We start from the raw sequence: 288,358 nt of genomic DNA, 5'->3' as shown, positions 1-288,358 counted from the left end.
GTATACTGAATCGCTTTTTTGTTGGTTACTGGACAGTAGGGGTCAAAGCTGGGGATTGAAAGGGTTAAAAACTGTCTTGTGGACAAGTCTAAATATTGCACCATTTGAAAATGGTATGAAAAACAACTTGCAGTTGTTTAAAAGGTTTGAAGAACTTTCGAGTCTTATATACTTCCCCAGATACCTGCTGTATGTATGTATGGGTATTCTGAGACAGGACAGTAAAAAGACTTTTGGTCTGATCCAGTTCAGCTCCTTGCTTCCAGACCATAAATTGCAGGGGTGTGTATAAAGGAATCAATGTAACTACATTTATGAGCTCTACAAGCAACAAAGAGAACATGAGAAACCACACTGAAGAGGAAAATAGCATAAGACTGACCAGAGGAAGGAAATGGCAAGGTATGACCAACTAGACAGCGGCTCTTTACCGTGAGAAAGTAAAGACTTAGGGGGATAATATGACAGAAGGGTAAAAAATAGCCATGTCAGGGAGAAGGTGAATGAGGAATGATTCTTTTTCTATATAAGAACTAGGTTGTCAAATATAGTTCTCAAATAAAATTATGTGGCAGGTTGAAAACAAAAAGGGGAATGAAGCCCTTTAACATGATCTTGCTGAAGTCTTAGAATTCCCTGCTGCAAGATGCTGAAGATTGCATAAGATCACAGGTGTTTGAAAAGCAACCACATAAAGTCATGGACTAGAAATCCACCAAGTATTCTAAGATACAAGGACAAAGCTACTGGTTTAGAATCTGAAAATGGGAGTAGGAAATACCATTACAAGTCTGCTTTATATTTGTGTGCCTCTGCAGTTTTCCCTTAATTTCTCCCCTTCTTGCCTAAAGTTCTTTCTTGCTCTCTTGGAGAAGGACAATACTGGGCTAAATGAATCTGTGACCTGACCTGGCACACTTATTTCTAGAAGCCCCTTGTTCCACTCACATTTCTCTCCATTTGTTTTTCCCCTGAACTACACAAGCTGTTCAACAGCTGAGTACTTAAAATTTCAAAAGGTAAAAAGAGTAACATCCCCTTCCCTGTCACAACACATTTGGAACTTTCTCCTCAGCCATTGGGTTTCAGCTCTAAGAATCCAAAAATTGTAAAAGATGTGGAGAGATGAAAAATTGAAATATGTGTGTGGTTGCTTTAATATTTAAATAAAACAAATCCAAGCAAAAACCTCAATGTCCTCAACCTAAGGCTAGGGATGTTAATGAAAACTCTGTGGTACCTCTCAGTCCTACAGCTCCTAATCAGGTCACTGCCAGCCCAGACTGTCCTACCCCAGTCTAGGCTCAGTCTCTGCTGGGATCAGAGTTCACTGTGCCCAGCCCTGCAGTGTGGTTGGTGAATGCTGCTCTAGGGTACAGGGCTCTGGAATGCAGAGAATGCAGAATCACACTTAGCAGCTGCAAGGCCCCAGGGACTCTGCTGGAAATGTTGGCTCCACTAAAGCTGTCAGGACTGAAGGGGAAGGCAATTAGGTTAACCCTAAGCCCCCACAAAGATCACTGGGCAGTGATGTTACTGACAATTAAAGAAGAGAAAACAGGACTCTCAGAGTGAAACTATCTCAGAAAGTCAAGCTCTTTGCCTACCTATACAACAGAATGGTTCTGCTGTTAAAAAGCCAGAATAAATTCTGATTTGTAATGCTCCAGTAGATGTTTATGTACTGTAAAAGTTTACAAAGAAATAATTGTGTTTCTGTTCTTCCTGGTTACACACCTGCATCTTATAATGAAAAAAATAGATTATCATGTCTCTGTTGTACTACATTGTTCTATAACTGAGAATTAGGTTGTGTTTCATTTTAAGTATTTCCAAAAGATACAGATAATTACAGCTTTTACTAACAGCAATGAACCAAATGTGAATTCTCAGGTGAGCTTTTAAGCCTCATCTCAGCATGTTTGATGTAGAAACAAATATTAAAAGTACTCTAGTATTTTTTGTCAGTGCTTTCCTGAATAAAGTCTATTAAAAATACAGATTATTTTGGTCTTTCATGCAGAAAGTATAATGAAAACAATTTTAATCTTAAAATGACTCATCGAGATGCCAAAGATTAAATTAGAGATATCAACTACCAATCCTTTTCCCATTTACTTGCAGTTGGTCATACCAATCTTCAGACAATACATGTGGAGTAAGTCATCTCTACTATTTCCATTACTGTGTTATGACACCACTTGGCAGATTTTTAGTTCAATTGCAAAAACTAATGGTGGGCCAGACACATTCAGAATGATATGTGATCCCCAGCAACTGTAGGGCAGCAATATATTAAAAAAAAAAAAGGTATTTTCTTCAATAAATGAAGGAAAACTGCATGCATTATGGAAAAGAGAATTTAGTGCAGTATTTGACTGACAAGACAGGTCCAGTTCCTTTTCAGCTACTTCAGAAAGATATACTACTATATGAAACAATATCTAAAAAAGACATTTTTGAGCTGAAGAAAGGGCAAATGAAACAGAGAAGAGAGAACTAAAGACTGTAGCAAAGTATTCTTTACAGGAAGATTTTTTTTTCCATCCATATAAACACTTGAATAATTACTCATTAGTTCTTCAAACTGGAAATTTGCAAAAAGCTGTTGAGTGTGGCTTCCAGTAGTATAAAGAGCTAAAGCTCTTCAGGGTCTCAATTACATCCTTGGAGAAGCTATAAAAAATGAAAACATGCAGATTGTTGCAATCTGTGAGAACACCTTAATTTACTACTTGTCAAATGGAATAAACTACCAGTAATGACCATTTAGAGAAATAAAATATGCTCAAAAGTGAGGAACAAAATTTACTATCAGGTAGCTGCAGCTTTGCTAGGTGAGCTAATTATTCATGTAGAGACATTTTCTAAATCTGTCACTTCAGACAGTAATGGCTTCTAATTCTAGAAAGCCATTTGCCTAGAGCAGTAGTTGCTATTGCTCTAACTTAGCAACAAACCCAGTGCAACCTCCACTTCTTCAGCTGAACAAAGACACAGCTCTCACTGAGTATCTTTGTGTCACCAGCACTTTTTTACATGCCTCACATGTAGAGCACTTAACTATGGAACAGTTGGCTCAGAACACTGTTAGGTTAATATCAATTTACTTTCCCTGTCCTGGTAGCAACATTTTCAACAGAAACAGGCCAGAAGTAACAACCTGCTATACAAACATGCCTGGTTTACAGGTATGTTCAATCCATGCCTGGTTTTGCAGCTCCAGCATAACTCGGTGTTATTCATTCTTATACCCTTCATGCTTTAACACTTCAGCAGCATAGACTATTCAAGGAAGTCTTTGCAATCTACTTTCACAAAAGCACCTTTCTTTAAGCTGAGGCCTAACCTCCACTGTATCCAGAGTGGGTTTTAAACCTAGGCTTCAGAATAAACATGTCCGGACACACTTCCTACATGGAGATGAATGCAAGATGAATATGGAGTTCAGCAAAAAGGATAAAGATGACATTCTGTGGAAACCATTTCTTTGCACTCCGTCACCAAAGTTCATCCTCTTTGTTGCTGTCCCATACCCAAAGAGAGCCTTGTGAAGACTGGAGTGATATTTACTTTCTTCCAGTCCTCAGGCACTTCTCCTGATTACCATGACCTGCCAAAGATGATCGTGAGTGACTTTGCTATGTTACCTGCCAGCTCTCTCAGCTTTCATGGATGTGTCCTGTCAGGACTTACGGACTTGTGGATGTCTGTTTTGCCTGGGTGTTCTCCAAACCAAACCTCCTTGACCATGGGAAAGTCTTTCAACATTGCTTGACCCTGGTCTCCAGGGTCAGAGATTCCTGAGGGCTGGTCTAGCCAGTGAAGATGGATGCCAAGGCTGAGTTCAGTTGCTCTGCTTTCCCTGCAACCTCTATTACCAGGGCCCCCCTCTCCATTTCGTAACCACATTATCCTTAGTTGTCAGTGGTGTATTTGAAAAAGCCCTTCTTGTTGTCCTTGACATCCTTGGCTGGATTTAATTCCAGATGGACTTGGCCTTCCTTGTCTCATTTCTACTTAACCTGACAACCTCTCTATATTCATTCCAAAGATGTTTCCATCTCCTGTGTGTTTCCTGCTTACACTTGAGTGATGACAGGAGCTCCCTGTTCATCCATGCAGGTCTCTTGCCCCATTGCCCAACTTCTTGCTCATCAGGATGCATTTTTCTTGAGCCTGGAGGAGGTGATCTCTAGACATCAACATTCCCTGCAAGGCCTATTTCTATGGGATTCTTCCAAGAAGATCCCTGAAGAGGCTATAGTCAGCTCTCCTGCAATCCACAGTGGCAATCTTACTTGCTGCCCTGCTTCCTCCTCACTCAAGACTGAATTCCACCCATGGTCACAACAGCTAAGGCTGGTCCCAACCTTAACATCTCCAAGGCCTTCCCTGTTGGTTAGTATGAACTTAAGCAGCACAGCATTCCTTGTAGGATCTTCCACTGCCTGGGACAAGAAGTTGTCATCAGAGCTTTCCAGGAAGCTTCTGGACTTTTTTTTTCTTCTCTGGACTGTGTGGCTTCTCCAGCAGATGCCAGGGTAGAAAAATCCCCTGCCAAGAACCAGTGCCTGGGACTTTGAGGCTGTTTCCAGGCCTCATGCACTTCCTCCTCCTGCTCTGGTAGCAAACACCCACAACAGTGCCACCCTTTCTAGTCCACCCTTTTATCCTAAACCACAAGTTCTTCTTACATAAAAAAAACATTACTACTTTGTAGGTTTTTCTTCATACAAAAACCAGAAGAACATTCAAAATGTACTTTTTCTCATGACCTTTTCTTAGAGAAGGCAAATCAGCAAAGCTTATTGCCTTTTCACAGTTACAGCATACAATTCCTTATTAAACTCACACTGTGTTGTCATTATATTGCAAAGGTTCCATATTGTTGTCTCCTTAGTGCAAGAGTTTCATACCTCCATGATGCTTCTCACAGCCAGCTCCTCCAAACACTGACTCTTCCTTATCCTCACACTAGCAAACCAACCAATCCACTTTTATAACACCCTTCTTATTGGCTACAGCTGCGGCCTGTTAAAGTCAGGCCTGCCCCCTAATATTTAATAATTAGCTGAGCTACAACTGTCTAGGGCATAAGATTACTTTCTCTACTACTTTTACTTACTTATATTCTATCCCCCTATAACAGCATGCTTTACCACAAACTTAAAAATGGGTTTACTCTGAGATGCTCTATAGGCTTTACTGGGATTCTTATTATTTTCTTATTCTGAAATTATTGTCCCGTTCTTGAGAAATGTCTGTGGGATGTATGCTTTATCTTGAGGAAAATATTCAGTACTAAGTGACTGCTGTTCCAGAAGAGAGATGCTCTGATCAGAGGAAAAGTTTCTTGCTTGATTGAAATCAGTTTATTCAGAACTACCTCTTCTGGTATTCAATATAGGGAGAGCTACTTGCTGATTTCAGACAGTGACTTTTTTATTTCCCTTTGCTGCTATCAAAATCAAGATTAAAATTTCTTTTTGTCTAAGGGTGATAATTTGAAGAAACATTTCTTGCTCTAATTCCCTGTAATTTAATGCTGCAAATGAAAAATTGGAAATTATTTAAGACAATATCAAAGGACAAAAGGAGATCCCAACTGTATAGTTACAGTGAGGGAATTATAGCCAAGATCAGGTTGAAAATTACAATGGGGCCTTCTTTTGAAGAGTAACCTGATGAAAACAATGTAAGAGAACAGCTACTACAACCTCTTGCTTTTAATGTTAAGTGTTTGTTGTTTATTCACACAGAATGAGCCTGCACACACCATGAATTTGTGGGGTGGGTAGGCAAAGTGTGTAGCCTCCAGGAGCTGAGAGGTTGTCAGTGATGGCACTCTTTCTTGGCCACAAGCCTTCACCACAGCTGAATTTCATGCTGCCCATCTGATTCTGTACCAGTTCATACATACTGGAAGCAGGGCCTCAGAAAAAAGAAAATATTGACTCCAGTGAGTGCAAGTCCAAGACAGAACAAAGGAATGACCTGTGTGCCATGTGTGTAATACTCCAAAATGTGTATCAGTAATGTTCTTAGGTAACTCTGTAAATGGAGTTTAGGAATAACAGTATTTAAAGAAGAAGCAACTTCTAAATGTATTGAAAGAGTGCTAAAATCTTAGACACTACTCCTCTGCCATCCATCTAGGTATTCTTTGTACATATACCAGAACAGATAGTAAGAGATTAAACAGTCAAAACACAAAGTAACATGATGGTATAAATTCACACTAGCTGCATATTAAGACACCTTTAAAAATACTGAATTTCTAAATCCTAGGTTACAAGTTCAGCAAATAACTGCACAGGCAAAGTCCTGTAAGTAAAAAAGAGAATACTCTTTTTGTCTAAGTTCTCATTAGCATCCTGTAGGGACAGCACATTTTGTTGAGATCAACAGGAGGTAAGAGTCATCCAGTACATCCTGGGACAGGATCCAGAGAGCTGCTATTAAAAAGTCATAGATATAAAGTCTAAAATGGAAAGAGAAGGCTATACCAATGTGTATAAATCAAAGCTATAAATTGCAAATACTGTACTAACTGCATTGTATAAATTTAATAAGGTAAGAAAAAAGAACACAAAGAAAGTAGTAGTCAGCATGATTACAAATGAAATTATTTAATTTTATTTGGAACAATGTGAAAAATTGTACATATTCATTATTAGACGGAATTTTTAGGCTCGTTAACTCAGGAGAAGTATAAACATTTTGCTGTTCAGGTCTGTTAGGAATAATGATCAATTTCCCTTCCAAACCTAATCAAAAAAATATGAGCAACAAGTATTTTTTTCAATCAGGTCTGGCCAATTTATATCTGGTATGTTTACAAGCCTCTGTATTTACTAATGCAGCTTTCTCAAAAGTCTCAGATCCCTGCAGAAGCTCCAAAGGACTGGAAAAAAACCCATGGACTGTTTGGACTATGGTTAAAAGAAAATTGGGTAATTTAGAAACTTCAGGCCTGCCAACCTGTCAGTCAATGCTTAGCCATCCATTCATGTGGCTGGAAAACTACCTATCCAATGTAATAAGCAGGGAAAATGATACCGAGCATTCATGTCACAGTGATGTCCATCAATGCTGATGTGGAGGAAATAGATCCACTTTTACTGGGCTTTGTGCCTTGGTTGTTTCAAGTTAAACGGTGGCATAATGTTTAATAAGCAAACATCTTAGGCACTCCCATGCATTTTGACTGATAATTGGGATAGAATTTTGGAGACATAATACAGGTGCTTGCAGTCATTGTTTACTGGACATAAACTCCAGAGACACTTAAACCCCTAAGTCTGCTAATTCAAACCCTGAAGAAATGAATGGGAAAAAAAAAGAGGCTAGGACAATGTTACATTTTTTTTGTGAATTCCCTTATTAGAATGAGAAGCATCTGAAATGAGAAGTTCAAAAGACATTGATAAATTGAAAGGGATTTAGAGAAGAGACAGGAGATGACTAAAGGAGTGAAAAACATGCCTTACTGACAGACCACAGGAGCTCATTCTGTTTAGATATCAGGCTCCTTCGCCCAACACTAATAACTCCATTTTGCTGTGAGCCATTCTGGGAGCTGATCCAGCTGAAAATAAGCCTGCTTTCTCCTGTTCCCTTGTTCTAAGTTTTCCATCTGCACCAGCTCCCTGAACTGGTCCACTCCACGACCACGTCAGCAGTGCCAACGAAAAACTGGTTACAAGGACAAGTGGCAGGGAATCAAAGGACACCACAGGACAGTTCATCCCCAGGTCTTGATCAGGGGAGCTACTTCTGTACATACCCTCCTGCAGAACACTCGCTACAGCCTCAGGATGTTGATGAAGAAGACATTGCAGACCCTTCTGGGTGAAAGCCAAAGCTGGTGGCATTCACAGCCTAACAATTAACCAGGCACTGTGATGTCTTCTTGTGCACAAGCAGTATCATCCATGAAGTTAGATGACAGCCCAAGAAATTTCACTGCCTGACTGAAAGACTCTGTTAGGGGCAGCCCTACAGTGTATGCTATGTAGAATGGCAGACCATATAATCTGGACATTTCTTTCTGTCCTCAAACCCTAGGAGGTGCTGTGTTGGAAAACATCCAATCTGATATTTGTCAAGCTGAAACTTCTCTTCTAGAAAAAGAAACACTGGTGCATTTGTATACATATACTCTTAATCTAACATTTTCTAAAGAAATTGGACTGTTTGGCCCAGTTACCTGCAGGTGAGTGCTCTTCAGCCTCTGGAATGATACAAACAAGTCCAAGAGGATAAATATGCTAGTGCTCCAGCAAAACAGATTAAATTATCATTCTCACCTTAAACAGAAAAGGTGCCTTTACCCAGTGTTATTATAGTTTATGCAGCACTTTCCATGGTTTATTTAGGCCATAAAATTTTAAACAACTGTAAAACTCTTTTTTAAGTGAGTTGTCCTCATTGTCCCTTTAGTGCCATGGCAGATAAGCTATTAGACAGACTACTGTAAACAGCTGAACCTTTCCCATATTCCAACCATACCTTGAGACAGCAGATAAAGTGCAGACTGTGAAAGCAAACCCTGAAAATAAGTGGGTCAGAAATCTCCTGGAGAAGAGGTGCCAATTCGTGGCTGTTGGGCTGCATGGAGTGCACCAGAATACAAATGCTGCCCCTTTATTCTCACAAGGCACCAGCAGCAGGACTGTGCTGGCTCAGGGACTGCTGTGCTACCTTGGTCGTGGCCAGGAAGGAAGTGAGGCACAGGGAGAAGCTGTGGTCAGGGCCGCTGGGTAATCCTGGGGCTCAGCTGCCCACCCAGCTTGTTCTGACTGCACAAGGGACCACAGCAGGAAGGGATTGCTATGGAACAACTGTGAATCACTGCAAGACCTCCTGGTGCTTGCAGCTTTCAGAAATATTCATGCCTTGAGCTGTCAGCCATAGAAAGATGTGGAAATGAATTTTACAAGGTGGGGAAAATTAGAAGGGTTTGTACAAGACTACAGATTTGGAGGGGAAAGTGCACCATTTGTACCCTTTCCAAAAAAAAAAAAAAAAAAAAAAGAGTCATTCTTTGTACAGTCTCTGCCCTTTTAAAGGGAAAAACTAACTTCAGGCTTCTAATAATCACAGGCTTTGCTGTAATATGAGGACAAAGATTGTCACTAAGCTATTTGGAAAATATGAGTCAAAACCAAACTCTATCCAAATTTATGGAAGTGGAAGTTTACATAGTCATGAATATATGCTTTTCTAAAGGACCACTTATTAAGGGTGGGTGTGACCTTAAAGTTCAGCCAAGACCAGAAAAACAGACAGAATTGAGATGGCAACATTGTGGATTATTTCAGTTATCTCTGAAATCAAGAAGGTTGTTCTCATCACACCAGCACTGCATTCCCTCCTCAAGAATGTGGGAGAGGATTGGAGGATTGTTCCCTCATTTTATTTTGTTTTTAATAACAGCCTGCTCCTTAATAAATTAACCAAGGCTCTGTCTTTACCTCAAAATTACAAATTAAAAACATAGATCACATGATCTTTATCAATGGACCTGTTTTCATCATCACAATCTAGATATTCTGGTCTCAATTTCTTTGGCTGAACTTCAATGAATCCACACTTACTTAAGTTCCAGGTTGAGAAAATTGTTAAGTTGCAAATGGTAAGTCAGAGGCTACATGGAGCTAAGCATTCTAATCCTAGTGACTCCATGATTCTGATTCCTACATGCTTCCATGTGAACTTCTCTACCTTTTGCATTATGTTGAAACAAAAAGGATGATGAAATGTTAACTGGAAGCAAGGTGTACAGCTAACATTGTCACTTCCCAGCTGCTAAACACTGAGCTTTTTTGAAGGAGAAAAACAAAATAATTTCCTTCACCCAGATGATACCAAATAAAACTTAGAACAAGTAAATGTCATGAAGGACTTTAGCTTTCCAGGGCAGGTTGGGTTTGCATGATGGGTGTAATGTGTGAGTGTGTATTACTTGGATTATAAAGAAAAATATCTTTGATTTCCTGTGATACCAAGAATTTTTCCCAAATTACTTGAAGCTGCTCCCACTTTGTGCAAGAATATTTCCCAGCCTTTATTTCCTCACAGGGAAACAGACCTACTTCAAATCCCTGACTCACAGTTGCCCACAACTTTGACAGAAGTATCAAAAGCTCCATAGTGTGTGTTAAAAAACTTGCAAAGCAAGAAACGTGTAACAGAGCTTAATTTTATTCCAGTTTGAGCACAGTGGAGAGTAAAATGTGAAGAAATGTGATAATTTGACCAGCTATGGTTTTGACTGTCACAGCAGTTGTGCTGCATATTTCCAACAGACTATTTGCAATGGTGGCATTACTACTTCAGCAGTCATACACAGGAGTTTTGTTTAGCAGCAGGGGAAAAACACATGCCGCTCATTTTAATGAAAAACAAAATTAGCATTCGGTTTCATAAAACTAAGTACTTTCTAAATAAATAACACATTAGCACGAATATTTCATTGAAAACTATACTGAAGGGTTCTTACAAAAAAAAAAAGAACAAAAAACAACCCTGCCCTGAGGCAAATCATATCTTCAGAAAATGTTTTCCTGCTCACATTTGATTCAGCCTTGGAAATGCTGCAGAAATTAGGAGTCTGTAAGTATTTTTAACACATTCTAGCATACCCATTAGTTTGACTGACTGTCCAGAGCTGCAAAAGTAAGAGTGACCGCCCGCCTTCACACTCTATAGGGATTTAGGCATTTAGTACACTCAGACTATATAGAGAGTGGCAGGTATAAATCACACTATTCTGTCAGCCTTGTTTCCGACTGAAATAAGGCTCATGGCACTTGCATTGTCCATTTGGGTGGATATCTGTCCCGCTTAACTTCTGAGTTGATGGGTAATTTAAACACAATCAAAAGAACTGAAAAACCTCACAGCTGTTACATTCTTACAAATTCTATGAATACTGATGCTGGGGTAAGGGAAAGGAAAGAGAAAATCTGTAGTTCACGGGGGGGGGCCAAAGCCAAAATTCAGCCGTAACCTTCAGCCTAGCAGAAGGTGGCTCTGTCAAGGAATGTGCCTCCTTTTTCAAGTAGAAATCGAACAAAATTGGCAGGGATGAGCAGAAGGAGTAGGACAAAGAAAATGAGGCCTTCAGATGCAGTTTTGTTGCTCATAGAATGACCTCCTTTCTTACATTATCGCATGATAACAAAGCACTCAAATACTATCAAGATGTCAAATTAAACAGTTGATTAAACTTCCTTCAGCTGGTTCCTTTGTAGTGTAACCATGATACCCAAGAAAGAACTATTAAATGTACAGGCACTTCACATGTGGATTATACTAACAAGTCACTACTAATTTTCTATGAAGCTGACCACAAGTTTAGAAGAGTTTGCTAGATACCACAGGGTAGCTAATTAAAAATTCTAGATGCAATTCTCTCAGATCATGTATTACCTTAGGTATAAATGTTTCTTTCATTAAATGAGCACTGTATCTCATGTTTTTATTCTCTAGCTTCATAAAAAACATCAACATTTGACTTCAACAATTCCTCAGTGCTATTCAAATTAAGCTGTTCAATCACTATTTCTTCCTGAGGATTGGCTGACCAGTACTACAAAAATTCTCTGTGATGCTTAAAAGGAAATTATGCAGCCTGAGTACTATGCATTTCTGTTTATCTTGCCATGGGTGTTACTAGAGGTCTCTGTATACATAATTTTCTTTGTTTTTCTGCTTTTTTAGTTTGGAGTCTTTGCTGAAGTTATGAATATGATACTGTGGAGAACAAAGCTAACAATATCTGCACAGAGAATAAAAAGAACATCATAAACCACACAACTGAGTTAATATTTAAAGAACAAAAATTTAATTTGGTATGCAACTTTGTCCTAGGAGGATCTTTATTTTCAATGCTATACATGTGAAAATAAGAATGAATAAGTGGCTCATTATCTACATGTATAAAAATATAAACATCCTATCAAACATATGCAAAATCACCCTTCATGATATGCATCACTGAAAAGACCTATGCCTTAACTTCTAATTAAAAGAAAGACTGCCCTTGTGGATTTTTTAATAGCACTTGTAAATGCTACTGCATTCATCCATAAGTACATGAACTGTGAACAGCAACAGCTACAAAACGTAGACAGGACTCCAGTATTGTGCCTTTATATTTTTGTATGTTTTCATGTCAACAAGTCAGCAGAGTCGTTGTGTTTATCCATTCTTCAAGCTCTCAACAGAACAGACAAGTAAAACTCATTGACTTTGCCTTGAGCATTTTTCCTTTTAAAAAGTTTACTGCCATTACTAAGTAATGGTTCAGAAAAGTGTCATCTTCTGTGGCAAAGCATCAAATGACTGTTATATTTATGGCACCATCATTTTAAGCCTGCTGACGATACTGATAATGAGTTATCAGTAAATTAAAGGCCCATTTCTTAACACTAATAACACTTAAAATTTTTTAGCACAAAGACTAGAAAAAAATCCTGTTCATATTACATCCATTTTTACGTAAAAAGTAAGAATTACTGGGTCATCTGCCAGGAAAGGGATAGGCAACAATTAATCAAAAGACAGGCAATCTTTGTTTTAGAGATGCATTCAGCCACCTAGAAGATTCACATTCAAGCAAATATGTCATCAATTTCAGTTCTACAAGCTGATGATACTCATATTCAGTTTTTTCCATTGAAACAGGTATAAGAAACCAGTAAAACATTACCATGTTATGTACATAACATAATGTGAAAATGCTCAGCTAGATACATTATGAAATCCTGTAGCACTAAAATTGTTAAAAAAACTAAATGATTAGTGTAAAATGTTTATATACTGTATATATATGTACACTAAATCACAAGGTCAATTTAAAACTGCCCCTATACATAGCTCCTATGATGGATTTAGTAAGCTAGCAGATTCTTAAAAAAAGAAAGCTATCTAGAGCAAATTTGAACACTTTACTGAAAACTGATTTTATACAAAATCTTAAAAAACATACTTCAGAGTTACTTAACAGAAACTAGAAAAAGACGGTCATTACTCTTGAGAAGGGCACTGTAAAGACCTAGTAGCTGTGGTGACCAATGTCTTTTCACTTGTGGTGAAAGTTAAGCACAAAGAAGTCATCTCAGAGTAAGGCATAGGACAAACAGACTTCATTCCATCCTCAGGTGTATTGGCCTCTCACTGTATCTTATTGCTCATCTAATTTGGCAGGTTTACATTTCCATCCTTTTAAAAATATTCCATAATACAACTATCTACAAATGGACAATATCCAGTGCTTTCATACGCACATCTTCAATCATGTTGATATACAACCTTGCTAATATTAGAAAAAAGAAGCCATGGTGATGCAAATTGTTTTCAGTTTTATGTAGCTGTGCATGCACTTAATGAAAGACCAAGTGAACAGAGACTGAGCACTGAAACTCGATAGAAATGTGGCTATAGCTGTTTCCAAAGGAATTTGGGTTTTTTAAAAAAGCCCTACTGTGAAATTCTTTGGTTAGAATACAGGTGCCAGCAGTATTTCTAAATTTGGAGTTAGACCTAGAACTAGCATTATTGTTCAAGAGTTTTAAAAACATAACTTCAAGCCTTCAATATGTACTGCTAAATTCTTCGACACTTCAGGTATATTTAGGATATTTTTCTGTCTGAACAGGCTATACACATTCTTAAATCAAGTTTAGGTTTTTAAAGGGGAGTGCTTTTATACTCCAGACTTCAAGAAATTTATTAGAAAGAGCCGTTGAATCTCTGTAAAACCTGCGGTTCAGATCATCTGTTCCAATGCAGACTCTGACTGCCTCCTCTGGGAAAGACTGTTACTCAGCAGTAACAAAATACAGCTCAGAAGTAATTTCCCCTGAAGAAAGTTGGCATCATCCTTGTTTTTCTGAGGAGAGGGCTCAAGCCTTTCTAAGAAGCACTAAGTTTGTCGAGGAAGAGGTACAGTGTCAGTGCCCAGAAAATACTGCTATGGAAACTAAGGAAATGGCTCTTTAAAACGTGATTTTTGTCATCTGCTGGCTTCAGAGTTTTACAGCAGGAAAACGACAAAAAGTAACAAGGGTGCTCTTGATGACAGTTATAATGTACATCTTGCACTAATTCAATGTACATGATTTCAGCTTCCCAAGACCCAGGCCCTTCCTTTACTCAGGCAAGCCTGGCTTCACCTCACTCCCATAATTTTGAGGGTGTTTAAGGAAATACACATGGAGATTTCTGTCCATATTAGAGACAGTAACTTCAAGAGAATTATAAGGACTTCAGACCACCCATGGAAGTTACAATTCACAAGCACTTTAATTTTTCAAAGTGTCTTTGTTTTACCTCTCAAGGGAATAAACACATGTCTCTGAGGACACTTCATTGTTCAAATGGTTGGTTATCCAGCAAATCTGTCCTTCCACATCAGCCTTACATGCTCGCTGTGCAGGACCTGGTCCAGCTTAATAGAGAGGAGTTCAGAGACATGGGGAGCAAAGACAGGAGATGGGAGCAACCACTTGTGAAGGGCCACATGCATGCCTCCTGCAAAATTGCTCATCTCAACAGATAAAGCATGAGCCAGTGCAAACCCCTCACAGTCAGGCTTCCTTTCTATGTGACTGACAGTCCCTCACAGACAGGCATCGCTTTGATGGGTGGGGAAGGGAGGAGTTAAAAATGGACAATTTGGGGTCTGCCCACCAAGGCAACTCTCTCACAAGGGTATTGGGATGGGAAAAGACAGGCATTTGTCATGCCATCTTCAACAGAAGTTGCTCAAAGCAACTTCAAATCTTCTCAGCCCCTGCCCGGATGATTTTTAAAACGCCCCACCCTGCCAGAGCTATACCTCAGCTCTGTGTGGGGAGAGGGACAAAGACTGGGTGCACATGCATGCTTTTGTGGGACTGGCATTTGGCTACTCCCAATATTTCTCTCCTCCCTTGCTACCAACACAGCTACTGGGAGATGCAGGAGGGAGGGTGAAGGTGGGAGCCAGGACATGGCCAAGCAGGGACACGACAGCCGAGGCACAACACGGTGACCTCCTGCCCCGGGGCCGTCAGGAGGTGCTCCAAGAGGGCTGGGGGCTGCGCCGGGGCTTGTGCGTGGAGGCAGAAACCGGGGTGAGAAAAGCACAGGGAGACACAGCCCCGCTTCACATCCTCCTTCCTTCGGGACGCGAGGGGACCGTAGGTGCGAGGGCGTGCAGGGCCGGCTGTCTCGTCCCCACGCCACGGGCCGGGCGGACGCTCAGTCCCGGCAGAAAACGTACTCGGTGTAGCTGGTCCAGATCTTGTCATCGGCGGGGCCGCCCTGCTCGGGAGCGAAGGCGCAGGTGCCGGTGGAGGAGCAGGCGGCCATGCGGAAGCCGGCCTCGGAGAGCCGGTCGAAGGCTTGCTCGAGGAAGTTGAACTTGAGGTAGTAGCGGGCGGTGTAGCGCTCGGGAGGGCGGTCGGGGTCGCGGCTCTCGTTCAAGGTCTCCCCGAAGACCTCTTTGGCCAGAGCCGTCTTGCCGCAGACGGTGATGCGGGCCACCCGCCGGAATTTGGCATCGGCCTGCGCCTCCCGCCCGATGGTGTAGGAGCCCCGGTAGCCGATGGTGATGTAGCCCGAGCGCCGCCCGCCCGCCCCGTCCAGCGACTGCGAGGGCGTGAGCAGCGGCCCGCCCGAGGGGCTGCGGCTGGCCGTGGGCGACGGGGCGGACGCCACGGCCCCGCCGCCGCCTTCCAGCGGCTCGGCCTCCAGGTACCCGAGCAGCGGCGGCGGCGGCTCCTCGGCGCAGATGGAGCCGTCGCGGTGCAGGACGGCGGGGCGGGCGGCGACCGCCCGAGTCTGCGCCAGGCGCCGAGCCAGGTCGGGCAGCTGGAAGTACTCAGCCTCCCGCTGGAGGCGGCTGCGCTCGGGGAAGTGCTCGGGCAGCACCAGCTGCAGGTCCCGCAGGTAGTCCAGGATGTAGCGGAAGAGGAAGCCGTCGCGGTCGAGGAAGAAGCGACCCTTGCTGTCCCGGGGCAGCTCGCTGGGCTGCTGCTGCGAGAACATGCGCCAGAGCAGCGAGTCGCGCACCGAGACCACGGTGCAGCGCCGCGTCACGTACACCTGCCCACCCACGTTCAGCTCCACGATCTCCGGGAAGGAAGCCCAGCCGCCCGTCGCCGCCGCGGCCGCCCCGCTGCCCGGCGCCCCGCTCCCCGCCGCGGGCGACACGCCGCCGCCGTTGGGCAGCCCGCGGGCGCTGTCCGCCAGGGCCATACCGGAGCGAGCCCGCCGGAGCCCACGCCCTTCCTCCTCCTCCTCCTCTTCCTCCGGCCGCCTGGGCTACGGCAGGGCCGCCGCCCTCGGGGGAGCGCGCAGCCCTCCGCTGCTGCCCGCCGCAGCCTCCCGCCCCGTCTGGCGCCGGAGCCGCGCTGCCGCTGCGCTCTCCGCGGCCGCGCCTCTGCCCGCTGCCGGACAAACTCCTCCGTCGGGCTGCGAACGGAGAGCCCCGGCACCGGCGGCACGGCCGTGTTTATGTAGCGCGACCGCACCTCGCGGGAGGCGTGGGAGGCTGGCGGGAGGCAGAGCCGAGCGCACGGGGAGGAGAAGGGGACGGCCCTGCACTGACGCAGGGTCCCCCGTCGTCGTCCGTCCCCCGTTCCCCCCCTTCTTTCCCGGTCCTCCTTCCCCGGTTGCTCGGGGAGCCTCTCCCCGCCCGGTGCGCGCCCGCCGGCTCCCATCGCCGTGGGCGAGCACAGCGGTGCGTGTCCAGTGGGGGTAAAACCTTGGGGGTCCCGCCTCTCTCCTGCCTCCCCTGCCCCCTGAGCGAGGCTCCGGCTCCGGCTCCCTCCTCGGCCTCTCCCAGACGTCTCGTTCTCCGCAGGCAGGACGAGCCCCCTGTTTGCCCCGAAGTGCAGGAGCGGGCAAGCGGCGGGACGCTGCTGCTTTCCCGAAGGCGCTGTGCTGCGCCCCTGCTAATCCTCCTAAGGCTTGTCACAACCCTCTCCAAATGAGAGCCCCGGCGAGATAACCGTGTCCCCTCCCTCCTGTCGCCTTCGCAGGAGAAAACGCGAGCCTGCGGTGCTGCCCGCTCTCTCCTCCCGCGGCTCCCCGGCCTGTTCCGGGCTTGCGACACCCCCATGAAGGTCTCCGTAAATCGCCCCCCGATCCTCATTCCCGGAGGGAGACGCACGGATCGCACCGTCGGGAGGCGCCGGGAGCGCCGTGCAAGGGATGCCCCGCCGTCCAAGGGGATGCCCCGGCGGCCGGGGGAAGACCCAGGTGGCGAGGGACACCTCGGCGCCGATGGGGTCCCCTCCAGCTGCCTGACAAGCGGCACTTCACCGTGAGAGCCGAGCTCCTCGTGTCTGCGTGCATATTTGTGTATTTAGGTGCCCTTACAGCTCAGATTTAATTAGGATTAATTAGGTACATCAGGATCTGCGTGAAACATAAGCACCTATTTAACATGCGTTGGTAGAAAGCATTTGTTTCAGGCTTTTGCTTGAATCTAATCTGCGCCTCGTTGTCTCTCTGCAAGCAGCGGTAAAGAGCTGCTGCCTCGGTGCATTCAGCTGCTCTCCAGTGGGAGTTCACGTGTGCTTCCTTCCTCGAGAGAGCAGCTCGGAGGACAGGAATGCCCGACGAGGGTGAAGGCAATGGTCAGTGCTCTCTTTCGTAGGGGGGAACGAAGCCCTCTCCGGACTGCCCTGCTGCAAGTGCCTCTCTGCAGTGGTCGGTGAAGTAGAAATCAAAAGAGGCAGGGGCTAGAAGCTCTTCAGAAATTGAGAAGTGGGAAAGGAAGGAAAGGCAAGTTAGTTCTCGAGAAGCAAGATAAGTTTGCTCAAGAGAAGAAGAGGAAGAAGAGGGGGAGTTGAGAAACAGAAGTTTTGAAAAGGGAATGGGTGGTAAAAAGGAATAGTGTGTCAGGGGAGAACTGACAGGGAGATACTGTGGTCTGGGGGGAGTGGACACTCAGAATTTACAGGAGTTTCATCTGAACAAGACTAAGAATATGGTAGAAAGATGTGGACCACTACTTTCTCCATGTTGGAAATCCAGTTACCAGGGTTTTGACCAAGTATTTTCATTTGTGGGAGTAGAATGGCAAAGTAGGTTAATCTGATGCTTTGCTGACATTTTGTTACAAGAGCTTGTTTCTCCTTTTTTTTTTTTTTTTTTTTTTTTGTTTGTTTGGTTTCATTTCGGTTTTTGTTTTGGTTGTTCGTTTTTTTGTTTGGGGTTTTTTTTTTTTTGAGAGAAGTAGAAGAGAGGTTAAAACAGTTCTGAAAGATGAGGGAGGAAATTAAATAATCTTGAATTACGTTGTTTTGCTACCCATTTAAACACCTGAGTTTGTTGCTGGAGAAAAAAAAGGGGGGGGAAATAACATGACATGTACTGCCACACACAGAATTTTTGTTTTCTTCCTGTATACTATTTCAGGGTCAATTCACCAGAGTAAAAGCACATGAAATTTTCACGTGGTGGTTTGCTGGTGACAGTTTTATGGAGTTGCTTTTACCTCTTGGTCTCTTAATGTGGCATCTCCCCCCACATCACCCTGCTCCCGGCCGTACTTAGCAAGAAGCCACCTCAAGAGCCTCCCACAGATTCGTATTTTAAACTCCACTTCCCTAGTGTGGGCTCTCTATTGAGAGCACTGTGATTAAACTGTGCACCCAGAGGATGAGATCATATAGTGCTTGAGCAGGCGCTTATTCATAGCAGAACTTGCAGTGGAAGATTTTGTACCTACCAGCAGGTGAGTCTTAGCCCATATTAAAAAAATGGGATCTTTAATTCATCTGTTAATTAAAATTATTTCATTTTTCTGGCATTAGGTGAGTATCAATGCAGGTTAAGGAAAAAAAATAAAACAACACTAACATATTCATTAGACCTGACTTTGTTTGTCTTGAGCTTTGTTAGATTTGAGACCAGACTTCATAAGACCTGAGCTTAATGGATTCTTCCAGTGCATATTTTCAGAAGCTTCAGAGATGAGTAAATTATGCTGCTCCTGCAGCCACTGGCTCCTCTGAGCTGCTCTGCCTGCCTCTGTCCCATGGGAGATCAGCTGACAAGGACCCACCTGCTCCTGTGCAGCCCTGGGCTGTCCAAAGCCATGCACATCAAAGGGATGGCGAGGAGCGCAGCTGACACAATAAGGTGTTTGGCCCACTGTCCCAGGTTTCTTTTTAAGGGCACAAACCAGTCCATCCCACTGCCTGTTCTCTCTGTCAGTGTGAAGCTGACTCCAGAGTCCCCTTCTAAAAGGGAGCAAGGAGCCTTCTCAAGACACTGTTCATACAGCCTGTTCAACAGTCCTGGGCAAAGACCCAGCTTGCAGTGTTTGTCTCTGAGATAGATGTCATTTTCTGGGCTTAAAAACATGCCCAGCACTGAAATAACTGTTTTGAAGCTCTGTCTCTTCAGAGAAATTATATTCTGTGGGCATCTCACTGCTGCTTTATGCCTTGCCTGCCTGCGAGGCTTTGGTTATTGTGACTTCTTTCGTCAACAAATTTTTCCTCTTTTCACAATATGTTCATCTAATTTCTTCTCCATTTCCCCATCTCTTTTCATTTGGCAATGTTTCTCTCAGTGAGGAGGATTGGCCTTCGTCTGTGGGTATTACAGTGGGTAAATATATCAACAATTTTTTACTTATGTGTCAGTCACTGGGTTGCGTAACACAGTCGTAGTGGTTTATTCTTATTTTGTGTGGGAGACAGCGAAATATTGGTACATGAAACATTAAAGGCTGCCACAGAATGCCTCCTGTAAGGCATACAGCCCCCATAAAGGCTGGTAAATATGAAATATGGTCTAGTGAACAGGCAAGGCTTTATGACAATAAACATGGAGTTGAATATCTCTGACTGTGCAGTGTTGGGACAATTCTGGGCAGTAGCTCTTACAGGTAAGACAGTCTCATTTCAGTGTTTGCTATTAGCTGCTGACCAGAACTGGCTACAGGGACACTGTCTTAACCTGTCAGGATACAAGTTTTTCTTCTTTTAATATTTTGAGAAGTTTACGTTGGTTTAGGGGGATTAGTTTAGTGGGTTGGGGGGGCTTTTGTGACTTTTGTTTGTTTGTGGGGGGTTTTGCGGGGGAGGCTTTTGTTGTTTCCATGTTTATAAAGATACTTCCATCGCGATGGGCCCCTGTTTTGCATTTTGGGCGGTGCACCCACGGATGAGCCAGGTTTATTCAGGGAGCACAGTTTTCTTCACAAGTGGAGGAAGGGTAACACCTAGTGGCAGTAAATCCACATTGCTGTTAAGAAATACAAAGGGCTCCAAAGTATTGCCAGCATGACCCAAGGCAGATAAAGAGAAAACAATACTTTTTCGGTAGATGCAAACTATTATGTATTCAGCTTCTTCGTGAGAAACTTAGTAGGGCAAAAGCATATTTTATCCCTTTTCTGAACTGAAATTGCTTTATTATTTCTTGTAGTAGTCTTTGCTGTGTGAAGTGGTATAAAATTGCTTAGAAAATACCTAATTACATATGACTGCATTGTTTGACTGTTAATACTGAGTTCAGTGAAATATTTAGCCTTCTGCATAAAATCATCAAAAGGAGTTAACGATCTAAACTGAATTGGAGGTTCCAATATGCTCATTCAAGCCTCACAGTCTTGTTAAGACAGTGCAAGAAAAAGAGTCTAGTAATCCCACAGCAGAGCATATTGCCTAAGAGTCAGAAATCCTTTGCTTTTTTGGGACTTACATGCTCTCTAAAATGTGTGCAGTTCCATAGGTTTGACTTTGACAGTCAATGGATGGCTATTAGGCTAAAACCTTTCCCATTTCTGAGTCATTGTTCAGAGTGAACTTATCAGTCTCAGCATTATGCTCAAGTGATACCAAGTAATATCTCCAAAAACTTGAATTATGCATTATTCCACCCAATGACAGAAGAAGAATTCAACTCCTTCTAAAGAGAGGCTGTCTCTCTTTGCAAACTCAGTTTCACAGGCTGTGTATAGTTGAACACAAATGTATACATTCACAGATTTCAATATTTCATGTGAATTGTAATGAATGTTACCTGTCAAGTTACATCTGATAATATTTGTTCATATAAATTGTTTTGTCTGTGTTTGCATTTCCAGCTAGATGCATTTAGCTGGAACTGCATGTTCTAGGAAATCCAGCTGCTGTGGAAATCTGCACATTCAGGCATGAAAGATGTTGAAGAGCCAGAATAACACAGGCTGTAAGGGACCTCAGAAAGTCACCAAGGGCTCATGCGCTTTCCTCCTGCCAGGGTGCTGCAACATTTCTTTGGATAATTTTGGGAGGGCAATGCTGTGCAGAGTCTGGAGAAGAGGGAGGGAGAGAAGGAGGACAGACATTAGCAGTGTGTTCTGTGTCCTTGGCCAATAGAGAGCTACGGAGTGTGACTGAGAAGCATAATCAAGTGAGCAATTAGTGAAGGTCAGAGCTGTGTTAATTTCCTTCAAGCCCCTTTGTGACAATTAGAAGACAAAAAGCACCCTCTCAATGTTGTGGGGACATGCAGGTAGTTTCTGCCTCGGTGAGCAGGAGCACTGAAGGGGACACCTTCCACACACGTCTTGAGCATCACTGAATTTGGAGAACACAGGAAAAGAGGCTGTGCACCCTATGTCAAATGGGGAGATACTCCCAGCTGCTTCTTTTCCAGTGATATCTGGGAAAATGTGATAACTGATCTCCTGTTTTGGTTAATTATAAGGAAGTTACAGCCCTGTCTGATACCAAAGGAGCAGAGGACAGCTGTGTCATTTTATACCATGCAGTGGTGTGGTATTTTACATGCACAACATCTGAGGCTTTTCTCCTATCTAAATTACTCACAACCCCTATGGAGCAGCTTTAAATCAGAGTTCTTTTTGTGAGCCCTGGCTCTCTGAAAGTAATCTTCTGTATCTCTGTGAAACATTTCAGTCATGTCTTCAAATCTTCTCTCAGCAATTCTCCTATCTGTGAATAAATAGCATTCTGACCTGGCTTCTACCACAACAACAACAGAAACACAATCACGCCTCTGCAAAACATGAGTGGAAACTACATCCACCTTCTGCATTACCATCAGTGTGAGTCAAGAGCCTTAGGCTGTCTCTTAGAACTTAACAGTATGAGGATTCAGCAAAAAGCTCTCCTAATAGGGAAAATACAACTCATTATCTAGCTAATTAGGATAAAAATGCAACCTCTACTCCCCCTTCTTACCAGCCTACCTTCCTATCGGGTTGGACAGGCTTCAGAAAGGTTTTTAAAGGGGTAAAACCACATTTTTTGGTGCTTTTGGACACAATCTAAAGATAAGAGCATTGATTTGCAGAAGAGCAAGTAAAGGGCTGTCCCTAAGTCTGATCCCTAAGTTAATCACAAGGATGGTATCATTCCTGGGTAGGAATTCTATCCAAGAAAAAATGCCTTTTAATGGAATTTCTTAAATATACACGTCTTACTTACACCTTTTTCTCACAAAAATGTGTTTTAAAAAGGAATTCAAAATGTATTGGTAAAATTATTCTTTTTGACAGAGTGATCCCTCAAAGGTAGAATAGTTAATAATAATGACATTGGTGATTGTGCTTCAGATTTTTGTATTAATTTTAGCTGTGATTTGGAGGTATACTGTTCACTAATTGGGCATGTTTCAAAATCATAACTGTGGTCAGTGAACAGTAATTAATGCATTTGTTTTTGCTTTCTTCCACTATGTACCAATGCAAGCTGTGCTTAACTAACATTAACTCTTTAAGTTAGATTAAAATAAGCAAATGAAATGCAGACACTCATTTCAGCAGACTCAGACATTGAATGTGCTGCTTTGTTCTCTTTGCATCTTTTTCTGTTGAAAACAATTTTAAATTCCCGTTATGTTTAATAGAAGAATTATCAAAATCCTTAGCAGGGGTGCTTACAGCATCTGCAAAGGTAAGAAGGGAGTGAAAGCTCACAGCATTCTACTATAGATAAGTTGCTAAATTATTTTTTTACTACTTTAGGTACCTTGCTTGACTACCTGAGGAAAACATGTTTGCACTGGTTTAGTTTGCTCCTCTGCTGAGAGCCAAGTTTGTATTCCTGCTGGCAGAACTGACCTCAGTGCTGTCAAACCCTGCCATGCTTGTGCAGTGTTTCACAGTGCCCTGCTTGCTGCTGTCCCCCCAGGGTACCAGTCCTGAAGGATGCTCTGAGCAGAGGTGGTTCCAGCTCTCCACTGTGCTTCTCAGTGAAGTGTCTCTCCACCTAATTTCATCATCTCTCAACAACAGCTGAAATGAAATTAATGAAATCTCATTAGAGAATTGCTATTCACTTCCACAGAAGTGAAGATTAAAAACTATTTCTGTACACATAGAGAGAAAGAGAGAACCTTCAATGTTAGCATACTCACACTTGTTTCTCCTCCTTTGGCTTCAGAGCCTCCTACATGGTGAGTGCAGCTCCACAAGCTCTTAGCTGCTCCAGACATCCTGGAAAATACCCATTCTGTCAAGGCCTTGCCAAAGTACATGTCAGCAATGGCTACAACTAGAGTTCATGCCAGTGAGGACATCTGTGAGTGAAGGCTGTAATTACACACTCTTAGCTCCTGCAGGCAGTGTATCTCAGCTGTTCAGCCCGTGCCAGAAAGGGATGCTGGAGCTCCTATTCACTGATACCCTTCCTGACCTGCTATGTAAAATAATGTGTCACAGAGAACATATTTCAGTTACTTGGCAGGGGAAATTATTCACTCCAAAACTGCCAAAAATCTCTGCTTAGAGGGTGAGATAGCAGACAGCCTTCTGTTAGGGCCAAAATTGAGTTTGCCAGAACATTTCCTTCAGCCCTTATCCTTAGCAGTGTTTCCAGGACTTCTCCTACCTGTTATCCACTGCATAAACCAACCTGATTTTTTCTTTGGACTGAGCCAAGCTTGAAGAAACTTGGAATCAACTTAATCAGGCATAGCTGATGTTACCCAGCTTGCTGATGTGCTGTGCTAATGAGATGTTATTGCCCAAAGTAATGAAAAGCTTCTGTTTCTCACCTGTAAAGAAAGACTAAGGGTTGCTTCTATCTACTTGAAGGTGAATTTGACAAGCTTGTCTTCCCTCTTAGAAAAGTTCACTGCATGTATTTTGCTCTTGGCCTCTTGGAGAGGTCCAAATAGAATTCAATTCATGTGTCTAGAAAATTCTGAATGTGCTTTCCTGTTGCAAGTGTTTACACAGAGGGATTGCTACTCTGCTTTGTAGGGATTTCCTGTAAGATATCATCTATGTATGATCCATGTTTGTAAATGCAAATAATATATTATCACTAAAAGTAAATATACCATCAGAATAAATGTTTGAGAGACATGTAAGAGATATATGGAATGAAGAGTGTGTTTAGATTTCATGAAGTTTTAATGAAGTAAACATCTGGATTTACAGAAAATCACAGCCAGTTAATTCCAGCAGCCTACAGAGTCTTCAAGCCCTTGAGAATATAGGAATTAGATTTTTAAGAGGCTCTTTTCTTTTTGTATACTGCAAGCTGTTGAAAAAAAAAAAAAAAAAGATTATTTGTTAATTGCTTATGAACTAAGCAGAGGAATTATCTTTTCTGTGTCAGCAATATGACAACAGCAGAAGTATATGCCCCAAAGTTTTGCTAGCCTGGAAAGTGCTGTGCCCATGCAAAGCAAATTGTTTATTTGTTTTCACCTTTTAATTTTTCATGAGTGTCGTGTTTGTATAGTTCTTGCCAAAATGCCTTTCTCAGAAAATGGAAAGCTTTCTTCATTAATGCTTGTATTTTTTAACAGAATGCCAAGAGTCTAGATTGTATCAGAACTGAGTCTCCTAAATAAAATCCCTTCAAATAAAACAAGCAGAAAAAAATCTATTCATCTCAAGGAGGTTAAATCACATATAAATAGGTTGAGCTTATAGGATGGATCTTAGTGAAGGGGAAGCTTATCTGAGAAGCAGAAGATAAGCATAAAGCCTCCAGTCATAGTGACAGTAAAAGGCTTCTGAAATAAGAAAAGATCTCTTTTTAAGTCAAGATGCTGGTTGTGACTGACAGTCTGAAAGAGGGGAAAAATTAAAACTACCAAGTATAACAATTGTTAAGAGGGAAGAAGAGAAAGGAAGAAACTAAATATATAGCTAAGGAAAAGCAAAAGAAGTATGGAATTATTATTTCTGTATTTTATAAGCCCTCAGGCACATCTTTTCTGTTCTTATGGGGAGTACAATAACCATGTATTTAATACTGTGTATAATACTGATATATATAATACTGACAATAAATGTGGTTATTCAAACCTGTTTGATAGGGGAGTGACTTGAAAATACTCATCAGTAACCTGCCCAAGTGATGTCTCTTCTTAACCTCTCAGCCCCTGTCCCCAGGTCAAGGCTGATGTGGCTCTCTTTGATTTCTAGTGGACAAAGATGATGTTTGGATCACTACCAGCTGTGCACAGGAAGGTTCATACTCATAGGGGAAGTTCTCATTACTTTTTCCAAGAAACCTCTACCTTCATCCTTTTAGTGTGCTGATGCTTTTTTCCATCACCCCCAGTGAGTGCTCAACACACCTGCTTGGAGCTTCTTTGCTTTGCAGTAGAAAGAAAATGTTTGTGAAGGCAAAGGAGGTGCTTACCTATAACCCTAGGAGTTGGCATCTTTGCAGGTACAAGAGGGCACATCTCAACAGTGCCAAGTTAGCTGCATGTCCTGCATCCAGAACAGGGCTCAAGAGTAGGATGGAGTGGAGGAGCAGATTCATGGAATGGAGAGGGTCTTCTGGTAGCTATAGGGAGGAAAAATATTTTAAACTATATTTAGTATGAGTGATCACACTACCCACAGGAGCTCTTCAGAAGTGAGCTGGGCACATTCCAGCAGTATGTATTTGATATACAGGTTGGGAAACATCAAGGTAACCTCATCTATACATACTATAGTGACTGATATGCTGTAAAACTGACTGTAACATCTGCCCAAGTAGTTTCTCCCTGCTTCATGTAATTTATTCTTCTACGCAAACCTTTTCTTTTCCCCATACATTGAGCAAAAATGGTTTTTCTGATATTGCTCTTCCTCTGTGAAGAATAAAATTTTGTTTGCTAATCTCAGCTAGGTATTTTCAGTAAGCTTATTGGGCATTTAAACCTTACAGACCACACCAGATTAAGCTAATACCTGGTTTGTTCCATTCACCATACCTTATTTTGAGTGTTCTTGTAGAATTTAAGCATTTCCTCTTCTATATAGAATTCACCTTACTCAGAGCAGAAAATACAAGGTTGTATAAGAAAATTTTATGACATTCTAAAGATTTTTAGTTGAAGACACAAAGCTTATTAGTGGTCTTAGCCACACAACTTACAATAATTGGAGCTCTTTGCCTTAGTCTTGGACTAGGTGATCATTGTAGGCCCCATCCGACTGAAATATTCTTTTCTGTTTTCCTCAGCTGTGAGTATTTCAAACCTTGTTATGCAAATCACAAATCCATCCACACTTCTTCTGGCAAATTGCTGCCCAGGAAAGCATAACTAATTTAATGCATTAATCCCTACCCCTGAAGCACAAACATCTATCACCTGAGCTAGGAAGACTGTAGTTACGCTTATGGATTTCAAGTTCCTGTGTCAGAGTGAGAAACAAATATACTGTAAAATGCACATGAAGCCTGCACATGTTTTGTTTGCTAACACAGTGTGACTAAGAAAATATGTACAAATTTACCCCCCCTTTTTTTTCTTAATTTCTGCTTTCCTTCTTTACTTAGGTTGAACTTCGTAGTAGCTATATATATATATATATATATATAAATAAACCCTTGTTATATTCAATGATTTCTTGATTATTTGAAGTAGTAGTAGTATTTTATGTGTTGTGCATTCCAACTAGTCTGGGAATATCAGGTCCAATGTTTGTGTTAAGATTCATAGTGGTTTTCCTTAGAAAGGACTCTGAGTAAGTTCACAGTGCTTTCACTCAGAAGCCTCCTAGCCTGACGCATCCAGATGAGGACCCAGTTAAATACACCTCGGTTGGGAAATGCCAGGCACCTGGCTGCCCAGGAGGTAAGGCTGTATTAGTCCTTTTCTCACCCTTGAGAATCATGTCTGGCTGGGGAAACATTCCTTTGCTCCACTCTTGTTCAAGCCGCCAGTGCTAGAAGCTAACGCGCCTGAATTTGCGCTGCAGGAGGAAAGAGATACATTGGAATGCATTTGTTTCAGCTGGCTCTTTTCTGACATCCCAAAGAGTTTCCAGGCACAAATAAAAATTACTGAAGGCAGCAGCAAAGCAGGGTTCAGGCTGAGGGATTTGAATGATTCATGAGCAAGGACTCCAACAGGGAAGAAGAATGGGCTTACAGAGTGGTGCTCATGCACCTCGGCCGTGAAGCAGCTGACAGCTTGACTTGATAAGCAAGGATGATCCTGATTCAAAGCATTGCAAGACAAAGCATGAGCAGGTGTTAATGCCACACCGTGTTCCAAGCACTGTTTTTAATATGAAAAGCAGTTTTCTTTAGAATCTAGCACAAAAAAAGAAAAGTGGTGTTCCAAAAACCAGGAAGCAACTCTCTCTCAGTGAAATCAACATTGCAAATGTAAATATAGAAGTTGAAATGTTGGCCTCTCTCAAGCTGGTGGCTGCAGTTCCCTGCAGCTTTTGCCAGGATGCGTGACTGGCTGCACAGCATGCACTGTCTTTCCAGATGCATTTCTGTATTTCATCTAAATGCTTTCTGGGGGAAGATCTGAAATTCAATTTCTGAAATAGTACAGTTACTTTAAAATTTGCATAGGCATTGTTGTAAGAAAAAAATCATCACCCTTTGTCAGTTTCTGGCAGCTTTTGCAACTCAGTAGTTAAATCACAGATGCTAATCTAATCTTTATTAAAGTGTCATCAAAAACTTCAGGGTCACAGGCCTAGCTGTTAAAATTCCAGTATAGTTTCATTAGCACCAACTTTATAGTAACCTTAGATATCCTTCACTATTCAGGTCTGTTGTGACTAAATTTATTTGCAGAAACCACAGCTCTTGTGAGCCACAAACATCAGTGCCCCATTTCCACAAAACTTTATAGAAATTTTAGTAGCTACTATTTTTTACCATTTTAGCATGACAAATGTTGTGATGGTTTCTAATATGACCTTAAAATAGCGTTGCTTTAAGTGCAGTTCTGATAGTGTTTATCAAAGACAAGGTGTGTAAGACTCAGGCTAATAATTTCAGCTGTGTAGGACAGGTGAAGCAGAAGAGGAGTAAATACACACATTAACACTTGTAGGTCATTTCAATAGGATTTTGCCATATTTTTCTTGCATATGGTTCTTACCTCTGTCACGCTTGTCTGTTGCCCATCATGCCTTTCTTTAAGGACAGCATTGTTAATATAAAGCCTTAGTCTGGTGAGAGGTTAATTGTCTGCAGTTTCGGTAAATTCCTAACCAAACTCTCTACACTGAACCAGCCAAAGACAGCAGCATCAAAGCTTGTGACTAAACTGCAAAGCAGGGTGGCAAGGCAGCTTGCTTTCTTTTTAGAACTGTGACAGGCCCATAGTGGTAGCTTATGTTATTACCTGATGCTTTGCAAAGATCAAAATTGGTATTTAATTTTATGGTAAACAATTTTTTTCTGTAAGCTTTATTTTTTTTTTTTTAACATTTACTTTTACAGTAAATACCAACTTTTCACATCCAAGCTTTAAGAATTGGACTCAATTGTATTTGTAGGTCCCTTCCAGCTCAGAATGTTTTGGGATTTTACAGGAAGGCTTTAATGCCCCTGGTGAGCACGACAGCCATGTCCCTAGGAGCAGCAGGTGGCAGCGCTGTCTCTGCTCTCCGTTTTTAAGCACTGCAGCAGCACAGCTGGAAGGAGCCATTTCATCAAGAGTGTTTAATAGTTCAGGTTCCTGCAAACAAAGGCACTTCTGCCTATGGGCAGTGCCAACTGGCCTCATCAGGGTGGAGTGAACTCACCCTCCAGACTGTAGCCGTCTTTCTCCACATGGAATTTCTCCAAGTCATGCATACAGCATTTGCTGCAGTTTATGTAGCAAGGAGTAAAGGTCTGTAGCAAGGAGTCCAAGTGATTTTTCTGTGCTTTTAATTTTAACCCAAGATTTATTTGTCTAAAAATGATTGAACTGTATATCTTTACTGATTTTGTTGGCAGCATCCTCTGGCAGGCCCAGTTCCATCCATCCCTAGAGGTTCTCAGTAGTAGATTCAGTAGCAGTGTCAGTGTCAGGGGCAAACACTGCTCCTGCAATGTGGCTTCACCACATTCTGGTCTGGTCAGGAAGGCAATAGATGGGATGTCTGGCCATGCCTTTATTTTCTGTGGCTGCATTTCCCTTCACAGAGAAAAGCAAGACACAACTTCCCAAGGATATTTCTGGGATTCACATTCTCTGAATCTCAGAGAAAATAAAAAACAATTCTTATCTCATTTACTGCTCCTGTGTTTTGGAACAAGTGGAATGCATTGAGGAAGATTATTTACCTGAATGAATTTGCTTGATTGGATTCTGGTGTGAGTGTTTTGATTCATTGACCAATTCAATCTGTGTGTGTGTCAGGACTGTCAGCTGACAGTCATGAGATTCTGTGCAGTTGAGTTGAGTTGGGTGCTTGTGCAGATTCACAATATAGTATAATAAAGTAATTAATTAGCCTTCTGATATCAATGGAGTCCTCCTTGTCATTCCTCCTGGATGTCAGGGGTTGTGCTGATTTACAACAGTCTTCTCCTGTCTGCAGACTCTGCCTGTGGGCCATGGCTCCGAGGTCACACAAGTGTGCTGATAGCTCAGAAGCAGGTTGGCTTGCAGACAGAGAACTGAAGTGGTCCATGACTCAAAACACAGAATTAAATTTAGGCAATGTAAATAACCAGGGGTCCAAAACCAGTGCTCACCCCCTCATGCTCTGCTGTTTATCAGCACAGACATGCCAAATAGGACATCTCCTACCTGCAGGGAGTGGGGGCTGGACTGAAGGAGGAGCAGGGACAGACTGACAGCCACTGCCTTAGCTTGTTGGAGAGTGATGGGGAAAGGAATGACTTGTTGCAAATGCCTGATGAGAGTAAGCCACAAGACCAGGCCGTCTTGATGAGTGTGATCAAGCGGCATTATCCTTCCTTTTTTAAGTTCTCCTTTTTTTCCCCACTATATTTTTAACAACCAAGACAAAAACAGAACAAATGAAAACAAGAAATGTCTTCTGTGGCCTCTGTTATCTCAAGAGGATTCAGATAAAATATGAGTTAGGTCACAGGAAGCAAGATAAAAAGCATAACTATAAACTGAGAAAATAAGTGAAGTAAAGAATTTTTCTTTGAAAGGATGAGATGTGAATCACTGAGGTCAATAGTTTCAAGACATGTTAAACTAGATGTCTGCCAAATCACCAAAGCATTTCTGTCAGCTTCTTTATTACATAAATATGGATCTGGTTTTGTTTTTTATCTGAATTCCTCAAATGGGACATCTGAGTTATTTGATGCAGTGTCAGCAAAATAAAGAAAACCCTTGGCCTCTCTGAAAATAGATATCAGTCAAAGTGGAGACATTTGAAAGTTCCCCTCTGAGATAATCTCTAAAATTTATTCCCGTTAGTACGGGTGTCTTGTGAAATGCTTTTTTCAGTAAGGGCTTGGATAATTTGGTGAATCAGTTGAGAAAGTCTGGGGCAGACAGAAGTGGGAAAAGGAAATAAGCAGAATATGCTGACCCAATGTTCACTGCCAGGACTGAGAAAGGTGAGATAATTTGTCCATTGTCCTGCTTTGGACTGAAATGGGCTGCATTTGGCAATGGGTAAACTGACAGTATTAGCACAGAGCAGCATTACATGAATGAAATTAAATTAAGTGAACACACACATACAAAAGTCTGGAGGAATTACAGACCCATCTTCAGAATTTTATTAGCATTTTCAGAGAATCACAGAATAGTTACTAAGATTTATTATTTATTATTGAGCCCAGCTGTTAACCATATTTTGTCCTTTCCTATTCCACGTGTCAGTTATTACTGCCCTCTCCACTGAATTATTCCTCTCGTACTCACAGCCATGTATCACACTGCTGAATCAGGATCACAACAAAACTTCCAAACAAAAAATACACGAAGCCCAGCGGGGAAAAATATGGGAGAGTCCCATCTGAAGTAGAGGAACTTTTCATTTCATGATGTTTCTGCAAGCTTCAGTGTTCTCACATACAAATGGAAAGAAGATGCTAATGTTAAAGGGCAGAATTAGGAACAAGTTTAAAAAAAAAACCTATGGTACATGTCATAGGAGGTTGTCAGTGCAGCTTCTGACTAGTTAGCTCACAGAGGCAGTGAGGTCTTTTGAAGCTTCCTCTCCCTCTTTAATCAGTCCCTTTAGAGCAAGCAGATCCCAGCTTCAAAGGCTGCAGGGCTTGTCAGAGAAGAAAGCTGCCTGCTCCTCAATGGAGCCGTGGATGGCAGCTCAGTGTCCCACAGTGGTGGCTCCCCTGTGAGGCTGCCCAGCTTGGCAGGGTGGGAGTGGTTACACAGCAACTCCTGTGCTCAGGTGGCTTTGAAGGGTTTATGTGCTCTCCCTCCATTAGTATTGATCCTCTCCCTTTGACAGGACTTCCAAAGACTTGAAAAGACACTTGGTAAAGCATTTTTCTTACTTGATCCCTCCCCCAGAAAGACCGGGGAAATCCACAGGCTTCCTGCATTCGAGCTAGTTTTGTCTACTTCTTTAAATAATAAGGTTTTTCTTAATTAAAGTGATTGTTACATTTTCTTTAAAAATGCCTCTACTTTTTCTTTTTTGTCCTACCTACAAGACTTTTCCCAGAACTTACTTGCAGTAAAGTGAGTAGAGAATTTTGTACAAGAAAGCTGCATTGTTTATTTTGTCCATAAAAAACCTCATTAGAGAACATCATTAATAATGACATTTACTGACTGAGGAGACAGAAGGTTAAATGCATTTCAGTATTTTCCAAGTCTGTGTATATTGATCTTGCAGCCTGTCATTTCTGGAAAAGATTTCCAAAGGAAAAAAAAAATAGTCCCTAATACAGCACCTCTCTTCCTCATTTGATCTCCAATTTCCCATTTCTGCACTATATTTTAAATGTGAACACCAGTTATATTTCAACAAAGCTTTACTGTTTGCTATACTTTTCTTCTGATATATTAATGAATTTGTATATCTCAGCATACACATTTCCCTGCTGGTGACCCTGCTTCCCCTATTTGCAATTGGATTTCCATTGTGCTTCAGCAGCTACTTGCAAGTGCTGCAACCCCATTTGCAGTACAAACCTTTAACCTGGAAATCACCTCTGGTGTGTGACTTGTTCTTATGGGTTTATTTTCATGGTGTATTTAGAGACCAGCTGTGCCAGCCCAGGAAGTTTTCCAGAGTGCAAAGCAGGTCATGAGCAGAGTGTCTCGTAATGTGTCCATGAACAGCATATTCACAGATGACTTCTCTGGTCTTCAACAAAATATAAGTCAAACAGCAATATTAGAATCTGGCACTGTTCTTGTTAAAGATATTTTTTCCAAGTACTATTGAATTCAGTTAGAGCTAACTCAGGCAGGATGGGTGAACTTGGCAGATTGTGAAGTCTGAAAAAAGAGGGATAGAATGAATCTCAAGAGATCATTCTCAAAATCCACATCTGCACTAAGGCAGAAAAAGTAACCTCAAACTAATCTTGGCAGATTTGGGTAATACATTGGCAATGATTCCAGTAAAGGAAATTCCACAAAATTCTTATGTACAATATTTTAATACCCTTCCTGTTATAAAGGGGTTTTATCGCATCAGTCAAGAATCTGATAAATATTTAACAGATTCCTTTTTTTTTCTTTCTCAGCAGATAGAGCAAAGTTGTTCAATGCTCTGTACTTCTAAAATATACAGACTGTATTTTTTGTATTGTGTACAGAAGTACACTTCCACATTAAAGCTATGCCAATCTGAAGGTCAGATGCTGCAAAATGAACCACCCTACATTTTTCCCCATTCAGCCAGCCCTCATGTGATTGTGATGAGCCAGTTCAGAGGATAAAGTGGAGAAGCATTCAAATAAATAATAAAATCTTTTTCCTAGCAATTTAGTTTACTGGATTAAGCCCAAGGGAGGGCATCAGGCAAGTGCCAGTGGTCGGACCTGCTTAGCTGTGATTGATGTGAAATGGAATATTTTCCCTTTTCTGGGATAAATAAACCTCCTCATACCTCTTTCACAGACCATTATTTCCAAGGCTGTTATTTTTCTTATGCTGCTCTGAATAATTACAATTTTTCTGAATCTTTTTCATAAATTGTATATTTAATGTATTTCTTTATCCAAAGAATATTTAAAATGTATGATCCAGTTGTGAATGAGCCAGCCATCAGAAGCATAAAAGAGATCAGTTTTTCCTCATATGCTCTTCTGCCCTAATTTGTGTGTGCTGTTACCATGACTTTGCCTGCCTGTGTAATAATTGTTCTCACAAGATGGATGGATAAACATAAGTGTGTCACCCTGTTCCGAGCTTTTTCAATTTAAGAAATTCCAATTTCTTAAATTCAGTGCAGTCATTCCAATCTGCACCTTTCCCTATGTGGTCACTGCTCATGTGGCCATCTTATCATGTTCTATTTTAACTTAAGACATCATCTAAATTCCAGAAGAACCTTAAGCAAGAGTTTCTCTAGATGGAGTAGATAATTTTCCTCAAGTTTCCTTCTGTTTTGCTCTGTTTGTACACTGACCTACATTGAGAGTAGGCGTATGACAGATTCTCAGTCTTTCCTCTAATCAGAACTCTTTTGGGGTTAATGGCTTCATGCAAGTATAATTTTGTGGCACTCTAAAGGAATAAGATGTTAAGATTTGCTGTATTCTTTTAGATATTTATAAATTTAGATTTTTATAAATAATGTATATTTCCCAGTATAGATTAACTCTTGATTTACATTCATATATTTCTCTGAACACATGATCTAGACTCTTGAAGAATTTTTTTTCTTTTAAAGCCATCACCATCTGAAGCCATGTAGTCAACTGAGAATTTAAGTTTTTACTCTAACAGTTTCTCACTGTTATCACTGGAAAAATGGGAAGCCTGAGGATACAGCAACAGCAAAGTTAAAGCAGAAAAAGCCCCAAATATATGCAGCCTTATAAATCTCACCAATTGTTAACAACTGTGAGGCTGGAGTTTGTGCTAGAGAGTGCCGTGGGTGAAACCCACACTGTAAAGCAGGTGCAGCAATGGTGGTTCCATCACTGACTTTTATCCCACCACAGGCTCTGGTAACCTGTGTGCTGCTCCCTCATTTGTTATCAGGTCTGGTCTGAGATGAGCCAGATTGTTCAGAAACATCCAAATGCCTGATCTGAAGCTGAGGATTGCCAGGCTTTCCTGTCCTTCCTGTCAAGGCTCTCGTGTGGTTCTCAGAGTGCAGGAGTGACCAAAGCGCATGGGCAGGGTGGAGACACTGCCCTGCAGGCCCAGAGGTGATGTGGGGCCTTTGGGCAAGCTCTTCCCCTCCAGGCTTCTTTGTGGTGTAGTGACATGGAGGAAGGAATCCCGCTCACCTTCATGTGCTGCCCACCCTCTGGTGAGACGTCAGTGAGCTTTTGAAGCCATCTTTCCATAGCCTTACAGGAATTTCTCAGGATGTGAGGGACAGAGGGAGGGAGGGAGTGAGGGAGGGAGCAAGGAAGGAAGGAAGGATGGAAGGACATGCTGAGGGTGGACAAAGACGTACCAGTTTTGTTCACCTGGACTCAGGAGCAAGCTCACCACATATTTTACTCTGTCAGAACACAGGAATGTTGCTGGGGCCTGGGAAGAGAAGACCTATGAGGAATCAGGGGACTTTACTGGATGGGAATATTTAAGGGTTTGGGGTATCTTTCTTTTTCTTGCTTTCCTTTCCTTTACTCCTCTTCCCTGCCCCACAAAATTGTGCTTTTCCAGTGTCCTTGTGAGACATGTCATGTTTTATTCCCACACAGTCATATATCTTCTCTTTTCTCTCCTCCTACACTGTCTCCATCCATCTTCACTAATTGACTTTGACTGGAGAGGCTTCCCAAACCCAAACCACAGAGCAGACAAGCATGGGGAAACATGCCTGGCCCTTGCTAACACAGGAAGAAAAGAGGCAGTGCAGAGCTCAGCTGGGCTAGGCAGGTGGGGAAAGTCCTTTTGCCAAGGGTAGTAGGGTGAGACAGCTGGAAGCTGTGGGGAAAATCTACTTCTCTGCATCAGTCATTGCCTTCCTCCCTAGGAACCCTTCCTTTGGCAGCAGCAGCTGAACACAACAGAAGCACAAAGCAGCAATGGGTAGGTCGGGCTAAAAGCCACTCTGATTTATCTTTTCTTTCACAGGCAACATGGGCACCAAACTATCTCCTACAAGCTTCTGCCAAAGGCAGCTTCCTGCTTTTGTTTTGTGGTGAAACAGAATTGGATTGGCTCTGCCTGGTGGCTAGCTGGTGGCAGGGTGATTTACAGCCCACTGCAATTGCGCTGGCAGCCCACGATGGGCCATAAAATTTCACTGCTCCTTCATTTGAGACTCATTTAATTCAATGGGGGAAAAAATGTACCTCCTGTCTTTTTGGACTCCCTCAGCCACCCCTCCTTGAGTTCAATAAAATATCATACCAAATCAAGGAAAGAAAAAGAAAAATAAATGCCCAAAGAAAGCATAGCCTGCAAAACAGACTTCAAATCTGCCCAATTTGATAAAGAATGGCAATAGCGAGATTGCAGAAATAGAAAAATCTTCTGATTGTGGAAAGGAGAAGTAAGAATGGTTTGTTTCCATATTATATAAACCCCCAAGTCATAGTGATGGCATTGTGGCATGCAAATAAGTTACCAGAGTCAGGAGGATCAGCTGTGTGAGCTGGTGGCACCACTACCACCATCTATTCTCACTGAATATGACCTTTTTCAATAAATAAATGCAAGACTCGAACATCACATTATTTCCCTTACAGCTAACCCTAGGGCTCCTGCAATAATTCAAGGCCATACAAGGAGGGACATCTTCCAGCTATTGCAGGGAGGGAAAAGGTAAATAAAATACTGTCCTCTGCATCTGACAGTAGGTTTCATTTTTAGGTGAATAGTTTTAAACACTGCCAAGACTGAAGCATCAACATGGTTGATCATTCCTATCATTTTGTGAAAGTAGTTATTTTTCTTGATTTTTAATTCTTTCTGCATCTGGTTGAATCTACTATGCTGAAGATGAGTAATCATAGGGAAAAAATAGTGTCATTATAAATTCTAAAACCCAAAATTCTTCAAATGCTACTTATGTAAAAAGGACCAATTTAAATCAAATCATTAGCTTCTGCTTAGATGCTCAATTACAAGTGCAATAATATAAATGTTTTATGTATTCACAGCTCTTGTGTTCAAATTTAACCTTTCTTCCATTTTTGCTGTTATTTCTCCCTTTTATAAATGTTGGTGTAATTAAGCCCATTTCCTCTTTAGAGGTGAATACACAATCACAGCTAGAAATTCCTCAGTATGTTTTACAGTCTGAAATATGTGATACTCAATCTCAGAGCTAATAACTACCATGACATGTTTTATAATTGCACCATAAATCAGAGACTGTTGCATTTTAAAGTGTAATTTCAGGCTGTTTTGCAATATTTCTTGGCACTTTTAGAAGTATATCAGGGTGGAAAATGCATAATCTAGCTGGGTACAGCTACAGATGAGGAAAAAGCTGTTTTTTGCAGTTGTTGGAGTGCTCCAAAAGAGCAGGGACATACTTGTCACTCATGGGCTATCCAGGCTGCCTTGGGGATCTCAGTGAAAGCATGATGTCTGAACAGGTGGTTCTGTCCAGCAGCTAGGAGGGAAGGGTGGAAATTAACTCATGGCAAGAGCTTGAACTGTGGGCACTCCATTAGCAACAAGTACTCTGTGTGTGGATTTTGTAACATGACTCATTGTCTAAATCTTTCCAGGAGGGGCTGTGTTTGGGAGGGACAAAGCTGGGAGGAAGAGAGAAAGCATCTGCTCTGAAAGCTGGAGGAACAATTCTGTTAACTCACACAGCATCTTCCAGCACCTGTCTCAAGCCTTCTGCAGCTGCTGCCAGGTAAATTATGGACTCCCACAAAATTAGGTGAATTTTTTTTTTTGGCCCAAAACTTGTTTCTGTTAGAAGAATGCTGCTTTATTTTTCCTTCTGATTTTGCTGTATATTCTATAGGTGTTATTTTAGCCCTTTCAGTGCATACAAAAGTTTGTAATCAATCTTGGATAATTTCTTAGGGATTCCAAATCCCTGAGAACTACTATAGATGCAGAGAGGGTCTTTTATCCCTTAATCAATGATTAAACTTGTTGTATACTAGGTCTTGATACTGTATCTCCCCACTGGACCACTACCACAGCCTTGCTGGGGCCCATTATGTCCTCACATCTCTGAAGTGACCAGAAGCATCAATTTTCTTGGTGCCTTTCTGTGTATGATGCACAGCCTAGCACAGTGGGTAATGCCTCATTTGCACCACTGGAATTCTGCTGGTAATTTAATTAAAATTGCCACATCCCTCACATGTGCTCTCACCAGTTTGCTCTCTGCTCATAAAACTCTGAATTTATGCTAGTCAAGTTTTATCTTCTCCCCAAATAGCACAAGTCATGCAATGACATCTGGCTGAATCTTGGTCACATACTGTAGACATCATGAGCTGCTCTTTGATTAAGAGAGCAGAGTGTGCTACAGGCTGCCACAGGCTGCCAAAAACAAAAAGTAGTTATGGGAACTGCAGGTACACAACACCTATGTGATGTCCCACCCCACTGCTATTATTCATACTGGAGATCATTGGAGATCATCAAACATCTGGCTATTTGCAGAGGCAGCAGGGTGCTGTGCTGGGGCAGGGATTGCACCCACCAAGGGGAGGAGATGAGTTTGGGGGTATGTTGGTGGCAAAACCTCTGATCCAAATTAGACAGAGGGGGAGAACATCCACCACCAGAGATTCTGGGGTTTGAGCCAGATAAGATAGAAAGTCGATAAGAAGCAGGCGCTGTGGAGGGGAGATGGTGGTTTTTGTCACATCAATTGTCCTCCCTTACACTTCTGACTTAGATGTAAATCCCCACACCTTGGGGTAGGTCACATTCACGTGCAGGCCTGAAAGTATTTATCCCTTCTGATGGGGGATAACTGGCTCAGCTACATGAGATGCAGCTGTGCTATCTTAGAAGGTACCATAAACTATCAAAGACCCCCCAAAGCACCCCCAGACATTTCCTAGTCCCTCCACTGAAGGACTCCATGTGATCCACAGTGTTGCAGCAGGGCCTGAGGGTGCTGCAGAAAATAGGGTAAAACTGAGTGCTGGCACCAGTAAAACAGGTAAAGCTTGTAGCACTGGTGAGAGCTGAATTGGTTCAACAGGAATGTCATGGAGCTGCAGTGTCTTCTCACATTGTTACAGACCAGGTCTCTTCCCACTGCTCCAGAAATGATGTGTCTTGAATGTGATCCTGAGGGAATATCCCAGGTTTGTCTGGTGCCTCTATCTCACAGCTCATTTAAGCAAACCAGCATCTACATTACAAGTTAAAATGAGCCTTGAGGTCTTGCCTTTAGAATAGCACTGCTAATTTAGGAAGGCAAGAAGGGCAGTGTAATGTAGTGCACTGACCAGCACATTGACTCCTAGCAACCTTTACCAGAACATGGCCTGGAACTTCCAAGATTTGTTGTGGGAACTTTGAAAAAAACAAACAAGGGTGATAACTTCTCAGATATTTCACTGCCACTGCCACTAGTTGCGCAAGTAAGTGAATAAGAGAACTACTGTAGGCTGGAAATTTCCAGAATGATACATTTCATGGTGCAATCATTGCCTATTGCATTTGCTGTGTGTTAGCGCTAAGATTCTCACCTTTTCACTGTAATTAAATATCCCAGTAGAGGGAAAAGGAGAAAGTTCTGAACTTGTAACTTGTTTTCAGACAGTCAGCAACAGCAGAGTCTCTGTAAACACAACACACTGGCTGGCACCTGTCTCCTGTTTTCTCATCTAAGCACAGGCCATGAACAAAGTTACTTCTTAAAAGCTGGCTTGGAAAATAGGAAGCCTGGGCTCTGTATTTTGTCATAATTTTTAATATTTCCCTAGAACAAAAGGAGCATAAGGCTAGGGCCAAAATTGCTTTCAGTTGCAAACATACAGTTTGCAGGTGTGGGCAGAGTTTAGCCTAAAATAACTGGAGGCAAAAGAAGGAAAAAAACAGCTTAAAAATGTGATGTCAGCAGGAGAAAATAGACTCTGTGGGGCACTGGTTTTCTAAAGCCTCGTTCTGTAATCAACACACTCATTACTGTAGCTGCGTGCAATGTTGCAAATGACATTTGGATGAACACATTTTGTCTTTCCACCACACTTGCTAGTTAACAAATTGTCTGCCCAAATTGCTGAACCATGAGTTTTGTGTCAAAGAAGAGGAAAGCAGCAGACTCCCTTTGTCAGGGTGCAGAGGCTGTACCAAACTCTCAGTCACTGATTTCCAGCCTTCTTCTGTTCAGACCCCTAGGAATTCTGCTGTGCAGGTACAGGACTTTGTATAGATGCCTGTTCCCCCTGCAGTGATAATCATATTGCTTTCTTTTCCCTCACAGTCCACAGTGTACACCTGAGCCTGAGGTCTGCAGACCACAGTTGGGAAATTGGTTTCCCAAGCAAAAGTACTGTTTCACTTCATTCTTTTTTTAAAAAAACATCACTTTCTTGTAGTATCTCAGTTCAGTCCATAAATATTACTAATGTAATTATTGCAATGCATGGGACAGTCCATCCTGCAATCAGGATGGCAGAAGGAAGTGACCACATATCTGAGATCAGCCAGCAGCATGTGACTGCACAGCACACTGCAAGGCACATCACAAGGTCTGGGTCCCACCCAAATTCACTTTGGAGTCTCATCATGGGATTAAGGCAGTGGAACTTCTGTCTCACTTGAGGAGGAGAAAGAAATGAGAAACAGAATGGGTCTATAAATTATATCCCAAAGGTTTTGGGAAAGATGGTGAACTTTAGGGTTTTGAATATCTTTAATTTTTTTTGTGGTTGCCCAGGGTGGCTGTGTAGTCTCTGTCCTCTGAGGTATTCAGAACCTAACTGAACATAGCCTGCTTCGGGTAGCCTTGTTAGAGGCTGGACAAGATGGTGTCTGGAGCTCCCTTCCAACTGCAGCCAGTCTGTGATTGTATGGTTCTGAAATTTAAATATTTTTGTCCAGTTTTCTGAGAGAAGAATGAGCTGAAAGAACAGAAGTGAAAGTAAACAAAATCTTTCCTTTTATCAGCCCAATAGCATTAACTTCTATGAACCTTTCTAACCACTGCCAACCTTGTCAACCTGAGCAATCCCAATATGTCAGTTGGATTTTGTCAGCACCAAAGATAGTTCTTCAGGCTACCTCTGAGGTTTTCCTCAATGGGGAAATATGGGGGGCAAGGAATAAGCATAGATGCACATTCTATCCCTATGGAGTCAGGATTTGGCAAAACAAACCCAGGACCTAGGACATGTGCTGGCATGTTTTATGTAGATGCAAGTTATACCTGCATGGGTGAGGAAACTCTGTCATACTCCTAGAGAAAAGTGTGGGAATAGGTTTAGTAGCCATGCTGAACAGCTGCTCATATTTAAAAGAAAGACAGGACAAGGGTTTAAATGCAACATTCACATGATGCAGGTTAACCTGTACAAAATTATGTTTGTGTTTGTAGGGCTGGGTTTTAGGAGTCCCAGGCCTTTGGCTGTATCCATGCACTGACTCATCCCTGTTTCTGTCATTGAAAGCCCTTTGTTACCCAGTGCAATTTTCAGCATCAAGTTAGGCACCAGCAGATAATACCCAAAAGCAAAACTGGCTAAAAGCATGGGCAAAATAGGCAAATGTCTTGCTTAGAGCTTGCTGGGGAACAGCTGATTCCCTCTTTCTCTCATGTTCCCTGTCCATGCTCTCCCAAAATTTCACAGAATACTGCTAGCCCTACTCCTCCCTCCCTCTGCTTATGCTATTGTATTTGCAGGGTGCCCGATAGAGGAAGGACTGATGAATCTGACTCCATGTTCTCAGAAGGCTAATTTATTATTTTATGATACTATATTATATTAAAGAATGCTATACTAAACTATACTAAAGAATACTGAAAGGATACTTACAGAATGCTAAAAAGATAATAATGAAAACTCGTGACTCTCTCCAGAGTCCTGACACAGCTTGGCACTGATTGGCCAATGAGTCAAAACAATTCACATGAAACCAATGAAACAACCACCTGTTGGTAAACAATCTCCAAACACATTCCAAAGGAGCAAAACACAGGAGAAGCAAATGAGATAAGAATTGTTTCCCTTTTCTCTGAGGCTTCTCAGCTTCCCAGGAGAAAAATCCTGGGCAAATGGATTTTTCAGAGAATGTGAATGCCACACTTGTGTTGCAAGATTTAATTTTGCATTTCCGAGGGAATGAAACTCAGTTATGCCTGACTGCTGAGGATCACAGAGACAGGCTGGAGCAGCTCAGAAATGGGTCTGTTCTGCATCAGGGCTGGCCCAGGGAGGAGAGGACCATGTACTCAGGGACAGGAGAGGGGGAAGGACACAGCCTGAAATAGGTGTTTAGCTTCACCTCTAGACTCATGTTGTTATCTACCTGGAAGCACTCAGGAGTTAGATAAGGCTTTACAAAATTATTTGGAGCTACTCTCAGTAAAGGGCTGAGGTTCATAGACTGTTTTAGGCAGCACTTATCATGTAAGTGCAAGGCTGCAATTCTGAGATTTGATGCTTTGTTCCCTAACCCAGGCGATTTCCATACTTCAGACATGGTTACTTATTTACTTCAGAATTATTCAGTGGCCCCTAGTGATGCTCCTGTGGGGTCTGCTCCCTTACTGATGGGCTAGGCAGGGATTTCTCACTCACTATCTATTGCTAACACACAGTGATTCATGCTGTTAAAACACTGCTAAGTGCCAAGAACTGTCTTAATCCAATTTATGGTCTGAAATTCTTATGGCACACATTTCCCAAGTCTGAATTGTATGTGTTAGAGAGGAGACATATAGAAAAAGAAGAAAAAAAATACAAACTAAAACAAATAAACAACAGGTTGTTTAAGCTAAAACAGCCTTTGCCATCCTCTAGTCTAGTACTGGACTTTTCCAGCCGTGTATTACTGTGATTCCACACAGCTCTCCATGCTGCCAGATGAATCAGCTCCTATCTGGTAATGAAGTATTGTATGTATTAACTTACATAACATGTAAACATGACTGGCTAAGTCCTATCACATGTGTCCCAGAGGTTTATAGTGTAATTAGTCAGAGGAAAATTGAAAGTGAAACAAAACAGAACATTTATAGGCAGAAGAGGAAATAGGACAAGATGCAGAAGTGGAAAGGCCTAATATTCCTTCCCCCACCTAAGGCAGACACACATAAATAGTGAGAGAGTGAGTTCCCCTGCTCACTGGCTCCACTCATTTGCTGCATCTCTCTGGGACGTGCATCACCCCTGCAGGATGTGGGCAAAGGTACTGTCTTGTTTCCTTGCACTGTAATTCTCTCTTTAAGCTTTCGTATCCTCACTCCAAATGCTGCAGTTGGTGACCACCACACCATGGGAAATGGGGTCCACCTACTTTAAACTGCTTGTAATTCTTCCTTGGGACAATCTTAATGCTTCACTGCAAGTGTGAGTGAGAACTTGTTTGTAATGGTGGGTACAATTCTGATCACTGTGGTGGTGTTTGCAGCAGTCCCAGGACAAAGGAAGAGATGAGAATCTTGACTCTATGTTTCAGAAGGCTGATTTATTATTTTATGATATATATTATGTTAAAAGAAAATTGTGTACTAAAATTATACTAGGAGAAAAGAGAAAAAAGACATCAGAAAGCTGGCAAAAGAAAGGCATAGAATGATAATAAAATCTTGTGACTGACCAGAGAGTCTGAGACAGCCGGACTGTGGCTGACCATTAATTAAAAACAACCACATAAGACCAATCAAAGATGAACCTGTTGCATTCTACAGCAGCAGATAATTATTGTTTACATTTCATTTCTGATGCTTCTCAGCTTCTCAGGAGAAAAGATCCTATCAAAAAGATTTTTCATAAAATATATCCATGGCAGGTCACTATTGCTAGAGAAAGAGGAATGCAGTGTGAACAGTGCAATGAAAATATATGAGCATAGTAGGGCTGAGTCCATATTGCAGAGGAGACAACAGCAGAGTTTGGTTTGTTTACCTCAGCTAAATGAAGGCCAAAAGGCAACACCAACACTCTGTGTGGATATGTACAGGGGAGTAAAGGAAGGGCAATGAAGAGGGGAAATGAAAGGAGATAATTTCCAAAGAGAGAGACGATAAATATTCACTACTGCCAGTATAAAAAAGAAACTGTTTCTTTTTTAGGTTGTAAATAATGTGTACCTCTACACATTATTTCTAATGATCCAGGAAGTGGGACATTTCTAATGGTCCAAGAAGGGAAGTTTGAGATCATTTTCTGAAACAGATAATAACAGCAGCTCACAGCCAAGAAGCAGGTTGAATTTGCATAATGGGTCATTGCTCAATAGGAGAGCAAAATAAATATATATAATTCCCAGATCAGCAGGATCCAGGAACAAGGAGCCACTGCTTTTCAAAGAGGCAAGATCTTGTCTTGGAGAAAAGCTGGGACTCCAGCTGAGAGTGAATTCAATGGGAGCTGGGAGCTATGAGCAGTATGTGCAAGGTAGGGCTGCCAACTCCTGCCTTCTACTGAGCTCCAAGCTCAGCAAGATTTGGGATAGTAAGGCTGCCAGTCAGGGAGATTAAATCTTGCCTTCTTGTGTGGTAGTGGGTGCACTGGCTTGAAATGCTACTCTCCCACTGATTTCAATACCAACAAGAAGGTGCCATGGGAAAGACAGATGTTTTTACTTCTGTTTGGGGAATGTGTGTGTGTGAATAGTCATTAGAGATGGAGATGAGATGGGGATGACATAGAGATGATAATCTTGCATAGTTATAGCACCTGCAGTGCATACTCTCAAGGGCTCGGGGAGAAGCAGAAGAAATAGAGACCAGAAAAGGATAATGATGAAAGCATAAGTAAATTATAAATAAGTGTCATTTCTCGGAATAAAAAGAGGAAGAATTCAAACCTTGGCTTTGCTGATGCAATTCATGTAAGCAGGGGCAGAAATGGCCAGTGTGCTAGACAATAGCCCAAAAACTGAAAGGATAAAAAAACAGGAAAGAAAAAAAAAAAAGAGGAAAGAAAATAGAGTGTTTACTTTAAATATAGAGAAATATCACTTTAAATATAGAGAAATATCTACTTCTTCTTTTTCTTTATTTCTTCCCTTCCCAGACAGTTACAGGAAATTTTGCCAAGGTGATTCATGGTTTGAATGCAAATCAGTTGACAGATGAAGTAATTCAGAGAAGTAAGCGAATGATTCTGGATACTCTTGGAGTGGGGCTTCTGGGTACCAGCACTGAGGTCTTCCACAAAGTGGCACAGTACAGCAAGGTAAGCTGTCTGGCATTCATGGCACACCCTAAGGTTTAGCTTTAAGAAAGCAAGGGAAAACTTGGGCAATGAAAAGGAAATTTTGCCATGGTGAAATTCTTTCATGGATGGAAAGAGAGAAATTGTGTTCTTCCCACTGGAGACAGTGAAACTTCAGTGCTCAAATTACTTTCCACTCTGGATGGGCAAAAGTCTGTGTATCACTCTGTATGCTAAGATCCCCCTTACAAACACAGTCAGCTGAGAACCCCTTCCTTTCTTTCACCTATGATATCTTATTAAAAACATCAACAAAGTAAGCATCACTTATCACCAGCCCTTCAAATCAAGGAACTGTTAATGAGATGGGGAGCTAGGAGTGGGTTACTTGCAGTCCATAAAACATAATTGTCTGAGGTGCATTAGCCGTGCTTCTCCTCCAGTCTTGCTCTCCTCAAACTAGCAGAGTAATTGACCCTGAAAATAAGCCTTTCCCAGCACAGGAGTGCATCAATGAGGAGTTCTTCCCACTGTTTTATCATTCAGACCTGCCTGGGTGGACTTGTGCTCCAGAGCTCTGTGTGCCAGTTAGTCTCTTCCCACAGAGAATTCCCCCTCCCAAACCAGGGTAATTTATGCCCTTTTATTCAGTTTGCAGCACCAGGAGGCCATCTATCGTTTACTCAGGCTCTTACTGACACACAGAAAACAAAACCCTTTAATGAGACATCTTCTCCAACAAGATTATGACAGTCCCATATAATTTAGGTTGGACTTGATGATCTCAGGGGTTTTTTCCAACCCAGCTGATTCTGTGATGCTGTCAATGGGTGGTGAGAAGGGGCATTCAGTGGCCAGAGGTAGTGTGAAGGTACTGAGTGCCAGGTGGGTGGTGTTGGTCTGCCCCCGAGCTCTGTTGGGTGGAATAGGACATAAGCCAACACGAAACTGACTTCCTTTTCAGACTTTCTGAAAAAACAATATTTTTCTCATAAAAGGGAGCAGTTAGGTCCCCAGAGGACATGGTCTAGTCTCAGTTACATCAGAGATACAATGCACATTTATCCTTAGGTTCAGGACTTTGAATTAATTTATGTCAATTTGTTTCAGATCTACAGCTCAGATTTATCCAGTACCATCTGGGGCCACTTGGATTTCCGACTGCCTCCTCTGTATGCAGCTTTTGTGAATGGAGTGGCTGTAAGGGATGCTCTTTTATTTGCTCTGAAATCATACAAATTGATGCCATTTTTGCTCTATAGAGAACAGAATGTCCCAAAAATGATAGCTTATTCTGAAGCCTGCTACAAAACTTTTCTAGATTATTCTCCTAATGTGATTCAACTTGCTTCCAATGAACTTAAGGTATAATATATGTATGATCCAGCTCAACAGCATCCCTTACATTTAATGTGGGACCTGGGGCTGTTGTCAAGTGTCAGAACTCTACATCTTACAACCTGGCAATCTTGTAGCAAGGCTACAACCTTGCTGTAGCTGCTTAAAAAACGCACCCTCTAGCTCATTTCACTGGGATCTGAATTTCTTGCCAACTGGCAAAGTACAGTTACAGAAAAACACAGATGCACATATAGATACATACAGACATAATATCACAAGGCAACTTAATCTTCAGTTACACAGTTTCCAAAAGCCAGTGATATATTTTGGACATGCACTTTGTCATTAAAGCAATAACTGACTCCCCAGACATTTGTCTAAATTCAGATTGAGGCTGAAACCATTTGAAATTGAAAGATGCACAAAAGGTGGGGTAGACAAATTTGGCAATTATGCAAAACTAGGAAAGGTGACCAACCAAGGAAATGGTAATATTAAGCCTATTTAAATTAGTGTGACAACAATATCAGAGGTCCAATTTAACAGCTCATTTCCAATGTAGAGAAAATTACCTTGGAAATGAGATCTGGTACTGCTCAGCTCCTAGCAGCCCTTAGATATTCAGATCTGGCTGTTAGCATATATATGATCAGTTTATATCTTGGTCACAGGTCAATTTAAGCACTTACTGAAGACACCAGAACCACAGCTTACAGGGTATTGGCCACAACTTCCCTTATCCTGCACTGCAGGGCATCTTCCCAGATGGCATCAAAGGTTTTCAAGGCAAACATTGTGTTTTCTTCTATCTGTTTAGAAACAGTCCTCAAAAATGCAGAATCACAGTATAACAGGGCAAAACCTGACTGTTGGGGAGCCTGACCACCTTCCCAGTTTGCTCTGAGGGTGAACAGATGTGAAAGTTCAGGTTTTTGAGGTGTTTTAGTATGCTAAATAAAAAATGCTGTCCCTGATGCTCTCAGGTCTTTGGGGGTTCTCAAAACTTCACAGGAGGAAGGAATGTGTGTGACAAGCTGTGCATTACTGCACTTTTGGGGACGATCTGCTGCCAGATCAGCAGCCATATGCCGTGCTGGGAACACCTAAAACCTTCCTGAGCAGCTGGCCTCTGGGCATGAGAAAGAGAAGGCACCTCTTGGGATACTCTCTTGAGCCAAGCAGCTCATTCCACATTCACACTGTAGCTTTCTCCTACTCCCAGCAACTCCAGGAAATCTGGTTTCTTGTGTGACAGGTCTTGTTTCAGTGTGCTTAAAATTCACAATATAAAGCCTCCTGTACATTTTCGGGCTTGTGCCTCTTTACAGTAGATGGTTCCAGCAGAAAAATAGTTCTGATTATATAAATTCCATTTAGCAGTATTTAGCTGCTACAGTTTTATGGTGCAAGTCCTAATGGCAGCATCAGTTCCAGCACTGGGGAAGGAATTTCATTGTGTTTATATTTCATTATGTTTTGGGGAAAGAGAAAATTCATTGTTCACATGGTGGACCTAGAACAGCTGCTTTAATTATACCAGTCTAATGAAAGCAGAAACTGCAGCAAAAAGGAATCACTGTCACACCAGTTTCAGGCTGGTACAAGCTGAATTACAATTATTCTTCTCTGAGGAAAGTTCTCTGCTGCATTGCCACTTCTCAGACAGCCATGTTGGGAGTAAAGCTCTTTAAAAGACTTTTGAAATTTTTGCTTTCTAAGAAAGATCTAGTTCTCTGGCACTTTTTAATACCAGTTGCAGTAGTTTCATTTGACTGAGGCAACCTTGCAAAGTCAGAGTTTATTTCTAACATACCAATGCTTCTCTTTCCATTAGGTGCACTCAATGGACTTTGATGACACCTGGCATCCAGCCACACACCCATCTGGGGCTGTGCTCCCTGCATTGATTGCACTCTCAGAGGCCTTCCCTCAGAAGAAAAAAATCTCAGGTCTTGATCTGCTCTTAGCTTTCAATGTGGGAATCGAAGTGCAAGGCAGGTTGCTGCACTTCTCCAGAGAAGCCAGGAATATCCCAAGAAGGTATATAGAAATGTTTAAAGTAGAAAATGGAGGTGTTTTTTTAATCAGTGCTAATATACATAATTAAATGTCAGTTAATATACAGGTGACACAGTTATTCATATTTCCTAAGCTGTTTGTTGGAAATTTTGGGAAGGCTCATCTTACACATAAATACATTTGATTCCTAACTCTGTACCTAATAGATTTTTTTTTTAAGCATTGACTAATTCAGAATGAGGCAATGACCTCCCTACTTTGAATTTTTATAGATTTAGAATAATATATAAATTTAAATAATAATAAATATAACTTTATATTTGACTATAAATTTGCTTTAAACTATGAGCAGCACTAATGTTTCCATCAGTTTCTGGGAAGGACTTATTGGGGAAATGTGATAACTCTCAGTTAGGCCCACATGTGAATGCTGAATGTATGTTTCTTTATGGTCCAATCCATTTCCCATGGCAATGAATGAAAAGCTTTTCTAGATAGTGAATTTGGGTGAGTTTTTGAGATCTGGTAATGAAGACGCTTCTGTTTTTCAGGTTTCACCCACCGGCTGTGGTTGGTACGATGGGGAGCGCAGCAGCTTGTGCTAAACTGCTAGCTCTTGACCAGCTGGAATGTAAAAATGCCTTGGCTATTGCTGCCTCCTATGCAGGTGCCCCACTGGCTAACGCAGCAACCCAAATAAAACCCCTCCATATTGGGAATGCTGCCAAGAATGGACTGGAAGCAGCTTGCTTAGCTTTACAGGGCCTTCAAGGAAACAAACAGATCTTGGACATGGAGTCAGGGATGGGTGCCTTCTATACAGATTACAACCCACAGACTCTGCCAACCTTGCAGTCCTACCCATGGCTCTTGGACCAGCAAGATGTGGCCATCAAACGCTTTCCTGCTCATCTCGCAACACACTGGGTGGCTGATGCAGCATCTTCTGTTAGGAGGAAGCTCGTGGAGAGCAGTGAGAGTTCACTCCCCATTGATAAAATCGAGAAAGTCATTCTCAAAGTCCCTGAGGTCAAATACGTGAACAGACCCAGCCCAGCCTCAGAGCACGAAGCACGACACTCCTTCCAGTTTGTTGCGTGCTCAGCTTTGCTGGATGGCAGCATGTCAGTCCAGTCCTTCAGCAGTGAGAACATTCACCGGCCGAACTTGAGGGAGCTCCTCTGCAAAACGCAGCTGGAGCACCCCCCTGACAACACACCCAGCTTTGACAGCCTGTACTGCCAAGTGAGCGTCACGCTTCGGGGCGGCAGCACCATCAGCGACCGCTGCACTACCTTCTACGGGCACTGGAGGAAACCTCTGGAAAAGGAAGACTTGGAGAAAAAGTTTCAATCCAATGTGCTCAACATCCTGCCCACAGAAGCCATGGAAGGCATTATAGAGACTGTGTACAACCTGGAAAAAGTAGAGGACTGTTCTGTATTAAGTACATTTCTATCAGGACAGTCTGCTAGAGCACTTCCAGAGAAGCTGCGCTTCCTCTGAGCGTTCTGGCCAACAGCTACGTGCTCTTCACAAAGCCAATGCAAAATTCAGGACAAACTCTTACTTAGTGACTCAAGCACTTTTAAATAAGACTCCTGTAACACAAGAACCATATTCAGTTCAATGCTGTGGGTTTTGATTAGGTAAATAATTTGGTGTTTATGTGCCCAGCTTAGCCAGGCCAAACAGAAGATCCTGTGTTGCCACAGCTGACCCCAGCTATCTTTGTACCTCTAGAGGCAGAGCACTCACTGCTTGCTCACAGCACAAAAATCTCCCTGCTCCTCTGCCAAAAATCTGTTTTCTCCTTCTCCTAAATAACTCCAACAGGAAATCCAAACTCTGGAAGACTAGGGAAGTCCTCTGTCTGTGAAAATCATCATGGTTAGAAGTACAGAGAATGAAAACCTTTTCATAATTATTTCTGTAGATCTATCTCTACAAGCTCCTTGAAGAGGGAATCTGTTATGGCTGAGTGTTGACATTTGCGCTAAAATAACCCAGCAGATGTAGGGAGGGGTAGCACTCCCTACTCTGCAGCATGTCATGTGTCACTGTAGCCATTGCTCTGGCACTGAGGCAGCAAAGGCCTGGGCCCAGCCTGATCACACGAGTGCTGAGCACGAGGGACAGCTCCACGCTCCTCACCATAAAGGCATTCTGGCCCTGTTCCACCTGCTGGCTGCTCCGTGGTGCAGGTCTATTCCTGCTTCATTCCTGCCCGTTACACGAGACACTGAGCAGGTGATGTCAGTGTAGGTTATTTCAGGCCCAGTAGAGTGTGGGCTGCACCACAATGGGCAGGAGTGACAGACCTGTGAGCACCAGAGCACTTCTTACCAACTCAGAGACAAGTCAGTGTCCACAGTGAATCCAGACCATGAATTCCGGGAATTTTTTGTTCCTCCAGGACTAGAAAGCCTTGCCAGACTGATCGTCTAAGAGAAGCTGTCAAGCCTTTCTTCACATTTAGAAGATCAAAGCATGGTTTCTAATACGTATAAAATTGTCTTCCTCAGGGCAATAAACAATGTATGCAAGAAAAAAAATTTCAAAATAAATCTCATTAATTTTACTAAATAAATCGGAAATGCCTTCATTTATTGGCGCAAAATTTGTGTATTTTGCACATGCAATGCATTCATTTGTGCTGCATCTTGGTTTATAAAGTTGGTTTACCTAGGGGCTCTGCAAAAATTTTGGAAGTCCATCAGTAATACTTGCTTAAAGACTTGCAAGGGGAAAAAAGAACCCAAATAACCACATTCTTTTATTATTCTCCTCTGATTAGAAATCAGAATTGAATTATTCACCTATACTGATGGTAAACAGACTCATTTACAGCTACTTCACTTGTAATTGCAGCTGGGTACATTGCAATTGCTATTGCAGCTGAATACATTTGGATTCATTAAAAAAAAAAAAAAAAAAAACAAAAAAAAAAACCAAAGGAACTCCCCCTATCACCTTCAATATATGGTTTCTATTTTAAAAGAGAAATAAATAGGTTAAATTCAGCAGTAACTATCTGATGTATTAAATATTAAAAAACACCCCACCAAACAAACCAGAAACTGTGAAGTTTAGCAGTTGCATTATTTTATTAATTCAATCTAAGGAAGCTAAATGTTCATGCTTAGCTACACTGATTTCCTTGGAGAAGTCTGTACACTCCTAGTCAGGCAAGCTTCAGGACTTCTTGTACCATTGTTCCAATTCCGTCAAAGATTTCATGCAGAGGAGCTTTGCACATGAAAGCACAGGTAGTAACTATTTTATTGGCTTTATCCACATGGGATTCATTTACATTTTTGCAAATGTGCTTACATCCAAGCTCTGCTATAGCAGATGCCGTTTCAGCATCAGGAAATCTGTAAATAAAAAGACTTTAATTAACATAAAGGAATGATACAGCCATAAAATTCTGCACACGTAACTTGACTGAGAGAACTACAATATCTGCATGAGTCTTTAACTGATGATGACAAGGGAGTTAGAGGCTGCTATGATCAGATTTTCCTATCCCCTATGGACCTATCAAGTGATCTAATACCTTTGAAAACAAGGTCTGAAATATGGAGACACAATATGTCAGAAGGTACAATACTTTTTAATAATCTTTCCATAAGTTTGGAAGATGATACCAAGTGCAGCCATAACTGATCTTTAAAAGGTTGAGAGAAGCCAGCTGAACTTGCAACCTTTTCCAACCCCTCCATGCAAGGTGTTCCTCTGGGATCTCCAGAGATTTTGATTTTTTCCCCCCTTCTGATAAGGAAGAAACAGATGCAATCTGTTCTGAACAGAATCTCCCACTATGGCTGCTGATAAATTTAATTCAGAAGTTTTATTGGGAGTTGACAGTTCTTAAGCAGTACTGCTTTCTGCCAGGCCTTGTTCTCATCTCCCTCCCCTAAAGTGGCCCCAAACCACTACCACCAGAAAAACGTTATTAAAAATCCCTGATTTAGCAGATGGACTCACCCATCCTAGAGGACTTTTCCAACCTAAACAATTCTATGGTATCTCAGATCAGTGTATACCTGGTTGTAGCATCACAAGTCACCTGACCTCATGGATTCACTCTGTCTGCCCTGAGAGTTCTGTGCCTACCACTATTATTCTACTGAAAACTGTCACTAATTTTTCTAAAAAGTAACTAAAGAAACTTTTGCTCAGAAGCCTATCCATTTGCTAATCTTAATTCCAATGAAAATCATCTCCATCCATTTCCTTCTTACCTTCCATCTACGTTTTTATCCTGACCAACTGTAACCTCACAGCCAGGAAAGACTTTGGCTGCCAGAACTGGTGATATGCAGCACAAACCAATGGGCTTTTTAGCACTGTGGAAGGCCTGGAGTGTGGAGTTCACGTGCTCGTTGACAGTACAGTTCTTGCCATCTACAGCCCAGGAACACAGATTCTTTGCTACACCAAAACCACCTAAGGAAAAAAACAAACCAAAACCAAAAAGCTCAAATATAAGGCACTGCTAAAAGCTATTAAATTTGATATAGCACACACCAAACAGAAGCTTTTTTTTACAACATAATCTTGGTATCAGTGGGACTGTTAAGTCACTGTACTGAAAGCCTTACAATGTCACTGTAACCTGTAAACAATGGATTTACAATGTTAAAAGTTTAGCTGTGCACTCTTTTATACCATGAAAGTTATATGCAGGCCAGAAAGCTTAACCTTGTTTCAAAAAGTAACAACTAGACAGAGGAAACGTCACATTCTCCTGCACTCAATAAAGAAGAGGGACCAGAACAGCACTACTAGTTAAAAGCACAAGTATGGAAGTAATGCAAACAGTGATTTGACCCTCTATAGTAATGAACTCTCAAGTTTTATTTTTATGCTTAAGCAATTATAGAAGAGCTTTTCTTCTTCCCTAGAACTACTTTTCAACTTAAAAAAGCCATTAACACAATAAAAAACCATTAGGGATTTTACATAAAATAGACATCATAACATATGGTATTCTAAGACAAAAAAACTTGTAAATGATAACATAATTTTCTATTAAAAATAGTGCTGATTTGTCTTTCTATAATTAGTTTTAACAATCCTTTAGATACATTTAATCATCATTTAATTGCATAAGCAGATTGTATTTTACAGCTCCTTTGTCTGCTGGATTTATAACCATCAGAATACTCAAAGTAAGGTTATTCCACATGGAATGTGCACAGCATCAACTTTTCTCCAATAAGCATAAGGAAATTTCCACAAGTACTTGGGCAGACATCAAGAAGCTTTGCATTTTTAATATTTTTCCTTTCCCGGTTTGCTCACTTTCAAGTGTTATCTGAAATCTCTGAGGTAAGATTTTAATTTTCAAACTAAATAGGGTTTATTTCCCTCTAACAGTTATTACAGCAATCCCCCCGGGCCTGGGTTATAACAGCATGAAATTAATGTGGAAAACATCTGTGAGCCTCTACTCGCTCCTGATCAGCCCTGACATCAACTGCTCACAGTGCAGGCAGAATTGTTTCTCTGTGTTATACACACGCTCCCTCTGCTGGCCTTACAGCAGTGTGAAAACTCCAAAATTAACAGGCCCAATCATGAAGGCAGTATTTAACAGTACTATGAATATTCTGGAAACAGATCTTCAGCAAATCATGATTTTCTCGTGATGCTCCAGCTTCTTCATTTCTAAAAATGATTACAATTACCTCTGTCTGGAATGAAATTTTGTGGTCTCTAAATGAAAAATTATCCATAAACATGTTTAGTACAACTCGATCAGCAGCTGAGTGGATACATAATTAAAACAGAATGTACTCCCATCTGACATGGAACGTCATCTATTTGGAAACCTGCTATTCTGCCAACATTTTCAGAGGCCCTGAAATTAAGGCATTGCCATGTAACTGAGTTCTGACCCTATTTTTGTACTCTGGTCAGAATTCTTGTCCATACATAAGTAGTGAAGTTTTCACAATATTCAGTAAGAAGGAATGGTGGAATGCATAACTTAATACCAAGAGAACACTCTGACATTTTAACTTAAGTGAACTATGCATCAATAAATATACTGAGTTAAAAAAATCACAATTTTCTTTTGAAAGATGAGCTCAGCTGGTCAGAGCATGGTGCTAATAACACCAAGGTTGTGGGCTCAACCCCTGTGTGGGCCATTCACTAAAGAGTTGGACTCAATGATCCTTGTGGGCCTTCCAACACAGAGTATTTTGTGATTTTGTGATACCTACCAGGGAAAATGACAGCATCAAATTCACTAGCTTTCAGTTCAGCCAAATCCTGAATGTTTCCCCTTGCCAACCTGGCACTTTCAACTAACACATTTCTCTTCTCTTCTGCTGGACTTCCTTTTAGGTGATTGACTACATCCCTTTGCTCAATATTGGGGGCAAATATCTTCACCTAGGAAGAGAGATGAAGCAATTTTGTGAATGTAAATAAAACTCATACATATTTGTCACAATAAAGATCATTTAATGAAAATAGGTTTTGTCCCTGAAGCCTCTTATCTAAGTCAAGCAAATTCCACAGGATGAATCTAGCACATTAAATATCTAAGGCAACATATGATATATTAGGATGGGTAAACACAGGCATTATTCCCATCCTATTACTGCAGCATTCTGACAGGAGAGTACTCTTATGCCAATATCAAGCTTACTGATTTTGCCAAGGCAGATAAACCCAAGGACAAACAGGACACCACAATTTATACCAGCAGCCCAACTGGACATGCAGCTGACTTTGAAGAAAGGTTGCTCTTAACTGTTATGGGATGGAAGTGCTACAAACGTTTGACATAAAAAAGTTAAAGATGCAAATTTTACAAGCATTTCTAGAGCAAACATTAAGACTTACCAGCTGTCCTAAAACACTAGCAGCAGAAAGCAAGACCCAAACACAGGAGAACCGATTTTGGTTAGACACAAAAGGTGGACAGTGCATCAGAACACAAAGCCCTGTGACAGGGGTACCACAGGGGCTGCACCACTGTGTTTGTTTTGAAGCTTCCTTTGCAGACTTCTCAGAGACGACAATTTTGTGCTAAATATGAGGGTGCTGTTGTTATCATCAGACACCTGAGCACAGCTACACACAGACAGGGACCAGCTTCTGCCACCTGAAGCCACAGATGGGACCAAAGCACACCACTACGTCCTGGCCCAGGCTTCTCTGACAAGTCCCAGCTTACCAAAGAGAGCCCAGAAACTGTGAGCAGAAAGCAAGCAGGTAATCCCCAGTGAGGGCTGCAAAAGCAATCAGAAGGAAGACTTTTAATCCATCCTCAGCTCCCTGTGGCCAGAAGAGAAGGACAGATCTCCAGCTTCTCCTTGCTCCTGGCTTCACAGGATCAAAGAATTCTAAGGGCTGGAAGGGACTTCTGGAGATCATCCAGTCCAACCCCCCTGACCATGCAGGGTTACCTAAAACAGGCTACACAAGAACACATCCAGGTGGGTTTTGGATATTTTCACAGACAGAGATTCCACAGCTTCCCTGGGCAGCCTGTTCCCATGCTCTGCCACCCTCAATGTAAAGAAGTTCCTTCTCATGTTGACATGAAACTACTTGTGGTTTAGTTTGTGGCCACTGCTCCTCATCCTGTCACTGGGCACCACTAAAAAGAGTCTGGCACTGTTGCCCACAAAATTGGATTCATTACCTGGTATGTGACAAGCAAATAATTACACATCAAGAAAGACATTGATAATTTATTTCAGAGTCGTGCAAGCCTGGGTGTTCGGTGGTATTCCACAAATCAAGCACACCCACTGGAACTTTTGTGCCATTGTCTCTACAGGGAAATTCAGAGAACTCTCCAGGTGAAGCCCCTCTTTTACAATTGGTTGGTCACGGCCAAACAAGTTTTGTATCTCCAGTTAACTTGTACACAGGCTCAGGGGAACAGCCCTCACCTGGGCAGGGCTGTCTTTGACTCTTAGTATAATAACTTATTTGTATCAATGAGACTCCTTTTCAGTCTTGTGTCCAGCTGCCTGTGCAACCTGAACTCCTGTCAGGGAGCCAGGCAGGCCTTTGGAGGGTTTGAAAATTTGAAAAATGTGTATTTTATGACTGGCCTTTTGCAAATATTAAAATGAGTATTATATGTGTTATGTTAGAAAGTTATGCTGTACTAATTTTCTTAAGTAGTGTGCTAAATATAGTTTTAGGTAATAACATGATGTTAAAATAGAAACTAAGATACTTTTTTTAAAGAAAGGACTCACACCAAGATAGCAGCCACAAGACACCTAAATCTTTCAGAGAAAAATAATTTATTGCTCCCTTATCAGAAAAAACAAACTTTTTCCCATCTCGCTCAGGCCCGAAGACGCCGTTAGGATTAAGAAGAAGAAGCTGACACTGACCAGACAGAATCCTTTGTTTGAATGGAATTCATACATCATGTATGAAGTGTATGACTATGCAACAGGCTGTTGTTTTTAAGGGTTAATCCTCTGTTAACGGGTAGGTGTCCTTTTTCGGGCTTATTTTGCCCAGAAATAGGTACCCGGACGTCCGTAACTGTTTGTTTTTATTGTCTCATATTGTCCTAATCCAAATCGTCCAAATTATTATTATTTTAATTATGTCACTATTTTTATGACCATTATATTATTATCAAACTTTTAAAATTTTAAAAACAAGTGACTGGCGTTTTTCACAGAGGGGGATGAATAAAACAGGAGGGGGGGGCAACATAAAGAGAGAGGCAATGGCTGAATGGGCTGTGTAGGTTGCAGGGGCGGCGCAGGGAGCACCGCAAACCGGGAGGGGCTCCTGTCCCACGGAGAGGGGACTCTCGGCTGCTGTATCGCACGCACACAGACAGACAGACAGACACACAGACAGACACATACATACATCCCCACACCCCGCCGCCCCCGCTACCTCCGCGCCGCCGCGGCTCAGGTGCACCAGCGCCGCCGAGGCCTCGTGAATCTCGCTGCCATCGAAGACGCCGCAGCCGGCGAGCACCAGCGCCACCCGCTTGCCCATCGCAGCCGCCCCTCAGGGCCGGCAAGGAGCTGCGCCAGGCGGCGGGCCCGGGCCTGGCACCACGACCACGGGCCCGGTCCCGGGCCCTGTCCCTGCTCTTTCTCCTCCTCCTCCTGCCGCGCCTGCGCCGCCGCCTCCCTCTTCCGCCAGCGTACGGGCGGGCGTGGCGGGAAATAAATAAGGAAATGTGGAAAGCAAAGGGCACGCGTCTCTAGTTTTAAACAGAACATATTTTAGAGCTCAGACATATTTTCGGCCCTACGGCTGGCCTGGCCTGCGCCCCACAGCAGGGCAGTGACGGGCGGGTGCCTCACGGTGACCTCGGTGCGCTGCAGAACGCGCGGCCCTGTCGCTGCGTTCAGTGTCGGGCCTCGCTGAGCCTCAGGGGGTGCCTGTGAGGTGGGCTTTGTCTTGCACGTAGGGCTATAATTGTGTAATGCAAATCGGCTTCCAAATTGCTTTGAAAGCCAAAGACAAAAAGTAGAGTTCGGTAAGGGGCCTGCGGTACTGCTGGGTCCTGATGCTGTTTGTTTCAGTGACCCCACCTAGGCCTTTTTTTCTCCCTCAACCTCATGCCTGGTTTTAAGGAGCTGCTCCACTTTATCAGGGAAAACTGAGCTATTTTAGCAAACGAAACTTTCTTCCCACTTATTCCCTTAGGGCATTGCTTTAGTGAACCAAAAGGGAAAGAATACACCCCATGTCTCCTCTTTAGGACTGTGCACATGAATGCCACACCAGGCATCACCTGCATTGAATTTCACAAAGATCTCTCAGCTCTTGGTCCTTTGTTTTTCATGAGCTGCCTCTCTTATAAAAAGAAGAAGCTTGTGTTTAATAATGAAAACTTACTCTTCTACTGAACCAGAGGACTGAAAAGCTAGATCTTGTAGAAAAATTAGAGTGTCTTCCAAAAATTTGGAGTATGGGTTTTCTGCAGAGGACATGAGAGTGAGCAGTCTGGGCAGAACAAAAACAACATTTGAAAGCAGAGCCTTTTCCTGCAGCAAAGTGCATTTGGTTGAATACTGATTGGTTGGGAGTCTGTGTGGCATGGTGGACAGGCAGATTCTGGAATAGGGCAGGGCCAGGATAGAGAAATTCCCTGCTGAAGGGCAGACTCCTGTCTGCTGGGCAGTGTTTACTCCATATGGGTGTAGGGCTTCAGGTCAGCCTACACCACAGCCCACACTCTGCCTCTTAGGATTGAGCATTACAGCATAGCTCCACTGAGAGTCTGCAGAGCTGGAATCCCACTGGAGTCATCTTTATGCTTGAGAAGGAGTTCTTCTCTGCAGCTTCTGCCTGGAAGGAGTTGAAGCTCTGTAGGGGGATACAGTATGAAGGTGGTATAGAATGTAATCTTATCCCCCAAACAGTTGCAGCTGAACCAATTACTAAAGATTAGGAGCAGGCCTGATCTTAACAGGCAACACCTGTAGCCAATAAGAACAGTGGTATAGAAGAGTGGATTGGTAGGCTCTGGAGTTAGATGACTGCTGTAAGGAGCAGGAAGAGTCTGTGCTTACAGGAGCTGCCTATGAGACACATCAAGGAGGTATGAAACTCTGGCAATATGGAATCCTTGCACTATAATGATACTAGAACTCTTGCTATATAAGATAACAAAGCTCAATGCATTTTTGGAGAAATGAGTGTAGTCCTAAGCTCTGCTGTTAGGGCTGGGGTTAATGTTAGAGCTAGGGAAGTGGGCACCCTCAGGACTACAGTTCCCTGCTCCTTTCTGACCTGACTTACTGGCTAGTCTTTCTGGATGGATCCTGGACCTGAATTGTCCATAACCACATCTCCAGTCTTGTTTCTGGCCCTGTCTTTTAGATGGATCTCAGATTTATGTTATAGGTGGTCCTTTTTCCTGGATTGTCCCTAGACTTGGCTGGGATATGACAGTCCTATCCCACTTCAGGTTCTTCATGTCGCACCTCTGTGCCAGCTCTGTTCCTGGATCTAGCTCCAGCTTGCTCGTGCTGTGTGCCTGCCCTGACTGTGTGACCTTGTCATGGCCCTCTGTGTCTTAGGTCCATGTTTTCATCCATGGCCTTGCCCTAGCTCTCTGTCACCATAAAGTAGCCCTAAGAGGACTCTTCCCCATGCTCTGTGGGTCACTCTTCCTGCACATCCTGTGAATTTGCCTTAACACAAGTAGTGTAATCCCAGCCTCTAAACTGCTGTACCTGGGGCTGCTGCTGGATCCAGCCACTACTATGGGCCTGTTCCCTTCCAGAAACAGCAGTGAGGTTCCACCTCGAGTCTGATCACTAGAAAAATCCATGGTGGTGAGGCAAATGCAAGGCTGGAATGACCAATGTACTGGGTCTGCATCAGTGGGGTACACAGCTGGGTCCAGGTGTGGCTGCACTGTAGCTCAGGTGGGAGGCAGGAGCTTTGGCTTGAAAGCAGCTTGCCAGGAAAGGAGCAGGGAACCCCTTCTCAGGTGTCTCAGCACAGCAGAAGCAGTTTCTGACTTTCCTCACAAGTTTTTATCAGACCTTGAGCAACCAGCTGCACACCCTGAAGGGAAGAGAGCAGGTACTGACCCCTCCAGGCTTCAAGGGATTGAATTACAGCTCTGCCCTAGACTGCAGACTTTTTCCTGCTGCCCAGGATTTGAGATATATGTTTTCTCTGGTGGAAATCCTGCTTTGAGGTGCCTTAGTTGCCTGACAATGGCTGTTAGCTTAAATTTGACTTGGACAGCTCTTTGTATTTCACAGGCACCCAGCTGACTCATCAATTCACTTATCCCTACCCTGCAGCAAATCCCAGAGGGTTCATCTCAGTTTAAAACTCATGATGAACTTCCTATGCATCCTTATCCCAACACTCATCCTATCTCTCAGGCTTCAGCAGAGCCCTGCCCCCCCCAGAATTTCATCTTAGAAATAAATAATTTCCATCACCTGCCCCCTAAGCTGGTGGACAAAGGAGGAGCTGCCCTGCAATCCCAAATGCTTGCTGAACTGCACATCTGCCCCAAGCACAGCTCTCACCCTAGCTGCCAGGGTCGAGGAGATCCTGAGGGGAACTCTTAGCAGTATCTTACAAAGCCCAGTCATTCCCATCTCCTGTAAAACAAGACATGGCTTTCTCCCAGCCCAGCTCACAGCTCAGGTGGCATCTCAGGCTATGTAGCAAAGTGTAGGGGCACAGGAGCCCTGTTTCTGGCTCCTTTTCTCAAAATTCCTTCCTTACCCCTCAAAAGCAGAGATTGTGCCTCTGACTGATGAACTCTTGTCTTTCAGAGCAGCTTCAGCATGATTTCAGGTGATGTTTGTATTTCTCAGTATGTGTCCAGCTGACTCAATAGCTGACATATGCCAGTGTGAGTGGGGGAAAAAAACCCTGTGATCAGTAAAGCTGCCAGATGTGTAGCTTTATCTGCTGTGTTTTCAGCAGATAGCTTTAGCTTTATCTGCTGTGTGTGGTTTTCACTAATCAAAGAAGAAAATATTCTGGGAAATGAGAAAAATTTAGTAATCCTGTCAGGTCTAAAATTTGATCTTTGTAGCCAGTTTCAGTATTTACTCAAAGCCTGTTACTGTACAAAGATGCAGATCAGCTCTGTGGGTTTATAATGGGGAATTTGACAGGTTTCTGCATAATAAACTAGACAATGTCTTTTTAGCTCAAGTATATTTATTCATAAATATATTAGTGGTTTATTTTCTATGTTCACGGCATAATTTAGGTTGCATGAGAAAAAAACAAACCAGTACCTCGCTGCAAAAGTTTCCTGTGGGATGTGATGAAGTGAGATATAAAAATGCTATTTAAAAAAATCAACCCCTTCACCATCTACATAGTGGAGATTTAATAGTCCACACTGCAAACATATGCTGAGTGAGGTCTAAGAACCTGTTCATACTGCATTTCTAGTTTGGCTAGTGAGCAGTTATGGCACCTTTATTATTCCTTTCACTTCCTTGCATCCTGATTTCAAAGAAGAGATAAATTAGCCTTCCTTCATTTCATAAAGCACTTCCAGAGTTACACATCCAAATCTCTAGCACTAGGAATTACAGCAATATTCCAAACAAACACATATCTTTTTGAACAGATATAAGAGCTGGTATATTGTACTACACTCAAGCTATGAAACACACATGATTACTGGCACTTATTTTCTAACAAATAAACCCAGAGATTTTATAAATCAGACACAATTAACATACATGAGATTAAAATAAGTATGTATTGATTATGTAAGCATGCATTAAATTAATGTATAGTGCTGAATAGCATGGCATTTTAAAAATAAACACTATGGAATCAGACAGCAGGGAAGTGAGACAAGAAAATGTTCCTGAAATTAAAAGTTTTAAGTTAAAAAAAGTTAAGTTTTTCTGAACATCTTTAGTACCCCCAGCATTACTGAAACTGATATTCAGCAGCCTATCCTGCATTTTTATGAAGGAGGCAGGGTTTTCCACCTGCAGTTTTGTTTGACTATATAGCCTAGCACAGTGCTGACTAGAGAACTGATTGTGCTTCAGGGGCTCACAAGAAATGAGCAGGGATGTTTTTCTGGTTCCTGATAGTCAAAAGTCCACAGCACAGTTATTATTTACCCAGTGAGTAGCATACACCAGTGTTTTCACTCTGCATGCCAACTACTAAACTTAGCCCTCTGGACTCAGATGCCAGCATAGCCAGTTTTGAACTCTACTGAGCTGGAAAAAGCTGTGTTTTCTGCAGGGATGCTGCTGAAAAACCTGTCTTTACAGTTTCTCTCAGTTCATCTGCAAGATAGAAGTTCTTATCTGCAAGATAGCTCTCACCATTACCACAAAGATGAGAGAATAAACTGCTATATGATTCCTGTAATGTAAAGTGTTACAATTTGAAAAAGCATTCTGAAATGGATGATGGATATACAGACTTAGCTTGAAGCCCTGAAAAGTTTCAGACAAGACTTCTGGGCAGTCTGAGGAGGCTCAGGGTTACAGGGTTTATCACAGCAAAAGCCTCTCTGCCATTTGGTGAGGCCTCACATCATCATCCTGGGGCCAAGCCCAGAGGTCTCCCCCTCAGTAGGTTCTGAGTGTGAGGATGGGCACTTGATGTGCCTTTTACAGAATCACTGAATTTATGAGGTTGGAAAAAACCTCTGAGATTATCGAGTCCAACCTATGATTGAACACCCCATGTCACCTACAGCACGGCACTCAGTGCCTCCTCAGTGCTGCATTCAGTCTGTCCTTAAATACCTTCAGGGACAGTAACTCCACCACCTCTCTGGGCAGTCCATTCCAATATCCAATTACCATTTCTGTCAAGAAAATTCTTCTTGATGTCCAACCTAAATCTCCCCTGGTGCTGCTTAAAACTATGTCCTCTCATCTTCTCACTGATTACCTGGGGCAAGAGACAGACCCGGGCCTACAACTTCTTTTCAGGGAGCCGTAGAAAGTGATAAAGTTCCCCATAAGCCTCTTTTTCTTTTCTTTTCTTTAGATGGATCTCAGATTTATGTTATAGGTGGTCCTTTTTCCTGGATTGTCCCTAGACTTGGCTGGGATATGATAGTCCTATCCCACTTCAGGTTCTTTATGTCGCACCTCTGTGCCAGCTCTGTTCCCGGATCTAGCTCCAGCTTGCTCGTGCTGTGTGCCTGCCCTGACTGTGTGACCTTGTCATGGCCCTCTGTGTCTTAGGTCCATGTTTTCATCCATGGCCTTGCCCTAGCTCTCTGTCACCATAAAGTAGCCCTAAGAGGACTCTTCCCCATGCTCTGTGGGTCACTCTTCCTGCATGTCCTGTGAATTTGCCTTAACACAAGTAGTGTAACTGCCCCCAATTCCCTCAGCTGCTCCTCGTAGGACTTGCGCTCCAGACCCTCCACCAGCCTTGGCGCGTCTCCAAAGCAATGCGTGAAACGACAACGTTCAGGGGATCCCTGCTCCATCTGAACGACAGCGACGTGGAGTTCCTTGGACCTCCAGAAAACTCAGTCGCAGTTCGGCCGGGTGACGTTTCTCAGGGATGATTCTGAACCCGGCTGGCTTCCCTCGGGAGGAGGAGGAGGAAAAGCAGCCCCGCTCGGCCAGGCCCTGCCCGCAGCCCGGGCTCGGCGGGCACCGCCGGCCTCCCCGGCCCCGTGGGCGGGCACGGGGGCGGCCCCTTCCCGCCCGGCCTCCTCCGGCCCCGCCGCTTCCCCGGCAGCTCCGGGCCCGGCTCCGCCATGGGCGCCGCTCGCTGCTCCCGGTTGCTGCTGCCGCCGCTGCTGCTGCTGCTCCTCCTGGCGCCGTGGGGCCTGCATGTGTCGGGGGAGCCCCGCTCGGCGCGGCGGCGCTGGCCGGTGCCCTACAGGTGAGTGCCGCCCCAGGGCCTGTGCCGCGCCGCGCCGCTCCTGCCTCTCTGTGCCTTAGACTGAGAGGCTGTGGGAAGCTTCCCCTTTCTGATCTCGGGGTGATGGTCACTGACACGGTGTTTGGCGTGGGAACCGTGGTGCCATGCCAGGCCGAGAGCTGCCCCTGGTCTCTGCAGCGGGAGGGGTTGGTTCCCCGGGAATGACTGCCCGCTTTAAACACGCTCCTTAATGCCCGCAGGAAAGGTCGTGGTGAGGAAATCAGGGTACGGGGTTTTTTTGCTTTTAAAATTAAACTTAGCGTCATGCTTCGTGACAAATGAAACGGTACAAAATCCCCTTCGCTGCTCCAGAGCTGCCTGACCTCCAGAATTCCTGCTGGTGTCGGGGACAGCAGGAGACTGCACGTTGTGCTGTGAAAATAGCGATAGATTTGACCGTGCCGAGGAAATGAGCCCCTCCAGAAGAAGAAGCACTATGCTTGATTGTGTATTTTGTGCGGGTTTGCTGTTTGTAAAGGGAGTAGTTATCAATATTTAACTGCAGCTTAATAATGCACACCTGAAATTTTGAGAGCTTCTTGTGCAATTCCCAGCAGTTAAATTTGTGTCAGGTGATGCCTGAAGGAGCTGGTCTTGCAGTCAGGAGTTGTTGGGATTTTCCAGCAAGTTCAGGAATTGCAGGACTGGGTCTTGGGATGGTCAGATTTGGAGAACAATCCTATTGGTGTTAGATACTCAGAAATGTGGGGTTTCAGTGCTTCTTAACATGCTTGTTACCTTCTTGTCACATGCAGTGCAAGGGGTACTAGAAAATGTAAGGTATGTAAGCTAGAAATAGGACTTCAATGTGTGATTGGCCTAAGTTTTTGTTTTCTGTGTGTTTTTTTCAGACATACTCGTTAGGGTTTGGGGATTGTTTTCCCTTCTTTTTCTTTTCTCCCCCCCCAGCTAACCAGACAAGATCTGGGCAAGCCGTGCATGACAATTTGTCATGGTATCAGGAATATAGGAGTGTTGTTTTAAGGGAAATACAGGAATGACTCTAAAGGAACTTGGAACAGGAAGACTTGTTGCAGTGGGTTGATCCTGGCTGGATGCCAGGTGCTCACCAAAGTCACTCCATCATTCCCCTCCACAAGTGGACGAGTGGAAGGAAAATACAGCAAGGTATTTTGAGGGTTCTTGAGTTAAGGACAGGGAGAGATCACTAACCAAATACCATCACAAGGCAAAACAGACTCACCTTTGGGATATTAATTGAATGTATTGATAACAAAATCAGACCAGAATAATAATAATAAGTAGAATGAATCTTAAAAACACGTTTACCCCACCCCTCTCTCCTTCCCAGGTTCTGCCTCCTCCCCCTAGTGCTGCAGGGAGATGGGAAATGGGGGTCTGGCTCATTTCATCAGATGCTGCTCCTGCAGGGACAGGAGTCCTTCCCCTACTCCAGTGTGGGGTCCCCTCCACAGGAGACAGTTTTCCATGAACTTCTCCAGCCTGAGTCCCTCCCACAGGCAGCACTTCTTCATTACCTGCTCCAGCAGGGGTCACTCTTCCATGCAATCCTTCAGGCACCGTCTGCTCCAACGCGGGTCCCCCAGAAGGTCACCAGTCCTTCCAGGAAGCTTGCTCCTGCACGGGCTCCTCTCTCCAAAGGTCTGCAGCCTGCTCTGTGGCATCAAAGCATTCTTTAAGGGATCCACCTGCCCCAATGAGGGTTTGTTCCACAGGCTGCAGGTGAATCTCAGCTCCAGCTCTTGGAGGGAACAGCTCCTGCTCCTCCTTCTTCACTGACTGTGGCATCTGCAGGGCTGTGCCACGTACATATTCTAAGCCTGCTCTTTTCTGGCTGCAATTACATCAGTGCAGTAACTTTTTTTTTTACTTCTTAAATTTATTATCACAAAGGTCTTGCTTTCATTCCTGATTGTCTCAGCCCTGCCCAGTGTAGGGTCGATCCTGGAGCTGGCTTTGCCTGACATGGAGCAACCTTCTGGTGGCTTCTCACAGAAACCACCCCTGTAGCCATCCTGCTTCCAAAACCTGGCTGCACACTCCCCCCTACACTTGTCAAAAAGGTTCTTTGCTGTTTGAATATAGTGTGATAAGGAAGTGGATTGGGTCTTCAGTTTTTGAGGTTTGATAGGAATCAAATAGAAGCAACGATGCCAATGATGTTCTTAGATGTCTTTATCGAAATTATCATAGAGGGATTAATTATTTTTCTGGACTTCGCAATATTGTAGAGTCAAAATAGCTGCTCTGGGGACCTCTTACTATAGAATAGCAAGAACAAATTGGTCAGTCCCTGTCGGGAGTTTAGTTCAAGTGTGGCTTAAAGAAAAAGGCCATGAAGCCATGCAATTGAGAGAAAAGTAAAAGGTAGTTGTGAAGCAGTTCCAAAAGCAGTTCCCAGCCTGATTTCTATAAACAATTAGGCTCTCTCATGCATCACTTTATAAACAATAAGGTTCTCAGACAGTCTTCCCATAGCAAGCGAAACACCTTCTCTGGGAAAAGATGGCACCCTGGGAACAGATATGGAAGTTTTGGGAACCTTTCATATCACAGTGGGAACACTGGTTTTATTTTGTGTAAACAATCAATGGTATTGTAAAACAAAAGGAGTGGTTAGAGTTTTCTCTGTTAGCCTATCATAAACCTGGATTTTGGAATATGCATGAAGTTCGTTAACACTGTTATTTAAACTGGCTGATCAATCAATAAACTTGAGTTCGATGCATCAAAAAATGGTCGTTCTCCCCTCACTTCAACAAGTCCCCATGTAAATAAATTGCCAGGAGAATGTTTTTGAGGCAGATCTCAAACTATCCTTTTGAGGCAGATATCCAAACTATCTCTGATCTGGTGAGTATGTCACCCTTTGTAATCCACATTATTTCCACTCCTTCACGATCAGTACAATATGACTTCCATTTGTGAGCCTGAAGTCTTGATTCTGTAGATGTGCACCCCAGCAGCCTTATGAACTGGAGTAGTCCAAGTGTTGCAGTGTCTGGGTCACAGAATCTGTCTTGTGGGGTGCTGGACACATGAGCTGTCCCCCTCAGGCCGCCATGACGGGTACTCCAGCTGTGCTTGTCATTCCATGTCCTTCTCTTTCTCAATGCAGGCGCTTTGATTTCCGTCCCAAAACCGATCCTTACTGCCAGGCTCGCTACACCTTCTGTCCCACTGGCTCTGCCATCCCGCTTATGAAGGAAGAGGATGTCATCGAGGTGTATCGACTACAGGCTCCAGTGTGGGAGTTCAAGTATGGGGACCTGCTAGGACATTTGGTAAGGTGACATTTTTAACAAAGTTAGAGTGACAAATTCAGCTGAATTTAACAGCAGGTGTTAAGAGTGGGAGCTGTAAGGCTGGGATAGGCTTGTATGGAAGAATATTAGAGCACACAGAGCTGGGCTATCTGTAGGGTAGATATTCAAAGAACACAAAGTTTCAAACAGTGTACGGGATTCAGCTCAGCTAAAGACAAGAGCAGGACCAGCATTGTTGGTGGGTTTGAACACATTCCCCTCTATAGCTGCATAAGTGCTTTGTATACACACACCATTAAGTCTTGTATGTCTTTTCTTCTGTGCTATCATCACATCAAGAAAATACTTTTATTTGTCCTCTTATATCAGGTAAAATAGTTGCTTAGTGTATTAATTTTTCTCTTGTTAAAAACTCACATATTTGCTTGGACATTGGTATCTGTCAGGAGCAGACAGCCAGCTGGTCAGAACGGTGGATCATGAGAAGTTGGTTGCTTTTACAGTTCTTTCTTGAGTGTTATGATGAGTATGGAATTGAAGTCTCCATTCATGGAATCATGCAAACATGACGTCTTAGCTTTAGTAATATTTATAGTTGTAGCAGTAGCAAAATTAATCTTCAAAGCATGATTCCTAATTAGTAAAGAAATGTTAGTGAATCAAAACCAAGCACAAAGAGTTAAAAATGGGAATAGATTCAAATATTGTTATCTCAATTGTTAACTAAGTTTGGATTTATGTTTTTACTGTACAGCTTTTAAATGAAGTATTTATCTCATTAGTTTTATAGCATTTATTAGAAAGATCTGGTTTTGGTAACTTGGTTCTGCTCTTTATTTCCCTGATACCCCCATGAAGTTAAGGATTCAAAAGACAGCTTGAGTCTTGATGATGAGCTCCCACTGAGTATCTTCTTCCAAATGACAGAGTTTACAATGGATGGATAGACAACCACTGAGACAGCATGATGCTGTGAATAGTGGTGTGTGTGTCATGCAATCTGGTGTGTTGTGCTTCAGTGTTACAGAATTCAAGATGTTATAGGAACTCCCTCCCCTCTTCTCACCCTGTTACAGAACCGCTTCTGAGCACCTTACCTTCTGTACAGGTCAAGCTGAAGTTGTTATGAAATCAATGTTTTGATGGTTTGGTTCTTTGGTTTTTTTTATTTTCCAGAAAATTATGCATGATGCTGTGGGTTTCAGGAGCTCTCTAACAGGCAAAAACTACACAATGGAGTGGTATGAGCTCTTCCAGCTTGGGAACTGCACATTTCCACACCTGCGGCCTGGCATGGACGCACCATTCTGGTGTAACCAGGGAGCTGCCTGCTTTTATGAAGGAATAGATGATGCACACTGGAAGGCAAATGGAACTTTAGTTCTTGTGACCACAATATCAGGTACATTTGAGATGCTTTGGATAATGTTAATACAAAATGTAGAGTCAGCCTTGTCTTCTGTAAAGCTGTATCTTTTAATTTATGTTCTGTAGGTTATTTGCAGCATTAGTCAATGATGCTAATTTCAGACATTCTGTTGAATACAGAAAGTGGCATGAGGCTGCTGCCTTCTGAACAATTCACACTGGACAGTTGTTAAGTGAGAGTCATTTGGTGTTGCTGTACAAAAACACTTGAGTCTCTTGAGTGTAAAAATAGCAAAACAGTTTAAACAGAGTCATTATGATTATGGGCTCTTTTCACATGGCTTCACCAAAACAAAATCTTCTATTGTGAAGTGGCAGATGACTGCTGAGATAGAAAAACTCTTGAAAACATGTTCATTATTGAGCAAACAAATAAGGCATATTTAGAAACAATCTCAAAGATATAAAAATATTAATCTCTGTTTCTGTCCCCCTCATTATGTGTCCTAAAAGCTGTGAAAATGTCCCCAGTAATAGGTCTCTGTCATATGTTGTAGAACAAACCTAGGCCTTACACTTCAAAATACACAGGTGATCACCAGAGGAGTTTCCTGCTGTATACTCATCACTGCAATCCTAAAATAAAAAGGTCATTCCCATAAATCTGATTGATTGCTCTAGCAGTAGAGTGAATGACTTACAAAAAAAAGTTCACTGAGGACTTGGAGAGTTACATTTTGTGTGATGAAAACTGCTTAGTTTCTGAACTCGGTGCAGTGTGAAAGACACAGTGGACAGTCAGCTTACAGCTCTTGTGATGTGGTGCTTTGTGTGTGCCCACTTCCACCCTTAGCAGCTTTGCTGGCCTCAGTCTCTGCATCATCTATCCAGCGCTGCTAAGAGATTCTAGGCAGTTCTTTAAACAAGGAAGTAAAGTGGAGCTGCTTTCCTGTGAGTTTGTAGTTCGTGACTGAAGTATTTGATGCCTGATACAGTTGGATTCTCTTGTATGAATACCAAGTTAAAATTTTTCATACATTTGGGGAACTTGTCATGCTTCCTCTCCCTGTGGATTATTTGATGCTCAAGAAAGGTGAGGCTACACTGGTGCCTCATGGAGGCATAGCTACAGTCTTCCTCACCTTTCTTGCTTTCTATTTCCATGAAACTTTCAAGGAAGAAGCATCTCTGAGAGTTTTCAGTTGTCTGAATTTCACAATAACTGGCAGATTTCTAGCCAAAGAGGGTGAGTGGATGCAAGCACAGATGAACAGCATCATGAGCTGATCTTGCTCCCTTCAGAGAGCTGGCAAAAAGCATCCCATTGTAGTGGTCTTAGATCCCACCCATAATTTGGCTCAATTCAGCTTTGCCAGCTGCGCTAAATCAGCAGGGTGTCTCAGTCTGTGTCTCTTTTGTGAAGAAACATGAAAATATCTGCTCTAAATTTTTGAATTTAATTAAAACTTTAAGTGCAGAAATGTCTATTGGTCTGGTGAGCATTTTGCCAGCATCTCTTGTAGACTGTACTACCTCTGCCCTGTTTGTCTGCATGGATAATGCAAAATGAGAAGTGTCACAGTTCTCTGGTGTTAGAATGTTCTGGCATAGTTACAGGAAGAGGAATTACAGTTTAAATAACCTGCATGTAAATGTAGTTTATTCAGTGGGTTATCCCTTTCCCCTCTGACCTAAGCCTTGTGTCTCTGTATGGTGAGGTAGTGTAGGTAAACTTTTGCAGTGGAGGCAGGTGAACCTATGGAAAACATTTTGAATCCTGCATTTGTTACCTGATGTCTGCAATACTTTCATCTCTTACAGGAACCATGTTTAATGAAATGGCACAATGGGTAAAATACGACAATGAGACTGGCATTTACTACGAGACCTGGACAGTTCAAGCAAGTCCTGACAAAAAGTCAACAGTGTGGTTTGACTCTTATGAGTGCTCCAAGTTTATACTGAGAACCTACCAGAAGCTAGCTGACTTAGGAGCTGTATTTAAGAAGATACAAACAAACTACACCAGCATAATTTTATTCAGTGGAGAACCTATTTATTTGGGGAATGAAACATCTATTTTTGGACCACAAGGAAACAAGACACTGGCAGCAGCTATAAGAGACTTCTACAATCCATTCAAACCTCATCAGAGTGTCAGAGAGTTTTTTGTGGATCTTTTCAGAATAATTGATCGTGTTATCTTGAATCATCAGTTTTACCTCTTCTACAACTTGGAATACTGGTTTTTACCTATGAAGTCCCCTTATCTCAAAATAATTTATGAAGAGGTCCCTTTGCCTGTTGGCAGCAAAGCATCCTCTGGTATATGACTGTTTACTGAAGAACAAAACTTGCCTTTATGGCAAAATATTCTTAAGGATTTTGGAGCGCTACCATGATGATGGCAAAGGGTTGTATGTTTTACTGCTGACTGTAAAAATTGTGTTGGGAAGGCTTTGCTGTACCAAGTTAAAGACTCTGTATTTTTTTCTTACATCCTGTATAACACATTCATGAACACTTCAGCATCGCTGACCTGGCCAGCTTCTGTGTAAGCATGGCCCCCTGCTGCCTGAGGGGAGACTGCAGTGGCTCCTCTGGCTGAGCTCTGCAGTGCCAGAGGGGGAATGGGGGGACAGCTTGCCTGCTCTTGGCTCAGGGACTCTTCACATGCATGGCCACGGGGCAGCAGATGGCACCTGGCCACCAGCAGAGGGGGGACACAAGTTACAAGGACTAACTCGCTCAGCATGAGTGTCTGGATTGGTCCAGTTCCTTCACCATGTGCCTTACACTGCTGTTCCTGTAGTTCTCTGGTTTGTTCAGCTGGGGCCTGGGGCAGTGAATGTACTGGAGGATGGTATGGGTGATGCTTTTTCCCCACTCTGCTTCCTTCAGCTGCACTGTAAACACCATACAGATGGCTCTTCTTCGGTTTCATGTGTGTTCTGTGCCACAGATAAAAGCCAAACTGCCTGCCTTGATGTTGACTCATGCATAATTGCGGTGTTCTACCAGTCTACGATCTTGAAGTCTACTTGAGGCTTCAGTTGGGTCAGTTTTGTAGAATTTGTGTATATTCTTTTCAAATTTTTTTTAAAAGCATAGAAATCTCTTAATATGAAAGAGGTAATGACAGCTTGTGGGGCATCAACATTGGAGTTAAAATCCATGCTTGTCACAGAGCTGCCTCTAAAATGTGACTGCAGCCTCTTGCTGGCAGTGATGTTTGTTTGCAGTAGGGCTGTGGCAGCTGTGCTGTCCTTGAGTCCTGTTCCAGGCTCAGCTTAGAGCACTTTGGCAACTACTTAGTTCCCTTTAAACCCAAGGGACCAAAGCCAGGGGAACACTGGCTTTCTGCAAACTACTGAGGTGTCTGCACACTGAAAAACCACAGCTGCAGCAATATAGTCATCTCCAAGTGTTCACTGCTCACTTGGATGTTTTTTTTAAACTAGCTGTGGGATGAATTGTGCTCCTGCAGAGGTTATTGCTGCCTTGTGGCCAAGCAGGAACGCAGGAACAAAACTCTGCAGTTTCATTTGGCTTGAGCCAAGCTAATACCCTGCTTCAGCCAGAGAGGAGACTACACAGTGCTTGGATTCAAATAATAAGAATGGCAGAAAATTACCCTTGTATTCAGAAAGTCACTACAATTAATTAGTTGAATTGCATTATCATGTAATGGGATGAGCATGAGAGGTAATGGGAGAAGAATGAGAGGATGAACACACCTCTCTTCAAGCTGCTACTTCCATTGGTAGGTGAAACTTCATCTTTTACCACAGACTGAAAGACTTGAGTCTTTTTAGCCAAAGTCACAGGCCCTTCTGCCTGAGCTCAGCTTTGGATTAAGACACTGTCCTGGTTTCACCCCAGCCAGCAACAGAGCACCACCCAGCACCACCAGGAAGGTAATCCAGGAGGCTCTAGGGAAGTCAGAGGGGCTGCAGCAAGCCCATCTACAGCAGTTACATGTTTTTACGTGTCCGAAACCCTCAATGTGGTTAAACCCAGTTTTGTCTTCCCAGGAAAAAGCCTCAACATCACAAACCACTGTTCAAAGCTCTGAAGGGGAAACAGGATCACAGAACCAGGCTTGTAGATCACACTGCCAATGATGTGGGGATTCCTCCATGCAGTCACATGTATCAGATTCACACTTTGAACACTATCCTCACTTTAAAGGTACTAATTGCCAATGCAGGAGCTGTCCTTTATATAACACACGAGTTCCTTCTGAGGCCAGTGTTTATGAGAGACCTCTCACTTCCTTGGCTTCTCTCAGCTGGGGGGGGTTTGTGTGTTAATTAATTGGTCAGACTGAATGCACAGCTGGGTGGGAATAAACTCCACATCAGTACAAACTGCAGTCCTGAAGGAGGTGCTGCTGTTGCAGTTAAACTGGAATGACTGCACTGGAATGAGCTGAAATTGTTGAGTGTAGCGTTCTCTTGTAGGTAGAATCCACAATCCTTGAGTTAGGCCCACAGATTTAGATCCAATAAAGCCAGAGATGATAAATAGGCTAATTCTGCAAAGTTTAGACAAGCCCAGAATATATCCATAAAAATGACACTTTTAAAACTTAAAAAGGAAGCATTAGGTATCACAGCTTCTGTGCTCCTGATCATCTGCTTGTGACTGAAAACCATCTATGACCTGAAACACTTAAGGATGGCCTCCTGAAAGTCACACAGGAAGCAGGAGGTAGGATCTCACCTCATTTCACTCACAGCCAGGTGCTATTAGCACCTGCCCAACAGTAGGAACCAGGGCACTGTCCCGACTGCCAGGCTCAAGGATAAGCCTGTCATTGTGTCACTGTCACTCAGTCTTTAACCACACTTTGAATACATGCACTTGTTCATCACTTCAGACTCTGCTTGGTTCTGCTCCCTGCTCTGATGCACACTGCACTTGAGGGCAAAAATATACAATCATTCTGTGCTACATGATTTCCAAGTCTGCACTCTGGTCTTGTGCAAAACTGCTGCAGTGCCACACCTGTGGGCTGCTCAGGGTTGTCAGCCACACTTCATTCCATGAGGGTTCTCCAGCAAAGCAGATCCTGGCTCATCATCCATCGAGGTCAAATGGAGTGTGCTGCTCCTGTTTCTCAAAGCACTGTGCAATGAAGGTCACTGGTAGCAATGCTCTCTGCCTTCTCCCTCACAAACCCACCCCTACACGTCCTGGATTAGGAGACTGCTGCCTTCAGTATCTTAACTTGTAACCACTTGGATTCAGAGGTAAGATTTGTCACTGCACACATTAACTCCTACCCAAAACTGGACAACCAAGCCAACACCTGAGTTTTGTTATTCTGATAAGAAATAACGGTGAGCTCGGGAGAAATGATACATCTATGACACTGATGTTCCTGTTTCTAGTGAACTTTGTGAGTCTGTGGTACTCTTCACTACTTGTGCCATGATTTTTATGTATGTGAATTGTTTCAACATCTAAAAAGAAGACATACAGAATTTGCTCAAAAAGCTCTGTAGGCTTGCCTAGCAAGTTTATGTCATAGCTGGATTTTGTGAATGAAGGATGCAGTAATTGATTCAATGTATAAAACCTGCTGACCTCCCATGGAAGAGGGAGACAACTGCTTTTAAGCAGTTTTCCTGTGCTGAACATCTTAATAACCGGTATTCAGGAAGGACTTTTTGAAGTCAGTGCAACAACACAGGCTTCTCAAAGCCAGCCAGTTACCTTGCTGGGGAAGCAGTTCTGCTACAGCCAACCCTGCCACCTTCAGCTCCTAATACATTCCTCACATTGGGGTCTGACAGAGGCCTCTCTGTGAGCAGCAGCACGCTGGGTTTCCAAGGTGTGACTGCCAGGAGTGGGATCTGGTACTGAGGCTGTGCCTCACCTTTCAGTTATTCCCACTGCCAACATGTTGGTGACTTACCTTGCAGCATAGGGACATTGCAGTCGAGGTCCAAAGAGCTTTTGACTCCATTACTAATGGTATTAGTTCACATTAATTTAGTGAAAACTAAATCCTGTTCCCCAGACTACAAGTGTTACTTGACCTTTCTCATACAGACAGTTCTGAGAGTCGGGTTATAAAAGACACAGAGCTTTTTTACTTTTACGGACTAAATATATTGACAACTTTTGTACAAATAAAAGCAAATTATAGTATTACATTAATTTAACAAATTCTAATACAAAAACCGCGTATTTCATAAAATGCAATTTTAAAATCAAAGCTCTACAGAAACATACAACTCCCCTATAAAGATGTCCAGTCTGCTGAGCACTGTTTGCTCAAAATGTAGTTATGAACTTAAATACACTCATAAGTGTATTACACTAAATTATACATTCGGATAAACATGACTGAAATCAGAGATGAAGGAAATCTACTTACTACAGAAGGAGCTGTACAGCTCAAGTGAGAAGCAGCTCAACCCAGCCCGCGGGGGCAGCTCTGCCTTGCTGAGCATCTCTCAAACATGCAGCTGTCTGGGCAACACTTCAGTGTTACCATCAGCAACCTCAAAGAGAAAATAACTGTTGGCAGTAAGAAATGAAGTCACAAGCCACGTCCAGATCACAGGCAGTGTCTTGCCTACACCACTTACAAACTAAAAACTTTCTTTATTAAAACTGATTTATCAAATGTTCAAAACAGATTTTTGCCTATTGCTCTACTTCACCAAGTCTACTCCTTTTGAATTGTTAAATATTATGAAATGACAGAACTAGCTCAATTAAAGGAATACAAAAATTATCATCTATTAAACATCCACTTTATACATAAACATTTCTGAAACAGATTTACAGTATACAGTTAGTTTATACAGCTTAAGCAACTGTTCCAATGTCATTTCTGTCAAACTGAAAGCAGCCAAAAGGTCTAAGGTTTTGTGAAAAGGTTCTTGGTCAACATTCAAATTTTACCTTTGTCACCTCGCACTGCTCACACCCACGTCATCAGAATAACATTGCTGGGTTCATTTCACAAACCATACATTATTCCATCTCACCGTATGCTGCCAAACCGGGTAATGTGCAAGAAAAGCTCATTAACTCCAGTGTGGTTTTAAATACAATGTATCTACATTTTTCCCCAGAATGCTTTCGCTTCCTGAGCTAGACATAAAATACCTTAAAACAGGTTTAGACGCAGATCTGAGACCCCATAAGCAAACTACATTAAAATGCATAGAGCGTGGAAAAAACCCCACACCGCTTTTGGTAGCTCACACTACTGGCTGTTAGCGCTCTAAACACATTTTAGATGGATCTAATAATCTGTTGAATAAGGTGGTAAACTTACTACTTCAGTTGTCTAAATTTATTATGGTATATTGCTCTTGCCTTTATGACTTAACAGAATGTGTGTAGTTCACAGGCTACTAAACACTCCTCATAATTGTCATCTTGTCATTGAGGTGACTGGATTTAGAAATGCTACAGTCTGCAACAAAACATGCAATTTTGGTGGGGTTTCACTTGGCTTTTTAAGATCAAATATGATTATGTCCAATACTACTAATCTAAATCAAAGAAAAACACCATATTAAAACTGGCATTTTTCAAGTGCATTTCAATATTTTAAATAATTTTTATTTCCAAAAATATTTAAAGTCACCTTTAATGGCAAAGACTAAATATAAAACAGAAACCTGAATTTTGTTTGGATGAAAACAGGTTTTGGAGCTGTGAACTCTTTTGGTTCTCAAGTTCCAAAAAAAATTTTTGAAAGAAAAATTAATTTTCTAATCAAACGTTAATTAACTTGCAGCAAAATCTATATTATTAAATAAGCTTATACAGGAAATTGCAATATGGTAAGCTTGGGTTTAAGGTGCTACTCCATTCGCCCTGGAGTCTTTAAAGGACTTTACCAAGTGGGCATCATGTCTGGGAACCAGACTCTACCAAGATGCTTTGAAACCTCCCAATGGATCTGCTCTAAGCTGTATTTCTGATCAGGAATCAGAACTTCCTCCATAATAGAGAGCTGTGAGAGGCGACCGCCACACATCTTCACGAACTCCACAAAGGCACTGCAGGAGACTTCACACTCCCCGAGGCCCACGGCCGACAGGTACTTGCACCGCTCGGCGATGCAGATCAGCTCCTCGTCCAGCGGCCGCAATCCATTGGCACACACCACCAGCTCCACCAGGCGCGGGCACGTCATCCCCACGCGGCCCAGCACGTCCTTGCTGACCGACCTGCCGAAGTACAGGTGAGTGACGGGGATCTCGTACCGAAAGAACGGGTCAAACTCCTCCTCGTACAAGAAAAAGTACATGACTAAATTCACTTTAGGAGAGTGCTTGATGAAAGCGTCCCAGCTGCTCTTCTGAATGGTGTGGAACTGAGTCTGTCCGGGATTCTCGCTGACCACGTCGATGCGCAAGTGTTCCAACCTGACGTGCTTCTCCGAGGACAGAGCCAGCAGCAGCTCGTCGCTCAGCAGGTGGTAGTTCAGCGCCAGCTCTCGCAAGCCGTGGCACTGGTCAGCCACACAAAGGATTCCTGGGAGAGACAGCACCACACAAGGGTTACACAGATAAAGGCACCGATGACTGAATATAACGTGGCAGGGAATTGTTTATGTGTGGCAGGAGGGTGCTATGGGCACCTGTTTCAAACGTGCAACCAAGACCTTAAATCAAAACCAAACTGGACAACCAGAACACTAATCTTTTTCACAGGCAGGATCTTGTGACTTCTTTGTACCAACATGTGAGACAGACATACACGATGTGACTACATCTCTGTTTTGCTGGGAATCAGAAAGAAGTGAACAAACACATGAACAGAAGTGACAAATACATAAATAGCATATTCTGACTGTTCTGTTGTAAGACTACATATACTCAATCTCACTTTTGTAAAAGGTGCTTACTCATGATAAAACTATTTCCTTAGCCAGCTTGGAAGAACTGCTGAGTGCTCTGTGGCTGACAAAGCAACCGTGAGTGAAATTTGTCATCTGAAGAAAGCAAATGTAAAGCAAAAGTAAAATGAATGTTAGATTTTAATTCAATAGAGAGGCTCCTGCTGTCATATTTATTTTTTCTAGGAAAGTATAAATGCTTAAATTTGGAAAAGCTACAGCAAAAAAGAGGCAAAACAGTAGAAATTTGGAGCAGTAATTTCCAAAACAGCAATTTTCAGATTCTCTTTAATGATTCAATATTCAATGCAGCTCACAGAAGACAAAATATTAAAAAGAGAATCCGGGTCAGTCTAAGGTTTCCACTCACACTATTTGTAGATACAAGCAATGGTATTATACTGGTAACAATACTGAAAAAAAAGCACTAAGAACAGCATTCAGTCCTCTGCATTTCATGTGACCCAGAAAACTGCCTGAAATGTAGGATACGGCCTTTCCATTAAGAGAAGGGATGAGAACATAGCATTTAACATGAAACTGAAAAACCTGAGCTCAATGCACTGAAGCAACAGGAAGAAATTCAGAAAACAGCAGTTATTTTAAAGTGCAGCTATTAAATTTAGGGAAGCCTATTCTGAGCATTGAAACACTTTAAAAAATCACTGCAAAAACATTGCATGAATCAGAAGGGTCACTATGATCACTCTCTAAGGAAACAGACATGCTGCTTCAGAATACCTAGGTCTGTTGAGATATATAGTATTTTAGGCAGTTTCAAGATACATTTGCTCATCTAAAAAAAGCTTGTTGTCCTGGCTGCCATCCTTCCATAAATCTTTGTTAACTTTAGGGGTACACTATGGACCAGTGCAATGCAAAACGGGAAGAGCTGGGGTACAACTTACTGTGATTTTTATGGGTCTAGAACTGGATATATATGGTCTGTCAATGCAACTATGCATCCTATATAAAGAGCTGACAATGCATACAGTGTAGACAGCTACTGGAGCGCCTGCCTGGAGCCCGTGTATTTCACAGAACACCCCTAGGCACTGCCCACACCTCTGTGTCACTGAGAGGTAAACAGCTCTGCTCTCTGATCTCACTGCAGAGTAGCATCAAAAATATCCCTGACTCATGATGTCCCTGATGAAGGCACACCTGACACCTGCTCTGCTTCCCAACTCCCACCCCAAGAGAAGCAGCCCTCCTACCCCATGCCACAGCACAAATACCACCTTTACAGGAACACATTCCATTCCCTCTGTTCCAACAGCTGGTGTTTCAGAGTGGGAACAACAAACAGAAGTAACTTCAGAGAAGCTCACAAAGATTAGAAATACATCACTGCCTTTGTTTCTCCAGCCCAAATTCAAACGTGCCTCTTATCTTTACACAGTAACTTAGATCAATTCACTATTTGATATTTCCTTTATCCCTGCAGTAGTGGAGTCTCTCTTGCTCTACTTTTATTACCCTTCTCTGTCCTTCACTAAAAAATTTCTTGAGAACTGACCTAGTAATGAACATTCCCCCCTCCTCCAATCTGAAGACATTTTAATTGCATCTATAAGTAATTAGTTTTGCAACTCACAGCCCTTTTGTTTCCATAAAGTTTTTCTATATTTATAGCAGCCTGCTAATTACAATATCCCCATTACAAAAAAAATCCAGGTCACTTTTTCCTTCAACAGTCTCATTTTTGCAGCCTGCCTGCTCTTGAAGCCAACTATCCACATACCAGCTTCTTTCTTTCTTTGTTCCACTTGGTGGGTTGTCCCTCCCTGGACACCAGGTGCCCACCAAAGCTGCGCAATCACTCCCTTCCCCAGCTGGGCAGGGGAGAGAGAATTCAGTTTAAAACTCGAGAGCGAAGATAAGGGTGACAGGGAGAGATCACCAATTACCATCATGGGTAAGACAGACTCAGCTTGGGGAAATCAATATATTATCACTTGAATCAGAGTAGGGTAATGAGAAATAAAAATGAATCTTAACACACCTTTCTCTCACTCCTTTGTTATTCCCAGGCTTAACTTCCTCATGATTTTCTCTACCTCCTTCCCTCCCAGCAGCACAGGGGTACAGGGAATGGGGGCTGTTGTCAGTTCTTCAGACATTGTCTCTGCCACTCCTTCCTCCTCGGGGGGAGACCACCCCTCACTCTCTTTCCTGGCTCTAGCATGGAGTCCCTCACAGGGCAGCAGTCCCCCATGAACTTCTCCAGCAGGAGTCCTTCTCAGACTGCAGTTCTTCACAAACTGCTCCAGCATGGGTCTGTTCCATGGCATGCAGTCCTTCAGGAACAGACTCCAGTGTTCCACACAGGGTCAATTCCTGCCATCAAACCTGCTCCAGCATGGGCTCCCCACAGGGTCACAGCCTCCTTCCAGCATCCACCTGTTCCAACATGAGGTCCTCCATGGGCTGCAGATGGACCTCTGCTGCACCCTGGCCCTCCATGGGCTGCAGGGGCACAGCTGCCTCCCCATGGTTGGCACCATGGACTGAGGGGAATCTCAGTTCTGGCACCTGGATCAGCTCCTGCCCCTCCTTCTTCATGGACCTTGGTGTCTGCAGAGTTGTTTCTCTCATGTAGTCTTACTCTTGTCTCCAGCTGCAATTGCTCTCCTGCAGTACCTTTTCCCCCTTCTTAAACAGGTTATTCCAGAGGCACTACCATCATCACTGATGGGCTTGGCCTTGGCTCTGCTGGACATGGGGAAGCTTCTGGCAGTTTTCACAGAAACCACTCCTGTAGCCCCCTCACTGCTCCACAAAACAAGTGCCATGCAAACCCAGTGCATCCACCTTTTTTTCCATCTCAAGGCACACCCTTACCTGAATTAAGCAATTAAATTCCCCTACTGTTTGCTCAGCACTCCCTGGTTTTGTTACTAATGCATCTTACCCCAGAGTCTATTCATCCTCCATGAAGAACATGGAGAATGGAACATGTCCTTTAACAGGCACGACCATTTCCTACCCATTGTTCCTTCAATTTACAACCCTGCAAGATACATCAATCAGAACACACCCATGTCTCCTCCCAAATTATCAAGTGTATGATGTTCCAATGAAGCCTTCTAGCAAGGATTATCCACAAACCAGCCAACTCTGCTAGAGCTGACACGTAACTCTTCGATCCAAGTCCAAGGAAATTACTCTCCCTGCCTGGCTACAAATTACTGCTGAAGCCTTTCCCTCTTAACAGATACAGCTGCTACAGCTCTTGCACTTCTCAGACACAAGGATTCTCAAAAAACAATTTTAGGTTGGAAAAGCCAGTCCCTCAAGCCAATTTAAACAAACCCCATCTACAACTAGAAAGCTAGGAGGAGGCAATTATGCAGTTAATTCCACAAACACCTTTCTGGACCAGGCTGCTGCAAAACACCACTCCTGCATTTTCAGGACTTCTTTATACAAAGCCAAACACCAGGCTCTGTCTGAGAGCTACACTTACAAAAAGTATTAAGTTTGTTTTGTTTGTTATCACTACAATAACACGCCCTCTGCAACAGTACTGCTTTTCCCTTGTAGGAATCCTGCTGGTGAATTTGACAGATAATAAATCTAGCATTTACAGCTGCCATTTATTTGCATGGAGAAAGTTACGGTGTTATGGTTTCTGGAGTTTCTACTCATCCTCAGAAGAGGAATCACACTAAGTTGCCAGCACTTAATTTACAATTCCTCTTCTCTTTCTCAGAAAACTCTAAGTGTTAAGCTGATGGTCTGTGAATAAATCTTAAATTTGCTGTGTGTTGTGTAAGTCTACCACAAATCTTGAATGATTTTGTTCTGGTATGAGCTGGCTTCATTTTGTAACAGACACACTTAAGAGTGTTAGAGAAGTACATTTGGTGACTGTAGAAGTTTTGCACAGTTCAGTCTCATCTCCCCTTTTTGATGATGTCTGCAGTTTCTCTCCAGCAATGACTTTGTATCAGAATTACTAAACCAACATCTTCCTAAGCCATGGCATGGCAACAGTCAAAACCCACACATAACAAAGTATGGAAAAGAAACTTGTATTCCAAAAAAACTTCCTTATATTGGAATACTCTGTCATTGCACAAATAGAGCACAATCAATTTGATATGTTCTCATTAAGTTCCACATGAGGTTAACTATTTGCCCACAAGAGACACGCACTATTTTATCATTACCCCAGTAGTCACTGTGAAGTGGTAGGATAGATGGACTGACCACCAGCTGAAAGTACTTTATTCAGGGACAGTTGCTGGTAATACCATACTCATCTTCCCTCTTACTCCACCCCTATGTATTCAGAGGTGCACTGGTTTCAGATAGAATTTAATGCATGCATTAAAAAATCCCAATCAACCCACTAAAAAATCCCAAAGAGGCTAACCCCAAAACCACAGCAGCTTACCAGCTGGAGAAACATGAGGACAGCTGCTCATTTTCAGCAGTTTGAGGGTGTCACTGTTGTTAGCCACCAGAACCTTGAGAGATGGATCATCCACGGGTGTGTCATCAATCTTAAGTGAAGAGAGGGATTTGGAGTTCACAAACACCACTGTCAGTGCAGAAATAAAGTGAGACTGCAAAAAAAAAGGAAGTTTAAATGAAAGAGTAGTATGTGAAGTAAAAATCTCAATGGTTTCACAATGTGCACAGCAGTCCTGGTTTTTGGTTCTTGACAGTATTTGTTGAAAAAGCATTCTTTTGATATTGCATAATTTAAAAATTATACTAAAACTGACATTTTTAGTAAAGGAAGTGTAATATTTTTTTGCTATCTGTTTATGTATTTGGCAAATCAGAATGTGTAACATTAGACGGTAATCAAGAACCTGACCTTGGGCAATCCACTGCACAAATTTAAATCTGCAGAAAGACCACAAGCAAAGGGAAAGCCTAGAAGCCCTCATTTTAGGGGGATTTTTTTAATGTCCTTTGAACAGATGAGACAGGTCACACTCTAAAAGAAGCATCCTGTAGAAGAGGAATTCCCTCATGGCAAGTTGTGCTGCACTGGTGAGATGCAAACACAGCCAGGAGTGTTTGTATCCAAAGCCAAAAGACTGCACTGCCTGCCTAAACAACCACATAGGAGTACTTAGGTTTTGGATGGATTTCTTGGAAAGCTAACTGGGGTGGTCCAAACAGAGCCAAGGAGCAGGAAATCTATTAATTACTGAATAAGCAGCATAGATAAGGTAGGACAAGTGCTAAGCATTTTTGCATAACCACTGAAACTTATTTTTAAAGAGCCCTGGGAACCTGAACTTGAGAAACAGACTAGGAGCAGATACAGCACTGATTGTAAAAACCACTGGTGGTATGAAGTGAACAGTTAGTTCATCTTCTGATTTCTTATCAGACTGACCAAATAGAAGACTTTAAAAAAGTATTTTCTACGTGTGATACATTAAGGATCTTTTAAAAACTGAGCTGCTACATGGATTTCAAGCCTGTTTCACTCTGAGCCACGGGCACAGATCCTGAATACAATTGTATGAGAGAAGGCCTGGCAACAGTATTTGTTCTTAGGTGATATATTTGTGATTTTTGATAAAACTGACACACAATTAGACTTAGAGTAGGACTTACTGCTTTCATGTTTACACAAACTTTCAAAGTCAGCTCATGCACATGGAAACAGGAAGTTCAACTCAGAATCTTTACACACTTTGGCTTTAGGGACCACTGCAACTATCCTGACAGTATGCTTATATGTGTTATGTACAGAAAAGATGCTTTAGTGTTATTTCAATTCTCTCTTATGAGAATGTTAGTACTGTGCTTTTTTTCTCTGTATTTAGAAAAAGAAGGCTGTTAAATAGAAAGGCAAAGCAAGTTAACCACACTTATTTAAAAAGGCAACTTGAACCTTCTATTTTGAAGAGCTAACAGGAAACAGGCAATATCCCAACATGTAAAAGCTGGTCTTTTCAGTATTGCCACATCTGTAGTCTGCAGTATGATTCCTTGTTTTTTAAAGATTCTACTCACCTACAATGTACTTAGTGAAAAGACAGGCAACACAACTCTAAATATGAGTCAGAGATATTTGCCACATGTCAGGTCACTTGACAACAAGAAAGCACTGATGAAGATAATGCCAAGTAGTTCAGTCTTGGTAACAATAAAAATCCCCACCACACCAAAAAAAATCTCAAACCACAGCAAAGTATTAACCACTTTCCAAATTAATTCATCTTTTTCTGCTTTTCATCAAATGGACCTGTCACTAACAGCTTCCCACAAGAATTCAGTCATGGCCAAATTAAATTCTTTAGTTTCACTAGATGTCCCTTTTGCAAGTGACCAAACTATTGAAGTTGTAAGCACCAAAAGGCAATTTATCCTTAGAGCTAATTTTGGCTTATTTTGAATCTATTTTTTTTTAAGGGCAAATGTGAACTTACTGAGAACAAAAGAAGGAAGCCCGTGCTTTATAAGCCTTGAAGCTGAATAAGAACATAGCATGAACAATTACAAGTAATTACTCAGCAAGCTAGACATGACCCTAATATATCCCTCCAGTGAAAACTAAGAGATCTAAAGCAGCACTCAGATTAATAAAGAAAGCAGTAAGAAATAGCTGAAAGGACAAAGTATTTTCAACACACTGGATTGTTTTCACTATATTCAGGTTTTCTTATCATCACACCTCAAAGAACATCAGGAAAGGAAAAAGATCAGAGAAAAACTAGTTAAATATCTGAAAAGCCTCTTTGAAAATTATCAGTTAAAAACACATATTCAAGAGAGCTACATGACATGGCAGTGACCACTGCAAGGATAATAACTGATAACCCTTCTGCAGCTAGCCTCACCTCAGCCTCGTTCCCTTTCCAAGGCTGTCTCTAGTTCTTCCTTGTCCTTACTGCCATCAGCAGCCATGACATCACTGAGATCTAGCTAACAGTCTATTTGTATCTGGCCCTTCACAACCACTCCCCTGCTCCTCAGCAATACTACAGGTCCACCTCACTAGCAGGAATGCTTCTCTAGAAGCACATGTAAGAGATCTGTCATCCAGATTAAATGCTTTCTAACAAGATCTGATTTTTGGTAAACATGCAAGGCAAAAATCTTGACTGGAAATTTCAGAAACACAGGGCACTTCACCAAGGATGTTAACGCTTGACTGCCTCATGTGAAGCCCTGCAAATCATGATCCTATTTCTTTCTGAAGAGATTCGTAAGCCCTATGGCAAGTCCACATGGATAAATCTCTACCAATCATTTGATTGTAACTGTCTCCTAAACAAACCCCCCAACACAATTACACAGACCTGAACTGTCTAACCTGCACCACACTGCTCACCACTACATTGAGGTCAACAGACAGGAGGACTTGAAAGAACAAGGTCAGGCCTACGCTCTCATATGATTCACAGACTGAATGGAATTTCATACATCCATCACTGTTCAAATCAGTTCCTCCATTTATTACAGGCCAGACCACTAATAAACTTTTCTTTATCCAAGATTCATATTCCTACAATAGAGCATTTCATAAAGTTACAGAAGTACTGTATGAAACACTGCAATACTTTGCAATAGAAAATATGCATAATAAAATACCTTCGGTAAATCCATGAAGCTTGGCCGGGCAGTTGAAATTAGCCCAAGTGTTTTCAGAGAGCAATTCACAAGCTGTGATAAAATATCACAAGCTGCTTCTGCAGATTCCTTGCTACTGTCCACCTTAAAACAAAACGAATTTTGTGTTCAGAATGCACTGCAAATACACTCTTTTAACTTTTTTTTTACTTTACCTTCTGAAATGTGATGTAAAAAAAAAACCTCTCATTGTGAATCCATCAATGTTATTCTTTATTCCCAAAAAAAGTATGAATCAAAAATTCAGGACTATTTGCTATAAATTTACTACTTTTCTAAACACTTTAGTAAAATATAGCATGGTGAGGGGTTAGCTAAACAGTGTGTTCCAAGGTACTCATTCCATATCAAACAACAAGCAAGTGGAGGGTCCAGAGCCTATTCCACTTCCTTTTTACATTCCTCCTTACCAAAATGCAAGAATTCTATAAATCTTTTACTATGTCTAAAAGCCACTTCTTTTTACAGTGGCTCAGTTCATAAAACTGAGCTGCTGGAGAGTTAAGTGCATTACCATATGTACACAAATGACTGGCCTTTCACTGTTAAAACCACAAGAGATGCAATGGATACTCTAAAAAACCCAAACCAAACCGAGCAAACCAACACAAATCCCAAAACCTTCATTAGTCAGCTTGCTGCCCACCAAAATCACTTAGAGTGTCTCCAGGGGACCTCCCCTGACACTCACATGTGCTTCCTGAATGCACAGCAGCCATGACAGCTTTGCAGACCTACAGAATGGTATCAAGCTTGATCACATGGAATCAAATTTAACTCCACTGTAAGCCATGCTACCTTGGCAGCAACAGGTTAAGTTAAATGCACATTCATTTTCTGCTCAAACACAAGCTGAAAAACCTTGATTTTCAACAATCTCATCATTTTTTGCCTACAGCAAACACCTCTCTTGTTTTCAGCCCTTACAGAGGACAGGTGAGTGTTACACCCACTGCCTTGTGCATTCTGCAGCACTGGAACAACTGAAGTGACACATGAAAGAAATGATGGATCACCCTACCAGCAAAGGGCACCCAAAATTCCTTGGGTGTAAAGCAACACAGACAGGAGATAAGACACTGGGAGGTCACTCCACTACAGCCCCAGGTTTTCTTTATTTGGATGCTGATAAAGGCCCTGCAAACCACGTGGTAACAGTTTGTATCTGGTACTGCAAGCAAGCAGTAGCAATACATGTGATCAGCTAGAGGTGACTCAGCTCCTCACATGCTGATGATTCCAGCATTAGAACTGCCTGGTCTCAGACACAAGTATGCTGAACTTGCTGCAGAACACACTTCCTTTCCAAATTTCTCACCCAGCTGATGCATATACAGCCAGGAGATTCACAACACCCTTCCAAAACACACTGCTATGTAAGCCCACATTAGAAGTTTTCATGTACTGAAAATAATTCCACAATGTGAATACATGCACCATCCTATGCAAACCACAAATACTTTCTCAGTCCCCTGAAACACAGCTGCACTGAGTACACACAATCCCAAACAATTTAAGACTAAAGCTGCTAGCTGATGCCTGGCAGTACAGAAGTCACTCTGTGTGCATTAGATGTTTTCTAACCATGAATGCTAGAGCCAAGTACCTACAGGACATGAAATAGGGAAACGTTCAACTTAGGCATCCTGGCTGAACTTCATTCTGAGGCAGTAACCCACACATGCAGTCACATCAGAACTATTTCTGTCCACTCTATGAAGCAGAATTTTAAGCAGCTGAACTGCTACAAAAAAACCCTCAAAAAACCAAAAAAGCCGAAACCAAACAAAAAGCTCACAAAAAACCCCAAAGACATACCAACAAAGGACTCACAAAAACAAACAAGAAACCCCAAACAAACCACAGCACCAGCCAAAAAAATTCCCATCTAACGGAAGTAAGACAATGAAAAGTTATGTTCAATACTGTTATTCCAAATTTTGGTCCTCAAAAGATACCCAAACAAATTAATTGGGAGGTAACCTCCATGTCTACATGTCCATTTAGAGAATCCACTTCCTCCATCTATTAAGCCTGCAAACAAGGCCACCTACCACACTGACAGCTGCCCTCTTTCTTTTAGAATAAAAGTCCCTTTTAACAAGCCTATAAAACACACTACCTTGAAGCTAACATACTGCAGGTGATTGGAATGCCTCTTTATTATTTGCTTGATTAGTTCAGGGTGTGTAGTCCTCAGGTTTGACGTGGCTGGTTGATTCAGCTCAAACTCAAAGCACCTCCAGAGATCAGGCATATGAAACACTTGGTTCCAGCTCCTGCAGACCTGGGATGCATGAGCACGATCCAGAAGTGGCAAGTACTGGAACACCTGCAGGATAATGTCTTGGAGCAGGTTTGCCCAGTCAGGACTCTGCACAACTGTGCTCTTCTTCTCTACAATCTTGTGTCTCTTGGATTCCTTCTCAGTTGTGTCTTCAGATGAACTGCTGTTGGCCTCATTAGTTGTCCTTCCTCGTTTCATTCTACAGAAGTAATAAAAAAAATTATTTATTTTGTAAATGTAAAAGAGCTGAGAACAATATTACTAGAAACTGTGGAGTTGGAAAAGGGTATTTTATGCAACAACACCTTGGCAGAGTTTTTTTTCCTGCCATATATAAAGGGAAAAAACCCCAAGTAACAAACCAAAATGGCAGTCCAGAAATAACATTATCATCTAAACTGATATCTTTACTATTACTTCTTTAATCATTAACAGTGCCAACCCATTTATAACAGTCACTCTCTTTTCAGTGTTTCATTTGTGTGTTTGAGAACACTTTGAACCTAATTTGTTTTACTGTGTTGTTGATTATTACTCTACTGTTCTACTAATGGAAGGATAATCCTCTAAACAATTTTTTGAACACTGACATAAATATTCCTGGCCCAGTCCTATTTATTAGGAACTACACCTGAAACTGTGGAGATAAAAATCAGGCAAGGAAGTAAATAATTACTAAATGTATGCTTGCAAGCACTGCATATTGCAATGTTGCATCAGACAAAACATTTTTTTTTTCTCATAAAGGAAGAATATTTTCTTTTAAAATTTATTTATTTAAAATACATTGCTTTAATAGGCATCTGATTTAAATCAGTATCCTTGAAAATATATTTCATCAAGTCCATTAGTGTGCTTTCATTTTTCCAGCTAACTAGTAAATAGGCATCACAGAAGATTTCCAGTAACAACCTGGAAGTTTCAACCCGCAATAAAAATTTAGAGAAGGGCCAGAAAAAATTCTTCAAAACTGTATTAAATTCAGCAAGCCTGCAGCAAAAGGTTGTAGCACATGCTTTTGCCATAATTACATCACTTAAACAACTTCTACCTTACATTACATTATTGGAGAGAAAAGGACCCTTATCACTACATATATCTGAAACACATCCAGGGCTCACTGGGTTTTAATCCAAACATGTTCTTTTGTACATGCCACCTTACAAGTGAACTCAGCATCTGATCATTTATTTTTAAAAGCTTCAGTGTGATGCACATCATGCCCTAAAGGGCTCTGCTGCCTCATACTGAACTACAATGTGCTCAATTCCAGTCTCCAAAGAGCTGAGAATCCAGGGGCAGGGTGAGCCTGACACATAAAGCATCCCCAGCCTCCTCGATTTCTAGAAGATAAAAAGGACTTCATACACAGCAAAATCATCCTGGCTTAACATTCAAGCACAATTACATGTCTAGGGTTATCACATGCCCAGATCCCTACTGGGATCTGCAAAGTTACATTTCCCTGCTATGTACTGCCACTAAGTCTGGAAGTACTTCCTAAAAGAAATGCCAGCTAAAAATTATACTGTTCATAATCCAGTGCATCACAGATGACTTTCTCAAAGGCAGCACCTCCCTACCTACCTTTCAAAGGCTTTAATCCTAGCTGCTCACATGACAGAAGCAAGCTATCACTCAAGGTCTAATGCCACTCATAAGATGATGCAGACAAACCTGAACACACGGTCACGAAAGACTGATGAAGAAAATTTGTCTTCCCTTTTTTCAGCTCCTACTTTTACTCCCAGCACACTTGGAGGCAAGCACAGGATGAAAACAGCGCTGGGCAAAAATCTCTACTTGCTTCCTGAGAACTGTTTTCCGTGATCCAGTTCCTGGCTATGGGACTGTGCAGAACACAATTCCTGTGCTGGAACAAGCTCTCTGCCAGAGCCACAGCTCTGCTGCTGAGCCACTTCATCAGTGAAGAAAAGCAAGAAAACTGCACAGTGACTCAGAACCATCTGCAACTAACAAAAATATAAAGGAATTGGATTTTGCAACCGTGAAAATGGAATTCAACTTAAAATTAATCAAGAATTAATTGGCAAATCCACTGCAAGCCTGTTGTGCTGCCGTTAGAGATAATAACTCAGCATAGTGCAAGAACAATATTTATAATAAGCTAGTCTGAAATGCAACATTAGTTTAAGCTTTAGGCTAAACAGATATTCCAAACAACTAGGTTACAAGGAGCATTCACCACAGGCAAGCTATTAACTTGCCAAATTCAGGCTTGCCTGTCTGATGTGCAAGTCTTTCCAAAGCCATCTGGAAAAAGCTACAGAAGGTACTGTTAGACTGGGCTCTCCAAGTCCTCCTTGCAGAGATCCTGTCTCATCTTTTGCTAGCAAGGCAAAGATCTGCACAAATGTTCCAGTTAGGTAGGCTACTTCTACCACTGCAATAAAGTAGGGTTTGGGGGCTTTTTCCCCTCTTTTTTGTCTCCCTTTCAGAGAAGGCCAGGAGGGAGCTGCCACTGACAAAACTGTTTTCATTTTTCTTCTGGGAAAAAGCCCGTGGGATGTGTTGATAGGAGTGGATCAGGTCAATGACAGCTCTCACTGTGCACCTCTGAGCTACCTGGGATGAGCTCTAAGTAGTTTATATGCGCTGGTTACAGACCAAATCCCACTCATGGAAGTTGTGGGATACTGTCCCACATTTCTGTAAACAGCCAACTTAAAAAACAAAATGACAACCAGCCATTCCTTAGAGGTATATTGATATTTTCTTCTTCCAAGAAAATAAGAAGTTACATGTTCTAAAGGCCATTACTTAAAGCAAGGGATGGGGGGGAAAAAAAACTCCTTTCCAGACAACTTTTTTTGTTACTGTATTTAAAGAGGTCAAGATTAAGATTTTTGAAACCTTTCAAAAGTATTTCCTTGGCAAACTTCTTCCAAAGGAAAAAAGTGCCTAAGCTCAAGACTAAAAAATATTATTTTAAGAACTGTGTGACTGTTTTGTCATTTGATTTTTAACCAATTTGTTAATCTACTTTTTGGGTTCTCATTTTAGAACTTAAAGTATCAGAATACTTTTTAAAAAATGTAACTGCTTTCAACCTCTTCATATGCCAACAATAAAAAATATGAAATTTAAAGAATGCATATTTGCCTGCAGAAGTTTACAGAGGTATCTGAAAATATATTTACTTTTAAAAGGCTGCTTAAGAGAGTAAACCTTTCTGGACATTTAACATAAGAAGGCAATGCAATTACAAGTTCAATTCACTTTGCTTTATGTATCCAGTAATTTAAAGATCCGACCACTTGAAACCCAAGGCCAACTTTCAACAAGGAAGACATGTATGCAAAATTCCATACTAGCAAATTACTGTATGAGTAAAACCTACTTTTCAAGGAATGATTGCTTATCACTTCTTAGAAACGCAGGAACCATCAATCTTGCCTTTAACTCTCTCTGGCACACTCAGGACACACACATCTCACTGTTTTTCAAACTGCTGCTATAACCAATTTTGCTTTAGCAGCTGAGATTTTGCCAGTAAGGAAAACAAACCCCAAAACCACCCAACTCTATGGGGGCAGAGAGATGGGTGAAAGCCGGGTGAGTGCCTGACTCTTTAAGATTTTCCAAGTAAATTTCTCCGCCTGTTATAAGGTCTCGTTTCTGAACTCCGCACCTGGGCGCAACCCAGGCTGCTATCTTGTTTGCAATAGTCATGTCCAACCCTAATCACACAGTTCAGCCGCCGAGCAGCAGGAGGAGGAGCAAAGCACGTGCTTAACATTGTTTTTATTGCCGAGTAAGGTGCAGCCAGAACACAACGGCAGTTTAAAAAAAAAAAAAAAAAACAACCCCAAAACCAAACAAAACAAACTGTGCAGAGCTGTTTGCACCCGACTGATAAGGCTTTCCCGAGAGCCTGTCCAACCGAGTTCGCTGTGCCTCAGCCCCGCTGTTCATGGAACACCAGGAATGCGCTGAAGGGGAGCAGGGGCTGACAGAAGGGGCGAGCCCAACCCCTCCCTGCCGCAAACAACCTGCTCCGCTGGACACAGCGAGGCTTCCACGACTGATTACCGCTATCAGGGGAAAGCTGCGAGGCAGCGACCCCAAACACCGAGTAGGATTTAAGGATCTCTCGCTACTCCCGGAGAAGGCTCCCCTCAGGGTCAGCTCTTTCCGGCTCAGCCCCGGCCCGGGGCGCGGGGCTCCCACAGCCCGGCAGGCCCAGAGCTGCGCCGCCCCCGCTGCTCGGAGCCCGCTCCTGGGGCCCGGGACCCCGCGGATGGTGCCCTGCGCCGCCGCCCGCCCGTTTCCGCCCCAGCACCTGGCGGCTCCCTGCTGCGCTTCGCATTAACCGGGGCTCGGGCCGCGCTGGCGCCTCCGCTCCGGCCACATCAGCTCTCTCCGCCAAAGCCGACCCCAGCGCCGCCGCCTCCGCCGCCCGACCGTCCGCTCCGTCCCGTCCCGCCCGCGTCGCTGCTTCGCTCCTCTCCTGGCCTCGCTCTCTGTTTACTTCCAGCGGCGGAAGCGACGCAAACCAGCCAAAATGGCGGCGGGCGGCGGCCCCACCTCCCCTCAGCGCCCCCGCCCGCGGCGCCTCGGAGCTACGGCCGGCACCGGCTCCTCCTCCCGCCCGTCTGCGCCACGGTTCGGGGCTGGGCGCGTCCCGCCTCGGGCAGGAAGGGAGCCGTGCAGTCTAGAGACGTAGCGAGGCTAATCGCAGAATCTGTTAGGTTGGAAAAGTCCTCCGAGATCTTCGAGTCCGGCCTATGATCGAACGCCCCCATGTCAGCTGCACCATGGCACTCAACTCAGTGCCTCCTCAGTGCCGCGTCCAGTCTGTCCTCAAATGTCTCCCGGGATAGTGACTCCAGCACCGTTCCAGTGCTCAGTCACCCTTTCTGTGAAGAAATTCCTCCTAATATCCAACCGTAACCTTCCCTGGTGCAGTTTATGACTATGCCATCTTGTGCTGTCACTGGTTACCTGGGGGAAGATGCCGGCCCCGACCTGGCTACAAGCTCCTTTCAGGAGCTGTAGAAAGTGACGAGGTCCCACAAGACCCTCCCTTGTCTTCACGCTAAACACCACCAGCTCCCGGCTGTTCCTCATAGGACTTGTGTTCCAAGCACTTCCCCAGTTCTATTGCCCTTCTCTGGACACACTCCAGCCCCTTGCTTTGTTTGTTGTAGCGTGGGGGCCTGAGCTGGACACAGCACTCCCGGTGTGGCCTCCCCAGTGCGAGCACGGGGACAATCCCTGCCTGGCCCTGGTGGCCACACCACGGCTGACATGGCTGTGTGCTGTGCTTTGCCTTCTCGGCCCCCTGGGCACGCTGGGTGTTACCAGCGATGGAGCTGGATCCTCATCACCAGTACAGCCCGCTGTGTCCTGTGATCTGGAAGCCCTACGTGAGGATGGCCTTAGGAGTAGATGTAAGAGGGAAAGCAAACCACCAAAGTGACCTGGGGCCGATGGGCACTGGGAATGATGTGCTTGGGATTTTGCCAGGCAGAGAATGTGAGATGCAAAGCTGTGTTTCGTGTCAAGTACAAACAGGCGACGTGTGTACTTGTGAATGCGAAGTGTGTGGACACCGACAATGGGAGAGCTGTGAATTCTAATAATAACTGAGGAAAATAAAGCATGGAAAAAGGCTTTTGAACCTATCTTTTGTTTGCAATTAACCCTGGTTGATTTAAGAGCATTGGAATTAAGGTGTTAAGGATGTTGCTTTTTTGCTTGCATTTAATCCATAAAAAGCTCTGCAATAATAACCTTTTGAAGTATAATTGTAGAATATTACTTGTATCCTTGAAACTATAGCTTTGGAATATATATAAAGGAAATATGCTTATCTCATGTCTTATTGAAGCAGAGAAAAACAGCTTGAGAAAGGAAGATGAACATCACCTCAAGGATTTATGGTTTCCACCAAAGGGAAGCTGAACATCACTGTTATGAGATTTATAGTGTCTGCAATTAAAAGGTGAACACACATCTGGGGAGCTGGACCCCACCAGATGGGAGTCGTCTTTCTTCTTTTGGAAACTGGACCGTCACCATCTGGGGATACTCCTTTGAAATAGATCCTGAGAGATTAAAATCACAGTAGTGTATACAATTGTGATGTAATAATTTGGAATAAAAATTGCTGATGAGTAAAAAATTGGAAATAGAAACTGCTGAAAAAAACTGATAAGTACCCCTATAAATACCTGTAACCATCAATTATCGGTGTGCAGTTGGAGGGAAAACTCCCCCCACTGTACCCAGCGCTGTATTGCTCATGCTTTACCATATTAAATACTAAATTGATTGTTGCTTGAATATTGGCCTAGTCAAGCTTCTTATTCATAACAAGAAGACAAAGTGATGTGTGACATTTCCTATGGGCTGCAAATGCCTTGTCATCATATGTCCTTTGTGCATGTGGTACACTCCAATACACCTCATGTTTCAGCCCTGTATGTGTCCAAACTATTTACAGTTGTTGAGATTCACAAAACTTAATTATTAATTTATTGCAAGCTATAGTAAAAAAATTAGTGCTCAAATTGTTGCAATCCCTGTCATTATTTTCTTGGAAACAGCACTTGTGATCCTGTGCTCACCCCAATCTTGAAAGGGCTTTGAAACATTCTTCAGTGGTCACTCAAATGTCACCATCCCTGAGATCGTTAAGAAGCACTTTATAAAAATACATTTCCTTGCATACTTTAAGTCAGGTAATTTATTTTTTCAAGTCTAGTTTCTTGAGATTATTAGTGGTGTGGGGGGAAGACTTGTCTGGAAACAGAATTGTTTTTCAGTGAGAAACATAAAATATATTTTTATTTTGAGTTTCTGTGAGAGAATAATCTTTTTCTCCATTTCAGAATGTCTTGAGCTGTTTGCTAAAGCTCAGCCATTACAGTTCTGTGTGTATTTATGAATCTACATCCAGTCTTCAGCTTTTCAGGAAATGCAACAAAAATCTGGAAATAAGAGGTGAGTTATCACCCTACCTTGAGCAGATTAATGAGTATCTTAGACAACCTTGTAATAGCAAATATGTGGCTGTATAATTTGCTCAGTTTTATGAGACAGCTGTATAAACCTTGGTAGGTAATGAGATGTGTTTATGAATGGAGCCAATACTGTCAAGAAACCTGCAATAACTCTTTTGCTGTCCCCACCTGGAAATGTTCCATGTCTTCCATTCTCACTGCTTAGGAATTCCCTTTTCAGCCCTGTGTTCCACGTCAGAGATGGTTTCTAATGGTGGGAAGAGAACAGCCCCCAATTACAGTTTCTAGTGAAGACAAGTTTGCAAATGCAAGTATGCAAATGCAAACTGCTGGAGATGTGGGAGACAGAGTCAGACTGCAAAGGCTGGAACCAGACCTGGGCCCAGTCTGTGGGGAGAAGGATCTCTTTTTTATCAACAAATACAGAGCAAGCAGCTGCTGCTTCTCCTGGTCACGTCTCTGTGTTTTTAGCCAGCATTATGTGCATTATGATGTGATGTAACTGAGCCATGACATGTGAAGTCAATAAAAATATAGTTTCATCAAGATTTATGGTCTGATCAAGTTCTGGTGCCTGCAGAAAAAAAAAAAAAAACTTTTGACCAAAACAGATATTTTCTTTTTTTTTTTTTTGTTTGTGTGGAAGCCTTGGGAGATGTAACAGCTGCAATTTCATTATTTTTAAGGTAACATTACTTTAAAACCCTCGCATTATCTGAGTTTCCCTCTATTGACTTACTGGGAGGGACTTCTTACAGCGCCGAGCAGTTGCAATTTGCTGCCTTATCGTCAGAGTGAACCAAGTTTGGCTCACTGCCTGTGCCCTTCTTGCTTTGTTGTAGCCGCTTGTGTAAGTTTTAGGCACCCTTTGTGTGTGTAGGGGAGGAGAACAAGCGCAGAAAGCACTCCCAGCATGACACTGTTTGGGGCCATAGCAGCTGAACTCAGCAAGAAAGGCAGCTGCAGCTCTGTCCTTGGGGCCAGCCCAGGCCCTGGGCAGGGTGCAGAGCACCGACAAAAACATCTGGGCTGTCTGTGGGCAAAGCACAAGAACCGGGCAGTTCATCAGAGCTGTGTGAAGGCAAACCTGCGGGCAGCTGGTGCTGTGGGCTCCTGGTGACCCCCAGGGCTGGCTCTGGTTTAGCTGGCAGACAAAGCCCTGCAGAGCTCCTGGAGTCAGGTAGCTGGCGCTGAGATGGGCGGCAGCAGGCTAAGAAGGGGCCAAGCAGTAAAGGTTCAAAGAACATCCATAGGTCTGGTCTGTGTTGTTGCCATGTTGTTGCCAGTGGTGGCTGGGCACTTTGGAGCTTCAGTCAGTAACTTGGACACCTCTGTAAGGTGTGTCTGCATTTAATAGTCTCTCTGCCTTACAGTAATCATTTAACTAACAGCAGATAGGTTTTTGAGAGAGGAATATTTTTAATGATTTTTTTTTGGTGTATGCTTTCAGTAGTAACAGAAAAAGGCCATGGCCTGTGCGGAGCCCTGCTATGCAGAAATGAGACTATTAAGGAAACTGCATTGTAACTTTTTATTTTTTCACAAGAGAAGGAGAAGCTCTCTGAAGTTTCAGTTTTTCTGATGGGAGAATGATTCACTTAGAGATGTGAAGCAGCCCTCACTGTCACCATATGAAGATGAGGAAAAGCCCACAGGCATAAAACCCAAGACATAGCCAGTAAAATCTCAGTGTCTAACAGGGAATCTCCCCACCTCTGGCTGAGGTTGCACAGAACACCTCATTTCAGCTGGCAGGCTGCCTGACTGATGAAGCCACGGCAACATTTCAAATGCCAGGTCTTGATTATAAATGCTGCACCCTTTAGCACTGAAAGTCTACTGTGCTGATTTTCTGGCCATATTCAAGTAGCTCTGAAGCATTCCTGAAGCAAGGAACTGTACTCCACCCTGATAAGCCTGGCTTGCATTTGGCTAGGATAAGAATGCAGGGAGGAAAATCACAGAAGCAACTGGAAGAGAGTTAAGTAACCATAGCAGACCAGATCCAGCTATGATGAAAGTATGTCAGGCTTGCAGAGCATGAGTAGCTCTGATTTAATGAAAATAGAAGTTCTGAAAAATGTGGAGAATATTAATATGATGAGTAGGGGCTGAAAGAGCTGGTCTAGAATGTCCGTGACAATCTTAATTCTCAGCAGATTGTGCTGAAAAAGAAAATACAGAGGAAAGCTGAACCTATTCATTATCAATGCCAAAAGAAGTGAATGTTTTTAAGTAATGGATATCATTAGGGAAACTTCCTGTTTTTATCTTCTGAACATGTCTATACAGGAAGATTTTCTGTGGTGAGGGACTTTCTTATACTGTTAGAATGTGGTATTATGGGCTGCTAAAATAAGTATGTTCCATCCATCTAAAGCAAGACCTTACAGAATAGGAGCTGTAACTCAGCTTCTTTTTTTTTTTTTTTTTTAACAGTAGATGCAAATAAAATGGTCTTTAAACCTGTGGGCCTCAATTTAAGGCCTCTTGGCCACAGAAAAATACATACAAAGATAAAACTAAGGATGAGCAACAGCAGGACAGAGTGTTGCCTGCAACAGGCTGTTTACCTGATGTTGTTGCTCATGGTTCAGTAGAAGCTGGACATAATTATTTTAAAAGGTTCCTCACTGTCTAAATATTGTTTCTGTCTCTGAGGCTCTAGTAATTCTTTCTAGATGAATGGCTCCCATGGTTGCTTCCTGGGTAAAGGCTGTTGTAGCACTCTATTTTGTTAGGTAATACAGCAAAAGCTGCTGTTTGCTGGAGCCCCTCTGACAGGGCAGTCTGGTGGCATGGCCTTGGCTAGGGCTGCTGTACAAATGGGCAGAGTGGGCTGAGCTGTGCCCAGCAGCACGGACAGCACCTCGTCTTTGCCATGGTGTGAGCCATGCACAGAGCAATGCTGCTGGAAAGGGCAGTACCAGCTCACTGACAGGTTGGTCTGACAGCATCCTGCTAGAGGAGTTCTATGGTTTACAGGAATTTTCTCTGTGCTTTGTATAGCTCCTTGCAAATCAGTTCAGCTGACTCTGCCAGTGGGTGAGGAGTTAATATGATTAGCAAGCCACAGTGGGAAAAATTCCCAAAGAGACTTATTGCTGAGAGGGGGCTGGCATTTGTATTAGGATTGGCCTTGGTACCAAGGCATGGAAGGAGGGTACCTTATGTGTGATGTGAAATGTGTCCTGCAAGGGCACCCTAAAGCTGGTTTCCAAACATGGCTTGTTTCTAAGTCTTGTATTCTAGCACTGGAGGCAAAGCCCAGAAGTTATTCACCAGCTCCTTGATTGTATGTGAGTGTTGGATGAACAGATCCAAAGTTCTGCCAGTGGGCATCTATTCATGGGAAAGGTCAAATTCAGTCAGCAGTAAGGCACTCGGGGTGTGCCAAAATTTAGGATTTGCTTGGTGGGAGGTGCATACTTGTGCCCAGCCTCCATCAGGAGAGAAATAAAGATTTATGAACCTAGGCCATTCCACAAGCCACTAGCAGTATGGAAAAAGCCAAAGATGTAGAAATAGAGACAACAATCTTATGAGTAACAGCTGGAATGTTGTTGCTCAAATTCTGTTTGTATTGGAGAAAAGGGAGGCAGAGATGGATGCAAACCCAGCGTATTGTCTTACATATGTTTTGTCCATTAGAGCAGAAACTGTGGAGAGCTGTTTGCTCTGTAGCTTGGATCATCCCATTGCAATTACTGCTCTGTGACAGAGTCCACTGATAGATCCTGCCCTCAGGCAAATGCTTTTACAAAGCTGTTGTTCAGGTCCTCCAGCCAGGTTTCTAAGTATCTCTGTTAGGAACTGGCATTAGGATGGTGATGCTGGCAGATCATACCTCATTCACACCAAATCACCTGAATCTCTAGCTTTAAGTGATGTGACACTGCTGCCCACACAGCCACAGTGGAGTACGCATTCCCTTTGTGTGCCAGCATACTTTAATGCCATCCTTCCTTCCTCTTATGGCTGTTCTGGCAGAGTACATGGCAGAGGTGAGGCCTAGGAATGGGGCTGGGCGGAGTGGGAATGCTCTCCAGGGCAGCTGAGTGAGCAGAAAAGTTAAACTGTGCAGGGGAGGATGTAGACAGAGTGACATTCAGGAAAGGAGTATTACTGAATAGACAGGGAGGTGGAAATACTAGATTAGCCAAGACCTAACATGGGCTAAAGATGCTTGAATCACCTGGATGCAGAAATGAGTGGGAGTGTAGAAGCAATGCCATGGATGGCAGTAGCAAAGTACAGTGTGTCATGCTCAGTGGATGACCCAAAGCACTGCCTCAGGTACCCATCCAAGGTTTCAGTATCCAAATCCCCTTTCAGGTACACAGGAAAAAACTTGGTACATCCAAACAGATTATATTTCAATGAGCAGCCCACAGCCTACATATAACATTGAGGCAAGAGCAGAGAGCACCTCCTGAATCCCAAGAGACTGCAGTGGTGGGTATTACCTGAGAAAACTCCCTGGACCAGCTGGCAGGGGACATCTTTGGGTGATTATCAATAATAATCACAGTCCCCATTGCATCTGGCTGCTGTGTGATCAGCATGCTGTTCTGCATTTGGCTGCATCTCTGTAAAAATGCCTGGTGAGGAGTCAGATCCTGGAATGCTTGGCAGCACAAACTCACTACCACACCCCATCAGTGAGAGTGGGGGCTGTGACAGTGCAGCCCTTCCAGTGCACCTTGGGCTGAGGGACAAGGCATCTGCCCTACAACCACTGCACTCTGGCACCTGCAATGTGTGGCATGGCTTAAGGAGGGCTGTGGAAAAGCCCTGCAAAGTTTGAGTTCTATCCTGAATGACTGGGTGGGCCTGAAACTCCCTAGCTAAGCCTCTGTCTAGGTGAAACATGAGCCTAGTATGATGGAATTGGCAAAACCTGTTTTGTAAGGACCAAGCTTATTTGGCCTTGATGATGACACGTTAATTGGCTGTATCTTATTAACTTTTACTGTTCACATTGTGTTCAGTGGGTGGATACACCCATAAAAGTTCAAGCTATTTTTAAACTGATCCAAGTGTGAGCACTGAGGCCTCGCCTTGGCCAGGAGCTGAGTTTGGTATAAATTAGCTGAGTGTGGTGGGCTGTGGCAAACAGGGTGGTACAAACAAGAACTGTTTCCATTGCGTGGGCAGTGGATTAACAGCTGACAGAAAGACATGTGAGACTGCTGGAAAGGCATACAGCAATCTTATTGTGGACTGATCTGATTAGCAGCCTGTGCTGGCATCTGCTATAATCACCGGCAGAGATCGGCGTGGGGGGACGTGGTGACGCCAATGTCTGAGACACTGTGGGAGCAGCATGGCCAAGGCTCAACCATTACGTGAGGAGCTGAGCTCTGTGCAAGAGCCTGATGATGCTCACATGTGGCTGTGCTGCCTCCCTGGAGTGGTGACAGGGGATGGTCAGCTGTGTGTGAGAGAAACATTTCTGCAGTACTGCCTATCCCTCACTCTATCAATTCTAAATAAACATGAACAGTGTCATGTCCTTTCTACACCATAATCTCAATTTCCTGAATTAATACTCATATTAATCTGAAATTAAAGAGAAGGCTGAAAAATTAAAAAATAGAATTAATTTGTAAGGATGGTGCTACACTCCAATTTTCTAAAAATGACAATGGACCAGACACCCAATACAGGGACAAGGACTTCCCTAGCTGTGCTGGCCACACTATTTTTGACACAGGCCATTGGCTTTCTTGGCCACCTGGGCACACACTGGCTCATGTTCAGTTGCTGTTGACCAGCACCCCCAGGTCCCTTGCTGCTGGGCAGCTTTCCAGCCCTTTCCCACCCCGCAGCCCTGCATGGGGTTGCTGTGACCCAAGTGCAGGATCTGGCACTTGGCCTTGTTGAACCTCACACAACTGGCCTCAGCCCACTGATCCAGCCTGTCCTGATCCCTCGGCACAGCTACAGTGAAAAAGATCAATTGTACTTCACAGGTGTGTGAATTATTCAGAACTGTTTCAAAGTGCAGGTATATATGCTGCTCTAGGTAAACCTGTTTTAGCAGGGGGGTCGGACAAGATGATCTCCAGAAGTCTCTTCCAATGCCAGCCTTTCTGTGATTTCCGTGATTCCAAATGTTTGAAGTTAGGCAAGATGGATCCTGTGCTTCCAATCAAGATTGTCTGGTATGGATGCCATCTACCAATATCTTAAATATAAAAGGCAGTAACACACTTTTCATCAGGTTCAAGACAGAAATGCTAGAAAGGGAGTTGAACACATCTAAGAAAAAAAAAATCCAAAGAGAAAAATCTTACAAATATAAGTTTTTACTTGAAGTTATATTCTGCATTCATTATGCAGGTGCAGAGGACTTAGGGCTCTAATGAAATTAACATTTTGAAATTCAAAGAAGCTGTTTGTCCTAAAAGTGGGAGTAATTAGGAGTCTTCAATAAAATAAAAAATAATTTAAAATGCAGTCTTCTTTTGTGTTTTAAAACACTGTTGGTAATTGAAATGGAAATACAATTCTTCATATGAATGCTGGAACATTTATCCAAATTTTCTGTTGAGAAATGGAGCAGCGCTTTTCATGTTGTAAGTACTTCCATTACCACCAGTTTACCTAAAACTTTCCTACTTTTCAAGAGTCTGCTGAAATAATAAGCCACCTCTCTTATTCCCCCTTCCCTCCCCCAATCCCCACTCTGCTTTAAGAGTGTTTCTGAAAATGGAGGCTTACACGTTTGTTAGACTTTCACTGTATAAAAATGTACAGTGGCTTTATTGACATGTACATTCCATTATGTTTACAGCTGCAAGATATGAGGCACACTCAGTATTGCACTTCATTAAAATTTCAGGCTCAAACATAACCCAGAAGTTTAAATGAAACTGCTGTTGTAATTTAATATTTCTTATACAGGACAAACATTGATACCTTTATATACAGGGTGATACTTGTTACATTTATGCCTTCCTAACACATTTTTTTTATAACAGTCTAGGAAATAAACCAGAATATTCCTCTTTCCCATCCCCACTTGTGATGCGTTACAATTGTACAAGATTACAAAAAGTCAGTATACAATAATCAATATTTTTTTCTTTCTCCTGAAAGCCAGCATCATTCATAGTCCACAGACACACAGATCCTTTAATAACAATTGTTTATTTGTAAATGTCCAATGTTTCCTAGCCGATGACTGTAATGGCCACATGCAAACACCTCACAAATTTTGATGTCTCAGTTCAAAAAATGTCAATATCTCACAGCAAGAATTATGTACATGGTATTTGGCATCCTTCTTGCACTGTAAATTGTTCCTTTTACCTGGGTTATGGAATGGTCCCATCCTCATCCCAGCAGGACTTTGTTTTCAGGACACTTGAGGGATGAGGGCACCTGTTTTGCTCTGGTTAAAAAAATTTGCTATTCTAAAAAGTGTGTGCATTTCTGCAAACCCCACAACCCAGAGCAAATTCTTCACCAGTGGGTGGATGGACAACATGAAGTGGACATTCTGTTCCTTCAAGTTGTTTACCTTTGGGACCTACAGTGAATGTAAGGGTAAGAGAAAAAAAAAAGAAAAGAATAAATTAATGCTTGCAGACAATGTAAACAGACATATATTACATTTCCTCCAAAAAAAAATCCAAACTAAATGAAAAGAATAAAAAAAGATCAAACTGCCATTTAATTAAAAGCAATCAAATTCAAATTTAAAAAGGCAAGATGCTTATAGACAGTCACTTAAGGAAGTTTTATCTCAATACTGTGGAAGAAATTTATACAAGGTAAGAGAAAAATTGAATAAGGAATAAGAGTTACATTCTGCAATAAAAAATAATTCTAAGGTTATAGCAGGAATTGTAATGTATTTGTTTACTTATTTTATGTAAATATCTTGAAGAAAAGATCAGACTTTCAACCCCCAATCATTTACTAGCAGAACATTGATATACAGCACATGAACTTAGTAATTAAGGCATTGAGGCAATAGTTTGCAGGTAATGGCTACCTTACTACACATACATCACTTAATAATGTGTCAATTTTATCAATATACCATTTTACACACCATTCTACATCTGGAGTCTGACCTGGTATAGGGAAATTGAAATGTCTTTCTCTATCGAAGTTCCTAATGTTTAAATGATCACTGCAATGACATTGCCAGAAAACCAAAAAAATATCACCAAGAAAAGCTAATATCAATTAGAGCTTGTAATTTATTTCAGAATTCAGTGTAATAAATTTGCTTTGTCAAATTCCTACCTGCAGGACAGTGTGGGAGCTCTTCTTTAGGGATGCTTGTCATTCTTTGGAAATCATCATGGCAAGCATTGCAAAAATGCGTTGTCCCAAAACAGAAAAAAACAGCAACTGAACAGCAGTAGCGGCATTTGTACTCTAAGAAATCTGTACCGTGTTTGGGACACATCTGAACAAGGAAAGCAAACACCAGTCAGTGAGGCAGCCATGTTCTCACAATCCCAACAACTCACTTCTACATTCTGTACAATATATTAATGGTATATACAATATTGTTCAATACATGTAATTACAAATGGCTGTGAATTACTGTATAGCTCAGGTACTCAGGATTTCAGGATGAAATAAAAACATAAATAGAAGTTATTTACTCACCTGAGCCCTTGAAACATCAGAGCAGGCACCACAAATAAGTTCTCTTGGATCATAGTCATCTCCTTGTCCAGCCTCAGCATCACAACGAGCTTCGCCACCAAAATATGCCTTAATTGCATATAGAAATGATTGGATGTTAAACCAGAGACAATTATTCTTTTAACTATTCTTTTCAGTTTAACCAATTCCATTTATAAGGGGAATATGACAAATGACTGCCATTTCAGTGGCCTCCACTATTCTGAACTCTCTTGATTCTGTAGGTACGTGGTTTGGAGTCACCCAGAGTATGTCCCTCAGTCTCAGGATGAACAAGACCAAAAACTGCAACATCTCCTGCTCTATGCCAGCGACTGTAAGGCTTTTGGAACAGCATTTGGATGCTCTATGAGACCTATGTCAGAATTAAGTAGCAGCTTGAGGTGAATAGGTACTGGAGGAAGTAGGTACTGCACCTTCTTCTAAGTGGCCATTGACTCAAGGTGCTTTTGGTTTCTGAGCTGCTCTGTATACATGCTTGAGCTTTACTAGCTAGGATACTGTGTACATCTCATTAGCCCAACACTTGATTTTTTAAAATCAAGTGTTATTATGAGTCTATAAACAACATCTTTTCCTGCCTTTTGGCTCCATACACAATGTATTAAACATAGGGTCTGTTTTAAGAAATTACTTGTGAAACGGTAACATCCATTTAATAAATCCCACCATACCTTTTTGCACTTGTAGCAAACATAGTAAGCATATCTGTTCATAGCATAGCCAGCTGGGTCATTATAAAATCTAACACCTGGCGTTGTGATGGCCTCACTCTTGTGCAGCCCTTCATACTCCAATCTCATTAGCGCTTTTCTCCTTACATCTTCATAGAGTTCTTTGATTGGATCAAGCAAATCCTTTAATACTGTGTGATTGATTTTGTTCTGAAATAAAAACAAAGCTGATTAAAGTATCATGCATCTTTATCCCAACAGCTGTGATAATTTGTGTTATAGACACAAATAGCATGAGAGATATCATAAAAACATATGGGCCTATTTCAAAAAACAGCTGATACAGAATGTACTCTGTTTGCTGTAAAAATGGTATCCAAGAATGCTTTTTCTATGGCCTGTTGTGACATGGGAACATCAACCCTTCCAAGAGACTAACAGCCAAGGAGGTGGTGAAGAGTATATGAAACATTCACCACAGCACAGGAATAATCTCATTGTGTATTTTCTGTAATTTTGGTCCTTTTTGGCTTACTGTTGAGCAAGTAAGCATAATGACCGACAGTCCTCTATGGCAGTTCTTTATCAATTAGTGACCACAAGCTATTGCCATTAATTACCACAACACAACATGACAGAAGAACCATAGCATGCAGAATGGCTGACTATTCCCAAATTTCAAATTCCTAGGGTGGGGTAAGGTGCTCTTCTTTCCAGCAGCTATCATGTGCTTTTGCTTACAGCAGTTTTTTAGAGTACAAGAAGAATTGTTAGCAACTTAGCTGAACTAAGTACATGTATTCTTTGGCTCTGCACTCACACTGAAAAGAAAAAAGCAGCTTTAAAATGGTTAGTAAAATGGAGAATTCCTGTTTCAAGACACTGTGCTTTAAGATTACTTCTTCCCCTCCCCACTATCACCAATACTGGGAATTTGCAAGCTGATGTTGGTAAGAATGAAACAATATTAAGACAATGTCTGACCTATGTTTTCTTTTTAAGAGGACACCTCAGAGAACAGTAGGAGAAAGGCAAAAGATGCATCAATGCTAGTCTTTCTATAGCAACAAGTGGAATTAAGAAAACAAGTCATGTATAACTCATTTATACTGTACCAAGCAATACAGTATTAACAAAACAAAAAAACAAAAAAAAAAAGAAAAAAGGAAAGTATCAGGTGAGTTTCTTGACTTTGGCAGGCACATAGCTCATTTACCTTGCAAATTGGGCAGGACATAAACCCAAAAGTTATCCTTGGACCAAGCCATCTGTTTTCTAGTACTCGTTGACAGCATTGCAAATGGAAAACATGGCTGCAGTCCAGCTTTAGAAAAGAGTAAGTGTAAGTAAATATTGAAGTTACATTAACCACTAAAGTAGAAGCAGTTATTTGCTTTTAAGTGGCAACACATATCAATTCCAATATTAATTTGAAATCCTAGAAGACCCCTATTTTCTTCTTAACAACTAGAAAGAACATAAAATGGGCATTAAAATCATAACCATGCCAAGATCACCGATGGATATATAAAATACATATGAATTATACCAACTAATTACCTCAGTTGTTTTACTCCTTTACAAAATACCATGTATTTTAATAAAGTAGACATAGTAAACTGAATTGATCCAATCTGCTTTCTTGAAATAGAATGCCAGACAAAAACAAAACTTTAAGTAGCCTAACTATTGTTACGGTGTCTGTTTTCAAATTTTGAAGAGCATAACTTGAAAGACTTTATATTTTCACTTCCTTCATACAACACATTACAATCATAATAGTAATCTCTTAAAAAGGGGAAAAACAAACAAACAAAAAACCTGGATGGCTGGTGCTGCTGAAAGTGCTTCAGTGAAGCAGATCATGCACATGTCATCAGCATCTTGCTTCAGAGTTGTAGCGTTTTTATCGCAGCCATGCAGGCACGGCAAACAGTGCTCTTCGTTCTTCACGCCTCCGCAGGGGTGGCCGCAGGGGTGTGTCTTGCTGCAGGCAATCTTGGCGTACTCCTAAACAAATGTAAAGTAGAGAGTTAATCATCTCTTCCCCTTCACTGACTGTTCTGACAGTGTCGCGTTTTGAAGGACTGCTGGTCCATGCAATAAACTGAGATGGAAGAATCATGGTTTATATTGTCTGCTGCTGCCTCAGGTACTTGGGAAAAGCTGAACGTTGTGTACTTGAAATAACAATGTTTCCTTTGTTTACCTACGCTGCTCTTGAATGCAAATGGCTAAAAATGAAACCATGATTTAAAACTTTCAACAGAAAGAGAACTGTTCTTTGATCCTGTGTGCTTTTTATGTATTGAGTGCTTCCTGCATAAATACTGCTGACCTGTATTAACAGCCTTTAAGATTTCTGCAGATTTTGGAGAAGTCTCAAGTAACTCACTCTTAAGAATACACTGTAAGCTAACCATTAATCAGCATAAAGTGATTTTACATGGAAATGGATTTTTAACGACCTCTAATTCCCATCCCTACTAAACAGGAAACTTGTAAAAGTTACCCAGAAGCTAGTAACAAATTGAACTGAATTTAAGCAACTGCAATGAACTGTTACTCAACAGCTCATTAATGAACTGTAATATGTCTTCATAGGCTGACAGAGGAAAAAAAGATGACCAATTTGCTTCACTTTGACAGAAACAGGTACGAAAAGTAAGTAAACAGGTAAGGCAAAGTAAAAAACTGGTTATGATTTGGTCCTCTGCCAATTGCACCCAGTGTAGGACACAGAAACAGTGAGGATACATGGATACAGATGATAAACTCAGCCAAGTCTGGAATGTTCTACACTCACGTAATACACAGGCTCTTGAGCAAACTCTTTTCATCAAGCTTTCCAGTACATTTGACTTTATACTGACAGTGTGTAGTTTACTTTATAATTGCGAGGCTGTTGTGAAAACAGCCTATCATTTTGAAGATAATAATGAAACTACCCAGTATGTAAGTTGACTATTACTGTTCATAGTCTGTAATTAAAATAAAAATTTACAAATTCAGAAGTATTTGAATGGTAATATTCAATATTAGAACCTTTTCATATGACAGATCTGATTTAAAATGGACCACAGGGATAAACAAGGTTTATTCAAAATAAGAAGCCCATTTCATCCTATGCTCTCTTCTATGTATGTAATTAATGGAGATTGATACTTGCTAATACACACCTGGCAGTCTGCATCAGAACAAACACTTCCCACTGCTGATAATTCTGTTCCACTCCTACATCCACAGAAGCGACATGCTTCAGAACTGCTGGTGGTCGGTTTGCCTATAGTGTAAGAGAGAACAAGGCCAAAAATGTTCTCATGAAACACGAGGGACTGACACTCTATCAGACATCAAAGCAGCATTCACAGAAAACAACCAGAAAGCCAACAAATCTTATGCAGTTAAACTATTCTACTTTTATTAACAAATATTTAAAAGCATTGCCCTAAAGCAGGTGAAGATCACAATATCAGGATAAAGAACAAGTAATAACAGTTGTGTTTTACCTGTCTGTTCTCTGAACTCCACCATGGCCTTCATAGTTTTAGAATCTGCTAATGCCATCAGCCAGAAGAGTTTGGTCCTACCACAGCCCTCGTGGAGATCAACTTTGATAGCTTCTTCTTCTTCTTTGAACACCTGTCAAGTTAACCAAACAGATACTAAATGGCATGTTTAATTAGAGCATGGACTTGTCTCTGTTTTTTCTGTTGCTCTCTCTTTGGATTTAGACCAGGCATTTTACAGATTCTGTGAGATTGTCTACTGCAAGCTCTTTCTTTGATACTTCCATAATTTGTACATCTTGCAGATATGCATGATAAAGGTTTAATGTTTTTAGAAGTAAAAATGAATAAAATTAACTCTTGGCATGGCAACTAACTAACATGGCAGAGAAACAACAGTGCAGCAATACTAAGAATAGAGCTGTACATTTTTTTTTTTTGATTTAATAAATACAGAGCTTGGACTTCATAATTCCTACCCAACACATCCAGTAGGCCACAGAACATTAAAAGCACAAGATAATATCAGAAATATCTTCATATAACTATGCTAGTAGTTTATCAAAGCAACATTGAGAATCAGGGTCTTAATAACAAGTACTATAGAGTAACAATTATAGAAATGTGTGATATTAATATTTTTGACTTTCATATAAATACACAGTGGATACTTTTGGCTACAATGAGGAAAATATAAAGTTTTTGCAAATTAGAAAAATAAAAACTGCAAGAGATCCTTAGGGAATTTCATGCAGTCGCTTCTTTTGCTCCTTTCCCAACCTTTGAAGGCAGTTCTGTTTGCATTTGTTTCACCTGTAATGCAAGAAAAGTTAGAATTTTCCCTGGTATGGATGTATACAACTCACTCTAATTTTTACTAGAATCAGAAAAAAAACCTCTAACTGCTTCACAAAGTATTCACATAAGCACATCTGAGTAACTTATAGGCTGTCCTTTCTGGAGGGGACAGAAAATACATTAAACAGGTATATATGACTGAAGCTGGACAAAGAACAGGAAGCAAACAGAAAATAGGACAGAGGGAACATGACAGAATTGAAACTAAATCTGAGAGGCTCAACATATGAGATGTAAAGGTAAAAGTGGTGAATAAAGAGCAGAACTTTAAACATGCTTTTAGAAGTAAATAGGAAAATCTGGTAAGTAGCTATTTTGGACAGATAAAAGGAAAAATGGGAGGTTTTCTATGAGATAAGGACTTACTTTTTATCAACTGTAATCTGAACAGGCTATATAGGAGAAATCAGAAAAATGAATGAGACTAGACTGTGCTGTGCCATGACAGAAGAGTAGACAAAATGATCTTCTTAGGATGATGAAACAGGAAAATTTCAAAGGGGATTGCAAAGACTCTGGCTAAGAACTAGAAGATAGCAGACACCCATGGCAGTGCCAGGCTGAGACTACACTGCAAATGCTGTGGCACCAGAGGAGTGTTTCACTGGAGAGTGAAACTCAGTACCAAAGGTCTGATGTTTACACCACATGTGCGCTAGAGCAGCTTATCCCTTGCACTGAACGACCATTTGCAGTGTGTCTCTGCATCTATCTTTTGATTTGCTTTTAGTTTCACCTAAAAGCAAATAAAACCAGTTCAGTTCATGCACTCCAAGGCTGCTCAGTAACAGAAAACACTGTACTTTAAGGAGACATGATCATCTTCTTTAAAAGTGAATATAGATGCATTGTAGGAGAGGGAGATGAGGACTGAGTTCCACTGAAGTAACTTTATTAATGACATTTATTAGTTTAATCCTTGTACAATTATTAACTAGTCAGAGGAAAAAGGGAAAATAAAGGATCACAACAAACCATAAATGAGGAATAGAGGCAGGAAAGAGGAAAAGTTCAAGAAGTCTAGAGGTAAAGGCATCTTCAACATCAATTTCAATGACAAAAACAAAAAAATCCAAAGAAAAGGATAAAAGAATACCACAGAAGAATAATAATTAGCAGAGTACACAGCAAGTTATAAAAACTCATCTAGTCAAAGTTTCAATCCTAAAAACAAACCCAAAAGAAGTCAGGAAATTTTCAAGCTTATGGATAGGGCAACATATTTCTGTTTTAAAACATATTTTTGTATTTTAGAACGTAGTGAAAGCTAGAGGAATCTTGAAAAATAAGAGAAAACTCATAGGGGAACCAGTAGGAAAATTTGTTGTCAAATCATCTTCCTGGATATTAACAAGGAATACACATACATTAGAAATGAAGAGGTTGTCAAGCACTGACTCCTATGACAGAAGTAGTAAAGAAGATAAAATTTAACAGGAATAAAGAACCAACATATACTAAAGTAAGTCTATGCAGCTTCTAAATTCTCCTAAAAAAGCATTCCTAACCAAGAGAGAAAAAGCTGATGTAGCATAGGAACTCGAATTAGGAACTACTGCAAGATTTTCTAATCTTTGTGAAAGATAAAGGACACGAGAACATAACCAAAAACACCTGAAGAGCATTAACTGGAAACACATCTATCCCATCTCCAAAATAAAATATAACACCCTTTTCAGATTCAGTATTTGCTACTACCTTTTGGTTCTATTTTATTTATATAAATATGCACACCATGATGCAGTACACACAACAGGGGGCCATGTATACTCTACCTGTCTCTGATGAGTTTTTGTTCGCCGATGGAGATGAAGGAAGCGGTCACAGTCTGTGCACAAATTCCCACAGACATTACATAAAATGATTGCAGCAGTTTCACCATCATCATGGTTATCACACATTGGCTGAGAGAAAAAAGAAAAGAAATAATTCCTCTTTATTAAATCCTGCACTTCCTTTCAGCATCTGTTTTTATTCTCCCCTCAGTCACACCCTACACTACCCCTCCAATTTATAAAAGTGGATAAAGAAGTTGTTTGGACTATTAATGCTATCTTTAGAATAATCAGTATATAAACAATTATTCCTTGACACAAATCCCCTCAATTTCTGACATCAGTTTTTCCTCATACTCCTCATCGGTTATTTTAAGATATACCAAAAATGTGTTTTTCAATAATAACATTGAGACATCACTTTAAACTAGTCTGAGAAGAGGTTTACATGGTAACAAGGGGTTATGGGCATGTTAACAGAAAAGTTCAGAGATATGAGTACTCAGGTCAGTCAACAGGCATGGTATTTACCCTTCATTACTTTGATATGGTATGTTTACTCTTTTCAAACATCTAAACAAAGCTGTAGGTCACCCATACCTCAAAGACAGTATGGTTGAAGTAACAAACTTCAAAATCCATCAAAAACCTAAGTTGCGCTACTGACAGAATTTGTTAAAAATTTCAGCAGGGTTCTATTTTGCAATTCAAAATATCCCTGCAAATAGACTTCAACAACTGATTTTGACTATGCACATCCCTGACAACAAGTTTCCATGGTAATACATGGTCCCTTGTAACACATGGTTTCCATGATACTCTCATGCAAGTTAGAACAGAGCTCTCTCAAAGCAGTTCTGGTAGGGAGACACACAGTTCACCTAAACATGTGAATATCCTGATGTGGAACAAGACTGGGGAATTTCAGGCTTGGGTTCAGCAGCTTGAATAACTGCTAAACAATGTCTTGGCTGCTCCTCTGACATCTCCAAGACCTCTGACTTTCTGAATCACCTCAGAAACCTCTGTGTTAGCTTCTCAGCAGGGTTTTATTCCTTGCTGCTGCTGCAGCTCTATGCCTCCTGTATTCTGTTTCTAGCTACGCTAAACTGCTTTGGATGCTTCTTTGCTCCAAATATGCTTGGTTGCCATTGCACACCCATCCCTTGCTTCCCACAGGGATCCACCTAACCAAGATTTAGAGATCAGCTTCATTACTGTACTATTTCTAAAATGGTATTAAAAAATCACAACCTTTTTGTCATACGGAAAAGTACAGGCACTTTGTCAACTGAAAAGTATGGAGACAATCGTATTCCATATCAAATTTATAAATCCTCTGAGTCAATGGCAGTTTTACTAAATTCAGTTAGAAGGAATTTCTCCCTGGGGTAATAATTCTCTAGTGAGATGGGGAAGAGGAAGCTAAATTACGGAGAAGTAGTTACTGAGTAACACAAAAGAATCGATTTTATTTTGTGACGAGGATCAAGACAAAGAAAAAGCTCTGATAGGTGCTGTACAAACTGAGTCAATCTACTAAAAAACTTATGCCACAGGTGTTAGGAAGGCCTTGTTTCATCCTGAATATTGGCAGAACTGCAATATTACTGTTTTAAGTTGGAACTTCTGTTTTCTGGGCAATACTTATCTAGAATGCAAATACTTCAAACATATATACAGTCCCCACTGGGATGGAAGAAAAACAATAAAGGCCAATTTTACTATTCTCTATCATTATTCTAAATTCTTTGATGTGTGAATATATCAAAACAAACACAAAATTGTATGATTTTCAGTCTCACCATCTGTTTCTGTTGCCCATCCTTTCCCATCCATCTTCCTGAGGATAGTCTATCAACATGATCCTGATCAAGTACACAGAGGGATGCTAAGGCCAGCCACAGCTATTGAAAAGCAAGGTAGAATTAAATGTCTTAGACATATTAAAATCAAACTAAATATTGAAGAGAGAAACTTTGTCACCTGCAAGCTCTATTACTGTTAGCTGGAACCTGCTCATACAATCTAAGTTTATTTTCCCAAATAAGTCAGGAACACAATAAAACTTACAGGAACACAATAAAACTTACTTAACTTTTGGGAACTACCTTGTTTCTTTCAGGTATGTCACTTTATGATTATAAATACAGTAGTCATCACACAAGAAAGAAAAAAGTGAAGAAAGATCAACCAAAACACATTATGAAGAAATATGACAAATACAGACTTGCACATTGACCCAAACATTGCAGGCTTTGGGGAAGAAGAAATTCAAGGACACAGACTAATAAAATCAATCCCAAAAACCTGAGCACAGTGAGACTGATTTCCCTGTTCCCTCCTCACTGCATAGGGCAATTGGCATTACCTAGAAAAGGGCTCTGAGCTAATTAGTCAAAGGAAGCTTTTCTCTCTTCTCCACTGACTACAGGGAAATTCTGAACAGGTGAGCTACATGAGGGTAATTTGTCACTGCAAACAAAACTGAAAGGCACTTGACAGCTGCTTTTTGGAGCAATCTTTAATCAAACCTCTGATTTGAACAGAATTGTTTTTGTTGAGAAACTTTACTGGACTCTTCCCCCAAAACCCCCCATTCTCCATGACAGAACTACACTCAGTCACAGGAGCAGCTGGGCTGACATTCAGGGCTCCTCCAAGACCTGATTAAACTAATATGACAACAGCAGAAGCCAGTGGTAGTCCAAGACTGTGACCTCCAGAAAGCAGAGACTATATGAGTAACAAAAATGATGAAAAGAACAACTGGTACAGCCTTTTAAAATGGAAAACAATGTGAGTGTCAAATGCTTGAAACCACTGCAAACTTTTTTTTTTTTACTTTTACATGTAATTATTAAGCTTGAGAAGCTAAAGTATGTGCTCCCTATGACAGCAGGAATGCCTTTCATGGTATTTCAAGCAATCTGTTAAGGTTAAAGTAATCTTTAGTTTCTATAAAACATTCACAGACAAAGTAAAGACCAAGAAAAGGAAACCACCAGGTTACACCATGTCAGTAATAAAGGGCTCAGCAAATATTTTTTGAGACAAACACAACTGAAGCTTAGCTTAATTGTCCTAGAGAACATCTGTTAGAGTGTTTTCATAATAGCCTTGAGATGTGGCAGCTGATTACCTAGAAGTCAAACAACTTATAATAATTGCTTGGAGAGCTGAAAGAAGACTGCTGATATGTACTGTGCAATTTTCCACATAGATAATCTCACATCTAGTGTAATGCAAGTGTGACAAACTTCAAGCAGAATTATTTAAAGAGTTAACCCCCAAATACATACAGACATCACACTAATTCCTCATTATTTCTGAGATTCTCTAGATGCACATTTAATTCTAATTCAGTTTTGGCTTGTGTATTTCTGACATATAAGAAGGTTCTTGAAGGTTCTCCTACTGCACATTTACAATAAACTAATGGTAAGTTTGGTGAAGTTCTTACTCTGGTTGTTGCAATGCACCTCACAGGTGATCTATACTCTTCTTCCATTTTGGTCAGAGCTATGATGGTTTCAGCAATAGCATTCTTTGTCACACGTGACCAAGCTTCTGACAGATGACCCTGTTAAAGATGAAACTCAATTTACTACAGCTTTTATTAAGAGCAAGTGAAATTGTAATTAGAACTGCTACAAAACATTAGGTTAGTGTCTTCTCACGTTAGAACAGAAAAAGAGGAAATTAGGGATGATTGATAAATAATTCTGTGAAAACACCTAATTTATCTTGGAAGGGACCTTCAAGATCCTCTAATTCCAACCCCTTGCCATGGGTAGGACACTTTCCACAAGACCAGGTTCTTCAAAGCCCCATCCAACCTGGCCTTGATTTTCCAGAGAGAACTGGTAAAAATTAGCCCTCAAACACTGAGGTGACTGAGGTTCTCTCTGAGCAACTACTGGAATAATTAACTTGGAATAGGTAGAAGGCATATGATTGAACAATGGAAAGTCCTTTTCCTGAAGCGTTCCCCACCCTTTCTGGAGAAATAAAGATGCAGAGCTGGAGCACAGATAAGTGACTGTGACCAGCACACAGATCACAGTGGGTTCCTAGAAAAATGAGCTTCACGGGGCTAGCTCAGCCTCCTGAATAGACTCCACAGTTCCTGTATTAGAAAGAAATAAAGAGGAGTACACAGCAAACATCAGAGCCACAGCATACTTTCCAGTCTTTAACATTCTGAGCCTATGGCACTGACTCATACTCTCAAGTTTCTGTTTCAGAGGCTGCTGCATCCTTCAATTCTTATTGTCATCTCTAAACTCCTAAACTTCATGCTGAAGGTGACACATAACTGAGATTCACTGGACTCTAAAAAGGAAGCTATAGTGACTAACTCAGATACAGGTACCTACACATTGCAAATGGTAAAAATGATATTGAAAGGAATCACATTTGTAACTCTCATGAAGAGGATAGTTACACTGATGCCACCCTGCTGATAATTAGCAGCTCTAAAAAACTTAGAAAAAAAAAACTTTTCCAACACAGACAGACTTTAATTGCAACTCTTATCAATTATGAGATTCTAAAATCTTGTAGTCAGAATCAACAGAGAGAACTCCCATCCAGCTTCAGCAACCTTGAGAAGGAACCTCCTTAATCCAAGCACAGTGAATGGTTTAGAAAATAGGACTTCCATTCAAAGATACCGAAAAACCTTTCAAAGGGTATTTACAGAGCGAAATCCGGGTCATTTAGAACATCTCACTGAAATAGGTGCAGAATTAAGGAAAACAAAAACAACCGCCTAAATAAATTCCTTTCCCAGAAACAGATACAGAATCTTTTTTTTCTTTTGCCAATATTATTTCTGGGAAATAGCTGATTCACTTTTCTTCAATTTTTCTGCCAAAAAATTGTCTGAAGCAGAACTATGGAAAATTTAAACCCAGATTAATAAACTAATAAGTAACTATAAGTGTAGATTTCAGTGACTGGAAAAAGTCAATCTCAAACAGAAAATCCATACAGTAAGTCTACACACAGTTACATGAAAACAATGCTGTTAATTTTACTTCACAGATAAGTTTTACTTTTGACTTGAAGTTCTGAGTGCTCAAGATTTAAAAATTAAACTTTAAAGTTAATAATATTAGAAAATGACCTGCAATTATTGTTTATCTTTTAAATTTCTTGTATGAGTAACTTTTTAAAAAACTTATTTCAAAACTGGATTTCTGTTTATCAGAAGCAGAACTCAGTTGCTACTGCTTTTTAACCCTAGACTCTATCCAGAAAACTGTATGGGTCTTTTATCTTGAGACCAATTAACATCGGCTCAATCTGATACTAACTGTAACAGAATTTATGAAAAAATGTATTTTTCAAGATCAGAAATATCTGAATACCATCCACATTTAAAGAATAGAAACTCACTGCTGCCATGTCTTTAATGAGCTTAATGATGATCTCTGAAATCTGGGTAGGTGTTGACCCCTTCATCCACCAATGACTTTCACCTCGCCGAATATAGCTGCAAAGGATAAATGGTAATAGATGAAATAAACTCAAATACTTAGTATTTGTCAAAATCCAGCACAAAGAAATAGTGTACATACTCAGCATACAGTAGGTTGTAGTAGTTTGTTACATATTTTGAAACAAACCTGGAATTGAAGATCATTGGAAGTGTGACTGTAGTAACTCCTTTGCCTGCAGTAGTGCCAGCTGTCCCTGTGATAGTAGTTCCTTTGGCTTTTAGCTGTACAGTGAGAGCTTTGGCAATACATCCCAAAAACATGTCCAAGATACCTAGTTTGTTCCAATCTCCTTTTTCTGTTGAGTGAATTATATCACTTATATCTGCTGGTGGAAGAGACTTCACCCCTATAATACTTGCCAGGCGACTGGGGGTTACCTCGGGCAAAACACGCCTCAGTAATGATGTTACCTGGAGAAAAAAAACCAGAACACCACAGTTCTTACCAAGACAGCTGGAGTTTTCAAGCAAAATCACATGAAGTCCTTCTTCACAATTTATTTCAGTCAGAAGGACTCAATCTAATTGCTGTACTTAATTACTCCTGTAAGAAATTCTGCAATATTTCTATATAATGACAAAGCATTTATTAATATAAGCAGCAAGACAAGGCAAAGAGCCTAAACCTGATCTCACTCAATACTCAGTCTCCACATGCTAACAAAATTGTGTTTGGTACTGGACTTAGGATAAGAGTGATACACATGTTTGTACAACTTTGGTTTGCTTGCACAGTACCCTCTTTACATGCATTATTGAGATGTCAGAAACTATGGTAGGACTGTTAGAAACACTTTGGACTTCTGGAAACAAAGTACCTGCCTGAGGTACTGAGAATTATAATACCCTTTTCCAATGCCTTTGTTTTCCCTTTTGATAGCCTAACTGGAATTTTTTTTGCTGCGTCAATAGCTCTGGACCCAACAAGAATTGTCTTGAAACCTTACCAACTGGTGAAGCTGGGGTTAAAATTGCACGTATCATGCAAAGTTTGGTCCAAATCAGCATGAAAGCTGATGAAAGCTTAAGGACTTAATATTTCATATGTAATTTTGCAAGCCCTCAATGTTCTCTTGAAAAACCATTACATATCTGCAATGTATCACAACTACTAAGTACCTGCCTCCAGGCAAGATGAGATGTGAGATTTTAACAGATCAAAAACAGTAGAAGGAAGAATAAAGAGCATGAGACAAAAACTTCTGCAACAGAAACTTAAAATCCACCTGAAGAAGGCACAGCACCTAGCAACAAAATAGCGCATTAAGTGTACTAATGCAAGTATGTTATATGTTTATATATCATTAGCATTATTAAACATACACAATTATATATGTTTATATAGTATGTGCATGTAACTATATATACACTCAGTCTAACAATCAAATTCAGAAAGAAACAGATATTAAAACTCATGTTGAGGATACCAGGAGTAGAAAGGAGCTGGCTAGTTCCACACTATTACACTTAGAGCCTGAGTGTAGTAGAGTGACACAGACACTAAGGACTCATGCCAGACCCATAACAGACTCTAGATTCTGGTAATTAAAAACTTCTCATCTTGCCTACACAGGCTACATGGGCATTATATACACATCCCAGGAAATACTGAAAAATCACCGTGCTGTTCATCTGACAGACATTTCTACCATGTAATCATTAGCAAAAACAAGCACCCTAAAACTTGGCACTTCAACTCCCAAAAGAAACCCTGTATTTTTTCCAAGCACATGATTTCAGTACTCCGAAGCCACTTTTCCAGCAATACCAAGGCACTGGAGGAGCGGTCAGCACTGACCTGCCTCTGCACCCTGGGAGAAGCCGTGTGCAGCAGGGAGAAGAGGTCCTGGAGCAGCGTGAGCTGCTGGGCCAGGTACTGGCGGCCCACGTTGGAGCCGCTGAGCGCCAGCACCATGGAGAGCAGCTCGAAGCAGTAGGCGTCCGAGGCGGCGTCCTCGTCGCTGGGCTGCGAGTTGGCGTTCTCCTTGCTGGAGATGGCGTGCTCCCACTCCTCACGCACGCGCGTCGCCTCCATGCGAATGGCCTGCACGATGTGCGCGCACACCTGCCACACACAAGCCAAACGCACGCAGCTCTTAAAAACTTCTAGCAAGTGCAAAATGTTGTGGTTTAGGTAGCTGCACAAGTATGGCTACAATAGGAAATCTGTTGAATTTGGTCTGTACTTAAATGACTTTTCAGCATAAATTCAAATGAAGAATAAAATGCTGAATTTGCTCATCTATGTTATGGAAAATTAAATCAAAATTATTTCTAATTTTGTTTCAGATCCTGCCTTTTAATTTACTTTTTATATCGAATCCAGGCCAAAAAAACCACTCCACATAAAATCCCTAAGAAATACATTTACTCAACTTACACAAATAAAAAGTATTAATTAAAATAGTCTCTTGTTCAGTTCAATAATAAGAAAGCTTAAGAAATATTTAGAAACAATAGCATGGTAAAGAGCATTTTTAGGAGGCTACAATGTTTGCTAAGATGAGTGACAGAAGCGTAGATTCTGCTTAACTTACTAAACTAAAATATTTCAAAATAAAACAACAGCTCTATTACTGTACAAATAGTTATAGCAATATTCACTGAAATTGAGCTTATTTATTAAAAGATACCAATATTTAATCCTCAAATAATTTCAAAAGGAACAAACCTGTTTCTGCAAATTTGTCAGTTTGCTCCGGCTGAATATGATCCCTACCATGTGCTCCTTCAGGTCTGCATCTGATGTTGCCTTCATAAAAAGCATGTTTAATATTAGATCAAAAGTTTCAAGAACACTTGGTAATTACTGTAGCAATTAACATGGTATGTATCAACAAACTGTGTTTTATGAGTCAGCAGCTTTTTTTACAAAAGATATATAGCCAAGATCAATTTAACTATGCTTAATAAATACCTCAACTATATATTCACTTTCTCTTTGTGAGAGGAATTTAAGCATCAAATGAAATAATAGGCAAAACAAGTGGAGTGTAGTTTCTTCATACTTTTTCTCTACATATTAACAGAGCCTCTCTTGAAGCAAAAGATAATGGCCAGGACTTTCAGGCTGACCATTACTACAGGTGTTAAGTACTTCTGTAATTGTACCCATTATTTGCATCACCATTGCTATGGTGTTTCCATTAAATGCAATATCCCTCAGTTATAATTTATTAAAAAAAAAAACACACTATGGTTTAGTATTAAAAATACACTATGATATTTTAAAAATAAGCAATTGTGACATTTTACTTCTGTTTTGTTCTAAAAATTATACAGCATAAGAAACAGAACAAGTACTGAAAATCATCCTGGATAATTTTTTTCAGCAAAGTATTATTGATAGAATACAAATAAATACATTGTGTACTTTTTCTTCTCCTTCTGGGGATGACAACAGTGCTTTTTCTTCTTGTTCTGGGGTTGGCTCAGCATCTCCAGAGATGAGTTTCCCAAATACCTGGAAGAAAGACAATTGTGTGTCTCAATGAATCTCAAAGATAAACTAGTGCAAATGTCACATTTTCCATTAAAACATAAAGCACTTAAAACCTACAATTCACAGTAACTTTCACCGTATAACATCATTAAAATCTCACCTGGGATGTTATAAGTCGGAATACTCGCAGTGTCTCAGATTCACAGTTCCTTTGTTGAGCCACACTTGCCGAAATCTGGCCTGCTATTTTAATGCTTTCACCATCCTTCCATCCAAGAATTTTTACTTGTCGAACTCTTAGTGTGTTCTCTGGACCCTTCAATTCGATTTTGATGATGTGATTATCACCTCCAGGAAGCTCACTTGTTACCCAGCCAATATGTCTTGAATCCAAGTCTACCTATTAAAGAGGAATATAAAGTTGGAAACTGACATTACATCAAACAAAAAGTCACCTATCATCATATATATCACTGTAACAAATACTGTGCTTGTAATGAAAATCTCATCCTGAGCAGTAAGACCTATGTTTAATGATAAAAATATTCAACCTCTTGAGTTCAGATTAAAAAGTGACATATAGCCATTTCAGTTTTATCTGTAAAGCTGATTAGAAATAGTGGCCTCCCTACCTCTTTTATTCTCAAAGCAACAGTTCATATATTAAAAAAAACCTCTTAAAACTAGTATCGGGTCACTACTTTTATGAAAAAAAGAAAAAAACCCCACAGTTTCTATAATTTAATTGAAAATATAACACAGAATTATAATTTCATACATTATTTATCTCTATTTACACAAACCCCTGCCAAAGAAATTGTTACTCTGTGGAAGTTAGTATTTGCTACCCTTACACCAAGACATGCAGCACTTAAATGTAAAAAAGGGGAGATGAACTGCATCTGATTAATTGTATTTAAAAATAAGTACTGTTTAAAAAAACCCAACATAAAAAATGCTATATGAAATCATATTGATATAGCATCATATAAATAATGCTATACAAAAAAATATATTTCATATGAAACTGCAGTGCCACTACTGGAAACCAAGCACTGATAGGGTGCTGTGCCTCACATCACTACTCAGAGAAACCCAAGCCCTGAGCCAAGTGAGCCCTCTCTCCTATCCATGGGCTCATTTATAATCAAACTAATATTTGTTTTTGCCCATTTCTACATTAATTCTCAGAGTGTGCATTGAACTGTGCTGCAGCAGACAAGGCTAACTTATTTTTCTGATACCATGAGACAAGATACAGTATGTGGGTGTGCTGGAAGGTAAAAAGCTGTTGGAAAAGTGTCAGAGCAAAGAGGAAGCAAAGCTGAATCAGTCCCTGCCTGTGTTCTGGGAATGTTTTTGGGAAACCTTCTCCAGCTGAAAGGATAAGTTACCATATTTTAGTAATTAAAACTAAATTAATCTAAGGAACACTTGACATAAGGCTGTTCTATTTCAGTAGAAGGGTAAGAGCTTGATTAATAGTCAGTACACATAACTGAATTCTATCATTAATAATACAGTATTTTCCAAGGCTTATTATTATGTCTGATATTTGCTAAGTAATTTATCTACTGTAAGAAATGGAAACTATTTGCTCAGAAAAATCTCTGGTATGTGCACAAAAAATGGCAGCAATTTTTCTATATCAACTGTTAAAATGTTTACCTGCTTTATTCTGCAGAGATCTTCTACTGCCTTGCCAGTTAGGAAGGTCATGGAGGTCACTTTGTTCTGCAACAAACAAGCAAAATAAGAATGAAACACTTCAACTGAGACACTTCTGACTACTTCTTCTGTACTAAGAGAGTACATATATTAAGAGAAAAAATGCTTCATTACAAAAAACCCCCATGATCAAAAGCAAGGACAAAGAATTCCAAAACACAGCTCTCTAACACAATCTGCTCTTTGTATTGAAATCTGTAGTTGAAATACAGATATATATGCAACATTACTGTACAGATCAATAAAAAAGGATGTAGAAGGTCTAGAAAATTTGGATTTTATGACAGCTCCTTATTTCAATGCTTCTGCAGAAACCATGAGCAAGAAAAGTAATTTAAAAGAATTAAATGATCGAAAATGCATCTGAAATAGAACATGCCACTAAGAAGTAAGTTTCCCAGTTTCAATTTTATGTAACTGTAAATTCAGACAGACTGGTCTGATCATAACAGCTCTTGCTTTCTAAATCACAAGACTTAGAAACTTCACTTTGAAATGTGAACTTCTGCATTAGAATAAAGAACTGACAAAGAAAACAGCACTTCTTCATTGATAAATACATACAGCTTGGACTATGCACCTTCAATGAGAGACACTTTTATTTTCCTCTTACCCCAAGATCTCTGGAATTGTCCACATGAACGCAAACATAACGTGCATTGATTCCTTTTACACAGTTGATTGTGATGTTTTTAGTTTTGTTTTTGTCCTCATCTCCTGACTCCCAGAACGTTTCTGTAGACCCATCTGTTAAACTACCAATCATGGCAGGTCGGCTTGATGTCTTAATGTCAACAATGCTGGTTAGGTCTTTCAGACAGACTACTATACACAGCTCCTGTGAAAACAAATGGCAAGTTTTAAAATACTTGAGAGTAAGCCCAAATACATGGGCATGATTTACAATTTTTAAAACCACACAGACATTTCTATTTTGATGAAATGCGCTCTCCAAGAAATTTGTCCTTTATTGATTCAAATTATTTAGTTCTTTAAGCCAAAGGAAACATTAATAGCTAAGAGCTGAATGCATTAGCAAATGCCTAAATATATTACTAAATGGAAGAAAGCAGTTTAAAAATATTAAACAGAAGTATTAATTCATCCTCCTCAGAATAAGAGAAGAAAAAAGATGTAATAGCAAAGAACTGGAAGCACACAATATTAGAAAAGTTAACCAACTCATGACACTCCCCAAAAACTTAACTTGTAAAAAAGCACTTCTCCAAAATTTAGGTCTGAGTGATATACAGGCTAAGGGTCAATATTTGAACCTCTAAAGCTGACAGCAGGGACAAGATCCCAATTTGAGATATGTCCAAGAAAATATGACACTGCAATAAAAAACCTTTTAATTTAAAGAAAATCACCATGGGAAATACAGACTGTTCACAAATGTTCTCTGCTTCTGAGCCAGAGCTGTGATACTTGCCTGATTCATGACTTCAAAACCAGACTGAACGCTGATACTAAAACTCTCTTCACTATCTCCATCATCAGATTTTGACAAAATATTGTTGATATGATGAAAAACGTTGCTCTGGTGCAGGAACTGGTGATCAGATTGTTTGAATTTAAGACTCCAGCACCTGAAAACACATTTAGTTGTCTTTGAAATTTTGAATGTTGGCAAAAGACATCACTTACCCATGAAACTATTAATCACATTCTTGCTTCTCGAGGTACTTTCTATAAACATTTAACTTCAAATTTTGCAGGATCTCTAGTGTTTCTAGTGCACCATTTTGAGGAAAGCACGAATAGACTTTTCTTAGAATTGTAATACTAAATGCAACCATTATTACTCATTTTTTGTCTTTGAGACAAATACACAGAAAAAGTCGCAAAGTTTAAAGATACTATCCAGGTGACAGATTTCTGAGCAAACGGCACTAAAAAGCCATGCACATACACACAGATCCTTCCATATTATTCTGTTAGATGTTTTCTTTTTCACAGTGGACACTATACAGAATCTAGAAGAAAGTACATTACTCTGTACAAAGTATTTTATACTATTATTTATATGTATAAACACTTAAGTGTCTATGTATCTCCTTCCTAGTGGTAAGGATAGATGTGCTCCTTCTTGCACAAAGTTTTCAATCATCTTATTTACATTGCAAAATCTTTTAACCTGTAATTCTACAACATTCCCAGCCTTTTCAAGAACTTTCTTGATTTGTGCTTACCTTAAGGCCATTTGCTGTAATGCACTACCACTGGGAAGAGACATCATAAGATCAGAGATTGTCTGCAGAAGGCGATGGAAAGTGTGGGGTAAGGGGTGAGCAGCTTCCCCAGCAATCACTATATCTGACAGAGGGTGTTCACACACTCGTGTGTCTTTTTCCTACAGGGCAAAGCAATCTGGGTGTTATTCACAGACTTTCTGAGACAAAAGGTTCAGTAAACAAAAACACTTCTGCTGTTTGCTTTAAGAGTAACTGCAACAATCTTACAATCGACATGAACTTGACGCAGTTCCTGTCAGAGAATTTTTGGAGTAAGTTACACACGAGCCTCAAACAGGGAATTTGGGAGGTGTATTGTATACTGCCACATATTTCTCATGATTTAAAGATGTGAAACATTACATGGCAATAATTTGAAAACAAAGAAACAAACCAGAAAAAAAATAACACATCCCAGCAGCTGAAAGCAACTTTATCTGAGCAGCAAAATCCACCTATAGCAAACCTGATCACTAAGCTGATGTTATCAGCTGCTGCATGTCATTAGAGCTGTGAAAATAATAATTCTTAGTTAAGGTGTGTCAGTATCAGAAAAGCACTGTACCAGGTTACACTGCTGAAAAGACTAATTTCAGAACAACTAATTTCACAACTAGATTATATTTGAAGTGATAGAGATTATCCTGACTTATTGACAACACTAGCATGAGTTTTTTTGATCTATTCATTGTAGACATGATAATGTTTTAAATCAGAGCTAAGTCTAGAATAGGTCGTATCTAGGTACCTTTTGGAAGTATGGGATGTAAGACTAACATTTTGCAGGCTATATTTTAAGAACTATAGATTTTTCTTAAATCACTGAATTAAGTATACCTACTGTACATAATATTACTTATTTATTTATATACATACACGTACACAGCAGTACATAAATTGTCTATGCTTTTTGTAACTAACTATGGACTTAGAACACGGAAAGACATAGTAAACCAAACCACAAAGTGGTTCTAAAAATATTTTAGAACTTCTCTCTCACTGCAGGGCAAAGAAGGAATAAAAAGCAATGTTTTTTAAATTTAGCAATGTGCTTGTGCTTTTTTTGCTTTCTGATTTCCCAAGAATACTAGAAAATGCTGCTTTAGAAGAGCTCGTGATTGATCAGCACATAGAAAGTGATGATTCAGAAGAAAAGCTAATCTAAGTCTACAAAATGAATTCAACTACAGTTTAAGATTTCGTTTCACAGAGGGAGGATTAAGAAATTTTGTTTTTCACATGGAAGTACTTCTAATTTGCCTACAAAATCAGCAGAATCTCACTTACTTGTTCTGCATTTTCTTTATTTGATTTATTTTCTTCATCCTCTTCTTCTTCAGGCTCTACAGGTGCAGGAGTCAGGGAAGCCACAAAATGCCATAAGATATCATGAAGAGAAGTTGTTTGAATGACATTACAAAGAAGCCAGTTGAAGGCCTAAAACAAATTACATACAAGGAGTTACCAACTGGTTAAGCAAACCTGCAGTAAAACTATTTCCTAAACCATTTATTGAAGGAGGTGATGATGATTTGGACAGGCAAATAATAATGCAAAAGTCTTCAAAGTAAGACCTTATTGCTCTGTAGCTAAAACAGGGCATATGACAACTATAGTACAGCCAACAGAGCATAATCTTAAAAAAAAATAAAAATTCCAAGGCAGAATTTACAACCACATTATTTTAATCATCCAAGAGCCATCAGTACATGAATACCTCCATGGCAAAGACTCTGCAAGCAGATTTCCGTAAAGCTTGTTTCATCGCTATTTCAAGTCCTTCCAGATCATGATGCTGGATTACAAATGCCAATACTGGCCACTGGAAATTTCTCTCTCCTTTGGAAAGAGAGCTGTGGGCGGAGATTAACCGAGAAAGTTCAGGAGATGGATGTCTCAGGAGAGAGGACCCCACTTCTATTTAAAAGCATAAAAATATGCATACATTAGATTCCTTGTGCATTTCAATTTCATAGCCACAGTAAAAATGAAAAGCAATAAAGCACTTTTAGAAATGTTTTTTTTTTTTTTTCTGAGAGAAAACCGCATTAAAAAAGCAATATGGAAAAATGATGTTTCAACTGAGAAAGAAAATACCACCTTCACTTTTAAATCAGGCACAGAAGATTCACTACAAATTTTAGAATTACAGTAAATCCTAATCCAAGTTAAGGCTAATTCTGTGCCGATTGCCAAACACCTGCTTACTATTTTGTTTTATTACTAAAAAGTTACTACACGTATTTATAAAAAATATATTTGTCTACAGTTTCCGAGAAGAATTGCAAATCCTTGAATCATTTTTCCCTGCTTCTGATGTCTGTGCTCTTACCTGCATCTCCACTGTTGACTCGTCTCCTGGGGATTGCTTTTACACGTGCTGGCAGAATTGAGTGCTGTTTGTCATATTCTGATGCAACAACTGAATATGATCTTTGAAAGACTGTGCGCTTTGCAAGGTCTGTGTCTGTGATTGGACTGGTTTCCAAACTACGAAGAAATCAGTGAAGTAACACACTCATTAGCAAATATACACAGTGTATCTGAATTATACACCAATAATTAATAAAGATACATGCATTTCATAATCATAATGTTACTACTGCATGAAACTTTGTCTTATGTACCTAAGAACTGTTTAAATGCTGGAAAAGAAGGAGCACATATTAGAATTACACATGGTGAAAAAGCATGCAAGTGCTTTATAAACAAATGTAATGATGAACATGATGAGTTCCAAGAATTTAGGTATTTCTTTTAGAGAAATACAAACATTCAGATCATGCCTAATTTGAAGTTTCAGACCAAACTTCTCCTGAGAATGCATGTGAAAACATCTATGAAGTGAATTTTTAATAGCAAGCCAACTGAAATTAAGAACTTTATGTGAAGTAATCATTTCTAACATCATTAGCCTTAAAGTCAAATTTGAATTGCTACGGCTATACCTCTGACATGTTTTACTCCTTACCTTCAGTGGACTTCTTACAGTCTGCAGAAGGACTCCCAGCTTATGCTGTCCCTACAGGCCTCAGGAGACCATGGTGTCCACAGTTTTAATAAAGGAATATACCAATACGATGCACTCTTAAGGAGTTTTGTTAGAAAAGTTCTAGTTCTGAAAAGACTACATTATAGATTGTAGTATTCCAATAAACTAATTGTGCAGTCAGTATGACATACAACAAATTGAAATAAAAACAGATTAAAAGCAAATTTTCTCTTCATTACATCCTCACTACAATGAGGAATCACTGACATCTGAGAACACTGAGCATCTAAGTAGATTCTGAACTATTATTAATATTAAGAGCCATTTTTCCCCTGGTGAAACAAAAATTTTTATACCTTCTTGAATTAGATCACAGTAACATTACATGACAAGGAAGTAGCTTAACTTGACAGAAATCATCAAGCACTCTTGGTCCTAGACAGCACTGTCATTTCTTCTGTGACATTTTTATGTCCCACAGAACAAAGCAGCAGCATTTGCTTTGAAAAGTGTAAGGCAATGAAATTTCCTCCTGTTCAAGCTTCCCTTCAGAATGAAATCCTGAAAGAACAACAGCTACTTCCTTTCAAAAAGCCTGCACTCAATCAGTTGTGGTAAAAAACAGATATAGAGTCAAAAAAACCTGCTACATTTTCAAAGAGTTTGCAACAGTTACAGTCCTTGGATTATTGATCTTTAGATCACTTCTTCAGTTCTGTAGATTCTTGAGAATTTTTCTCTATGGGGAAATAAGCAGGCCTGAAGTAGAGGCTATGGATAAATTTCCCAGTATGCTAAGAGTCCTTATCAACAAATTTTTTTTGTATTTGGGTTGTAAATCCAGGATCTTTCTAGAGCGAAGTAATTGAAGTACAGTAAAAAGTTTCAGTTCTGATTTGTATATTCCTTGCATATTTACATATTCAAACATACTTCACTGCTAACACTTGAAAATACATCTGATATGCTATAATCCACTGAAAATTTCCTAACTACAACTTCATAGGCTTTTGGCTTTTATGCTGCCATTTCAGAAACTGATCTGATAGTTTAGCTTCTTAACTGCAGCAATGTTTTCCTTTTTTTTTTAAATTTGTGTCATGTTACTGCTTTAACATTTGTATGCAGCACCTAGAATTACAAGGAAGTACCTTGGGGGCATAGATTTCATGTTACTCTCTGGCTCTTCAAAGACATTCGGGCTTGCGTCAGGCGTAACGGAGATGTACGGCGCAGGTACTGAAGTTGACCGCAAGTATCTCATCTCATCCTGGAACAGGTTGTCATCCTGGTACCCAACAAAATTTTCATGATGATGCCTACACCAAATGAGATTTTAAAATCAGAATCGGGATTAAAAACTGCTGAAACACACACACACACAGAGTGCTTTCTGATACACTTTATCAGCCAGTGCTAGTCATTTACTCTTCACCTATTAATGCTTTTAAGCTGGTAATGACTTAAAAGTATTAATGGAAGACAGAGTGGCATTCCCAACCAAGAGGTACTGGGGGGATCACCTTTTTCTATCTTTTAGTATTTTCATCAGGTATTTCCAGAATGTATCTTAGGTCCAAAAGTCTACCCAACATAAGCATGAGACACTACAATGAAATTTACTTAGAATTTACAAGAAAGCCTAAGTCTTCTGGTTTCCTTTTTATTATTTTTAACAGTGAAGAGAAAAAAGTAGCACATATGTCTGCTACTAACACACTAAGTTAAACTCTTTGGGAAATTCCAAATTCTTTGGACAGATACGGAACTGTTATAAAATATTTAGCATCTGAAAACTACTTAGGACGTATTTGACTCTAGGAGAAAATACAATCTAAAAGATTGAACAGGATCATGGATCAAAACAGATAGAAAAAACATCATGAAGAACTAGGAAAATGTCTTTTTCTATGTAAGCTTTAGTTTAGTTTACACACGCATTTTTATCCGATACTCTGCACAGATGAGTGTTAAAATCAATATTCATACATGTCCTTTAATTACCTTGCTAATGTCTGTAGATAGAGACATGGCATCTTAATGGGAAAGTCTTCAGAAATTCCTTCTTTTAGACTGGGAAGTTGAGATTGGAATGCTTTTGCAGGGTTATAGCAGAGGATACTGGGCTCAGCAGCACTACTCAGCGACAGTAAATACAGTGCATTGGCTTTAATCACTTGATGAGCTTCCATAGTTGGCAAGGCACGAGGTGTCTTAACTTGCATTGGTTTTCTCCTAGACTGCTTAATCTAGATAGATTTAAATAAGGCATAATTAAATCCACCACAGGAAAACCTGATGACCTATCTCATAATAGAGCTGCTGAATTCTACCTGTTGTAGAATGCCTCCTATGACGAAACACATTTCTATTACTTTCCTTTGCAAACATTTAATAGTTTGATAGCTCTGACACTTGTCTCAAGATTAATTTTGTGTGCAAATAGTTTCAAAAACTTTAGATTAAAAATAAAGTTAAATTAGCATAATTAACATCAACATATTTGCATACTTTGAGCAAGATTTTGAAATTAGTCCTTGAAGACCACTACAAGAAAAACACCTTTTGTACTATTCCCATTAAAAACTCCTCTAATGGCATCTTGTATGCAAAGATCTGGATTATTAGGATCATTAAAAAAACTTCAAACATGAAGTTAAAACAGCCCTCATTTTAGGAAACAAAAATTAAATAAACTGACAGATGCTAACAAAACTATTACATTCAATCCTGTGGTTATACAGAGATATTAAAATAAAATTACTTTACAAATTTGAGCACACTATCATCTGAAGGAAAGAAAACCTGTCAGAAGTCAGTGACGTTTCTCTTTTATTATCTTAAACCTAACAATGAGGATAAGAGGCTATTCCCAAATTACGAAGTTCCAAATTTATTCAACTAGCCCTTCTTTTCAAGTTGTGAACACAGCACTACTAAGCAGACAGAAAGTTAAACACAAGAGCTGGAAATACCTTCTCTCTTGCTGCTGCTTGCTTTTCACGGAGGTACTTTTCTCTGCACCGATCGCACACCAGATACCACGTGCTCCCTCCGATGCCACCATCGCCACAATTGCCAGCCCATCCTCCGCAGAAGTGCCCAATGCTGTTGTACCCTTGGCCACCGGCATAGCGGCCACAGCCTGCATGGGGGAAAGGTGAGAACAACTGATTCCAAATGCAGGATTCTTACTCTATTATTTATTGCTCTATAAGAGGGATGAAGAGGGGAGAAAGGAAGGTGCTTGTCTTTTCCCAGCCTGATTTTCTACTTTTCTGTGTGTCTGAATTGGTTACAAAACAAGGTTCTTGTCTGTTCTTGTCCATGTATCTCACCACTATCTAAAGAATTCAAATGTCATTTTCAAGTTTTATAAAGAACTTATCCAAAGCATGAACAGATCCCCATTTAGACAGCTAAGTTATAGTTAAGGTGAGTATTCTAAGTTAGCCAACAATATCTGTAATTTAACAAACACAAAAATCTTGCTTCCTAGCTAACAAAGCTTAAGAAGGAATGGAGGGTATTCTTTTGCTGATTAGAGTTTCTCAGAAAGATTCAGGACTTTAACTTCGCACACACATCGCTAAAAAAAAGTAGAGAACAACAAGTACATAAAAATATTAAGTCATTGATACCCAGTATTGACACAGCAGACAGAAGTTTCCTACTCTTGACAGTAGAGCAGTTAACAGAAAACTTCTGTCAATGTAGAAACTCTAACTGATCAATCTCATTTTTTATTTCAGCACAGCTTCAAATCCTGAAGTGTAAAACACAGCATGTTTCTGAAGAGCTACTGTAAAGTCAGAGCATTATTTTGACCTTGTTTCAAACAACTTAGAAACTTAAGATCCCTAACTACTTAAAATTATACACAAAGATGTGCAACTGATCTGTACACAAGTATAACTTTTAATTTAGTGTATATAACAGAAAGCATAGCCTGACATTTTCCTAACAGCAACTAACACCAAAGCATGTGTGTGAAATATACTTTATGGATGGACATGGGAATTAAAAATATGGAGTCTTACCTGGATGAGCTTGTCTCATGTGGTAAGTCACTGGATATGGATGGGATTCTCCACACAACTCACAGATGGTATCTTTTTCTGGTCCTCCCACTGCAAGCTGGGCCATCTCACCAAAAAGATTTCCCCTTGGCCTAGCTTCAACTTTTTCTTTTTTCTTTTTCTCCTTTTTGGCTTTCTTGTTATCTTTGTCACTTTCCTTCTTCTTTAAGACTGCACAAGAACCAGGACTTGGAAAAATCATATTTTGGGAAGCTGCTTTAATAGTTGCTAAAGAAATATCTTCCCAGAAAGCTACTAAGTGCTGCAGTGTTAATGGAAGAGGAGACTTGGATTTCATTGTGTGATGACTGGATGTTTCAAAGGAGGTAGTTTCATTTTTTCCATCCTCACACTTTTCATGCAGAGGCGGTTCTTTTAACATTGAGAGGACTTTGTTTTTATTGATGCTACCCATTTTAGATATATCTGGTCCGTGAGGTGAGATGTTGAACATGTTAAGAGCAGATGATATTTCCAATGAATGTCTATTTTTCAACTTGGTTTCTTTTTCCTCTGCAGGTTGTTGAGTAAGACTGCTTCGTATAGGTGCATGCTCTTTGGACAGTTCTGGATTAAACTTCAAGAAAGATGAGCATGCCATGGCATCATGAACTATTCCTTCATGCCAAAGAAATGCGGCAAATACGGCTCGAGCACATTCTGCAACAGAAGGTGACATTGCTTGCTTGGCAGGCTCTATGGGCTTCGATCCATCTCCTTTGAAAAGGAAGTTTGATTTTTCCTTTTTGGGTCTTGTGTGCCTGCCAGCACATTTACGGCTCACTTTTGGAGATGCTCTCATGTCTTGCTCATCCTTCAGTGGTGCTTTTCCAATGCTGAAATGAACTTTATTAGAACCATCGTCCAGACTTCTGAATTCGGTGTTGTCTTCACAGGTGGTATCTGTAATGCTGTCAGTCTTTAAAGTACTCGAAGTACAGACTTCAACTACCTCACTGTGAAGATTTTCTTGTACGACATGAGGGGAAGGAGCTCTATTTTCAGTTTCTGGTGCAGATTTTCCATCTTTTGTAGTAATTTTTGGTTTGGGTGAAGTGGACCTCCCCCTTAAGGGTTCTGTTAGCGGCACTTTCTTTTTGCGAAGTGTGTCTGGATCTAACGTGTAAGAATCTGATTTGGAGCGTTCTCGAGGAGGATCAAGCTTTGTTTTTACAGGGGATGAAGCTTTCTGAGGTAGAGTTGTTTTGTCATTGGGTGACGAGGATCGTGGAGAACTAGCACCAGATCTAATGCCTGTAAGTGTCTTTGTCTTTGGAGAAGTTGACCGGGTTCCTGGCCCCGGAGATTCAGCTCTCAGGCCAGGAGTTGTTCTTCCATCAGTTTTTAGTGTTTGCAGAGTGTTATGATTTGGTGACAAAGACCTGCTGTGCGAGTCTGAGCGCAACTTTGCGGCATCTGATTTCAGCATCAGGCATTCACTGGCCGATAAGCCGTCGGTATTTCTGGGCTTCTTCTGCTCGGCAGTGGCTCGGTTCATTCGCACGTCGAGCTTGGGTGACCTGCAGTCAGCTCTGTGCTTGGATGCCATGTCTGATTTTCCTGCTGGAGAAATCGGTCTAGCAGCTCCTGTGAAATTCATTCGGTCACCTGCATAATGTTTCATAATTGAATTGTTACATGCTGACAGTGACACCCTCAATAGTACAAAACAAAGACTGAAGACCTGAACACAAGATAAATATCAAACACATGCTTCTGTTCACATCAAAATGAAAGGAAACATGAAGGGATCTTTTTCACCCTAGAATACTTGATACGTTTCTTTTCCCAAAGACACACAGAAACAAGCATTAGGAAGTTTTTACAAAGAAAACACTACTAGGGAGGTTATCAAAAGGCACAGCTCACTCTTTCTACAAAACACACAATTTACATCCTTAGGTGAAATTCCAGAGTTAACTAAGTTTACCACAGCTGCAACAGAAACCAGGGACTATTTATCTGCTATCTCAATGTGTGACAGGCTGACCGCATCAGGAGACTTGAACAGAGCTCAAATGTATTGCCAGATTTATTTTCTTCAATGCTCAAAAGCCAGGAATTGTAGGAAATAAACATTTAGTAAGGCAAATTGGACAAGAGGCTTTCAAATATGCTCAAAATGACTCAAATGGATAATCTATGGAATCTACTTTTTCAAATCCAAAATCTACCCCATGTTCAGCTATAAAAACACTTAAACCCCTCCAAAACAAGAAACCCACTTTTTTCAACCACTAAGTTAAACGGCCAGCTCTGGTCAATGATGTCCTCCTACTTCAATGCACTAATTTATTGTTCTATGCACATTGACATAATGTACATACATTAATCTACAGAGCTGTAAGACTACAAGAACTACAGGCAGCTTAGTACAGGTACATACAAAACAAGTATATGCAAAAAGTAGCTTATGAAGGCAATCTGCTTCTGATACCTCTGTGAACCAAGTCTGTCTTGTAGAATTATACTCTGAAAATTAATCCAAGCAATATGGAAATTATTGGCAAGCAATGCAGCAGTTAATACAGCTGTCTCTCCATGAATCCTTACTGCAAAATCTTGGATGCAGAGTTAAATCCCTTTGATTTGAATGGGTTTTCATTAATCAAACATGAGAAGTGTTTCCCTAGTAAGCCTGCAGAATTAGGACACAGTACTTAGGAATATTTTTCTTTTCTAGATATTAAAAAGGTTATTTGCATTTGTCTGGGCTTATTTTTGAGAAAGCAACTATTTGTTAAAAAATAAAGCTTCAATTAATCAAAGAGTATTTGCAAATTTAAGCCTTGATTTCTAATGGGAACAGGATAGACAGTCACCTTTTATCTAGTATCTTCAGTATTAGAAGATGTGAAATCAGTGTCTACTTTCTTATGCATTATGGGATCTGAAGCAACTTCATGAAGTTCTCAATCACCAACCCTTACCCCTACCCTAGAAAATACATAGATGCAATTTTTCCTACTATTATCTCTCACAATATAAAAAACAACCAAGAAAAATTTAGGAAAATTTTGAGCAAAATTCAACAACAAGATGCTTCCTCATGTTGCAAAAAATTTTTATTTGCTATTTCCATATTTAAATACCTTACGATAAAACTAACAGCAAAAGGAAAAAAGTGAAGGATGAATTATATTGGAATATTTAACAAGCCTGAAATTTAGAATACTTTTCTGCCTTTCCAATACATTGCAGAAGTTCATACTTCTAAGAGCAGAGAAGAAATATTGTGTCTATATTCAAGAATAATATATCAAATGTAAGCAAATAGAATATAATGAGAATATAGCAAGTATTTATCATCCTAATCAATTTTGAGAGTCTAATCTGTCTTCATTTTTACAAGTTCTATAATTGTTTTTCACTTGGAAGGGGGAAGTTGGCATAAGAAGGCAACAAATAACATGGTAAATTGTGGTTTATAAAATGACTGTTCTTGCTAAAAGAAAAAAAAAAGTTTTGCAGTCCAAGCATTTCAGCCATTCCAGCTTAATTATTCACCAGTTTTACTCATGAGTTAGAAATTCTGAGATGCTTATTTTGTGATAAATTCTGAAATGCAAATTAGAATTACTTTTATACACATTTTTCCCAGTCTCCCAGATCAGAAAAAACTTAAAGGTTGAAAGTTTCACAGAATGCCTCATAAAAGAGAAAAAAAATGTGAAAAGATGACAATCATTTTAGAGGACATATAACACTTCAAGCCATTCAGCAAATATCAAATTTGAAGTACATGCATGATTAGCAAATACCAATGAGGAAAACATTCCAGAACAAAACTGCTTATGAAAGGTATAGCCTAACGATGGCTTCCAACAAAATTAGTATCTTGTTTTTTAAGAAAACAAAGGTTTGCACATAGAGAAATAATCCTAAGCAGCATTCAGGAATATCAGCACAAAAAGAAAAATCTCCCAAAGGAAAAAGTGCATAAAACAGCAAGCTGCTTTGTCTGTAAGCAAGAAAAAATTCCCAGATCATATTTCCTGTTTCTTCTTATATACTTTTGCCTATTGTTTGAAAACAGCTGTAATTAGACCAACAGTCACTTTCCATTTTACAAAGCAGAGACAGGTAGATTGTGGATCATGGAGTTGCTGCAACTCAGGAAGGCAACACTGAATGATTACATCAGATGAGCTCCCATCAAATACCAAACTTGAACATTCGCTTTCAAAACATTATTTTCTTACATGATTGAAATGAAAATGCATGGAAGGAGAAAGAAACACAAACCCAAAACATTTTGCAGGTAAAGAATCTGAATAACCTTGCTATGTTGGCATGCATACCCACCCTTCAGTTTGTGAGAGAGGGATGAAATAGCAGAGGCAGGCCCAGCTACATCACTACTTTTGTAAATACGCTCACGAGAAGCAAGGCAGCAGGATGGAGTTTCTACAGTGGAAAACAGTTGCACAGAAGCAGCACAGATTCAATGGAAAAGCAGCAGAGATAAAAACAATAGCATTTCAAATGATATGCATCTTCTTTGTTATGTACTCTGAATTCCTACATTAGGAATTTTAAGTTTTAGTTAATTTTAAGTTTAAGTTCCCAAGTTTTAAATGACAGACAGTAGTTTGTATAGGAATGCAGTAAATCGGCTTCATTGATCTAAAAATGCTGCAATTTCAATCTTAGTTTTTAAGATCTAAAAATGTAATATATGAGGGCTAGCCAATGACAGTTACGGTTTATTATAAAAATCAGCAGTGTCTAGTTTTGAACTGAACCTGGGTTTGAGATGTTAACATTTAATCTGTAAGTTCAGAAATTAATTATTTAGAACTTCAATATGGTCTTTCAGATGATCAATTTACACATTCTTTAGTGAAAATTAGAGGACATCTAATTTAGTTTTGGAGTCTTGTTAATCACTGGAAAGAATGAAAAAAAACACATTAAACACACCAAAACTCTCTTTTCAGAAGTGATTGCACCTCATTAATGTAATGTTTTGAAAAACTTCACTTATGTAATGTGAAGTTCCTCAATACAAGAAACCTAACTAGATGAACGTCTACCCAACAGCACACAGATGGGAAAAAAAACCTGTATCAGGTCTTAAAAATAATTTTGATTTAAGAAAAATTCTGATGTCATCCAAGATCATTTCAGTACAGTGTACTGACATCAAATCTGTTATAAATACAACTCCACAAAAATAAAACTTGGGGAGAAATAATAGGGAGTTTTCATTTCAGTCTATAATTTTTTTTCTGGTTTTAAGTCCTATTCCTTCCTTTGGAAAAAAAAAAGTGTACAATTCTTACTGAAGTAATAATGGTAAAGAGAATGTGCATGTTAGAAGATACTGTTTTAGATAGACCCTTTTGTATAAATGGAGTAAGGGAATTGTATTGAAAATAATTATTTCAATTCCTACACTGTTTAAGACACCTTTTTGTTCTGGTAACACATTTACTAATTTGTACACTCAACAAGCCTGCTACCTTATGCAATGAGCTATGGTTCCAGAAACTCTGCAATGAGAAGGTGTTCATACATTTGAAGTAAGAATTTCATTCTCTAAAAAGGAAATGAATCCTTAATTTTTCAATACAGTATTAACACAGATTTAACACCAGTATTACCTACTTTTGATACCAATAACAACTATATAGCTTCTGAGCAACAGGATGTCACTCTGTCAATTTTTAAAGGTAAAAGGCAGACAAACATTAGCAGCACAAAACAGCAGTAACAGTAAACCTAAAAATGTCAATTTGTTACACTAGCATCCCACGAATAATGAAAGGTAAATTTTTACAAAATCCACTTTCAGGAATGCACATTTATACTTCATTCTTTCACTCTGTCTCTGAGAACACTTACATTTTACAATACTGTAATCTAGTGTTGAAGGATGCACTACTACTATTAAATTGTTTCAAGTGGACTGTGGGTCCAGCAGTATAACTGGAAAGCCTCAGGGACCAACATTTTGATCAGAACTCCCTCTTCTTGAAACATCCTCAAAGACTACAAAGACTTGAAATACAAGGCAGGCAAGGCTGTCTCACGAGCCATTCAAATATGACAGTGTGCCTTTAGTCATGCTCTTTCCTTCATCATGGAAACACCTCCAGCTTGAAAAGCCACCCAATATGGAGACATAAGAGGCAATTCAATTTCAATGGCAGGATTGAAATTTCAACAGCTGTGCCTACTTCCTCTGAGGAAACCTAGGAAGCAAGACATACCACTAACTGGCTCATGTGAGTCTTCTTTAAGCAAACTCTGTAACCATCATGTAAAGTGCCACTGGAAAATGGAGTTAGCTTCAAGTTTCTTCTGAAATGCCACTGCTTTTCTGCATCATGGTGAATGAAAGCACTGACCTGCCTTTGCTGTGCTGCCTGAGCAATGGATGCCTCTTAAAGATAATGTACTCTTCTTTCACTCACTTTTACTGACATGGAAACTACAATACAGCTGTCAGTTCAATCTCCTCAAGCACTGCAATCAACATATCTTTCTTCACCTCCTGAAAATGCCAAATGTCATAGTAACAGCAGGACTAGGACTTTTTTAGAAATTATTTTTCCATGAATAAAAGAATGCACTGAATTAAAAAAAAGCTTGAATATTAAAAAGAAAAATGTATTTAGTATGGTTAAAGTGGGGATTTGAGTGAATGAATTAAAGCAAAACCTGAAATATGCTATAATGAGAAAAATATTAGCAATATTCTATACCAATGGTGGGGCTTGGAACACTAACACTTGAGCCACATAAGTGTATTAACTGAAAGAAATGTTCCTCCGGGAAAGGTACACAAAAAAAGGAAATCTATGCTTTTCCAATTTATAACTACAACTTCTGAAGATGTGCTATAAAGAGATTTGTTCTAAAAAAACACCTGACACAACTTGTACTCTTTTTCCAGCCTTTACCATACCAGCCCTCCAAGGATGGTTTTGGATTACCTGGCCAAATGTATGTTTCATATGTACCCTTGCCTACAGAACCTGAAAAGCCTAGGTTTGGGACCATTTAATTCAGCTCAAATTTTCAGGAATGATAACCTTGGCAATATCAAGGTATCATTATTTTTCATTTTTAAATTATGAAAAAACAATTAGATAAGTTGTCATTGGTTTAACTGATGATTAAATCACACACAGAAGAGATCACCATGCCTGGTTGAGAAGATTCTCTCAATTTTACTGAGACACTACCAAGAAGCACATCTTATGTGCTCCATATGTGTGCTGGTCTTTTGTGCCCCCTCTACAGTTTTAGAAAATGCAGACAGAAGCACTGTGGCTCTAAATGCAATTTCACCAGTGCCTAGTTGGGAAAGGAACAAAACCAAAAAGAAACTGATCACACAATACTGAAAGGATGTATGGAGGAACTCCTGACAAGAATGGCAGGAGGCGATGATGGATGGATGGTTGGACTGCAGCTCTGCAGCACAGACTGCAAAGGAAGCAGGTGACAGGACACTGTATTGAACAGCAGCTCAGCACTGCAGCTTCTGCCTGCACAGGAAGAAGTACCCCAAACAAGCTGCATGGCTGCTGGGAGGGAGAGAAGTTAACATATCAGAAATCATGGGGGTCAAAAGCTTTTTAACCCAGAAATCCATCCCTCATTTGCAGTATCAACTCAGGTGTGAGGAAACATGGCATAGAGGTCTAACACTGGTGACTGCAAAGTCTCACACTTCCCTCCTTAACTTCAGAGCTCAGCAGCCAATCATCAAATTTTGGTAACTGATGCTGGACAACACGCCAAGATCCTGTGACTCACACTTGCCACATCTAAGGAGATTTATAACCTAGCATGTATTGCTGAAGATTGAGAAACTAGATCTTCCATGACCCTCTAGGCTTCCTCACTTCCCCTACAATCAGAACTCAACAGAAATTTGAGTATTCTCTGCTTTTAGCAAAGTTTGTTGACAAATAAATCAAACAACCAGTAATAATCTTGTGGGTACGGCAGTTTGCAGTCACAAGCAAATCTGTTACTGATCATCTTACAGGCTTCTCAGAAGCAAGCATAAGCAGGCTGCAGCAATTACAGACTGTTTTGGTCAAATATTCAAGGAAGAAACATACATAAACTTGTGATCTTACTGGAAAAAAATTCTTGCTAAGGCTCCAAGTCAATACAGATGTTCCTGTACTCTAAGGTAGGTTTAGCCAGCTCTTCTACCTTGTCTGAACTTCTAGTTGCACACAGGACTAACAAAGAATTAAAATACATGGCAAGAGTACCTCAATTTTGTCTGTCCTTGTGAAAAGAAAAGAATCTCTTGCATAACTATGTCTGAAAAGTAGCAAAGGAATTAAGCAGGACAGAACAAATCAGCCCTTCACAGATTTCTAGCAAGTAACACAAAACTGAGTAACAGTTTCCCTTTTGCTTTTCCTAATATCCCTTCTGCAACAAATTCTTTTGTATAACACAGAGTGCTGTTGTCACTCATTTACGATGTGAAAGGAGCAACAGAGGTACTTTTAATTTCCTCAAGCATTATATCTCAGGAGGTGATTGTCCTAAACTGTAGTATTTCTGAAAAAAACAACCAGACACTGTGTTGGAGGATAAAAGGTTGTGACAAATCCTTTCCTTCTTTCTTAAGTGAATTTGCAAACCAAACCTCAAGGACAGAAAAAGCTCCTAAAAAAACAGATACCTACAAACACTTTTAAGGAAACCTATAATCTCTCACCAGCACAAAGTATGTCTATATCAGATCAAGATTTTTCATCCTATTATAAAAATCTAAATAAAGGAAATAATTCTAGAGGGCATTCAGCAGGATCCTAGCTTTCCTCAGAAGTATGCCAAACCAAATTTCTCCCCAGAGATAGATATATTTGAGGAAGAACAGAAAATGTAAACAGTAGACTGAACTATTTAGGCTGACTTGCAGTCAAGATTGGCATTTAGTATATAACATCTGCAGACAGGAAAATCTGGGCTGGCACAACTTCTTTCAACTATTAGACTATCATTAGTCCATTTAGTAAAACAGTATACTGACTATAAGCATTCATTTTAATTTTAAAATCTAACTTTACTGCAGGAAGCACTTAAGGATGGAGCACGTGACTGGAAACTAAAACTAAGCATGTCTAGGGCAAAAACTCAATTGACTTGATATGGACTAAAGATGTGTTGTTTAGTGGATTTGACTTTTAATTACATGTTTGCTAACAGGAGGCTATAAAGTGATTTAGAATTAATTAATTAAAATTGCATACTTAAAATTAGTTTCTGTTACTGAAAGTTCTAATATAACTGCATAAAACTTTTAAATGAACAAGTATATTGATGTAGTCTTACAGGCATCCCTGACTATGTGCTGAATTTGGATGTACTTGCAAATGGAGGATGAACAAGTTTGCAGAAGTCTAAGGAAATTTAAACAAGAAATCTCCCATGCTATTCTTAAAGTTTGTGAAAACAAAAACATTAGTATTTCTCTCCTTTATGAATAATTTACATTATCTGCATCAAACCTGACACTGGATAATAAACTGCTTAAAAAAAAGTCTTTGTATCAAATCACAGTCAGTGACCAGTACACCAGTTCAGGCTGACAATTTTTTCCATTCTGGAAGGGCAATTCACCAAAATGTTTGAGACCTTGTACTAAGCTAAGATCCCAGATCAGACACAAATTCAAAAAAATTTCCCAGTTTCATCATTTTATTACTTGGTAGACCACCAGTGCTCCTCCCCTACCTGACAAAAAAAAGGCTTCCATTTGAATTGTATCCTTACTAAAACACAAAACATGGTTGTACCTTACTGAATACAGTTTATCTACACATCTTGGACAGAGAATCCATTGAGCAAGATCTTGTTGGGCAATCAAAAACGATGCTTCTGTTTTCATACAATATAAGTCTAAATGCTAAAGGACAAATCATCTGAAATTTGAAATAATACAATTAGGGTTACTTTTGATGCAAAGCTGAGTAACTGATTTTACTTCTCTGAACAACAGAAAAGAAAACCTAAAAGCGATAGGAAAGAATAAACATTTGACAAATTCTCAATAAGGGTGTGCTGATGCCACTGGCAGTCAGCTGTTTATCTGAGTAGAGTTTGGAATATTCTGCTTTCAGGATGTTGGTCTAAGTCCAGCAGAACTACAGAAGATCGCAATCAAAAGATTTCTGACAATCCTCGTAAAAGCAAATTAGAAATCTTAATCTAGCTCTCACATGAAGGACTTCACTGCAACTTCAATAAGCTGAGCTGGAGAGATGCAGGACTGCATATACACAGACACTGAACTGACTGACAGGGTCAACAAGAAAGAGCTGAGGCACCTCAGAGAGACAGCTTGTGGGAGACAGGGATAAAGGAGTATTCCTGTGACCTGTGCTGTAACTGTTCTGCATGTAAAAGACAATTTAGTGCAGTATCAGCTATCCATCATGAATGCTGAGCTTTTAGTTTTCATTAATCAAAACAGTTTCCTGTCCTCCCATCAGTAATCAGGTTAGCTGGTATTCACCTCAATGAGCAAACTTTCTTTACCATGCCAATCCTATGAACACCCAACACAAAATTAACAAAACATTTCTTATGAGTAGTGCCAAATTATTCCCACTGTCCTGCTACATCCCTGAAGTTAGGAGCAACGACGAAAATAGAAATTTAGGAAGTAAGAAAAGTTAATACCTATGTACTTATTGAAGTGCATTTTTGATGTTAAAGGAATTATCAACATTTTGTACTATATGAAATATTTACCTTATTTATAAACCAGAGTTGCATAAAATATTGGAAATGCACTTTCATGACTTGTCTATGGTGAAGAACACATACAAACCCAAAATACTGTCAATATAAAAATTAAAGTTGAACAAGTATACTTCTTTGGGAGCATTACTTCACATGCTTCTGAATCATGAAAAACTTAAAAAAAAAACAAAACCAGAAAGGCGCACTGTGGAATGATTAGCAGCTGGTAAGCAACTGAGAACAGCAATGTGAAAGCTGCAGAAATGGACTGATGAGGCAGGTAAGGCTGACAAACTTACTCTGAAGCTGTGGCTGAGGCTGCTGGAAGGAAAGGGGCTGTCCGAACACAAATGGACTGTGGACAAGGGAAGAGGGAGCTTTTGCAGCTTGATCAAAGATGGAAGGAGCTGGGAGATTTGGCCGTGACTGAATGGAATTCAGTATGGCACTCAGTTGGTCACCTGTAGTGGGTAAAACAGTCAAAACTACAACCTGTTACCTGTCATTCTCCACAAAGGCAGAGTAAAATGGTACTCAAAGTTTCAATGATGATAACAGAGAAAGCTCATACAACTCATTTAGCCACATACAACTCTGGTTGTGGCTAAACATAGAAATCTCTGTCCATGCATGGCAATAAAATTACTATTTTTTAAGGCTCATGGATATTTTACTGCTATTATTTTAAACATTTCAAAATAGAGATTTATATTTGCCTTGCTAAAAAATTAAGAGCAGCCAAAGAAAAAACAGAAATCCCTAGCACTTACAGTAATACACACATGCAACAGTACATGCAGAAAAAACATTAGAAAAACTGATGAAAAGGGAAAGCTAACATGTAATTAGGCTTTGGCAAATGTATTTCTGTGCCAGTGCTTTGGTAAATATTTGCTCATTTTTGCCAATATTTTTAAAACTATTCTGTTACACTGTTTTTCAAGGTCAGATTGAAGGTAATTTAAAAAAATCTGTAAGTACCATTTAAGAACTGGAACCGGTTTTCTGAAGAATTACCTACATTTGCTGTGAGGCAAATGAAGGGATTCAATACACTAATTTATAAATTATAATTTATAATTAATAAACTCTTGATGTTAAAATCAAGAGTTTATTTTCTGAATGCCAATCTTCAAAGAACTCCATGTGAGCATTAGAAATACATGACGCCTCAGTAAGAAGGCCACACCATGTTGTAACTTGAAGTATACTTAGTAATATGAGGTAGGAGACACCTGAGATTCTCTCAAATTCTTGATTTGAACCATCACCAGACAATCCTAACAATGTCACTTTATTCTGCAAATTCCTATGACTGTGACAGCATTGTAGAAAACCTAGTAAAGAATTTTAGCAGCTGATACAGAATTTACAACGTTTTTTGATTATTACCAATTTTCTTTTTAAGGAATTAGGGAAATACCAGCAGATGAATCAAACCCAGTATTACCCAAGAACTGAAAAGTTAAATTTGTTTTCTTGATATTTTGGGTTAAAAATTAAGGTGACAAAATACCAGAAAATAGCTCAAATGCCCTTCTAAATAATCATCTAGAGGAATCAATCAAATTTATTTCACTATTTTGGAAGCAGCATACCTAAAACCTACTAGAATGTGTACTTCAGCATCAATCATTCCTACCTTAAAAACCTAGAAGTGATTGAACAACCTGGTCTAGGGGGGGTTTGGACCTATGGTGATCTGTAAGATCTCTTGCAACCCCAGCCATTCTGTGATTTACATGTCTGATAAACTATTATTATTAAATGTAACATGCCTAATTTCTAAAATTAGAAATTATTTTAAAGGGAAGAATATCTGAGAAGTTGAAAGTTATCTGCCCACAATAATCAAAGATGGAGGTGGGTAGGGCCAATCATGAGGAATATTAAAAACTTGCCTGTAACACAGAAAGCTGGAAGAGAGAAGACATAGCTAAATCAAACAGATTCCTTGTGGGAATCAAGTCTTTCTTGCAGGCAATACTGTAAACCTAAAATTAATGGTTTTACAGTAGGAAACTCTTACCTACTGTAAAACTATGATGGGGATCTATACCTACACCTATTATGGGGATCTTTACATTTGATCAGTTATTTTGAAACACTCTTGGATGGGACTGAAATTTCATCAAAACCAGGGCATTTCTATAGAAGTACTTTTAACAAACACGCCCCTCCAAAGAAGTGCTTCCTTGGGAATTTCCCCTAAGAGATTGTGCCTGTGCCTTCCATTTTTTATCTTATACAAAACTCAGAGCTTCTAAGACCTGAAAATACAGAAAGACTTCATACAATGTAATGGTACTGCCGAAGAAATCTATTTTTGGGAAAGTAAGACCATTAATCTTTCAATATAATTGCCAACAACTCTTGGGCAATTCAAAAGGAAATACAGTACACAGACTGAATGAAGCCACGTAGCTGAGTTGTTCATTCACACTAAATATCAGGGTGGGTATCTTGAGAAAATAATGCACACAAAATAGTAGGGAATTCAATGCCAGGAGTAGCTTCCAAATGTTTTGTAACTGTATCATCCCAAAGAAACACCTTTGAACTGCTTAAGAGGTAGTAAAGAGAATCACAATGTCTTTAGAAATCAGGATGCCTGTTAATATAGCATATTTATCACTAAGATTTTATCTTTGGACAACACAGAACAAAAAATTGTTGCCTTAATAAATTTTTGCAGAAAAAAGAACAGATAATTCTTCTGCACTATTACACAATTGACACCGAGAGACAAGCTGTAATACTGCCTCACATCTTAAATAATTCCACTTTTGTCGTTCCACCATTACTCTGAAATGAGTATGGATGAACTCATAGGGAAAAGAAGGTTTAAAAAAATAAGGCTCTAAAAAACAAAAGGAAAATGCTTCAACTTGTGCAGCCTTTGTCCAAAAAAGAGGGTTTCCTATAACAATGCATAGACAAGTATGAACCACTTTCTACACAGTAAACCACTGTGAAATGATATAGAACTATTTCATGTTGTGACATTAACAGAATAGACTATTTAGGAATAGTTATTTTTCTAATCTTCTCTCCTTTAAAGTAAGTTTTAAATTCTTTTATTTAGGATACCATGAAGAAATATCTGCTGGTGCTAAAAAACACATAGAACACCTTAGGCCCTTATTTGTAGTGGCATCGGCTACAGCAATGTAAGAATAAAATTACAGAGCTCCATGTTTCAGGAATACTTCTCAAGAACCTCATGGAAAGTCCCTTCTGTATTATTAGATCTGCTAGAACTAACAAAGAAAGGAACAAAAAGCACGCAGATTGAGTTTATTCTGATGGCTTTTATATATGTATTTAGATCTCGCCAACAAAATAAACCATGATTAAAAGAAACAATTGTTTTATATCAGTAAAACACACTAGACTTCATTTATTTCCCAGCAGTTGTAACTAGTATCCAGATGACTGAAAGGCAACTTCAGTTTTATAACTTCTTTTTTTAATTTCACAACAAACTTTAAATGGCATGTTTTACCTTGTTAACTCACTAAAGGCATTTTAAAATTATGAAGAAAGATGACAAATGTTTCTTCATGGACTTTTAAAAACATGCTTTCTAAATCAAATAGTTTTCTAATCTTGTTTTACTTGTATTTTTCATTTCAGCATTTCAGTTTTGTGCCTACCAATGCAGAAATCCCAAACTAATTTCCAAATGTTCACTGAGTCATTTTATACACAATATTTAGACTGAGTGAAACTAAAGCAGAGAAAAAAGCAGTTTTAACACTTTGCAATTCATTATACTATTGCTTTGGAGAAGACCTGTGGTGCCTCGAAAAGCAGAAAATGAGTAATAAAATATAGCTATTAAAAATATGAGTGTAAAAACATACCTTTGTTATTTCCAAGGCCATAATCAAACCCTTGTCCATTACTACAGCTTGTCCCCTTACTGAAAGCTTGTATTGAAAAAGGACTTGGGGGAGGAGTCTGCACATTTTGATCTAGAAGGACTTGCTCTGTAAAAAAACCACATCACTTTGGGGTTAGACCTCTGAGTAATGGATTCCCACTAGAAAGATGAGTCACAAAGCAAAAGATGATATTTATTTCCACCGATAGCACTCCTCCTCTCGACTAAATTCTCTTCAAAAAAACCCACACCTGTTCTTCAGAACTCACGCGCTAAAAATAGTAAGACAGAGGACTTTATACTAAGTAGACTGTTTTTGTTTGACTGAGTTGTTGGCAGCTATGCCATTATTTGATACATGTTTTTTTTCAGTAACATCATTCAGCAGGGTTTATTCTTTGGACAGCAATTGTTAAAATCCCTTTGACAAAGCAAGGCAGATGAAGGATGGTTTTCAGAGTGACAAACTAGGGCCACTAAACATTTAATTGTGGCTACCCCTGATAGTTCATGGAACATGAGACATGCAAATGAATACTATAATTTTACTTTCTGTATGATACTAAAGCAACCTCCAACCCAAACCAACCTGGAGTATTTCATAATATTCAAAACTAGAGTAGAATTAAAATAAATGAGACAGAATCCAGTTGACTATTTAGATTCACAGAGAAATTACTGACTTAACGTGGTCAAAAATACCAACTGACAATATATATGAAAACTTTCAGAAGAAATATCCCAAATTCAGGTTTTTAAAAGCTTGAGCTGGCACCTTGATTTTTTTTTTCTTGTCAGTGTACTAAAATTAACATGGATAAAATAAAAAAAAAAATCACAACTCTTTAAAAAGTACTTTTGAAAAAATTGCGTTTCAGGACAAAACTGCATTTCAGAGTAAAAACTCTACATAACTTATTCAAGTTAAAACAAGTTATGAGGGAGAAAGTTATAAAGTTGGAAATTTAGTCAGTCATAAATAAAGGATCAAGAATTTTTTCTATCAGAAGCTACTCTAGATCTTGCTGTAGTACTGTAACTGTCTACAGACCTAGCTATTCAGAGTTCTACCTTGTCTCTGACAGAAACCCTACTCATTTTATTTAATTATTTAATTTAATTATAATTTTTTTTAAATAATGAGAACGTGAATGTAATGTGAAAGATGGTGCTATTCATGGATAAAAAAATGGACATTTGCAAATTTAGCTAGAGCACCTGTAGATCCTTATTATTTCCCTCTAGCAAAAGCATTGAAGCTGATCATAAATTTTGAAATAATTTCATTGCAAATAAAAACAATCAGTTTAAAATAACCTTCAGATATGGCTTAAGTGCACAAAATTTTGCATGGCACCGGGTTGGACTAGGAATCTAGAACAGGTTGAAAAATCTCAGTAATTGCACTGGTAACTGCTTAAACTCCTTTAGCCAGATGGCCCAGAGACATCTGCCTTCACCCTACCTGTAAAAAGAGACTCATCTAGAAAAGATTAACAACTGTTACATTGAGGCATGGGATTGATATCAGAAAGTTTCTAAGATGGTATTTCCATGAGCTGTATTGCAGGAATCCCACTACAGAGTTTTGTCCACAAAACCTGGAGATTGCATTTCTGTTTTTCTGTGAGAGCAATGCTATATTCCAAGATGTCCTTCAGTAACAGTGCCTAAGCATCAAGAATCTGAAGACAAACCTTCAAACAAGGGTCTTGTTTAAAGTCTTCCTGATTTGTGAACTCTTTCTTAGAGCACATATATACTTTGAGAAATTTAAGACAATATGAAATGATAGGTCAAATACTAAAGATGAAAAACTACCTAAAAATGCAATACTGTCAAGTTACTTATATGTATTTCTCAAAATAAGCATTCTGGAATGGAAATTTTTGCACGCTGCTTAATGTATTGATTTCAGATAAAGTATTTTCTACTGGAAAAGCAAACAATCCTGTATAAAAATAGAAAATAATGAATTTATCAACCCTATTATTGAATACCTGTGCTTTCAACAATAACATACTGTTCCAATTCACAATTATTTCATTTATGGAATCTACTTGGGCTCTTTGAGCACCTCAGAACTTGACATTATCGGACACAACTTCAAACAAAGGAGTGTTTGAAGCATTCCATAAACATTTATATATTTAATGAAAAACTCTTGACTATTTCCCCTTCTTTACACCTGATAGTCAAGCTGCAACAGTCTACAGAAACACTTATGTATTAGCAAGGAATTGCTTTGTTCTGATACAGTAATGTGATGATAATTGTTAGAGTATCTATGTGTGAAAGGAATTTCAGCAGCAAATGTGAAAACCAGAAAAATGACAAAGAGTCTGTTAAAATGAACTAATAAGAGGCTGACAATAAGTGTGAGCTAAAAACACAAGCAGAGTATAACTGCTGAGGTCAAAGCTTTTCATAAAGATACTTTTTGGAAAACAGATGCATAAAAATTAACCCCAGAGCTAAAAGAAAAAAGATGGTTAAAATTATCACCCATAACAATAACTGGTACAGAAGAAATAATACAGAAATATTTTGACTGTTTTTTAAAAAAAATCATTTTAAGAATGCTTATAAACAACTTTTAAGCCCGACTGTGCAACATAATTCAAATGAAAATACATAAGCTAATGTTATACCTGCTCAAAACTCAGATACTTCTCTATTTCTCCTGTTTAGATTGCTTATTTTCTTTAAAAAGTAAATGAAAAAAAATAAAACAACCACTTGCCATCTTCATGTCGAAGGTACTGGTTTCCACCTCTGTCTCTAGCTAATGACCATGCCTCGCCTTCATCACTTTCACAGAACTCTACCATGCTGTTCTTATCCATTTGCACCCATGTACCTTCTGAATTAGTCACCTGATGCAGACACATAAAAAAGCACAATTTATTGACTTCTCAAATAATTCAGTAGCATGATTCAGCAACTACTTATAGTATCTGGAAAACACATTAAATTTCAATCTTTCTATTAGAAAGTAAACGTTAAAAAAAAAAAAGTTTCTTAAATTAAGGCCACAGGCTGAGGCAGACTGAAGTACAAACCTATTTATGGCATATTTACATTTAGGAGTAATTTCAAAAATTTTAGACCTATTTATATTCAGAAGAAGCAAAACACCAACACCAAAACTTCAGAAAATCCACGTAAGCCTAAATAAAAACTGGAGGGAAATAGTCACCAAAATATACCTTCTAATCAATGGTGGCAACAGGAGAATTATAATACCAAGATGTACATGAAAGGTTTTTATGATTATTAATTTTGTTCCTGATATTATATTTAGGAAATAGCATGACACACTTCATCCTTAAGCCCTACTTAACCATAAAACACCACAACTGGAAAACCCAGAACAATAACAATAGTTCAGCAACTAAACAAATTGATACAATCAGTAAAGAGAAACAGGAATTTGTTAAATGGTTAGGTCCTAGGAAAACATTTTATGAAACAGAATTCTTTCAAATAGGACAAAAAAGTAGATCAAGAAACACAATTTTGTAAGGAATACCATAACAGAAATACATAAGCAAGCACAGGTAACTGCAGTGCAATTTTAACATTATTCCAATCAATGCAAAAAGGCAAGAGACACGACTGCATTAGTACTGCTAATATAAACCAAGGTCAAAGGCCAGTAATTAGCATGAGGAGGGGAAAAGCAAACCTGGACAGAGGCAGATTCTTTTGCTGCGGTTACTACTGTTATATACTGGTATCTATGAAGACATGAACTGAAGCTACAAGGATCCATACCTCGCCCACTGCCTTGACTTTGTTTCCCAGAACTAACATTCCAATTGGGATACCTCTAAGGTTAGGGCAGCTTCTGATGTTGTGACCTGATGGGCCAGTCTTCACTACCTTGTACACTCCAGGTCCACCTCGAAGGAATGGCATGTCTTGTTCTTGCATCACTGCTTCCTGTGGGCAGTGTGAATTTAGGTCTTTGAAAAAATCATCAGCATTAGACCTAGATTCCTGAGAAATTAAAAAAAGGCAAAACAGAACAGAATAAAACCTATTAATACCACCTTTAAACTACTGAGATAAGAAACACTTACTTCAAGACTACAAAAGGTAAATTTCAGAGCTAAAGGAGATCCTAGTGTGCTAAATTTAGTGTGCAGTGCTGAACAACTAACCACTACTGAATTGCATATCAATTGAATTACTCCTGACATTACTCTTCAAGCAAAAGTGGTATAAATGTAACCATTTATATAAAAATAATAGCTCATATCTAACATCAAATACAAATTATTTAATCTAATTGCTTTCACTAAACCTTTATCCTCACTGACATTTCTCAGGATACATATACATTCCTCCTGCTCTATCTGTGAAATTTTGTTAAAGTCTGGGACTATGGAAAGGGAATTCAATATTATTTTGTACTATTTGCTGATAAAATATATATCCAAACCTGAAGTAGGAAAACACTGAATTTCTTACCAAAAAAAGTGGTAGTTACCAGAAGAAGAGAAAAATTAGCATAGATTTTTCAGTCAGCAACAGCTTAACTGAAAGGCTTTGTACAAAAAACCATGAGGGATAGAAATAACAAATGTGCAATTATTTCAGAAGAACGCAAGTGAGAAGCAGGAGCAAGTTCCACTATACTGAAAGTCAAAGGTACTTCTAAAGGAACATTAAGGAAAGTTACCAACTACATAATGTCCTGCTGGATGAAGCCAGGGGTTTCCTCATTCAGTTTACTGTGTTCAGCAACAGGAGAAGCTTTTTAGAAGCAGCATAAAATCTTTACTAGTGGTCTGTCCCTTATATACCAACAGCATTTAAAACCTTTTTATTATGGATGTTACAGGTTATACCCTATTTTCTTTACTGTCTATTTATCAATCTGATTTATCAAAATTTAATTTCTTCTGAATATGCTGATACTTTCTGCCTTGACAATCTCCCACAAAAACACCTTCCAGGAGTTCACTTACTGCTGTGAGAAAGAATAGTTTCTTGGTCACATTTAAACCAAACTTCTGGGTACATTATTTACTTTTAAATGAATGCAAATTTCCTCTGATCTCTTTAATTATCATGTTTTCAGTTTTTTTTTGGTATGGAAGTCTGTGCATGTGTCCAGACTAATACAGGAGTTTTTTTCAAGAAGCCTTTACACAAAAATGATTCTATTATGTAAATATGTAACTTACAAAGCAAGTTAACGCAAGCTGAGTTAAACTGGTTTAAGAGAAAAAAAAAGACAATTTAAACATAGTTTAGATCTTGACACAATAAAGTCTGCTATTCTGGGTAAAAACAACCAACGGACAAACAAGTTTTAAAATCTCTAAACAAATGTACTTCACATTATTGTCTTCATTACAAATTTCATACAAAAAAAATCCATCTCAAAACATTACAGAACTGATATTCAAGCAAACACTTCAACAGTCACTTTAAACAGCTTAACTGCACATAACATATAATGATCCTAGAATGAAATAATTTTTAAAAACCCATTAAGAATGGTCTGAGTATTTATTAAACATCTGCATGGTGGCTTTACTGATATAAATATCATCTTATTGGACGGCACAACTTTATGTGGAGCCTCCAATAACAGAAAAATATTTACCAGTCAATTCTGCGCTAAGAGAGATTGAAAGGCTTTGTTATGTTACTAGGCCACCTCTCTGAATTTCTAATTTGGTTTGTTAAAAAAGGAGAGCATTATTTATTAATCATTAAAAATTCAATAATCTGCCCTAGTACTTTTTTCTCATTTTAGAAGAAAGAGACACAGATACAGCTCTGAATGCAAATCTGCTATTTCCTATAAAAGTAAGTCACAGACTCCAAAGTAAAAAGTAAAACAGACTTCAAAGAATATTGAGCATAAAGTTGAATCATAAGGTGCATTCTGAAAACATGAGATACAGTGCGACTGTTCCTGTAATTTAACTCACCTTAGGGGGTAAAGCTTTGGAAGTCCATGAAAAAAAGTCCAAATCCCTTACTCCTTGGCTAGCATTAAAGACATTCTGAGCAACAAAGTTTGAAAAAAAGAGACATATATCAACAAAGAAATGGGAACAAAGAAATATTGGAGGAAGAAGCTCAAGGTAGTATAATGCAAAGTTTCTCCTCAAGTAAATTTACTGGTAGAATGTTTTGAAAAAGGGGGAAGTTTTGTTTTCCTAATCAAGTCACCTGAGTCCATTGCTCACCATGGCAAATAATCCATTACACAGAAACAGTTTAGTATGTCAAAAGCTCAAAATGGATGTAGTGTGTCATGCCATTTACTGAAATTAAGAGCCAGACATCTCTTACAAAGCTTGAGACTTCAGACACAGAAAAATCTCATATTTCTGTTACCAAGAAACGGTAGCTGGTCCCATCACAAATCAGTTTTCTAGTGAGATGGTCTCCTGTTCTAAAAGATGATTTCAACCAGTGCAGGACAAGTGCACACAGAATTTTAGTCACCCAGTCAGAACCAAAGAGATAGAGAAGGGCTAAGCTCTCTATTGCTGAAAGGAGTTTACTTGCACAGAATGATTTCACCAGTTTGCACATCAAAATTGTACTTTTAACTGGAGCCAAAAACTTCAGTACTATATGGAGAACAATTGCTAAATTCCATTAGTTTTGTGAAACATACAATGTATTAACAAGTTTGTTATGAATAATTGTAACCCAAATATAGCTGCCAGAGAGACATCACTAATTTTTTAACCAATTGCACACACTATTGAAATAAGCACTGCTGCTCCTGCTTGATTTTTCCTCCCAAAAAACAGTGAGGACAGCATTTTTTATCACTGGAAAACATGAAAAAGAAGCCATCTTTTTTCCACAAGCTAGTTTCTATTAATTTCAAAGAAATTCTCTGTCAAATGAAATAACAGTATATATATAGCAGAACTAATAATTGTATTTATGATGGAATCCCTTTGACAAAGCACCCATTTCATCTATATGAACTGAAGTATTAAAATCTAATTTCTTATCCCATCCTGATATAGGAACCAAATGAAATCCCTGCTCAGCAGCTGCATTAAAATTCAACAGTAGCTAAGGCAGTAAGCCCTTTCAGGCAGAAACAAGCACAAAACACCCTTGGGTATGCTTCATCTGTGTTCCTTGAAAAAGCACTAACATGTTAAAAGTAAGCAAATCTACATTTTTACACATGATAGATGCACATAATCTACTATATACTGCTTGTAAACATTAAGTTGCAATAGTACAAATGATCTGCCATTTTGACAAAGAGGGAAAATTGTCACAACACCAGCATTTCTTTAGAATTGAGTACCTTTACCCACAACTGAAGGAGGTAGCCATGCACTAGTGATATATGCTCTGGGGCACTGGGGAAGGGTCTCAGATAGGAAGATTAGCAAAGTACAGGTTTATCAACTCAGCATAAAACTATGGCAACTATGAACAGCCTACATGTGCCTCATGAGTGTACTTCAGAGGCATCCAACCTACTTAAACTGTCTGATTCTATTACTCTGCAGCATATCGCCTTTTTTCTGATGGACTACCACTGAGAAACATGGACTATCCATATCTGAAATATTTAGGTATCATTTCAAAGATCTAGATCTATTTTTCTACATAGAGCTCTATGTGTAAAATACACAAGGAAAACCAACAGCAGTGAAGTGGGACCATGCTGGCTTAGAAACACCAAGAACATCAAACTAGAAGCTCTCTTTTGGTCTGGGAACTTGAGAACTTCCTGCCTATTATAACACTGCACACCAGTTTAGATGAATAGATCAGGCAGCTATTTGGGACCTAGGTTTTCATTCTGAGAAAATACTAAATACAAGGTTTGAATTTAGCCCTTATGCTATCATTTGTAGATTTAGTTGATGCTTTCTTTCAAGAGTTTACCTTCCGAGATCTAAAACTAATTTTAGAAATTCATAGTTTTCCCAATAAATTCAAAGTTTCAGAGATAAAAAAAAAAATAATTTGTTTTGCCACAAAAAATCATTGGTCCATTAAGAAGCATTTAAAACCTCAGTTATTATTTTTCAAAACGAAGACTTATCTTAAGCAGCCATCTTGACATTTTATCCAACACAGTCTTACTCTTCAATTGCTTTCCATCATGCTTAAAACAATGGCAGAAATTTTTGTCAATGTCCTTCAGTGTTTCCACAGAACATTCAGCTTTCTGAGGTTCTGTGATCAAGCACAGGAGCCTACATACTAATATTAATTCTTTCTTCCATTGCAATAATGGTTTGAAAAAACAAGTTTAGCAATCCTTATTTGCCTTTGGTGCCTGGGGAATGTAATATTGTAGCTGGACATCAAGGTACAATATTCCATCTTATAAAGTTTTAAATTTAAAATGAAGTAGTGAGAACTTCGAATGTGATGTTTTAAAAGACAAGTTCCAGAGTTTGACCAAGATCAATTTCTATTTCTTCCTAGAGTGCACTCTTTTGTATCATATGTTCTTTTCTCCTAAGCACTATGTGTAAGCAAGAATAAGTAACTGTCTGGATAAGGAATTTTATAAGCATTTTTTCAAAAACAGATACCTGAATATCATAAGACTGAAGGAAAAGTATGTACCAGAGATAGAATCAGCTTATTCAAAATTGCAATCTATTAAATTCACAATCTCATAATTATCTACAATCAGTTGGATGCACAATTTTAGATCAGGGGCTGTAAAGCAGTTCCTTGTGAAAGGACAAGAGCAACAGAAGAAGAGCTGAAGACTTTCTAAGGAGGTAAATGAGCACAGCTCAAATAAATGAAACACTGGCAATACCATCAATCTCCCCTTTCCTATGATAATTTATCTTCAACTATAATAGCTCTAATAAAAATACAGAAACTGCGTTTATGAGATCCACAATATTCAGTATTTGCTTTATCATAAAATACCTAGTTAATGCTAATAAACATACATAAAATGAAGATACAAAATATACATCAAGATGAAAAGAGGTCCTAATTAACACTGCCAAGAACCTCTACTGTTTTTAATCTGCTCACTGTTCCATAATACAGTGAAGAAACAGAATAACTAAAACTTTTTTAAAAGTTTTTACATATTTTCCAAAATGCACTGAGAAATTTTATTTACTTAAGGGATTGATTATAAAAAGCCTGCATATTTAAACATGAGAAAGCAATGTAATTGGAGATGACAAGTCTGCCCACTCAGAGTTGAATAGAAAATGGAATCTAGTTGAAGAAATGTGACATCTATTTATACAGGGAATACATGGCCTAGCTCAGGCATTTGATCTTCCCTTTGCATTTTCAGTCACACAAGACACTTGCTCCAGTCTTCCTTTTAAGCCAAAACTGGTTGAACGGCTTGGCTTCAAAAAATCTCACACAATCAAAATTTTTTCTACTGCATTCTGCTCATCAAGTCATTCAGCTACACAAATCAACAGGATTGAGCAGATATGAATTATACCACAGTTTAATCTAACAAAACTTTAGCATTTATTACTTAATTCAGTATCTTTTTTGACATAAATCATTCATCTCTAGAGGACTGCAAAAATCAAATTTGACAACTTGCTAACAGTCAGTTTTTTGGACAATTCTGAGGAAAAAAAAGAGTATAATTGGAAATATTTTCAACCTAGTAATCACCATAAAAAAGATTTTAAGCTTCCTACCAAGAAAGCAGTATCTGTGCAAAGGAAGGATCTAGTAAGAAAGCAGTATATGCTAGACTAGCATGCTGTAAAGACTTAAGGCATTCAAAAGTCAGCCTCTGAACCTTACGTTTCGTCACCTTTAAAATATAGAACGTTAGAAAACTATTTTCTTCCTTTTTCCTCTTATTATAATATATATATATATCAAACCAACAAATCTTACTGCTTATATACCGTCATAATGAAATAAAACAGTTTCAGGATATGCCAAGTCCTCCTGAAAATGTGAAAATTAGAGCCACGCAAGGAAACTCTTCTGACAGTAGCTCAGAACACATTTCTTGCACATGCCTGCACTGCTGAAGGAGTTGCTCTCATAACCCTTTTGCTATGTTGGCTGCCACTTACAGAGCAGAAGCTAAGAAAGCACATGACATTTAACTTGTGTCAGTCAAGACGTGTGACTGGCTACCTAAAAGAAAATTTGGCATATCTGAAGCTCATAACAGTCTAAATGGTAACAAAACTAATTCATAAGAGTGTTCAACAACCCCCAAAACCAAGAGAGAATCTTTCATCTGAACTTCAGATGCAGAGAACTAAATGTTTAAAAATTGAATGCTGTTTTTCACATTTGATTGTACCTGATCTCCTTATTCATATGAAACTTGTATTCTCAAGATTATGCTGTCAAGACTGAATGCTCAGTTATTCATGACAGACATTTCTTTCCAGGCTTCTCTCAAGGAGCACAGCATATGCTCTTCCCTAGAACCACATGTATACCAGAGCTGTATGAAATATGCCAAGCAGTAAGTTCTTGCTAATCACAGACAATTGCTGAGCTCAAAAATATTCCCTTCAACAAGTAAAAAGGTACTGAAGATAGCTAAACTAAAAAAAAAAATACCACAAAAAACCACTAACCACAACTAATAAAAATCTACCAGACTATAATACCCATCTAGATAAACAATATTTGCTGAAGTTAGTTACTTAGTCAGGATAAATTCACTTTTACCATGGGTGAACTGGTAAAACACAACTACTGCACAGAACTATTAATATTTCATGGAAGTACAATACAGCAATTTTCTAATGGCAACCAATTTCTAAGGCAAAAAATACAGGCACAATTTTAAAGCCTAATTTTTTCCATGTTTTCATATATTCTACAACAGACTAGAAAAACACTGTGATGACAGGCATATTTGAGTGACTGATTTCTGAGTACAGAAATAATTTGCTTCTCAAATCCAAAATTAAAATAATTTCCCAAACAAGGATTCTATTAAAAGAAATCTACAAATAGAAATATATCAACAAATAATTTGCAGACAAGAAGACCTATTCACATCACATAACAGTGTTTGGCACAACAGCCACAGGGCATTATGAATTTCCAATTTTAGCTACTAGCAAATAGCCCAATTTCACTGGAACTGGGACTATCTCAGTTCTTCTACAACCAAAAAACATGAACAGCATAATATTACTGGTTGCAGTGTTTCATTTAATGAAATATTTCTCAACTATCTTCAATTGCAGCAGCAGCTTACTCAGACAAGATGACAAATGAAATCTAAATAGCAGTATCAATTACATCTGAGTCTCACATTCTGCCCATAAGCAAACAAGGTACTGCCCACTCAGGTGAATGCATGAAAACAGATGAGCCAGAAAGGCCGGCACTTTCATGAATCCTTTGAGAAACACTGGTTTAGCTAATAAAGCTTTTCCTTTTTTGTCTTTCACCTTTTTCAAAAAACTGTAATTGGTTTCCAGAAAAGGTCTAGCCTTTAACTAGTGATGACGATCACCATTAAAGTTATTCACTTCCTGTTAACTCTTATTATAAATTCAATGTTTGTCTGGAAGCTCTAGGGTTCTTTGATTAGCTAATGAAGTGGTAACTTAAAGATTCAGGTATAAAACTCACAAAAAACATCCACAAAACCCAGAGTCTAAAGAACTTTTTTGGTTGGTTGGTTTTTGTAAAGAGCAACAATTACATTGATTCACTGCAGGCTGCCAGCCTCTTCTGAAATCATAGCACCAGTGGACACTTCACAGACAATGCTATCTAGCATAAGAAACACCTGGTGCAGACAACAATCCAAAACTACTCTGCTTTAATTACAGCAGTCCCTGCACTTCTGTTTCTCTTCTAGGAGAAGAGGCTTCAGTATAAAAAGCCTCATACCTTTCTACACTCCACCCTCATTACACAGCAGCCCTCCAAAATGCACACATATAAGGTTGTATTTGGTACTTAAAATATCGTTTACCTCAGGACTTTTTGCAGCCTTAATTAAAGAAAGTCTTGTAATGAGGATAGAGTGTATTTTTGGATATTTTTCAAAGGCACCTTTTACTTACGTCAACAGGTACCAGAAGGCTCTTGCCAAGATGTTGGTTAAAAGACAGACACCAGGCTTCAGTGTAACCATTCATGTTTGGAACATACTTCTTTATTGTTTCATCATTCAGCCTCAGCCAAACACCATCATCATTGTGGATCTATGGGAAACAAGCAACAAGAACGAGCCATGCCCTCCTGTAACTGTTCTGGAGCTAGCAAGGATTAACAGACTTCAGGCAGACAAGAGCGGCAAAGAAGCAACAATCCTTACAATGCTGAGACAACAAAAGCAGAGGTAAAGAGGAATATTGACAAAATCAGAACTCCAAAGCAATGGGGAAGCATATCTTTTTATAAGTCAAGGCATGAAAACAAATTTCAATCAGATCATGCAGTAAACAAGAATTGCTTTGAAATAAAAGAGGAAAGAAAGCCAAGCCTTAATAAGCTTTATAAATTCCCCACTTCCCATTTTTCCATTGCTGGCATGACTTTGTAAATCACAAAAATATTCCTTGCATATGAAGTTATATTGTAAGAAAAATACATGCATAGTAGTCTAACACACTGGTAGTGATCTTTCAGATCTCTAAGTAACAGATGTAATGAAAAGGACATCTGCATCTGAATTTTTGTGTAGAGTTGAAATAGTAAGTAGTGAAAAGCTAAATCTTAAGAGGTATTATTGTAAGATGAACTCCAGGAATTTTCTTTCCTTATATCAGTATCAAATGTTTATTACACAGGTTTGAAGTAAGTAAATTAAAGGAAATGACAGCTTGAAAAACTAAATTAGTAAATTTAGATTTTTGCAATTTATGGTCTTAGGTTGCATATGTCAGCATCTAAACATGGAAAAAACCCCATTATTTTGCATGAATTACCTTTACATGTCAGCCCAATTTTCAATAGAAATGTCTTATGGATTACCTCATCAATGAAAGTGATGGATCCATTGACTTTCACTATGCCTATCTGCTCACTCTGAAGGGAAGGGTGGCTACGGATACGAAGCCCTGCACTGTCCTTGGCCACAAATTTGCGAACCTAAGAGAAGCAAAGAAAGACAGTAAGGAAGAAAAAAAATTGGAACAGAGCTCTCAGAGTAAAAAGAAATAGGTTTAACAGGTTCTGAAATGCCAGTGACAAGACAGCAGTCTTAAGAGCTACAGTTTGTTGCTAGTTTCCCATGGCTGCTGTGTATAACTTCATTTTTCTACTATAAATAAGAAAGTTATAATGTTCCAAAACACCATAATGTAAGCATGCATTAACTTGGAAATATTTCTGTTATACCCTACAATAATCAGTACAACCTTCTGATTTTTTTAACAAACACACACATTTCATTAACTCATCACTCTCGGATTACCATTTCTCAGTTGTGCTACTGCAGTATTTGTTTAGCCAGCTTTTTTTAACCAAAATTTGGTTATTTTCCTTAGCTAAAGAGTTTAACTAGCCATTTTAAAATAAAATAATCTTTCTACTTCTTTATCTTTTAAACAGCTATTTCGATAGTTTCTTCCTTGTTTTTCCACAGCAAGGTTAGAGCAGAGGCTTCTTGCTATTAGCTGGACTTTCTACAGCACCACAAAATCTTCCACTTGTTATTCACTATCATGTTTTTACCAATCAAACATTATCAGGCACCTATTCCATAGAGAACAAATGTAAGGCATCCTACTGGTTTCTTAAAACCAGAGATGCATATATTCTATCCATGTGGTATAAAACCATTCTCTTGGAAGGTTATTTTCAAACTCCACAGATAAAAGTATCAACAGAAATATGGATTTTATCTATAACAACATAAAGGACAGAATGATGTGTAAGGAACAAACTTAGGGATATACAACAAAAGGTAAGAGCTAAGTGTACGAACCTTTTTTCCCCTAAAGAAATTATTTAAGAAATTATATTTATTCTGAGGATAATTTAAAAAACAAAATACAAAACCAACAAAACTCCAAAACCAGAAGCATGTAAAGGATTTCATACATAAATTACTCCAAAATGTGCAAGGTTTTGCTTATTAACAGTCCTCTTACTTGTAATACTTAGATTCTCTCAACAGACAAAGCTAGGACTTTCAAGGTCCTTGGAAAAGTAAAAACTGAATCACTGCTGACAGCATTCTAATACAGACAAACCAAAATCTTGCAAATTAGGGGTCCTTGCATCATGTTACTTCAGAAAATCGTTATGACAGTTTGCTAGAACTTGGATTAAAAACTTTAATTTAGAGGAAAAACCCACATTCTAGATTTTGAGGAGGCACAGGCCTGGAAAGAGCCTCCTTCCCTTTCGCAACAGCTAACCTAATTAGTTAATACAAAACTTCAACCTATAACTAGAAATTACTTAAGGATCAGACCCACTGACAGACAATACAATAAAAAAATCTGATCAGGAGTTCTCTTATGCTCATTTCTGACCATGATGAAAAACTGTATCATCTGATACAGTGCCTCTTTGCTAGGAACATTTCTGTATAGCACAGTGGATTTGTAGCTCCGTAACACCTCCACCGGCAGCTCTTCCATGGAGCATACGCCTGGATTCCAACTGAAGAACTGACTAAGGCAGAAAGGCTTAGCAATTGGGACGTACATCATCCCTACAGCAGTTTTCAAGACCTGTATTGCTGTGCTATTTTATCTGACAAATGTGCAAAGAGGTACACGTCACACAACACACATGTCACACAATAAAGGGGTGTTGTCCAGGATAAAGCGACCTTAACAAGGGGGTTGGTCTATGAAGGGGTGAGAAAAACCACTCCCAGGCCAGAGCTTTTGGGTTTGGTGGTTGGTTTTGGGTTTTGCAATCAATGCTAGCTACTTGTTGTGTCAGGATGGTAGAAACCATCAAAACGTGTTAGTGACCAATCATCCTAGTACCAGTCTTGCACCTTCAAATTCAGCTAAATTAGGACCATTTCCTTCTAGTTGGTTCCAACTACCCTGAATTACATTACAGAGCTTGAAAAACAATGTTTTCCTCAATAGGATGTGGAATCAAGTTTCCTGCAAGTTAGTTAATTTAAGCTTTGCAGACTAACAGGAGGCAGGAATTTTTATGGGCCATATATCCCAGGCTGAATACAGATCACTATCACAGTCTCCTTCAGATTTTTCATCTGACTTCAACTAACAGAGAATGAAGAACACACGTATCAAATCATAACACAGTACCCATTTTCAGCTTGCAATTTACATGAGGTTTGGCTACAAATCTGGAATGTTCCAGTGCCTCAATGAAAATATTTTGGTGTTTCTACCTGAGAACAGATCACCACTAAGAATGCACTGTTAGTATCCTTTGGTTACAGCTATCTGAAATTTCAGAGCAAAGATGATGAAACACCATTTAGAGCTCAACTATGCCCTTTCTGTCAACAAAACATGATTTGGTACACTGGACTGTCTCTGACTGATACATGTCTCATCTGCATTCTTGGCTTCAGAAACACAGAGCACAGTACAATTACTACCTTGCAGTATTACTTACAACATTGCTGTTGATACACAAAGAATGATTCTGATTTGTTAAGTAATTTATTATGACATGGAAGAAAGAAGACTGATTAAATGATTTACCATGAAAGGTCTAGTTTAACTTTTCAGCTGGCTCTACAGACACTATGTACAGGACAAAGATGGCTCCTTTTTCTGAGAGACAAACTTGGAAGAAGAAACGAGACATGCACACAGAACACCACAAGGAGAGGATTAAACACTACATAACATCTCAGAACTCCAGAGGACTGACTTCTTTCAAGTACTTTGACTGTTCCTTGACAACACAGAGTTATCATGTATGAACAAGTCACCCCAATTTCCACTGTAATACTTAAAAAGAAAAACAGAACTACTGTTCAGCAATTCATCTCATATCAAACCAGATTCTCTCAACTTGGGGACAGCAAAACAACACATATGATGATCAGCTTGGGTGGAGGTATAATGAAGTTGCTTGAGATACAAATCTCTCTTAGTAGGAATTGGGAGTTCTAATTAAAATAAAGAACTAACCAGGCAATCTTCCTTCCAAGAGAAGAGAGAAAGTCTAAAAGAAACTTTTTGGGGAAAAAACAAAAAAAAGAGAGCCAGTGAGGGGTAAATGCTGCATTGAAACTAGAAGTACATTTATTATTTTTAATTTGAGGCATGGCTCCAGGGAAAAAAATCTTGTTAGTAGTAGAAGCAGATGTTGGATGCATTTTAGAGACTGGGGAACCATACAACAAAGTTACTGTTTCTGGATTAACCTGAAGTCTAGGAAAACAAAAATTAGGATGCACTACATAGGTAAGAAGTTGTCAGAAACCTGATCCTTTTTGTAACCATATATTTCTTAACCACCTTCCCAATTTCAGGACAGGAAAGACAACCTTGTGGTATTCCACAACTTTAATGCAGGTTTACTCCAAAAAAAAAACAAACCAGCATCTCATTTGTGCAAGGTATCTCCCTCATCTAGGCATTTTCTTTATACCACTGCCACCCATTCCAGCTTACTTGCTTCACTGTCTGCTTTAGTCCTTCAGGGTGGAATGGTAAGGTGAAACAGGGATATCAAAAGCTACAGAAAGGATACCTTTAAAAAACATAATCATGCCATTCTCTAAGGAAGAAAAATATACTAAAGAAACTGGCTATGGATTATATACTGATTGAAGATGCTCATGACAAAACAAACAAAATCTTTGTAAAATTTCATGCACAATTAATTTTGCAGTACAATATAAAAGACATATAACTAATAACAGTGCAAAATTTTGTCTGTGGCTTTAATAATAGTTGTGATATGTTTGTGTGACAAGCCAAGGCAAAGGCAGTTTCTGTAGAGCTTCTATCAGTTTTATGAATTCATGTACTAAAAGAAAACAGAATGGATTTGTTTCATTTATCCAGTGTATTAATTTCATTCCATTCAGCACGTTAAAGTGATCTGCAAATATCCTTAAGTCTGCAGGACTATTATATGATAAAGTAAACATTAAACAACAAAAAAGTCCCACCCAAACATAATTATCTGTTTTGGGGTTTTTTTTAGTTCTTCAAACCTTGTTTGGCTGAGGCTCTGCTTTTGGTTTAATAAGTTGGGTTCCAGGAGGTATCATTCCTTTTGGAGGATCTTTTACTTTCACTTCTAGTCCAGCATCTATAAGCAAACAAAGACTACATTTAAAAAAATATAAGGAGATATATCACTTAAATAGTAACTACAGTTTACCTGTGCTACAATTTAGAGTATACAAAATAGACACTTATCTGTCTGCCAAAATCAACACCTGCTGTTGCTTCATGGTGCAAGGTAATAATTTTTGAACATTTCTATTTTCATATGTGGAAATTTACAGAGATGTGGTTTCATGCTGCTGTTAGATATCTGTCACAGTGTAGGTACAAAGCACTACCACGTAATTTTGTATCTTAATAGTGTCTGTAGGGTTATGTTTCAAGGTATGGTCAACACAGAGTCTAATATTTGAGAGGTGCAGGTGAAAGCTTCTGGAGAGGCAGTAGCTTATGCAACGCTGTACTGCTACAGAAGCTAATTGCTACATGTGAGACAGATGTAAGAGCCTGAAAAGCCACATTATACAACCAGACAAGGCCTATAGTGAAAAAATTGGCATATTTAATTACCAATGCTGTTAAAAATACGAAGACACTGGAAAGTGACATTCTTGTTCGTGAAGAAAAATACATGTAGTAAATACATGTGAAGAAAGACACAAAAATTTATCTAATAGATGAACATGACCCTGAGTAACAACTTTCAAAGAAATTGCCTCAGCAATCACTGTTAAAAATGAAGAACAACATCTTGAAAAGAATAATCCTGATATAGCAATGGAACTGTTGGTTTCACTAACATCCTTTTAAACAAGCACAATAGTAACAGAAGCAATCTACAAGCATCAAGAACATGAAAGGTTTGAAACAAAGAGAAACTGTTACCAGTACTTAAGCAGTCAAAAATGGACAGAATTATGGGCCAAGCATATGTACATCAAACCTTCAGGGGGCAGAGTCTAATGACTGAGTCAGAAAGTTCCACTGCAGAAAAATGGCACAGCTAAGTGTTAAGAGTACACTCCTATCTGTTTAATAATGAAAGTTGAGTTATATTTATCATTTCTAGAAGTTTACACAATGCTTGAAGATGGTAGAAGTTGTGTGAAAGTATAAGAGCAGTTGACTGAAACTACAGTGTAAAGTTTGCTCCAGAAATGACACACTGGAAAAAATACAAATGAGTGCATCACAGGCTCCAGTGAAGGCAAATGTTCCTCTGTTTGAGGAATAGAGGATAATTAATAATAATACTTTATACATCTTATTTTCTGTAGTTAAAACATAAAACCGAATCTCATTCCATTTCTATGTGAGTGATGTGTACTTGCATTTATGAGTATCACTATGTGTTTACCAAAGGTGCTGGTCAGTATTGGCAAAGAGGAACTGCTGGTGCTCGTGAATTCACCCAAACCCTCTTATCACATGTGGGTCCAGCTACAACACTTTGAGTGTTTCTACTTCCATCTTCACCATATCACCAGTAAGGCTGACATGAGAGCATTCATGACAGAGTATTTTGGAAGGGCACTCTTTCCACCACATGCTAGAGTATTGATATCATAGTGCAGTCCCCAAGACTGGCAAGATAACGAAAAGATTTCCAGCAAGGAATGAATCAAAATAATTTAAAAATTAGTATAAATAATTAAGAGTTTAGGCAGAGTCTCAGTTAAGACCACATCTCCTCAATTTTCCAGAACAAATGACAGTAAGTATTTCAGCATTGTCAGGAGCAATTTCACCTTCCTTAGGTTCTTCAGTGTTGGGCTGGGTTTTTTCCCCTTTAACTCAACTTCTCTGTCACTCTCAGCTGAAACAAGACACTCTTCTTTCAACACTGAGAGTTGAGAATAAGAGTGTCTGTTTATCTGGTAACCTAACCTCATTATAAATACATGATTTGCAACATGCATTCCTATTTCAGTGGGGTTTCTTCTTCTGACAAAGTGATTGAACTAAAAGGCTTCTGAATGAAAACTTGGCTACTAAGTTTTGCTATGAACTGTAATATTAAATCTTAGGAGCATTAAAACAAATGTGTTAGTACACAAAGTGGAAATAATATAAATTTATGCTTAAATATAGTAAATATTAAGTACCTATTTCAATGCCATCTATAGTAACATGAATGGTATAGAGACCAACAGCTCCAGGAGTCCAGTTTGCACAGTATGTACCATCATTATTCACTCTGATCAACATGTTTTCACTGGGTCTAGGCATAAACAAAACAATTAAAATCAATCAATCAAATATAATGATTAGTATAATGTTTATTTTGGAAACTACTCTTTTTTTTCTAGCATCTAAATACAATTTTCCCCTTTCCAATGTATTAACCTCCTATTATTTACTATGAAAATGTAATCTTCTATGACACATTTATTTATAGCAAATGATAATAACACATTCAAAGAGTAGCTAATACAAATAAGGAAACAACATTAGAATAATTAAGAAAAAATATTTTAAATATAATTGCTACATGTAAGAAAACATAATACTTGACTTCTGTGTTTCTACCTTCAGACACAATTATCTGTCAGTCATACCTGGAAGTCTGGGTGTAAGCAGAAGTGTCATGATATGTTAGTTTAAGCTCCCTTCCAAAAGAAATTTTTAATGTTTACCTCTTTGGTGTTGGTGAAGCGAAACGCAGTTCTTCAAAGGAATAATTTTCATACGCCTATACACAGATTAAGTTCAAAACCAAAACAAACAGTTACACCACTATCTTGAATAAAAGAAAGCAGAACATTTTCTTAAAGAACACATCAATCTAGCTTTACACACCCCAGAAGCATTAATCAGGGAATCAGAAACAAATTTCAAAACACAGAAATATATGTGCACACAAGAAGAGGTATCTTCACTGTCTCATCAAACAGCCATTATTTAGATAAGAAAGATTGCTACTGCTAACAAAAACCTTGTTAAAACTTTGAATCTCTTCAAATCTGACTTGTATAAAACCCTTTTGAATCCAGGCAGTGCACTGAGGTCCATGTGAATATAAGAAAGTAAATAAATTGCATGTAAAACCTGCAAACCAGCCCAGGCACTTTATCAATGAAATTTCATATCCTTTTTCTTTCAACTCCAAGTGAAGACAGAATTCCCTGAACCTTGAGGTGATACTTCCATTGATTTCCACTACAAAAAAGACCTGGTTCACTTCCATAGCATCTTGTAAAATCACTGCTCTGAAAAGCCCCCTAAGAAAACAGAGCTAGTCCTAGGAGTGTACAAAGTCCCCCAGCAAGAATCTCTCTGGGCTGCAATAGTTGCTGAGTTACCAGATTCCCATGTTCAATCAGAAATACATAAATAATTTAAATAAATAAATGAAGGTAGGATAAGTACCTTTGAACATATATGTATATATGCCATTCTGGGTCCCTGCATAAGGATATAGTTTTGGGTATCAGTCCCCCAAGCATGTCATAATTGATTTTTTTTTTTCGAAGTGAGATTTTATAATAATATTTAGATGTTTGTATCAAGTACTGATAGAAGGTGCAGGCTGATGTAAAATGAAAATATCAGGGGACATCAGCATTTTACACTGAAATTAGTGTGCTTAATAATGCAAGCAGGGAAATAGAACAGAGTATTTACAATGCCTTGAATTCTTAAAAGTTTTGGATGGAAAGGACTTAGCTTGAAAGGAACCTTGGGAAGATTCTCTGGAAAAGCACTAAACACAGAAATCAAGCATGTTTCAACAAGAGAGACACTTTTAAATTTAACCTTGGTGTCTTCTTACTTTTATCTTTATGAAGGTTTATACTGTTATTACCTTCTGAGAGGATTTTAAATTAATCCATCCATTTTCATTTTCCCTTAGCCTTATTTCAGCTAAAGAATGACTACACATTAACTAGCTCATATTAAGCATTCCTCACTCCATCAAATCTACAGAAGAGTTTTTGAACACCCTACACTTGCATCACAGTAATTTATCCCAAGGCACCTCATACTTTACAAGATATACAACTCCAAGAGTTTTGTGAGCAGATTTGACACCTATCACTGGAAAAGAAGTAGCAGACACCTATGGACAGTGGCTATCAGAAATATCATCTAAACCTTAACTTGGGATAAATAAATTATTTCTGCCTCCATTCAAGTCACTTTTAAAAGAAGCACCAAACCAAGAAGTGATGTTTGCACTAGCCCAAATAAAAATGCTAAAATCACACCTTGATATGCACATGATCTAGCAAGTTCTTAAACCATTTGTTGTACACTGCATTAATTTAATAGTTCTTTCACTGATCTACTAAGACACTATTCAGTACCCAGCTGCACTATTTACACACAGGTACTGCAGCACTATCCTTTGCCTCTAAAAGGTGCTAGTTTGCCGGTTCTGCCCCCACAACAAATCCATTCTGATTATGCTAAGTATTATCCTCCTCTACCCTCCTGGCTAATCCTGTCTCATTAAGCTGTGCAACTGTTAGCTATACACAACATGTCACATCTCTTAACCGGGTCAGTATGGTACACATATGTAAATTTACTGCATGTGCTACAATGTACTCAATCAAATCAACACTAGCTGCTCAGTTTTCACTTCTTTAGAAAATGTCCCTGGCTAAGTGTCTGAGCTGATCCATTTAACAGTGGCTCATTTCATCAGATGCTGCTTAATACATATGCATTGATATAGAAATCATTTGCATGCCTTTTTTACTACACTGAGCTCTTATTTTTTCCTGTTTTTCTATTTTACCTGCTTTAGTTTAAAGCATTCACTGCAACACTCCAACTCCATATACATAAAAATACTGGTTTAACTTTCCCTTCACCATTTTCATATGTTTTTATTTCTCCTGCATGACTCCGATTAATTTGTTAATCTATTTAATTAAAATCAAAGACAACTTTCCTTTTTATGCTAATCCAATCTAACTGCTTTAGAGTTTAACTAATTGGCCCTTTTGATGTATTTAGTTTATTGCTGAACTAATATTAATCAAAGTAATTTCCACTGAATATATTTTCAGATTGGGACCAAAAGTAAGCATACATTTTTCCTTCTCTACTGAATACCTTTACACACTTTGAATGCTGAATTTTATAGTTACATTGCCAAAATTGCAGTAACTTACCTTCATCATTGTAATAGCAATATACCGAGCTTCTTTTACTATCATTGGCTCATAGGAGGAATCCAGCTTCGGTGAAGGTAGCCCTCCAAAGGTCATATCACTGCTAGGGGAAACAGCTGTTGCAGGACTGCCTGGTATCCGCTGCACTTTTTTAACCTGTTCTTGTTGCAAAGATGTTTTTTTCTGAGAAACAGGAATAGCTTTGACTTCCACCTGTAAGAAGATGTGGAAGAGGGAATATGATATAGTGAGAAAACACACACACATTCTTTTCAATTTGATGTGGTGCAGTGACAAAGCACTTAGAGCCCTCCCTGTAAATCCAGCTGTGTCAAAACCCAATGTATATCTACACTTAACCTGCAAAGTCAAGCACAGCATCTTGATAAGATGCCAACTGACTCCACCATCAGCACAGGCTGGTGTAATAGAGCACTCCCTGGCTGGCAGAACACAGTCTGCTATGCCTAGGGAAGTTTTCCCAGAACAAGAGTGCAACAAAGGAGAATGAGAGCCTTCCAAGAGAGTGCACAGATGTCACAGTGGATCATCATGGCCACTAGATGTGGATCAGCAATGGCCAGACTGGATCCTGGCCGGCTCTGCCACCTCCCAGCCAGCACTGCACATTTATATTGTGCTCTTCAACGCATGTTTTAAGTGACTTTTTCCCCAGAGGTAGCACGGATCTCCATTAGCACAGGCAACAGCTAGCATTACACAATTTTCTGACAAAGACAGACAGACTACCTGGAAAATAAGTTTGTATGTTACTCATCTGAAATCTGCAATATCAAATACTGCAGTTTTCACACAGTTTTATCAAAATTTGATTTAATTAAACAAAAGTTACATCACTGCATTGCACACTGAATGAGTCCAGAAGAATAATTAAATTGAATTAAGGTTTTTTTACTTTAATACATTTGTGAACAGTAATTAAATAATAAAACCAGTAATAATTTTGATCATATTTTGACATATCTTTTTCCTGACTGATAGGATAAAATCACTACTGAGAGTCTTCCACTTGTTCTGTCACTAATTTAAGTCAGTAATCACACAATTTTCACTCAAGCAGTGTTTGTGACTAAGCTGGTTCTTGTGTTACTGTTGTAGAACTGCTGTTCATTATTATGTTTACAGCTCACTGTAAAAAACTCAATTATTACACCATATACAAAACAGATTTGGGAGCTTTTCTCAAATGAATCATGCCTTTGTAAAAAGTATTTCATCTACACTTGGGCTTGAACAAGACCAACTACTCCACAGTAGTAGTGATCTTTAAAACATAGAAGCAACTTAATTTATTAGAACAACATGAAAACCATTTTGTGTTCATTTTGTTTGCATTGCTTTACTACTTCAAAACAAGCAGCCCACTTTTACACATTCCACATAGATTTTACCCCAAAATGCACAAAATTCTTCTAACTCTACTTGAGGCTGTCAAAAACACCTTTCCAGTACTGAAAAACAGTGGTTAACTGAAGAGGCTGAAGGCAAACACAGGAACACCAGTCCCTGCCAGTTATCCTTATTAACTGCAAGGACTACAGGAACATCCAAGTATTAGAAACAGAAAAGGCAAGAGTACTATTCTAGTCTAAAATAAAGTAACTATAAAGTGGTCCATCATTGGGCTTCTGATGCCTTTTTTCCATCACAAAGTCTATGGTTTGTAACACTCCTTCCTGGTTTACAAATTTAAAAATGGATTCTTGTCACTTTAATACATCACCACCATCCAATCTCACTTATGACTGACTATTTATGCAACTACAAATGTGTAACTCATTACAGGCAAGTTATGAATTTCATGAAATGGTGGTGGCATAATACAGAATTTGGCAGGTCTGTGGATTTAGAGGTAAGAAAGTCTGATTACAATGAATTTAAGAGTGCCACTTTCTGTCCTATACAAGAGTATTCTGTGGAATACCTACAACAAAAACTAAAAGACAACAAGTTTAAGCAGAACAGCCAAGATTACAATAATCACCTTCATATTAGGAACATGAACAACTTCCCCATACTGGTCTTTTGTTTGTACTGTAATAACAGTTGGCCAACCACACCGGATGTCATCCTTATTCAAAATCAATGATGTTTTTTGAGGATCAGCATATGAATCTGGCTGCAGCCACCTAGAGCAAAGAAAACCATCCAACATTAAAATCTCTTACATCCTCCAAAAGACCAATTCTTACTCTGCACAAATGTGACACAGAGCTAAGAAAAGACACAGAACTTCTGAATGCCTACATGCTTTTAACTAATGTACTAATGGAATCAGCATAGCCAAACAGTTTTATTCAACTAATACTTAAAATAACCATGACAGTTCTATAGCCAGTTAGAAGGACAAGCAACAGTGCAGTTTTACCTTGCAAGTCGTCCACCACTTGATCCTGGTACACAAGCAATGAAATCTTCAAGAAATGACTGCTCATTGCTTTGTACCTGCAGGGGAAGGCTTCCTTCGAGAGCTTCCAAAATGGTTGGGGAGTGAGACAGTGCCAAGCCTTTCCCAAGAATGCCTGAGTGAGCTTTGCACACCTTTTTGGTTTTTTTGGCAGAGGTTGAGGGTGAAAAGAGAGACATAGAACAACTTTTCAGTAACATGTTCACATTTTCCCATAATGTGACACAATTGGTAAAAATATTTTGAGCATTTAAAACCATTCAAGAAGAATAAATTCTACCCTCATAAAAGCTTTAAAAAAAAGCCATCTCAGTCTATTAAACAATAATTTATGCCAAAAGAGGTTGAATGACCTTGAGTTGAGGGAGATTCACCATTAACTCCCATTGTACTCAACAAAAGACCATCAGCAAATCAGAACAAACTGCAATTGTATTATTTGAGACTTGATTAACATCACTGCTCAGCTGAAAAAGTTATTTTATTTCTGTCATTACAAAGACATGTAAAAGATTGGTTTTGGTAACATTTAAAACTTGCCAAATACTGCAACTTCAGCCAAATAGATATTTTGAAATATTTGGTCATATAATGTTCAATGTGACATTGCATGTATTTTTTTCCAAGCAGATTCATTATAAAAATGATTTCGTTTAAATACTAAAATTCTGTATGACTTTCTTAAACTATCAAATAATAAACTGGATTCCATTCTACTATAAAAGCCTTACAAACTATTTTTGTCTGTAGCAGTCAGTTTCAATGCAATTACGTGCTTAAGTGCATTGCAACGGATAAAAAGCAGCAGCATACCTGTAAGGCAGCCTCTTCAAGTATCTCAAGATCCTCTTCAAACTCACTACCTGCTGGAAAAATAAACCAGTTATATTATCTACATAGTTATATTATCTACATACTGCAGAATATGAGATTCAATTCTGTTTTGTGAAGCTTTTTATACTACAGATTTCAAGTCTGCATAATGATGTATCATACTATTCAATCAGCAGCGGAAATATTAATATTTATAAATAACATAGTAAACATGCAGTATAGTGTAGTTCAGGGCACACACAAATGAACAACGAAAGTTACAGAGAACAAAAATTTGGTGCTTCTCTTTTAATCTCCAAGGCACTATGTATGGCAAGTCTTTGGATGTGACTAGATACTTTCAGAAAGATTTTGAGATGGTTTATGGGAAGCAGCATCTCTAAGTATGCAACAACTGCTCCCTTTTAAGAGCTTACCTTTGTAAAATTATTTGAAAGCCTAAAAAACCCTGCACAATTTCATAAATTATGATTCTTCCTAAAACACAAAACTCAAATACATACTATTACACATACTTTCTCACAAATTATTACATACTTTCTCACAAATCCAACTCCAAAGCCTGATTCCAGGATGACTAGAATTGCCAAACACAGTCTTTTAACAGAAGGGTGAAACAGAAAAGGTAACCATATTTCTACTCTCTTTTAAAAACATGCCAGGCAATTCTACTAGTTAGAAGAGAGAGAAATAAGAAAACCAAGTTCCAAGGCAATTTTTAAAATTCAAAGAAATAAAGACATCTAAAAACTGCCCTCAGAAATAAACTACTGCCAGATTTGATACAATTAAGAATGTATTAATACAAAATACATAAACCAATTTCACACTGCTGTTGAAGTCAGATCTTGGTCACAGACCAGATCTCTCTCTTGGGAGGAAGCATCTTAAATTCACATCTTGAAGCGGCAAGAAGGAGATGAACCATGTGAACATGGTAACTTTAACACTATTTGGGCGTAACTCTCAAAGATACTTTTCCTAATATATGAAGAAATCACTTTCTGGTCCATCTTCCTTCAGAGCAAAATAGGCTTAACCTTGTCAGGTCCTTCAAAACACTTTTATTTCTAATATTTCTAGAGGAATACTCCCACAAATATTTGACTTTGCACACTGATTATACTCACTATGAAAATTACTAAAAAGTAAAACTGTAGAAATTATAACAAAGTTTGAAAAGTCTACTAAAAACCTTCCTGTGTGTGTGCATTACAAGGAAGTCTTTCATATGATTATTGATTCTGTTATTCTATGTAGGTTTTCCTTAAGGAACACTCTTCCACAAGTAAGATAAAAGGGCTCTGCAGATTAGGAATGACAGTATTAAAGAAGCATTTCACTTGCAGCAAAAAGGTAGAAAATACATAACCTAGGATGCAGAAAAAGGAAAAAAAGGTCCGATACTAAGGCATATAAATGTTGCTCTAGAAAACCACAGCTTTACCACTTTTTCTGCCACAATGTTTTTCTGAGACACCAAGCAAAACACTCAAAGCATAATTACACACAACTGAAAACCATTTTAAAAGGCTGCACAGTAGTTTCCATTTGCAAATACTACCACTGTTGGCTACAATTCCCTAGTTTTGTTTACTCAGAGGGTCTAGTGGTTTGGAGAGAAACAATACACTTCTATAGCACAAGCACAGTAATCCTACCAGCAACATTAAGAGACTTGGTTGAAGTTCTCGAGTTGATGTTAGATAAACAGTCAGACAAATCAACTGCCATTACATCAGTCATCAAGAAGCTCCTTAGCAGCAATGCACCTACCCCGCCTCTCTCACAGATCATAAACCACCACATTTGTATGCAGCTGTGACTGCACAGGTAACTTCACAGCATATTTTACTTCAAATTTCTATGGGATAGCATAAAGTCAATCTATCTTATTTCAGGCATTTTAACAGAACAAACATAAAAAGCTCCCAAGAGAGAAGTACAAAGTATTGCAAAATATGGGAGATTAAGTTTTGAGGATTTCAATCTTTTTGTTGTTGTTGCACAGAACAGCAAAACTAAGAGAAGTCAACAAAACTAAGGAGCTTGAGGAATAAGAGAGGAGGGCACTAATTAACCTGAAGAACTGCCTGTACTTTGGAGAGCAAAATACAGATCTCTAGTGCAATTGAGGTGCTTCCTTACAACAAAGTAAGAAATTTGTAAACAATCTAAATACATGAGCAAAATATTCAATTAAAAATACAAAGAAGGTTTTGTTATGAAAACTCCACACTGATCAGAGCTCCCCTGCTCATTAATCCATGCTTCCAGAGTAACAGTATCTGAGCTTTGATTTGTGCCCCTAAATTAAAATGATCAGAGATAACCTATTATAAATTATGAGCCTGTTTTTCCTATATGCTGATGCTAATAAAGAGAAATTATAGTACTCATAACACAGCTGCATCATTAGAAGTTCTAATTTCATCTCCCTATCCACTAATTTCCACAAACTCATTTTTCCTTGCATATTAAACTGCAATGGGTTACTATAAACCTCTATTTGCAGCATCTGCTCCAAAAGTATGAGATCTCTTTTCTAATTGTAAAAAAAAAAAAGCTACAGTAGAAATACTATAAGGTCTACAGACAAAATGGTCACTTTCAACTTTAAAACAGTAATTTAAAGTTTTGCAATTCAATGCTGCAGGTATTTTTTCATACAGAGACGTGCGACATGTGGGGAGAAAAAAAAAACGGGGAAAGAGAAATACAAAGATGATACCTGCACATTTATGAAGTACCGTGAGGAAACTGTGGGACACAGCTCACAGAGTCATACACTACCTGTGGATGGGGTGAAGTCATTCAAATTTACATGACCAGGTCTCCCTCCTCCCCATATACACACAAAGGGAAAAAGGTAAGTAGAAAACACTGCCAGCTTTGTTTGAGTAATTCACTTTGAAGACACAATTTTGTATTATCTCTAATTAAAAGCAACAATAAGATTTGAATATACTAATTCAGAAAACAAAGATGAAAAAATGAAGTATGTTCTTACCAATAGGAAGTGCTAAATCTTTCTTCATCAAAGCTGCTGCACACGATCCTCCTAAATTTGCCAGCTCTTTCTCCAGCTGAATAATACCCTTTAAATTAAAAAAAAAAATTAAAAAATTAGTGTCTCAGAAAATAGGACAATAAATACATTTTTATGACAATGTTTTATATTAAGAAATACTCTATGTCCCACTTTGAAGCCTCTCAGCAATATATTTCTTGTCATACAGCTACTGCCGTGTTTTGCTGTGATACAGGACAGTACCAAAATTTTTAGAATAAAAAGGTATGTCTGAAAAAAATTAGTTATAACTACTCTTTAGATGATTGACTTAAGGTGCTGGCTAGCATGTTTTAGCACTGAGCATTAAAAACATGCCAAGCAGCTTTGTTTGTAAAAGCTTTGAAGAAAAAGAATGACATATGAATCTACATGGGTATTTTTGAATAGAAATAACTTTTGCTTAAAAAAACACAGACTAATTAGATCATCTGTAGGAATTATAAATCTGAATCTGCTGAAAGCCAGTACCACCACAGATAATATTATGGTATGTGTTCTTATCTGATATGTAAAGAAATTCCAAAGAACCTGACATTCTGAAAATCTGAAGACATGATTTAGCTTGAGTAAAATCCAGAATAAGATGAGGTAAATCTTCTGTGAGGGTTGTAGTGTAAGCAAGATGCAGACCTTGCAAAATCCACATGAAGGAACAGGGCCAAAGACTCCCAGGACAAGGGAAGACTTATTTTTCTGGATGTAGTATAAAACATATTAAGTGTTTTCAGTAATCTCTTAAAATAAGCCAAAAGAAAGAATTGGATCAAAGATGTGATGAAATCTGATCTTCCCTTTGCAATAAACAGTGGTGGAGATGACTCATGTCCTTAATGGTAAAATGAGGAGACCACTGGGTAAAACCGGTGGAAGGCTAAATGCACACAGCATTTCAAAGGAGTCTGAGAGTTCTGCTGTAAGTGGGCACTGGAAAATAATGCAAGTATGTCATTCAACAGGCAGTGACAGTAAAAAGCCTCACATCTTGGATCTCTGATGCAAGAGAAGGCCAGAATTTCAGGAAATCTTATATCCCACTGACATACAAGATAAAACCACACTATGTTTTTGCAGAGTGCCACAAACCACACAAAAAGCCATTTCAGTAGTATCCTCATTAAAGAATTCCAAATTAATAATGCCCTTACCAAAAAATGTTATTACTTTTATAGAAATAATCTAAAAATATTTTGCTAATTTCACTCAGCCATAAGTAGAAATACAAATTTTTTTACCATCCAAAAATTCATTTGGTGATTTATTAGGTGAAGCAATTATAACTAACTCACTTTTTCCCTTACCTCATCACTTCCTGGACTAAATTCATATCCAATTGCATAACATTTGAAGCCATAAAAACAAGCTTTTTCATCTTTCACATAGTCTGATGCAGTCTCCAGAGAAAAAAGTGCTTCATTCCCTTAGAGAAGTAAAAGGATAAATTAAATTAATAATATATTCCTCCTCTTTTTGTGTGTTTATTTTACATAAGTATATATGAAACCCAGCCTTTAGATGTAAAATGTAATTAAAACCATGGGAAAAACAAGCAGATCAATACTTCAAGCAAGAAATCTACTACAGACATAATTTACTTGCCAGCTGGGATAAAGACCCTTCTTTAACTTTGTTTGCCAAAATAATTCTGCAGAAAAATCAAACTTCCTTCAACTATTGCAGTAACACACATTACCAGTAATTACATCAGTATCTATGCATTACCTGGCAATACCAACACCATGGTAGGCCATCCTGAAGATCCAGAGAACTTTTTCAGTTCTATCCATGAATTAAGGTTCTCATGAACAGAGGTATGCTTTGGTCCAAATCCCAGGCTCTGTGCAATTCTGACAGGAATTAGTAAACGAAGAACATCCTCTGACTGAGCAGTGCCACACTGAGTGTCAAACTCTATTGTTATCCACCTGACACATTCAGGAAAAGTCACCTACAACAAAGCAACAGGTTAATCATGTCCCAGCTTTTGGGGTTCTCGGCATTTTGTTTTTTTTTTTTTTACATTTACTTCTTCATTTGCATTTGGTCTTAACTCTGATTTAGTCTACAGAAGCAATTTAATTACATAATCCTGCAGAATTGTTTTGCTATTTTTTAAAATGACATTAATCTAATTTATTCCTTGAAATTTATGTACACCTGAAATGCTCTGCACTTTACACAATTAGAACCCTGTGTTATAACTTAATATTCTGTTTAAGCATTTGCACTGGCACCACTTGTGCTTTTAAGAATTCTGCACAGGTTCATTAAACAAAACAACCACTGACTACTATGCATACTGAACTCTCAGATACCTTTTTCAAACTCAAACTTCAACAAACGTAATGAACATCTGTTTTGTGCAATCCCAGAAAAGTACAGAGCAGCTGAATTCCACTAGTGAATGTGGCCTGCAGTACAATAGCATATAGCTACAGAAATTCAAATGCAGTAACTACTAAACACAAGGCTTTAGACATGCTCCATAAACTTTTAGGACAAAAGTAAGCACTATGGCACCAAGATGCCCACATGGTAGCTACACTTTCTGCAGTGGATGTCTTGCTGTCTCACAGGACAAGCACTGGAATAGTAGAATAATAATTTATGTCCTGTTCAGGCTCTAGATTATAGGTTTGCTACTTCTGGACGTTAATTTGACTAGGACTGACTTTATGTATTCTTACAAAACACTGTTTAAGCATTAGGTAAGAAAATCTGGTATGTGATTATATACTCTATACATAAAGACTTTGAACTTCACAACTTCTACAGTTAGAGCAAAGAAACTCTGCATGACAGCAGAAAAATCTAAGACTATGCAAATTTAGGGATTTAGAGCAGATACCTGAATTAGGGGGTTAAAACTTCACTATTTTCCACTACACTTGATGTAGACTTTTGTCCAAAAACCAGTACAGCAATAATACAATGTCTTCTATATTAGAGAATATTAATGATCATGCACGGCAACAATTTTTCAGATAGCAAACGCTGACTCAGAAAACTCATGTGTAAAGCTTTTAAGAAGCAGCATGTGCACTTAGAAATGGTGCTCACCTTATAGTGTGTAACAGAGGCAGGTTTATAGGGGTGCTCACTTTCAACAACAGCATAGTGATTGGAGGTAGTACAAGCTGAAAGCCCTTGCTCTGGCTGGTTTCCAGTGGTGCTGTCTGTAGACTGATTTGGGTTAAAAGCTGGAGGGGCGTATTTCTGATTCAGGACTGCCACAGAAGGAAGCAGCTGTTGTACCAGGCCAAAGACCTCAACAGCAACCTGTAACATAACATCACATGTGTTATTAGAACGTCTTATAAGTCGGTGAAAACAATACTCTAATACTTCCATTTCTCTTCAGTGGTTGTATGAACATTCTCAGAATATCACTAGTAACAGTTCATTAAATCATTTTGCAATTCTGCATCTACACAATCCTAACAGAAAAAGCAGCAGTACATTAATCTTCTCTTGGAGCCCTGCCAAAGCTGAAACAAGAATCTGCATGTAACTGTGATATCCTTTCCCTAAAATAGCTTCTACTAAAATCTTGAGCATTAACAAACAGGAAGCACAAGTTCACAAAAGTAAATACCATACTAAAGCCAAAATCCAGTTATACTCTATAACCATATTAATATTTATTTTAATATTAATATTATGCTCTCTGTGATCTTCACTACATTTTCTAAGCAGATGAACACTTCTACAGCAAAACACTTGGTTATTTCAAATCTCAGTTCCATGAAGAAACAAGGTAACTAAATTCTGACACTGTCTTTCATGACATGTCTGCTAGATTTTAAGTGGTCAGCTCTATTTCCTCCCCCTTGAAAAGAAGTCAGAAAACATGTTACAGCTCATGAGAAAGCAATAAAAGGTAATAGTGTATACTAGCTAAGGATTATTGACATTTGTAGATCTAATAGCAGATCTCAAGAGTGTCCCAGACCAGGCACAAGCAAGAAATGCCATGGCACTGGAAAGAAATGTTCCTTTATTTACAGCTGACATCTTTCTAACACTAAGTTTGACAGAAATAATCTTAATTTAATGAGAAAATGCTTCCGCTCTTTACTGTAAAAATAATATTTATATAACATAAAAAAACCATTTCATCTCCCCAGTGTTCATCAATGAGTTGTAAATTACATTCTCTTCATTCCTTATCTTTTCCTACTAGTAAAGCCTCTCATATTTCTCTGCTTCCTTAAGGTATTTTTGTTACCATGTTTTCAAGTCAAGTTAAAAAAAAGGTCATTACATGTTTTTTTAAATTCTTGTCTCATGGAAAATTCATGACTCATTAAATATAAACCCCTAATTTAGAGAATAGTAAGAAATCAAAATGGTCAAATTTTCAGAGTTAACATTTTCCTTGAATTACTACATTGATACATTTCTTCAGTAATTTCTCTTGAGGAGCATACCTTGGGAATAGCTGCTGCCACTGGTCCTATGTAGGCTATGATGAGGGGAAGCAGCATTGAAAACAGACTGGAAGAGCTGAGTAACTCTGGAATGTCTTCAGCTAAATAAAGATAATTAGAACAGAGGTATTATTAATAAACATGCTTTGGTTCAAAGCACATCTTATTTTTCTGGTTTGCCCCTTGTAAGTTAAACTTCTATTTCTCAGACTATTTTTACTTCAAATTATTTCCATTATTTAGGCACTGCTGAATTCTGAGTCTGCCAAGTCCACTCAAGATAAATATATCATTACATATAGTTCTTTGTTGAAAAATGTCCTTCTCTTAGAGGATTATTTTATTGCATTCTTTCTCATTTTGCGAAACTGTGTTCATATTTTCTACAGTATAAAATTTAGCACAACAGTCCTCCCAGCCCTTCAAAATGAGTTTTATAGCACTATGCAATATTCTGAACATTTTGGCTACAACGGCTGATACATACATTTCTCACAAAGGGATGTTTAAGTGCTTATATATTAATTACATTAACCAGTCCTACTGATGACAACATCTGTGCTAAACACTGAGGAAATCTGCAACTAACCTGCCATTAAAATATCTTTAGGAAATAAAGAATCTTACCAGCTTTATCACAATGCTTGCTAAATTGATGAGCAAATTTATACAAAGTATCTGACTATGCTATCACTAGCATAACTCAATGATATAAAAGTTACTTATAGTTTGATATCCACAGGAATGAAAGGTTAGAAAAATATTCTTTGGAAAGCAAAAAAACATCACAGCTCTTGTATTCAGGTCATATTCTACTATTATGGCTTGCTAGCAAAGTAAAGTTTTGAAAAGTATAGTAAATTTTCTCAAGCCTTACCATCTACAGCAAGAGCTCTGTGCAACAAATCTTTGGCTGCTCGTACAACAGCACTCACGACAGAAAGGGCCCTGCTACAGTTTTTGTCCTCTTCATTAGCTTTGTTCAACAGCTGTGACTGCAGATCGCCATCATACTCACTCCTGGACAGTGGATTAAGTTAAAGTAAGTTCACAAATACAAAATTACATTAAAAAAACCTACTGATTAATTTTTGGCATAGAATAAGCAAAACAATTTTTGATAAAGGAATAAAAAACCACAAAAAAAACATGGAGGATATTTTGGAGGAAATGTGTCACTGTTAGTCCTTTGCAAGAACTTCATTTGGCAAAAAGTATAAAAAGCATTTTTCTGCAATGCTTTTTTTCTCTAGATGCCTTCTAAACCACACAATTAATTGCTATGCTCTTCCAAAGCCAGTTCCCTGTCTTGGTAAAAACAGAGCTATGTTAAATGCTTCACAGAAACAAGTAAAACTTCCTCAAGGGATATTTCTGCATTTTCATAAGAGACAAAAATTCTCCCTTCTTATTTCAAAGATTAATTATGGCTTTGAAACGGTCTTGGGCTTCCCCAAGACTGACCAAACAAACAGTTCCTTCTTTTAAATCCACTCTGTATGTCAAATTAGGCTCTCTTAAACAACATCAAGCATGCAGCCATTTCAATAAGGTTTGATTTGCTTTTTCAAAGCTATCAAATGACAATTACAAACTAATTCAACCCTTCAATATGATAGTGATTAAGCCTTGGCACAGAGAAATAAAATCACTTAGTCAACATGTAAAACAAAATATACCATTTTCTTTGGGATATATTACGTTTGTCCAGTGCATTATTTCAGGACTAGCACTTCAGAACTTTAAGAAATTTTACTTTGAGCAGTTCAGTGAACAAGGATATCTCTCCTTCTCTGTCATGTGAACCAATGACTCATACAAAAATGTTTCTTCAAAGTGTCCTAGAATTGTAGCTTTGCTGTCAGCCTCAAGCCTTTTTCATTTGAATTTTTTAGCTGCTGATGGTAAGTGCAATTCAACTGAGTACTTTTCCAACAAATTCCTCCAAAACTTTTCTCCCCTTATCAAAGTGTGTTAAACTTCTGTATGTGGTCTTTCATATGCCTAAGAAACAGTTTCTGTTGATATCTGAGCAGCCTCCAAACAAAATGAAGTGTGACTTTTACAAGCTGCTCTACAATAGTTGACTGAACATTTGTTTCTTTGCTGTAAGCAAATCAAAACTTCAAATCATTATATATCAAACAGTCAGTCTTCAAACTAAGTCCATAACCATAACCATGCAATAAATAAATTTATCTTGTCCATATGAACTACAAAGACATTGTGATTACAGTATAGCAGGTGCAATTTTTTTCAACAAAATTTATTCTGTAACAGTTCCAAGTTGTACCACCACTCTTTTGAAAGCCTCTTTGAATTTTATCAGTTGAAACTCAAAAACCTGAGACTGCTCTGATCTGAAGACAGGACTTTGGTGTGGGGTTTTTTCATATGCTAATTTACCATTGTTAGAATGCCTTGGAGTTTCCATTACTGAAATTATGTTCTTTGCTTTTCTGAAATCAAAGAAATTGTTATTTCTCTTTAATTTTCTCTTTTGCCTGTATAAAAGCAGACAATCTATGAGTGAAAATAGATATTCTCCATGTTTGTCTTTCATCCTTCTTACATAATGATGCTTTCCAATTAAGATACTTCATAATGAAGTCCAAGTTTCCAGGAGACTAAATCAAAGTATCATGACCTGCACCACTGCTATTCCATTCTTTCATAAGTAATTACTGGTTTTATTGACAAGCTGGATCTTTGAGCACAATCTTACATTTTAAGGTAGTTTAGAGCTATCCTATATCTTCAAATATACTATTACTATAATTTTGCTGGCCACTTTGTTTCTTCATATTTTACCTTCTTTAAAACTTTAAGAGCAATATATGTTCACGTGCTTGTTAGTCTAAAATACATCAGTTGGTGTAGTATTACTTTTTTGTATTTTCTACATCTTTTATTATGTAGGTACTTCTCACACAATGAAAGATAAAAGTAAATTATTATTCATTGATCCTTTTATTCCTTCCATCTTCTGGTAATCAGCCTTGTACTGCCAGTTTGAAAATCCTGCCTTTACACAAATCAGGGTAAGCACCTCAAACACAAAAGCAATGCCTTCTGCAAAAGCATTACCACAAGTGAATTCCTACTGTCAACCTGAAAGGCTGAAGTAAAGCTCCCCTGCAGGACCATCAGATTTTTCAGCTGATTTTCTTCAGGCAATCGCAATTTCTCTTTTTATACCTTTCACCTCTAAGTAAGAGAGGAGTTTCTATATAAATAGACCTTGCTTCACTACCTGATGCAATTTTTTTTGGAAACTGAAGAACTGAGTAAGTTGGAGAGATAAACATGCCAGTGAGCAATCTCTCAGATATCTCCTACAGTACAGAAAAACCAGAAATTGAAATAGTGCGAGTTCCTCATATTTAGAGCTTTAAGGTAGTAAACAATGGACCTCATAAGAAGTCAACAATCACATTATTTGTCAAATTAAAAAAAAAACAGAGAACCTAAAACAAAACTGGAAGAGGCATCACAAGCACACTCTGGACACATTTATTTCTATCACTTGTTAAAAACAGATGTGGTATAATAGCACTGTGATGGTTTCGTTGACTTTTCTTAGAAACGGATGATTACACCACACAAACCTGTAATAAAGGATCTGTGGGATCTGCCCTCGTGTTTGGTTGGTGCCGTTGCTGCTCAGACTGCACGTACTGAATGTGAACGTTACACCGTCCGGGCACTGCACCGTGGTCATCCCCCCATCTCCATTGGCAGTCCGGCTGCCATAATTCCGCAAACGAACCGCGTACTTCACGTTTTCCTGAGAAAGGAGAGCAAAAATAGGTTACAGTATAAAACAGATATCTAATGGCTTCATGGTATGTGAAAGTTAATATTTTACATTAATACTGGAGAGTCTGGAAAGTCTCGCAAAGCACTCTACAAATGAAATAAAACAAAAAAGGTCCAACATGAAACAAAATCAGAGCTGCTCCATGTTCCCAAATTATGAACCATAACTTAAAATTACTACTAATTACTTTAAGAGCAAGCAGATATCCAACAAAATTAACTATCAAGTAGCACAAAAAATGTTGCATTTTCAAAAATATTCTAAAATTACTAGGCAACTATAATCTATCATATGCACTTATAAAAATCATATGCACTTGGGATCTAATTCCTTCTAGCTAAAGGATTTGGAACTTTAATTTACAACAATTTAAAACAACTGTAATTTACAGGTTGAAGTTGAGACTTTATGAAGAACACATCAAGATCAACTTGTGAATGTGCATCCAAAAACCCAAACAAAAAACACTGAGCACTTCAATTTTGTTATCTAAAGAAGTTGTATGAAACCCACAGATGTGATTTTATTTTATTTACCTTCAGTGGCACAACTTTGTCAAGTCTGATTTCAGCTATGTCACTAGGAGAATCATCTGTGGTATAAGTTCCTTTAACCAATTCTAAAGAAGTCCATCTATGAGAATGAGTTGCATCTCCAGTATGATCACTCTGATTCAAAGAAACAAAGTAATTTTAATACATTTATAATATAAATACATGACACACAAAATTGTGCAACTTATGTCTCATTGCATAAATTTTTACACATGGCATTACAAACAAAAAGATGAAAAACCTGCTCAGAGTCAACAGTAAAGCCTTTCCCCTAAAAAGGAAATTACTGAGCAGAGAGGTTAATTTCCCATAGTAACCTATGCTTGTCCTTTGGAAGAGATCAGAATCATCAGTTACAGTGAACAACTGTATGTAAAAGAACAATAATTTTGTTTCATTAGAAGAACCCAGAAGACAGTTTTATGCTGCTTCTAAGAGAGTACATCAACAGCACATGAAACATCTGTAGCCACTGTCTGATCATGCTGGGAGGCTATCATCCTTTTCTTCTATTTTTGGTTATAACCTCATTTCTTAATTTCATTCATGGTTGACAGAGAGGTAACAGTACTAATTTATATTTATCTCCAGAAAGTAAAGAGCCCATGACACTTCAAATATTACTTGTAATAAAGGAAGAGTTCACAACAATAACCAAGATAAGGATCCTACTAGATATGGTATGAAGCTTGTGGTAATACAAAAATCTTCACCACAAGCAAAAAATCCTACTACCAGTGCACTGTTTTACTGGTAGTCTAGACTGAATATGAATATGACACTTTGTAAAACATACTCTAAGAAAACCTCTGAGGTTACTTTTGTTCAAATTGTTTTCCCAAAAGTAGTACTTACATCATCAACTAATACCTCCAACTCATACTCATGAATTCCTCCTCCACCATAAACAGAAAATCCTACTACAACTACACCAGGTTTGTCAACAGAGAAACATATGGCATCAGGGGATCCATTCCCAGTATTCCAGCTTCTTCCCTGACTTGTTTTAGTGAATCGGTTTGGAGTGGATTTGACAGAATGGAGAGAATTCAGTCCATCAACCTGCAGAAAATTAAATACAGTTGCCAGAAAATATTCACTGCTAAATTTTAGACAACTTTAATAAAGCAAAGTGAATTATCAGATACTGGGTAAATTTAAAAGTCAACTCATAAACCACAGAAAATGCCACTATTTAGCTTTCTATTTAATATTGACTAAAAAGAAAGGATTTCTGATAATTAGAAATTAACTAGGAATAATCAGAAATCCAACTCGGTATTTTAAAGTATTTAAATATATATTTTATGGATAAATTAGCAAAAAATACAGATTAGCTGTACTGAAAGAAAGGTTAGGTATTTCTGCCTTAGGTAAAGGTAAGGTATTTCTGCCTTAGGTAGAGTCAAGATTAAGAGAGGGCAGAAACAGATGTTACGTAATGGTAAAAACACTTGAATCAAGATGTCATCAAAAGTTGATTCTTTCTATGAGAAAAGCCTGTTGATAGCACAGAGACAGTGATGTGCCTTTAACAAAGTCAAATACTTTTCTGTCATTTAATGAAGTTATAGCCTCCTGAAAGAATTGTATATCTACATAAGTATGCAGGCAAAAAGCAAAGTACTCAAAAACTGTGCCTTTTTTAAAACAATCTCTAGTATTCTTCAGCACTAATGAAGTAGCTAATTATCTACAGTACTTCTCTAATACAGTGAGTATATGCTTTTAAATCTATACAAAACATCTGCACTACTCAAAACAGAGAATTCCACAATCTCTGAAAGATCTACACACCTACAAAATACCCATCTAGCCTCTATCACATATGTAGTATGTTTGTCCTGAAAGATTTCTAAAATTGTTTTAGAGCAGCTTTACCTCAGATCCTAATGCAGATGCTGTAAGCTCACTCACAATACTAGCAAGCAACCCACAGGTATTAGAAACCAGATGTGAAGAGAAAAGTTCATTTTCTCTTCTAAGGCTGTTCCGTACTGGTAAAACAACAATGACCAACATCTTTTCCAGCACTTCCCGAAAGCTTGTCATCCCTGAAACATTTTCTTCACTCTGCAGTGTAAACAAAAACAATGACAAATGACATGGTTATTAAAAAAAACAAAACACAAACTTTCACATATTATGAGTATTAGGTAATTGAAATATCTGTGACTTCATGAAGATTAGAAATGTCTAGAAGATGAAAAAAAGATTAAAATACTCAAAGCTCTCATAGTATGTATTCCTTTGTCAAAAGAATTGATTGATGTCCTTAATTTCCTGTATGAGGTGGTGACAAGTCTTTTATTAAATTGGAAAGACACCAGATATAGATGTCCTTTCCAGGAGATGTCTCCTCTTTATACACTATACAGTCATAAAACCTATGGGCTTTAAAAGCATACATTAAAACACAATGGACATATAGCGACATTTGAAACTGTTCATGTAATTTTCTTCTGCAGTGTCTAAACAAGAGACTTGGAAGCTTTATTGTTTTGGTGCTAGTAAAAAGAATCTTCTGTGCAAAGAGGTAAGACAAACCAGTGATGGGATAATTATAAACAGCTCTTCTTTGCTGAATGCAGTCTATGAAACCAATCTAAGCTTAGGCATCTATTGTGTCTTCTGGCTAGCAGTGACATCCACTGCTTTCAACAAGAAAAATAAAATCAGCTCAACAGATGAAAATCCAAGGTTTATCTCTTATCTCTTTATATGTCAAAAAAAAAAAAAAATCCAAGCAGTGAACAAATACGGAAGACAATCAGCAAAGCAAACCTGTACAGAACATTTTTCCATCTTTTACAGTTAGGAGGCTGCTGTATCCAAGACACAAATATTATATTTGCATTTAGTAGTGCCTGTTGTTTTTTCCCTTCATTAATTTGTACAGGTGCTTTCTAAGTCCATGAAAGCTTTTAGCACAATAATGGCCTACAGGAGTATGTCCCCCAGCTAAACTACGTATCTTATGAAGAGTAGAAAACTTCTTACCTTATCTTTTGCTCTAAATTTCTGGGAATGGTAGATTCTAAAACTATCCTTTATTTATCTTTCTTGCACAATTCATAATTTCATACCCCTATTGTCAGCCAAATTGAAGAATACTGTTTAGTAGTCTCATTTGCCTAATTATCTTTTATTTTAATATTTATCTTCTATCTTATTTCATCTTATTTCTCATTCCTGTAAATCAATTCTAAAATATCAGAACTACAACAATACAGCATTAAAGAGCCCTTGATTAGGAAATTGTTTAATAACTTTTGCTAAAACAGTACGAACTGGGATTCCTTTACTGACCCCCTTAAAAACTCCAGTTTGGGACATGGCTTTTTATAACTAAGGTTGTCTTCCTCAAAACATCAAATCTATCTACATGCTCCTCCTTGTGATCACATGAAAAAATTGCTGCAGAAACACAATGCAACAGAATACTACTCCAAAGGATATTTCTTCCAATTTAATATTCTAAGAACCACTCTGCTTAGACATTCCCCAAAGAAGAAACAGTTGGAATATGTCAGACAAAAAGTTGAAAATTGTACAAAATAATAAGTTTCTGAACTAAGCCTTTTAGAAAGAAAACACTTAGGACAATTAATGTACATTTTTATCGAGTAAAAATGTGTAGGTACGTAACAGCTTTCTGTTGCAAAGTGAAAGAAATCATTGGATTTTTAGAACGCATTCTCACCTGACTGAGCTTTTCCATGTGTGCAACCAGAAGAGGGAAGCGATGGGCCAGGGCAGAGTCGTTCTCGGTGCTGACTTGTTTAACCATGGAGCGCAGCAAGGCCTCTCCGTCGTAGGCGATGGGAAAGATGGAGGTCAGCTTCACCGACGTGTGGCACAGGGCAGACATCACCGCTGCAAGGAGCCGACTGCTGGAGGTCTTAAAGTTGGCTTCCTGGATATCCTAAACACAGAAAAGAAATTAACAGAATGGCACCACTGCACTGAAACAACAGAGAAACTACTCAGAAAGGAACTTTCCAGTTTTACTGTAATTAACAAAAATAATGTAGAGAAAGCTTTTCTATGGATTTACACTACCTTCCCTCATAAGCTTGAATTCAGGTCTTCAAAACTGGAGTAATTAAAATTTATTGGTTGGCATGCTTTAAAATAAACCCATATAGTATTACTTTGAAAATTTTGGTATCCTTTGAAGACAAGACTTTTCTTATATTAACAATTATAATTAAATGACTTAGAGTAATACATAAAAGAACAGATTCTTCCTTGAAATTGTATATGCTAAATGAATCTTCATGCAAAGCAGCAAACTGTTTACAGCTCACCACAAGCAATGCAAACAACAACTACACCGTTTAGATGTGAGATGGTCATTCACAATAAGCAAAAGAAGAAAGTTGTTGATTACAGAATAGTATTTCCAGCTGCTTCTCATGTACTTGGCTGGATCAGAGCAGTGCTGTAGTAATGAGTAATTACTCAAGTATTAGTGATAAAAAATACTACATGGATGCTCTTCGGCAACATGCAGCAAGAGTAAGCACATATAAAGGCATGGCCTCAACACTGAAAAAGCAGGTGCTGACAGTTACCAGCACCACAAATTTTCTTCATTGTCCCACAGACAATCTTGAAAGTTAAAGAAGACAAAGTTCCAAGGCTCTTATTGAACTACATTTAGAGAACACTCCAAACAAACAAAACCAGGAACAAATCCAACTCCCAATCATTTAAAAAACAATTCAAAACACAACAGAACTTGAGTCACAAATCAGAATAAATGCAAAAATTTAGTAATATTTTCAAGTATTACTTGGCTTCAATCTGAGCAAAAGGACAAGCTAAGCTGTTATATTTACTTGAGCCATTTTAATGTACCTGGTCCAAACAGTTCAGCAAGTCACAAAGACATGCCCACTGGAGAGCTGGTGTTGGGTAGAATGAATGGAAGCAAGCTGTAAATGTATTATGGCATTCCTGAAGAACAGCTTCTAACAGACTGAGAGGCTGACTAAGATATCCTTGTGGATCATTGTCCAGCTTCACCATGCAATGGTCAACTCCTTCAGATAAAATTTTTCTCAGCAAGGTCCTAGTTTTTCCAATGCAATCTGCTAGTTTGCTGGTTTCTTCTACAACTGCCTTAGCTGTAGCTAGAAGATTACACAAACAGAAGCATTAAATGCACAATAATGAAATATTTTCATGTTAGAACGCACACTTTACATGCAAATAGAAAAACGGGGAATTCAGCAACATTGTTGAATCTACATTCAGAGAAGTTAATTCCAAAAATAAAACAGTGAGAGGGTGTTAAACTCTATCAAAGAAACCTGACCATTAAAAACTCCCACTTTTCTGATCTTTTATAATATATACTGCACTTTAATGAGCATTGTTAAAGTACAGGCATGAAAAACACACAATCTTTCAAATTCCCAATTTGCTCACTGTCACAGCAAGCACTATGTAGAGAAATGGAAAAAAGACGATACAAACTGTGCAAAACAGCTCAACTGACAAAAGCACACAGGAAATTACCTTTAAAATACACAGGTTACAGCGCAAACATGTGGTACTAGGATACTTAGATATGCAGACAATTGGAAATTTCCTGTTTCTGACAAATCTTTTAATGCTCCAATAACACCATCTGTGTGAGCAAATCTATTTTATACCATGTCCTACATGACAACTTAGACCAAATAATAAATTTCTTGTAGATTATTTGCTAATAAATATGAAACTGAGAGGAATACCTGATATTGGGTATATTTCACAGGTGTAGACCCTCAGCAATCTCAGGCAGCAAGTGCCCACAAAACGTAACCTTTCCAAATCCAGAAGAGTAGCAGTGTACTGGAAACCCTTCAGCCCACGAAGTTCTTCAACTCCCAGCACCAGTGTTGTCCAGCTCCAGTGAAGAATGCTCAGCAAAGACTCAAAGCATTCCTATTTCAGGGTATGAAGGATAGATACCAAGACAGATTTAGTGTTAAAAAACAAAAAATGACAGTTCTGCATCAGCGTTAGACAAAAGACAAACAGCATCTTTTTTTATGTTTACCTGAATCAGATAGCATCTTTATTTATGTCTATACACATCTATCATGCAACCAATTTGCTTGAGAATATTAAAAAAGAAAAACCACTGAGAATGCAGGGGACACTTCACTGCAATACCATAATAAAATCTATCTATAAGCTTTATTACAATATTATGTGTGGAAGCCCCTCATTATTTAAGAAAAAATGTATTCACCTGTAATGGAGATTTTCAGTAAACTTTATTTGCTTATCTACAGAAGTGTGCAACACTGACTTTTGACATAATACATTTTTGTCATAAAGTATTATCAGGGCTGTGTTAATTTTGTTTTTAATCAGTTATGATCAGCAGGACCATGGACACTATATGACATTTACAGTACTTGAAAGCTAAACAGAAGCACATGGTAGTTCACAAAAAATCTGAGGATGTAAAAAGTTTTGTTTCTACTATTATTATTGTATGTGGTCAGTAATTTCACAAAGTTGTACCTCAGAAAACAAAAGTATTTGGTGTTGAACACCAAAGTGAAATCTTCAGAAAAAGTAAAAAATTAAAATATTCTTATCAGTGTACCTAACTTCTGCTTGAGAAAGCAAGCACAAAGTCACCATTATTTCCACATCTAGAGTTTTCAGTTTCCTAACCATGTATGAACTTGCAGGAAACACAGTATTCTCAGTAGTACTCACCACAGAGACAGTTCTGGCAAAAGATCTCTTTAAAATATGTACAGGTTCGCTAGTTTGCTGTTTTCCTTTGGATGCACTGCCATCACTTGTTGGCAACCTGGAAGAACAATTTTAGAACTTATTTGAAATCTCCAGTTTTCACTTTTAGTAGAATTTTGGATTGGGTTCGGTGTTTTGTTTTGGTTTTTAACTTTTTGTAGCTTTTACTGGTTTCATTGTTCAATTGGGGAAAAGAACCAAAGTGAAAAAAGTTTTAATTCTCAAAAAAAAAGTTCACCTTCAACATAACTTTCTCCAATTTCCTCATCATTCTAGACCAGTAACCAAGTATCCTGAATTGTGTCCAACTGGCAGTACTGTAACAACTGAAAACTAGGCTGAGATTTAATTACATGCAATTATTACAAGAATCAACTGTATTTCCTCAGATGACATCAAGACTAGAAATGCTACTCCTTAAAAGAACACCGGTTTTGTGAAGGAAAATGTATGAGGAGGTTAAAAATACAGACAGCATCTATCACTGCAGCATCTTCCCTTTTGTGCCACCCATTGGTCTTCAGAGGCCTCAAGGCTTGGTTGCCTTTTGGCCAGAGCCATCTCTCTACAGAAATCACCTAAATGATGAATTTGTCATGCCAGGACTTCATATACATCAAAATGAAACCTTCACCTGAAAGGACAGGGCATCTATGGACAGAAAGGTAATTGGCAGAAGTGAGCTGTTCTGCAGAGGAACCTTGAAAAGGACATTCTTAGAAAGGACAAGAGAACTGGTATAAAAAAATTCTAACCTTCAGAATCAATGTGGAAGCCAGGGGAATTATATACACAAAAATATATAAAATTTATGTCATGCATCTATCTGAGGACATCTGTAAAATATACTATCAACACAGTGAAAGAGTTCCTGATTATTAAAACACATAACATTTATCAAGGCAATGAGTTTATGGTAACTTATTGTTGATTGTTCATTGTTGTTTCATTGTTCATTGTTGATTTTGGCTTTGTTACATTAACATCATCTGTCTAAGAGTATACAGTTCCTAAAGTGAGGGTGACCAAATAGAGAACTTCCCAACTAGCAAAAAATATTATTAATGTTATTGTGAGATTCTATGGATGTAAATGAAAATCTCCAGACTCATGCAGCATGACTGCAAGAAAAACAGCAAGGAAGTGAACGTGGGTATAATTTCATTACTTTTCTCAAAGGCACTAAGTTTTCCCTACATTTTTCAGATACTGATTTCCTTCACTTAATACAGTAGTATTTTCATGAAACACAGTTATAGTGAATTTAATACTTCTATTAAAAAAAAACATGTCAGTACACTGTTCCAGAGGTTAAAGTATTACCTGTATAATAATTGTGGAATCTGCCCTGCATTCACGTCTGTACCATTATTTGATTTCTTGGAACTTTTAAACTGAAATACAACACTGAAAGAGAAATAACCCAGTTATTATTCAAGCCTAATTAGAGCTCTTCTTTTTCAATAAAAACATAGAAAAAAATATACCCATCATCTGTAGTAATAGAGGCCTGTCCATGAGATCCACAATCACTGCTAGGTCCTGACACTCTTGCCCAGGCTACATACCACCAGCCAGCTTGCAGGAGTACTGGCTCATCAAACATCATGGCATATTTCTCTCTGGGAGAAGTAAACGTTGGAAAATGTTAATTATTTTTATATTCACTTTTAACAAATTACACTCTAATTGTAAAAAGAAATTGAGAAACAATGGTATTAAGTTGTATCTATTTAAATTCAAAACCCAAAAGCTTTTAATCTAAGAATTTTAATCTAAAAATATTGTAGTAATTAAAAAATAATTCAGAAGGACCTACAAATGCCTGAGTTGTGCTTGATCTTGAACTGCGAATAATTGTATCAATGCTGAACAGAGTAAGAAGACATTAAGTTAAATTAATTTTAAAAAGTAAGTCAATTAACTTAAATAAACCCAATTACATCTAATATACAATACTGCAAGCAAAGTACTAATTATAAAGTACTATATAATACTGATTTCAGAAAATGTTTGCAAATGACAAGAACTTGTACATAAATTCTTAGTAATTACAATAAGCATTAAAAAAATTAACAGGATATATATTTAGGGGATTGATATATAAGATTTAAACCTGAAAGAATTAATCACTTATCATTTGAAATTTAAATTACTTGATTACAGAGAACGAATAAGCAGCTACCACATATCTAAATCAAACCATATCCACAAAAGAACTGCTGCAATATTTTGTCTTATGGTCTCAACACAGGAAGATGGGATTTGACTTGAATTTATACAAGAGCAAGAATTTGATTATTTTTCTTCTTTTAACTTAAATACCGTAATGGCTTGGGGACGAATTTGGTGTTTTACTATTTCCCTACACACATCAAGTGTTTTACATCACTTGCTACAAAATTTTAATGATGTAGACCATCTCTGTTGATATTTAAAGTGATACTAAAATGTGTATAGGGAAGTAAAAATAAAGATCAAGAAGCAGGTGTAAGTAGGCAAGCTAAACATCTTACCTGGCAGCACAGTCATATGCTAAAACATCTGTCTCAGCAAGGAGGTCTCCATCTGTCTCATGGTCTCCCCCATCTGGACCCAATTCAAACAACTGGTGAAGTAAGAAAGAAGGTAAAATTATGTTTTAGGTGTTGGCAACCTCCTAAAACCACTTTTTCTTGTCTGGCATTCTGGGAAATTGCATGACTGGGACAAAAAATGATACCTAAGAGAACTTTATTTTCTTACTTACAAATAATTTCTACCGTTTGATGATTTTGAAAATGGACCACAATACATGTCTATGACTTCTCTTGCAAACACCTATTTAATACACATCTTATTTCTGGCAGGACTAGCAGTTCTTATCGTGGCTGTAAGCTAATCCTAAACAAACTGAAAATATAATGTTAGAATATTATCATAACGTTATTACCTCTGGTATTTAAAAGGTGTGATTAACATTAACTTTCTTGGCTTAGTACTTAGTTATTTGCAATTCTCAGTCACTATGTTAAACTAGAATAAAATGCAACTGCTTATTTTCTGTTGACTTAGACAAATATTACTGCTAAGCATGTCATACATTTGCCTAGAATAAACCTCAATACCTATGCATCTGAAAACAGAGGGAGAAAATTCATTATTCCACTAAGTGATAAATAACAACAATAACATGCTCTGAATACACAAACATCTAACAGAAATCTCAGATATAACATCTTTCACAAAAATCCTTATAAAGCATAGGAGCAGAGAACAGTCACCCAAAACCAGAGGTCTTACACCAGTGTGTGTTTCTGTAAGGTTTATTTATCCAGATTTATTTATTTTGCCAGATTTATTTATTTTGAAACAATCAGCACACATGCTCCACCCATAATCATGTCTATATTTGGCACAGAGTTAATTGTATTTGCTGCCATTTTCTCTCAGTTGAAGAATCCCAGCCCAGAAGCTATCCATAGAGCAGTATGAGAAAGAAATAGCATGGAAAGTGGAAAGCAATGGCTCCTGATAAAGGACTCTTTTTCTGTTTTTGAGAACAGAATCTCATGCATCACATAGCATGTGATTTTAACCAGAAGCCCACTACACCAATCTTCTGCTGGTGGACCTTGGAGCTTTGTGTAAATATATCACAGAACCATTCAGACTCTAAAATAACTGCCCAAGGTATCTCTAGGATGGCACAGCATTTAATGAAGGTAAGAATGGGCCAATTTCATGAAAAGTAAGAATGGTAATTCTCAGCTCTCTACTTCACCCACTGTGCCTGCATAATGCTTTCCACATACAGTAAACCATGAATCAAGAAATAAAACTAATCATGGTTTTGGACAGCATTACTGAAAGTTGTGATTTTGAAACACAATATTGCTTAAAACAAAACCAAACCTCCTACCTTTATTTTAGCAGTGTATTCACCTCTACCACCAAAAAGACCAAGACCACCTAGCAATATATCTGTGTCAGCGCAGAAACGGATAGCTTCTACTGAGTGGGCTGAATAACCCCAGCCTCCTCCATGACCTGCAGAAAAATCCCAACAAAAATATAGTTAATCTTAGTCTGTTGTTCTGCAACCTCATCAGCATGTGCTATGAAATTTTAGTGTGTACATACTTTCAAATCTGTTAACAACACTATAGTCTTCTTTAGAATAAACTTTCATTACTGCTTGAGTCTCTTCTTCTGTATTTGCAACACCCATTTTTAAGTCCTGCATAGCAGCCAAAGTATCAAGGCAACCTAAAAGAAAGCAAAACCAAAAAGAACTCAAATTCTCTCAGTGTTGATTATAATAATTGAAATAGAAATGAATACTAGTTAAGAAAATCAAAGCAATCTGTTTTGTCCCCACATCACACATATGCTACCAAGTAGCTTTATACTTTTGATTTAGTTATAGGTCACTGCTGCAGAATCTCAAGACTTGCTAATGAACATGAGCTTCATTTTTATCCAGAATAACAAACAAATGTGATTAAACCTATTCTGAAACTTTCCTAATGGCAAATAAATTGCCAGTAACATTTTTTTCCTTTTTACACTTAAAATATTACCCCAAAAGAGTTAAAGTAGGAACTGAATTACGGTCAGATTTGAAAGTCTTCACAAAGGTGTTTTGTTTCATACACTCAGGGGACAAGTGAGTCAAAATAACTGGGTATGTTGCACATGGCCAGTTTACATATGAACAGAGTGTGCTTACGTGTTACATTTTTAGACTACAAAAAACTACAAAAGGAAATCATTAGACAAAACTGCAAAGATTTTATATACTGCACTTACTTTAAAATAAAAATAACTTATTGAAGATCACTTTTTTCAGGTTTGAGTTATTTGAGATTCCAGGTTAAGAATACTGACTTTATTCTGCGGACTTTCCAAAAAGATACTCTAGGAAGGTCTCTTACTTTATTATGTAGGCATCTAACAAGTTTGACCAGAACTCTAAAATCCTCGAACATCATTAAAATGGCAGAAGATAACAACATTAGCCAAATTATAAAAGTTAAAATGAATGGTGAAAGACTACAAAGTGAAATTTTAACTAAAAAAGTCAGGAAGTTTTTAGATTACAATTTGTTTTTACATTAAGCTATGTTACTTTATTTTGTCTAAGGTTCTGACTCATGAACTATAAATATATACCTAGAATATGCAAAGCTGCATGAGATCTGGTGGTTAGAGCTTTGGAACCTGTTGGAAGAGCAAGTTCTGGACTCAGAATACTACACCGGGATTGCATGTCTGGAGCTGAGGGAAGCCTGGAATCAGCAACTACTGCGTTGTAACTCCACAGTTCCCTGGCATTTGGGCGAAACCTGGAGCAAGAGAAAACAGAACGAACAAAACCTGTCATCTACTGAAAAAATACAAAATCTTATCAACAATTACATTTTTAAGATATTTAATGTAAAATGTAGATCTGCTGGTATAAACTCTTGGAACCGAGCATCACTATCACAAATATATGAAAACTTTATTAGCTTAACACTCCAGCAAACAAAAAGATACAAAAATATTATTATACCTTAAGTCAAAAAGTCGTATTAGGGTTTAGAAATTTCAGAAAATATTAAGACATTTCTCAAAACTAACAAATGTTAAAACAGCATTATCTATTAAGAAGTGTGAAGTAACTAGCTAAGTACTAAACAGAATGGCAGATGTGCTCAAAAATTTTAAAGATGCTAAGCGAAAGGAAAAGGCTCACCTTCAAATAAGAGAAAAAAATCTTGAGGAATCCAATGTATTTTGTTTGGGCTATTTTAAATGGGTAACATCGCCTCATGGGTTTTTAAGGGATTATAAAAAAAGGGCAGCATAAACAAGGGAATACAAAGATTTTCTATAATATAGATTAACACATAGAAAAAAGAAAATGAAATCTTTGAAACCACTACATAAAAGGAAAAAACAGTAAGAAGTCTATAGGAGTGTTCTGAAGAAGCACAAAAGGAATTTTCACTTGCTACCCTTTCAAAAATCTTAAGGTCAACAAAATAGTTTTGGCAAAATATATTAAAGGGCACCATACATATTCAGGATTTTAACAAGTTATCAATGTTCGAATTTATACACGACATTCCACATCCACTTGAATTTCTGCTAAGAGATGAAGTCACAAAGCTTTGCAGAAATGTTTAAGCTGCACATCATCAAAATGTTGTCTCTGTACAAGAAATTGAATCCATCACTTAAATGGGCATGAATCAAAATGTCCAGAAATAATAATATGCCAAGTATTTAACTACTAATAGGCATGTTTATTAACACGCCTCTTACTCAGACTATTTTTGCATTTTCTATTGAACAAGAATGGGATATAACAGAGAAATAAATCTGCACAGTCTCAAAAAATCCACTCTTCAGTTAAATATTTAAGCTCTGGATTTAGTTCCATAGTCCCTAAAGTACAAGACAGTAAAATATCTCAATTCATGTTTATCCATAATATCTAACATGTGACTTTTTACTTCCTTCAGCTGGATAACCGTTTTATTGTCTTCAAGTTGAGAATCATTATCTTGCCTCCCCTGAAACTTGCTGCATTCCCATGGCCATTGATAACTGGCTTAGTTCCCAAATTGAGTCTTTCAGCAGATTAGAACATGCTGAAAATATAGAACTCTAAGGGATGTGGGTGCTACTGTTATTTCTAATCTCAACGTAATTTAAATAAAAACTGAACCAGTGAGACTCAAACAATCCCGCAGATGTGCAAAATGCAGAACTGCAACCATCCAAGGTAATTCCTATGTCATAAAGGAATGTGCCTGGCAAGCACATGCTTCAATTTAAATTGGCTGTTAAGTTCTTGAATCTCAATTCTGGATGAAGACATCCAAAGTAGGACACAAGTAGCTTTTAAAGACATGATCCTATGAGATACCATCTCTTCCAGATGAATGTTGGCTAGCTGGTTCCCTGCATTGCTCAAACTTGTTTTGTCTTCAAGCAATTTAAATATCATGAAGCCCACAAACTCAGATGGAAGTTCAGATTTCCTCTACAAATCCTAGTTAATATACCTTTTAAATTGTTATAGAAGAATTGAATGTTATGATTCTGTGTTGGAACAAAGGCTTATTATCTCCACTTGCTCCAAGACTACACTTCAAAGACTGAAATAAATACAATTGGTCTGAATGTCTATGCCATCTAAATAAACACCTTTACTATGACCTCCCAAAATGTCAGAACTGAAAAGAATACCATTGCTCCACCCCTTCTCTAGTGGTCTTAACCACTAATGGCTGACAGAAGAACAACAATTTAAGACACACACATAAGAGAGCTGAATATGGCAAGGAAGTTACTCAGTCAAGTGTTAGGTAGATGGAGGAAAGGGATTTAGGAGAGTACAGAGACAAAACAAGATTTGAATCCCCAAAGTATTATGAGACTGGAATGAGAATGATGCAAAAAAAAAAGAAATTTTAAAAATGCAGAAAAGAGAACATGTTTGTTTTGGGCTTACTTGAACAAACCATCCAAAAACGAGAAAAATATTTATGTAAGACTAAAAACTGTTTTTCATTTACAGAGAAAATAAGCATAATTAAATCTACAGCCTTGAACAATATTTTCAATATTTTAAAAATTATTTATATATTACTATTTTAGTAGCTATAATCCACACTTGCCTCCAAATAACATCATAGACAGGATCCAGACACACACCAGAACCTTGAAGGTCTTCCTGCTCAGAATCATTGAATGTTTTGCAACTGCCATCTACTTTGTTTATCAGAAGACATTTAAAAGGAGGAGGTTCTGATATTGAAGCTGGTACCAAACCTAGATCAGGGAGTAAAAAGAGGAAACATGAAGACACCACTCATTAATGCTTTATGCTTAGAAAATGGCATGTTATACACTAGGGAAGAACAGATATACTGCTACAACAAAAATATAAATAGAGATAAGACTTAAATGCAGGTGAAGGTTAGACTTTCACATAATTATTTTAAATAAAAAGCACCTTTCTAAAGAAAGGATCGCTATATGTAGTAAAACTAGAAGGCAAAAATATTTTCAGTTCCTCCATCCATGCTTTTGACTTGTTCCTCCTCTATTGTTTACACAACTGAACCCACTTTCTCCTCCAGCACTTCTATAAGCATTTAAAATAATAGAGAAGAGTTCTTGCCTATTATATGCCTGCTTGCAAAGATCTCTGATGTAGCAAGCACATGAGAATTAATGAGAGCTTCGTCGATCCGGAGGAAAGTCTGGTCCCCGCTCGCGCCAATCCACGTAGCTTTGCGCCCATACTTGGAGCCTATGTTAGGCATTGGGGCTGGCTTTGCATTCCAGTAGGGCATGTCCAGAATTGGTCTGCCAAGCTGACCTTTCTGTAGGAAGAATGCAAGAATCAGTAAGTGACAGCAACAGTTAGTGTCAAAGACATATAAATTACTTCAATAGTTCTATCACACAAAATTGGTAAGCTGGAAGAGAATTTACCACAAAACTACCTTCAAAATGCAGTGCCTGCTCCAAGTGAAGTGTTATGCATTTAACTACAAGGAACAAGTTACTGACAAATATACTCCTCCCTTTCCAGATAGGTTTTTGAGTAAAGTTTTTGTTAAATACAACTACAACTCTCTATGATGGATAACCCTGCTCTTCATCTTCAGTATCAAATATAAAAGCATTGTTTTCCTACAATGTTCAATATCTGATTAATGTTGGTGCTAAACAAGGAATAGATTCATAACAAAAAAAATTTGTATTCAGATAGACCATCCAAGCTCCATTCAATTCTGAACTTATATGGACTAAGATTCATAGAGCAAATACCTCTTAAAAGTACCGAGAAATTGATTAGCTCATCAAACTTGAGCTAAAAACAGTGCCTCAGTAAGCACTGCTGCACATGCTCATGAACACTTATCTGGAGATCTAGGGCTTTACCTCTATGTACAACTAGTTACTGAGCTGGACCAACAGTTCATATACTGCACCTCAGTATGCAGAAAGAACTGCTGCCAGAAACCTGCTCATGCTCCATCTACCTCCCTCAGGCACAGAAAATGCACTGCATGCAAATAAAGTTAAAATGATTAGAGAAAAGAAAAATGCATATACAGCAAATGTCTTCTGTTCGGCACATTACTCATCTTTCTTCATAATAATATAAGTAAGTAAACATGGTGAAGACATATTCAAGTAACATGCTTTGTTTTGACTTTATGAAGCTTTCACCAAACTTTCTAGTACCACAATACTAAAAGCAGAACAAAAATCAAGTGGTCTAAATATGGCCTAAACCTATTTGTTTTCTTTTAGAGAAAGGGGAAAAAACCCTCAGTCAACTGACAAGGTTTTACACCCCATTTCTGAGAGTGAACTTGGTTTTTCAGGGGCCAAGTTTCACTGCAAGACAGCAAAGCTTAAACCTTTACATGTTTACATGTCAGTTTTGACAGGAACACATACATCAAAGCTTTTGCCTAAAGTCTGAAAAACAACAAAATATTACTAATTTTCAATTCAGGACATGACTTTCTACTTGCAAAATTTCAGTCTTCACTTTTAAATTTCATTTTTTTGTGAAAAGATTACAAAAGTTGAAATTTCTCTTCTCTTGTGTCAGGCAGTAAGTAGTTTTTAAGCATGTAAAAATAGCTCACTACTTATACGCTACAAGGGGCATCTTTGCCAACACAGGGAGGCAGAGAGGGAAGTAAACAATGTTTAAATGCCTGTTTAGTGAATATAAGAATGGATTCCACATGGACATGGGGAAATATACACCACATGGATATGAAAGAAGACTACTGGAGTTGTGCTGTGCTGAGCAATAACCCCTTCCCTCAAGTGTAAGCAGAACTTCTGCAACTCATTGCTGTTTCTATGGAAGAATCCAAACCGCTTTTTTCTATCAAATGGAGACAGGTAATAGAATAGGCAACAATTACTTAGAACCAAGCTTGAAACAGTAAGAGTTTGAGAAAACAGGTGCACTTTATAAAATAACACTGTTTTAAATCACCATCTTCATTAAAATATTAAAAAAAACCCAAGAATTCCTGGCATTATGCTTTTCTAATTAGAACAATATTAAAGGCTACATTTTAAAACATAAGTACTGAAGACATGCAGAAGTTATGCACAGTTCTGTAAGAGCAAGCATCAGCAGTCTTGCAAGGTCTCTGAACAACATATGAACTAGTAGCTTATTCCCATAAACAAGCAACATTTCCTTACTGAGAAACTTCCAAATGTGAAAACCTGGCCATCCATTAAGAGAATAGCTGTGTGGTTGCTCCCAGCAGTAACTTGTGTACTAGGACCTGGTAATGCTTGCACCAAAGTGGGACATCCCCTAGATAAAAATAAATTAACTCTATGTCAATACATGGTCACGCAGCATTTAAAACACACATTATAATAATAAGTATTTCAATTGCTGTGAAATATATCCACTAGATTCACATACTATAAGAACTTAGAGCCAAGAAACATCTTGCATATTAAACCAACAGAGGTTTGAAAGATGGCACCAGACAGTTAAGTTTAGGCTTTTCTGTTACAGGGAAACAGATCAAGGACCCTCTCTTCAGCTGAACTCAGAAATTAGCATACAATAAGAATTATTAATTTTATATATAATTCTAGAATTACAGATGTGTAGATACAATAACATATACATGTGTGTATTTTTGTATGAATACAAAATATATTGCAATGAAATGTAGCAGTAAAATATGTTCAGAGAACTCTACTTAAGCACTTAAAAAACCCCTGGAAGCAATCAAAGCCTTACTCCAGTACAGTTACCAGAAGCAATATTGCTACAGCACTCTCAAGATCACTGGATAGGGAGTTATAAAAGAAATAAAGGTCTACTCCCCTTCATCAGCTCCTCTCCCATCAAACTCAGACTCAATAAAGAATAGACCTCTCCAAACTCTTTTCCAGAGAGATAAGAAAAGGTCTAATCCATTTGTCTCCCAAATATGGACAGACATAAGAAAATACACTTTCTATTTCAGTAAAAATCAAGGGGAAAAAATGACAGGGTGTTCAAGATGTAAAGAAAGAAAACTTGAACTGATGACTTGGAATAGAAAGAGCACAAAAGATAAAAAAAATGAGACACTAAAATTTTTATTTCAATACCAACAAAGAGAACAGAAACCTACAAGACTTTGAATTCCATAATGAATGTCTACCTAGACTTAATATTTCCTGTGGAGTTAAAGACTGAATTTGAAGAACAAGTTATCCCCACATAATTTTATGTTTGGAAACTGGGCTCAGTTATACAGAGGATGACAGCACTATGTGAACTTACTTTTAAACACAGCTTTTCAAAAGTAGGGTAATCTAAAATAAGAACAGGCTGGTTTATACTGGAATAAAAAAAGGCAAGCCCATAGTTACCCAGTGATTTTTTATTGTTTTGCAGCTGAAGTGGTAAAAGATGGTTCATCTCAAAGTTCTGATTTTGGATGAATTGCAGGTACAATAGAAGTCAGGAAATTATGAGGAAGGTGAACATTATGTTCAGCAGAAAAAGGGCAGATGGGAAGATGTGAACACACAAAAATGTGGAACAGAAGAATGCAGCATGAAGATAAGTTGATAACCTAAAGAAGGATGAACACAGGTATATAGAAAAAGTATTCTTTGGTGGCAAATGTAGCTTTCAGTAAGTGACTAGTGAAGATGGAGGGACTGAAGGGTAGAATAAAATTAAGTGGAGGATGTACAACATGACACTCAAATTTAGGTGCTTATCTTGGTCTACAGGCACATAGATTTGGACATCACTATGATTATACACAGACATAAAGCATAGTTTAGCAGCAGCAATGATGAAATTAAAAAAAACCAAACCTTCACATTTGTCTCCCATTAACTTTAAGGAAACTCAGAAAGGCATCAAAACATAAATAAAACATAACTACTAATTAATCCAAAAGCACCCCTGTTAAAAGGAAGTATTTTTATCATAAGGTTTTTCTTCCTCTCTCAAAATTATGATAGCTGCAGGCATGGAATTATCAATCATATCTTTATTTTAAAAAAAAGCAGTGAATATTTCATCTTTTAATGCTTAAAAACTGTGCTATTATCACCATAACTATTTATCTTTCTGTTCTTCCAATTGACTCTGTCAGTAACATTATATGAATGCTGTGTTTGATAGCCTCTTGGCTACAGCAGAAGAAAATCAAATAAGCCATTAATGCAGAGAGATGAACTACATTACCCACTTAAACAGTTTTTTCATTAAGATCACCCAACTTTTGGAATGGCCAGCTACAGTCTATCGGTTCATTTAGAAGTGAACAGAAAAAAAAGTAAGATACTTAACTACATAAAATAAACATGAATTGCAAAAAACTAGTTTTCACTTCATAAAAGGAAGAGGGATTTCAAAAAATACAGACAGTTTGACTAGTGCACATAGAATTTAAAACCCGTGATACTACTGAGTATTTCCCTATCCCCCTGAAACTCAACACAGGAAAGCTCAGAATAGACACTGAAGAGTCTGAGAGACTCTGGGCAAAGTTTTAACAACCAAAGTTTCTCCATGGGAATCAAAGAAAACAAGAATTTTGTGTGACTGACATACCACTATTTTTCTGGGATGGAGTGGAAAGACACGCTGATATTAAAGTCACAGAACATTTGGTCAATCACAAAAGACCAAGCTCAGCTATAGAGAAATTAACCTGAGATCCCTTAGGAAAAAGCAACAACTGCTGAATAATTGAGGAGATATACATGCATCAGCTAACTCAGGATCCTGAAGAAGGTCCAGATGCATTCTGGCTGTCCACATGCAAACCCTCTTCCATCCCCAAAGGTAAGCGTTTCTCAGAGCAGTTGTAGTCTTTGAAAATTCATTATGCATGACCTGTTGGAACAACCTCTGTCCGTGGTACTGATGCAGCCAACAGCTGCCTGCCAGCTCCCAAAACATGTCACTTGGGGCAGCTGACCGTGGTGCTGCAAGCACGGTTCACTGGGAAATGTTACTGTGAAGTGGGTAAGAGGAAATCAGTAGCAACTTCTGCCCATTGCAAGCAGAGTTGGACAACTTCATTACAGAGAAAAATTGAGATTTATGTATTTTAGAAGTGACTCCATTTTAGAGGTAATCTGGTGAAAAGATGTAAATATGACCTGCACTCCACCACTGGAGTAAAATATTCAGAAAATACACCTGAAAACATGGTCCTAACAAACAGGTAACAAAGCATTTTTTTTTCCCCTCGAGTTACTAATAGAATATAGTCTCTATTCTTTACCTTCAAGTGGAACACAGCTGATCATCTATGGAAGGTCTGATCAGTTTTGGTTTATGTTACTGTTGACTCTTTGGAAGCAAAATCCTGTCAAGACCATATCACTTCAGTCATTCCATTTCTGGAACTTGACTGTCTGGTAATGTACTTGCTACTGGAGTGCTGAAGTCAAGAGTTTGTACAAAAAATGTAGGCAAATTTTAAACAGTTACAGAAAGATCCTGGAGTTTTAACTTCCAGCTTCTTGAGGGAAGCATCAGCACCAAACACACCTTTGCTTACCTGAGCATAACACATGCTATCTTTCACCAAGACTAGATACTGCAAAGCATTTCTCGTTTCCACTGAGTTTCTATTCACCAGCATCTAATTTGAGGAGGATATAAGCACAGACTGACAAATCTTTCATGTAGTGAATAGCTTATCAACATCTGTCACTGTGGATGTTGCAACAAAAAGCCTACACAGGCTAAGTGAATGGTTCCAGCTTACTGATAGGGCATGTAATGTACCTAATTCCTGCTGAAGTAGAGAAAGAATGTGTGATGTTTACCATATTCTAACAGAAGAGTCTAGAATCTCCTTAATTAAGGAGCAAGGCTTGAATGTCTGAACAGGTGTTCAGAATTTAAAATACTTGACCATTTTCAAGACTTTTAAAAATGTAGCCTCACTACTAAATCTTTACACAGCAAGTCAAAAGTCTCTGAAAGGATGCCTAAATATTACTTTTCTTTTTTTCTCTCCTCTCTCTTCTCTCTCTCTCAGAAATACAGCAGACTATCAGTTCCTGAATTCAGAAGATGATGCTCTTCCTGAGGTCAATACAGGCAATGTGACACACTGCATGACTGACATACCACTGACCTGGCAGAAGCTGGCCATCTGAGCACCACTGCGTCCCAACTGAGGTGGAACTCTGCATAAGGATTCCCTGTTTCCTTCTCTGTATCCCTTACTGTGAGGACAGAGGAGAGATCTCTACTTAAAGCTGGAAAAAGAAGTAGATCAATGAAGAAATTATAATTTGAATGATGGTGCTAAATAGCAATATAGTACTATAGCCAGTTCTCATGCATAGGACATACTCCAAATTCCTTCCAGGCTTTTTTTCAGAGACTTTCTAGGTCTGATGTAGAATGATACAAAGGTTTGTGCCAAGTCACTGGCACCTCCTCAGCTTCTACTTTTGGTCAAGCATTATCCTTCAGTAGAAGAATTTTCATATTCTCCTTTAGGATCTCACTTGGAACTACTACTGGTCTTCATCCAGTTTCTATCTAAATAAGCAACAGATGCAGGGTTTACCACCTGAAATACTGACAAATACAGCAGATATCTCCAAAGCCTTCTAAAAAGCCAAATGATTTCATCAAAGTTAGAAATAGGTGACATTAGGTTACCAGTACAAATGTCACTGCTATGTGTACCTCTCCAGTCTCAAAGACAGAAACTGGCCTTTTTCTAACAGCAACTTGAATTGCTAGTTTAAGCCATTGTTCCCTGGAACAAAAAGCCAAGAATTTCCAGGAGGGAAAAACAAAGTACTTGTCTGCAATATGACTCTATCAGACAGAAACCCAGACCGCATCCACCAATCTAATGCAAACTGAGTAGGGGTAACAGTTCAGAGATTACTATCAGGCACAGCAGCCAATATAAGGCAATATTTCCAGTACACTTTCTTTCTTCCCTCTTGCCCTTTGGCATAGTGAATCCAATGCAAGTTTTAAGATGATGAAGATTTCTTCAGGAACTTGACAAAAGAAGGAGTTTTGAAGTCTCCAAAGAGATTAGGAGGATAGATGTTCAGTAATTTTCACCTGTCTGCTACAAAAGAAACAAGAGAACTGAAGACAGGTCATGGATGCTCTGCTCTGCATGCCTTTTACATAAGGATACTGAGCATTACATACACAAAATCTCAAAGATTCCTACTATAGAAACCTCCATTGTGTGCATTATATGGCATATGTACATCTCCAAAGACCTAAATCACATTTCCTCTTACAGCAGGACAATGATTTTTTATTTACTTTAATGAAAAGATGTGACTCTAAGCATGAGATACCAAGGGTGAGATTGAGCTTCACATTAAAGACATCTATATTTAGTTATGTATGCTCTCACTGTAGTCAATGGAAATCAGATTTACAGAGCTACTAAGCACACCACACCTAAAGCATGTAAGCAGTGGCTGCTTAGTCAAATACCTGTCCGTGCTCTGTTGATTTCTCTATATCCACTGACCACAGCGAAAGCACACATCACTCTTCTGACAAGACCCAAAACAAGTGACTACAAAATGCTGCTGAGACCAAAGCTTAGGGACTTCATTTGGGAGATAACTGATGAACATCAAATGAGACTTCATCATAACTGAATTGAGATTAGCTCAGCTGGTCAGAGCACAGTGCTAGTAACACCAAGGTTGTGGATTTGATCCCCACACAGGCCATTCACTTAGGAGATGGACACAATCCTTGTGGATCGCTGCCAACACAGAACATTCTGTGATTCTGTGAATATTCTGTGAACTCTTATTGCTGATTTAACAGGAACAGGCTCATCTAGGTTTACAATATCACACTATTTTAATTTTTGTATATGTAGTATTCTACAAAAATAATGAAATCCTAATGAGGTATCAATGTAATTCTCATTGATGCAGGGAGAATTAAAGAGATAGAAGTCTTTCAAACTATTATCAAAGCAAGCTAATAACTATGCACAGAAGATTTCATGCATTAAATAAATTACTCATACAGTACAGGAGTACTGTTATTACATCGATATTCAGGAGGTTATGGGGAGTAAGTGCAGAACAAGACCTCTTCAACTTTATTTTGTCTTATATTTGAATTTTCACACTTGCTAGCTACAGAGAACCAGAAATGTAGCCATTTCTTATGCAGCAGTACAGTAGTACACAATCACATCCTTTGATTACCAGCTTACCTGGAATTAACATCACCATGTCCAAGTTGACCATGCTGCCCATATCCAAATGTGTAAACATCACCATTTTCCATCAAAACCACTGAAAAACAACAAAATATTTTTCTGACATACACACATGACATGGCACTGCACCAGTCCTGGTTACCCTTCTGAGTTGCAGCTTCTGATTCCCAAGAGATCCAGATCAGATTTCCACAACCCAAAACAACGAGCACCTCTATGCAGGAGTAGAGCTCTGCCATACAGATGTTTTAAATTGAATCCAAAATTGCTTACAAGCTCTGATATAACTCAGTATATGATACTTATAGCCCTTTTCACTGCTAAAGGACAGTGAGATACCTTTCATTGCTGGAATAAGGGAGATGATGTGAGGATTTGGGTGGTGATCTTACTTTAGCCTGTAATAAAATGGTATAAAATATGTCAGGGAAGGTTTAGGCTGGATATTGCGAAAAGGTTCTTCACCCAGAGGGTAGCTGGACACTGCAATAAGCTCCACAGGGATGGGGTCACAGAAGCCTGACAGAGTTCATGAAGTGTTTGGACAATACTCTTAGGCACATGGTGTGATTGTCTGAGATGTGACAAACTCACCCTGCCACGTTTTCAGCGTTTAGCACTCCTGCATACATCCACTTTAAAAAATTGAACACAAAGCAGTGAAGACACGTATGACAACCTTAAAAAAACCCCTCTCTATTATAATAATTAACATTGATTTGTTTTTACCTGAATGGTGAAATCCACAACTGACTTGTACAGCTCGCAGCTCACAGTCAAAGCGGACAGCCCCTGGTGGATATGTTGTGATTTTGCTGGCATCCTTCTCACCTCTTTCTCCACTTCCATCTATAAACAAGACTTATAATTATATACTATGCATTCTAATAAATTTATATTAGAAGAATGAATAGAACAAGAATAGTAACTCCCCACTCCACCTCTTGTAAGGTAGAAGAGAGAATTCACAGAGTAGCAAAAGAGCTCAAAACGCGGCATCAAAGCAGATGTGGAAGATGACAGAAACTATTTTTAAACAATGCTCTATAAAGGTACACACTGGAAAAGATCCTCTAAAGCAGAAACTGGCCAGTGAGCAGACAAAAGGAACCAGCGAAACAGAAAATGCAAACTTCAGAAGCTTTGCTTAAAAGCCATCACTTTCATTCTTGGGTAAGGCAGCATTAGTAAGTAGGAAACACTGTAGTTAGACTTAACAGGCATAGCCTAGTCTATCTTTTCCAATTACTACTCTTTAAGGAGTTTACTTGACTCCAATTCAGCCACAGAACCCCTGTTCTAAGTAGGTGACAATTACTTACACAGCTCATTTCTAACAATGCAGACAACTCACCCAGAGCCTGTTTCCTGTCTGCTTCCATGCATCTTTAGACATCATTTCTGTGATTTCTTCTAGTAATTATGTATGAGTTCAGTAAGTATGAAGTGCATTATTGATTCCTAAAGCCAAACTGCCTTCACATTGGACAAAAGCACTGAAGCGCAATGTGTTATTCCCAATTTTCTTGCAAGCTACCATCTTCTCAAGAAATCAAAATGTTTCCTAACAGTTGCTTCTCAAAGAATTCAAGGTATTGTTAAATTTACATCTCTACTTAGAATTTCAACATGTTTTCTTGAATAATCATCAGTGGAAGTCTAAACTTCAGGACTTCATTATTCCCTCTGTGAAGCACAGTAATTATAGACTTAGAAAAATTTTTAATATAATTCTGATTTGATACATATTGGTCAAATTTTTCTTTTTATTGCAGAGGAACTGCTACTACAGAAAAGTCGTTTCACACTTTCATTACATGTCAGTTTTTAAAAATCTTACTGTTCAAAGAACAAAGCTATTTTCTAGTGATGACTTGAGTATAGAAATTATATGAATCTGCATGTAGTTCACATCTGTAAAGAACAGTGTGTAAAGTTACTAATGGTTTTGAAGAATTAGGTTTAAAAGCATAGGTAAAGTACCCCTTTGAAACATGCACTACATACTGGATACATGTGAAATGGAGATGTGATTAGGAAAACTTGTCTCTCAGAATTGCCATGGCATTTTTGAGGTTGTGTACTACCAGACTGTACACAAATTCGAAGAAGTGTCTCTGAAGGTCTCTGTGCAGCTTTTTTTTTTAAATTGTATTGGTAGCATAAGGAAATATAAGGAGACAGAATCATCATTGAACAACAACCCCCTCAAAATTACAGTTTCCCTTTTAGTCCCATAATTTTGCCTTAAGCAGCTCACAGTATTTTAGTCAAGTTTTACTACATCTCAAATACAGTACCTTTGAACTTTTTATGTCTACTTTAGCATTGAACTCTATATGCCAAAGTAACCAGGAGTGGTTCTAGCAGCTGATATTGCCCCCAGAATTATTCATTCAGCAAGCAGTCTGCTTACTGCTTCCCAATTTGAAACTCATACAAGTTTTTCAGACAGGAGCAGAAAACCAGCTGATTATTCTGGAAGTCTACCTGTGGCCCCTGTATCCCTTCCTCCCTCAGACACTGCTGGATAATAAAAATATGAGCTCTCCCACTGTAAATGCACTTGATTAATCATCTGTCAGAAATACACATGTCCAGTAAGAATGTGTCCTGGTTGCATGCACTTCCAATGAAACACACTGGGCATACAGCAACCATGTCACCTAGGCAGTCACATTAGCAAAATGTGGCAGCAGCGTATCAAGTGATCTGCAGAAACTTAAAGAGGCACATGTGCATTTCTGCCTCACTGAAAGAAAAATATCCTGCTCTAAAGGGCTTAAAAAATTAATAAAAAGTTGGGGATTCCTGTTATCTCAGTTGATAAATGTGATACTACCATAAAATAAAACTTGATTCAAGATCTAGCCCCATTTTCTCCAATGTTGCAAATGAAAGCATAACAGTACTTCCCTAGAGGAAATACTAAGTGTTAGTGTGCAAGATGCAGAGACAAGTACATTCACATGAAACAAGTTTTGCAATTACGTATCTGAGCAATAAATTTATTCTAAAGGATAATGTTCTACAAAGTTGGCGCTTCCAATTTCCAAAGCTAACTTCTTAAAGGCTCTAAGAATGCAGGAATAGAAGCAACTATCCCTCATGAATATCTTACTTTGCTCCAGTGTGAAATTTTTAAACTGAAAATGGAATTCCTGTCAGCCTTCTTTGCATGGTTAGTAACTGTCTCAAGAGCTTTGAATTGTTTGGATCTTCAAAACTTGATAAGCACGTGATAATTTATGTGTGCTCCAACAACATTCTTGCAACTAAAACAGCTAGTCTTGTTTAGGGAAAAAAAAAAGGTCTTTTGACCAAAATACACAAAGCCAAATAGAATATCATTATATCATTGCTTACTTTTAGAGCAATATTTCTGGACTACAGTGTTTATCTGTTAGTCCATTACATGGCCAATACCTATCATATTTTTCCAGCAGCACTGGCTAGAAGTTACACTTAGAGATAAGGCAGCAAATAAACTGGGTCATCCTCTTTCCTTCCATTACTTTCAAACAGTCAAAGTTTTTTAAAAAAATGTGAGTCAAAAGTGGATGCTGAAAGCTTATTTGCATGTCTCAGGGAACAACTGTAACTAGGGAGATACACATTTGTTTTCCTTCAAACAACTGTGCACTTTTTAATTTCATCAAATGTAGTATCAGAATAACTGTTCCTGAAAGGGAAGCATAAAAAGCCTACTGAAGCAGAAACTCTTATTGTTGGATACACTGGCACCTTTAAGCAGAGAAAGTTAGTATCTCCAGTGTTCTCCAACTGGAGTACCACTGAACAGCACCTCTGACTCCATCTCTCTGAGACACAAGAAAACTCCAAGGAAAAGTACTTCCTGCTGTCAACAAAGAGGGAGTGCTTCATGAAAAACTTCACAATGACAGGTTTTCATGTCTGATGTCTCAAAGTTGGAGAAGGAAAGACAGAGAACTGCAAATAAAACCAACCAATCTCCACTACCTCTCAGAAAATTCTTAATTCCTGAAGATGATTTTCCTCTGCCATTAAACATGCTTAGAAGTTCTCTTGGCTCACATTGCTGCCACAAAAACCACTACTTTCCAGGAACAAAGGAAAAGCCTATTCAGACTCAATAGCAAGTAAAGTACTAAGCTTTAAATGAGACATCTTCTGGCAAAAAAAACAAGCCCAGCATCATTACAGAAAGATATGGGGCACCCTTGCTTGGCCGAGACCAGAGGAAAAGCATTTTGTTAGCCTTCTCCAACAGCAAGGATGGTGATATTCCATTTCTCACTTACCATCCATCTTTGGAGGAGAGAAGAAGCACTACTAAAGATGTTAAATACCCCACAGATGAAAAGCATTAATGGAATATGATTGCATATTAAGAATTCTTACATTAACTGTCTCTTCATATCACATCACATGCCAACAAATCTTGGTTCTGTTCAGCAGCAATCACCCAAATAAAGCATATTGGTCGAGTTACTGGTTAGTCTCTGTGATGTCCAACTCTCACAGGGTGTTCTGAGTGCCATAATTTACAGACTTTATATACAACATTACTTCAACTAATCAGCCCGTGTCTGCAGCTTCTTGGCTATTTACCCCAGGCTGCAGCTAAAATACCTGTAACCAATTTTACAGATACAGTGCAGAGGGAAAAGGAATATCCTCTGTCTGTGGAAATCATCCACATGAGGGCAGCACAAAAAGTAAGTCTGCTGGATTCTTTAGAGGTTGCTACAAAGCTTACTTGAGCTTATAGGTGAAATAAGATATGCAGAACCACAAGAGCATAACACGTATAATAAAGTGATAACAAACTCACATTCTAATTATAAACTCAGTCTTAGATGTAGGTTTTTCATTGTCAGCTGTCTCACTCCAATTAGTGCTTCAAACTACTCTGCCCTTCACATGGTATCTTAGATAGCCAAAAAGTCAAAAAGTAAATTCCAAGTTTTCTTGAATGTCTGGTAATTTTCTCTTAGTATTTGCAAAATGGTTGACCTATATCTTGTTCCATCCATGCAGATTCAGCTTCATCTAGTCCTAGCAGTTTTGAGGGTATTTGTTTCCTTAGCATGTTTACCACTACTTCCAAATACAGGGAAAAGGTGGCATTCAAACTGCTGAATCTTAGCTGACTAAAGAAGCTTACTTTGTTTCTTTGTTTTTTATTTCTATTCAGTTCATTTCTGCAGTTGAGTTTACAGACTTTCATTAATCTTTGATGCTTTAAGTTTTAGTTTTCATACTTTCCAGATGCTGTACTGCATTAGTCTATAACTCTGAACTTTATATGAAGTTCTCTTCACAGTTTAGTTAGACAAAACAATCCTTTTCCAGCCTGAGAACCAAGGACACCATTGCAGCTTCAGACCCAAAAAGTACAAACAGCAGCGAACTGAGGAGAGCAAACTGGGAGGATGGGACTTCATGATCTGAAGCTGTAATTGGACAATTAACCCCCATAATGGAAATGGACCAACACGTATAAAATTGTGAAAATTCATAACTTGGAGTTCTCTTGAGTGGAGGCACAGCCAGGTTCTTGTACTGCCCAAGGTATCCTTTGAAGGCCTTTTCAATAAATATCTACTTTATTCCTTTAACATTGTCTAGCCTGTCTAACCCCTGTTCTAGGTATCGTCTCCAGGCATCACTTTTTACTAAGATGCTCAGTTATGGGAATCCCCAGGGACTGGAGATGTAGACTGGAAACTCACTAAATTAAAGAAACTCACTATTATTAAAGAATAAGAATGAAACTCGAGTTCATTTTTCTTCTTAGTGCCAAACCACTCCATGAATACTAAACATGTCATACCTAATCCCTTCTATTAATAATTGTGAAAGACACAGAAGACACAGATCAGGAAGAATACGCTTAATTATGCAGTTTTTGAAGTAACAATGATCCTGATATGCAGACCCTATAAATGTGAAAAGAGTAAATGACAATGGCAAGATTTCTAAAAAACCTGCTGTTTCAATGAAACTGAAGGAGTTTTGAACTGAACAACCAAACAGATGAATTGCACAAGTGACAGACACATGGATTATTACGAAAAAATTCTTCACTCTGAGGGTGATGAAGCACTGCAACATGCTGCACAGAGAATTCGAGCATGCCCTACCTCTGGAAGTGCTCTAAGCCAGGCTGGATGGAGCTTTGAGCAACCTGATCTAATGGAAGGTGTCCCTGTCCATGTCAAGGGGGTTGGGACTGGATAATCTTTAAGGTCCCTTCCAATCCAAATCATGCCATGACTCCATGGTTTGACAATATGTACAAGTACATATCAAATACACCTTTTATAGTAGACAATAATTGTCTGAGGAAGTCCTGAGGAAGCTGTCCACATTCAAGTTTAAGTATCATTATCAAGAGAAGTTCTGCAGCTGCAAGCAGAGAAGTGGCAACCAGCAAGTTTAGTACTGGCCTTATCAGTACTACCAGCTGAACTAAACATTCATTGCCTAAAGATCCTGAAGGTCTGGTTGGTGTGAAGAAGACTACTACAGCAGAAACACCTGAAGGAAGGAGGACAGTCTGGAAAGCATCATGTTCAAATAATTTGCTGATTTCAGTGTGATAATGTCCTTTTATCTCTGCTCTATTATTGCTTTTACATTCTTCTTCAAGAAGAGAGGCATGCCTTCTAAGATAAAAAATATACATTATCTTTTTCACAATTCTCACCTTGCCTGTTACTCGGATAACAACCCACTTCACCAGTTTTCCTTTTCCCATTGGAATCTCTTTGAGAAGTTAAGGGTTATTTCTAGTTCCTAGTCAAATTTATGGCTGTCTTTTGAAAAGCAGTCTCCTGAGGCAGAGAATGGCCTAAAAGTTTACTTAAAACCTCCTTATCTGTTTACTATAAGACACAAAGAACTAAAATAAGCTGAGTATTTCCTTCCATATAGGCTTCCTTAAAGAAAAAGAAATGTTCATTTCTATAGGGCATATCTGACCAAAGTCTTCCAGCACAACACAGACCTTTATACTGTTCTTACAACTCCAAAAGGCAACATAAGCCTCAAACTGACACTAATGAATACAGCTCTTGTAAGGAGATACTTGATCTGAAATGAGTTCCAACAACTAACACATGCCAAAAAGGCACAGATGTAGGCAGGACAAGCATACTCCTTTATGCACTTGCCTCTGGAGTCAAGGGTTTGCAGTACAACTAGCAGCAGTATCCAGCTCAAGAATAATGCCCATCAGCAAACTGTCACTCACGTAACAACACTTAAATTCATTATGTGCTTTTTCAACAGGCAACCTCTCCAGTGAGATTATGATAGGTTGTTCTAAGTCCATCAAGACTTAAAGCTCAGACAATATGCATTCCAAAGACTGAATGTTATGCAAAGTATCATGCAAAGATTCAAAGTATCAAATTTTGCTTTCATTTCCATAAATTAAACTTAAAATGATTTCACGATCCAGTATGTTCATAACTCAGTAAGCCCATCACCCACATACACTGAAATTTTATCCCATAAGGCTTCAAACTGATATACAGTTTGTTTGCACACATGCCAAACACAATCAGTAACTTCCACTAATTCAACTGAAATGCCATTCTAACTCTTTTAATGTTTAGCTGTTCTTTATAAAAGAGTTGAAACATTCTGGGTTCGCCATTTTTAGGAGCTTCCTACTTTGACCAGGTCTCTAACCTCCATTTTACATATTTATCTTCTGTATATAAATAATGTACGTACAGACACATCAATACACAGATATATACAAACTACAATCAGATTTGAGACAGCTCAACTTCAGTAAGTTCAGTTAGTAATAAATGTTTCTTAGAAAGAAATAGTGTAAGTCATTTATATCTGAACAAATGGCACACTTTGAAATTGAAGATATAAGGAACTGGCTTGCCAGACATACAAAACTGTCTAAAATATCAAGACACCTCCATACCTGTACTCTATCAAACCATTTAGCTCAAGAGAAAAGTGTTTATCTTTATTTGTAGTCTCCCCATTCAAAGTTAGCAAAAAGTAATGCTTACATTATTTCAAGTATTTCACCCCTAAAAAGGCCTTGTTGAAAGGTAACATACCTATCAGAAGATTTATGCCAGAATTATCAAGCCTAGAACGGGTATGTTTAAGTAAAAACCCCAAATAAACAACATAAAAGGACAAAAGCCACAAATGCAATGCAACAATCTTGAGTCACTCTAACATGTTACGTTTCCTACAGTAAAAATAAAGAACCTTAAAAATGAGACAGCATTAGAAATGAGAGAAGACACAGATAAAGACAATGCATATTTCACAAAAAAGAAAAGGGGAAAAAAAAACCAAAGGTGACGTGGACTAATGAACATGTAGACTTCTAAAGAAAGGTCAACACTTAAATGCATTTTCTTTCTCCTCAGGTAACAAGATACTAACAGGAAGAAAAGGCAGAATTCATTTTGTGCAGTTCTTTGAAAAGACAGATGCAGCATCTGGAAGAAGTGACTGGGAGGCTGGGTTTATTTCCACCCTAGTCAATAAGGAAGACCAAATACCTTTGTGCTTGTCCCGTTTATGCTTTAGCGGTGCTGGAGAGAGTCTGATTCTGGCTAGAGCCTGTTCTCGGTGGTTCATAAAAATAGGACCAGGAATTACAAGGGGGCCTGAGGAGAAACATTTTGCACATGCATAGGAAAGCTCACAAAATGGAAACAGTGTGTCAAACAAAATTCAAATTAAAAGCAATGAAAAAACAAAAAAGAATAATAATTATAAACTTGTTTTCTTAAATTCAAAAGACCTTAAAATATAAGAAAGTTGCCATGCCTTGATAACTTATGCAAAAAACCAAAAAACATCCCACAATGATAGTTTTACCTGAATTTCTAAGAATGCAACTGTACTGCAAGCAATGGAAATACACTCACATTACAGTAAAATTTGATAGCAAATACCCATTATTGCCTTTAAAAGATAAAAAGAATAATTACCATGCCTTAAATCCTACAATATAGCATTCAAAATATTGATTTGGAACAAGGTCATAATATAATTGCTAAATTTAAAAACCACCACCGTAAACTTGTTTGCAATTACTATATTGAAGATGCAGAGGTATAACTCTTAAAGCAAAAGTTCCATGTTTCATGAAGGAAGTTATTCAAATCATATGACTCTCTTGTTATCTTCTTAGTTGTTATGGTTTGGGCCTGGCAAAGCCAGAGCCCCCATGAGGACACCTTCTCCCCGGTGTCTGCTGTGAGATGTGACCAGGAATAAACAAAGCAGGCTCCAACTTCAACATACAGAAAAGTTTATTAACTAAGCTACATACAAACAATTACTAAACTACACACAAACACTAAACTACACATACACAAAGGAAAAAAAAAAAAAATCACAAGGAGAATGAAAACTACACAGAAACACTTCCCCCTCCTCCTCCAGATCCCCGTACAATTCATCTCCCAAAATTATCCACACTCCCAAAATTATTCACACTCCGTCTGGCACCACCCTTTAGATTGGTCAAACTTTCAACTCCTCAAGAGGAGAGGGAGTCCTTCCATGTGTCGTGGTGGCCTTTTCCGTCCTTGTTCCGGTGCTCTCACCACCAAACAGGGATCAGGGCTGCTTCCAGGGTTGTCTTTTTAAGGATGCTATGTCCAGTTCCAGAAAAGCACTGTATCTCACCTTCTCATCCTCTGGGACATCCGTCCCCCCCATATTTTATATACCCCCTGGGGCCGAGGGGTCCACACACTGACTCTTCTTTGGCTCTGGGACATTCCTCCCCCTGGACTCAGTCTCTGTATCTCACGGAAACATAGCTCTGTCCATGACTACACAAAAGAGTCCAGCATTAAATGCCACTCCATCTTCTCCATTCTTTCAACATCTCTCACTCTCTCTCTCTCTGGTCCAGACCTCCATCACTCGTTCCATGACTTCATCCTCCTCCTCTCTTATCACTCGTCTAGGAAGGGTCAATGTTCTGTAAGGCCTTCATTGTCCAAAAAAAGGGTTAAAAAAAACTCCTCCAGGCGGCTGGACTCCTGGCTGCACCCCCCCCATCTCCTCAGCTGGGCTGCCTGCTGCCAGGACATATTTACTGAGTTTCAAGGTAACACAGGCTGCACTCTCTCTCTCTCTCTGTCTGTCTCCAAAAGGGGGGGGGGGGGGGGGGGGGGGAATGGCTGCCCGATGTCTCTTGTTGCTCTCCACCCTTCCATCCTCCAGGGCCTCCTCACTCCCATCTCTGTCCAGGCCCAGGCCTACTGCATGGCTGCCCCTCCCCCGCCCAGCAGCAGCGGCTGGACAGGGGAGAGCTCCGACCTGCGTCCCTCGAAGTCCCAAGAGAGCCTCCCAGGGCCGAAGCTCTGCTTTTAACCCCTGGGTGTTCTCGGAGGTGTGTCCTAAAACCCACTGGTTATCCCAGGTGCCAATATCAAAATCCAAGCACCCATTGGTTTGACCACAACATCCCAGAATTCCCACTTCTTCCTGGTCAAACCACCACATTCCACCCTTCACCTCCGAGAACACCCTTTCTAAAATTATCAACAAAATTACAAAACACTTCTACACAATAAACCAACTTAATACATGCTTTGTTCTTATTCCTTTTTGGTCCCATCTCACAGCTTCATCCCATCACTCTCTTAAAACTCGATTCCCGGTCAGGGGAAACCAAATAATGTTATGGTTTGGGCCTGGCAAAGCCAGAGCCCCCATGAGGACACCTTCTCCCCGGTGTCTGCTGCGAGATGTGACCAGGAGTAAACAAAGCAGGCTCCAACTTCAACATACAGAAAAGTTTATTAACTAAGCTACATACAAACAATTACTAAACTACACACAAACACTAAACTACACATACACAAAGGAAAAAAAAAAAAAATCACAAGGAGAATGAAAACTACACAGAAACACTTCCCCCTCCTCCTCCAGATCCCCGTACAATTCATCTCCCAAAATTATCCACACTCCCAAAATTATTCACACTCCGTCTGGCACCACCCTTTAGATTGCTCAAACTTTCAGCTCCTCAAGAGGAGAGGGAGTCCTTTCATGTGTCGTGGTGGCCTTTTCCGTCCTTGTTCCGGTGCTCTCACCACCGAACAGGGATCAGGGCTGCTTCCAGGGTTGTCTTTTTAAGGATGCTATGTCCAGTTCCAGAAAAGCACTGTATCTCACCTTCTCATCCTCTGGGACATCCGTCCCCCCCATATTTTATATACCCCCTGGGGCCGAGGGGTCCACACACTGACTCTTCTTTGGCTCTGGGACATTTCTCCCCCTGGACTCAGTCTCTGTATCTCACGGAAACATAGCTCTGTCCATGACTACACAAAAGAGTCCAGCATTAAATGCCACTCCATCTTCTCCATTCTTTCAACATCTCTCACTCTCTCTCTCTCTGGTCCAGACCTCCATCACTCGTTCCATGACTTCATCCTCCTCCTCTCTTATCACTCGTCTAGGAAGGGTCAATGTTCTGTAAGGCCTTCATTGTCCAAAAAAAGGGTTAAAAAAAACTCCTCCAGGCGGCTGGACTCCTGGCTGCACCCCCCCCATCTCCTCAGCTGGGCTGCCTGCTGCCAGGACATATTTACTGAGTTTCAAGGTAACACAGGCTGCACTCTCTCTCTCTCTCTGTCTGTCTCCAAAAGGGGGGGGGGGGGGGGGGGGGAATGGCTGCCCGATGTCTCTTGTTGCTCTCCACCCTTCCATCCTCCAGGGCCTCCTCACTCCCATCTCTGTCCAGGCCCAGGCCTACCGCATGGCTGCCCCTCCCCCGCCCAGCAGCAGCGGCTGGACAGGGGAGAGCTCCGACCTGCGTCCCTCGAAGTCCCAAGAGAGCCTCCCAGGGCCGAAGCTCTGCTTTTAACCCCTGGGTGTTCTCGGAGGTGTGTCCTAAAACCCACTGGTTATCCCAGGTGCCAATATCAAAATCCAAGCACCCATTGGTTTGACCACAACATCCCAGAATTCCCACTTCTTCCTGGTCAAACCACCACATTAGTAATTTTGAAATTCATTTATTTTGAAAATATTTTTCAATCTATTTAAAGGTCTTCAAGAGAAGATTTAATTTAAAAAAAACAATGATACACGCATTTAATGTTTTTTTCCAGACTGCTTTTCCTTTTTAAAAATCTAGACTTAGGCAGTGAGGTACTATGCTTAACTGAGGCCCAGGTAATGGACAAGGAATTTGTTTCTTAAATCTGTATTTCTCCTGTTTTATAGGTTAAATATGTCACCATGAAATTTTTTAACACTTTCTGTCCTTTCGGAAGTCTCATATTCAACACTAATTCTGCCAAGTGATACTCAGTTCCACAGGTCCCCAAATCCAGCCCCTGCACGAACAGTAAACAAAAGCACTCCAATCAATCAGGCTGTTGTGTTATAAACCACTTAAGCAAAACTTAGAATACAAATATTCCTCCTTTTTCTGCAGATTCATTGATACTTTCATTCCTTAGCTGAACTTTATTAAGAACACAGTGTAGGTTAACTTTTAATAAATGCCCATTGCCTCAGGTTTTCTGCTGTCAATTTTATACCATCACCTCTTCACTAATACTAAAAAGCATGGATAGACATCTAAGCAAAACTTAGGCCAAATCTATATAGCTTTAGAACTTTCAGATGAAGAAACTTCCTTCATAGAGAGAAGCTCCCAAATTTTATCATTCACTTAAAAAACAAAATGAAAAATGCTTTAAAAATACACTACTGTCTAGGTTAGAGGTTCATACATGTGCTAGGGAATATAATGACCCAAAACTTCCTCAGTCATGTTTGTTTTTGCACACAGCATAGGATTTTGATTTTTGTTCTATTGCATTCATTTGGACTCTATTCCAGAAGATATCTTCTTACTAATTCAGAGCTCCTTCTCCTAATCAAGGATCATCATTTGCTTTTGATTTACCTTCATCTCGCAGTTTCCTCCTTCAATTGCCTTGCTGTTGTATTCCCCCTTTTCAGTCTCCTCTGAATTCAAACTTCCATTTAATAGATACATTTTTGGTAAACATTACTTTCTGCCAAACCACTTGCTGTGTTTAGTATTCTACTTTACAAAGTTCTGACTTACACAAAAAGCTACACCATATTTTGTCTCTTACCAAGTGAGGCGATATAGCAAAGAGTATCCTGAGGCACACCAGGAAAAGGCAAAAAGAGGAAGAGATGAATGACAAGCAGATTATGAAAGCTAAAAATGTCTCAAGGACAAATAATACAGAGGAAAGGCAAATGAAGAACATGAGAAAAAAAGGGAAAAGTGGTGGGACTTACTGGAAAGTTTCTAATGAAATTAAAATCTGAAGAAATAGAGAATGGACAGGACAACATGCACAAGTGAAAGTCAGATCAGCAAAGTTGCAAAAAGAGATGCAAGGACTGCAAAGAGTGTGGCTTGAAGAGTGTAGATCTAAAATATTTGTAGGTGACTGAGTGATCTCTAGATAACTTAGGCAAACAGTCTGAAGCTCCAAAACATGCTTGCACAACAATGCAGGGAACAAGATACAGCCCTGAAGGCAGCCTTTGGCATTTCAGTGCTAAGAGCAAAGGTAACAAAAGAGAATTTCAGGAATACAGAAGTGAAGTACAGTAGGGTGAGCAAAAGTACTATAGGAGATTTTTAAGACAGAGGATGTTTTATAAGCATAAGAGGCTGTCAGCTCCAGCATGCCCTAGCACATACCTGCCATTAGTTTCCAAGTTACTCATCTGAATCACACTCTCCTAGTCAACGTGACAATTCTGTGACAATCTAACCTTCTGACCCATGCAGCAATTATCTTTGCTTCTGGATATTCCTATACACTCTACATTTACCACTGTGTACAGAACTTGAATCCAAAATAAACTTAAATGCAACAGATTGCCATTTCACAGTAATTTGTACCCAAATCCATGTAACATCTGTTATCTTCTTTGGGTTTTTGTGCATGCTAAATCTGCAAAATGATCATAATAGAATAGGAAAAATTAAATAAAAAAACATCTACATTTAGATTGCATTGTGATGTCTGCCTTCTTGGTCATCTGCTGGCAAGGTGCAAAGTACCTCCCTCTCCCTCCAAATAACACAGGCAACAATATGCTACAACAATTCATGGAGACCATGAATTGCTTTCTGCTCACATCTGAGGTTGCCTGTATGAAGGGATCAAAGTTTAGGTGCTGGGAATATTTTGGTGGAACAATCCAGTCATGCATTAGATATCGCCTTTAATTTGTTAAAAAAATTTCTGCAGAGTATTATTTGGAAAAGTGCTTCAGAAGCCTCTAAGATAGATCTGCATGGGGAATAACAATCTATTACTAGTCTCTACTTTAGAAGATCAAGTGACAGAAATAAGCAGAGGAGTCACTGGTAGACTACAGAGCTATTTTAAATCAGCCATCAGCCTGTATGATGCAAAATGACATTCACTCCCTCCCTTCCCAGACTGTTTTTCCATAGCTGAGCTGAGATGCTGAACAGCCCTAGCTGAAATGTGAAGACTAGCTTTCCTTTCTTGGTCCAGACTTTGCAAAATGGACATTGTTTCACAGGGAATTCAAAGGATTAAAAAAAAATCTATTTAACCACAGAAATAATTTCATTTTCTCAAAATAGAATGCATTTATTAAATAATGCAGTGGATTTCAGAAAAATGTATAGAATTATTTCATTCTACATGCATTTAATGTGCTTTGGCATTCTTGGTCATCTAAGATCTTAGATACAGCTATGAAGGAGTTTAATGTTTGATTTTATATAACACAGACTTTGATTTCTTCTAGTACCTCACCCTAAACAAATGCTATTTGGCAAGCTGTGATTGCAGGAGACTGAAATCAATTATCCCAAATGCTGACTTCTGCATCAGTGCACTGAACACAGCAGGCTACCTGAAAAAATAGTACATGACGACACATACATACAGAAAAGTAGTATAAATTCAGGTTGCAGAGCTAAGTCCTAGGTTGGATCACACCCTCTGTTGTAAAAACCTATTTTTGGCTTCTTGAAAGAGACCAAACAATTTTTGGGGTGCTGTGTTTTGTTTGGTTTTTAGTAATAAAACAGGAAGATAAAACCCTAATATAGGAAATTACCCATCTTAATAGGTCAACAGGTTGCAAATTTTGAGAAAAATATTTCAGAAAATGGAATTACAGACAAATGCTTTACTTCAGTTCCACTACAAGCAGAAAACATTATAGGGAGATAATGTCCCCCCTATAAAGCCTTAAAGGAAACAAAATTTAATATTGTTATGAGGCAGGGCTAATAATTATGGTATGTTAAATAAAAATCTCTATTTTTCCAACTATGACTAGCAATTTATCATTAAGGCAAAAACATTCATGGAGAATGTCATGTGCAGGCACTAAGAAGCAAACTAAGCAGTTTGCTTCTTTTGTTCAAAACATTGTCAATAAAGACAGGATACATGTCTCTTCCTGCAGTCTTAAGGCAACATTTAAATTGTGCAAATAAGTATGGAAGAAAAATTAAGGTCTTTTAAAGGGGAAAAAGATGCACACTAGCCAACACAAGTATGCAGGGCAATGTGGCAGTAATAAGAGAATGAGATGGAAGTAAGGTTTATGATAATCTTAATTTGGATCCTTTCACCCGTCTGAATACTTCACTTTGTATGTATTGTTAAATAAACATAAAATATTAATTTCTGCATATAAATACATGAAGTAAATTAAAACAGCAAATATTAACCAGAACTGTGTCATGGTGTCTACTACAAATCTGATTTCTGAAACTATAATATAAATATTTTTACTTTAAACATCAGTTTTATTAACAATAATTAGCTCTTTCACAAAGCAATCACAGACACAAGTGTAACAATGTAACTTCACAGAACCATACCTGATGGTCACTAGGGGCAAAACCCCACAGCTTTCCCTTGAAAGCATTCTCAAAAAGTCGTTTGTGAATTCAATATTATTTCAAGTGAAAAGGGGGTTTTGAGTGGTTTTGGTTTGCTTAAAAAACATTGAAACAAAAGTAATCCTGAAAGCATCAAAACAAACATTTAACTAAAACCATAAAAAGAAGTTGTACAATTATTTACTAAGTAATATTGCACTCAGTATTACACTAACACAGACAGTTCTGCTGTGTGTTTAGGTACATGTTGAGCAGACAAGGAGATACCAAGCTCAGAGTGGCTTGTGCAGATGTTAAACAGATTTGTATGATACTTACCCTACCATGGTAAAACTAATCACTGAAGTAACTCAATCAGTTACACTTCAGGAAAATGAAAACATGCCCAAATCTAGGCAGCCTCAGATTATATTGTCTTAGAGCAGCTTGGACTAAAATTAATCAATTTTCTGTGGGTTCTTTGTTGTTGCAGGTAGGATAAGACTGATGAAAATTAATTTTCCTTTTCTGTTAGGGCATCAAAAGCTAAACCTTGCTTAATTACACACCAAATCTGCATCTCAGTAATGATCATCTTGAGGTTTTTACATCATAGGCTGAGAAAGAGTTGTAGTGAAATACCAGCGAAGCATGAGACCATTTATTATTGCTGTATTGAGAACCATGCCTGTGGTTTTTAGCTTATTAGTTAAATATAGTTGAAAAAGCTATTTTAACATTTTCCTTGCCCTCTGAAAAAATCCCCCAGAATTATCTTCAAGCGATAAATTGAAATCTTTGACTATACCAACATCTATTACTTCAAATACCAATCTGAAAGTGTCATGAACAACTTTCCAGATTAGCTCTCTCAGAAAATGCTAGTCTTAGGTTCATTACATTAATTGCAGATGTGGCCCACAGATTTCAGTAATCCATTAAGGCAATTTAATGCCCCCATGATGAAAAAAAACAGTTTCATAGGAAAGAAAAAAGAATTAACCATGTTCTGAACATTCTAACATACAAAACTTCCTTGCTGCCACAGAAAATAATGAAGTGCAACTATTTCCATATTCATCTCACATCATTCTCATCAAGCCCCAAAACAGCCTGATAAACAAAAACCACTTCACCATATGGAAAATCAGCTCCTTCACTTCTCACCAGAAAAACAGAGACAGTGAAGAGCTGAGATAATTCCATCAATAATTATATTGAGATATTATGATTTAGCATAGAAGCTGTGATGAATACAGCTGGCTTTATTTCTCAGAAGCTCATACAGCCAACTCAAAAATGTAGAATTGGTTTTGAGCCCTCTTCACTGCTTGTCACAGTCACTTGTGTGCAGAAAAGAGCAAAGAACTATAATAAATATTAAGGAACTTATAATTTTTTTTAATAGTTGATTATCCCAAACAAACACTTTTTACCCAGTATTAATTTAAAGGATCTATTTTTTGCCACTAAAGCAGAATTTCTTTCTTGAATACAGCAACATAAATAACTGATTCAAAAAAAAATTATTAGCTGGTTACAGTTCCATTACAAACTATAGGTTGCGACTCATTTCAATGTAAAAAAACAAAGAAATCTTCAGCCTAAGCACTTTAAATTTCTGAAGTTACTTAGTCTGCTGTTGCTGAGCTGCATGTATACAAGTCCCTTACAACAGTGGCAGGCTACTTGGATCATGTGTGAGAAGTGAGTTAATTGCTTGTGCCAGTAACACTGAACAGTAACACCAGGTCATTGATATTGTGGCTATTAGCAACAGCTACTTCTACCCAGAACATTCAAATTCAGAGTTAGTATTTTCAGATAAATGCAAATTAAGATGAACATTCTTATCTTCTTCAATACAAGAGATCACAAGTGATCTTGGGGAGAAATTAAGTGATTGTCACACCTAAAGACGTGACTATCACTTTTACTCTTAATTCAAGTGGACCCCAAGAACATGTTTTTGTATCACAGGTCATTGTAACAGGACTAAAGTCTGGAGCTTTGAATGAAACACAAACAATTAGACAACTTAAAAATTAGTATAATCCCAGCACTTTTGCTCTTACACCTCTCTCCTAAACCTAAGTCCTATTTCAACACATTCAGGTGAGAGGTTTCTTTGTGATTTTTTGTTTTATTTCTATGACTGTTTTAGGAAGAAATACTCCTGTATTTTTAAAGCTTTTCTCTTGTTTGCTAGACATACAATATTTACTGAAAATATTTGTATTGAATAAAGGTCACCAACAGGAACTTAAAAGACTGCAGCTACAGTCAGTGATGAATCCCAGTCTTGAAGGCCATAAACTATACATGCTTTGTTTCTTATAAAAGACAAAACACACATTAACACACTAAATAATCCAGAATCCTGACAAACTAAACATTGTGTACCTTAAGGAAAGGCCCCAGAGAGCTGGTCCAGCCTTTAACTGACTAAGCAGTGTTTTCAGAAAACTGAAAGTTCTCTCTGGATCTCCAAATAGCTATTTCATTAGCATGGATTTGTTCAGTTCCATATGCGCAAATACTAAAACCCTTGGGAAAACTAAGCAACAAGTAACCTGCCTGTTCTTTTAACATTGTTACAGCTATGTTTTATCAGACTGCAAAACCTTTTGCACAAAAAAACTAGTAGATTATTTGAATGTTCTTGTTCTCTCATGAAAAGAGCAGCATCGTAAGAGTTATCAAGAATGGTGCTACTCTTTGCACCAACTCATTAATGAAAAACTTCAGCATTTGGATGGAGAAGCAAAAAAGCTCTTTGATCTGATTATGCAAATAAAGATTGATTATCAAATCCAATATTCATACTTGATTATATAAAACAAGATCTCTAAGTATTTGTGAAACACTGCTCCCAGCTTTATCACAAGAAGTTTTTCTGAACCAAAACAGGAGACTAATCTCCAACCCCTCCAGACCCACTACCTCCGACAGCTACACAGGTATGGGATTTCAATGCTCTTTAGAAAATGTAACACAAATGAGTGCAACAAGCTGGATAACAGTATCTTTTCAGCTACAGTCCCCATACAGAACCACAGGATCAACTAGGTTGGAAAAGACCTTTGAGATCAAGTCCAACCAATGATCAAACACCCCCAAGTCAACTAGACCATGGTCCTAAATGCCACATTCAGTCTTCCCTTTGAACACCTCCAGGGATAGTGACTCCATCACCTCCCTGGGCAGCCCATTCCAATTCCCAATCACCCTTTCTGTGAAGAAATTCTCCAAATGTCCAGCCTAAACCTCCCCTAGCGCAGCATAAGACTGTGTCCTCCTGTCCTGTAACTGGTTGCCTGGGAGAAGAGACCAATCTCCACCTGGCTACAACCTCCTTTCACCCAAACATCTATAAAACCAACCATAAGAGTACATTCCTGCTACTGTTCAAGTGATCTTTTTTTTGCTTTTTGAAACAGATGGCATACAGAAGGGATAAACTGCTCTGGTTCTACTTCTAACCACAGAAATAGAAGCAAATGTAAATTTTTCTCTGCCACTCTTCTTTTTTCTTTTAACTGAAATCTACCTCCCAGCTCTGTCATCACTCATGTTCTGAACAGCAGCACCTTTCAATAATGCCTGGGCATTTAATTAGGTTTCAATAAAAAATTGTTAGCTGCACCCAACATTTGCCAGCAGCATGCAGCAGCTCTGACATGACCTAAACAAAGGCTTCCTCTTTTTACTTCACAGCTAAAATTAGCCACAAAGATGCAAAGAAAAATAAATATTCCATCCTTTTCCATATGCACAGGCAACTGCAAGACTTCTCTTTCGCGTTGCTCTTTATTTGTGGCTAAAACCAGCAATTTCTTACTAAAATGAAATAAAGACACAATTCACATAACAAGATTCACTGGCACAGTCTAAGGAATAATTTGGATTACAAGGCACATTTTGTATTCAAGTAAAACCAGTATCTAATACATAAAAGAAGAATCAAAGTGGTATTTACTAAAACTGCAGGAACTTGAAAGAGCATATGTCCCAGTAAGTTATTCCTCTTCTCGACACACAAAAATCTTAGCAACCACATCATCATGCTTTACAAAAATATGACAGGTTACATCAGTCTAAATTTCTCATATTTAATTTGACAAGACACTGAGGTATTTTAGAACACAAAGAGTACTGTGAAGTTCTTAATCTAGATTATTGTTTGTGTGGAAAATCAGCAACGAAATAGATAAAACATAAAATTTTGAAATGCTGCAATGGTGTTTTGTTTTTTTAATTCAGTCTGTCAATATTCTCACGTTATGCAAATACAGAAAAGTTCATTTTATAAAAGAAAATTCTGTCTATTACAGAACAGAAATGGAATAATTTATTATAGTAATTATATTACTATATTATATTACCTAATTCATATAATAGGTAAATAGCATGGGACAGGCTTGTAATCCTCTCTTCAAATAAATGTTTTTTAAAATGTAGATCCTAAAACAACCATTCAACTAGGAAAAAAACCAAAAAACTGACCTGTGTAAGTGATATAAAGTGCTCCTTTCGTCATTAAAATTCTGAATCATATGTGTAGACTTTGTTAAACACACAGATTTTCCACATTTTCTAAAAGCATGCTACATAATGAACTATCATCTTAGGTCCTGATTTAGTTTGATCACTGTACAGGCTCAATGGAGGAAGACTATTTTCACTCTCAGAAAACAGACTCAGAAGTTTCTTAAGCTATTTAAGGCCCTTCTTGATAAGTCACTCACCTCTTCCTTCTTCCAATCTATGTCTCCTAATTACACGCTGCCGCTTTTCTTCTTGTCGTAGCTGAAGGTGTTCTTCAATATTAACTCCAGGAACAGGGACAGCTAAATAGAGTAAGAAAATAAGTAAATTTATCTTTAAAATTGTTGTGGTGGCAATAACCCAAAAGAAGTTAAGGAAATGAAAGCTGAAAACCTTTACATGGCCCTGACAATAAAAAGGATTTGAGTAAATTTTGAGGAGTTCCAACCTTTATCTCCTAATTTCCTGGTTTTCATGAATCTGACTATTCCAACATCACTAAATAGTACTTAGGCATATACATATATGTAGTTATGTGTTGTCATGGTTACCTCCATTCTCTCCTAAAAAGCTTTCAAAAGTATTATTGAACCAAGTCTATGATTGTTTATATTTGTAAAAGGTTTTACATGAATTAGCCATGCTTTAGTTTAAGAATGCTTAAATCCTGATCACATTATAGAAATTTTTCAGGATATCAAAAAGGACAAGAACAACTTTGTAGTATCAACATTAATATCGTAACTGCACAGGTCACAAAGTAGCACAGGTGACTATAGTAAGGGTGAACATAGAACAGTTCACTTAACAGAATGATCCCACTTTGCTGTATCGCCAATAAATAAATCTGACTGTTAAGCACCATTTTAACAATATTACACTAAAATTGTCCTGTAACAAAGTGTGTAAACAAATGTACTGGATAACAATAGGGAAAAAAAACAGGTACAGTAAAAATGAGAATTAAAAGCCTTTATGCTAATTTCATATTACTTACCCAGCAAGAGATCTAAAGGTATCATCTCTTTTACAGCATCAAGGATTCCTCTTTGCCTTGCTTCCTGGCCATCCAGTTCTCTAGCACATGCCTTGCAGCAGCCACACACAGCACAGCCTGACTCACCTGAGCCACAGCCACAGATTCTGCAGCAAACAGAGTTGCTTTATCACTATCTTTATTTTTGTGCATTACTGACGCCCTTGTAATTAAAACATAGATTATTACTTTGTTCTATCTGTGGACATGCAAGTTTTCCTGAGATAAACAGGAAGGACAGCTAATTTAAATCCTAGCTGCTGTTGCATGGTGCCTTACACTATCTGACTTCTCAGAACTAATTTTCTTTCTTCAATTTAATGTATACCACATGAAAACATGAACAAGGAACAATGAGCACACAAAATGCTGAAGAAATAGTAATGGTCACACAGTGGCCCTCCTGCAGCTCAACTAAGAAGTAACAGATAACGGCAACTTGAAAAGCAAGATAAATGTCCATGAGAGGATGAAGAAAGTTATCCTAAGCCAGCAGCTCTGTCATGACACAGAAATTATATTGGTGTTCACATCCAACAGCTTCTAGTAAAGAACTAGATGCCAAAGTAAGAAATTAGTTTGTAAAATTAAATCACCTGCAGCCAGAAGCTATTTACAGAAATTTTAAGCCGTTTCTGATTTTAAAAGCACATACTACCATATATTTAGCTATAAAGTTACTTTAAATGGAAACTCCAACTCAGTTCACATTCAGGAAGTGCTTTAGCCATCCAACCCACTGCACCAGGCACAGCCCCACACATGTACTTACCCTCCAGGTACTCTATCAGGACGGCCGCTGCTAACACAGCTGGCTCCATAGCCCGTGCAATCCCCACATACAGTGCACACCATACACTGCTCCAGCTTCCATTTATGCATGCCTGGAGGACACATCATGGACTTCTCATCTTTTTCATCCAGTTCTTCTTCCAGATCTTCATCCATTGCTGTTGCCATGTTCTCAACTCCAAAACCTAATTAAAATATTGAAATAAGAAATTCTTGCTTTCTGAGACCAACAGAGAGGGTTCTGGTTACTCAGAGAGGTAAGGACAGGTTGGACAAGGCTCTGAGTAACCTGATCTAGCTGAAGATGACCCTGCTCGTTGCCAGGGGGGTTGCACTAAATGACCTTTAAAAGACTGCTTCCACCTCCAACTATTCTACGTGTCTATGAACTGCTGAAGCTCTGAAGAACTCAGAGATCAGGTTTTAAAAGGAATGACTAGGAATGTCTCATTTGCCTGCTCAGCCAGCACAGAGACTTTTTGGAAATATCTGATCATGTTGCATGTATTCAAACTTTAGTGTTGGAATTACATTTTATAAAAAATGTTTAGCTTTGCTTTCACTTCTGATATTTGCATGCAAATGAAAAGTTAAAAAAAAAAACCTAAAAAAAAATAATCAAGGTCCCATACCTTTTCCTCCCTGGCTCATAGAGCCTGTGTCTCGTCCACACTGTCCTTTATTATTTACTCCAAATGTCCAAACTTCTCCATTCTTCATTAACACACAGGTGTGAGCTTTGCCCATGGCTACTTGAGTCACAAAATGACCTTTCAAATCTGTTACTAAACCTGTAAGACATAAAACACTTGGGTGAAAAATTGCACTCTCTAGCCAAGAAGGAAACTCGATGTAACAAAATTGTTAGTGGATACTGATAATTTTAAAATTTATAGCATGGGAGAAAAACAGATATAAAAAACAAGTGTTAGATTAAAAAGTGAAAGAAGAACTAGGCCTAGGCCACTTGTCCTACAAAAAATGAAAATCCAAAAGCAAACCTACTGTGAATCACACGTTTTTGAAAAAGAATTCTAAAGGAATCATAAAGCCATTGGAGTTTATTTCATTATATTTTACTTAAACTGTGGTGTACAGGCTCCCCTGCTACATTATGAGCAGAGAAGGACATTAAGGCTTAGCTTCCAGCAGCCCTTGTTCATACCAAAGCACATCTTATTTCTGTGACTTCCCCCTGTGTGGCCTTCTTGTGCCAGATTAACACAAGTGATTTTTTATTTTCTTCTCCTTAGTGGAAGAATTACTTTGGATATTTGTCACCACTGATGCTAAATTATGTTACAGAACTTTTGGAAACTACCTTTTTCTACCCATTCTGTCATATTTGTCTGAATCAACAGAATGACAGAAATATATTAAGAAACACACAAACAACTTTTCATGGGCTAAAAACTTCCATACTAATTTCAATTACTTCAGCTGAAAAATAATGCAAAAGACCAATATTAACTTACTTGTACTATCAGAGTAAATGGCATCTTTTCCAAACATGTAGAGTTCTCCATCTTTGGAAATTACAGAACTGCTCCCATTATTGCACGCTGTAGATATGACAATCTTTCCTTCCATTTTAATAATTTTTTTAGGCTTATATGGTTTTGATTGCCGTCTGCTTTTAGCTTTAAATAAAGAAATAAATTACAAGTATATCTACCAAAAAATCCCCAAACCATCACAGGCATAATCATAGTTTTCAGACCACTAATGAAAAAAATCCAAACAAACAACCAACTATAGGTACAATCTCCTGATCTAATTTTAATTGGATTATACTGGTTCCTCTCAAAAAATTCAATGGTAAGCCAAGACATGATTAGATCCGTATATTTTAGAAATGATTCTTCAAGTATTTCAAATCACGTTAATTATTCTTATTAATCTACCACAACATCATCTCCCATCTGTTTCCTAAAGTGAAGTACTTAATTCAATATTACAGCAGATCACAGCTCCAGGGCACTTAAAGATATCTTCAGTTGTCTTACAAAGTCTATTTCAACCTACACATACAGCTACAGAAATCAAGACCAGGAAATGTGTTAATCTTATATTGATGAGGCACTTATTAGTCCGAAGACCAAATTAATCTGTCTTCTTTAATGTCTGAAGAATTCTGCTTGATCGAGCACAGAAGATCTGCTTCTACAAGTTCTCACCAATGCACCTCCAACAGCCAGCAAAACACCCATTTCCAAAGCTCAATAAAACAACAGTGAAGAGGCAGAAGTTTGTCTCCACAGTTTTTCCAAGTTCCAGGCAGACAGCACGGCCTCTTGACCAAATTTACCAAATTTACTACTGCCTTTTCTTGGGACAAATCTAAAATAGTATTTCCACCACACTACCCGAACTGTGGTAAAACACAGATTGGATTCGGTAGCTGGGAGAGGTTTTGGCACTGGTTGTCAGGACTTGTGGCCAGCATCATCTCCAGCAAAAATGGCATGCTTACATGTTCCTGGAAAATACTGAAACTCTTATTTTCAAATTAATAACTCTTTAAGAAGCTTTTACCAACCACTGCTCAAGCAAGCAATGATACATACTTGATTCACCATCCTCTCCTTTACTAGCAGAGCCTGTGAAGAATATGCTTCCATCCTCAGCAACAAGTAAGGCATGTGAGCCATCATGTCCAACAGAAAACTGAATAATCTTTGGAGATTTTGTGATTGGGAGTTCAACCCATTTGCCAGCTGAAGGACCACCTTGTTTGATTCCAAGGCTCTGATATTTGCCAGTATAATAAATCTAGGAGAAAAAAGTTTATCAGTTTTAGTTATGACACAGCACTTCAAGCTTACATAATTCTCAAAGTTGCATTGTTTTTAATTCTTTTCACTTCAAACCACACTGCACTCTTCCTGACTTTGTTTATGCCATTTCACTATCTCTGTCCCAAACTCATCAATTTTGACTTAATGGGGGAAGCATTCTGATTAGATTCTTAGATTAGATTGTTTGGAATTGTGCTTTCTTCTGAGCCACTGAGTGAGTTTTCATATATAATTGTTTGGCTAGATGAGTTGAACACACAAGAAAGAAACCAAAGAAACTACTCAGAGGAAGCATTTTAAAACACCTCACAAAAATGTCTGGTCTGTGGAAAAACAAGATGGTATCATAACAATAAAATCAATTTAAAATAAAAAATTACTATATATTTTAATATGTTTCAACACATTTGTAAAACATGCTTAGTAAATGCACAGTGGCCACTGACTACATAAATAACAGAGTAAGATATTTCACGTGAGCAAACACAAAAATACTGACATGAACTAAAAGGTTTCCTTTAGAACCATGCAACTCAACAGCTCTAGCAAACTGGCATGTCAGGCTATGGGTCACCTGAAGCCACTTCACATTGCCTTACATATTGTATCTCCTACCTTAACAGACACTTCATAGAGCAAACCCAGAAGATGTGGTAATTTTATACTGAACAGGCACTCTTGTTAGTCAAATGGTAAAGTTAATCAGTCTCCCTTCAATGCTGAAGAGTTCTATTTGATCAAATTCTGGTACATACCATTAAATTTTCTTAAAAAGTATTTGCTCTAACATTTTAAACAATCTCACTGTTCTGACAGCAGCAGAGCAAGGCCTTCATTCCAACAAAGCAGTGCAATTTTGAATATGTAATTAAGAACTATGTTTCTACAAGATAAACAGCATTAGTCTTTCACACTGAAATAGAACCACAGTAAATAATGTAAAGAGCCACCGACAGTATTTCTAAATTTCCAAGATTATGCAAATGCCTCAAAAAGTCTCCACTGAGCAAAACAACATATCAAATCATTAAGAATAGGTTTGAAGAAATCAATTGAAACATTTGCATAGGGGAACAAATAATTCTCTAAAAGATCAGAAAAAAAATCAGGATATGATTTAAATAAATTACTACAGTCAGACTGTAGAAAGTTATGAGGTGGTCAAATTTGCAAAGATGCTAACACATCATTTGTAGACAGACAGCAGTTTTGTTTCCCAAATTTAAACAAAGCCCTTTATTGTAAGACTGACTGTAGAAATTCCTATAAATTCAAGTAATGGATTTCTAAGGAGTTCCAACTATCTGACTGGTTGATTATCTTATTGGTTGATTGATTATCTAATCTTTTTTTTAAATAACTATTTGCCTCTTAGGTTCTAAAGCAGGCTCTGAAAAATATATTTCAGTACAGTCATAAACATACATTCTAACATACTGAAAAGGCAAAAAAGAAATTATGGAAAATAATGATTAAATTAAAAATCACAGAAATCTATGGGTGCAATTTGCTGTTTACTACAGAACATTTTCAGTACCTTTCCACTAGCAGTTTTCATCAGTGCAAACTCTCTCCCAGCACCAAGGACAGCTGATTCCTCATCAAACCCTGTACCTGTGCAAGTAAGATCGTGTTAACTGAACAGTTTAACCAGGCAGTTTCACAGACCAGTCACCTATCCACCTCTGCTGGTCCATGGAGCCAAACAAGCTTTCTTTTGTTCTGATAGAGCCAAAAGCAAGCTCAATAGAGCAAAAATACCCCAAAGCAAAGGCCAAGTGATCTTTTTTCAAAATACCTTCATAGATACTAACAATTCTTCAACTCAAATTCTGATGCAAATGTGTTTTTCAATGTAATTCTCCCTTTAATCCAGTCAGTGATCATTGTAAATTGTTAACTTTGACCCACAGCAAGGAGTTCTGCAGCTTACTAGAAAGTCCAAGCTTCAAACAATTATATATTTATTATGCAACTGAAGGAAAATACTGAAAACCATAAACAGTACTAGAGACAGAAAGCTGGTTCCAAATGAATGCATGGATTTGACTCTGAGTCAAGTAATGCTTGAATGGTTTCACACCCCTCTCCATGTGTTTATTATGGAGCTATACCTTCCTGCACATAGCAGAGCTGAAGGAAAGCGCAATGTTTCAGCTCTACTGTTTGAATTATCAGGCTTGTTATTAACCTTCAAAGAAGAAAACTTACTGATAATGTGCAAATCTTTTTCCAGATCAAACAATGAGATGCCACAGGCATGTAAGCATTTTCTTGCAAGCTTAAGCTGCAGTTCTTGTTGCAATACTGGCTCAGTACTCGTGGCAAATATTCGCACTACAAAGCCATCCTGCAAAAAATACAAAAATCCACTTTATACTGTACCAGAAATTAATTAATTTACTTCTCAAGTCCTAAGTGCATCAACATAGTACTATTTCAGAGTAAATGTCAGAGGACACGTTGATAAAGTAACTTTTATTTTAATGACCACAGAGGAGAAAATAATTAAGTGGCCACCAGGACAAGCTGAGGTATCTGATGCCTTAAACTCATTGAGTTCTAGAAAAATGCTACAAACGCTATAAAAACAGTGAACTGCTGTAGAAATCTTACTTTTGCAATTATTTACAGCTATGTTTAAGGCCCTGAACTTCTCCTTATTCAGAACACAAAATTCTGCATGCAGAGTGACTGCTGTGAAGAGTAGCTAGAAGAGTTTTCTGTTTACAAGTGCAGAGTCATGTTAAAAAAAACAGCTGATTCTGTTGGGAGGGAAATGGATTAATCTTGGTTTTTCGACAGTTAATATTTAGCATCTGTTGCCAACCCAGTTTCACCCCATCCCTATTTTGCAGATTTCTCACTTGAAAAACCACACCAGAATTGAAAACACAGTAACTGTCTGCCGAAGAAAATATAACCACCACTACAGTTTTGTCCCTAGTAGGAGCATTTTGAGTTTCTACAGCTTTGGCCATCAGGCAATTTCCACACAAAAATCAATTGGAATCTGGTATATTTCCTATCTCTTCTAATAAAACTGTCTGAAATGCTCCAATAAGTTCCAAAATAATTACAGGAAATTATTAAAGAAAAAAAAAATTATTCTTAAGCTCTACAAAGCTTATCCTACAAAGAACCTGTAGAACATATTATTCAACATATAAGATTTTTTTTCCTGAAAGAGCAATGGAGTTTTTCTTAAAACTTATCTTAAAAATAAAATCAATCACAAATCAAAATTGTGTGAATACAAAAATATTGCACTTTTATGCATAAATATGGAAGTTTGTCATTATTTCTAGTTACATGGATTTCTTCCTTAATTGTGTTAGTGAAGAAAAAGCCAAACATGAAGGAAAAAGAGGCTATAAATATTGTGAAATAAAAACCAATTGAGAGAAAAATAGTTTACCCATCATTTGTAATACTTACATCTCTAGATGCTGCTATTTGATTGATATATTCTCCATCTGTGAAAAGGATATTCTGCCCTTCAGTATGACAATCTGTGAGAGAAAAATGAAGTGCACTGCATCAGTTTATATTAGCATACATACATACACTGATCTGTGCTTCTGCCTATTTCATTCTCACTCCAATCAGATCATGAGAGTTCTACTTTGTCTCAAGTGTGATCATACCACTCTGATAATGTGTTACTTTGCACTAATATGTCCTGTCTCACCAAAAACATGTAATTCTCCTTGGCTCCTGCAAGTGTTATTACAGCACTTGCTATTGTATGAAATATGAGTGGTTACATCCCAATATTTAACTGTTAGAAAACTCCATTCACCTTTCACAGGTAGTCACCTGTGAAGCATATTCCAAACTATTACAATACAAATAAATTCAAATTTTTCAGTACTATTAAATCTTTCTCCTTTCCCAGAAACTTTTTTTAATATAAGGACATTCACCTTTCACAGGTAGTCACCTGTGAAGCATATTCCAAACTATTACAATACAAATAAATTCAAATTTTTCAGTACTATTAAATCTTTCTCCTTTCCCAGAAACTTTTTTTAATATAAGGACATTCACCTTTCACAGGTAGTCACCTGTGAAGCATATTCCAAACTATTACAATACAAATAAATTCAAATTTTTCAGTACTATTAAATCTTTCTCCTTTCCCAGAAACTTTTTTTAATATAAGGATTTTTATCTTCATAGAAATGCTTCCTCAGTCCAGCATATAAAACCTACAGAAATAAATGAATCACGGTTTTTATTATTTATCTCATTTTTTCATAACTTATAAATCTCACCTAAATATTAACTGAAAATCTAGGGGCTTTTTGAAAACTATGAGGTATATACTTGAATACATCACTCATTTATTGAAAATAGCTCAGATAATTCCAAGTAAATGGGAGGGAAATAATTCTACCCAAATTAGCAGGAAAAAAAGAAAATATCGCTTTCTCTGCAAGTTTAAATCTATGCCCCTACATCATTTTTTCTTCCCTTCCTGCACTGTTGATGGAGCTACTGGCAAAGAGATTGATATCATATGGTTTGTGTTTGTCTCATTGATTACACACAGAAAAAGACCTCTTCCAAAAATACTATAGGACAGCCACTTTACACTCCAAATATTTGCTTCATAATCTGAACAAAGATCCAGTATTAACATTTTATCACATAAATTTAATGCTAAATGGAGCGTATATAATGTCTTTCTAGCATGACCAGCAAGTTCACTGGATTTTTGCTACCTAGCTAAAGCACTCAAATAATACAGCTGAAAACATCCCATAGAAACGCATTGTTTACTTTTTCCTGATACACTGTCCAGTCCAATATACTGTCTTAATCAGGAACAGAATATGCATTAAAAAGCCTTCAGTAACTTTCACATCTGGAAGCAAAACACCAAAAGTAGACAACATTCCTTCCCCTTAAGAGCACAACCAGGTACGAATCACAGGAAGTATGCAGCAAGCATGATGGAGAAAGGCAGCAGAAACACTGAACCTTGAAATTCTGCTCTCTCAAAAATAATCTTGGAGTTAACAACCAAAGTCAGTCCATGCTACTAATTCTCTATGCTGCAAAGTCATGTTAGTGATAAAAGAAGTACCAGTAACTGGATGAGAAGTTCCAAAACTAATCTAAATGACATTTCTCCAAAGGTTACAGGAAGCTGGTAAGCATGAAGTTTCCTTGAATGAATGAAAATTACATGGTCACACAAGCAGAACAGCCAAGGAAACAGCACATTCTGGCCACCACTGGGTCCATATTGCACTACATAGCCTATTGTTTGAGTCACTTCAAGAAGGGTGAGTCTCCTGGTAAACATTTCTGGGGGTTGTTGCTATGTTTGGTAGATCTGCTCAAACAGGAAATCTAGAACAGGTGTTGTTTTTTTGGGTTTTTTTTACAGACATGCTCTCCAGAAGACTTCCTAAAAATTAGCACTTGCTTAGCTAACAAACAGGCCCAGCATTAAAAATCAAATCATTGGGAAGATTAACAAATGGAAGGCAAATGGAGTATTTGGAAAAACTAGTGCAGTGTCTCCGCTAGGAAAAAGCTTGTACAATAAATCATAAATCTTGTTCAATCTGACTTTGTATATTACTATGGGGGTGAGGATAACCAAGCATTCTGTCTGAAGATTGCTACAAGAGAAAGGGTTTATGTACTTTAACCACATAACTACAGATATCTGTTAATCACAGCCTCCTTAGAGGCTTCAGAGGAAGCCTCTGTTAAGCATCAACCTTCCACATTCATATTGCACATTCTGCACCTGCTAGTAATGCAGGCCTTGAGACCACCTAGGCTACCCTCAGTTAGCAGTACTTTCCGCACTAAGGGAATAGTCCTGAGCTTAAGACACTAATTTGCAATTTCAAAAAACAATAAAACCATATACCATGTGACTTCAATTTCTCCAGCTGAAAACAGAAATGTTTTAAGGTATGCAGAAAGCATCAATGTTGAATGAAATGGCAAAGATGAAAACACCTCTATAAATTCAGGTCTTGTCATCTAGTAAATTCTCATGGAATTCAGACATTCTTTTATGATACATGGACTGAGAAAACAGACACTCAACTCAGGTACAGTGTATAAATCTTGGCAAAGGCCTTAGACACAAGAATGTTGACACACAGCCTGGTAGCTCCAGAAACAAGGCTGGATTTGCAAGATCATTTTTCAGAGTGGAAAGATTGCCCTTTAAAAACAGAACTTTTTTGGCTTTAATAAGCTAATGGATCCTATAGTCTGAGAAAGGAAAAATAATGTTCCATAGTTCTCTGATTTTCTAAGGTCATGTGACTTCTACCTAGGATCAACTTCTAATCAAATCTCCTAACCTCCTATGCATCCCATGTATGAATAAATTCTAATACCTTTTTTAATGCACTATCACCAGCCCAGACATTTGAAAGAGATTAATTCCAGATAGAGCCATGCCTGAATATCATCCCAACTAGGAGCAAATATTTGCTGTGTTCAGCTGTTAGCAAGGTCACTGACCTCTAGTTCTATCCAGCATGGCTTTTCAGAACTAGAACAACTTGCAAGTCACCATGAGATTGCAGTGGGGCAGCCACTGCTATTCAGAGTTAAGTACCTACTCAGTTTTCCTCAGGTCAGACACCTTTCTCCCTACCTTCATTTCATTTTTTCTAATGGGAAAGGAAAATAACCAGAAGTGGAACCTCTGGAATTTGTCCCAGGCAAAAGTTCAAGGTCATATCTTCTCACAATAACACACTGAGCTAAATGTGTAGAAGTGCACAAAGCAAAACAGCAAAGTTCAAGGACTGAAATACAAAGGACTGGAGTTACAAAGAACATCTACTTTAACACCATCACAAACCATACAAAATGCAACTGAGAGGACAGTTTGAGAAATTACTGAATGGGTATTCCCATTTGGATTTGCTTTTGCAAATTGTTGAGAAGGCACACACATTTAATTTGTGCCTTTTTACAGTATAAATACAAGGCAATCTTGCAGAACTACACTTGCCACTGAGATTTGCAAAAACAAGCTAACAGCTCCAAAGGGTAGACTTTAAATGTGCTCAAATCTCTCTCAAGACTTGCATAAAGAACACTGATTTATTTACAGATGGTAACATAATTAAGGACATCAATGAACCCTACTGTGTAAGAAGCTGCCCTGAGGTGAACAAAGCTGAAAAACCACTCTGGAAGGCAGTTTTTCAGGTCCTTGAATGTGCTCTCACTGAAATACCTCTTACAGCCCCCACAAAGAGCAACAGCAGCTTCAAAAGACATCCATACTTTAAGGATGTGCAGAAGGTTGCATGGACTAGATTCAACATTCAGAATTTGTTTAAAAAATTGCTGTTTGCATTTTAAAGACAAAAATCCTAGAGAACTTTTCTGAGGTTTCAGTCAGTGGTTTCTTATTTATGTCAGGATGAAACAAAAATCTTTCTTCTGATCTACAACATAAGTCTGTCATTATTTGATTAAAAAATATTCCTGTGTCCTTCTGCTATTTATCTGTGTAGCTAAGAACAGATGTATTTCACTAGAAGGCCATTAAAGCATGTTCCAGGAACTTCCTTATTCTCTAAAGAGACTCAAGTTATGAGGCTCCTCTGAAAAAGGACAACAAAATGAAAACAAACAAACCCCCATAAAACAAACAAACCCTACCCAAAACCCCCCAAAACAAAAATAAAATTTCCCAAACAAATAAACCAAAATCTACCACCAATATAAACATCAGAAGCATGGTCCATCAGTATTCATTAGCTGCCTTTGCTTTTTGGATATATTTTTACCCTATTAAAAACAAAATTGTTTTGTTCATAGTTTATAATTGCCTACATGTAAGACATCCTGGAAACAAAGTCATACATGAGGCAAACACTCAAAGCTCAAATGAGAAAGAAAACTTTTAGGAAGGAATTTAAATTAAGATGTTTACATATTGTAAAGTGTTGCAATATTCTTCCAGCAACTGGAATAAGATGCAAGGCCTTGAAGTGAAATACTGAAGCTGGTCTGAAGTGAAGCAAAGTCATAAAGCAATCTATTTGTGACCTCAAAACCTCTCAGTTTCTCTTCTGCTTGCCTGAAAACACATAAAATGTAAAGAGCCAACTATACCAAATTTCTCTCATGTGGAGATTCTCACCTGGCAAAGTAACTGTACCATCTTGTTCCAAAGTTTCAGGGTTTATTCTTATGGCTGTCATACTGTGATTATTCGCATCTCTGTATAATAAATAGCCCTGGCAAGAACAACAAAAAAAAAATATGTGGAGGCATGAAAATACTCTTAAATACATTAATAGGCAATAAAAGGGGAAAAAATGCAATGATTATTTTAGATATTGCTTTAAAATAACGGAAGCCTTTTACATCAAATTATGATCAACACTTTTTCTACTAACCCAAATTTTAACTAAATCTCATATTAAAAGATGAAATTTGAATCCCTTCCTACACTTTCTTCATGCCATAGATTAGCATGCTGAAACTGGTATACAACTTTTGAAGCCACACATATCAATTGTTATTTATATCTGTATACAATTAGAATTAAAAGCCACAGCCACAGTAAAAACCAGTGTTTCTGTATCCACTTTTCATCTCAACAGAATAGTCACAGGAATACCAGAAAGGCAATAGATAATGTTGTCCTATACAGAAGAGCAATCATTATTGCATATAAATACATGCATTAAAATCTAGAATAAAAAAAGTGTTAGTTAACTACTTTGACTCCCACACTAAGACAGTTTCTTCCATTGAAGCTACTGGATAAATAAATCTCAGCAAAATAAGGAAAACAAGCCCACATAAATTAAGCAAAGAGCATTTAAGTAGATAGAAAATCTTCAATCTAATAGTAACTATTATGATGAAGTAGGAAAAATCACCTGAATTTAAGGTAACCATGTACCTGAAGGGAAATGACACTAAGGACATTTTATCTCTTATGGACACATAACTAGCAATAAGTGCAAGTCACACACCTTTCTATAAATATAGGCACAGAATGACACTTGTCCTAACTGCAGTGCCCTTGGCTACAGTCACTGTGTGAGGGCACACACCTGTACAAGCACTCAGAAAGCATCACATATAGTTATGTACAGAATGTCCAAACATGTAACACTGTATAATGAAACCGCATGAATCCTGTTCCTTTCCAAACTGATGGAAGAGGCTCCAGAATTAATACATCCACACCCATTTGTTTTGTGCCAGTGCACCTTTCAGTGATTTGTTTTTACATTAAATAAAACCAGATTTGTGTCTGTGTTTACGCAAACAATAACTGCAATGAAAGAACATATATTTGTAATGAACAATTTCACTTCAAAAGCATGGCAAGGAGTATACTAAAAATCACACTGGGACAATGAGATCACTCAGTTAAAAGCAAATATACAATAAAATCAGTAAATTAATTGTTCTAGGAAATACTTTTTTTAATGTTTTGAGGGTTTTTTTATAATGAATAATAAAAGTGTAAGAAAAAGTGGTTGATATTGCAGAAACTAACCCTAAAAAACACAAACCATACAACTATAGTTAACTCCACAATGTCAATGTCAATAATTATCTCTACATATTGTTTACATATGCTCAATCCTCCCCAACTAAAACAGCATTTCCTTATTTTACTGCAGATGTTTTCATCTCAATTTCTTTTCATAAAAAGTTATTTCAAATATTTTTTACATATTCATTGCAACAGCACTTTCTTACATCGACTGACATGCATTTACAACCACACACCAATTGCCTGTACAGTTCATAAACTGACGTGCTAAAACATCATATTTTGCAAAATCTTTACAGTGATAACACATGTAAGGACACTCCATTATTCCTTTCCACAGGCCAGTACCAGTGATTACAGGTCCATCATCCTCTATAATTTAGAAGGCAGTACCAAAAACTTTTTTTTTAATAAAGAAAGCCAAAGGAACAATAAAACATCCATGTAAGCTTACTCTAAGGCAGGGTCTACTTAAATTATTTAGGAAGGATGAGGAGGGCTGCACATTTTATATTTTAAGTATTCACTTACCTGAGCATAACCTAACCAAGACTTTTTTTCTTTTCTATTTTTGATGCGGGATGTAGAATTGTATATATGGCCCTGAAAAGCAAAAAATTTCCATCATTTAACAAATACCAGAGTGAAAATTCAACACAATCATTTACCATTTAAGCAATATCTTCAACCATATTGCAAAGTGAAATTTCTAAGAAAAGGTTGTCAAGTTGTCATAGAAATTATCAGAAAAATTTACACAAACTGTAATAGAACTGATGATCACTGAGCTATGTAAGATTGCCCATGGAAATAGGACATCATAAAAGTTAAATTAAAATATAAAGTATCACTCATCAGACAAGAAGCAGACACATTACCCTCACTGTCCCACTGTATCCAGAGCCAATTTTGTAAAGTCCATCTTTACATAAGAGATAGAGGAAAAAACCATCACTCTGAAGTAGGCACTGGTCATCTTCATCTACAGATATTTCTTTCAATGGCCATTTGTGCATCAAGGCTGCCTTCTTTATCCCATTACTGAACCAGTCCTGGATTTGGATTTTGCCCACCAGAACTGCCTGTACACTCCGCTGAAGAGAGTTTAAAATGGTTGGCACCTAAACAGTAAAAGAAAAAGAGTGAAAAAGATGACAATTTTTTTAAATGTTGTATTTTCTGTTCTAACTCCAACTCAAGAGAGACCAAGAAATACCGACTCATCTCAAAAATAGTGAGAAGGAGAAAAAGGTAACAATTAAACAACACATCTCAGAACTCATGCGAAGTACTCATTTACGTAAATTCCCAGACACAGAGAAGTTTTAGTGCAAGACCTGAATAGTCTGACAAGCATGGCTGCCATTATTGGTGAGGATTGCAGAGATTGCTTGCAGTGTCCTTCCTGTCTCTCCCCAGGCAGCCACCAGACTGAAGAGGCAAGCGCAGGAAAGCGCTGTCAAGGACTGTCCTGTGCTGTCATTCATTCCCGTGCTACGGACTGTTATTTCCAAAAGCAGCTGGAACAGGGATTCTGCAGATAAAACACAGCCATTGCACAGATCAGTCACAAGATCATACAAAACAATTTCATTATCAATGGTAAATAAAAATAGGAAAATACATTCTCTCTTTCCTCAGCTATTATGTTCAGAGCTAATTTCAGACAGAAAAGCATCTTAAATGAGCCTGAGTGATCCTTAACTTTTCTTCTTTTCAGCCAGAAAACATCAAGTCTGGATAATCATCATGGCTGAAGAAGAAAAACTACAAGTCCTTCTGTCACAGGGGAACACATTAACAAGAAATGGGCCAGAAAGTGTTATTATAGTAGACACTACTCAGTCTACCCCATCACTGAGATGATGTGTAGATCACTTGTCTACTCTTTATGACCATTACCCATGTTGAAGCACAACCCACTTCATAGGAACAAGCATTTCAAATTGAGGCTTGAAAATTATTTTGATCATATGCCTCTTTCCAAAGACTGTTTGGTGGCTCAACTTCTCTAACAATTCAGGTGTGAACAGAAATCCACCTAAATTCTCCCAGGAGCTGATACAATTAACATCCAGGGCAGTAATCAAAAAGTCTTCTTTGCAGCTTTTTAATACTCCATTCATCAATATAAAATAAGTTTTCTGCAGCAAATTACAACCTTTGGAAATGCAATACTGTTAAATCATAAAACATGAAAAAATACATGAAGTCTAAAGACTTTTTAAAAATTGTCTTTAAACAACTCAGGCTACAGCCTACAATTCTCTGCAGGTCTATCAACAAACAAAAGAAAATGGGATTTTAACTTAAAGGATATAGTCAATCATGCTCTCAAAGGCATCAGAAGTTCAACTTTTATTTTCAGTATCATTTAAAAGAAAATTAATTTTCAGGGAAACTTTGAGATGGCCAGAGAAAATAAAAACAAGAATTGTGACACTGCTTAGCAGCTCCACATAACTTACAAAATTAAACAGCTAAGCTATAGATCACAACAGCAGATTACAAGATAAATTCACCCTAAAACGGTATTCTTTCCAATAAGACCAAGTATTATGTTTCAGTAAGAAAGTGAAACCAAATTTTTTAGGCTGTGATGGTTATTACTGTTTCAGTGAGGAAGTACTCCTTACATGCACCATAAGGACCTAACAGGCCAGAATAGTCAGTCAGTAGAGAACAAGCATGTTACTATCTCACACATACTTGCCAAGAACCATTTTCTTCTGTCCAACACAATAACAGGTGTGTGTTAATAAAAATACAGTAAGAGATGAGATTACCTAGGACTTCAGGAGGCTCTGATTGCAGGCCTTCTGGTTGCTGACCTTGGAGCACATTAAGTAGGGCTTGTAAGCTCCTGAGACACAAGGATGGATGAGAAAATCTCGTCTCCTTTATCAATTCAAAGACTTCACACAATCCAACTTCAATGATCTAAAGAAGCACAGATTTTTCAGAACAGATGTCAGTATAATATTTTTAGATCGTCATCATAAAAGTAGATCCCAGTGTTCACTGAACAAGACAATTACTCAAATAAAACTTGTAATATAAGATACAGTGTTAAACCAGAACCAAAATGAAGAATGCAACTATACAACTATACCAGCAAATATTACATGTAAGTCAGCCACTACATAAAAGAGCATATCTAAGCAGACTAAGTTTCCTGAAAGAATAAGGAAGCTTAAAATTTTTTGCACAACAAAAGGCAAACTGTACCTCTGAGCCCTTCTAATTTCTATCCAGTTCACTCTTTGACAGTCTTCTTTTTCCTTGCTCATCAATGTGAGCCTGCAAACTAGAACGGTCTTGCAATCTGGCTGCACATCCTGAACAATAAATTTGACAGCTGATACTGGCAGCTCTAGAACTGTCCCCTCCAAAGCCTCTGAGATTATTTTTTATATTGTGACAAAAAGAAGATTAATTGCTAGTCACTAAAACTCCACATGTACTCATAAAAGACATGCATTAAGCCAACTAACAGAACATGTTTAAAAGCCCTGTTAGAGCCATCTCTAACTTTCCCTTTTAGAATTCTTGACTATTCTGAGATTACAGTCATGCTTCTCTTCACTGACTGCTCCCTTGCACTTCTTCTCAAACTCTGTATTTAATAATGATGAAGATGAAAGAGAGGAGGGTTAGCACATTACAAATAAGCCACTGTAATGTTAAAAACAACTATTCTCAATCTTATTATAGAAATTGCATAGGACAACTTCTGATTCCAAAATACATTCTACTTAAAGGCTCTAACAAACCTGACTCCCTCAAGTTTAAGATCTGAAAGAAAAATATCTCAATAGAACACCTAGTCACTTTAAGCTACAAAATTGTAGAATGTTTTCAACTTGCTCTCAATTAAACAAAAAGCCACCAACACACCAATGACTACACTCTGGAGAATCTGTAAGAGCACAAACCCTAGCCACACTTTTTTTCATCTTTCACCTCACTGTCAAACACAAAATACATCAGTATCCTTTTTAATAAGCTAACAATTACTATCAGAAATTTGTCTTGTAAATATTGTGAACCTTAGAAACACAATATTGTTCATTATCATGAGACAGACACCTGTATCCAGGATAGCAAGAGATTTACAAGTCAGTCCGTAGAAGTTTTACTGTATGTGAGACAATTCCAAGCAGATGCTTTTTTAAAAGCATGAATGCAAGTCCAATTGTTACCTCCAAGTGACCTAAACAACCCTGTATTACCTAGATAGTTATGAAAAATACTGAGGTTGTATCAGGCATCTAAACATATTTTTGAACCATAAATTCTCAAATTTGGTATTTTGCTTTACTAAAAATTAGCAGTGTGAAAACATATTAATTTTCACCAATTTTATATTTGCTGTACTGAATGCAACAAAAATCTCAACAATTTTCTATTTTGAGAGAAGTTTGTTACCTACAGTTTCCTTATCATCTTTGTAATTAACTGTCCAACACAATACCAATGTTTTGGTTTCCACATGCAAGTCTTCTTTCCATATCACTGATAAATCTCATCTGGCTTGGAACCTCTTTTAATTTCAAGATCTTTTTAAAACATCATTCCATCCTCCATAAATGCTAGTAGCTACATTGCCTTTTACTTAAAATTAAGCACCCACAAGCACTTGCTGATTCATTTAATACAATCCATGAGTGCTCAAATGCAGTTCATAAACAGTGCTGACTTTATTTCCAGTGACCACATATTGCAATCATCAATCATGAAATTTCAGTTGGCTGACTGGGTTATGCTTCTCTGCAATTCACCACTACTATTTTCTGGAGTGCCAACTTTGCCCCTCGGATAACAATGCCTAAATGCAATCATCTATAAAATCCTAATTTTCTAAGCCACTCAAATATTCTACATAACCACAGCTGCAACTACCTTTTTTAATTCAGCATTTGTATTGGCTTTAGGCCAAATATATACAAGGGAAGTTAATCTGAATATGCTTTTTAGATTCAGAAGAACAACAAAGCATGTTCCATAGCATTGATAAGGTAGCAATGAACAAAATTAAATGCATAGCTTTGTAATACATAGTAAAAAACAAGTGAACCAACAAATTGAAAAAAATAAGAAAAAAATCAGTAAGTCCTTTATTTCTGACTTTCCACCAGTAATCCTACTGTAAGCATAGAAGCAGTCAATAGTAAAAAACCCACTAACTGTTCAACTATAGCATCACAATCTTAACATGCAGTAGAATCTGGAGCTGTCAGTACCACTAAGGGCACTAAAGCCAAAAAAGGGAAAGAATAACAGACAGTTGCTGCAATTACACGCATACCCAGCAAAACATCTTAGGAACCATCCCACAAAATTATTTCCATTATTAGAAAGACTCATTCTTTTTGGAGAGTAAAGCAAAAAGAGCACCCTTTTACCATTATGAGCTGGTAGCCTCTCAGAGATATTAGAGCTGCCTTATTTGCATCATTTCTGTGTAGATTTTTGAGGCAGGAGGTGTTCAATTACCAACACTCTGAAAAGAACTCAACTTGAGTGTTTACCAGATATTTAACTGACTTTAATTGGGCAGGTACATAGATCATCCTAATTCATTAAATGATTCTGAACTAGATGGACTACAAATAAAACTACAGTAGTGCTCCAAGCAGCTGGATTATACTGTTGCTCTTTAATCCCCAGAAAGAACACACCAACCTTAGATGACATACATGGCACACTTTAAGTGGTATCAGTTACTTGCCTTTGGAAGTTTAATAGGTGGCTCTTTGGGCTCCTCCTCTTCATCACTGTCTGAATCCCCACTCTGGACACTGTTCTTCGAGGCCAAAGACACAGACGCCTCCTTTTTCTGCCACTCCAACACACAATGGCGGACATTGCAGTAAACATTAAAAGCTGAAGGATTGCTATGTAATCTGATATCTGGTATGGTTATTGTACTCTCTAGGCTCTCAGTCTGAAAAAAAAAGATCAGTTTTAGTTTATTAGTTTGGTAAAGTTTCAAGCTTTGCTAAATATAAATAATCTCAACAGTCTCAATTTTGACAGACCAAATTATTTCTAAACTAGAGACAACTTTCCTGCTGAAGTACCTAAAGGTCTATTTCAAGCAGGGAAGAAAGGAAGAAGAGGAAGACATTTCAATAGAATCCATCTACCTTTGGCCTCTACCTCTCATAACTTGATGAGGACACCGGGACTAAAAATGACAGCAGCTCAGGCTACAGAATGATCCAAACCTGTGCCACAGTGGTAAGAATAGCAGAATCAAGCTCCATCTCCTCAACAGCAGTCTGTTTTGGAGGTTTTAATTATAATTGAACTTTTAAATACAATCCATTGGATTGTGTACTAGCAAAGACCAGGCTGGTATCAGCACAGGCTTTGAAAACTGGATTTCAGGCACATGGGAGGAAGCAATTCTCTGTAAGAGCTTGCTATAGACAGAGGGCACACAGATCATGCAAGGAGAGAAGGCCCAGGTTAAGAATGCAGGACAAATTTGCTTGACCATGCAAGGCAAAATGTGGGGGATTATTAGGCCAGACAGACTCAGGGTCATGACTAACTTCACAAGGTCATTTCTGGTTTCATTCTTGTACTCTTGAGGGACAGGGGAGGAAGGGCACAGTGAGAGTGGAGGCTTTATGTTTTTTTTTCTTTTGTTTTATTTATAGGGTATTAATACTGTGCATTGCCACATTCATCTGGCATGAAATTACACAGTGAATTATACTACAGTGATTGAAACAGATCACTGAGAGCAGTGATGGGAAGGAGAACATTAAACTAGCAGAGGAGAGGTAAAAGGAATTTGAGAACCAGTGAAGTGGGTAATATTTTAATGGGGTGATTTGTTCTTCTACAATATGGTTACCACAATTTTCTACATCAAAACCACTTTTATCTGCACATACATTTTTATTAATACCAGAAACAACACAAGACTCTAAGACCTTTTAACACTGTATGTTAAAAAATATAAAAAAATTCAAAATTACTTGAAAATATTTAATCATTCACATATTCCCTGTTTTTGACTATAATTTTATTCTGACAGTACTGGTATGTATTTGCCTATCCTTCCTTTCCATTATTACTACAGTTACTGCAAGCTAGAATATTAAGAAGTAATGCTTACTATGCAATCTATTTCATCAAACACATTGTATGGTAATTTTTCTCACCTGCATCAGTGGTAGCAGTAAGCACAAAAATATAATGAAGTAGGAAAAAGAAAAAGCTGGAAAAAGTTCCCTACATGTATACTCAGGTTTGGCAGCTTTTTTTCTTTAACTCAACAGAACTTCTGCCATTAAGGATTACAAGACAGCAAAGTTTAGTCTTGTTTAATATTAGTGTCTTTAAAACAGTAAAGCTCTTGTTAGAAACCCCACAATATTAATCAGTGCAAGAACCCAAGGTACAACCTCATAAGTTATTCCAGTATCAAACTGAATCAAAATAAATTTGGATTGACCCCACTGATAATGAGCTCCTACATGCTTTGAAGTTTGACACCATAAAACTGAACTGTTTTAAGATGTAACTCTTCTGTTCATCAAGTATCCATACACGTTACCTCAAAAATTTTTGCAGCTCCTGTTAAGGCAAATGCACAGTACAAGCTTTCAGCTTTAAAGCTAGCTCAGTTGAATGGCACAAGTTACATTCCTCAGTAAACTTAGTTTACTAAAGTTTTTTACAGTTACAGAAAGAGAAAGCTATTTCAGAGGGTCCAGATATTTATCTGAAAGTTCACTTATCTAGTTAATATCACACATTGTAATTATAACTTCTGTGAAGAGTTTCCATTCCAATTCTTTCTTGTCAGCTCAGCTAAATCTTTGATCCTGAAGAGCCTAAGTTCTGTAGCTCGTACAGTCTCATTTGAAACAGACTGGCCAAACTGTTAAACCATCACAGGTAATTTTAGACATTACAGGGCTAGATAAAAATCAATGTATGTTTTCTTGCCTATTAATAACAAGTAGAATGTTTTCTGACTAATTTTCAGAAATTAACTCCTTATTCCAAATACTTTACAACTGTTAACCAGTAAGCACTTTAACTATTCTATCTCTATGTTCAGTGTTTTGCTTTTCTACAGCAGTGCATGAACAGTACAATACTTGCATACACTAACTGCCTACAGAGACTTCAGTACAGCACAACATCCTCCAGAAACTTCATCGTAAGATAAAAAACACTGATGTGATTTGTGATGGATTTGCTCAAGTCTAAGGGGTTTAACTAAAATACTTATAGTTGCTAGCTCTTCAAAACAAACATCTGTGGATGCATATAATAAGCAAGTTCTACAAACATCACATTCTTAGATTTCCTTTACATAAGGCAAGAACTGAGCTGACAACAACAAAAAAGAAACCAGTAAAACTTTCTGCCCCATCTAATGCAAGTGATCATTCAGTGAGCAGCTTTTTCGTTGTTTTTTTCTTTTCTTCAACAGTGGTAGAGGAAAGTATTCAAAACAGACATCAGAAATTTTTCCTATATGAAACAAGTGTTCTTCCTTTCCAGGTAACAGATTTCTAACTTCACTAAGGTCAGATACATTGAACAAGTCAGAAAACTGGGATTTGAGTTCATCCCATCATCACCTGAAAGTTTACTTTTCTGCAGCTAATGAATATCTTCTACACAATCATAAAAACTTCCCCAATATTATGAGACTCGTGATTTCATCTGTACAACCTTGCTGTGGACTCAGATGTTGAGGTAGAATAGATCAGTAAGAAAAAATAACCAATACCTGTACCTACAGAACCTCACTTAGTACTTCTTTTATAAAAGTAATAAAGTCTGTTTTAACTTACAATTCTCTAATGATATTGCATTTCATGTTGGCACAAAATACATCTATATTGAGAAGAAAAAGAGCAGAATATTAAATCAAAATGTTAATCAACTTGTAAGAACTAAAGCAATTTACTGATTTTGCACAGAACCAGAATCATTAATAATCCAAACAGACTGCTCTTGAGCTATACGATAAATTATTTCAGAAAGAAACAACACCTTACAGACAGCCTGTTTTCATGGTGTTAAGAGTACTGAGTCACATGACACTTGGAATAAATTGAAGAGCAGCAATCACTTTCTCTGCTTTCGAATGTCCAATTCTTAATGGCTGCTGGAATATTGCAATCCAAAGCCCTCATTACATTTGACTACACATTCAGCTTCCAGAGCGCCTAAGTAGAAGATGAGATGATAGCTTCTATACTAGCTTTCCTCCCAAAGCATCTAGTTTCTTGCAAAATGAAATTGCTACTACTGTCAAAAAGAAGAGAGCTTACAGACTGGAAAACAGAATTATGCTGTTTGATTCAGTAGTTTTGATATGAGCTGTATTGTCACAGACATATTTTCCGAAAAATCCTTTGCTAGGATTTTTTCTCCTGAGAAGCCTCAGAAATGAAATGTAAACAATAATTATCTGCTGCTGTGGAATGCAACAGGTGCATCTTTGATTGGCCTAACATGGATTGTTTCTACTCGATGACCAATCACAGTCCAGCTGTCTTGGCCTCTCTGGTCAGTCACCAGATTTTATTATCATTCCTTTCTATTCCTTGCCAGCCTTCTGATGAAATCCTTTCTGATATTTTTTTAGTATAGTTTTAATATATAATTTTCTTTTAATATAATATATATAATAAAATAATAAACAGCCTTCTGAAACATGGAGTCAAGATTCTTATCTCTTCTGTCATCCTGGGACCCCCGTGAACACCACCACACAGTGGGATGTTCTGAATCTTCATCTTTGCTGTCTGACTTGGTGTCACCAAAAATTAAATGTGCACCTTAGCAAATGAAGATATATGGTGAAACATACATTGTAAAACTTAAATATCCATCATTGGCGAAGACAGTTTTAATACGTGAAGATTTTATTTCTTGTGTGTTACTTTTTATTTTCTGAAAGGTAAGACTCTTATGAGGGAGAGATCAAAGTGCAGATGCTCACAACCTGATGCCTGGCTTGTCCTTGTAAACATATACTCCCTGCTAACTGGAAGAATGAATTATGTAGGAGAAGGTAAACAGCACAGGTTTGGTTCAAAAGATAAGAGCAACCTACTCCTAATTGCTCTTCTCAGTTAGCATTTTGTAATGTTCCAGTACACTCAAGAATAGCAGTCCGAAAAACCAAAACCCTCAGGTCTCCTTTGCACATCTCACACATAAAGAAACTGTTTTCTCTAAAGATAAAACCCATACATAGTTTATTTTCTAACCTATTTGTTTTCTTCCTCTTGAATCAGATGACTGTGGCAATGGCTTATTCTTAAATATGATGGAAATAGACTATAATCTAAGAGAGGAAAGTTAATCGGCTGTTAAAGATGGGTCAGGTTATAATAATCATCTGATCTAATCCATGTGTAACACTGAGAAGAGAAGCTCACCCAATTCTTTTTCAGACAGTCAAAAGATCTCTTAGAAAGGGATGCCCTCTTGAGGTTGAAAGACCAAATAGAAATGCCACTGAAAACAAGGCCAAATTATTTGAGAACCTATGTGTGTTTTTACTGAGACAATATTCATCCCAGTTGATGTGTTTTATACATCTATTCATTAGCTTACAATGAATTTGTCTGCTTCATGAACCTCCCCCTTAAAGTTTTATTACTCCCATTTGTAGAAAGCTAAAGAAGTCATAGCTCAAAACTTCTGCATAAACTAAACAGGTAGACACCAATCATTTCCAGTACAAGCTGTGTTTGGTGGACTCCAATTTTTCAGTATTCTTCAAATAACATTATGAAAACAGAATATGAGGAACTGTGGTTGTCTGTGTAAGTCTCTCTCAATCCAAAGGTCCTAAGCAGCACTTGCATGAATTAACAGCAAAGGGGGGAAATATTCAGGGTGTCTGAAGGGGGAAGGGGAGGTCAGCAGCAATATTCATAGAGCTGGGAAAAGTTACAGGGCCTTATAATTTTCTGGTGATATTCTTTGCCAAAAGAAAAAAAAAAGTGGGGAGGAGGCAGGTAGGGACTGGAATCCAAGGTGCTACACCCATGTCTAACAATCAGATACTTGTTTTCTATTTAAAAGTCACTTATGCCAGCAGTGAATTTCTAAAGCCAAAATAGACTGCACCACATAGAAAACTTTTGTACCTCCATCTAAAAAATAGATACTAAACCCCAAACCAAAAAATGAGCAATAGTTCAAAGACCAGTGATTGTAGCATGACCCACCTTAGAAACAGAATAAGACTCAAACTACTGAGCTATTTAAACACCAATTAGTTTTATACCTAAAATGTTCTAACATTTAATGCTTAAATGGTGGAAATAATTTTCTTCCAGTTGATCAACAATTGCTTCACTTTTAAATTTCTCTCCTCTTCCATTACTCAATCATTTTTACTAAGCAGGGGATATAAATAACGAAATTTTGGGTTACTTCATCTTACTCCTCCCTTTAAGGCCCTCTCTGCCTCTACTAAATATATTAAGAGAAAGCTTCCATCTCTGTTCACACTAAAAGACCCTGTTTCTTCAAAAAATAAACCAATGCACACAAACTCTACTGCTCAAAAGTCCAGCAGTGAAAGACTTTTCAACCGCTCTATTTTAAAGATTCCAAATGGAAGCTCACATTTTTCTGACAATAGACACATCCATTTTCAGACATTCCAGTGCAAAAATAATCACTATGCTGATTCTGCCATGGTAAGCATTGGGATGCATTGAAAAGTACACAACAAAACAAAACAAAAAAAACCCTCCAACAAAAAAAACAACTACAAAAAAAAATAAACAAAATGACCCAACCCTGTCAGTTTCATAACCTCAAGATATGAAGCTGGTTTTATCCTTCCCTTCTGCTACGTTTTTCAGGAAATACACAATTTTTTGCTAACATGCTGAAATAAGCTGGAGTGCTCTTCTGTACCCAAGTCACTCAGAATGAAGACCAATGTTCTAATGGTCAATCCCTTGTCAGTCTCAGACACTATCTAGATAATGGCATCAGTAACAGACACACAAAAACCCATTATAACTTTCAAAGATGCAAATCTCATTGCTTTAAGTAGAAACTGACCTAAACCCAAGAAAAATCTTGAGAACAACCTTCCATAGGGATGAGGTGAGGGGATTATCAGTTAGTGCCATATCCATAACTACTCACAAGAACTAGCCTTTAGTATGTTCACATTGTCTTGGCCAAGGATCCTGCCACTCCATCTACCTAACACAACTAAATTTAAGAACTACATTTGACTGTTAAGCTTGTCAACAGCCATTCTGCATTTAGCTTTCTACTTGGCAGTAAAACTAGGGTCCCACCAACCAGATAGACAAGGGTCCCTTTATAGTGTAACAATGACCAAAGCCAAAGAGTTATCTTATTTTAAAAGCACAAGTTTCTGTCACCAGACAGAACACTCAAACTAAATATATTTCTTCAAATCTCTAACTTGGTTGTCTTTGTTGACAGTGGGTTGATAAAGTCATGGAGAGGACAGAGCTAAAACTTCTTATAGCAACTGAAGAAAGGACTGAGAAATTCAGTTAGGACCACAAACATTTTACTGTACAGTGCTGAGAAGAGAAATGAAGATAAACTCTTTCTATACCATAGTCGGAAGCTGCACTACTTGAGATAAGCAGAATAATCTGGTAGGTCTCCAAAAAGTCAATACCAAATGAATAGATAGAGGGTTTGCTTCATCCTCCCAAAGCCATCTGTCTTGAGATACAGCAACTACATGAGGTTTGGCAAATAAGGATAAGATGGCCAAGTGGTTCTACAGTGCATTTGTATTATAAGGGCATTCAGCTCACTAGAAAGTGTTTTCACTGGATATTTCAGTGGTTCTGTCCTTCAGAACCATTCCAAAACTGAGTTTTCTCTTTACTGATTACAAGCCTTCACACCCTCATAAAAACCCTTCCAAGACCGTAGCTTAAATAGAGAAGTAATACCTCTCTAATAGAGAAAGAATGCAGCTCAGCAGTATTTTAAAATAGCACTGCTTCTGCATAAATTTATTCTCTCTAAAGAATAAAGATGTAAACATTTTTATTAAGTTCACTGTACGGTTCCCATGCATTTAAAGTGATTGGAGGCAGGAGTTATATGGGGAGAAAACAGGAATAGAATCACTTAGTTATCATTTATTACGTTTTCCATTATGGAGGAATTTTCAGAGGTAACTTTGGAGTCCTAAGAATGCTCCCTTTCTCCTTTAGCCAATATGGCAAACTCTTTGCAGCACTAGTCTCTGTCTGCTAGATGCAGACCTCAAAATTTACCTCTAAGACCAACATGTTTAGCTACACTTGGAGAACTAAAAACAGTGTTCACCTTATTTCCTGTTGAACATTAGCACCAAAAACAGCTGAATAAGGTTAACATTGGTATCACAATCATGTAAGATAGAGTAAACAGACAATACTGGTCTGCTATTAACTCCTCTAAACAAACACAGTGTCAGTCATATTTAGGTGTTCTTGCATTTCTCTCAACTGAAGTTACTGTCATTTTTGAGTCAGGACTTTATCGAGTTAGTTACAGGCTTACCTTGTTGCGTGTTTTTACTTTCAATTTAGTCTTCTGTTTTCTTTTCAACTTTTTCTTGCTAAAAAGTTTCTTACTTCTGAAAAAGAGAAAAAGAAGCAATGAGAACAAAATAAATAAACTCCCTTCTGCACCTCATGGTAATAAGCACAGAGGGGAAAAAACATCAGAAGCGCTCTATATTTTTTCTCATAGACAAAGGGAATAATGGCAGGTAGAATTTCAGAGTATGAATCACAGTACAAGCACCTAAAATTGTGCTTTCCTAATGTTCCACTGAATTATGGGCCTTTACTCTCATCAATTTAAGCAGAATATATGCTAGGAGAGAAACAAGTCCCTGAGCTTTCTATTGGCTTGCCCTATTGTTTCTATTACAAGTTCTTCAGTGCCACAGCAATGCTAGAAGCCAGAATTATTGACAATTCTCAGTAAAACAATCTGCTAGTACAGAACATTGCTTTGTAAAGTCTTTATCACACAAAGATTCAAGCCTTCCAAGACAAAAAGTAAGCTTTAAAATATATAATTTAGCAGAAGATTCAGCTAATGGAAGAAACTGCAGTTTCTTTACCTTTTGTTTGGACTTTTTCCACCCTCACTTTATAGACTTAATGTCCATCCCTTTACATTACAGATCTAGCTTAGACACTTCTCTAAGCTCATTTAATCCTCTCCTGCCCACACCTCATACCTACCCCATTCTTTTTCTCCTCCATTTTATTACCCAGGAAAAATAAAAAAGACATCATACAAGAAAGACACCATACACACACATGCCTGTTCCATCACCATCACTGAGATTATTCTGAAATGCATGTTTTTTAAGTTATTATTTTTTCAGATTATTAATTCTACAAAAATAAGAAAAAAGTCATATGTTACCTTTGCAGCATACAGCTCACCTTACACAGGACTTCAAGCAAAAGCTACTAATATCCCTCTGTACAATAAACTTTACTCAAATAGCTTACAGTTCAGATTAGTTGAAAAATAAAAAACTATTACATCTGAAAATCCCAGGCAGTGAGAAGTTGCATTTTCAGTAACAGACTGAGAATCAGAAGAATCTTAATATTTTATTCAAACAACTTTGTTCTAAATAAAAATGTTGAGGGTTCTAAAACATAGTGGTTACTGTCCTGTACAGTATTCAGACTGCAAGAATATAGAAGCCTCATGGTCCAGCAGTTAAAGGCTGGAAAAACTAAAGCCTGACCAACAGCCAGCAGTGAGAATACAAGCTCAAACAAAGAATTCCTGCAGAGTATGCCAAGAAAGCTGCCTCCTAGAGAATTCACCACTTTTCCCCTCTTGACCTGTATTAAGAGGAAGGTATGTTCCTCAAGACACTTCCTGCAGAAACAAACCAGCTGACTACTTTGCTTATAAGGAACAAACATCATTATCCTGGAGTTAAAAGAACTAGTTCAGTGGGCAGTAATTCCCTCACCACCCTCAAAAAGTTAAAGTTTGCAAAGAGAATGGAGATGACTGCTCAAGGTTCCCCCAACAGTAAAGTTTCAATAGGTAACAGTATACAAGCTATTCAAGAAGCAAGGAAAAAACAAACTTCATATAACCTTTACTGCTCAGTTTTCAGCAACTGAACTCCATAGCCTCACTATTTAGTTTTTCTTTAATTAGACATGTTTCCTTATTATAATTTAATGTAGTTAATTCTTATTCTGCTGTCAAACATGAAGAACAGTGCAGCCCTTTCCACTCTGTAGCCACTCAATCATCTGCTCTGGACCTAATGACCTTTTATGAAACTTGCACCCTAACTTTCAGTTTAAAAGTCCTGATGAAAGTATCTTCTGGGCTCTCTCAGTCCATACCACACATAAAGTATGTTGACCAAAGCTGAAAACAATACTTGTTGTTTGCTGTTAGGAAGAGGAAGAAGAAATGCCTCATACGCCTCCAAGGTCACATTTAAACTGCATTCCAGGTATTATTTGGCAGCTCCACAGCAATATGGCACAGCAGACCTGTTTAACCCAGGCCAGCATGAAAACATTTCCCTGCAAACATCAAAATTGAGCTTCCAATACTCTTTTTCTACCTGTGCTAGTAATTATGCCTTTTAAACACAGTATGATTTGGACTTAACACTGACAACTTGATAAGCATAACTTTTTTCTTTTTGTTTTAAAAGACACTAATTCAAGTTGCCAAGACATTTCAAATTTAATCCTTCCTGCCAAAAATCCCTGAAAACTCTCCAAATTTGTTACAGTCTGCAAACATTAAAAACACTTTTTCATCTTGTAAATATTTCACTGGACCGATCCCTGTAATTTTTGCAAGTATTTCTTCATGTTTGTGCATACATCTGAAAAACCCCCAAATTAAGCCTTTTCCCTCCCCCCAAGACTGGGCTCATTTCCATAGTAACAAAACCCCTGCCATTTGGCAGATTACCTTCATTTGTCATGACACCTACACAATGTTTTTTCCAATTAGCAAACAGGAAAGATCAGCAATGGGTTTACTGATGGTGCTAAGATCTCCCTCATTCATACAACAACCATTAAAGATGCTGCAAACAGCAGCACAGTCTGACTGCTCCATTGTGGCAACCTTTATCTTCAGCAAGTTTTGAGCTTGAATAATTTTACATGGAAACAGTTTGGGATAGAAATGCCATAGTAAGAATCCACAATTATGTCCCCATATTTTCTAAAAATGAAACCTCAAGGAGTTGGGAAGTATACTTTCTTCCACTTCCAAACAAACCTCCAAAACAAGTAAGCAATTAATTAATAAAAAATACCTCATCACACTATTTTTATATAGCTCTGAGAAACCTACAATAACTATGCATAACACTAATGTATTCACAATGTATCTGCATGTAACAAAGATACATATGATGGTTCACCCTTCTACTGTTATATACCATAACACTAAGATGGTTTTAATATTCAGAAAAAAAGACACTAAAACAATATACCCAAACACTGAGATGTTTTAATATTCAGAAAAACATGGGTAAATACATTCATGAAAAACAATGTTAAGCAGATTATGAGTAATTTCCTGTTGGAAACCATATGTTAATTATAACCCCAACTCCTCTACTACCTGAAGATTAACAAGATCTGATACGGCTCAGTTGGATTTTTTAGCTAAATTATTAATCATATTGCTGGTTAACAACTGTAAGCTGCTGCTAGCTGTCATTTGAAAAGGTCTTGGTACTCTCTGCTGACAATCGGCTTCCGCTGGCAAAAGGTCCTTCGCCTTCAACTTCTAACTCAGTTGTTGATACCATTTAGCTCACAGAAAACAAACACTCATTTTCAGGAAATCTGAGGCAGGCTTTCTGCAAACTGCTTCAAAACTTTGTAACACTGGAGACCAAATTTTGAACTGGACCACAAGCAAGTGCAAGTCAAACGAGCACGGAACGTAAAGCCACCTTGACAAAAAATTACTCATAGCAAATGGACACAAAGAAAGAGTGAACGGTGCTATTAAAGCCTTTACAGAAAAATCTGTTGAGAATAAAATAAATACCAAAAATCTTCAACCTTGGAATATGAAGTAATTGCCTCAAATCAAAGGCAGAAATAAAAAAGGGAGGGGAAAGGGGAAGGTGGGTAATAACCAGTTGCTTGACAATTTAAAATAGATGAAACAGCTGTTTAAACGACATGATTGCAATTCCAATCAGGCTTGTAGCACCTGTAGTAGGAGGAGTAAAGCATGCTTTAGTTTATTCACTCTAGACCAGAAGTAGCAACAGCTAGTACTTGGACTATCTGATCCATTATTAGGAGAACATCGTTCAGTGTCTCAACACCATTGTTTTTACTGTTTGAAAGAGATGAAGAAATGCAAACAGAGCATCTTCCCTCAAGGTGCAACAGCCTTGAACTGTAATTGATAAGCTTAAATTTGAGAGGGAAGCTTTACATGAAGAGTGTGTTCTCCTCCCCTCAATGCTGTTACTGAATTACTCAACATGGACTAACATTATGCTAGTGTTACACCTGCATAAGATCTTCTAGACTGTATGTTATACGAAGTGCGTGTATAATGAGTGGAAAAAATATTATTCTATCTCTGCTGCTGAGGCAGGAAAGGAACAACAAAAGCCTTATTTAAGTGCTATCTGACCTAAAACCTTTGCTTCTGAAACATGGTATCAAAGACTACGGTAGCTAGTACAGTATTAGACACAGTTCTGCTGTTGACTCTTGAGTACACTTTTGAAAAATTTGTGAATTTAGTAAACCACATGGAACACATGCTCAATTTTTTAAGACTTCCAAGTGACTTTAACTCAGTGCATTTGTCTAAACTCGCTTGCTCTAGTTCAAGGACACCCATCTTTGGGAGGAAGTATACTGTTGATAGGATAGGTCTGGCCAAGAGTTGCAGCGTTCAGACAAATGACAAATACATTCTGTTACTCTGTTTCCACAAGTGCTAACTCAACACTCATCTTTAGCTTAAAGATTCAAGGGCTTGTGGAAATTTGCTTACCAGGCAGCAGCCACTCAGTAAACATTGAAAATGAAACAGGTTTGTGGTATGAAACAATTCTTTTGTTTCCTCCATTAGGTGAACTACTGCTGCTGGTGATCAACTGGGTTAGACAAGATGCAAGAAGCATTTGCTTCTGAATAGCCCAAAGTGAAATTCCAAGCTTAGATTCTCAAGGAGACCACAACAACAAGCTATGATCACTCATCATGTATCGATGAGTGATACACTTATCATGTAGTCATCATCAAGTTTGAGGGTGTTTCATCACACCATCAATTTACTGGATGCAGCGGCAGTGCAGGTGAAGTTCAGGAACCTGAAAGAAAGGAGCAAGACAAAAGCAGCATCACAACCCTAGACTTCCTAAGAACAGACCTCACCAGTCAAGAACAGCCTGTTGTTCATCAGTCATTTTTGAAGAATCCACAGGATACAGTTCTCTGGAGAGATGAGAGTGCAGAAGAGCTCTCCAATGCAGACTCAAGTTATACACACAACTTGCAACACTCTATCTGGAACACCACTGCAAGCTCGGGGTGCTCCAGAACAAAAAACACTTGTTTACCAGCGGGAGTCTGAGAAAGGCCACTAAGATGCTTAAAGAGCTGGAGGTTCAGTTGTATGAGGAGATACCAAGCAAGCAGAGATTGTTTAGCTGTGAAAAGAGAAAACCTGGGAGGGTGAGGGTGGAATACCCTCCATGTGAATACCTCCACCTCCATCTGATGGGAGAGAGCAAAGATGATGGAAACATATTCTTCTAAGCAATATCCACTCACAGGCCAAGAGACAATGGAGGGAAAAAAATTAATACAGAAAGTTCCAATTACACCTAAGAATTGTAAAAATGGTCAAAGATTGGAACAGGTTGCCCTGAGAGGCTACACATTCTCCTTCCTTGAAGATACTGAAAATACAATTAATTGGACAATGTTCAGAGCAACCTGCTCCGGTAGATCCTACTTTGAGTACTCAATATTCTCCAGAAGCCCCTTCTCATTTCAACTATTCTGTGACCTTCACCATTTGCTTATAAAACAAAGTAAAATTTGACTGTAAAATAAACATGCGTCTGCATTGTGGAAAGAGTGTATTTTTTCTCATTCTGAGTTTTGCATTTCTCCTGCCGTCATGCCATGTTTCTGATTATGCTTCCAAGTAGAGACATACTGAGCTTTTCATCTGTTCACCATCTGGATCAGCAAACAGACCTCAAAATCAGGCACAGGAGCAACTTCTATGGGAATTAGTCAGCATAACCAAACTTTCAATAGTACACAAAGCTAACAAGAGAACGAGGGATGAAAACTACCTTACCACATTTAAAATATATGCCTGCATTAAGACAATCCAGTCACTTGAATTAATCCACACTTTGTTGGAGACAACCAACACTCAGAGGCCCACTAAGAAGGGCACGACAGAGAACATGCTTATATGCAAGCATCAACAGCTTCTCTGTGCAGATGAACCAACATAGGCACTGTACAGAACCTTCACAAGACTTTTTTTAAAAAAGCTTGTGCACATGGCATGTCATCTGGAAAACTAAAACTAATTTGTCAAATGAAAGGTACTCTAGAATCAGTAAAAAGAGTGTCTGGAAAGAATCCCAAAAGGTCAGCATTTCCATTTCCTGTCTATCATAGAAGACCAAGGGTCCTGGTCAATAACAGGCTGATTGTGTGTCAGCAGTGCCCTGACAACCAGGAAGGCCAAGCTTGTCCTGGGGTGCCTCAGGCACAGCATCACCAGCCAGTGCAAGGGAGGGGATTGTCCCGCCCTGCTCTGCACTGGGGTGGCCTCACTTCAAGCGCTGGGGGCAGTTTTGGGCACCACAATGTGAAGACATTAAGCTGTCAGCATCCAAAGGAGGGCCAGGGCCATGGTGAAGGGTCTGGAGGGGAAGCAGCATGAGGAGCAGCGGAGGTCACAGTTCAGCCTGGAGGAGACTGAGGGAAGACCTCAGTGCAGTTACAACTTCCTCATGAGGGGAAGAGGAGGGGCAGGTGCACATCACTCTTGTGACCAGGAGAGGACTTGAGGAAATGGCATGAAGCTGAAAGTGTGGTTCATCCAAAAGGGTGGCTGAGCACTGGAACAGGCTCCCCAGGGAAGTGGTCACAGCACCAAGCCTGACAGTTCAAGGAGTGTTTGGACAATGCTCTCAGGCACATGGTGTGACTCTGGGGCATGGTCCTGGGCAGGGCCAGGAAGTGGACATGGATCCCTGAGGGTCCCTTCCAACACAGGATATTCTACGATTCGAGTTAAATTCCACTGCATTCCCAACATCTCTTTTCCCTGGAGAGATATTAAACACTGCCAATCATCACACTCTCACCATGTTCCATGAAATCCTACTAAGAGAACTCTTTCTGAGGTATTTTTTAAATTGTCTTTATGGCAATTAAATACTATTTTTCATATCTTCATTACGGAAAAATGAGTTTTGTTTTTGTCTTTTTCCACAATTTGCTTGGGTTTTTTTGCAAGTCTGAGGAAAAATGTATCTTCTGACAAGCAGTCTCAGTTCAGCCTAAGTCATAACTCATTTACATCATTACCATCTAATTTTACTATTCTCTCATAGTAACCAGTCCTTTTCCAGAAAGGAGTGGGGAAAAAAAAAGTGGAAAAAAAAAGTCCCGTAATGCTGAAATACAAAGACCAGGTCAAGAATTACTTCAGGTTTCCCACAGAAAAGAATCTCTCACAATTTTAAATAAAATTCTGAAACATTCCAGCAGTAACATGGCTACTTCTGAATCACAATCCCATTCTAATTTTATAAAATGTGTAGAATCTCTCATGAGGTACCTTTTATCATTGCTGGTTTTACATTTTTATTTACTGGTCTGGTAGTGGGATATTCTGAAGCTAGACATTTACAATCTCAACTATATCTTCTACAGTTTTGTATCCTCTATTAACTTTTTCACCTACAATCTCAGTTCCAGCTCTGAAATTGTCAGAGACACACTATACAGTTCAGGACCTAGGACAGATCCAGATGCAGAGCAACAGCAACTACCTGTTTTCACAGGCTTCCCCCTCAACAGCCATTCCACAGCATCTCTCCAGGGTGGGCTCCTGTGTAGCTTTAAATCTACTTTACAGTTGTTCTACCTAGAACAGAGGCAGCCAAGTCAGCAGGCTGAAGGAACACACCTGAAAATTCTAGCTGAGGAAGGATACAGTCTAGTCAATGATACAACAGGAGCAACAGATGTTGCTTTTCTTACTTGCACCTCCTTGAAAATCATAGAAACATAAAATGCCTGATAGGCCCCAATCAAGTCACTCCAAAGCTTTCCCTTTTGCAAGCTGAACAATCCCAGTTCTCTCAGCCTTTCCTCATAGGAGAGGTGCTCCATTTCTCTAAACATCTTGGGGGCCCTCCCTTGGACTCCAGCAAGTCCATATCCTTACTGTAACAGGGACTTAGCTGAATCATGCCCAGGCTCTCACCCACCAGCACCCCCAAATCCTTCTTCGTGGGGGGCTGCTCCCTCTGTCCCTGTTCATCCCCCAGCCTGTGTTAATAACAAGGGCTGCCCCAACCCAGGTGAAGCACCTTGCACTTGGCCTTAATAAACCTTTTGAGATTCTTGTGGGCCCAAGGGAATGCTTCTAGGTGCAGGCCCGGGGCTGGAGTAAGAGCTCTGATATACTCATGCATCATCTCATCAATCATCTTGCTATAACAAGATACACCAGACCTGCAACAGACTTTCCTGTTGTACAGAAAACCAGAAGGTATTCTTCTGATGAAATACAACAATGTGCATTTTTAAGGGGTTTTTTCCTTCTCTTCTGTAAACAAGTCATCTGACACTTGATCACACAAAGAACGATACTGTTATGAAAAGCAACTTAAAAGCAACCACAGCCTCTGCTGGACTTCGTTATTTCCTAAGCCATTTACTCCATTCTCTGAATTGTTCCAAAACACTTCTTAAATTTGTAATGGAGCTTCAAGGCAACTTAACAGCAAACACAGAGAACTACAGCTAATAAATATCAGTTTACTTGTCAGCAAGAAACTTAGTTATGACACACATCTCATTGCCATAAAAGTTCAGCTGTAAGAGCTTCAAAATAAATGAAAGGGAATACTAAGGAAAAAATGGTTATCAAGTCTGCTCAGAAGATCTGAGGAGATCTCAGAATTGTGGGACCATCTTTAGAGGACATCCCGACTTGCTGTCAACAACTGAGAAGCATCTGGCAAACAGCCAAAGGGGAACAAAGAAAAGTTGTTCAAGAGAAGTTTGGAACATACAAGCAACTACTCACATGAAGGAGTTGACATCGATAAGGAACAGAACAAAGCAAGTGGGCAGAGCTTCAGTGGCCTGACCTCCAGACAGAGAAGAGGTTTTATGACCAGAAAACAGAGCATCAATAAAACTACATAGAGGCTGCGTGTTGGCAAGGAGATGAAGAGATACCATGTGACAAAATGCAACCAACAAACCTTGCTGTAAAACATACTGGAGTTACTGCTTGCACGCTCTCTATTTTGGTACCTCTCCACATGTACATAAGCTTCAGTGTTCAGCAGTCTTATTCCTATAAACTGGATGGTTACTTTTTTTTGAAAGCAGCTACTTGTTTTAAGAGCCTCTACATACATAATCCCCCATACACCCGCCCTGTACCATACACAGTACAGGTATGTACTGCGTCCTTGCAAACAAAATACTTTTATTTCTTCTATCTCAATGTAATCTCAGCACTGTTATTTCAGCTGCCAAGAATTCTAGCATCTGTAATGAAAAACAGCCTTACAAAAAGTCCCATACCTAAACACAATGCCATACACCTCCTACAAAGCTGGCACACAGAATGAGTTTCTTTAAGGTACGTGCTTGAACATTGCATCTTTAACTGTAAAATGGGAGATGCTCAGAAAATGGCTCTGATTCTGTCCTTGCTTTGGTGTTTCTTCATCTAACTCACACCAACACAGATCTACCAATTCGTGTCAAAGTGGTGCAAGTCAAGAGGACTCAGTAAATGTTCCATGACATTGAGAAGTTGTTGAAGCACCCTGCAACTGAACTTCCCTAAGGCTTTCCATGGTTAACTTTCCTTCCTAGCAGATACCTTCCATTGATAACTAAGTAGCCAACGTGGTTATCCTTCAATCTACTGTGGGAACATCCAGGACACTTTCAACCAAGGGGAGGGACAGTGCCAGTAGGTTGCAAGAATAAAGAATAAAAATAAATATCACTCAAAACTCCCAACCTGCTCTTGCCTTGATAAACAAAATGTCTTACAAACAATACCTTCAAGAGCTTTTTAATGCTTCATTTTTCATATCAACTACAGCAATGCCTATTAAGTTTCCAAAAGGACTTGCCATAAAACAGTTGACAGGGAACAAAATATGTATATATAAACTGAAAGCTGGCACACAAATGCCTATGATACAAATATATAAACTCACAGCGTAATGCCAAACTAAGCATTGGCAAGCTTTATGAAATAAACATGCACCAAGTATATACTATACCATATACTTACATCACAAATGGACCCAAAATTTTACAAATCACAAATAGAAAAAAACCAAGACTATTGATTTCTGAAGAGATAAATGTACTAAATGTTTTCACTTTGATGTGGCAATGAAATCTACAGAGCACCTGAGGAAAAAAATGCTTTACGTAAGTCTGGTAGTAATGCTGGATTTCACCATGTATCTGAAAAAAGAATTATTGCTTTGTAAAATATTTAATGAAAAACACCTCCATGAAGCAGTTGCTTGACCTTCCCTTCATCTTTGCACAGTTGCAGGCAGGATAGGAAAATAACATACTGCTTCTGCCAACATCACCGCCCAAGTAGCTCAGTTGCAAGACAGTTAGCTCACAAAACATTTTTGCCTGTTGTTACAGTTTTAATCATTTGCTCCCAAAAGGAAAAAAAAAAAAAGGAAGCCTGTAAAGAGAAAAGCTAAGATTTTTGTAGTAATATTTCCAAATTGGGAACTAACTGCCACTAGACAACACCCCACAAGATTTCAACACACAAAACACCCTAAATTCAAAAATACTCTAAATAATAAATTACTTACATTTGTATTTTGTTACCATACAGTTCTTCAACAAGAATGCTTGACCAAATATGCTGCTTTGTCTTATCTGAAACTGCAAGTGAACCTTTTCAGTTCTTCTCACATTTCCTTTACTCATATCAAGCTATAGCATGAAGATCTGATAAATGTTTCTAAAAATATGTTAACAACAAAAAGAAGGGCAAGGACAACCTCCATCCTGTAAAGGATGAGGAAAATGTAGAGGTACTTAATCCTTTCTCTGTTTTAGTCTAGTTGTGTTCTCAGGGTATTCAGCACTCATCATCCAAGGGGAAACGAACAGTGACTTGCTACACCACTTAGACACATGCAGGTTAACAGGGCCAGGTGGGATCCACCAGAGAACTGCAGGAGCTGGCAGAAGGGCTCCCTGAACCCCTTTCCATCATCACTTACAGCAGCTCTGCCTGACCAGAGAGGTTCCACTCGACTGAAAGTCACTGAATGTGCCACCCAATTAAAAGAAATTCTGGAAGGACAGTTCAGGGAAGGAACTAAAGCCCTGTGAGCCTGACCTCAGTGCTGGGGAAGGTCATGGAGCAGATCACACTGAGTACCATCACATGGCACATACAGGACAACCAGGTCACCAGGGCTGCCAACATGGGTTTATGGAAAGGAGGTCCTGCTTGACCAGCCTGATCTCCTTCTATGACCAGGTGTCCCACTTAGTGGAAGAGGGAAAGGTTGTAGATTTTGTCTACCTTGCCTTTGTAAAGCCTTTGGACACTTTCTCAGAACATTTTTTTGGAAAAACTGGTGGCTCATGGCTAGGGAGGGGACTCTTTGCTGGGCAGAGGCGAAATGTGTGAGGTTCAACAAGGCCAAGTGTTAGATCCTGCACTTGAGTCTTGACAACCACTTGTGCACTACAGGCTGGGAGAAGGGCTGGAAAGCTGCCCATTAAAAAAAGGGTCTGGGTGTGCTGGTTGACAGCTACTGAACATGAGCCAGCAGAGTGTCCAGGTGGCCAAGAAGGCCCATGACAACTTGGCCTGTATCACATAGGGTGGCCAGCAGGGCCAGAGCAGTGATCATCCCCATACTGCACACTGTTAAGGTCACACCTTGAATGCTGTGTTCAGTTTTGGACTCCTCACTCCAAAATTGCTAGAGTGTGCCCAGAGAAAGACTGAAAAGATGCTTATGTGTCTGGAGAAAAAGTCTTATGAGGAAGGGCTGAGATAGCTGGAGTTGTTCAGCCTGGAGAAAAGGAGACTCAGAGGAGACCTTATTCCTCCACACAACTCCCTGAAAAAAGGTTGTAGCCAGGTGGGGGTCAGTCTCTTCTCTCAAGCAACCAGCAACAGCACAAGAGGAAACAGCTTTAAGCCGGACCAGGAAGGTTTACATTGGGTATTGGGGGAAAATTGTTCAGCACAAGGGTTTTCAAGAACTGGAACACACTGTACTGGGAGTGGTAGAATCACCACCACCTGACATATTTAACAGGTCTGCGTTGTCATTATAGTGCAAGAGTTCTATTGTTATTACATTGCAAGGGTTCCATATTGCTAGAGTTTCATACCTCTCTCATGTTTCTTGTAGGCAGCTCCTCCAAGCACTGACTCTTCCTTGTCCTCATAGCGACAAACTGATTCCAGGTCCCCTCAGCCAACCAATCCACTCTTTTATAGCACTCTTGTGATTGGCTGCAGGTGTGGCCTGTTAACATCAGGCCTGCTCCTAACTGGCTCAGCTGCAACTCTTTAGGGGGGAAGATTACTACCTTCATTTACTTATGTTCTATCCCCCTACAATTCCCCTTTTTTCTTTTAATTATGGAGTTGCAGCATTTCTAGAAGGACACATTCAAATAAATTAACATTACGACACATTCATGTATTTAATTCAGAACTAATAGTTATACAAATGTTCAGACAATGTATTATAGTACAAATATATATATTTCTGAGTGTTGGTTCACTTTTGCAGCTTTTCACAGTTTACAAAGTACCTATCTTCAAAATCTTTTATACTCATATTTAACAAACATTAATAGCTGCAATTTATATATTTTACCAGTAGTTTAGTATTCAAGTCCTTTTCCCTGAATCCAAGGGGTTATATATTCAAATCCTGTTTCCCCAAATCCATGGGGTTATATAGTAAAGTCCTGTTTCCCCGAATCCACGGGGTTATATAGTAGAGTCCTGTTTTCCTGAATCCATGGGGTCATATAGTTTAGTCCCCAATCCACAGGGTTATATAGTTTAGTCCTGAATCCACGGGGTCATATAGTCGAATCCTGTTTCCCCAAATCCACGGGGTTATATACTCAAATCCTTTTCCCCCAAATCCACAGGGTCATATAGCTTAGTATTTGAGTCCTTTTTCCCAAATCACATTGAGGTCACTATTTGTTGTCATTATAGTGCAAGAGTTCTATTGTCATTACATTACAAAGGTTCCATATTGCTAGAGTTTCATACCTCCTTGCTGTTTCTTATAGGCAGCTCCTCTAAGCACCAACTCTTCCTTGTCCTCATAGTAACCAACTGACTTCAGGTCCCCTCAACCAACCAATCCACCCTTTTATAGCACTCTCCTAATTGGCTACAGCTGTGGCCTGTTAACATCAGGCCTGCTCCTAAGTGGCTCAGCTGCAACTCTTTAGGGGGAAAGATTACTACCTTCATTTATGTTCTATCCCCCTACAGGTGTGTAGATGTAGCTGTCAGCGACACAGTTTAGTGGTGGACTTGGCAGTGCTGGGTTAGAAGTGAACCCAGTGATATTAAAGGTCTTTTCCAACCTAAACTATTTAACGATTCTGTTTCTAGTACCACAAGTACCACCATCTTAAAACACATCTCTGCTGGAAGATCTGATTGCTCAGTACCATGTTTGTTCCCTGTGACACATCTTTTCAGATGACAAATGAACTTCATATTGATCCTATGTCCTTCTTAAGGACTATAGAATCACATCATTCAGGTTAGAAGGGACCTGTTAAAGTAACTTTTTTTTTTTACTGTGAGGGTGACTGAGCACAGGTTGCAAGCAAGGCTGTGGAGTCTCCATCCATATTCAAAGCCATCTGGCAAGTGGCTCCAGGTGGCCCTGTCTGAGCAGAAGGGTGGACAAGACGAACTTCAGAGGTCACTTCCAAAGTCAACCCTTCAGTGATTCTGTGTCTGATTCTGTCAAACCCTGCCCAAGCAGTGTCAGAGACAGTAAGGTGCCCATTACCATGTGCAGTAGCACTTTTAGTACTACCAAAGAGATACAAACTCCTCTGGACAACACTTGCCAATGCTTGACCTTTCTCATAGTGAAGAATTGCTTTCTTGGAATGCACTGGAATTTCGTGAATTTTAATCTGTGCCACATCAGTGCCATGTCAGGGTAGGGGACACTACAGAGAAGCATCAGGTTCTCCCTTCTTCATTGCCTCACTGCTTTAACAAAATCACTCCTGAACCTCTTCTTCTCCATGCTAATAATCCCAGCCCTCTCAGCCTTTCCTTACTGAAGAAAAGCTCCAGATCCTTAATCACCAACATGACCCTGCACTTAACTCTTCGCAGTACCTCTCTCCTCTACTGGGAAGCCCAGAACTGGACACTCCAGATGCAGCCTCATCAGAGAGTAGAGAGCACCTCCTTCAAGCAGCTGGCAATACTCTTCCTAACATAGCCTAGAAGGCTGTCTGCCACCTTTGCCATGGCAGTGCATTACGGGCACACAGATGGTTGCCATCAAGCTACCTCTCTGCAGAGCTGTCTCCCAGCTGGTCAGCCCCCCAGTGCTATTTCATCCATGATGCAGGATTCTGCAATTCCCCTTGCTGCACTTTAAAATCTCAGCCCAAATCTCCAGCCTGGCTGCATCCCTCTGAACACAAACACAACCATGAGGTATATGAGGAACTCCTCTGTTTTGTGCCATATGGGAACTTGCTGCAGGGACAGTGTGCCAGCATTCAGGCCATTAGTAAGATGCTAGGCAGCATTTGCCCCAGTATCAGCTTCCAGAGTACACGACTGACAACTTGACTCTGGCTGGACTTCATGTCACAGACCACAAACCTCTAGGCCCAGACACTCAGGCAGTTCTCAATCTACTTCACTGTCCACTTATGTAACCCAATCCACGGTCACCCTGTGCATGCTGTGGGAGGCAGTGTCAAAAACCTTACTCGAGCTGAGGTACAGCACATCCACTGCTCTGCCTGCCTGTATCTGCAGATTGCCTACAGTTATTTTTCACCAAGGCTTGCAGATTTTTAGGAATTCAGCTGTAAGAATCATTAGAGTGGGAAACTCTTCAGCTGGATAGGCAGACCTCAAAACAGCACTCAAGAGTACAACCAATATTTTCCATAAATAATAAAAACTTAGTATTTTTTATTGCTGACAATATTATCTCAGATAAACTCAAATATTTAAAGTTATTGCTGTTTTTATTTAGTAAGCCTAAAATTTAACAGTTTTAGTGAAATGGACAATAAGTCAATTGTCATTCAAAGAGCCACGTGTACGCTCTCCAAGCCATTACCAGCTTACACACTATCTTCTTTAAATAATTAATCAAGCATTCTGACGTGAATTTTCATCCATGCCAATAATAAAAGGAAAGTCAGGGCTTAAGCAGTATATCTACAAATGGAAAAATCATCAAAATCCTGTCCCCTAAATCCGTAAATCAGGGTAAGGAACATCAGCTGCAATCCAATTACCACAGGCTTAGAGGAAAAACATAGGCAGAGTAGTAGGACAGGTTTACTCTGGGCTTCTAAGGCATCTGAAAAGAAAAGGTTAAAAAAAGTCAGAACAGAAAAAAAAAGGCCACCCTGCTCATTGATTTTTCCAGTTGGGATTTTTATGTGCTATTGTTGGTGAGCTGAAATCACACATCTTTTTAATCATTACTTTAATTTCATAACTGAGGACTATTTCACTGTGACAATAACTTTCTTAACAACTACCATTTTTCTGAAAGCCAAAACTCTAGAGGCTTCAGAATTATTCCAGCTGCTGGAATACCCTAAGGCCTCTCCAATAATGACAGAAACAAACACTACAGGTTCTAAAAATGAAATTAAAACCCAACTGCACAAGTAAAATGCAACTGATTTTCATTTAACCATGATGAAAGTGCAAAACAGTATCTGATCCCTTTTGTAACTGGAAAGGTTTCCAAAACAGCATAAATCTGTCTCGGATGAAGAAAAGCAACGTAAAAGAAAGCATCCCTCCAAAGTGTTCTCCACACAAAGAGAACAACCACTCAGGACAACCACTGAGAATTGGAGTTTCTTTTCTGTAATTATCTGATTTTTCATTATTCACTTCAATGCTGTCTATGAAACTAGATCTGTTAAGAACACATGCAAGAAAACACTTATTCCTCAAGTTTGTCAATGCAGATGAAAGTATTTATCCTTAAACACTTCTGGGACTTTTTTTTATATTTGAAAAGTCATTCAACCACAGCAAGGATGACAAGATCTGGACCTTTGGCCACTCTCCTGTCTAAACACAACCACCAAAATTAAAGTGTATATACAAAGCTATCTTACACCGAATCTTATCAGCAGAATTTTAATTTAACAATTATGCTACATGAAGTAAAGGAAAATCTGTACATATTAAGAACAAGCCCATTACTACTAGTGATTAATGACAGTGTAACGTCTTTAAAGTGATTACTATCAAAAGCAAACTACAGAAATTCAAACTTAGTCTGCAACAAATAGCAGAAGACAACTGCCAAGTACAAACAACTGAAAACTCACCAGTTTATAGCTGTCAATGGTCTACCCTGTATAGCAGTGTATTCTAGAAACAAAAGTGGATAGAGAATCGATTGGTTTGAAGAGAAAAGGAATAGAGACATGACTACTCTGAAAACATACAAGCATAATGAAGATATATGAGCACATCTGTTGGAAAGAATTATGCATTGGCTAGTGGGAGAGAAGCAAGGCCAAATCAGATAGGAAAGGCACAAGTGACTACATGTAACATAGTGAAACAAAATAAAGAAGCGGTTGAAATAATAAAAATAGAACAAAGTATTTATATAACAACAAGCTCATCTCAGTGTAATGTAAATGACTGGCTGCAGATCCGTACAGACACGACAATAGAAAAGATGAGCAATGTTACCAACTGCAACAAGGAGCACAGCAGAGAAGTAATACTTTGTTTTAATCCCATTAAGGTTAAAACTCTCACCTACAAACTTTTCTAGACTGACAGAGATCATGACCAAAATAATCAAAATATCACAGCATCTGTGAATTTAAACTACAAGCAACAGATTTCCGCTTTTTGACCTTATCTGGCTTTGGCTACAATAAAAATTTTCTTCCAAGCAGCTTGTATCATGTTTGTATGCTTTGGATTTGTGATGGGAACAGTGCTGGTAGCACACCTGTGCTTTATCTGTTGCTGACTAACACTTGGACAGGGTCAAGGCCTTTCCAGTTTCTCACACTGCCCTGCCAGCAAGTAAGCTGGGGGTGTACAAGGAGCTGGGAGGGGATGTAACTGGGACAGCTGAATCCAACTGACCAAAAGGATATTCTCTACCATATGACATCATGCTCAGTACATAAAACAGGGAGGAAGAAAGAAGAAGTAGGGGGACAATACATTCAGAGTTATGGTGTTTGTCTTCCCAAGTCACTGGGAATGATGAAGCCCTGCTTTCCTGGAGATGGCTGAACATCAGCCTGCTGATGGTAAGGAAGGAATTAATTAATTCCTTGTTTTGCTTTGCTTGTATGCACAGCTTTTGCTTTACCTACTTAACTGTCTTTACCTCAGCCCTGAGTTTTCACATTTTTATCTTTCCAGCTGTCCTCCATCCCACTGCAGGGGGAAATAACCAAGGAGTCAGGTGGTGCTCAGCTGCCCACTGAGGTTACACCACATACATCCTTTCACAGAAACTATAAAGCATTTTCCAAGAGTTTTAAACCCATTACATATGACAATAATGCTTGGAACACAAGTGTAAAAGGTTAAGGAAAGAAAATGAAAACAAGGAACAGCAGTAATCTAACCATGCATCTCTAGTTTCAAGTGGAGACCAGGAAACTCCATTTTTGATTTTTTTTTTTATAATGTGTACAACAGGTATAAATTTAGATTTATTACACTAATAACATTTTTTTCTCAGGCTCAAGTAGTCATAGATATACTAAACACAGAGATAACAATCATTCAGTTTAAGTTCATCTAATTAAGTTCATCAACACCTTCATCAGTCTGAAGGCAATGAGCTATAACATGCTATATACTACGATACAATAAGAAAAAATCATATAAAGCATATCAATTTGCTTTGAAACATATGAAACACTAAATCTAAAAGCACAGAAATCATCTGCCTTAATGCAGTCACAGCATAAGGAGCCTATTCTCCTGTGTTAATTTCTAGTATTCATCCTTTGAAGGGGCACAGTGTTAGGAACTGGCTGTGAAAGACCAAAGGAATAGACCAGCTTCAAAATGTATTTACAACATGAATTATAGGAGTACTAGTCCACTTAGCACATGAGCACAAGGCAGGGTTTATGGCAAGCAAGGTGAGAAAGAAAAAGACAAAAATGTAACCATGTGTTCAGGTAATGCTGCAAGGGATCAAGTTTTCTAAGTAAACAAAGGATTAGGAAAACAGTTTGCATGAAGTACCTTGAAACTGTGTTATTGATACATCCCATGTGCTTTCTATAAAGACATAAACAGTCTTTATCTTTAAATCATGGGTTTGGCAAAACATACATAGTCATATGTCAGGAAGAGAATTTACTGAAAAAAAATCTTCAAAATATTTTGTCCAGAAGGCAGATCATAATATGGGAGGAAATCAAAACTAAACCCTGACAGCTGATAGTTAACATAGCAGAAAAACAAATTCAACATCAAGTTTTTCAGTATGCAGGAAACACATTTACTACATTTAATATGGCCAGCAGTGAGGAATGGTAACTTATTAAATTGCTCCAGCCCAACCTTAACTGCCTCAACTTGCTACCCAACAAACCATCAGTGTGCCAGAGGAGATTGTGTAACAAACTGAAACTTTAACTAGCATGGCCTCTCAGTTAAACTGAAAAATACAGCATGTCCTCTCAGTTAAACTAAAAAATACAACACCCAAAAAACCCACTGCAATGCACCACACATGAATTTGTGTTTTAATTCTTCCCATTACCTCTATAAATTATCTTTTATAAATATACACAAATAAAATGCCCATCTTAAGCCTCTCAATGTAATGTTATGGGGCGCTTTCCAGCTTCTATTATGTTTCCCACAGCAACACTGAACAAATACAACAATGTAAGACCAAGAGACAACTAGAGGTTTTTAAAAAACCTACTACATAAAACTTTTTCTTAACAGAATACAAGGTAAATAAATTAAAATAAAAATTTTAGTCATTTGCTAATCCCCATTAACCAACAGGGCAATACAGTATTAAAACACTACTACACTGCAGCTAAAAAGCCTAGAGCAGACAGCAACTCTCATCAGCTCTTCTAATGCACTGCTTAATCTAAGACTCAACAGCACATCAATTTCCCAATAAACAGTTTTAGTTTACACAAAACTTGAACTCTGTTTTGCAAAATTACATCTACAAAACACAAGAACAGAAAAACAGATAACATAAACTAGACTAGAATATTTCAGTTGGAAAGGAGCTATGGAGCAAACATTTGCACAGGAATAAGTAGGAAAATGGAGTAGGTAATGTAACACCACTATCATTCTACTTGTCTTTGTACACATAAACTTTATTTTTTTAACTAAATAAATGCTTCCTAACTTTTTGCAAATATTATTCCATATTAAAAGAGCAACAAGTTCCAAACCAAAAAATCTAACAGCTTTTGTAAAGGCTTTAGATCTGAAGAAATTAAGGCTTTCTTGTGTACCAACAATCAAATTCAGACAAATCTCATACACCAAAATTTACTTAAAAATAGTTTTCACAAAATCTTTAAATCCTCACAAGGCAAAGCTGAAGCTTCAGTAATATTTCTGCACTAAATTTTCAAGTATATATACTCCAAACATCTCAAATAAGTACTGCTTTACTGAGTATAAGTAAGGGTATAAGGGAAGACTGTAAATTTTTAAAAGCCTAAAGACTAACCTAATGTCCAGAGGATGTATAATTTAGAATTACAAGTGTGAATGAGTAACCTAATTTCAAAATGTGCTGTAATCATCTAGCTGAAACAATCAACATGAAATAAAGTTGGCTGGCTCTTCTTCAGCCAAAATAGATAGTAAAAACAGCCATCTAATTTCTAGTTATTATAAGAAATCTTACATTCCCATCATCACTGAAATTTTCCTGGCCTCAGTGAGACCACAACACTAGAGTTCACAACACAAAGAGAAGCTTTCAGTTTTTTTGAAGGATTTAAGCTGAGAGGCAACTTTAGCAACAAAGTAATGGTCATTTTGGCACGAGTATGAACTCACTGTCATTTTAGAGTACACTGCCATTGTAATATAATAATTTCAAGTTAGTTCAAATTATGCAGTGAACACTTCCACTACAAAACAGGTCACACTAAAGCCATTATGAATTTATACAGCTATCCATATTTGACAAGAAGTCTCAAAGAACATGCTGAGCCTAACTGATATTCTGGTAGTACGTAGATAGGTGAAAGGACTGACAACTCAGGGAAACCCCCCAAGATGCACAAGCAATAATAGCAGCAATTCAGATGGACAGGGATGTTTGTTAGGATTAAGTTATACGAAAGAAAAAGCACATTTGAAGACAGCAAAAATGCGAAAATCAGAAACACCTTACTTGGCAAATACAGAGCCTTGGTACAGCACTAAAACCAGTACCCACTTGCAGTTTTGTCCACCCAGAACCCAGCATACAAGACAACAGTTTAACATGGATTTTTAGTTGCCCTCTGAAGAGGCCAATACTTCTACTAGCGTTTTACACACTAGTAAGTTACACTAGACATCATGCAGTTATTTTCAAATACTTCAGTGGCCACAAAAGAGAGACTATAAACTGAGGCATGCTCAGAGCAGATTTTTCTTCCAAACCAATCCTGAATTGACAACTAAATTGTCCACTGCTAGTAGTACTGCAGCAGATCCTTAACACTGTTATCTGCAAAAAGACAACAGCATGTTAAATCACAGAATTGGATACTTTCTTCTGTTTCCTTCCATAAAATTATTAGATTGACACGAGTGACAAAAGTAAGTTTCTTTGTTCCCGCCTCTCTGTACACAAAAATCTTTGTGCAACCCTTCACCTCGCGCTGTCACAAGTACAATCACAAGGTGAGCCAGATCAGGGAATTAGTCTGGATTACAACAAACCAGTTTTGCCAAGTTAATTTTAACCCAGAGTGAGTCTCTAATCTGTTACTGCAAGACAGTATAGAATACTACAGAAGTATTATGTCAGCGTGGCAGGGGGAGCAAGCACAGCAACCAGCCCATCTCCTGTGGAGACCAGTGTTCATGACACTGCAGCCTGTGTCACATGAGGAAATGCAAAGCACTGCTGGTTCTGTTTCAAAGCCAATTACTGCATCCTACTCAACACGTAATATTCATCCCTTCTCATGACAGCCAGCACAAACACCTTGCAAATGTGATACTAATCTTGTGACTTTCAGATAATCTCCACAATGTTTGATTTCCTTGTCTACACAAAAGCATTTTCATACTGCTTGCCAGTTCTTCATAAACATTAAAGTTAGGTTTGGAACAGAAGCACTTACTGAGACAGGCATTGGTCACGGCCCATGAAGTGCAGAGTATAATTTTGCAGACTTGAAGCAAAAATTCCACATCAACTTATTGCAAATAGGTTGCACTATCATTCTTCACATTAGTCTTGGAACACATGAAGAATTTTATTACTACTGATAAGCCAATTTGTTTAGATTTTGTTCAGTTACTTCAAGTTATTTTTCTAGTCACAAACACTCTGACAATCTTACTGATTAAGACGCTTCAGATTTTCCCGATATATAAAAATCAAGTTAGAATTTCTGTCATAACCTATATTATCTTAAGCTCCATTTAATTTATCAAGCATTGTTTTCTACCATAGCAACTAGATGCAGCCACAGTTAAATTTAAAGCTATCTTTAGGAAATATTTGGAATTTGTATTAGTTTTGTAAAAAGGCATAAAAGGTCAAAAATACCATAAAAGGTCAAAAAGACCATTTCTGTTTAAGTTTACCAGGCAGCTGAAGTATTTTGCAGTATTTTGACACCAATATGGAGAAAAGGTGGAGACCACAAGCAGTATCTTGGCTGCCATCAGTCCGCCACATAAGGCAGTGGGGGTAGTGATAGCAGGAAACTAGATAATTATTAAATATTCCACCTCTCAAAAGTCTGGCTGTATTCACCAGTATTAACTACCTGCCATTCACTTGCCAAAGCCTAATATAACCTGCTTGTTCTGTACAAGGAGTCTATCTTTGACTTGACCTCAGAAACATCAACTAAAAGAAGCATTAACATTTACACACACCTAAAGCTCGTATTTTCTACAATTTTAAGTATAAGGGAGAGCCGTTCAATCATCCTGAAACCAAAAGACATGGAGGACACAACTAATGCAAAACTACAGCTTTAAAAAATGCAGACCCCTTTGGGCAAAATTCACACAGGTACTGATGAGCAATTGCACATATGATTTCCTTGCATTTAGTAGTATCCTTACACTCGGCACTTGCAATCCCTGCGTTAAATGACACAAAGCTCAAAAGTGGGAAGAGATGTAATGGAAAAGGTATAAGCAATGGACTAAGGAATACATGGAGTAACAAAACACTTGCTGGTCTTCAGGGGGGAAAGAAGAGCTATAGTTTCCCTACCATACACTCTGAAAAGAAGTCGGTAGTTGCAAAGATGTGAAGTACCCATGCTATCAGTCCACCTTTCTAGCATTTACCATAAAGCGAATTGGGAAAGGTATGTGTCTTATGTTAATTCCACTCCTGGACACATCTTTCTCGGGCAAGGGGGGTGGAGGGTAAGCCCTGCTGTCAAGTCCGACTAACAAAAACCTGAGGAAGCCAAGCAGGCAACCTCCTCGTGCTTTACAACCGCTTGCCAACTTGATACAACGGTGACTCAAAGCTCTCCATAGGGCCCGGCCACCCACATCACAGGCCGAAGAGCAGCACAGGCTGAGAACACAGGAAGGTGCCGGTTTCATGTCATCCACATCCTCAGCGACCTCCGGAGGGGAACAATGGGGAGCCCTTCACACGGCGAGACCGCGCACCCCGCCATGCCTGCAGGGCCGGGAGGATCCGCCCGGGCCGGGCCGGGGGCTGCCTCCCCTCCCGCCACTACGGCTCCGCACCGCTACAGCCCGCAGCTCCCTCCCGGCCCGGGAGCAGGGCAGGGCGGCATTCCCGGCCGGAGGAGCAACAGGCACCCTGCTGCGGCCGCAGAGCCGGCGGCAGCACCGGGAATGGGAGCCCTGAGGGGCATCATCCGCCGGGGAGGGGTGCTCGGGAACCAGGCGGGGCCACACCGCACCCCAGAACCCCCCGGCTCCCCCCGCAAGGCGCTGCCTCCCTCCAGACACCGAGGCCGCCTACATGGCGATGGTAGAGGGGGAACATGACCTAAAGAGGAGGAGAAAAAATAAGGCAGGGTAGCTAAAGGCAGCCCCGGTACATGGAAAAAGCGCCACAGTCTCTCGTTCGGTAACACAGCCAGCGGGAGTCGCGGGTGCCCTGCGCAGCCTGTCTCGGGAGAGGCCACGGGATTGAGCCCGTTCCGGCAAGCCTGGCCGGAGCGAGGTCTGCCCGGGGGCCCAGCATTGGCATTCTCCATTCCCCCCGGGGAGCTGGGCCGCACACTGGGGCGGGCACAGGTAACTCTGTCCCGGAGGGCCCCGGGAGAGGGGGCGGCAGCGCCATCTGCGCGGTATCGCCGGCCAAGCGAGCGGCGGGGCCCGGGCGGCACCTGGGCAGCCGCCGGGTTACATCACCGCCCCTTCCCTCCGTCCGTCCCCCGGGGCGCGGCGGCGCGGCCACATGGCAGCGGGCACACACAGCCGCGCTGCCCGGCACGGGGGCGGGGAGGAGGATTAGGAGGGCGGCTGCCGGGAGGGAGGAAGGTGCACGCGCCGGGCCGCTCCCAGCCGGCGATGGGAGGGGTGGCGGGGGCTGCGCGTCTGGCCCGGGAGGGAGCGCGGCGCGCGTTACCTGCCCGGGTGGCTCCCCAGCTCACGGTCGCTCAGCGCCGCCGTGTAAATCCTCCGGTATCTGTCGGCCAGGGCCTTCCCGGAGAGCAGCAGCTGGTAGCGGCTCCGGCAGCCCAGCGGCGGGGCGGGCAGGGCTCCCAGCCCGCCGGCCGAGCCCTCCTCGGGCCCCATGGCCGGAGCGGCGCCGCCGGAGGAGAAGGAGTAGCCGCGTTCGGCACCGGTGCAGGCGGCGGCGGCGGCTCCCGCAGAGGCGGCGGCGGCTGCGGCGCTGCTCATCCCCCTCCCCGCCCGCCCCCTGCTTGCGGCGGCGCCGCCTCCTGGCGCGGCGCGGACACAGGCGGCTCCCGCTGCCTTCACCGTCGGGGCCCGGCCATGGCGAGGCCGCAGGAGGCGCCGCAGGAGCCGCCCTTCAGGCTGCGCATCCACCCGCGCTGCGGGAACAGCCCGCTCTTCCCTTCCTCCAGCGGCGGCTCCAGGCCCCAGCTACTCGCCGCTCGCCTTCCGCCCCGGGCACAGCGCCCGCCGCCACCGAGTCCCGGGAAGGACCGTGCACCGCCGGGACCGGGGGGCGGGCCGCTTGCTTCCCCCTTCCCGCTACAGGGTGTGTGCGTGGGGGCGGGGGGCGGAGGCCGGCAGTGCCGCTTCCCCTCCGGAGTTTATGCTCGGCGCTGCCGCCGCCCTCTCCCGCACGGCCGCCCCGGCCCCGCCTCCCTCCCGCGGGCAGCGCGGCCGCCGGGCGCATGCGCTGCCCCGCCCGCCCCGCGCGGCCCCCGGGAAATCCGGGAGCGGAGGCAGCGAGGGAAGGACGGAGCGAGCACCTGCTGCGTGCGGCCCGTGCACCGAGCGTGGCCGAGGGGACGGCCTCCCACCCCCCGGTCACGCCCGAGAGGGGTCGGGCTGCGCGGGCCCGAGAGGCGGGTATTGGCAGGGATCTTCTTCTGCGCCCTGGTGGGCATGGCTATCACGGGATCAGCTGAGTTGGAAAAGAGCTCAGCCATCGTCGAGTCCAGCCTGTGACCGAACCGTGGCCTTGTCAATTACACCATGGCATCAATTGCCATGTCCAGTCTTTCCCTACGCACCTGCAGCGAGGGTGACTCCACCGCCTCCTCGGGCAGTCCATTCCAATGCCTGTTCACCCTTTTTTCTGTGAATAAATTCCCCTAATGTCCGACCTAAACCTCTCCTGGCACAGTTTAAGACTCTTGTTCTGACCCTAGCGCCCAGGAGAAGAGGCTGAACACCACCTGACTTTAACCTCTTTTCAGGTGTTTGTATAGAATGTCTCTTCATCGTATTTTATTGAGATGTCCAATGCCTCACACCTTGCTTCTGTGCTATGTAATGCTACCTAGGAAGGATCTTTTAACAGGAGCAATATCCTCCATGGCTTGAGGAAGAGTCCACTAAATCGAGTTGCCATATTAGGTACAATTTTCCTTAAGTTGCCTTCACTATCTCCAGGACAACTTACCTGCTTTTAGAGGATAAGGGAGGCATGGCAGCAGGCACTTCCTTATCTTCAGGTCACTTGCATTATTGCCTTTTATCTGTTGGAGTTGTAGCCCTGCAGTTTTGCCACACTTTCTACCACTTTATACAGCTGAAAACCTCAAGTATATAGGCCGGAATATGTAATATGTAATAAATAATAAGCAAAAAATAAATTTAAAAAGCCTTCATACCAAATGTGGTTTGGATTGTAGTCTGCACAAAGCTGTCATCCAAAGAAGGTATGTGCTGACGTATTTTCTTATTTTTATTCTACATACCAAAAAATGCCCTAAATAAACCCTGGAATTCCCCTGCTTGTAACTACAGATAAATATTTTTGCAAACAATTTCTGCATAATCATAGAATCACAGAATACCTGAAATGGATGTGACCGACAAGGATCATCAAGCCTCTTGACCTGATCAGGACAACCAGAAGCATAACATGTGCCTGAGACAGATAAAACAATAGCAAATATATGAGAACTATGCAATTGCCATCTTGCTTAAGCTTTGAAGCTAAATTTCGGGTACTTTTTTTTTTTTTTTTTTTTTTTTTTTTAAACAGAGAACTAGAGATGTTGAAACCAGTAAATTCATGCAGGTTTTCACAAAGGTAACTGTTCAGGTAGCAGAAAGACAGCAAGAATGGTGCTGCCACTGAAGAAAAAGCTACTTGCTGATGCATTTAGAGGCAACAAGAGACCATTCCAGAAATATTTAAATCATTAACTAAAAATCTTTCCATTATAATTCTTATACTGTAGTGGGTGGGAGGGAAAAAAAAGGAAAAAAATAATAAACCAGCAGTGATTTAAAGGAGCTGTGAGAAAAGAAGTGCCACATCTTATGGTATTAACCACCAGCAAAGCACATTCCTTATGAGAATCAGTGATAAGTCTTTCTAGCTCTTCTTCTAGGAGTTACCTAGAATCATTCCTACAGGCAAGATCCATAAAACCAAAGAAACAAAAAACAAACAAACAAGAAAACAAATGCACCCCAAATAAACACAAACAATTGAAAAACAAACATGAAAAAAGCAAAACCAGCAAATCCACCTCCTTTTAGCTCATATTTTTGTTTTATTGTAAGCTGTTACTTATCCAAATAGTAATTTTTCTTTCACTAAACACACACTGCCTGACAAAAGGGTTGTGTTCTGGTTGTCTGTCTCATCTCAAAATTATTCTGCACTGCTGCCACTGTAGCCATCTTACTGCATGGGCAATAAGTGCTGGCAAACTTTTATGAAAGTGATGCAATTTATTGCAATTCTTGCATATTGCTGCAAACTCTAGAATTTGTCTGGGCTTGTGTTTACAGAACCACTCACAGTGGGGTGAGCATTATTTGCAGACTGCAACTTCTACTCCACATCTGTTTTTATCTCACATCTGTTTTTATCTCAATCTTATGGAAGGTGGACTTCGCACTCCAGGCACCTTGGAAGATTCACCCAAACTGAAATTTTCCATAAACTTCAGTCTATGATGAGCAATGGAGTTTGACAAGGATTTGCCAGGTCAGGATAACACTGTAACTTATTCTAGTCCACCTCTAACCTCTCTTCACTCAAAATACAAGTGTCCAACGTGCGAGACTCCTAATGGCACAAAGTGTGAGCTGGGTTCAGTCCTCATTCACAGTCATATTTTCACTTCTTGCTTTGTCCTTCAAGGAATCCCCTTTATCTTTTTCTTTTCTTTCTTTGGACTCTGATACCCTTGTTTCATATTCTGACACCGATTCTGAGCAATAATATCACTACTGTACCATGTAAGAACATTCAGGAGAACACATTTTATCTGGTCAAACCTTATACTAGATCTGATATTGACTAGACTCCTGTAGTTAGCATAAAGTGTATTCTGCAGTTCTGGGATGAAATCATTGCCAGTTCAAATCTATTTCCTTGCTTGTTAGTTGGTTGTGTTTTCTGTTGTTTGTTTATTTTTTTTGGGTTTTTTTGCCAGGGAAAGTGTCATTTTGGAGACTGTTTGCACTGGATGAGCCCTTTGCTTTCTGTGGCTGCAGAGGTCTAGCAGTAAATGTTTGAAAGATGGATTTGTTATACCATCAGAACAAACTCAATCAACTGAGCAAAGCTACTTTGTGCAGAATATATCTTACTTCTGACAGCACTCAGCTCTTTCCCTGTTTGCAAACATCTTCCTGCTGAGACAGAAAGTGCTTTGTCCATCGGCCTCTCCCTTTTACTTTAAGGTGGGGCTTACAGCAGTTGTGTTCATTCACCTGGCACCTTTATAAATGAGTTTTAGCAGAACAAATTGTTTGCATGTCACCAAGAATCAGCCTGACAGTCTATCTTATTCATTGTCACAGCTCACATGGATCAGCATTGTACAAATGTGAGTTTCAACACTGCAGAACTAGAATTTCCACCAGGTGATTCCTGTGTCCTGCATGACAGAACGTAAAGTAAAAAGTTTCATGGTTTCATAACTTAACCCTTATACTATTTGATTGTATTTCCAGGCCTTTTTTTTTAAGCTTTCAAAATACTATACAAACCAACACAGTCATTTTTTCACAAGCAAGCAGTGAATATAGAGTAAGACAACTTTACAATTTGTAAACTAGACAGTTTACATATCACATTGAAGCCAGGAAGTTATGAACCATAGAATTTAGTACTTCTGCAGTAAAACTTGTAGTTTACTACAGTCAGGTGATGTTAGAACTCTTTGTTTGCCTGAAGCAACTAGCTCTTGCCAACACATTTGCTCCAGAAATAGGACTTAAATCAGTAATAACAACAAAAAAAATCCCATAATAATCTTTTGGTCATTTAGCTTATGTCGCTGTCAAGATGTGAGGCTGTTAACATGATTAGTTAAAAGGACCATTTTTCACCACATAGTTCCACCAACCTGGCATCTGTTTCGGCATTATTACTCTGTAATGGAAATCTATCATTATTTAAGTTGTCAGCATTTATTTTGAAGCTTCATTTTTTTGGGGGACATACACACACACAAGCACCAAACCCCCAAAATTTCACAGCATAATTCTTGTCCTGTGCTTTTCTGTTATAAAGAGCTCTTTACTGATAGAAAGCACAGGACAGGCAGGCACTATACTGTCTCCATATTGCAGACAAAGCTTTCTTCTCCATGCTACAATGGAGGTGCTTATTCCTCCCTATACGTCTGTTTTCCAGGTAACTTATGCTTACCCAGGTTTACTTTTGGTATGCAGAACAGATGAAGGAAAACAAAATGTACATATTTAAAAAATAAAAATAGATTTAAAAATGCAACTCACCAAATTTATTTGCATTGTCATGTTTTTTTTTTAAAGTCAATTTTTTCCATTCTAAATTGTAGAGACATGCTAAAGGGAAGCAATCAAACAAATGCCACTTCATTTTTGATGCCAGCTGTCATAAATACCAGAGTTGGATACTCAAAAGGAACTTCTATGCACTTTTGTCTTTATATTACTTATTGTGCCAATGTTTGGACTTTATTTCTGCTTTAGAAAAACCCTATCTTTAAATGCTTTATTTAAAATTTATTTAGTATGCACAAAAAAAATAGTGTGAAGTAAAAGCTTAAAAAGTAGTTTAATGCTGACAGATATATAAGCTCTTCAGTTAGGATAACTACTTCTTTTAGGTGGGGAGACCAACAAAGAAAACCCAACAACTTACTGCTGCCATGGTAATATAATTGGCATTAGTCTAAACAAAAATAGGTACACATTAAAGTAAAAGAGAATATTAATAACTTTTTCCTTTCAAAATTTCAGTAATTATTATTTAACAGTATTCCACCAAATTTCCCCTTATACAGAAACCCAGAACATATATATATATACAAATTTCTGAACCAGCTAAGAACTACATGAAGACACAGTTGAAGAAGTATTACCAGGAAATTATCTTCAGTCATCCTGAAGAGCAAGAAAATTTGTGCAGAACTTTTTAGCCAACAGCACTGAAGTTTGTGAATGAATGCCAAAAGTCAAACAACAAACAAAAGTATTAGAAACAAAAATACAAACTAGCAATGATTTATAATGTATTATTGCTTTGAAAATATTATATAGGTTAAAAGGAAGAGCTAGTATGGCTCTTCCTTTGACATTCAGATCTGTGTATGTCAGGAAGCTTTGAAACTGGACCCTGGGCTGAAACTGGTCTGAAACATGGAAATTTCAAGTCCTCTTGAATATAACATATGGAATAATGTTTACTGGATTGTCACATATGATGAAGAAACAAAGACTAGGATGTAAAGCCATTGAAAAAAAAAGTGGAAAAATCCACTTGGATCATCAAGATGAGTCTTCTACGTGAAATGAAGCAATGTACATGAGAAACAGTAAGTCCTGCATCTTTTACAAGACAGGGAACACCTGAACTTTGCTGAAAACTAAAATAGCTTGTCAGGGAAAAAAATTACCTAGCGGTTCAAACATGTTAATCTGCAAACAATAATCTTGGGTATCCCCAAACCAAAAATGGCATCAGATTATAATTCCATTTTTCCCCCATTTCCTTATTTCCACACAAGACTGAAATGATTTTATTGAGCCTTCTCAAATGGATAAAGCAGGTCAATTTTAAATTCAAACTCCAGACTTGAAGGAGAATGCCAGGGATATATTTAGAACAATCATATTGTCAGTGAAAGCTTTGGAAGTCTAGCTAAGAAACTGAAGGGATGGTGCTGTGATCACAGGAGAAAAAAAAAACCAAAACAGTCTAGGATGCAACTGCTTAAAACTTCACACAGTTATCCACGGACATATTTTTAGTACTGTAAGTCACTTAAACCAGTTTTTTCGAGCAACTGTAAATTACGTTAATACCTTTCAGGCTTTGTGTTGTTTATTAAATGCAGTGTCCAGGGGTTCAGTTAAATGAATAGCTCAGTGAACTTTCTCAGCTCTTTAGTTAAAACACCCAGAAACTTTCTACACATGAATCATCACGTTGGATTTACTGAACCCTGAGGTATGTGCATATACCCGTTGCTGCACTAGCCACATTATTCCCTGTGGGATCTCTTTTTCCTGTAATCTTATAATTACTAAGGACTACTCCATTAGTCACTTAAGAGGTAATTTTAAGAGATAATTTTCTTACAAATATGTATCAGTAAGGCAGCCAAAAGGAACTTTCCATTTCCACTAGTCCTGAGAAGAAGCACTGTCCCCAGTATTTCTAGTAGCATATATTCAACAGTTAGACCAAGGGGCAAACACCCAACACAGAGTTTATTATTCTACTTATATTTTACAGTTTTTAGATTTTCAAAGCACTTGGGCAAAGCCTATTTGGCCATTATTTGTGGGAGGGTGTACATCTCTACTGTTTCCTGTGCTAGACTCTGTGTCTGAAGGTACAGATTTTGATGTACTGAAGTTTATCATACAGTTTAGTAGCATGCTTTAGTAACATTGACAATTGGGTGTTTGTCCTGGACATTTTTCACTGACCTGATAAGACTAGGAATGGATCTCTCTCAAATGGCTTCCTCACTTGTTGATCTCCCTTCTGCTCTTATTTCCACCTAAAGATAGAAAAATCAAGAAATTTACCAAAAGAGGGGTAACATATCAAAGGAATATCTAAAATTCCTGTAAACGGATAAAATTCCCAAGGAATAAATGGTACCTAAGTAACCAGAGTTATGACAAACTAGAAAAAGCCACAGGAGAGTACAGTGTCATACTGTCCTGGTTTCAGCTAGGATAGAGTTAACTGTCTTCTTGGTAGCTGGTACAGTTTTGACTTCAGCATGAGAATAATGTTGATAGCACACTAATGTTTGAGTTCCTGAGCAATGTTTACCCAAAGTCAAGGACCTTTCAGTGTCTCATGTTTTGCCAGTGAGCAGGTGCACAAGAAGCTGGGAGGAGCATAGTCAGGACAGCTGACCTGAAGTGTCCAAGGGGATATTCCATACTCAGAACAGCATGCTCAGTATATGAGCTGGGGGAGCTGGCCAGGAGCTGCTGATCCCTGCTCAAGGATGGACTGGGCATCAGGCAGCAGATGGTGAGCAATTGTATTGCTCATCACTTTTTTCTCTTGGGATTTATTCCTCTCTGTCTCCTTTTCATTACTACTATTATTGTTGTTGTTACTATTACCATTATAATTATAATAATAATTATTATGTTTTAAATTGCTTCAATTATTAAACAATTCTTATCTCAATGCACGAGTTTTGCTGTTTTTTCCTGTTTCTCCTCCCTAGCAGGGCAGGGCAGGGCAGGGAAGTGAGCAAGTGGCTATGTGGTACTCAGTTGCCAGCTGGGGTTCAGCCATGACATATACATACACTCAGAAAAAATGTCTTCATCCATCAGCATTTCTCACTTATTATTCAAATGCCACTGACCCACTTACAGAAAGTTATTTTCTTGAAGTACTTGCATTACCTTGAAGCAGCCAGGCACTTTTCATTCCATTAACACTTAAGACAGGTGTTAGGAAAATCCACAGGACGAAGTTTTTTTAAAACTAACTGATCACAGAGGTAAGCCACATCAAGAAGTCTAAAACCTCTGACTCCAGATTCAAAGAGTTTTTGGTTTTTGGAGTTTTTTGTTTTGTTTTGTTTTGTTTTTTTGTTTTTGTTTTGGTGTTTTATTTGTCTGGTTTTTGTTTGGTTATGGTTTGGTTTTTGATTTTTGGGGTTTTTTACGCCCTGGAACTGTCCTGATACTTAGAGATCTTTTAATACTACATTTGTGCTTTTATGAGGTACCAACAGAATGACAACAATAATTAGTCTGTAATTATTTTAATGTTACTCCTTAGGTAACAGAAAGGACTGCAGTGCTAGACAGTCAAAGATGAAATAGCTTTAGTTATTCTCTTACACAAAAGTAGGTCTCATTATGTAAATCTTCCTTCCCTCTTTGACAGAAATACAGATATAGGTTTCTAGGTTAGTACTACACAATATTCCAACTCAAACATCAACACCATATAGAACATGAAATAAATAGGTTATTGATTAGATGATGAACAAGTACTTTTGAGATGTATCACTATGTGTGCTTTATCCATATTAACTGAATTTACTTCTACCTTCTCCTGCAACTGACTAGCTTCCAATTCCTTCTACACTGCAGAGTAACTGAAAGATTAGTCTTGTACAAGAAGAAAACAAATATTAAAAAACCCACCAAAAAAACCACAACATTTTTTAATATCAACATTAAGAAAATCAATAATTACCTCTGTTACACATTTTGTCTTTTTTTTTTTTTTTAAAGAAACAAGACCACAAAAGTAGCATAGCTGTGACAACTTCCAGCTCTGTCCTACTGCTGCTATTAAACAGACAGGCTTTATTTCACAAACCCAAAAAAAGTGCTGTTTAGTTCATTCAGTTGCCAAGCAGACAAAATCCTCCTGCTACCCTTCAGTTCACACGCCACCTCTCACCTTTCTTTCCTTCATCTGCTCACCCCCAATAACATTGGTCTTCTCTCTGAGCTTGGATTGCCTTGAGTTGGGAATCGTATACCTTACACCTCATCACATTCACAGCTGTGTGCTACTATTTCTCCAAGTGAAGGGGGCTAATTTCCTAAGTCTGTAACATCAAAGCACAGTGTTATCAAAAAGGACTGAATGTGATCCTCAATTACAGAATGGAGCAGTGAGAAAGAGGAGAAATGATTCTGTCATTTTATATCATGTTTTTGAGTTACACCTATTCCTTCTGCCATTGAATTGAGTAGAAGCACTCCTAAATGAATTTAAATTGCCATAAAAAAGCTTGGATAGAAACACCCTTCAAGTTGCAATACAAAGATGTGTAGCTGGAACAAGGATTACACCTGACCCTATCCACTGTCCATGCCCCAAGAGCCAGGAAAGAAATGCAGGTTCTTATGATATTATTTGTCAGTGTATCAAAACCACTAATCATTTATGTATTTTGTATGTTTCATGAATACATTAAAGTAGTATTTCGAAACAACTGACTCACCAGCAAGCATTGACATGGGCATCTATGAGCTCACAAAATTTAAGGTTTTAAAGATAGCAACTTTCAAAGTAGTAACAGAGTAAACAAACTACATTATAATGGTTGTTCTGATGGTACAGTAGGAATCAAATATTTTGTGGAAAGAGTATTCACCAAATTGCATTCTTGTAATATAAATTTAGTGCCAGACTAATATTCTGTCTTGTAGAAATAATTAGACATCAGGAAAGGAGCTGCTGTGCTTTTTTAGTAGAGATTTATCTATATGGATTACATCTGTATGTGTTTACATATATTAGATTTTTATGGTCTACAGAGCAAAAACCTAGAATATTAGAACTTCTTATTTTATGATTGGCTGACTACTGGGTGCTTATAAGCAGGTAGATTATTGGCTGATTTATTTAATTTTGAATGTTCTCCTTTTTTAGAACTGGTATAACACATTTACTAACTGAAAAAATAAAACCACCCAAGGAACAGAAATAACAGAATAATATTCAATGAGGCTTTACCCAGAAATTAACCGTCAGCTTTGTGAATTCTGTATTTGTGTAAATCCACATAGGTACAGGTATTTGGAGCAATATACAAAATAAGTAGTCCCATGCAGGTGTACTATCCCCACCTCTTTCTTCCAGAGCCACTTTACAGGTGTTGAGAGACTAGGACTGCTTGCAGTGTAGTGCTCAGACATAATCTGGAAGCACCATGCGAATTTAGGACAACCTGACAACCTTCTTAACGCCTCGCTCAATTCAAAACAGCAATTGGAATAATGGTTTTAAAGCAACTAATTGTAATATAGATTTAGTAAGTTACATTTTGATGACAATTTCAATTATTTTCTGCTCACAACAGCCACACCTTGGAATGATGACCTATAACTCCTTCTTTTAGAGTAGTCATTCTTGCCATAAAAAAGGAAAACTTGCTTTACTTTACAATAGTCATCTAAAGGTTGGGCATCTCAGACCAATCTGGCTTAAAATCTAACAAAGTACCTATCTCAGTCTATCACAAGCAGCTAATAATCAATATCCTTCAGGCAGGATTCCCTAGTTTTAACCCCTTACGTGTGTGTTAGCTCTGTTGCCTACACTAGACAAGCTCTTTCCTTTGTAAATGGAAAGACATAAGTATCTCCAAATGACACTTCATCCTTGTTTTTATGGTGGAAAGAACTGCCCTTCAGATATGCCCACCACATTTTAATTAGAGCTTGAAACAGATAAAACCTTTAATCAGGCAGTTATAATGTGTTTTCCAGTTGCCTTACTCATCTTAATGCAATGCAAAGCAGCAAAATAAGAAAGCAGATGTGCCTTGTGGTGCAAGTCTTTCTAAAATGTGTTAGAAGGCCGTTTACTTTGATTACAGGTGAGCACTGAATGCAGTTTACCTTTGACTATAGCTCTGTTCTGATGTAAGAACAAGTAAATTCAAAATATATTCATCCTCTTTAGCCCCTAAACTCTTTTTAACCAAAAGTCTTCCAACAAGCCTTACTAATCTCATTCCTTGACCTCAACAATGGAAAAAGTTGTTTTTCAGAGTTCAAGAGTTTTGCCAATCAGCTACTGTCATTTTGTTTTCCACACCAAGTCGCCTTTAGCTGAAGCCATATCCCACTTTAGTCCTGAGAACTTAATTGTTGGAATGCTTCTGGCTGCAGCTCATACAGTTAATTTTTCCATTGCACTTAAACAAGGTATGGTTTGGGTTTTGGTTTGTTTTTTTGTTGCTGTTTTGGTTTGTGGTTCTTGGTTTTTGTGGGTTTCTGGGTTTTTTTTAACAGGAACGGCTTTTGACTGGTGCTTTAAGGTGCTGTGTCAGCTGATCCCTTAACTTATCCCAGTTTTAGGAAGTTCTGCAACAGGTTTTTTTCTTTGCTTTTAAAATTTGCAATTTTGTTTCTGCTAGATATTTTTTACCTCATGAATGTCCAGAGTTTCACTTTTGCTATGTTCTAAGAAAAATAGAAAAGCTGGTATTTAATTTATTATTGTCTAAATTCAAAACTTGGTTTGGATTTAGGAGGCTGTTGGCCATCTAGTCCCATGCAATTTTTAGATATATACATAGATAAAGTGAGCCTTCTTGTGCAGTCAATTCTTCCATAATATTAAAGAACAGTGTAGGAATATCTCTTAAAAATTTAAGGCTTAATGAATTAAATTTTTTAATTAGCAACATTTCTGTATAAAGCTTATGATGAAGCTGCCAAGGCGATCTGGCTTTGCAGAATTGAAATGAGTGAAAATTTAAGTATAAGAAATTTTATTTATTTGAATAAAATTAACTGAATTATGGGTATGCTGATAAATAAAGTTTTCTAGCAGAAGGCAACTAGTTGTTATTTAAAAATCTTACTCTATGCCTAGTAAGAAAATGAAAGCTATCTCTTTATGAAATTGGAATGTCTTAGATGCTTAGTGCTTTGTATCTGAAAGCAGCCAAGTTAGAAGTTAAGTTATATTAGTAACTTATCTATGGGAACTTGGTAATTAAAGCTAATAAAAATTCAGTTTAAATGAGTGTAGCTAATAGCAGATAATTTAATGTTTTACTTATGCCATAAAAGTTAGTGTGTTTGGTAGTTTAGGAATTTTAAAAGGTATGAAAAGGAGAGAAACATATTTCTCTTAAGAAATATATTTCTCCATAATTTATTAACATGAAGCTATGCTTTCTGCTAGGGCTTTTTAGAGGTAAACAAGCAATCAGGCTGGAACTTTGATTCTAGTAGTTAAATAAATTTAAGATTACTTTTTGAAACCTATAACCTTCCTGAAGTGGGTAGTCCAAACTGAAT

At 38.9% G+C, this 288,358-nt stretch overlaps 6 protein-coding genes across 16 annotated transcripts; 2 read left to right on the top strand and 4 right to left on the bottom strand.

The window, feature by feature from the left end:
* Positions 1-10,186: 10,186 nt before the first annotated feature.
* Positions 10,187-16,560, bottom strand: KCTD12 (potassium channel tetramerization domain containing 12). Its single transcript, XM_058018534.1, has one exon. The coding sequence runs from the start codon at positions 16,252-16,254 to the stop codon at positions 15,256-15,258; it is 999 nt and encodes a 332-aa protein (XP_057874517.1). The 5' UTR covers positions 16,255-16,560; the 3' UTR covers positions 10,187-15,255.
* A 557-nt stretch (positions 16,561-17,117) lies between these two features.
* Positions 17,118-49,533, top strand: ACOD1 (aconitate decarboxylase 1). The gene is made up of 7 exons (XM_058045502.1): positions 17,118-17,323; positions 17,519-17,655; positions 37,002-37,135; positions 44,442-44,603; positions 45,693-45,782; positions 47,758-47,963; positions 48,494-49,533. Exons 1-7 carry the CDS (start codon positions 17,118-17,120, stop codon positions 49,446-49,448), a joined length of 1,890 nt encoding a protein of 629 aa, XP_057901485.1. The 3' UTR covers positions 49,449-49,533.
* Positions 49,534-51,025: 1,492 nt separating this feature from the next.
* LOC131080534 (glutamine amidotransferase-like class 1 domain-containing protein 3, mitochondrial) lies at positions 51,026-57,072 on the bottom strand. The gene is made up of 4 exons (XM_058018864.1): positions 56,844-57,072; positions 54,179-54,350; positions 52,190-52,394; positions 51,026-51,319 (listed from the first exon to the last, which is right to left on the bottom strand). Exons 1-4 carry the CDS (start codon positions 56,949-56,951, stop codon positions 51,127-51,129), a joined length of 678 nt encoding a protein of 225 aa, XP_057874847.1. The 5' UTR covers positions 56,952-57,072; the 3' UTR covers positions 51,026-51,126.
* Positions 57,073-63,138: 6,066 nt separating this feature from the next.
* On the top strand, positions 63,139-70,923 carry CLN5 (CLN5 intracellular trafficking protein). The gene is made up of 4 exons (XM_058045830.1): positions 63,139-63,281; positions 66,421-66,586; positions 67,745-67,970; positions 69,758-70,923. The coding sequence occupies exons 1-4, from the start codon at positions 63,154-63,156 to the stop codon at positions 70,267-70,269; spliced, it is 1,032 nt and encodes a 343-aa protein (XP_057901813.1). The 5' UTR covers positions 63,139-63,153; the 3' UTR covers positions 70,270-70,923.
* Positions 70,924-74,038: 3,115 nt separating this feature from the next.
* On the bottom strand, positions 74,039-91,260 carry FBXL3 (F-box and leucine rich repeat protein 3). 2 transcript variants are annotated; one of them, XM_058018311.1, is made up of 5 exons: positions 91,010-91,258; positions 86,542-86,905; positions 84,381-84,503; positions 81,214-81,385; positions 74,039-76,447 (listed from the first exon to the last, which is right to left on the bottom strand). In XM_058018311.1, exons 2-5 carry the CDS (start codon positions 86,902-86,904, stop codon positions 75,804-75,806), a joined length of 1,302 nt encoding a protein of 433 aa, XP_057874294.1. In that variant the 5' UTR covers position 86,905; positions 91,010-91,258; the 3' UTR covers positions 74,039-75,803. The 2 variants fall into 2 exon arrangements, with proteins under 2 accessions (XP_057874294.1, XP_057874295.1); XM_058018312.1 differs by lacking the exon at positions 84,381-84,503 and having other exon boundaries at positions 91,010-91,260.
* A 9,169-nt stretch (positions 91,261-100,429) lies between these two features.
* On the bottom strand, positions 100,430-276,343 carry MYCBP2 (MYC binding protein 2). Of its 10 annotated transcripts, none has more exons than XM_058018892.1 (84): positions 276,069-276,343; positions 252,269-252,344; positions 244,443-244,658; positions 241,498-241,651; positions 240,049-240,245; positions 239,590-239,832; positions 239,243-239,314; positions 237,335-237,431; positions 232,630-232,703; positions 231,403-231,541; positions 230,729-230,805; positions 228,961-229,165; positions 227,869-228,033; positions 227,026-227,184; positions 226,374-226,578; positions 225,563-225,708; positions 224,766-224,867; positions 204,867-204,986; positions 204,132-204,213; positions 198,118-198,235; positions 196,052-196,256; positions 195,546-195,699; positions 193,048-193,220; positions 192,016-192,141; positions 191,795-191,922; positions 190,410-190,501; positions 189,381-189,515; positions 189,217-189,300; positions 187,855-187,951; positions 186,873-187,065; positions 185,992-186,266; positions 184,832-185,053; positions 183,010-183,201; positions 181,984-182,190; positions 181,111-181,242; positions 180,363-180,541; positions 177,632-177,774; positions 176,755-176,855; positions 175,385-175,603; positions 174,047-174,272; positions 173,626-173,744; positions 172,265-172,352; positions 169,234-169,286; positions 168,382-168,554; positions 167,998-168,142; positions 165,993-166,205; positions 163,506-163,561; positions 162,975-163,090; positions 160,854-160,951; positions 156,713-156,829; positions 155,800-155,940; positions 149,731-149,805; positions 147,557-147,781; positions 146,523-146,655; positions 143,760-143,885; positions 140,193-140,354; positions 129,127-130,773; positions 128,062-128,231; positions 127,091-127,335; positions 126,238-126,405; positions 124,427-124,584; positions 123,812-124,011; positions 123,382-123,531; positions 122,053-122,213; positions 121,293-121,449; positions 120,474-120,698; positions 119,801-119,866; positions 118,293-118,532; positions 118,055-118,153; positions 117,362-117,442; positions 116,489-116,755; positions 114,818-115,101; positions 114,588-114,684; positions 112,648-112,767; positions 110,990-111,091; positions 109,185-109,313; positions 106,552-106,684; positions 106,222-106,325; positions 104,864-105,052; positions 104,259-104,366; positions 103,043-103,252; positions 102,330-102,437; positions 101,958-102,123; positions 100,430-101,232 (listed from the first exon to the last, which is right to left on the bottom strand). In XM_058018892.1, the coding sequence occupies exons 1-84, from the start codon at positions 276,341-276,343 to the stop codon at positions 101,117-101,119; spliced, it is 14,145 nt and encodes a 4,714-aa protein (XP_057874875.1). In that variant the 3' UTR covers positions 100,430-101,116. The 10 variants fall into 10 exon arrangements, with proteins under 10 accessions (XP_057874875.1, XP_057874877.1, XP_057874879.1 ...); XM_058018894.1 differs by having other exon boundaries at positions 118,064-118,153; XM_058018896.1 differs by having other exon boundaries at positions 147,665-147,781.
* Between the last annotated feature and the right edge of the window lie 12,015 nt (positions 276,344-288,358).

Source organism: Melospiza georgiana, chromosome 2 (genome assembly GCF_028018845.1).
Source record: "Melospiza georgiana isolate bMelGeo1 chromosome 2, bMelGeo1.pri, whole genome shotgun sequence".
Taxonomy (NCBI): Eukaryota; Metazoa; Chordata; class Aves; order Passeriformes; family Passerellidae; genus Melospiza; species Melospiza georgiana.
Note: the sequence above shows the minus strand (reverse complement) of the source record. Positions and strands in the feature narration are given on the sequence as shown.

What these genes read in the sequence shown, in the direction of transcription:
- KCTD12 (XM_058018534.1), bottom strand. Translation starts at nt 16,254, where the DNA reads ATGGCCCTGGCGGACAGCGCCCGCGGGCTGCCCAACGGCGGCGGCGTG.
- MYCBP2 (XM_058018892.1), bottom strand. Translation starts at nt 276,343, where the DNA reads ATGAGCAGCGCCGCAGCCGCCGCCGCCTCTGCGGGAGCCGCCGCCGCC. An exon ending in GCAGAGTCTTTGCCATGGAG is followed by an intron (nt 123,532 to 123,811) that starts GTATTCATGTAC and finishes AATTTGTTTTAG; the next exon opens with GCCTTCAACTGGCTTCTTTG. An exon ending in TGACAAATTTGCAGAAACAG is followed by an intron (nt 116,756 to 117,361) that starts GTTTGTTCCTTT and finishes TGTGTGTGGCAG; the next exon opens with GTGTGCGCGCACATCGTGCA.
- FBXL3 (XM_058018311.1), bottom strand. Translation starts at nt 86,904, where the DNA reads ATGAAACGAGGAAGGACAACTAATGAGGCCAACAGCAGTTCATCTGAA. An exon ending in GCTTCATGGATTTACCGAAG is followed by an intron (nt 81,386 to 84,380) that starts GTATTTTATTAT and finishes TTTTTTTTGCAG; the next exon opens with TCTCACTTTATTTCTGCACT. An exon ending in TCCTCATGTTTCTCCAGCTG is followed by an intron (nt 76,448 to 81,213) that starts GTAAGCTGCTGT and finishes TGTCTCTCCCAG; the next exon opens with GAATCCTTTGTGTGGCTGAC.
- CLN5 (XM_058045830.1), top strand. Translation starts at nt 63,154, where the DNA reads ATGGGCGCCGCTCGCTGCTCCCGGTTGCTGCTGCCGCCGCTGCTGCTG. An exon ending in GGGACCTGCTAGGACATTTG is followed by an intron (nt 66,587 to 67,744) that starts GTAAGGTGACAT and finishes TTTATTTTCCAG; the next exon opens with AAAATTATGCATGATGCTGT. An exon ending in TCTTGTGACCACAATATCAG is followed by an intron (nt 67,971 to 69,757) that starts GTACATTTGAGA and finishes CATCTCTTACAG; the next exon opens with GAACCATGTTTAATGAAATG.
- ACOD1 (XM_058045502.1), top strand. Translation starts at nt 17,118, where the DNA reads ATGAAGGTCTCCGTAAATCGCCCCCCGATCCTCATTCCCGGAGGGAGA. An exon ending in CCTTCTGCAGCTGCTGCCAG is followed by an intron (nt 37,136 to 44,441) that starts GTAAATTATGGA and finishes TTCCCTTCCCAG; the next exon opens with ACAGTTACAGGAAATTTTGC. An exon ending in AAGTGGCACAGTACAGCAAG is followed by an intron (nt 44,604 to 45,692) that starts GTAAGCTGTCTG and finishes AATTTGTTTCAG; the next exon opens with ATCTACAGCTCAGATTTATC.
- LOC131080534 (XM_058018864.1), bottom strand. Translation starts at nt 56,951, where the DNA reads ATGGGCAAGCGGGTGGCGCTGGTGCTCGCCGGCTGCGGCGTCTTCGAT. An exon ending in TGAGCCGCGGCGGCGCGGAG is followed by an intron (nt 54,351 to 56,843) that starts GTAGCGGGGGCG and finishes CTCTCTTCCTAG; the next exon opens with GTGAAGATATTTGCCCCCAA. An exon ending in GATAAAAACGTAGATGGAAG is followed by an intron (nt 51,320 to 52,189) that starts GTAAGAAGGAAA and finishes TTTTATTTACAG; the next exon opens with ATTTCCTGATGCTGAAACGG.